This window comes from Tamandua tetradactyla, chromosome 2 (assembly GCF_023851605.1).
Source record: "Tamandua tetradactyla isolate mTamTet1 chromosome 2, mTamTet1.pri, whole genome shotgun sequence".
Taxonomy (NCBI): Eukaryota; Metazoa; Chordata; class Mammalia; order Pilosa; family Myrmecophagidae; genus Tamandua; species Tamandua tetradactyla.
The window spans coordinates 137,272,545-137,551,032 of NC_135328.1; the positions used below are offsets into that span (position 1 = coordinate 137,272,545).

The window sequence follows — 278,488 nt, forward strand, 5'->3', positions numbered from 1 at the left end:
TTGGTGTGTGGAATTAGCATCCATTTATTATTAACCTTAGAAAATTCAAAATTGATGCAATTTAGAATCTAACTCACAGCTCTCAGCTTTTTTAGAATGTAACCCAGTGTAGCTGGAAGTACATAAGCTTTGAAGGCAAGTAGGTCTGGGTTTAAATCCCACTTAATGAAATATTGTGGACAAGCTGCTTAACCTGAGTTCAACTTCCCCCCACAGAGTAAAATCTGCTTTAAAAGTGGCTGTGAAAACTAAAATAACATTATGTAACACACAATACAGTGCTTCATATGATGGTAGCTGTTAATATGGTTGTTTTCGTATTCTTTTGTGCATGAAATACAAAGAAAACAAGTAGCACTGGTAACAACACATTTATTTCCATACCCTGTTGCATGACCAGGAGGTGCTTTTCATTTCCCAATCATTTAATTAAGTCATCAACAATTAAAATTCCAAAAGGTAAACTAGTAATTTACTGTTGCCCATGAGCATAGGTAAACAGACATGGTACCACAAAAAGGAATTTCAGACACTTCTGATCTTTTGGTATAGCTTTGAATATGGACCAATATACTTTAGCAATGGACCTATTACCTATATGCTTCTAAATCTCTTGGTTTTCTTCAAACACAACAGGAAAAGTTTAGATTTAATTTTTGAACTTTAGAAATTTAACATTCTTAGGAAGCTGGAAAAGGCCAATGTTCTCTAAACCTATCATCTTTATCAACATAATTGTATTGCTATTGAAAGTAATTGATCAAACAGTGGTCAATTAATTACCAGTCTCATTTTGTAGATTACATTCGTTAAGTTTTTTTTTTAATAATTTGCCCCAGGTGGCAGATTATAGAAGTCTGTTATTTTTTTCTTTAGTAGTTTTAACTCATTGACCTTTTGTGTACTAGTTAGAGGAATGCAGATATATTCCAAATTAAAAAACTGGATAGCATGTCAAATTAGATCAGAACTACTCATGTGCAAGAGACTACATCATACAGGATGTTTCCTTCAGAATGCTTTTTATTCCTAGCTTCAAACATATATTGTTTAGAGGGTTTGGTAAATTTAACAAATGGGTACTCATTGAGAATAGGGTATAAGAATGTGCTCATCACCAAAAATGAGATTTACATTACATTAAATTAAGATATTGTTGGAAACAGACAATATAGGGAGTTCCCAGATCCTAGAAAAATTATGGCTAAGGAAACAGAGAACTCAAAAAAGGAATCCACCTCCAAGAAATTAATTCAATATAGTAAAATAGAATTACGTTCCCTGTCTTAGGAAAAAGTTTATTAATAAGGAACAATTGGGACATCATACATTGTTTCTTTGGAGATTAAAGTGCAGGCTATGAAATGGCATATAAAATAATGCATAAAATAGTGCAATCTTTAAGGTGCCATTATTTTTGTTTATTACACATAGCCTATTTCTGTATGCCCATTTTCTCTCAAAAATCCAGCTGTAGTGACACCTTTTAGCTTATTTATTTAGGCATTACTTATACTCTGTTTTACCCACCTTTTGGGCTACATAGAATATTTTAACATTTTAACATGTTGAACAATAGCGCATACATCTTGAAACTACTAGAGATTAAGGCAAGCCCCTGTAAAGTTCAGTACTTCAAAAACTACATGTTTTACAAAAGTTGCTTCCAAAATCAGTGGCTTTAGACCTGATGGCAACCCTAGCGGTCTTTAAGAACAGTACGATCACTCTGAACACAATTTTCTTTGTTTGCCCCATTATTTCCAGGCTCTATACATTAAAAAGAGTTTGAAAAACAACAGGTTCTATAACCTCAGAATTAAGTAAACCAAGTCCACGTGGGGGATAAGCAGAGGATCTGGTTGAGGTGAGGAAATGGGGTCAATCCTCTTAACTTCTTATATATGCCTTTTCACATTTTGAAACAGGTTTGTAGTGTTGTTCCACACTAAATTTACAAGTGGGCATGATCCATTAAAATAGAGAACTCTCCTCTGAAAAACAGCCAAGGAAGATGATGGTAATTTACAAGAAAAAATTAGTAACTTACAATGCAGGGCAGGATGGTTCTTTTTCCGGTGGCTAATAGACAATTTTCCTGTAACGTGTCAGTTTTAGTTGTGCAAAATAATTTGTGATTTGTTGAACCTTAAACACCACTATGCTAACCAAATGCAAATATAACAGCTATCAAATAATTGTCCTGTTAATGGTGAAGGCAGTTTCCTAATGTGTCTTAGCTAGTCTTAAACAAGTGAACTGTAGTGCTTTATTCTCCTACTGTTATGGAACATTCATGCATGAAGAAGTGCCAACTCATTAGCCTCATGGACACATGATTATAAGTGTATGTTGTAGAAATTTGGATCTTGAAATAGAAAACCTATCTTCTAATAGTGTGAATGCTTATTATGAAAGGTTTTTACTTTATGAAAGGTTCACTAATGGAAGACTATATGTCTATTTAGGTTATCTAGATGTAGTTAAAAAGAAATTCAGGAAACGCCTGCTAATTCATGAACATCTACAAAATAAATAATCTGAGGCTACAACCCTTTGATGCATGAGGATCAATACTTAGTAAACCTATACACGTGTACTTTGTTACTCTAAAAAGTCTTTCGATACCAGAAAAGCAGACTAATAAAGGCCATGAGAATTCCAGTCCTCCAAAGTTATGACAATATGGCTAAATCCTACCATTACAAAAATGAGACCTGCTAAGAAAATGAGTTCCAGACAGGGACTTTTATGGATGACCTTGGCTGACAAATGTTTTTTTTTTTTTTGAAATTGTTTATTTTAAAATTACTGTCCCAACAAACCATGAAACACTCAGATGTTACTTTATGGATTTTCATTGAAAACATACTACATTATAAATGGAACTTCAAAATTAGACATAGACTTGATCAAAATCTAAGGTCAATATTATTTAAGGACAACATAAAAATGGATAGGAAAGTTTCATTTGGTGAGGTCAATCTAAAGGATGCAAAATCATGTTATGTTGGATGTTGTAAAAGGTGGTAACCTTGTTGTGCTTTTTTTGATTCAACTAAGGTACATACCAAACCCTTAGGTTTTATATAGCTGTCAAACTCCCACCTGGAAGGGATAGTTTTCTATTTTACATCTAACTTTACTTTAAATAACTGAAGTGCAAGGCAACAGTTATTTAAAAGAATTTAACAGTCGAATAACAGCAATACCATTTAGTATATAAAAAATAAAACTAGTGGTGGATCTGGTTATCTGGGGGTGTAGGGCATGTGGGAATTTTCTCTATGGGGTTTATATTATTTGTATAGCTGTCTTATAAGTTTGAAATTATTTCCAAATAAAAAACTAAAAAAAAAACCCAAAAAACTAGGACAGTGATAGTTGAATAATGTCTGAAAAATATTCAAATGGGAAAATAACCACTGTACACAATTTGGAGGTTGTAAAAGTGATCAATCACTCATAAGGTTGAACAGTGCAAGACATGCTTTTCCAGTTACAAGCTCAAAAGAGGAGTGCAAAAAAAAATTAAAGCTTTTGTTTAAAATTGTAAGTTAAGGAAAACTTGAAATTTAAATTAAAAAAAAAAAAGCTTTTCTCAGGTCACCTTGCCCCCCAAAATGATCAAAATCATTTTCATAGTACAATTTCCTTCAATGAAGTTTGCTTCAATTGCAAAGCTGCATCCCTCAAGTCCTGTTGCCTACTCAATCACCACATCTGACCAATAAGCAACAAAGTGAATAAAAAACAGTACTAGTTACCAGAAGTCTGATAGTGATATAAACAGCCTTGGAATTTGGGGTTCTGCCTTAGCCAGTGTACTTGAACCCTACAGAGAATAAAGTGATGGGATTCAATATTCTCTTGCCCTGTAAAACTGGAGGACAAATGGACCAACAATTTCCTCTCTAGGGGCACCCTGTTGTGGTGAAAGATGCTAAGCGCTTAAATAATCTAAGAAGCTGCTCTATAAAGTAGAGAAGTAGAAGTTCATATCCATACCAGCGCAAGAGCTTTTTAAGTGAGCTGACTAGGCAATGCATGCATCCATCCATGCAAATGTAGGACATGGCCCCAAAAGACATATGAAAACATGTATATAACAACTGGGTAAGTCCCTTACCAGTAGTTTATAAAAATATATAGTCAATACTGTAGAGGCCCCTTCTACAGTCAATACTATGAAAGTCCATTTTAGTTACCCATTACTTCAATACCAAAAAGCATTAACTACTTTTCAGACATTCCAGACAAAGGTCACTTATAACAAAAAGTCAACTTTTTTTTTTTAAACAGGATAGTGTCCATTTAAAAAGTAGGTCTTCCTTTCAAGTGAACAGGACATTTTCTGTATTTAAACTTAACTTCTAGTCTGTCAAGACTGGGTTTAAGATCCTTATGTAATGTGCATATATGCAGAAACAAATAAATTTACTTTAAACATTATCTGCACAGGAAAAAAGTTACTCCTCAAAACATGATGGAACAGGTCTGGTTAGTACAAATCTATTGCAAAATAAAAAGATGCTGTGCATCAGTACAACCAGGAGAAGCGGGAAAAGAATGTCCCAATTGTGAGAGTTCAAGTTAAATTGTGTTCCAAAAGCCTAGACGCCTAAGGGGACACTGCGTTGCTCAGTGCCCTGATATGCATAACTGCTTAAGCAACTACGCCACCTCTTCCTCTGGTTTTAGAACCACATTCCAATTTACTTTCTATTCCGAAGACGTTTAGATTTCCTAAGAGTGTCTATAGCTTCCACTGCCTTTTTTCGTTTCCGAGGAGATTCCTCATTCTGCCCAGATCCTGAGGAGTTTCCTACTGCGCTTTCCATTACTTCTCTCAGTTTGCGTTCCAGCTCTGCCAACCGTGCATTCTGTTCACCTATGATCTGGGTCTGCTCTAGCAGTTTCTGGTCCTGGTCTTGAAGCTGTTTCTGCTGTTCTTGCACTTTGGTGCGAAGCTCAGAAATTTCACGCCTGAGAACAGTCACACCAGCACCATTTGTTTTAACCTGCTGCTGGAGTTTGGTAACCTCTTGTCTTGAAGGGTTCTGCTTGGAGAACAGCTGCATTGTTGTAAGAGCTGCAGAAGGTCCTGGGACTGAAGAGAAACAGTTTTATATGGTCACTTAATCTGATATATGACAATGTGAGTAAAACTTGAAAACATTATGTTCAGCGAAATAATCCAGACACAATAGGACAAATACTGCATGATTCCACTTACATGAAGTATCTAAAATACACAGATTCAGAGACAGAGATTACAGCCTTATCAGTGACTAGTGGGAAGGAAATGGACAGCTGTTGCTTAATGGGTACAGAGGTTCTGTTTTAAGTGTTGAAAAGTTTTAGTAATGGAAGGTAGTGATGGTAGCATAACAGTGTAAAACTAACTAATACCACTGAACTGTACATTTTCAAAAGGCTAAAATGGTAAATTTATATATATATATGTTTTATTTACCACAATAAAAAATAAAATGCATAAACAAAAATTCCCTACCAGTAATATTTGATTAAATTTATTTCATAGTGGAGTATTCTTATTATGTTACTTCTGATAATTTCTTCTTCTTTGCAATCTACTTGGTCTAATGGATTTACCAGATGCCTTGTTTTAGCTATAAATGAATTTGAATTTCAATTCTCATGCTCATGTGGCAATGTGTGGACTTCTAAAAAATGGTTAAGGGCATTTAATGGCTTAAATTTGTATTTAAAATGTTAAAAAAATATTTTTAGGACTTAGTAAAAATATAAAGAGCAAATTTTTTAAAAAAAGTTATTTGCTATCTTATTTTACATAAGTAAACTAATGTTTCAAGTTATAAGACCATCATGTCTTTAAGTTTTCCCTACACTTAGTAATATGCAAACGCGCCAAACTTTAACAACAGAAACTCCCATCAAAAAGTGCGTATATTAAAAATCATGGTGCAGGATGGCTATGGAACAATTTTGTTTTAGGAATAATCAGAATTTAGCAGGTAAGTACCATGGGCATATATATACTCACTGCTTTCAAATAATAACCTATTTTTTTTAAACCTTATCTCCTGAAGGTTTTCTAAAAGGACCAGATGGATCCATTTGTACCCTAAATACATCATGCTAATTTCCTCCTTATAAATCAGTACAACCATAATATTTCCCTTGACTGATAACATTCTCGCTTTCCTCCCTCCTTATCCAATTCATATATCAAAGCTCAGATTGATTCTTACATTTTCTGATGTCTCAATCAGATGAGCCAACAATGATCTTTTCCTCCTTAAGAATTTGTCTTTGCTACTCATTTGTCATTTAATTGGACATTGCCTTAAAGTATTTCTTGTCTATAGTAATTCAACTCTTAGTCTAATAAAAACCTTCTGAAGTAAGATCTTTGAGAGCAGACACCACATATAATAGCTCTTTTTAGTCTCCACAGGACACAGTTCAGTGCTGTGCATATAACTGGTACTCAATAAATAATAGATACATTAATTCTGAGATGCAGTAGACTTTATTATTAAATCGCAGTGAGCCACTCAGCTGACCTACTACGTACTGCAGGGAGCCAACTATATCCAAATAAAACATTGCTTTATTAAAATTTTTTCCTAATTTAAAATAGTTAGTTCCAAGGTATGAGGACAACCGAACATTCTCTCTTTTGATAGATAATTGTGCAAATCTCTAGGAGTCAAGATACTTTAGCAAAACAGCTACTACAGAAAAAATAACAACGTTCAGAATATCTTTGCGCAATCTGTCTTTTTAAGTAGCAGGTGGACACTGGGGGCTCATATAATTAGATATTTCCATGATTTTTTTTGGATTTTATCTGTTATATTTGTTAAAAAAACAAATGTTATTGACTAATCAGAAATATTAACAAACATACATTTATATAATTTTTCACCCAGTAATTCTACTTCTAACAAATTTATTCTAGTCATAGTTATGGAAATGTGCAAAGATTTAGCCACAACATTGTTCTTCACAGTACAGTTTAAATACTAAAAACTGTAAACAAGTATTTCTAACTGTAGAGGATCAGTTATGGTCTATAATCCAGTCATTAAAAAGGATGCTGTAGATAAATACTTACTGACAGAAAATTAAGATATATGGCTAAGTGAAAAAAGCACAATACAAGACTATGTAAGAATGTTATTATAAACTGTGAAAGTATTAAAAATAAGACATACCTGGAGGAGAGCCCATGAGTCTTCCAGATACATCTGATCCTGGTAATTTCCTCTTTAGAATTGGAACAATCTTCTCGTCAAAGTATTCCATTGCCATGGAGGAAATATCCCTTAACTCTTGAAGTACTTCATGAGCTCGTTGAGGGGATCTGGTAGAATTGACATATCTCAACACTCGATAAATTTCATCAATCACCTAAAATGATAAATTCTCATTAGCACTTTAGATTCTTTTTTTCTTAAAAGTAAATGGCTATACTCCAATGTCCTGGGGCACCTAGAAGGAAAACTCTGAGATCTCTGGGATCTGTCCTGTAATTACTTGTTGAAGAGTGCTTTGAAACCTATTGCTTTTTTTCTTTCTTTGCTTTGTATATATGCTATATTATACACACATAAAAAAGTAAATGGCTATTAAGTTTACTGCTTTTTTGTATATGTTATTTTTCCCAATTAAAAAAACATTAAAACATTAAAAAAAAGTAAATGGCTATATAAATATACCACATTTTTAAGATATTCCCTCTATTGATGGGAATTCAAATTGTTCCCAACATTTTATTATTTAAATGATGTTGCTATGAACACCTTTAAAATGTCAGCTTGTGCAAATGTTTGAGAGGTCATTAGAAATGGACTTGTAGTATCTCTTTTGATAGATAATTGTGCAAATCTCTAGGAGTCAAGATATTTAAGCAAAACAGCTACTACAGAAAAAAGAACAATGTTCAGAATATCTTTGTGCAACCTGTCTTTTTAAGTAGCAGGTAGACACTTTGGGGGCTCATATAATAAGATATTTCCATGATTTTTTTTTGGATTTTATCTGTTATATTTGCTAAAAAAACAAATGTTATTGACTAATCAGAAATATTAACAAACATACATTTATATAATTTTTCACCCAGTAATTCTACTTCTAACGAATTTATTCTAGTCATAGTTATGGAAATGTGCAAAGATTTAGCCACAACATTGTTGGCTAAATAGAGAGAGAAATGACTCCTGTTTTACACTGCTATACCTATAGGACGATTCAATGGATGTACTGGGCCACTGACTACATTGCCATCTACAACACAAAGTTTTGGGGCTGGTTAAAATACTCTGATTCTCATACTTGTATTTATTAAGCACCTTTTATATATGCGGCATTGTGGTAGGGCCAGGGATTCAGGATGAATAAAATATGACCTCTACTCTGAAGAAGGAAATTAGTCTAATTGGGGAGACAGATGTATAAGTAAGTGATACAGAGAGAGATACATAAATTGCTAAAGAAAGTAAAGAACTAAACTAAGAAATTAAATACTGCATAGAGTTGAGGAAGGATGAGTACCTAAATTGATATTCTCTTAGTTCTCCAAACCCATTTCATTACAGCCTGATCTGTTTTTCAAAGTCCCAGGACAGTCAACCTGATTTCCTTCTTTTACATTGCTACCACATGCTCCATCTCTCGAACTTTTGTTTCTTTAAGACTTGCCCGGATTGGAATGAGGTTTCCACAGATTCCACTTCCTTGCTATCACCAAAGGGTAGCAAGATATTCTTCTGTATTTTAATGATAACTGCAATGCTGAAACAGAAGGCATAGCAACATAATTGGAGAAGAAACAAAGTTCTCTTGCTGGGACAGCTATTGAACTTTCTTTCAACTCTTGCCCTCAGCTTTTATCTTTAATACCTCACACTGTCTTCGCATAGACCTGAAGAGTAAATTGTGGTAGCTAATTGGTATCAATATTCACACATCTCTGAAAACCTCCAGCCTCATAAGAATTTGGGTTAAACAACCAAACATTCGTGTTACCAAAACCCCAAACAACCCTGAATCTCTCCCATTCCTTCCACTACTTCATTTAGCCAATTCTCAACTCTGGGTCAATTTTATAATCTGCCTTTTCTTCTCTTTTACTTAAGAAATTATAATCTTGCAGAATGGTATCAGGACTAATTCATAGTCCTTAATATCTTCTAGACTCTCAGTGCAATGTGATGATCCTTTTCAGTTTATCAGGTGTGCCTAATAAATGTAAGATATCATTAGGATGTATCCTTATGAGCCCTATCAATACTTTAGAAAAGGACATGTTTGTGGCCTAGAAAGATGAATTGAGATTGAGCACACATAGTGGGGGATAAATAGGCTGGTTTTGAATTTCATGGGAAATGCAGTGATAGCTGCCAGCAGGAGCTAAAGATAAAGGTCAGGAGCTCCATAGAGAAATCATGGATGATGGTGAGGCTTTAATAGTCAAAGGTGCAAGAGGGGCTGAGATTGCCAACGGATAATATGTAGGACAATATAGTCAAAGGAATTCTGAGGCACAAGTGGTTACGTGATGTATTTGTTTCTGGCATTACCACTAGATTACCAACTTACTTTAGAAGAAAATAACTGTTTTTCAATAATAACTTTATTGAGCTACCATGTTAGGAACATATACATATATATTACATATATATGTATATATATATATTTCTCATACAGATATAAAGGAAGAAGGGAGTATTTTTAGGCTTACAATTTAATTTATGTGAACATATTCTTATTTGTAGGATTAACATTATTCAACAAATATTGAGTTTTTACTAAGTACTAGACATTTTTCAAAGCACTAGGTTAAAAAGAGTGCACAAGGCAAACATGATCCTTATTCTCATGAAGCTAAAGTATACAATAAAATAATTTAAAATAATGCCATGAGGAAAAAAGAGGGTTATGAAATAGTTACTATTGCTGGAAGAGTAACATTAAACAGGATGACCGGGAGACGCTTCTTTGTGATATCTAAGGTAAAAAAATTGAATGACAGGAAAAATTGGTTACTTGAAGATCTGGGGAGAAAGCTTGCAGGCAGCGATAACAATGGATTTGGCCCCAGGGTTAGAGTCAAGTTGGCTTTTTCAAGGAGTTCTAGAACTGGAAATAGGTCATTAAATATATATATATATATATATATATATATATATATATATATATATATATATTGATATATATATATATATATATATATATATATGTATATGTATAAAATATAAATATTTACAGAAGCTAGAAATTCAAAGGTTTGGTTGCACTGATAGATATAATCTGGCCATCATTTCTTTGAAGTAATCCAAGCCTTCTGCCCTAGGGCTTTTGCACATGTTGCTCTCTTTCCCTGGAATAGTCGCCCTATGCATCTCCCCCACCTTCTGCAACTCCAAATTCCTTACTTACATGGGAAGTCTCAGTAAAATTTCATTTTCTTAGAACCTGCTTTCTTTTCTGAACCCTTTATACATCAGGTTAATATCCTCATCAAACCCTTTACCAAAATATTTCCCTCATTCTGAATAAGAACCCTGTACATTTTAAGTCTTAACTTCTGTTCTAGTTTGCTAGCTGCTGGAATGCAATATACCAGAAACAGAACAGCTTTTTTTATTTTTAATTTTTATTTTTTTATTTTTACATTCAATCAAACCCGGGAATCAAACCCGGGTCCTTGGACATGACAGGCAAGCACTCTTACCTGCTGAGCCACTGTGGCCCGCCCCAGAACAGCTTTTAAAAAGAGGAGTTTTATAAGTTGCAAGTTACAGTTTGTAGGCCATGGAAATGTCCCAATTAAAGCAAATCTATAGAAATGTCCAATCTAAGGTATCCAGGGAAAGATACTTTGATTCAAGGCCGATGAAGTTCAGGGTTTCTCTCTCAGCTGAAAGGTCACATGATGTGAACATGGCGTCATCTGCTGGCTTTCTCTCCTGGCTTCCTGTTTCACGTAGCTCTCCAGGAGGCATGTTCCTTCTTTATTTCTAAAGGCCGCTGGCTGGCGGACTTTCTGCTTCTTGTGGGTGTGTCATTCTCTGCTCTCTCAGAATCTCCTACTTTCTCCAAAATGTTTCCTCTTTTATAGGATTCCAATAAACTAATCAAAACCCACCCACATCAGTGGAGACATGTCCCCTTTAATCCAGTTTAACAATCACTCTTGATTGAGTCACATCTCCAGGGAGAAAATCTAATTACAGTTTCAAATATACAGTACTGAATAGGGATTAGAAGAAACGGCTGCCTTTACAAAATGGGATTAGGATTAAAACATGGCTTTTCTAGGGTACATACATCCTTTCAAACCAGTACAACTTCCATTTTCTATGCCCATCCTATTTGCTGGTAACCTATATTAACACCAGATAGGTTCTGACTCTAATAAGTTTGCTTATTCTAATTGTTTCAAAATAGTGAGATTATACAATATTTGTCCTTTTGGGTCTGGCTTATTTCACTAAGCATAATGCCCCCAAGGTTCATTCATGTTGCCACATTGTATCAGGATTTCACTCCTTCTGTGGCTGAATAATATCCCATTGTATGTATATATTTGGTATATCTACTCATTGGTTCATGGACACTTTCCATTTTTTTGGCAATTGTGAATGATGTTGCTATGAACATTGGTGTACAAATATCTGTTTGAGTCCCTGCTTTCAATTCTTTTGGGTATATACCTAGTAGTGGGATTACCAGGTCATTTGATTTTTCTATGCTTAGCTTTCTGAGGAACCACTCCACTCTGTCTTCTACAGCAGCTGTAGAATTTTACATTCCCACCTACAATGAATGAATGTTCCTATTTCTCTGCATCCTCTCCAACACTTGTTATTTGCCACTTTTCAAACAGCAGCCATTCTAATGGGTGTGAAATGATATTTTGTGGTTTTGATTTACATTTCCCTGATGGCTAATGTTCTTGAGCATCTTTTCATGTACGTTTTGGCCCCTTGTATGTCTTCTTTGGAGAGATGTTTGTTCAAGCCTTTTGACCATTTTTAAATCGGGCTGTTTGTCTTTTTGTTGTTAAGTTGAAGGATTTCTTTATATATTCTGGATATTAATCCTTTACTGAACGTGTGGTCTCCAAATATTTTTTCCCTACCTTCTCTGTATAATTCCATCATCACCTTTAAGCTTTCTCCCACTCTTTAAGGTTATTTGGGCTATGCCCCTTCTAACTTTTTCATGTAATAAGGGGCTGTCAATAATATGGGGTAGAGAGATGGAACTAGCAGATGTTCTGCAGAGGCTGGCCTCTCTAGGTTTCAGGACTTATCTGGTTCCAGGGACCCATGTGGAGGCTGTAGGTTTCTGGAAAGTTACCCTAGTTCATGGAATCTTTGTAAAAGAATTGCCCTAAGTGTTCCTTAGGATTGGCTGGAATGGTTTTGGTTGGGGTCTGGCAAGCTATGGTAGGTAGCAATGTCTAGCTGGAGCTTGCATAACAGTAACCTCCAGAGTAGCCTCTCAACTCTATTTGAACTCTCTCAGCCAATGACACCTTATTTGATACATTTCTTTTCCTCATTTTGGTCAGGATGGCACTGTTGATCCCATAGTGCTGAGGTCAGACTCTTCCCTGGAAGTCAATCTGGTGGTGTGGGAGATGAACCCCTCAGGCATAACTATAGGTAGGCTAAGCTTCTCTGCTACATACATAAGCTTCACAAGAGTAAGCCTCAAGATCGAGGGCTTGGCCTATTGATTTTGGTGTCCTTGGGGTTTGACACAGTATCAGAGGTTTCCCTGGTGGTAAAGTTTAATAGTTCTATAATTTTTCTCCCATCCCTCAAGGGAGTTTGCCAGTACTTTTTGATTATCCACTTAATATACTCTGGGATATAGGTTGCCATTTTACTTGGAGGAAAAAGTCCTTTGAAGAAAAAAAAGTTTTAAATTTTGATGGGGTTTCATTTATCTGTTTTTTCATTTGTTGCTTGTTCTTTTGCTGTACAGAAATCATTGCCTGACACAAGGTCCTGAAGATGTTTCCTAAGTTTTTCTGCTAGGAGTCTGATAATTCTAGCTTTTATATTAAGGTCTTTGATCCATTTTGAGTACATTTTTGTATATGGTTTAAGGACTCTTTTCTTTTTTTTTTTTTGAAAATGGAGAGCCAGTTTCTTCCAAACCATTTGTTGAAGAGACTATTCTTTCCTAATGGAATGGTCTTTGCCACCTTGTCAAAATCAGATGGCCATAAATGTGAGGGCTGATTTCTGAGCCCTTGATTTTAATCCATTGGTCCATGCCTGCCTTTGTTGCAGTACCATGCTGTTTAGATTACTGTGGCTTTGTAGTAAGTTTTAAGATTGGGAAGCTTGAGTCCATCAACTTCATTCTTCTTTATAAGGTGGGCTTTAGCTATTCGGACCCCCTTACCCTTACATATGAAATATGATTCGTTTTTCCATTTCTGCAAAGAAGGCTGTTGGAATTTTGATGGGGTTGCACTGAATCTATAAATTGCTTTGGATAGTTGACATCTGTCATGGTTAGGGATAGGTGTCAACTTGGCCAAGTTGTGGTACCTGTTCATCTGATTGGGCAAGCGCTGGCCTGTCTGTTGCAATGAGGACATTCCATAGGATTAGGTCATGATCACGTAGCTACATCCACAGCTGATTCCATTTGTAATCAGCCAAAGGGGAGTGTCTTCTGCAATTAGTGATGCTAAATGCAATCATGGGAAGCCTTTTAAGGAGGACTCAGAGGAGACAGGTTTCATTCCTGCTTTGGCTGGTGAGCCTCTCCTGTGGAGTTCATCCAGGCCATCTGAGTCAACGGCTTCACAGCCTGCCCTGTGGATTTTGGACTCTGCGTTCCTACGGTCATGTGAGACACTTTCATAAATTTTATATTTGCAAGTGTTCCCTGTTGATTCTGTTTCTCTAGAGAACCCTAACTAATACAACATCCTAATGATATTTAGCCTTCTAATCCATGAACATAGAATATCTTTCCATTTATTTAGGCCTTCTTTAATTTCTTTGGGTAATTGTATTGTAGTTTTCTGTGTATAAGTCCTTTACATCCTTGGTTAACTTTAGTCCTAGATATATGATTCTTTTACTTGGTATTATGAATGAAATTTGTTTCTTGATTTCTTCTTCTGACTGTTCATTTTTTGTGTATAGAAACACTACTGATTTTGGGGTGTTTAGCTTGTACCTGGACACTTTGCTGAATTCATTTATTAGTGTATTAGTGCTAGGAGCTCTTTTTATTTATTATTTTTCTTTAAATATTTTTATTGAAAAACTTAAGCAAACATACAAACATTCTATACATGGTGTACGATCAATAGCTCACAATATTATCACATAGTTGTATATTCATCACCATGATCATTTTTTTCAACATTTGCATCACTCAAAAAGAAATAAAAAAACTATACATACATACCCTTTACCCCTCCCTCTCATTAACCACTAGTATTTCAATCTACTCCATTTATTTTAACCTGTTTTCCCTGTTGTTTATTTTTAATCCAATATTTTTTACTCACCTGTCCATACCCTAGATAAAAGGAGCACCAGACACAAGGTTTTCACAATCACACAGTCACACTGTAAAAGCTATATCATTATGCAATCATTGTCAAGAAACAAGGCTATTGGAACTCAGCTCTACAGTTTCAGGTACTTCCCTCTAGCCACTTCAATACACCATAAACTAAAAAGGGGATATCTATATAACGCATAAGAATAACTTCCATGATAACCTCTCGACTCTGAAATCTCTCAGCCACTGTAACTTCATTCTGCTTAATTTATCTCTTCCCCTTTATGGTCAAGGTTTTATCAATCCCTTAATGCCAGGTCCCGGCTCACCTGGGATTTCTGTCCCATGTTGCCAGGGAGATTTACACCCCTGGGAGTCATGTCCCACGTTGGGGGAGGGGGAGGAGGACAGTGAGTTCACTTGCTATGTTGGTTCAGAGAGAGAGAGAGGGAGTCCACATCTGAGCAACAAAAAAGGTTCTCTGGGAGTGACTCTGAGGCCTAATTTTAAGTAGGCTTAGCCTATTCTTTGCAGGAATGTTTCATAGGGGTCAACCCTAAGATCGAGGACTCAGCCCTCCACTGCTTGTCAGAATATCAGAAATTCTCCAAATGGGGAAGTTGAATGTTTCCCCTTTTCTCCTTATTCTCAGTATCTGAGAGTTTAGAATTAACAGCTACACCTCCTGAATATACTCTAGGACCTTTTACAATATGCCCCAACTTGATATCCCATGCTCTCAACTTTAGTTCACTGAATTTTTATATTATAGTTAGTCCATATAATTGAGGCATGATAATATTTGTCTTTTTGTTTCTGACATTTCATCCAACATACAGCTCTTAAGATTCATTCATCTAGTTGCATGCCTCACAACTTCATTCCTTCTTGTGGCTGTTCAGTAGTCAATATATGATACAACATAGTTCCCTCTTCCATTCCTCAGTTATTGTATCCTTAGGCCACCTCCATTTGTTGTGTATCAGGAACACTGACAACAGAGTCACTAGTGTGCAAATGTCCATTCCTGTCCCCACACTCAGCTCCTCCACCTATATACTGAGTAATGGGGTTGTAGGATCATATGGCAAACCTACCCATAGCCTCCTGTGGAGCCATCACACTGCCCTCTAAGGGGCTGCACCTCTCATTTCCCTGCTGACAATGAATACGTACATCTCTTTTTAACATTTTCTCTAGCATTTGTTTCCCTGTTCATTTTTTTAAAACTATTTTGATTGTATATTGTAATATATATATACAACGCAAAGAAATAAAAAAGCAATAGTTCTCAAAGCATTCTTCAACAAGAAGTTACAGGACAGATCCCTGTGTGGTAGTCATGGGCTATCATATGATGCTCTCAGATTTTTTCTTCTAGCTACTTCAAAATACAGGAAGCTAGAAGCCTTAAATATTTTATCAGCACAATCAACTTTTCTTTTTTGTGAAAAATAACACATATACAAAAAAGGAATACGTTTCAAAGCACAGCACTACAATTAGTTACAGAACATATTTCAGAGTTTGACATGGGTTATGATTCTACAATTTTAGGTTTTTACTTTTGGCTGCTTTAAGATACTGGATACCAAAAGAGATATCAATTTAATGATTCAGCAATTCTGTTGATTTTTAAATAGTTTATTCACACATCATACAATCCAGCCTAAGTGTATATAGACATTCCTTCACCACCACATTCTATCTGAAGACATTTCCTTTTCTTCCACCAAGAACCATACCTCTTTCTCAATCCCCCTGCCTGCTGACATTTAGTTTTGGCATAGTGCCTTTGTTATATTCACTGGAAGCATATTACAATGTTACTGTTGACTAGAGTTCCTAGCTTGCATTGATTGTAGCTCTAGGAGCTTTGTTGTGGATTTTTAAGGATATTCTGTATATAGGATCATGTAATCTGAAAACAGGAGATGTTTTAATTCTTCCTTTCCAATTTGGATGTCTTTTGTTTTATTAATTGCTCTGGCAAGAACTTACAGTATAATTTTTTTTTTTATTAATTAACGGAAAAAAAGAAATTAACCCAACATTTAGAAATCATACAATTCTACATATGCAATCAGTAATTCTTAACATCATCACATAGATGCATGATCATCGTTTCTTAGTACATTTGCATTGTTTTAGAAGAACTAGCAACACAACCGAAAAAGATATAGAATGTTAATATAGAGAAAAAAATAAAAGTAATAATAGTAAAAACAAAACAAAACAAAACAAAAACCTATAGCTCGGATGCAGCTTCATTCAGTGTTTTAACATGATTACTTTACAATCAGGTATTATTGTGCTGTCCATTTTTGAGTTTTTATATCTAGTCCTGTTGCACAGTCTGTATCCCTTCAGCTCCAATTACCCATTATCTTACCCTGTTTCTAACTCCTGCTGGACTCTGTTACCAATGACATATTCCAAGTTTATTCTCGAATGTCGATTCACATCATTGGGACCATACAGTATTTGTCTTTTAGTTTTTCGCTAGACTCACTCAGCATAACGTTCTCTAGGTCCATCCATGTTATTACATGCTTCATAAGTTTATCCTGTCTTAAAGCTGCATAATATTCCATCGTATGTATATACCACAGTTTGTTTAGCCACTCGTCTGTTGATGGACATTTTGGCTGTTTCCATCTCTTTGCAATTGTAAATAACGCTGCTATAAACATTGGTGTACAAATGTCCGTTTGAGTTTTTGCCCTTAATTCCTTTGAGTAGATTCCCAGCAATGGTATTGCTGGGTCGTATGGCAATTCTATATTCAGCTTTTTGAGGAACCGCCAAACTGCCTTCCACAGTGGTTGCACCATTTGACATTCCCACCAACAGTTGGACTAGATATTTTACCCATTATTGAGAATAGGGTGTTAAAGTCTTCTATGAGTAAGGTAGTATGCCAATATTTGCTTCAAATATTTTTGCACCCTGCTGTTACGTATTATTTATTTAGAATTGTAACATCTTCCTGTTGAATCGTACCCTTTATCAAGATATAATGACCATCTTTGTCTCTTGTAACTGTTTTTGACTTACAATCTTTTTTATCTGGTATCTATATAGCCACCCAACTCTCTTTCGGTTACTAATTGCACAGTACATTTTTTCTGCTCTTTTACCCCAACGTACTTGTATTCTTGACCTTAAGGTGAGTCTCTTGCAAACAGCATATGGCTGAGTCATGCTTTTCTATCCATTCTGCCAATCTGTCTGCCTTTTGACTGGAGAGTTTAAATCTACTTATATTTAAAGTCACTACTGATAATATAGAACATCTGCCATTTTGTGCTTTAGCTTTTATAAGTTTTATTCCTTTTTCCCCCTTACTTCCATTAAACCCTGTTAAATTTATTAAAATTTAATATCCTAAATATATTACAATCATATTTGGTTTGATGCCAACTTAACTTCAATAGCATGCATATATACTTTTACTATACCATTGATTTTTCTACTTGTTATCACCTATATTTTTGTACCTTGCATATCCAAAAACCTAGATATATCATTACTTTTTATGTATTTGCATTTCAGCACCTGTAGTAAGAAGTGGAGTTAAAACCAAGTTAACACAATACAATAATACTGGCACTTATAATTACCCATATGATTACTTTTGCTGCAGATCCTTATTTCCTTATGCAGCTTTGAACCACTGTCTAGTGTCTTTTCCTTTCAATCTGTAGAATTTCCTTTAAGCAATGTTTGTACGGCTACTAGTTTAGTGGTGATGAACTCCCTCAGCTTTTGTTTATCTGAAAATGTCTTAATATCTCCCTCATTTTTGAAAAATTTCACTGGATCTAAAATACTTGACTAACAGTTGTTTTCCTTCAGCACCTTAAGTATTTTAATCTACTACTTGCCTCCATGATTTCTGATGAGATATCAGCACTCAATGTAATTGGGAATCCATTGTACACAACAATACTGCTACTTCAGAACTCTTTGTCCTTTGCATTTGATAGCGTAATCAATGTGTGATGGGATGTATTTTTCTTCATGTTTATCCTGCTTATTTTTCTTAGGGCTTCTTATATGTGCATATTCATGTCTTCTGCTAAGTTTGGGTACTTCTCTGCATTATTTTTTTCACTACTACTTCTGCTCCTTTCCCTCTTTCTTTTCCTTCTGGAACTGCCACATGTGTATACTGGTGCACTTGATGGTGTCCCATAACTGTCTTAGACTATTTTTGCTTTGAATGTTTCTTTTTTCTTTCTGCTCCTCAGCCTGACTCATTTCAAGTATCTTTTCTTCAAGTTCACTGATTCTTCTGCAGCTCCAATCTGTTCTTGAAACCCACTTAGGCATTTTTCATTTCAGTTATTGTTGTCTAAACTCCAGTAGTTTCATTAAGTTCCTTTTTAAAATACCTACGTCTTTTAAGACTTTCACATTGTTCATTGTTTCCCTGATATCCCTTAGTTCATTCTTACTTTCCTTTATCTCCTTGAGCATTTTTAAGATCAGTTTTTCAAAGGCTGTTTGATATTTCCAAATTCATATCTTCTCTGTAGGTGTTTTCTATTTTTTTGTCCTCTTCCTTTAGCAGAGCCATCATTTCCTGTTTTGTCTTGCACTCTTCTGTTGCACACTGTACATTTTAATACTTTAAAATGTTAACGCTGTGATTTACTCCCTGGGATGTTTTTCTTGATTTTGTTATTAGTTGGTAACAAGACAGATATTTTTTCAAGCTTCTGCCCTCTTATCAAGAAGGTCTACTCAATGCAAATGAAATATGCAGGGTTTTCCTTGCCTTTCTGGTCTTCTATCTTGTCTTGGGCTTTTGTTTATTGTTTTAGAATTCCTCTGTTTACAGGAGTTTGGTTGTCTCCTGATTCTCAGAAGACAGACCTCCTCTTTTGGATATTTGATGCTGGCAGACCTTTGCTCCATACTGCCCACCCCTATAGCTTTTTACACTCCTATCGTTGTCTGAGCTGCTTTTGCTTGGAGGGCAATTCTTGGAGGAGGGTCACCCAACTCATTCTTTCTAAGCTGAAACAGGTTCAGCGAGAGACTCATGAAGTGCATGCACACTGGCTCCAAAGTGCCCTGGGGAGGGGATCAGGAAGGGCACAATTGTTGCCTCTGCTTCTGTACAGGGTAGGATGAAACAATAGCTGTCCTCAGAGCCAAGAACTGGCGATGTGAATTTCCTGGTCAAAAGCCATGATCAGCAACTGGCCCACTGTTCTTGGGGCAGAGGATTTTTATGTTCCTTTCTGTCACCAGCAACACTAGCCTGGGAATGGACCCTGTGTTGGCATGCCAAAAGAGTGGGGCATGGGATCCAGTAGCCGTCATGGTGGAGGGAGCAATTTACAGTTCTTCACCATAATTTATCTGTCACTTCCTTCTGTTCTTCCCTGGATGCTGTACAGTGTTCATCTGTCCTCTGGGGTTTCAAAATAGTTGTTTCAGAGAGTCCTTGCCTGTTTAATAGCTGTTTTGGTGGGCAGACTGAATCCTGCAGCTTCTTACTCCACCATATTCCTGGAAGTCTAAGAGTAGATGTTTTAAATAAAAATGGCCTGGTTCTTTAAGTGAAGTGCTTTATACTGAAGTCAAACAAAAATCCTACCACCAAACATAACAAAATACATCTCTTCTATATGTGAATTACTAGTATTTCTATACCTGGAATACCATGTATATATTATATTTGATTAATAGGATGTTCGCATTTTAGGAAGAAAACATTTTGGCACTTAAAAATTGAACATTTGCAATTTGTTGCTCTTGACTGTTTTTTATATCGTGACAAAAAGTGTCTTTGTCTCATAAATTTAGTTTCAAAAAAAGATAAGCTACCAAAACAACAACAACAACAAAAAACTAGTGGGACAAACAGGCTTTACTACTGAGGTCTTGATTTTTCTAAAAGAGAGTTTTATTTCTAAACACTAAACATGGGAGTTGTTTCTAGCAAACTGTTTTTGGGAAAGATTAATGTTGTTTATATATGAGGTTGCCCATCCTATGTATCAAGAGGATTTGATTTCTGCACCTTAAATTCCTCTATTTTATGACTGTATGTAGTAATTTAAAAAACGACTACATTATTTCTTGTTTTAAAAAAATGTTTAAAATTTGACCTATTGAACATTCAAGTGGCTAAAAACAAAGTAATGTGAAAACATTATAGCCTCAAAGAATTCTTACTATTACAATGTTTCATTTTGATGATGTGCAAATCTATCAAAGCAAATCATAATAAAGTTAGACTTATGTATTAGTCAATGGATAATCAGTTATATAATTTTTTTTCATTTTTAAATTTAGAAATTTATTGTTTAATCCACAAGCTTTACATAGCTTTAGTTAAAAAAAAACCAAAAAACAAAACCAACAAAAAAACAAAAACAAGGAAAACAAACACTATTTTAAAGTCTAGGCCCTTCCAGCCTTCCAAATACAAGAGCTCTGAAAGTCGTGTGTATCAAATGGAAGTACAAGACAAAATTTTGAATGGAGCCATGACGTTTCATAAAACAAAATTTTATATAACGGAAGGATCCTTCCTGGGACTAGATAATTGCCTTTACAAAAGAAAAGGAGGAAAAAAAAACCAAAACACCAAAACCAGAATAGAATGAAATTCCAGTGTTCCAAATCAACTTGTTACACATCAATATAAACCCACAGTGTCCTGGCAAACAACATGCTTTCATTTTCTGTCTTACCCCTAGAGTTCAAATCTTGATTCATTTCAGCAGAGACTCCACAGGCAACAGGAAAGATTGTGGCATTAAAATAGTCATTTATACTTTTGTGGCAGTTCAAACAGTGGTCTTATTTCTGGGCAAGCTTACAAACCATACTGGGTCGGAAGCATCATAACTTAAATGGGTGCTAAGACTCAAATGAGAGGAAAAAAAAAAAAAAACCAACGCTGGGAATAGCCAGAGGCATTAAAGGAACCATAAGAATGCCAACCATATCTAAACCCCCTTTTTAAAAAGAGGATTTTTTTTTTTTTTGGCTTAGAATATTTCACTCTAAATGAATTTATGTGAGCTGTCAATGAGAGAATTTCACTAATACACTGTGGACACCTTTTGCTAAATCCATGCCCCTTTTTACATGGTGAACTTCAACCTAGCAATTATTACAACAAATGTTATAGTCTAAAGCTCAAACACATTTTAGCAATTTTGAAATTGAACTGCGTACAAATCAAATAAAATTTACATCATAACAAACATTTCCACCTAAGACTGTGGGGACACTTGAGCCTTCCGCATTGATCTCAGGGCCTTTTCACGCAGGTGCTTTTCTAAGTCATCAAGGTTATCTTCAGCTTCACTTTCAGTCTCCTTTTTAGGTTCTGGCTCTGCCTCTGGTTCTTCCTGTGCTGATGTAGTTGTGGGAGCAGCAATGGCTGCAGGGATTACGACAGCTGCAGCAGCTGCAGCCACAGCCTTTTCCTTCTTGTGTTTTTTGTGCTTCTTGTGCTTCTTCTCCTTTTTGTGTTTCTTGTCCTTCTTTTTCTTCCCACCTCCTTCCTGGTCTGAATTTCTTGCTGGAGATGGGCTTGGTGTTGGGCTCTTAGCCTTTTTGACTGGTACCGCTAGTGACCAGTTTGTAGAGGGTGACTGAGACTGAACAGGGGATGGAGGTGCTTGGGGTTTTTTAACTGCTGGCTCAGAAGATCCTGAGACAGAGCGAGAGGATGAGACCCTCCGTACAGACTGAGGACTTGGTGAGGCAGCCTTTTTTATCTTTTTGGGTTCCGGAGTTCTGGAGACTCTCCTAATGGGCCTAGTACTTGGAGATGGGGACTGCCTTCTTTGGGGTGATGATGATGCTCCTCTTCAAATGGGGGGAGGGTTTGAGGTGGTCTGAGGAGCTCGAGGCCGTGGTGAAGGCGAATGCCGTTTGTTTGGTTGTGGAGATCGGGCCTCCCGGGTGGATCAGCTTGGGGAAGACCCCTTCCTATGCTTTGATGATAACGATGGTGAACGTCTCTTGGTGACGGGGGAGCTTCTTTGTTTGGGAGATGTAGAATGGGAGACCCTATGCTTTGGCGGTGGAGATGGTGATGCCCTTCTTTTAGGAGGGGGAGGGGGAGAAGCTGTTCTCTTTGGAGGTGGAGAAGGAGAGTATCTTCTCTGTATTGGAGGAGAGTATCTTCTTGGGGAAGGTGAGCGCCGACGTGGCGGAGGAGAAGGAGTCCCTCATTGAGGTGGTGGTGTGGGAGATCTGCGTCGCAGAGGAGGAGCTGGAGAAGGAGAACGTCGCCTTCTGGCAGGTGGTGGGGAGGGACTTCTTCTCCGTCTACCACGAGGGGAAGTCTCCTTCTGGCGCTTTCGTGGTGATGGAGAGGCACTCCGGGAAGGGGAATGTCTCTGCCGTCTGCCTACCTCACCATTTTTCACATGAGACCTCTTGGGTCGCTCATCTTCTGAGGAGGAGGAGGAGCCGGAGTCGGATGAAGACTGCTGGTTTTGTCGTCTATACTGGCGCCTCTGCTGCACAGAGTCTGCTGCTGCCATCTTGCCACCTTTATCTTCAGATTCAGACAGTTCTACTTTTCTAGGCTTGGGTGCTGGTGAAGGAGACTCTCTTTTCTCAGTACCTTTATGTTTTGTCACTTTACTTGAAGCTCTCCCTGGAGAGACAGAAACACGACTTTTTCTGGTACGGTTTGACTGCTGGGGTGTTGGGGAATGACGAGCTTTTGGCGGTGGAGTTGGTGGAGGTGAAGGCCGGTGCCTTCGCCTGGGAGGACTTGTTAAAGGAGATAACCTACGAGTTTTTCGAGCGGGACTAGATGTCCTCTTGGGAGGCTTCTTTGGTGGTGACCGGGAACGAGAAGAAGATGATGATGAGCTACTCCCAGACAAGGATGCTGATGAGCGCCTTCTTCGTCTCACTGGAGATCTACTCCTTCTATGCCTTGGTGGAGGAGGCATTCGTCTTGGTGGAGTTCTTCTCCGAGGAGAAGGCCGCCGTCGTGGGCTTGGCCACCTTCTAGGTGAATATGATCTTGATCGGGATCTATGGCGCCGTCTAGGTTGAGTATGAGACGGAGCGCGGGAACGAGTCCGGGACCCTGATTTGGAACGTGACCGAGATCTCGGTCAAGCCTTTTCCTTTTCTTTTTTGGAATTTTTTTCTGGAGAAGGTTCTTTAGGTTCTGGTACAGGTTCAGGCTTAGGAACTTTCAGGATGTCACTAGTAGAAGTGGCTTCTTGTACTGTAGGTTCTTTTACTTTTACTGAAGGTTCTGGGAGCTCTGGAGTTTTCTCATTCTTTTCTGGAGCAGGGGAAGGACTCCGGCTCTTGGTTCTGTGACGGGGAGATCGAGAATGACTGCGCTTTCTCTCTCTCCTGACAGGGGAAGATCGTCTTCTAGGGGAAGGAGATCTGGATTTGCGTCTTCTTGGGCTTCGAGACCTTTCCCTTTTTTCTCTGCTGCTTTCTTTTTCTTCCTTATCCCTCTTATCTTTGTCTTCATCTTGCTTTTTCATAGATGCCAATTTTTCTTGTTCAATCTGTCTCTGCTTTATTTCTTCTTTCTTCAGTTCTAGGAAAGCAGAAGGGATTCCAGCAATGTTTTCTTGTGCACTTAACAGCAGGGGCCACAGTTCTCCCATAAATTCTCTAGCATTTTTTCCAATCAAAAACCCAGTCAAGTTGATTTGCATCATTTTGGAGTCTGGATTCTTTACTTCCAGCTGGTTAAATATAAACTTAATCACAACATCATCTTCAAATCCAAGGATTTCTGTTACTCGTTTTGTTATCCAAGGCTTTATAACCTCCAAATTTACTTTGCTCATGCCCACCTTTTTTTCTAGGCATTCTGCAAATTTCAGTTGCTTCAGTAGCTTCTTCTGTTTGTTGCTGAATCGATTATCCTGTTCTGCACTAGTTTCGCGGAAGAAGCCCGCGTCCATCTTGCTGCCTCGCTCAGAGATCGCTCCCTCTATATAATTTTTAGAAGCTCAATCATTTGATTTACTTTTCAAAAAGAATAATTTGCTTTATGTTTTTTATTTTTCTATCCAAATTATACATGTACATAAAGAGCTCAATAGCTTGATAAGACTTGATATGAAAAACAGCTGTCTACCTCCCAACCTTTCCCTTATGACCTATTCCCCAGAGACAACCATCTTCACCATTTTAGTCATTTGTTTTAAATTCTAGTTTTATAGTTCTAATTACATGTCCTATATTATTTCCTGCTGATTTTTGGTGTTAGGGATCATATACCTTATTTTCTACAATGGAATATGAGAATTTAGCTCTCTCTATTCTGCTTCCACCTAAAATATAATACATACCTCCATCTTCCCAATACAGTTATATGATGGTTTTTATTAGCTCCATATCCAGTTTTACATTATGATTATACAAACATTATTCACATATGAGCTATTTGTATACGCATTTTCTTTTGTTGCACCACTTTTTGTATTCTTTAAAAGATGGCTCTTTTGTTTTCTAAAAGGCAAATTAAACAAAACAGAGGTTTCTCTCTTATACAATAGTCCAAAGAAAGGCAGTTAAGAGCTGGTATAGCAGTTGTGGCCTATAAAGGCACAGAGGCCTCAAGGGAGACCCAGGCTCATTTGTGTCTTACTGCTTTACATCCTTAGGGTGTTGCCCTTGACTTCATGGCCCAAAATAGTTTGCCACCACATCTACATAAGTTTAGCATAAATGAGTTAGTTTATTACTAATTCATTCCCAATTTTCTCCAATTATCTAAATCTCTTCTAAATTCATTCAAGCATATCAGGTATACTACTAACTTCATTTTACTAAATATTTCTCTCCTTGAGCTTTCTGATATACTCCAATATGGAATGGTTCCCCCTCTGCATCTGATAAAGTAGTTTTCCTGAGATCTCCTTTCACCACTACCCCAAGAATCCTCATCTCAAGTTCTTTTTATTTAAGTTATGCTCTTGTTTTGATAAAGCATCTGTTCTTACAGCTTCTTGTGAAAATGAAAACTGGAAGTGAATTAGAGTATGTCTGTTAAATTGTAACAAATGCACCACACTAATTCAAGGTGGTAACAATAGGGTGGTATATGGTCATTCTGTATTTTTTGCAGGATTTTTCTATAAATCTACAACTTCTCTCTCTCTCTCTAAAAAAAGAACTAAAGAGATAATGACAAATGCAATACATGATCTTGGAGTCAATCTAACCACAGAGGAGAAAAGGCTTGAAAGGACATTATTGGGACATACAAAAAACCGAACTATAGACTGTAAGCTTTATATCAATTTAAAATTTCTTGAACTTCATAACTGTACTTAAGATGATTACGTGAGTATTTTTGATCTCAGAAAAGGTACAAAGAAGTATTAGTATCAAGGAGCATGATGTATACAACCTACTCTCAAATGTTTAGAAAACAAATAAATAGATATACAGACAGAAAGACAGATGGATGGACAGATAGCTAGAATGATATAACAAATATGGCAAAATGTTAAAACTGGTGTATGTGGGTGTGATGGTTGAGTTTAAGTGTCAATTGGCCAGATGATGGTGCCCAGATATCTGGTCTGCAAGTAAATTTTGTGGCTTGCCCATAAACCAGAAGGCTGGTTTATTAAATCATCAGTTAGTTGATTCCATCTGTGATTGATATCATCTTCGATCAACTACAGGTATGTCAGCCACAAATGAGAGAATCCAATCAGTTGGATTTGAGCCAATCAATTGAAAACTTTTAAGGGGGAAGAGAGATTTTCACTGCTGCTTCAGCCAGTGAGCCTCTCCTGTGGAGTTTGTTGAGACCCTTCACCAGAGTTGCCTTATGGATTTTGGACCCTTGAATCCCCACCATTACATGAGACACTTACAAATCTCATATGTACAGATATCTCCTGTTGGTTCTGTTTCTCTAGAGAACCTTGACAATATAGTGGGTATATGGGCAAGGGTATATGTTGGAGTTCTATATTGATTTTGTATTACTTTTGCAACTTTCCTGTAAGTTTAAAATTATTTCAATACAAAAGCTTAAGAAAAAATAAATAAAACTAATATTCTGAGTGGATACTCTACTGTTTTAGGCAAGATATCAGGTGCAAAGATGGCATTTTTAAGAAACAAAATAATCCAAGCTGAATTAAGTATGAATCAAAACAAAAAATATTTTATTTCTTGACTGTTTATTTCCAATCAAGCTGAGATTTACAGGAGAAAAAAGCAAAGGGCTTGTGAAGAAATGCATTCTATCTATCAAGGAAAATGGAAGAAAACAAGAATGTAAATGAAAACAATTCAGAAATGAGAAGACTAAGATGTAGCTTTTGTCAAATCACTTAAGTTCTCTAGGCCTCAGTTTTCATAGCAATGAAATAAGAATATTGTTAATACCTTCTATCCTAGTTTGCTAGCTGTCGGAATTCAATATACCAGAAACGGAATGGCTTTTTTAAAATTTTTATTATTTTTTATTTTTTACATAGGCAGGCACTGGGAATCGAACCCGGGTCCTCGGGCATGGCAGGCAAGCATTCTTGCCTGCTGAGCCACCGTTGCCGGCCCCAGAATGGCTTTTAAAAAGGGGAATTTAATAAGTTGCTAGTTTACAGTTCTAAGGCCGAGAAAATATTCCAATTAAAACAAGTCTATAGAAATGTCCAATCTAAGGCATCCAGGGAAAGATACCTGGGTTCAAGAAGGCTGATGAAGTTCAGGGTTTCTCTCTCATGTGAGCACACGTATGGCACACACGGTCAGTGTTTCTCTCATCTGGAAAGGCACATGGTGAGCACTGTGTCATCTGCTAGCTTTCTTTCCTGGTTTCTGTTTCATGAGGCTCCCCAGGAGATGTTTTCCTTCTTTATCTCCAAAGGTCGCTGGCTGGTAGATGCTCTGCTTCTCGTGGCTATGTTGTTCTGGTCTCTTAGAAATCTCTTGCTTTCTTCAAAATGTTTCCTCTTTTATAACCCTATAAAACTTGATTAGTAAACTAATCAAGACCCACCCAGAATGGGTGGAGACACATCTCCACCTAATCCAGTTTAACAACCACTCTTGATTTAGTCACACCCCCAGGGGGATAATCTAATTAAAGTTTCAAACACACAGTACTGAACAGGGATTAGAAGAAACGGCTGCCTTTACAAAATGGAATTAGGATTAAAACATGGCTTTTCTAGGGTACATACATCCTTTCAAACTGGCACACCATCTGATGTGATACATCACATCTGATATGATACATCACATGCACGATGTGATGGAAAGCAAATGTGATAATGTATATGAAAAAGTTGATTATTAGAAAGTGATTCATAAGTGTAAGATAATGGCAGTTACAAGAGAAAGGGTTAGGTAGAGATCTACAGTATAAGGTGAAGTTAGGTACAAAACTCCTACCCAACTGCTATTCTACTGCTTGCAAAGGAAATTCTTCATTTAAAGAGCTGCCCAGAGCAAATGGCCAAGGGGACCAAATACATCTTGAAAACTTAAGACACTCTCTGATGCTCCCACTTCAGTTTTTTCCTTTATTTTGATACTAGAATTTAAAGTGAAGAGTCAAGTACTTTAATAATACAACAGGAATTTGCAGACCATGGATGCAGTTTGTGGAACATATCATATCATTTCATATCCACCCACCCATCCATCCATCCACCCACTCAGTATTAACTGATTTTTCTTTTAGCTAACAACAACTAAATGAATAGTCTCTCAGGTCAGGTAAACGGTAAGATATTTTTTAAATATTCACATTCTTAATGCAATATGCAAAAAAACTATGAGGTTATAGTGGCAACCTAAATTAGAATAAGCTTCTCAAGAATACTGAGGAGGATGGGCCACGGTGGCTCAGCAGGCAAGAATGCTTGCCTGCCAGGCCAGAGGACCCAGGTTCGATTTCCGGTGCCTGCCCATTTAAAAAAAAAAAAAAAAAAAAAAAAAGAATACTGAGGAAATTAAGGCTTATAATTCAGATTGGGATAAAATCCGGCATAAGAATCTGAATCTAAGGTTTCTAATTGATCCCCCTTTTATAGTCAGCTACAAAGCATTTGTAGTTAATGAGGCAAGTGAATACCAAGGAAATTTTGAAGTAAAATTTGAAACAGCACTTCCCTCAAAGCCAAGCATCACAGAAAACTGAAAACAGAGAAAGTAAATATAACATTTTGCCAATTCTAATCACCTATGGAAATAACAGATGGAGAAGTATTAGTTTCAACTATCTTTAAGGGAATCTTTTGCCAGGATCACTAAGCTGCAAAATGACCTTTAGTTCCATTCTATGCCAAACTTAGTTCTGAGTATACTGCAATAAAGCCAAATCTCAAAGTTTATATGTTGCCTTATGAAGCATTTCTCAAACAAAAGCCAGTTGTCTCTCCCACCTTCTACTCTCAGAAGTTATAAAAATATTGAAGGTGGGCTGGCACTGTGGGGCCAACAATGCTATCCTGACCAAAAGGGGGGAAAACAAGTAGCAATAATCAAGGTATAAGTGGCTGAGAGAGTTCAAACAGAGTCAAGAGGCTACTCTGGAGGTCACTCTTACACAAGCTTCAGTTAGATACTGCTACCTACCATAACTAGCCAAACCCCAACCAAAACCATTCAGCCAATCCTAAAGAACACCTAGGACAGTATTTAAGATTCTACAAAGGTTCCATGCATTAGGGTAACTTTCCAGAAACCTAAACCTCCAGATGGGTCCCTGGGCCAGGTAAATTCTAAAACCTAGAGGGGCCAGCCTCTCTAGATCAGCTAGATCCATTGCCCTACGCGTTATTACTGACAGCCCCTTCCAACATGAAAAAGTTAGAATGGGCATAGCCCAAATAACCCTAAACAGTAGGAGAAAGACCAAAGATAATGGTGGAATTATACAGAGAAGGTAGGGTTTAACAAACGAGTGTGATTGCTGACTCACTACACTGATATTTCTTTTAGTCTCCAGTATCTTAGAGCAGCTAGAAGTAAAAATCTAAAACTGTGGAATTGTAACCCATACCAGACTCTGCAATCTGTTCTACAACTAATTGTTGTGCTGTCCCTTTGAAATTTATTGCTCTTTTGTATATGTGTTATTTTTCACAAAAAAGTCAATCGTGATGATTAAAAAAATATTTATTACTTCTAGCCTCCAATGTTCTGGAGCAGCTAGAAGGAAAAATCTGAGATGATTGTATTGTAGCCCATGACAAACTCTGGGATCTGTTCTGTAACTGCTTGTTCAAGAGTGCTTTGAAAACTATTGCTTTTTTTCTTTGCCTTGCATATATGCTGTATTACACAATAAAAAAAGTTAAAAGGTAGGAGCAGCACCTATCTTGTTCACTGCACTATCTCTGCCATCTTAGCAAAGAAACTCAAAAAAAGTATGAACTCTAAACAAGGTTCTCTAAAGGGAATTAGGGCTTCTGCTGTATTTCATAATTAGAATTTTAAATATAAAGATCACACAAATGATACATTTTTGATAACTGTAAAGAAGGTATCTATCCATTCATAGAAACTTGGAGGAGGAATAACAATTCTGGAATTTCACAAAACCCTTTATAATTTTATAGTAATTTAAAGTTTACATAGTACAATACAGCTGTTCTAAATAAGTAATTCTAATTTACCTTTCCTGGGATGAAGCAACAGAGGTTGGAATCCACATACTTCATGAAAGTCATATTTAACAATGATAGTCTTGTTTCAACAGCAGCAAGGATATCTGCATGACGAGCTAATGAATGGTTTCTCCTTTCTGACTCTCTCCTACAATAAAAAAAAAGCAACAATTGAAGTACTGTGAACTAAAATGTTAAGCAATCAAAATGCCTAATGAAACAATCTAACTTTTGGGTGTTAATTTAGAAATCTACAATTGGGTCATAATTTAACTGCAACAATGAATGAATTACTATACCCAGAAGTCCTCGCCAAGACCTAGCATTCATTAATAAATATTTTAAGAAAATTTTATTTTAAAAAACTAGTTTTTTAGGCTGTACTGTGTAATGGTTATTAGAATGAGAGAAAATAGGTCAATGAAAGAATTATCCAGACATACAGGCAAAAGACTATGTTTTTGCCCATAAACTTCAGCATTTTTAGTTTTCTTAACAGCTTTATTGTGATATAATTCATATACTGTACAATTCACACTTAGGTGTAAAACTTGGTGGCTTTTAGTATATTCCCAGAGTTGTACATCTAATTTCAGAACATTTTCATCACTCTAAAAAGAAAACCCATATCCATTTAGCAGTCACTTCCCATTCCCACAGCCCTTGGCAACCACTTATGTATTTCCGATTCTGTGGATTTGCCTATTTTGGATATTTCATAGAAATAAATTACATAGTATGTGGCTTTTATGTATAGCTTCATTTACGCAGGAAAGTTTTCAAAGTTATCCATTTAAAGCATGTATTAGTACTTTATTCCTCTTAATTGTGCAATATTCTATTGTATGAATATGCCACATTTTGTTCATGCATTCGTGAGTTGATGGACATTTTAATTGTTTTCATTTTTTTGCCTGTTATGAATAAAGTTGTTAAGAACAGTCATGTACAAATTTTTGTGCTGATGTGTTTTCACTTCTCTTGGGGTACATACCTACCTAGGAATGAAATGGGTTTCATTCGCATTTCCCTGATGACTAATGGTGTTGCACATCTTTAATCTGCTAATTGGCCACTTGTGTATCTTCTTTGAAGAAATATCTATTCATTGCCCACTTTTTAGCTGGGTTATTTGTCTTTTAATTGTAGAGTCATAAGAATTCTTTAAATATTTCAGTCAGAAGTCCCTCACTGGACAGATGACTTGTAAATCTTTTCTCATTCTGGGGCTGTCTTTTCACTTTCTTATGGGTGTCCTTTGATGCCCAAACGTTTTTAATTTTGAGGAAATCCAATTTATCTATTTTTTCTTCTGCTGTCGCTTGTGTTCTTGGTGTCAAGAAACCATAGCCTCATGAAAATTTACCCTTATGGTTTCTTCCAGGAATTTAAATAGCTCATATACTGTATTTAGGTCTATGATCCTTTTTAAGCTTTGTATATGGAGGGAGGAAGGGGCCCAACTTCATTCTTTCCTATGTGGGTATTCAGTTAAAAGCACTATTCTTTGTCCAATGAATTATCCTGGCACTCTTGTCATAAATCAACTGACTTTAATGTAAGGATTTATTTCTGGACTCACTTTTATTTCATTGATCTTTATGACAGTACCATATCACCTCAATTACTTTGTACTAAGTTTTGAAATCAAGAAGTGAGTCCAACTTCGTTCTTTTTCAAGACTGTTTTGGCTACTCTGAGCCTCTCTTATTTTCATATGAATTTTAGAATCAGTCTGTCAATTTCTGCAAAAAAGACAGTTGGGATTTTGATAGGAATTATACTGAATCCGTAGATCAATTCAGGAATATAATCACCTTAACAATAGGAAATCTTCCAATACCTGAACAAGGGATGTCTTTCCATTTAAGTCTTCTTTGATTTCTTTCAGTGATGTTTGCAATTTTCAGTGTTGAAGCCCTGCACTTCATTTTATACGTATTACTAGCTATTATTCTTTTAGATGTTATTGTAAGTGCAACTGTCTTAATTTCATTTCCAGATTATTCATCGGTGTTGTATGGAAATGTAACTGATTTTTGTATATTGCTCTTATATCCTGTATCCTTGATGAATTTGCTTATGGTATATTTCTTAGAATTTTTTACATGTAGGAACAGAGATAATTTTACCACTTTCTTTCCAATTTGGATGCCTTAATTTAATTTTCTTGACTAACTGTCCTGGCAATTAGTACAACATTGAACAGAAGTGCCAAGAGTGGATAAACCATAGTAGAAATCCCTTACTGTGATCTATGTACCCTTTACTACAAAAATCTGGAAACCATTTAACATGAGATATAAAGAAATCAATAGAAAGCAAACAAAACTCCCAACTGCAAATTATAGTCATTGCTAAACACCGCATACCTTGGGAGTTGTGCTTTCACCTGTTTCTGACATAGATTATGGTATCTCTCAACTTTCAGAAATCCCTGATTCAACATTCTCTGGCAGACCAAGTCCATTCTTTTACAAACCTATGGGAATAGAGAAGAAAGAATTTAAAAATTAATAACCAAATTAATAATAGACAATTAACTTTGAGTAGACTCATAACTGAAGGCTGTAAGTTCTCTGTGTTAGCACTGTTCTCCAGTTTGCTCTCTAAATCTTCAAATTAATTTATATTGGTGAATCCCTTATACCATGTAACACTAGCAATATTACACTAAGAAATTACTTTTGCCTAAATGTAATATTATCACTGACTTAAAGCTAAATGTTCTGAATGTATTCCCACTACTACTGTCAGAGACTGTAGTCAGTACTCAAGATCAAGAAAACAAAGTATCTGAAGGTTCTTAATGCTCTGAAAGAGGAAAAATTCCCTTTTAGCCAAAAATGTATATTAAAATGAGGCCAAGCTCCTAATAATCCGAATAAGAATCTTATTTATTTCTTCTAGTGATTTGGATTAATCATGAAGAGTTCGCAATGCCAATGCCCTATGTTATATGCTGTTACAACTTCCAAAATATCTCAATGTATAGCAGAATTTAAACTACTTTGAAACCTTAAAGAATATGGAGTTTTTATACAATAAATGTATAGGATCAGAAGTTAGAACACTTAATTCGAGTCTAACCTATATGTATTGTTGAGCAAGTTCAGTTACTATTTGGAAGACTCAGTTGGTTATCTGTAAAATGGAGATTATATGTAACTTGCAGAGATATCAACAGGATTAAATCACTTGTTAAACTAAAAAGCCATATAAAAATATTAAATAAAATTTCTGATTTAGTACTAAATTGAAAACTTTATTCCATATGCTTAATTATTATATTTCTGAGCTATTCCAGCATATTTGTCTTAGTTAAATCTACTGCACAAGTTTTTTTTTTTTTTTTTAAATTAACTTGATGCCTGAGAATTCTGTAATGACTCAAAGTCATCAACCTGAACATCAACTCTCACGGTATAGATATGTGATACTGAAAGTATAAGACATAAAGATAAATCTACACCAAGGCTGAGTCAATTAGGCAGAGATTGTCTTATGCTTTTCTCCTTCACAGCACCCACGCACAAATGCTTGCCAAGTATCTGTTAAAATGAAATCTTGATGAAACTCTTGATATAAATTTGTTTTCTCTGGAGAATATAGGGTTAAAAATTGTGGAACCTGGGTTGAAGCTAATGAAGATGTAAGTATTCTAATATTAAATACCAGATACTTCCCAAATCAAAGCATGCCAAATTAAAGGTAAAAATGAAATGTTTTCAATTTCAAAATAAATGAAAATATAAAAAATCTTAAGTGCTAATACAAAGAGTTTCTAACAAGTGATATTTTAAAATGTGGTGGGAACTATTTCTAAATCAGTCATTGACATTTTTGGTGTCCACTGCAAAAACTAACCTTGAGAAAACCCAACACATATTAACATAAAAAACTTTTTATAGTGAAAAGTAACACTTCCCAAACAAAATATTTAGAGAGTTCTAGTATTTTACATTTTTGCAAATCTCTTTGATGTGGGGTTTAAAAGAAGAATTTGCATATCTGCCTCTGCATTCTATATGCTGAAGTACTCTTACCTTAGAAAATTCTAGAAAACACACGAACACACAAGCAAATATGCCATTAGCTATCAGTGTGGTGACACTGTCACATGTCATTTCGCCTCTAGAAAACTCCACTGTAGAATGAGAATAAAAAAAGGCAAATAACATCGCAGTATTGTAATTTCTTTTAGTCTCATGTTCTGAGATCACTCACCCCTTCCCCAGCATTCTTAGACCACACTTTGATAAACTAGTGCCCAAATCCTGAATAACCACACTGCTAAACACCTGTATTGAACTTCATGAGAGAAGAAATAAACTTCCATTGTGTAATTGGAGGAAGGAGTATGTGTCTATTTTTGCGTGATTAAAGGGAATAGAGCATAAGAGGGCTAAATTCTCATCTGTCATGGTAGAAAAACAAAAGATAATATCAAGTAGAAGAAAAAATAGTTAAAAGATTTGAATATGCTTGCTTCTGGGGGAAAAATAGGTGTTATTAAAAACTACTTTTGCTGTTAAAACTATTTAATGCTTTAAATCATTTAGAGGTATACATAGCTGATTAAAAATTAACACCGATGAACCCTCTAATACATCCTTATAGAAAGACACTTTTGTCTTTGTCTACAATTTTGTTGATAAATTCTGAGACAAAAAAAAAAAAACGGAAATTTTTTTTTGCAGTAATGTATTTACAAAGGGAAAAAAATTAAGGTCACATACTACTGTAATTAAGTTCTAAAGTACTGTCTAAATTATTTTATTATGCTTGAATTTTGCTGCTCTGAGTCTAGTTAACTGTTAAGATTTAGATACTGTTTAATCATCTAGAAACTCAACTGAATATTTGAGTACTAGCTAGGTGATAAGACTATAAATAATCAGTTAACATCAGCCAAGAAAGACTTCACATTACACAAGATTTGAATTAAGTTCTGAAGGAAGGACTGCTAAATTAGAGGTGATGGTACATGCAAAGTCACAAAGTTTGGATGGAACAAAACCATTAGTAAACTATTACTGAAGATAGAGATGTGACAAAGCTTAGAGTAAGCATTCCCATGTTTTTAGCAGGGTGAACCAAGTAGCAACAAGAAATTACTGTAAAAAGACCACCTATCTTTTTTTTTTAAGTCTGGTTTGGGGACAGGTGATTGGTCATTTTCTATAAGCAACTACAGTATCAGGTCTAAATGTATGGTTCTGGAAATTTTATATGAAGCGTGGTGAAATCACTGTAAAGAAATCCCAAAAGAAGAAGCGAAAGATTAAAAAAAAACCAAAAAAAGCAGTACAAGGGTAGTTCAATGGTAGATTCCTCGCCTGCCATGTGGGAGACCCGGGTTCAATTCCCAGCCCACGCACTCCACACCCCCAAAACAAACAGGCAACAAACAAACAAATATTCAACAAATGGTGCTGCAATAATGGGATACCCACATGGAAAAATAACGAAATGTGGCCCTACCAAGCAGCATACCAAAAAAAAGATAGAAAAGATCATACATTTTTTATTGAGAATTAAAAAAGAAGCAAAGTGACCTCTGGAAAAAACAGAAATGTACTGATTTTTTCCAAGGCAAACAGTTTAATGATAATTGCTGACAATGTACACTAACTCGGAATGCAAAATGATCTCATCCAAAACTGCAGCTCTAAATCTAGAGGTATTTTAATAATTTCCCAAGCGTCATAACTTTCAATTTTTTATGTGTGCTACCTCGGGATCCATCTTACTTTGGCTAAGCTACCTGTCTCAATACTAGTTAATAAACAATTTTCCATCCATGGGGCCTGGAATTCCCAGAGCTGAAAATCACATCTGTGGCCATAACATACAAAACCCACAAATGGCCCCAATGATAAGCTAACCACCTTCATTGCCTTCAGATGCCCAAGTCCCTTTCTCTTCTTGTGTGCATCTGTTTGCTTTAAATTAGCCAATCCTTGATTCTACTAACTTTTACTCCTCAACCACAATAAAGGCACATGTCCAAAGGTCCCTCTCACTCTATTTGTATGCTCCCCACCCGCTGGTTGAGCTACACGAGACATCAGATTCCTGTAGACCCCTCATGGCACCCCTTTCACTCTCTAGGACCCAGGAGTAGCAAACCATCTTTTCACATGCATATGGTCTGTTACCCACTGTGTCACACCTGACCTCCACTGGGACCCAAATTTAAAATCCAACTTAGTAACTAATATGAAGCACCAAAGCTTCTAAAGAGAAGAAAGTTTGTTTACCTGGTTATTAAAACAATAATCCTAACAATTTAGCAATTTACCTAAGACAGCAAAATAAAATCCTGGAGCCTAATACACAATGATAGTGACTGCAAAAAACTGTCAGTGCATTGAAAGAATAGGAAAAATATGCACCATAAAAACAAAAGGGATATCTATGGTCGAGTGATTTTCAACATAAGGCCAAGTGCATCCTCGGGGAAAGAACAGTTTCTTTGATAAATGACACTAAGAAAATCAATAGCCACGTACAAAAGAATGATGTTGGATCCTTACCTTACACCACATAAAAAAATTAACTCAAAATGGATCGAAGATCTAAATTTAAGAGCTAACTCTATAAAACTAATAGAAGAAAACAGGGGAAAAGCTTTAGAACCTTGGATTTCCAAGAAGCTCTTCTTAAATATGACAAAAGCATGACCAACAAAAAAAATAAACAGGACAACAAAATTAAAAATGTTTGTACATCAAGGACATTATCAAGGAAGTGTAAAGACAACCTACAGAAAGGGAGAAAACAGTTGCAAATCACACATCTATCTGATAAGGGTTTAATATCCAGAATATATAAAGAATACCTACAACTCAACAACAAAAAGACAAACCACTCATTTTAAAAATGGGCAAAGGACTTGAATAAATATTTCTCAAGATACACAAAAGGCCAACAAGCACATGAATAGATTCTCAACACAACAAGCTATTAGGGAAATGAGTTACTACATACTAAGATGGCTATTTTTAAAAACGGAAAATAAGAATGCTGGCAAGTATATAGAGAAATTCAAACTCTCATACACTGCTGGTAAGGAATGTAAACTGGTACAGCCACTGTGGAAGACAGTTTGGCAGTTCTTCAAAAAGTCAAACATAGAATTATCATATAATCTGGCAATTTCACTTCCAGGTATATACTCAAAATAATTGAAATCAGGAACTCAAAACAGATACTTGCAAACCAATGTTCATGGCAGCATTATTCACAATAGTCAAAAGGTGGAAGCAACCCAAGTATTCATCAACAGATGAATGGATAAACAAAATGTGGGATATCCATACAATGGATTACTGTTCAGTCATAAATAGAAATGAAGTTCTCATAAATGCTACAAGGTAGAAGAACCTTGAAAACATTATGCTCAGTGAAATAAATGAAGACACAAAAGGACAAATATTGTACGACTTCACTTATATGAAACATCTAGAATACACAAATTATAGAGAATGAAAGTAGATTAGAGGTACCAGGAGCTGGGGAGAAGTGGGAATAGGAAACACTGCTTAATGGAAACAGAGTTTCTGTGTGAGATGATGAAAAAAAATTGGAAAATAGTATAGGTAACAGTGATGGTACACAACACTGTGAATGTAATTAATGCCAATGAATTGTATACTTAAAAATAATTAAAATGGCAAATTTTATGTTATATATGTTACAAAATTTTTAAAATAGAGAACCAATGCAGTTTTTGATCCTTTATTAGATCAAACGTAAAGCTCTAAAGGATGTTTTGGGACAAGTGGGAAATCTGGATACAGTGCGTTGCAAAGTTAAATCTCTTATAAGTAATATTGTGGATAAACAAAAGAAGTATTTCAGGATTAAATATCATATTCCCAACTAATTTTCAAATTGTTCAGTAAAATATGTGTGAAAGACTGAATAAGCGCAGAGTGAAAGAGAAAGCAAATGTGGGAAAATGTTAATAACTGGTAATAAAATCATTTTAAAAAATGAACAATGAATGAGTCACACCATTTTGGCTTTTCTCTTGCCCTTTTTTGCCTTTTCAGTGAACATATCTTCGTTTTCCTCACCTATAAAAATATGGACACAATTTGCCACCTTTTCTAGTTTGCTAGCTGCCTGAATGCAATATACCAAAGACAGAATGGCTTTTAAAAAGAGAAATGTAATCAGTTGCTAGTTTACAGCTAGGCCGAGAAAATGTCCCAATTAAAACCAGTCTAAAGAAATGTCCAATCTAAGGCATCAGGGAAAGATACCTTGGTTCAAGAAGACCGATGAAGTTCACGGTTTCTTTCTCAAAGTGGAAGGGCACATAGCGAACATAGTCAGAGTTTCTCTCTCATCTGGAAAGGCACAGGGTAAGCATGGCGTCATCTGCTAGCTTCTTCTCCTGGCTTCCTGTTTCATGAAGCTCCCTGGGAGGCACGTTCCTTCTTCATCTCCAAAGGCTGCTGGCTGGTGGTGTTCTGTTCTTCTCATGGCTATGCTGCTCTGCTCTGCTCTCTCTGAATCTGAATCTCATTCTCCAAAATGTTTCCTCTTTTATAGGACTTCAGAAACTAATCAAGACCCACCCAAATGGGTGGAGACATGCCTCCAGCTAAACCAGCGCAACAACGACTCTTGATTAAATCAGATCTCCAGGGAGAGGATCTAATTACAGTTTCAAACATGCAATACTGAAGAGGGATTAGAAGAAATGGCTGCCTTTACAAAATGGGATTAGGATTAAAACATGGGTTTTCTAGGGTACACACATCCTTTCAAACCAGCACACCACTGCTTTCATAATATCTTCATCCTTTATTAAAACATATCTGGTATTTATTGCCAAAAATCACTTTTACTGCTATACAGCTGACTCTCAATTATATCTGCAGGGATAATTACAACAAATTTACAATCCAGCTTTCTCTGGGTACCCTTTCCTATATATTCACTTGGAAAGAAAAATGTGAATTCTTTTTAATATTAGCCTGAGCAAAAAATTAGGACATGTTTGTCCCCAAATTCCTATGATACACCTGAAAAGCCAAATAAAAAAGCCTTTCTGATTATTCTCAGGGTTTTGATTATCTGTACCATTACTTTCCTCATGAATATAGGAACTGAGTGGTATAATAAAGGGACATTGAAATGCTATTGTAAATGTCTTATTCTTAATTATATACTAACTTCAGATCACTTCACAAGTTTTTATTCTCATAAGTTTACTTTATTTATCTTCTTAAAATAGTCTTGTAAAGGTAGTTAAGAGATTTTAGAGTGAAACTAAAATCTTTAAAAACTCTTATTTTCTAATCTCCTTTTGAAAGGTAAATATTAAGTAACTGAATTTTCAGCATTACTAATTTATACAGAAAAATTCTGTATAAGTTATAAATTAAATTATTTCACAATGACATACTTTCTATTGTTTATTCCCAGCAGTGAAATGTTTTAAGAACTATGCCATTTGTTTAACAAATACTAACTCTCTATGATACAAGTAAGACTGGAAAGCCTTGAGGATTCATAATGAAAGAATATATCCTCAATCCTGAAGAGCTTAAAATGTAGTAGGAAAACAGGTTTTTCCAATGATAATTTCAATGTTAGATGTAAGTGCAATAACGATGCACTGAGATCTTAGACACACTACCTGATCAAGTTCAGAGAAAAGACAGAAAAGGCTTTACTGAGGTAGTAACACTTGAGGGGTATCTTGAAGGCACTGATATTTTCTAGGAGAGAGAAACACACAGGCAGAGGAAAAAGCATATGTTTGGAGAACAGCCCTAAGATGTCTGGGAAACTAAGCAGCTTGATGTTTATTTCAATCAATCTTAAGTGCAGGATGCTAGAAGTAAGTAGACGCAGAAACCTCTATCAAGAGTTATCTTTTGTTCCTAGTTTCAAAAATCATAAAATCGAATTTATATGTATACATCATTCTTTTAATATAGTATGTTTTAACTATATCTACACTACTCAGAATGCACAGGGTATACAGGCAAGTTTCTTAAGAACTGACAACGATAAAAGTGGAGGTTATTGTTTTGTTTTGTAAATGTCCTTGTTTGCTCCCCTCAAGTAAATTGTCAAATCTGGAGATTCTAAAAAAGGGTTTCTTAAATTTGACTTACCTGTGAAATAAAAATTTGGGGGGTAGAGGGGAGAATGACCATTAAGCTAGGACATTTAAAACTTCATACATCCAAATCCAGTCATCTTAATCCCTCTAAGTCATCTGTCTCAAATTACTTTATTACTCAGTATTATTCTTTCTGCGAGAAATGTTCTTCCACCTTTATTAACTAGATAAAAACTCATTATCTTCAGGATGCCTTCTCTGATTAACCTCGACACTCTAATATTTACTACTTTTGTATCTGTTATCCTGGTGCTTTGTAAATATGCTCAACGAAGGTGTGTACTGTTTTGATGATGACATTGTAGACAGGGTTATTAATTGAACCCTTCCACTTTGTGAAAACAGAATTAGCAGGAAAAAATGATTTATCCCAAAGATAATTATCCCAGACTTAAGTTCCTGTTAATAAAATAGAACGCCTAATGAAAAATATAAATGCCTAATGGAAAAAAATAAATTGAAAAGAACCAAAAACGGAAAAAAAAAAAAATGAAAATCAGCAATACAGAACAGCTATGGTCTTCAAAGTGGGTTATGGGGATGTATGGGATTTCCAAGATCTTTTTGGAGGTTGTGCAAGGCCAGACTGTTTCATAATACTAAAATATAATTTGCCTTTTCCACTCATTCTCCTATAAGTATACAGTGGAGTTTTCCAGAGACAACACTTCATGTGAGAATATTATTTCTCTGACAGCTAATGGAAAATGCTGTGCATTCTTATGTCTTCTAAAAGTTTCTAAGATAAGATCTTAGGGTTCTCAATAATGTGTAAATGAATCCCAAGACAAAAAATTTGAGAACCACTGATACAGCGCATAAGATAGGAGGAAGACAGCTTGCATACTTAAAAAAAAAAGTAATGGTTCATTCATTATCTTCCTTTCTACTTCCTACATATCAACTCTTTCCATAAGTGAAATTTTCTAATTCAATTTGAAGAAAATATGTACAAGAATTATAAACAGCTAACAAGTCTAACAGGTTTGAATGTTCTAGAGCAATATCTTGAGACAAAAGCATGTATTTACACATTTTATTACCACCTAGAAAATTTCATTCTAGGTAATAAGCAAGAATTCAGAATTTAGTCCTTACCCAAATTCATGTCCTGAACAAGTAGTAAGTTTCCATTAAATTCCATTGGAACCATAGCAGAAAACAATTTGAGAAAATTTCTTTTCAAAAGCCTTATTTTGAAATCAGAAAGAAAGATAGACAATAAAAACTGAGATGGTATAATTTAGGAATGCCTAGAGTATATAATGATAGTGACTAAAGGTACAAATTTAAAAAATGTTTTTACATGAGGAAGAACAAAGGAATGTCATTACCGTAGGGTGCTGAAAACAGATGATAATTAATATTTTAAAATTTCAACTTATGTGTGAGACTAAAGCAAAAAATGTTTATTTAATACAAAATTTATATTCTGACTAGTGCATTTCCTAATATAACTTATGTAGACAGCTTCATTGAACACCGTAAGTACATGGAACCTTGAGTAGGATATGAGATTTTGTTGGTTTGTCCAGAGTCATGCCCCTATAAATGCCAGAGTGATTTGAACAGTAAATAAAAAAGTATCTGCAAAGTCCCCTTCGGGGAATGGTGAGAAGGGGAAAATTCAACTTCCCCAAGTTGAATTCTTGATATTCGCACAAGCAGTGTGGACAACCAAAGCTATAGGCTGAGCCCCCATTCTTGGGGTTTGTTCATATGAAACTCAACCCCACAAAGGATAGGTCAAGCCTACTTAAAATTAGGCCTAAGAGTCACCCCCAAGAGAACCTCTTTTGTTGCTCAGAGGTGGCCTCTCTCTCCAGCCAACACAGCAAGCAGACTCACCACCCTCCCCCTGTCTACGTGGGACATGACTACCAGGGGTATGGATCTTCCTGGCAACGTGGGTCAGAAATCCCAGAATGAGCTGAGGTTCAGCATCAAGGGATTGAGAAAAACTCTAGAATGAGCTGAGACCCAGCATCAAGGGATTGAGAAAACCTTTTCAACCAAAAGGGGGAAGAGTGAAATGAGACAAAGTGTCAATGGCCGAGAGATTCCAAAAGGGGGAAGAGTGAAATGAGACAAAGTGTCAATGGCCGAGAGATTCCAAACAGAGCCGAGTGGTTATCTTGGAGGCTATTCTTATGCATTAAGTAGATATCACCTTGTTATCCAAGATGTAATGGAGAGGCTGGAGGGAACTGCCTGAAAATGTAGAGCTGTGTTCCAGTAGCCATGTTTCTTGATGATGATTGTATAATGATATAGCTTTCACAATGTGACTGTGTGATTGTGCAACCCTTGTGTTTGATTCTCCTTTTATCTACCTTGTCAACAGACAAACAGAACATATGAATAAAATAAATAACAGGGGGAACAAATGTTAAAATAAATTTAGTTTGAAATGCTAGTGATCAATGAAAGGGAGGGGTAAGGGGTATGGTATATATGAATTTTTTTCTGTTTTCTTTTTATTTCTCTTTCTGAATAGATGCAAATGCTCCAAGTAATGATCATGATGAATATGCAGCTATGTGATGATATTGTGAACTACTGATTATATATGTAGAATGGAATGATCAAAAGTTTAAAAAAAAAAAGCCTTATTTTTCAGGGGGAAGAACACGATATTAAAGAGTCAAAGTTACAGGTTCAAAGTTAGCTTAATCTGTTTCTTTGCCACCTGTTTCAAAGTCTGTCACAAACCTGTCAAGTGGGCCCAGGTGACAGACTATTGCTGAATCAGCATAAATTTGTCTGTTCTACTGGCAAAACAACTCAAAGTACATGATTTGTTATTTCAAAAGTTGTGTTCAGCAAATTTATTTTAAATACATTGGTAGAGTTAAGCAGTTAAAGAACTATTTCTGCATTAACCAGGATTTCCAGGTTCTGGGTAGATTTTTAGACAATAGTCAATGTTAAAAAAAAGAAAAAAAATCCAATTTAATAAAGAACTTGGACAGTCCTTGGAAATCAGTGGGCTGGAAGAGTCAAATTTCAATTATTCATGGTAACAGGAAGCAAAGACTATCAACAATTAAACTGCACAAATAATGTAAGAACTTATTTTTGCAATATCAACTTATAGCAAGCAACTCTTTAAAAGGAAATGCCAAGTAATAAGTACGTGGATTTGTGTACTAAAATAATTTGAGTGCTAAAAATAGTTACGATTAAGGTCATAATAAAGCAAGTAAATTGGAGAGGAGGAAAAAAAAAACCCCGACACCTGGACAATATATAACCTACTTTGTCAGTCACCCAACAACTGATATTTACTTTATGGAAACTAATTCTGTTCTCAGTATCATTTCCAAGCATATCCAGCCTTAATTCCACAAGCAAAAAACCATTTAGAATAAAGAAACTAATTTATGTAACAGATACCAGCATACATATTAAAGGTCCTTGTTTTAATGACAATTCTTGAGGTATAAATGACCACTTAAATTGAAGACATGTAAAGGAGGCACCTTCTCACCACTGCCAATTTCGTTAAAGAGGATAATTAAATTAATGCTGACATCTAGTGGCAAGAAAGAACATCTTTTTTACATGTATGTTACCTGCATTGTACTTTCTGACATCAAACCAATGAATTTAAAACCAAAGACATTTTCAAATCCCTATAAAAAGATAAATCAAGCTATTTAAAAATTATTCATTAACCTTAAGAAAGTATAATAAGAGAACAGATCCCCATTACTAAAGCAGATGAAAAATGAATAGCCATCTTTGCAGAAGTAAAACCAGCTGAAGAGATTTTCCTGGGGGTGGGGGTGGGTGCATAAGAAAGGAATTCATTAAAAATCTTTACGTTTGAAATTAAAAATCCATATTCTTAAAAGCTAGAACAGATAATTGCTTAAAAACTAAGACTGTAGCTGACCATTTCACTTGGAAGAAATGCCATTAATAAATTATGTCCCTAGGGTAGACTAGTTTTGCCCCTTTAAAATTGTTCTTAATTTTTAAAAAAGTAAAATGGCTCACAAGTCAGTCAACTACAGTTTTTCTCAACACTTTAAAAACAGAACTGTGAACACTCCAAGTTTACAAGCCACTGTCTGGCTAAATGGCACAATCCAATAAAATATTATGCCTAATTTCCAGACACCATTAATATATAGTATGAATCTTGATGAAAACCATTACTTGGAAAAGTCTAAAGGAATATTTAAAATTCTACATGAAATTCTAGTATGTTTTGGAAATTCAGGGACCATCAATTTTGAAATACCCCTTTGCAATTGAAAAATTTCCCATCATGAAGACTGCCAGGGTTAAACTGCTGTGTTGACTAGAAAAAAATTGACCACAAATTTGAATGATTATTTATAAGCTTTCTTTAAAAAACAAGCACTATTTCCTTTAAAAATGCAATTATAATCAATTTAAACTGGAGGTGTCAGTCTAAAGTATGTTATATTAATAAGAAGATGCTACACAGCACACTCAGAAATATGTCTTTGTCCTCTTGGAAACAACCTCGACCATAGGATTTAGCTTCTACACAGAAGCGGTTTGCAATCGCTTCAAAATGTCCACCTTCTTCAATTTCTTTAACCGCTTAAGGAAAATAAAATCACCGAAAGCAAGCAAAATATCGGACTAAACTAAGACATTCGCCCAATATCTGTACTGAAGTACAATCCCAGTAGCAAATGCATTACTTATAAAAATCACGCACTGAACTAACAAGATTTTATGGATAAAACCTCTCCTAAAGCTGAAGGGTGAACGTAAACCACTAGTTATAAAATTGAACTGCTAGAGACGGAAAAAAAAAAACCCACACAAAAACCCGGTCCAGAGGCAAGTTGTCTCACTACGGATAGAGTGTCAGGGCGCAGGGGAAGAGTCTGAGGGCTCTACTTTATCGGCTCACTAGGGCACCTGGGTTTAAGACTATATGAAAAGGCATTCAAATTCCTCAGAACATCCACCTACAACTGGGGGGAGTTGGTCAACCCCACTTTATCCTCTCCAACAAGGAAACCTGGGTGGGTGAGGGAAACGACACGCTATTCTCGCAAGACACACCAACCTTGGCTGGGATAAGTTCCCCACTTCCCTGGGCTCTCCTTCAAACCCCGGCCGGGAGCTGGAGAGGTAGGATACAAAAGGCGGGCGAGGGGACCCCTTGGGTTTGCACGCTCAGACCGCGCGGAACGTGGAAATTCTAACTCCTGCCATCTCCCCGCCCGCGGCCCGGCTTCCGGAAGGGGTGCACCGAGCCTCCCAAGGCGAAGGGCCCTCAGGTCGTCGCTCCGAGCTCCGAAAGGAAGGGAGGAATGGGGATCAAGCCCGTTTCCGCGGGCCAACACGGAAGAAGAGTTTGGGGTAAGAAGGGCGCGCTTCGTGCTCGGGCGCAGGCTGGGGCTGGCGGGAGACTCCCTCCCCGGGGAACGCGCTCCACTCTCCTCCCCACCCCAGACTTCAGAGCGGGGGAAATCGCGGCGGGGGTTCCCGCAGGTGCGGGCCTCACCAGGCGGAGCTGGCTAATTTCATCGTAGGACATAAAGCTGAGGATGTTCTCGATGGCTACGATGGGCAGCGCTACCAGCGTGTTGTTTTGAGGCAGCTGGTCCGGAGCCAGGGCCGGGGCTGGGGGCACCTGGGACACCGGCTGCGGGGGCTGTGGGGGGGGTGGGGGGGGCTGTCGCTGAGCAGAGCCGGCGGCCGAAGAGGAGCAGCCGTCGCCGTGGCCGCTGCCTCCGTCCTCGGCCATTCGCTCCTCCGACGCCGCCGCCATCTTGGGGGTTTGATTCCTTCCCCCCACTGCAAGGGGAACAGGGACGCTTCCGCTGCGTCACTTCCGCCTCCTCCTCTTGCGGCTCTCTGGGAGGGGCACCGGGGGGAGGGCCTGCAAATGACTGGCAGGAGAAAGATACAAACAGTTCAAGTGGAAGAGAGGGATGCTCAAGCAAACCTCTGGAAAGGTGATCCTTGTAGCCCTTTTAAATCTAAGATCGGAAACTACTTGAGAACAAAGTGACGCGCCCTATTGCAATTAACTTCACCTGTTTAGTTTTCTTTAAGCGCTTCCTGATAAAGGATGATAAAAATAATGTTACCTAATAAGTGTAGAAGGAATAATGTATTAGAAATATCACTGTTTCAAGAATCACAGTAATAGCTGATGTAGGTAAATAAAAAGGAAGTACTGATAAATGCTACAACATGTATGAACCTTGGAAACATACTAAGTGAAAAAAGCCAATCATAAAAGGCCATACGGTATAGTGTGTTTTCATTTAAATATATATATTTTTTTACATGGGCAGGCACCAGGAATCGAACCCGGGTCCTCGGGCATGGCAGGCAAGCATTCTTACCTGCTGAGTCACTGTGGCCCGATTTCATTTATATGATTGTCCAGAATAGTTAAATCTACAGAGACAGAAATGATTATTGGTTGCCAGGGGCTGGGGGTAGGGGGGATGAAGAATGACTGCTGACTGGTAAGGGATTTCTTTTGGGGGTGATGAAAATGTTCTGTAATTAGATAGTGGTGATGGGTGCGCAATCTTGCAAATATACTAAAAATCACTGAACGTGCTAGAAACCACTGACTTGTGCTAAAAACCATGGAACATACTAGAAATAGTGAATTTTATAGTATGTGACTGTGCTGGTTTGAAAGGATATATGTACCCTAGAAAAGCCATGTTTTAATCAAAATCCCATTTCGTGGAGGCAGAGTAATCCTTGAATAAGTAATCCTTATTCAATCTGTATGTAATTAGATCATCTCACTGGAGATGTATCCCAATCAAGAGTGATTGTTAAACTGGATTAGGGGAGATGTGTCTCCACCCATTTGGGTGGGTCCTTATTAGTTTCTGAAGTCCTATGAAAGAGGAAAAATTTTGGCGAATAAGAGATTCAGAGAGCAGAGAAGAATGACATAACCACGAGAAGCAGAGAGCCCATAAAGTGACCTTTGGAGATGAAGTAGAAAAATGCCTCCCCGGGAGCTTCATGAAACAGGAAGCCAGGAGAGAAAACTAGCAGATGACGCCTTGCCCACCACGTGCCTTTCCAGATGATAGAGGAACCCTGACCGTGTTTGCCGTGTGCCTTTCCACCTGAGAGAGAAACCCTGAACTTCATCAGCCTTCTTGAATCAAGGTATATTTTACTGAATGCCTGTGATTGGGATTCCTATGGATTTGTTTAATTGGGACATTTTCTCAGCCTTAGAACTGTAAACTATCAACTTATTAAATTCCCTTTTCAAAAGCCATTCCGTTTCTGGTATATTGCATTCCCACAGCTAGCAAACTAGAACAGTGACTATCTCAATTAAAAAATAATTGATTTAAGAGATTCCGAACAGAGTCGAAAGGTTATCCTGGAGGTTTTTCTTACGCGTTAAGTAGATATCATCTTGTTATCCAAGATGTAATAGAGAGGCTGGAGGGAACTGCCTGAAAATGTAGAGCTGTGTTCCAGTAGCCATGTTTCTTGATGATGATCGTATAATGATATAGCTTTCACAATATGACTGTGTGATTGTGAAAACCTTGTGTCTGATGCTCCTTTTATCTACCTTGTCAACAGACGAGTAGAACATATGGAATAAAAAGAAATAATAGGGGGAACAAATGTTAAAATAAATTTAGTTTGAAATGCTAGTTATCAATGAAAAGGAGGATTAAGGGGTATGGTATGTATAATTTTTTTTCTGTTTTTGTTTTATTTTTCCGTTGTCTTTTCATTTCTTTTTCTGACTTGATGCAAATGTTCCAAGAAATGATCATGATGATGAATATGCAACTATGTGATGATATTGTGAATTACTGATTATGTATGTAGAACAGAATGAGCAAAGGTTAAAAAAAATAATAATTGATTTAGGCAAGAATCATCAAAAGATGCTGTGGTAGTTTTAGGCTGTTGTGTACCCCCAAAAAGCCATGTTCTTTTTCCAGGTCCAATCTTGTGGGGGCCAGACCTATTGTCTAGGGTAGGACCTTTTGATTAGGTTGTTTCCATGAAGATGTGACCCACCCAGTTGGGGTTGGGATCTTTTGATTAAGTGGTTTCCATAGAGATGCATCTCTGCCCATTCAAGGTGGGTTCTAATCTGCTTGCTACAGTCCTTTAAGAGGGAACCATTTTAGAAAATGTTTTTTTGAAAGAAAAAAAAAAAAAAACCTTAGAGCCGACACAGACAGAAATGTTAAGAAATGCAGAAAGAAAATGCCCCAGGGAAGCTGTTTGAAACAAGAAACCAAAGGACCAGAAGACCTAGTCACATGCCTTCCTAGCTGACAGAGGTGTTAGGACACCATCCGCCTTTCTTGAGTTAGGGTATCTTTTGCTGGCTGCCTTATTTGGACATTTTTATGGCCTTAGAACTGTAAACTTGTAACTTAATAAATTCCCTTTATAAAAGCCAAACCATTTCTCGTATATTGCATTTCTAGCAGCATTAACAAACTAAAACAGATGCTAAAACTAGAAGGAGTGATCAGAAATATAGTTACATAGTCTCAAAATGATTCCTTACAAATTACATATTATGTAATTCCAAATAGGAAGGAATAAGTTTACAATAAAATTTGATGGACACCACAATAACCAAATGATCAAAGTTAACCTTACAAATTATGCAAAGATCCTTCATGAGTGTCTCCCAATATGATACTCTGAAAAGGATACAACATTATGCAGTGTTCCTGCAAAATGCATAACCTGTAATTGAGGTTGACAAATCCAGATTACTGGCCTATATTCTCCAAAAATAATGCCATAAGAGATAATGAAATTATCTGGATTTCAGATAATTTCAGACTATTGAAATTATAAAACAGACTAAAGAGTCCAGAATCTAAATTTTCTATAGCACATAATCTAACTCAATCTGTCTGGATAGATCATTTAAACAATCCAAACATGGAGCCCAGAATAAGAATGAGGGCCTTTAATTTTTGATTGCTTAATGTAATGTCTGGATACATCCCAGAGTATATTAAGCAGATAATAAAAAAATATTGCAAAATCCCTTGAGGGATGGGAGAAAAATTATGAAACTATTGAACTTTACCACTGGAGAAACCCCTGATACTGTGCCAAACTCTAGGGATGCACAAATCAATAGGATAAGCCCATGATCTTGAGGCTTGCTCTTGTAAGGCTTATGTATGTACCAGAGAAGCTTAGTCCTACCTATAGCTATGCTTAAGAGTCACCTCTGGAGGACCTCTTTTGTTGCTCAGATGTGGCCTGTCTCTCTGTAAGCCAAACTCTACAAGTGAAACCATTGCCTCCCATGTGGGACCTGACAGCCATCTCCCAGGCCTGGTGGCATGGGAGATCACTCCTAGGGATGAGCCTGGCAACAATGCCATCCTGATCAAAAGGGGGAAAATAAGTGTAACAAATAAGGTATCAATGGCTGAGAGAGTTCAAATAGAGTCAAGAGGCTATGCTGGAAGTCACTCTTATGCGTGCTTCAGTTAGACATTGCTAACTATCATAACTTGCCAAACCCCAACCAAACCATAAGATTCTACAAAAATTCCATGCACAAGGGTAATATTCTAGAAACCTACAACCTCCAGTTGGGTCCCTGGACCAAATAAGTCTTGAAATGCAAAGGGGCCAGCCTTTCCAGAACATAAACTAGTTCCATTCCCCTAGGCCATAGGATCAATAGCTCCTTCCAACATGAAAAATTTAGAATGGTCATAACCCAAATACCCCTAAAGAGTGGGAGAAAGATCAAAGCTAATGGTGGAGTTATACAGAGAAGGCCGGGTTTAACAAATGAGTATGAGCGCTGAATCATTATAATGATATTTCTTTTAGTCGTCAGTGTCTTAGAGCAACTAGCAACAAAAACCTAAAATTGTGGAATTGTAACCCATACCAAACTCTGAACTCTATTCTACAACAAAGAAAAGTAGGAGTATAACAGAGAAGACAGGATTAAACAAACGAGTATGACTGCTGAATATATTGATATTTCTGTTTGTCTCTAGTGCTTTGGAGCAGCTAGAAGAAAAAATGAAAAATTGTGAGCTATAACCCATACCAAACTTTAAAGTCTGTTCTATAACTACTTGTTAAAATGTACTTGGAAATTTATTGCTTTTTTGTATATTCTATATAAAAGAGACTAAAGAGACATGACAACTAAATCTATGGGTAATTCTGGATTTGGCACTGTATTAGAGGAAAAATAGCTATAAAGGACATTATTGGGACAATTGGCAAAATTTGGATCTGGAGTGTATATTACATAATAACCTTGTAATGTTAAATTTCCTTATTTGGATAATTATTTTGTGGTTTTATAAGAGAATGACCTTATTCTTAGAAACTATATGTTGAAATATTTAGGAGTAAAGGGAGATAATATCTCAATTTACTCTCAAGTATTTCAGATAGATAGAAAACGAAAATAATAAAGCAAATATGACAAAATGTTAACAATTAATGAATCTAGGTGAAGAGCATATGAGACTCTCCTGTATTGTCTTGCAGTTCAAAAGAAATGTTGCTTAATATTTTCATATCTTTGTACCTTCATAATATCTGATGACAAAACTAAAGGTGCTCAGAGCACTTTTTAAGTTTTCCATTCCTTACTTCTTGCTCTTAATTATCATATTTCCAACATGCCCTTTTTCTTGGAGTTCTATTTTGAAATCTAATTGTTGCATGGTAGATGTGAAAACTGCAGAATAAAGCTGAGCATGACTGAGGGCTAAGAGAAGTGTGTATGGGAGGGGAGTGGAGCTAAAGTGAAGAGATTAAAGCAAAGAGATGAATTGGGGGTCATGGTTAGCTTGTCATAATAGGCATCCATTTCCGATTCCCGGGGCATGTAAACAGTTGGTCATTTTACCTATTATTGTCCCAGGTTGCAAAATCCTTTGAAGTCATTTTTTAGATTCTTCTACCCTGGGGTTGTTTAGCATTCAGTATACACTTTATGCTTAAATTTTCTGACACATGTTTGCATAATAATATGTTAGTTTTATTCCCACTAATAGATCATACTTCCACTTTTCTACCTAGGATATTGCTATATTTTCATAGAATCTATTACAGTTTGGTCTAAATCAAATTCATTTTCTATCTTGTTTTATTAAAGCTAAATACTTTCTTAGTAGGTTGGTGTACTGGTTTGAAAAGATGTATGTACCCTAGAAAAGCCATGTTTTAATCCTAATCCCATTTTGTAAAGACAGCTGTTTCTTCTAATCCCTATTCAGTACTGTGTGTTTGAAACTGTAATTAGATAATCTCCCTGGAGATGTGATTTAATCAAGAGTGGTTGTGAAGCTGGATTAGGTTCCACCCATTTGGGTGAGTCTTGATTAGTTTCTGGAGTCTTATAAAAGAGGAAACATTTTGGAGAAAAAAAAATTCGGAGAGAGCAGAACGACATAGCCACAAAGCAGCCCATCAGGCAACAACCTTTGGAAATGAAGAAGGAAAACGCCTCCTGGGGAGCTGTGTGAAGGGAAGCCAGGAGGGAAAGCTAGCAAATGATGCTGGGTATGCCACATGCCTTTCCAGATGAGAAAGAAACCCTGACTGTGTTCACCGTGTGCCTTTCCAGCAAAGAGAGAAACTCTGACCCTGTTCACCATGTGCCTTCTCACTTGAGAGAGAAACCCTGAACTTCATCAGCCTTCTTGAACCAAGGTATCTTTCCCTGGATGCCTTAGATTGGACATTTCTATAGATTTGTTTTAATTGGGACATTTTCTCAGCCTTAGAACTGTAAACTAGCAACTTATTAAATTCCCCTGTTAAAGGCCACTCCATTTCTGGTATATTGCATTCCGGCAGCTAGCAAACTAAAACAGTTGGATTGCAATCAAATTTCTGTAAATGGCATCATACTTTAAATACATTATGGGAATTCACGATATAAGGAAAACCCATAGAAAATCCTTTCAATAGTGAGTTGTCAGTCCCTAATTTATCTATTTTGTAAATCAAGTCCTTACCTGTGGTTTTGTTTTTGTTTGAAGTGGGCATGTGAAAAGCCTTCCTAGTTAACTAGTTAATATCCAAGGTAGGCTGACCTCTTATCTAAGCCACAGGATACAATTTAGGGAACAATTAAGCCATTTCCTGCCTGTGGGTTCATTCAGATCGCCCTGTATATATGTTGGAGATGTGCCCTTATATTCCCCACACATTTTTTTTAATGAAGAGAATTTCAAAACAAATAGTTGTTTTGTTTCAATGATTAAAATCAATATTTGTTTTGGATATGTTTTCCAATCAAAACAAATATTTGTAACTAAAACAAATATTTGGATTTTAGAAGGGATACAGGGTTCTATATGTGGTTTTGTGCCACAGATTACCATAGGACCTTTGCAAAAGAGTGGTCTCAAGTACATGATGGATACATACTTCTTAATATCTATGTGTTTCTAGGTTCATATTTATAATATAGAATAATATTACCTTCCTGCTTTGAATTTACATGGTGGAGATGAGGATGAACAGACAATGAAAGGATTTTAGATTACTTGGATTAAAGGTAATCAAGTCAATTTACTCTAATGCAGGCACTATACATTATCCTGGCTTCCTTTATATTTCTACCTTCCTGGACAGGGTATATGTTTTGGTGGGTGTTTTAGTTTGTTAATACTGCCAGAAATGTAATATACCAGAAATGGGTTGGCTTTTATAAAGGGGGTTTATTAAGTTACAAGTTTATGCTTCTATGGTCATAAAAATGTCCAAACTAAGGCATCCAGGAAAAGATACCTTAACTCAAGAAAGGCTGATCTGGGAAAGCATGTGGCTGACATCTGCTGGCCTTTGGCTTCTGGTTTCAAGCAGCTTCCCTGGAAGTGTTTTTTTTTCTGCACCTCCAAAGGTCTCTGGCTATGTGGGCTCTGATGCTTTTTCCAAAATGGTTCCCCCTTAAAGGACTCTAGTAAATGACCCACCTTGAATGGGTGGAGACACATCTCCATAGAAACCACCTAATCAAAAGATCCCACCCCCAATTGGGTGGGTTACATCTCCATGGAAACAACTTAATCAAAAGTTCTATCCTACAATATTGAATCAGGATCCAAAGAACATAGCTTTTCTGGGGTATATAGCAATTTTAAGCCTACACAAAGTTTGTTTTAGTTTTCTTGACTGCTCAACTAAAACCGTACAATGGGCTGGCTTAAACAATGGGAATTTAATGGCAAGGTTTTGAGGCTAAGTTCAAATCAAGTTCAAAGCAAGTCCAAATCAAGGCCCCATCAAGGCAATGCATTCTTCTCAAAGACTAGCATTCCGGGGCTGGATGGCAGTGACACTTGGTCCTGGGCTCCTCTGCATATGGTAATGCACATGGTGGCCTCTCCTGGCCTCTTCATTCTCTTCTGGGTTCTGTTGACTCTCAGCTTGTAGCTGCTTTCTCTGTGGATTTCTTTCTCTCTGTTTGAGTTTCATTCTTCTTATAAAAGATTCCAGTTATAGGATTAAGATCCATCCTGAGTGCATTAGGCTACACCTTAACTGAAATAACTTCATCAAAAGGTCCTACTTACAAGGGTTCACAAACACAGGAATGGGTTAAGTTTGAGAACATGTTTTTCTGGGGTATATAGGTCCAAACCACAATAGGGAGGATGGGGTGTTGGCTATGATGAGATATGGGAAGGGGCGATTTAAGCTGTTTAGTTGCACTTCCATAGAAAGTGGGTTTCAATGTAAAAACAAAACAAAAAACCAGGAAACTAAAACCAGTATTTTTTTCCTATTGTTTTAGCAGATTTGTAATATTTTTATAAAGAAGGTTAAGCTCATGTCTCAACCAAAAACAAGTTCTGGAGTTCCAATGGCTTGCAATGGGCCTTTGAAAGGACCACCTTTCAACTGGATGAGAAGTTTCCTGTTATGTCTAATCTCTGAGATTCATCATTAGACACATTCTTTTTAGTTTAAAGTCTTGAATTCAGAGAAAAGTAGCATACTAAACTTTCAATTCAGCAAGTATTTTTTTGTTGCTCAAAGGGTAAGGCACTGAGAAGATACTAAGATATATAAATAATGTTTTCCAACTCCAAGAGAGTGTGACTCTAACTGCAGTATCAATCATTCCATGGATACATTGAATGATTCTATTGATCTGACAGATTGGACATGTGTTTCCTTATTCCCTCATGTGCATCTTCCTAAAGTTGTATATTCAGAAAGAAAAGTTGAATTGCTCAGACTGGGCTTCTGGTAAAGTGATTCACCTAGCCATGTCCTCTTGCCTTTAGAGAGGTTGTGTTAACAGAAACAGTGGGAACGTATAAGTAGGAATTATGAATTCTGGCTTGAAGAATCAGGGGAAGCTTCACAGAGGAGGTTACCTTTCAGCTTACCCAGAAGGATGATGGTATTGAGATAACTTCCAAGGACTTCCTTAATTAGAAGGTGAAGAAGGATTGAAGACATTTCAAATAAAAGGAGCAGTAAGAGCAAATAGCATAAACAATGTTAACATCCAGAAGATAAGTGGAATGCATGTTTACGCAAAATTTTGGCCTTTAATTCTATAGATCAAAGGTGATTGGCTTTGTTTTTAATGCTTTCAAAGTGAGCCAGTTATTTAGTAATTGATTTATTGCCTCTGAGCCCCAAATTCACCCTTCTTGTCTTCTCTGTGAAAATAGATATGGGTCCTCTGTGCCGGTTAGAAAATGTTGTGTGACACAGAAAAGCCATGTTTTTTAATCCTCATTAAATATTGCTGGGTGGGATCTTTTTATTTATTCATTTTTATTTTTTACTTTTTTTTAATTTTGATTTTCTTATCTTTACTTTTTAAACATAGCAACATACAAACACGAACATTCTTACCATATGATCATTCCATTCTTGGTATATAATCGATAACTCACAATATCATCACATAGTTGTATATTCATCACCATGATCATTTCTTAGAACATTTTCATCAATTCAGAAAAAAAGGAAAAAACTCATACATACCATACCCCTTACCCCTCCCTCTCATTGATTGCTAGTATTTTCATCTACCTAATATATTTTAGCTTTAGTTTCCCCTATTTTTCCCTATACCACTTATCACTCCCTTTCATTGATCACTAGTGTGGTAGTTAGATTCAGGTGTCAACTTGGCCAGGTGAAGTTACCTAGTTCTGTTGCTGTGGACATGAGCCTATGGTACGTGAATCTCATCTGTTGCTCATTACATCTGCAGTCGGCTAAGAGGTGTGCCTGCTGCAATGAATGATGTTTGATTTAATTGGCTGGTGCTTAAATGAGAGAGCTCAATGTAGCACAGCCCAAGCAGCTCAGCATACCTCATCTCAGCACTTGCAGCTCAGACCAGGCCTTTGGAGATGCAGAAAGAATTCACCCCGGGGAAAGTTGTTGGAACCCAGAGGCCTGGAGAGAAGGCCAGCAGAGATCATCCTGTGCCTTCCCACGTAAGAAAGAACCTCAGTTGAAAGTTAGCTACCTTTCCTCTGAAGAACTAATGAAATAAATCCGCTTTTATTAAAAGGCAGTCTGTCTCTGGTGTGTTGCATTCCAGCAGCTAGCAAACTAGAATAACTAGCATTTCAATCTACTAAATTTATTTTAACATTTGTTCCCCCTATTATTTATTTATTTTTAATCCATATGTTTTACTCATCTGTCTTACTGTAGATAAAAGGAGCATCAGACACAAGGTTTTCACAATCACACAGTCACATTGCAAAAGCTATATCATTATATAATAATCTTCAAGAAACATGGCTACTGGAACACAGCTCTACACTTTCAGGCACTTCCGCCCAGCCTTTCCAATATACCATCACTAAAAAGGTGATATCTATATAATGCATAAGAATAACCTCCAGTATAACCTCTCTACTCTGTTCAAAATCTCTCAGCCATTGACACTTTATGTTGTCTCATTTCTCTCTTCCCCCTTTTGGTCTAGAAGATTTTCTCATTTCCTTGATGCTGAGTCCCAGCTTATCCTAGGATTTCTGTCCCACATTGCCAGTAAGGTTTACACCCCTAGGAGTCATCTTGGGTGGGATCTTTTTAATTAAATTGTTTCCATGGAAATATACCCAATTGTAGGTGGGACCTTTTGATTGGGTGGTTTCCATGGAGATGTGTCCCTACCTATTTATGGTGGATCACTTACCAGAGTCCTTTAAGAGGGGACAATTTTGGCAAAAGCTTCAGAGCCCACACAGCCAGGGACCTTTGGAGATGCAGAAAGAAAACACCCCCGGGAAGCCTTGTGAAATAAGCAGCCAGTAGAGAAAGCTAGCAGATGTCTCCATATGCATTCCCAGCTGCCAGAAGTGTGCCAGATCCATTGGCCTTTCTTAAGCCAAGGTATCTGTCTCTGGATGCCTTAGTTCAGACATTTTTATAGTCTTAAAACTGTAAACTTGCAACTTAATAAATTCCCTTTTTTCAAAAGCCATTCTGTTTCTGGTATATTGCATTCTGGCAGATTTAGCATACTAACACTCCCTCTAAATATTTTTTCTTTACTAGCTGACCAATGTTAAACTGTGTTAGTAGAGGGCTCTGAGGAGTCATTGCCAGAGAAAAGGGTTTTGCTTCCCATTTCTGGTGTGCCTTCTTGGCAGTTTCCTGCATCATCCAGTGGCCAGCAGATTTCCCTGGTACCCTTGAACCCCTACTCATACCTGTAAGGTTTAGGGGTAGACAGTCTTTTGTGAGACACCTACCCATGAACACCTTTCCCTGGCATCCTAGAGGACAGGTTTCTGGTGGGTTCCCAAAGGTAGATTTCTAGCAAGTTCTGCCAGTACAACACCACAGCCATATCTCTGCCATCTAGTGAGCCACAGTCATTCCTTGTCCAACAAGATCTAGATCTCAACCCTGGGGAAGTCACAGACCAAAGGATATGGCTGCTCCTTATATCTGCTATTCCTATGTTCTTTAGTGCTCTCTTTATTTCTTATTAGCCAATCCCTCATTGTGTTAATCCCCTGCTGTAGTTAATAAATCTTGATATTACATTCCCCCTGTTCAAATTACTATATTGGTTCTCTCTCTTGATTGTACCCAGACTGCTACAGCAGTGAAATCTGTTTTGTTGTTGTTGTTCCCAAAGAAAATCTTTCAAAGAACCAATTTGTAGAACAGATAAAAGCAGTTTCTCTGATTGAAGCCAAGTGGAAGGCTCACATTCAAATATATAATTCAATGGTACCATTACAATCACAAGGTTGTAATAACCATCACCCATTAACAAAACTTTTCTGTCATCTCAAACTGAAACTCAATACAATTTAACCATGAATTCCCTATTCCCCACCCACACCCTGTCCTCTGGTATTTTATATCCTGGATTCTGACTCTATGATTTGCTTGTTCTAATTATTTTGTATCACTGAGATCACATAATACTTGTGCTTTTTTGTCTGGTTTATTACACTCAATATGATAACTTCAAGATTCATCTTTATTATCAAATGTATCAGAACTTCATTCCTTTTTACTGCTGAGTAATATTCCATTGTATGTATATACCACATTTTGTATATCCATTCATGGGTTCATGGACACTTGGGTAGCTTCCATTTTTTGGCAATTGTGAATAATGCCACCATGAACATCACTCATGCAAATATCTGTTCAAATCCCTGCTTTCTGTTCTCTTGGGTACATAGAAGTAAGATTGCAGGGTCTCATGAAAATTCTATAATTAACTTTCTGAGGAAACATGAAACTGTCTTCCACAATGGCTACATATTTTACATTGTTGTCAGCAATGATTGAGTGTTCCTATTTCTCCACATCCTCTCAAACACTTGTAATTTTCTATTTTTTGATAGTACCTATTTTAATAGGTTTGAAATGTTATCTCATTGTGTTGTGTTTGTGTTTTTTTTAGAGCGAATCATTTTTTAACGGTTTAAAGTCCATATCTGTTCATTTAACATTTTAACATTGTGAAATATAACATATATGCTAAAAAGTTATAAATTTCAAAGTACATTTTAACAAATTGTAATAGAACAAATTTCATAGTATCGTATGGGTTCCAGTTCCATAATTTTAGGTTTTCCTTCTTGCTGACCTAACCCCAAGACAATGGAAACTAAAAAGAAATATCAGTACAATGATTCGGTAGTCATACTCATTTATTAAACTTTAACTTCTCTATTATAACTCTTCCTTCTCTTTTGACCCTTCTTCCAATCTTTAGGGATATTTGGGTTATGCCCATTCTAACCATTTTTTCTTGTTGAAAAGGGGTGTTAACAATATGGAATAGGGGGGTAGAACTGGCTGTCTTCTTGGAGATACTGGCTTCTCTGGGTTTCAAGACTTATCCGGCCTAGAAACTATCTAAAGGTTTTCGGTTTCCTGAAAAGTAAACTCAGTGCCTGCAACCTTTGTAGGATATTAGCTAGAGCTCTGGGTGTTCTTCAGGGTTAACAGGAAGGATATTGGTTGGGGTTTGGCAAACCATAGGAATTAGCAATATCTAGCTGAAGCTTGCATAAGTAACTTCCAGAATAATAGCCTCTCTATTTGAACTCTCTTAGCTAGTGATTATTTTTTTAGATTTCTTTCCCCTCTTTTGGTCAGGAAGGCCTGGCTGATCCCAAGGTGCCAGGGCCAGGCTCATCCCTGAGAGTCATGTCCCATGTGGCGAGGGAGACTCACACCCCTGAACATCATGTCCCACGTAGAGGGGAGGGTGATGATTTTACTTGCAGAGCTGGGCTGAGAGAGAGAGAGAGAGAGAGAGAGAGAGAGACACCACATCTGAGTAAGAACAATTAATTATTTAACAACTCTTTTTCACTGTTTTTCTCTTACTTTCAGACATGACCTTCACTTCATTGCTTGTAAGGAATAGGTCATCCATTTTTTTTCTGATCGATAAATAGTATTTGCTTTTTTTTTCTTCTAAATTTGGACTTATAATTCCTTTCAACACAGAATTTATTTCACTTATCCTATATGTCTCAAGTACCTAGCATGGTTCATTAGCATAGTAGATGCTTACAAATATTAATGAGTTAGATAAAATGATAATGAAGCAGAGAGGAGAGTGTTCAAAGTTATTAGTCATTTGTCTGGGATGGGAATGGGATTTCAGCTCATTAACAGAAGTAGGTTCAGCATCAGTCCCTGCCATTGACTGGAGTTGGGAGATGGCACATAGGGGAGCTTTCAGCAGTGAGAGCCACAACCAATCTGCAGTCTGAAGGAAATTATTCCACAAGTCAATCCTGATCCACATAGTTTCAAGATCAAAAGTGGTTCAGTTTCAAGACCAACTACAGACATCTGCCTATGGAGTCTTTGACAGAAAGTATGGTCCTGGTGGTGTTTAATATATAACTGTAACAGTTTTTCCAGGCTCCATTCAAGTGTGACACCATGGTTTGGAGTCACAAAGTGTATACAAGAATAAGAATGTTTGATTCTGCCGATTCAAAAAGAATAAAAGCCTACAAAATTTGGATGAGAACACAATTTCCAGCATTTCTAATGTCTTTATTATCTCATGTTCATTGTCTTCTACCCACTGGAAAGGAGACAGGACAATCTTGGAATCCAGGAGTGTTTTAAGATATTAATATTGGAGTAGATGCAGCAGGAGCACATCAGAGTCAGAATAGGACATGAGGGGAGGGTAAAAGAGCAAAGCCAATTGGCCAAATATTAGAACAGATGATGCCATGAGCTGAGAGGTCTAGATTCCAGAATGAAGGCATAGAATGGAAACCAAGAATCAAGAATTGATAGAAGAAAATAAGATGACAAGGACTGCAGATTGACTTATTTCTGAATCTAGCTGATGTGGTAGACTTCAGAAAGCAAGAGGACAGGGGAGAAGGAATTTTAAACTAGAGGTATGCCTGCCTTCCTTCTCAGTCTCTAAGTTTCTTGAAGGCATTGTTGACACTGAAGGAAGCAACTCACTCTCAGGTGTCTTTTAAAAATATATATTTTTATTGAGAAATCTTCATATACATTCGGTCCATACATGGTGTTCAATCCATAGCCTACAACATCATCACATAGTTGTGTATTCATCCACCATGATCATTTTTAGAACATTTGCATCACTTCAGAAAAAGAAATACAAAGAAAAAATAAAAATTCATACATCCTATGACCCTTACCCCTCTCTCTCACTGACCACTAGTATTTCAATCTACTCAATTAATTTTACCCCTTATTATTTTTTATCCCTTTTTTTTTTTACTCATTTGTCCATACCCTGTATACAAGGTCTTCACAATCACACAGTCACACTGTAAAAGCTTATCATTATACAGTTGTCTTCAAGAATCAAGGTGACCGGAACACAGTTCAGCAGTTTCAGGTACTTCCCCTCAGATACTCCAATACACCATAAACTAAAAAAGGATATCTATAGAATGCATAAGAATAAGTTCCAGGATAACCTCTTGACTCTGTTTGAAATCTCTCAGCCACTAAGATTTTATTTTATCTCATCGCTATTTCAATCCCTTGATGCATTGCCAGGGAGGTTTACACCCCTGGGAGTCATGTCCCATGTAGGGGGTAGGGCAGTGAGTTCGTCTGCCAAGTTGGCTTAGAGAGAGAGGCCACATCTGAACAACAAAAGAGGTTCTCTGGGGGTGACTCTCTTAGGCCTAATTTTAAGTAGGCTTAGCCTATCCTTTGCAGGAATAAGTTCCATAGGGACGAGCCCCAAGATTGAGGGCTCAGCCTATTGAATTGGCTGGCCCCAGTACTTGTGAGAACATCAGAAATTTCCCAAATAGGGAAGTTGAATATTTCCTCCTTTCTCCCCAGTCCCTCAAGGAGACTTTGTAAATATGTTTTTTTTTTGTTTTTTTTTTTTTTTTGCATGGGCAGGCACCAGGAATTGAATGTGGGTCTCTGGCATTGCAGGCGGCAAGAATTCTGCCACTGCTCCACCATTGCACTGCTCTGCAAATACTTTTTTATTCATTGCCCAAACTACTCTGGGTTATATCAAGGCATCACACTAACCTGGATGAACCAACAAAATCTCATACCCTATTCAAAATTCCCTGTACTTATGGTGTTCAACTAAACTGACCATACAAGTTAAATTAGGTAATGTGCTACCCAAAACATAAATAGTGCACCAAGTAAACATCTCTCCCTTTGGTCTCACAGAGAAGTTGAAATTTTAAAATATGGACCATATCATCCTTTACCCTGTATTCTAATCTACTTTAGTCCCATCCAGATCAGCTTCATTCATATCTCTAGTTGAAGTCTGCTCCTAAAGGTGTCTGTCCAAGAACAAAATGTTAGGTGCATGCACATGCGTAAGGTATTTGGGCATCATTTGGATGTTCCTGCGTACTGGTCATCTCTTATGCTGACTTGAGTATGCCAAGGGCGAGCATAAAGGGCACTAAGTGGAACCAGAGCTGGAGAAACCGACTCTTAGGATGGGATAGCCAGCAGTCCATTATCATAAATGGGTTGGCAAACTGAGCCATGATATCCTTATCAGAGGTCTGCTGGATTGGGCAATATTTGGCAGAACTGTGGTTCTAAGAAATCATAACAGAAAGCAGGAGGTAAAGGCAGGATCTCTAGATCTTCTAAGTTCTGGACTGGACTCTCACACTTGGAGTGGATTTGCAGAATTAAATAGGAACTCAAGGTAGGCAAGGACCTAAACTTATGGGCTGGGGCAGCACGATGATCAGTAGAGGGAGGCTCTTGTTGAGTACAGTAGTAAGTAATTATGAGGTAGCCTCATTGCCCTCACCGTCAATCCTCAGCCATTACTTCAAAAATAGAGGTACACTCTATTTAAGGATCTTAACATGAAGTCATTTGACCTGTTGTTTGTCATAATATTTTTGAGATATCTTTATACACCATATAATCCACCCAATGTATACAATCAATGGCTCACAATATTATCACATAGTTGTGTATTCATCATCATGATGTTCATTTTTAGAACATTTGCATCACTCCAAAAAAAGAAATAAAAGGACAAAAGAAAATCCCATATCCCTTACTTCTCCCTCTCCTTACCACTAGTATTGTAATCTACCCATTTTTTTTTACCCTTTTTCCATGCCCCAATTATTTATTTATTTATTGTCCTTATGTTTTTTCTCATCTGTCCATACCCTGGAAAAAGGGGGCATTAGACACAATGTTTTCACAATCACAAAGTCACAGTGTAAAAGCTATAATTATACAATTATCTTCAAGAATCAAGGCTACTGGAACACAGTTCAACAGTTTCAAATACTTCCTGCCAGCCACTTCAGTACACCATAAACTAAACAGGGATACCTATATAATGCATAAGAACTTGACCTGTTTTGTACTTTGTCCTTCCTTCTTTCCCGTGAGTCTTCTCTTATGTATCATCATAGTTCATTTAACAATTAGGTCCTTGAGACACCTTTCTGCCTTGTCACATATTGGGAATGAGTATATGAACATTCATCTTCCCTGTAGGAACTTCTTACAGCATTTAGCTAGTAAAGCTCACAACTGGATCCCTGGATAGTGTTTGGACTATCTGGGCCACTTACTCTTACCCTGGGTTGAGGTGGAAGAGGAAATGAAAAGTGGCACTTTCCCCCCTCTGTCCACAGGAAGCTCTATTCTCTTTTTCTGTCTACTTCCTTCTTCCTTTATTACTCTTTCCCCAATCTACCACTGCAATCACTTTAATGCCTCTTAAAATTTATGGTTTTCTCCTCTCTACCTCCAGATCTTACAAATGATATGTTGGTCTACTCTTTAATTATTAAGTAACCCAAGTCATGCTCTGTGCTGGCTTGAAAGGATTATATGCCCTAGAAAAGCCATATTTTAATCCTGATCCATCTTGTGGAGACTATTGTAGTTTCTTCAGCAGGAAGCCACATGTTCTGATTTAAAGAGGTTGAAACGTTTGCACTATGGAGAATGAATTAGAAGCGGAATAGATTGTGTGGGTAAACTAGTCAAGAGCCTATTTTAACAATTCAGGGGAGAGATGATGTTAGTTTTGACTAGGATGATGGCAGTGAAGACATGAAGAAATAGAATAAGGAGATATTTTGGAGATAGAACTAAAAGGGTCTTTGATAGACTGAAAATGGTAAATGAGGGAAGAGGAATTAAGGTTTTTGAACAACAGGATGAATGATGGAACCATTTAATGGCAGGGAGAGACTAAGGGAGACCCAGGTTTCAGCAGAGTGAGAGAAATCAAGTGCTGTGTTATGGCCATGTTAATTTTAAGATGTTTCTGGACTTAGGCTTTGAAATGAGAGGAAGAAAGAAAAAATGATTCATTAATTCAATCAGCAAAATTGTATTGGGCAAAGATGGTGGACCAAGATGGCAGCTTAGCAATGTGCGTGATTTACTTCATCCTCCAGAACAGCCAATAAATAAACAGAAACAGTACAGAACAGCTCCTGGGCCACGTCAGTGACCGGACACACAGCATACCCTAGTCTGGACCAGCTGGACCAGCTGTGAGCCCCCCCAGAACCGTGTGTTCTCCAAGCCGTGGTGGCCAGTGCCCCTCCCCCATAGGCTGCTTCCCAGAGGGGAAAGGAAAGAGACTTTACCAGCAGCAGGGGTTGAGCCCAACCAAAGGCCAATTGTGGAATTAATTAACAAATTCTAACAGTTAAAAATAGGCTCCAGCTCAGGTGAACCTGGTCAAAGTGGAGGTCACTCATTTTTGCCCCCGGCGCCAAGGGGACAGGGCTGACAGAAAAAGAAAAAGAAAAAGAAAAAAAGAAAGAAACAAGGTTTTCTGTGGCTGTGTTTCTATGGAGGCTTGACTGCCCATGGATATAGCAGGAGGACTTCTCAGGGTGCAACTGCCCCAGGGTAGGGGTGAAGCCCAACTCAGGTGGAATCCCTCCCTTAGGAACTCAGACACCAGGGCTTAGTAATTTGAAGCCATTAAAACCAGCCTACAACCTCTCCTCTGTCTCCACCATGCCCTCAGCAGGGAGAGTCTGTCAAAGCTAAAGGTACCGCATCATCTTATGCTGGTGGGACCTACAGGCAGACAAGCACCACATACTAGGCAGGATACCAAAAACAGAGTCCAGAGACTTCACAGGAAAGTCTTTCAACCTGCTGGGTCTCATCCTCAGGGAAAACTGATGCAGGTGACTCTTTCCTCCTGATAGGAGGCCAGTTTGGTCTAGGAAAATCTGGCTGGGGTCTATAATACCTAAGTACACCCTCTTAAGGGTGGGGTGGGGGTGGGAAGTCACCATATAGGTAGGACAAGAAACAAGAAAACAAGAACTGAAAAATTCTCCTCTGTTAAATAAAACCTAAGCTAGAGGTCCAGAATAAGCTGAACTGAATGTCAAAGAACAGATAGATAGCAATTTCATCCAGCAAGAAAACACTAGGTAAACGAAGTGCAAGCAGTCTCCAGAATAAACTAATTAAGGTAATTAAATGCCTAGACGCCAGCAAAAAATAACAAATCACACTAGGAAAATTGAAGATATGGCCCAGTCAAAGGAACAAACCAACAATTCAAATGAGATACAGGAGTTGAAACAATTAATTCAAAATATACGAACAGACATGGAAAACCTCATCAAAAACCAAATCAGTGAATTGAGGGAGGATATAAATAAGGCAAGGAATGAACAAAAAGAAGAAATTGAAAGTCTGAAAAAACAAATCACAGAACTTATGGGCATGAAAGGCACAGTAGAAGAGATTAAAAAAACAGTGGAAACCTACAATGGTAGATTTCGAGAGGCAGAAGATAGGATTAGTGAACTAGAGGATGGAACATCTGAAATCCAACAAGAAACAGGAACTATAGGGGGAAAAAAAAGGAAAAATATGAGCAGGGACTCAGAGAATTGAATGACAATATGAAGCGCACAAATATATGTGTTGTGGGTGTCCCAGAAGGAGAAGAGAAGGGAAAAGGAAGAGAAAAACTAATGGAGGAAATTATCACTGAAAATTTCCCAACTCTTATGAAAGACCTAAAATTACAGATCCAAGAAGTGCAGGGTACCCCAAAGAGAATAGATCCAAATAGATGTACTCCTAGACACTTACTAATCAGAATGTCAGAGGTCAAAGAGAAAGAGAGAATTTTGAAAGTAGCAAGAGAAAAGCAATCCATCACATACAAGGGAAACCCAATAAGACTATGCGCAGATCTCTCAGCAGAAACCATGGAGGCAAGAAGATAGTGGGATGATATATTTAAATTAATAAAGGAAAAAAACTGCCAACAAAGAATTCTATATCCAGCAAAACTGTCCTTCAAAAATGAGGGAGAAATTAAAACTTTCTCAGACAAAAAATCACTGAGAGAATTTGTGACCAAGAGACCAGATCTGCAAGAAATACTGAAGGGAGCAGTAGAGACATATGAAAAGACAGAAGAGAGAGGTGTGGAGAAGAGTGTAGAAAGGAAGACTGTGAGTAAAGGTAAAAAGAAGGAAAATTAGATATGACATTTAAAATCCAAAAAGCAAAATGGTAGAAGAAAGTACTACCCGTACAGTAATAACACTAAATGTTAATGGATTAAACTCCCCAATCAAAAGACATAGACTGGTAGAATGGATTAAAACACAGGACCCATCTATATGCTGTCTACAGGAAACACATCTTAGACCCAAGGATAAACATATGTTGAAAGTGAAAGGTTGGGAAAAGATATTTCATGCAAGTAACAACCAGAAAAGAGCAGGAGTAGCTATACCAATATCCAAAAAATTAGACTTCAAATGTAAAACAGTTAAAAGGGACAAAGAAGGATACTATGTATTAATAAAAGGAACAATTCAGCACAAAGACATAAAAATCATAAATATTTATGCACTGAACCAGAATGCTCCAAAATACATGCGGCAAACACTGAAAACACTGAAAGGAAAATAGACACATCTACCATAATAGTTGGAGACTTCAATTCACCACTCTCATCAATGGACAGAACATCTAGACAGAAGATCAATAAAGAAACAGAGAATTTGAATAATATAATAAATGAGCTAGACTTAACAGACATTTGTAGAACATTACACCCCACAATAGCAGGACACACCTTTTTCTCAAGTGTTCATGGATAGTTCTCAAGGATAGACCATATGCTGGTTCACAAAGCAAGTCTCAATCAACTTAAAAAGATTGAAATCATACAAAACACTTTCTCAGATCATAAAGGAATGAAGTTGGAAATCAATAGTAGGCAGAGCGCCAGAAAATTCACAAATATGTGGAGGCTCTACAACACGCTCTTAAACAACCGGTGGGTCAAGGAAGAAACTACAAGAGAAATCAGTAAATATCTTGAGGCAAATAAAAATGAAAACAAAACAACATATAAAAACTTTTGGGACGCAGCAAAAGCAGTGCTAAGAGGGAAATTTATTGCCTGAAATGCCTATGTCAAAAAAGAAGAAAGGGCAAAAATCGAAGAATTAATTGTCCGCTTGGAAGAACTACGGAAAGAACAGTAAACTAACCCCAAAGCAAGCAAAAGGAAATAAATAATTAAAATTAGAGCAGAAATAAATGAAATTGAGAACATGAAAACAATTGAGAAAATCAACAAAACCAAAAGCTGGTTCTATGAGAAAATCAATAAGGTTGATGGACCCTTAGCAAGACTGACAAAAAGAAGAGAGAGGATGCAAATAAATAAGATCAGAAATGGAAGAGGAGACATAACCACTGACCCCACAGAAATAAAGGAAATAATGACAGGATACTATGAACAACTTTATGCTAATAAATATGACAATGTAGATGAAATGGACAACTTTCTAGAAAGGCATGAACAACCAACTTTGACTTGAGAAGAAATAGATGACCTCAACAAACCAATTACAAGTAAAGAAATTGAATCAGTCATTAAGAAGCTCCCCTAAAAGAAAAGTCCAGGACCAGATGACTTCACATGCAAATTCTACCAAACATTCCAGAAAGAATTACTACCAATCCTGCTCTACCTCTTCAAAGAAATTGAAGAGGAGGGAAAGCTACCTAACTCATGCTACGAAGCCAATATCACCCTCATACCAAAACCAGACAAAGATATTACAAAAACAGAAAACTACAGACCAATTTCTGCAATGAATATAGATGCAAAAATCCTCAACAAAATTATAGCAAATTGAATCCAGCAACACATTAAAAGAATTATACATCATGACCAAGTAGGATTCATCCCAGGTATGCAAGGATGGTTCAACATAAGAAAATCAATCAATGTAATACACCAATCAACAAATCAAAGCAGAAAAACCACATGATCATCTCGCTTGATGCAGAAAAGGCATTTGACAAAGTTCAATATCCTTTCCTGTTGAAAACACTTCAAAGGATAGGAATAGAGGGGAACTTTCTAAAAGTGATAAAGGGAATATATGAAAAACCCACAGCTAACATCATCCTCAATGGGGAAAAACTGAAAACTTTTCCCCTAAGATCAGGAAGAAGACATGATGTCTACTATCACCACTTTTATTCAACATTGTGTTGGAAGTTCTAGCCAGAGCAATTAGACAAGAAAAAGAAATACAAGGCATCAAAATTGGAAAGGAAGATGTAAAAAACTCTCACTGTTAGCAGATGATATGATACTGTATGTCAAAAACCCAGAAAAATCCACAGCAAAACTACTAGAGCTAATAAATGAGTACAGCAAAGTGGCAGGTTACAAGATCAACACTCAAAAATCTGTAGTGTTTCTGTACACTTGTAATGAACAATCTGAGAGGGAAATCAAGAAACGAATTCCACTTAAAATTGCAACCAAAAGAATAAAATATTTAGGAATAAATTTAACTAAAGAGACTAAAGACCTATACAAAGGAAACTACATGAGATTGTTAAGAGAAATCACAGAAGACCTAAATAGATGGAAGGGCATATCATGTTCATGGATTGGAAGACTAAATATAGTTAAGATGTCAATTCTACCTAAATTGATTCACAGATCCAATGCAATATTAATCGAAATCCCAACAACTTACTTTTCAGAAATAGAAAAACCAATAACCAAATTTATCTGGAAGTGCAGGGTGCCCCGAATAGCTAAAAGTATCCTGAGAAAAAAATGAAGTCAGAGGTCTCACCCTACCTGACTTTAAGGCATATTATGAAGCTACAGTGGTCAAAACAGCATGTTACTGGCATAAAGATATATTGACCAATGGAATCGAATAGAGTTTTCAGATATAGACCCTATCATCAGTGGACAATTGATCTTTGACAAGGCAGTCAAGCCAACTCACCTGGGACAGAATAGTCTCTTCAATAAATGGTGCCTAGAGAACTGGATATCCATATGCAAAAGAACGAAAGAGGACCCGTATCTCACACCCTATACAAAAGTTAACTCAAAATGGATCAAAGACCTAAACATTAGATCTAAGACCATAAAACAGTTATGAAGACAGAAGAGAGAGGTGTGGAGAAGAGTGTAGAAAGGAAGACTATGAGGAAAGGTAAAAAGAAGGAAAATTAGATATGACATATAAAATCCAGAAGGCAAAATAGTAGAAGAAAGTACTACCAATGCAGTAATAACACTGAATGTTAATGGATTAAACTCTCCAATCAAAAGACATAGTCTAGCAGAATGGATTAAAAAACAGGACCCATCTATATGCTGTCTCTACTCAAAGGACATGAGGCCAAGGACACAAATGGACATTTACACACCAATGTTTATAGCAGCATTATTAGCAATTACCAAGAGATGGAAACAGCCAAAATGTCCATCAACAGAGAGTTGGCTAAACAAATTGCGACATTTACATGAGATGGAATATTATGCAGCTGTAAGACAGAATAAAGTTATGAAGTATGTAACAACATGAATGGACCTTAAGGACATTATGCTGAGTGTGATTAGCCAAAACAAAAAGGACAAATACTGTATGGTCTCACTGATATGAACTGACATTAATGAATAAACTTGGAATATTTCCTTGGTAACAGACACCATCAGGAGATAGAAATAGGGTAAGATATTGGGTAATTGGAGTTGAAGGGATACAGATTGTGCAACAGGACTGAATATAAAAACTCAGAAATGGACAGCACAATATTCCCTAACTGTAATACAATTATGTTAAAACACTGAATGAAACTGCATATGAGAATGATAGAGGGAGGAGGGCTGGGGCATAAATGAAATCACAAAGAAAGATAGACGATAAAGATTGAGATGGTGTAATCTAGGAATGCCTAGAGTATAGTGATAGTGACTAAATGTACAAATTTAAAAAGTTTTGCATGAGGAAGAACAAAAGAATGTCATTACTGCAGTGTGCTAAAAATAGATGGTATTAATATTTTAAAATTTCAACTAATGTGTGAGACTAAACCAAAAAAATGTTTATTTGGTACAAATCTATACTTTGACTAGTGCTTCTCCTAATATAACTTGTGTAGATAGTTGATTGAACACCTTAAGTACATGGAACTTTGTATAGGACATGAGATTTTGTTGGTTTGTCCAGGTGATGCCCTGATGAATCCCAGAGTGATTTGATCAGTGAGTGGAAAAGTATTTGCAAAGTCCCCTTTGGGGAATGGTGAGAATGGGGGAAAACTCAAGTTCCCCAAGTTGAATTCTTGATATTCTCACAAGCAATGTGGACAACCAAAGCTATAGGCTGAGCCCCCAGTCTTGGGGTTTGTTCATATGAAACTTAACCCCACAGGGAATAGCTCAAGCCTACTTAAAATTAAGCCTAAGAGTCACCCCCAAGAGAGCCTCTTTTGTTGCTCAGATGTGGCCTCTCATTCCAGCCAACACAGCAAGCAGACTCACCACCCTCCCCCTGTCTACATGGGACATGACTCCCAAGGGTGTGGATCTTCCTAGCAACGTGAGACAGAAATCCCAGAATGAGTGAGACCCAGCATCAAGGGATTGAGAAAACCTTCTCGACCAAAAGGGGGAAGAGTGAAATGAGACAAAGTGTCAATGGCTGAGAGATTCCAAACAGAATCGAGAAGTTATCCTGGAGGTTTTTCTTCTGCATTAAGTAGATATCACCTTGTTATCCAGGATGTAGTGAAGAGGCTGGAGGGAACTGCCTGAAACTGTAGAGCTGTGTTCCAGTAGCCATGTTTCTTGAAGATGATTGTATAATGATACAGCTTTCACAATGTGACTGTGTGATTGTGAAAACCTTGTGTCTAATGCCCCTTTTATCTACCTTGTCAACAGATGAGAGGAATATATGGAGTGAAAATAAATAATAGGGGGAACAAATGTTAAAGTGGATTTAGTTTGAAATGCTAGTGATCAATGAAAGGGATCAGTAAGGGGTATGGCATGTAAAAAATTTTTTTTCTGTTGTTATATTTTTCTGTTGTCTTTTTACTTCTTTTTCTGAATTGATGCTAATGTTCTGGGAAATGATCATGATGATGAATATGCAACTATGTGATGATATTGGGAATTGCTGAGTGTATGTGTTGGGAATGTTTGTGTTTCTTGTAATTTTTTTTAATTAATAAAAAATTTTAAAAATCCTAAGATCTAAAAAAAATAAATAAAGTAGGATTGGGGGATAGAGAGTGACAAGAAGAGCTATTAATGTAGGGCAGTCAGGCATGGCCTCTCTGATGAGGCCTTTGGGATATCTGGGGGAAGAATATTGAAAGATAAACAACAACTTATAGGCACAGAGGCAGCAGTGTACTTGATGTGTTCAAAGAACATCCTAAAGGACAGTGTGGTTGGATCCTAGTGAGTGAGGAGGATTACTGAAGAAGAGAAGTTCATAGGGGATGTGTGTATATGTATTGTGTGTTTGTGTGTGTGAGAAACAATGAAGATGTGTGAATGTGGGGGAGAAGGTTAGGGCAGATCTCATAGAGTCTTGTAGATCACACAGTCTTATAGGTCATGAAATTTTAATTTTGTAATTTATTCTGAATAAGAAGGTAAACTATAGGGAGTTTTTTTCTGAAAAAAAAAAAGAAAAAGAATAGGTTTAATGAAGATTAAATTAAAAGTTGTGGAAACTTGGCTCCCAGGCACTGGATAGTAAAGTTCAGAACAATTTAGGATTCTACTATCAAGAAATGAGCAAAACATTCAAGGGCACAACATTTCTTTTTTGTGTGTGTGTGATGATTTTTGGTAATGATTTATAAATATTTTTAAATTTTTTATTAATAAAATCAATCAACATACAACACAAACATTCTTAATGTATGAATATTCCATACTTGGCGTGGAATCAATGGCTCATAATATCATGACATAGCTGTATATTCATCACCATGGTCATTTCTCAGAACATTTACATCACTTCAGAAAAAGAAATAAAAAGAAAAAACTCATACATACCTTACCCCTTACCCCTTCCTCTCATTGACCACGAGTATTTCCCTCTACTCAATTTATTTTAATATTTGTTCCCTGTTATTTACTTATTTTTAATCCATAGTTTTTACTTGTGTCCATACTGTAGATAAAAGGAGCATCAGAACAAGGCTTTCACAATCACACAGGTACTTGCAAAGGCTATATAATTATACGATCATCCTAAAGAAACATGGCTACTAGAACACAGCTTGTAGGGAGTTTTGAGCAGTGATGTGATGTCATACATTGTAAATGGATCACTCTTGCTGTAATGTGGAGAATAGTAAAGGAGCTAGGGTGGAAGCAGGGAGAACAGTTGAGAGTCCTGCACCAGATGAGAGATGATGGTCCCTTGGACCAGGGTGGTAAAGGGAAAGGTTGTAAGAAGAAATCAGATTCTGGATATTCTTCAGATGTAGATGGTAATACAGAAAATATAAAGAGCAAAGATAACTCTGTGAAGTGAGCTACTGGAAGAATGGAGTTGACATTTCCTGATAGTGATGACTTGGAGGAACAGGTTTAGAGTGAGGGGGATCAACAGTTCTGTTTTTGGACATGATTTTTTTTTTATTGTAGTAAAATATATACCTCTAAACATTTCCTATTTTGATAACTTTAAGTTTCTGTTTTTAATCAACTATATAGAGGTAGAATTTGCATGCAGTAGAAGGCACACATTTTAATTATACAGTTGGATGAATTATGTCGAATGTTATATACTCATGCTATCCACCACCCAATCAAAACATGAACACTTTTATATCCCTAAAGTTTCCCTTCTGCCCCTTTGCATTCAGTCCCCACTCCCAAACGCCTCACCTCAGACAATATACATTCTATCACTATAGATTAGATTTTTTTTGTCCTAGAGTTTCCTATAAATGGAATCATAAACACTTGGGAAAGGAAGCTGAATTCAAGACATGGCCTATATCTTCTTTTTTTTTTTTTTTTTTAACATGGGCAGGCACTGGGAATCGAACCCGGGTCCTCAGGCATGGCAGGCAAGCCTGCACTCTTACCTGCTGAGCCACCGTGGCCCGCCCTATATCTTCTTTTGATAATGATAAAACTATCAGGTCCTGTCTTCCTGAGATTTTTTTTTTTTTAACATGGGCAGGCACCAGGAACCAAACCTGGGTCTCCGGCATGGCAGGCGAGAATTCTGCCACTGAGCCACCGTTGCTAGAGAGGTATGCCCCCATTTCCCCTAGTTTGTTATAATTTTGAAAATCACTACTCAGTATTCTTGGCAGCCAGTAAGATTTTGTTGTGCATAATTTCCAGAAGTTTTTACACCAAAAATTTATTATTTTCTTTTTTCCAATATAATATAGCATTATAACATGATTTCAACTTCATTAGCTCCCTTTCCAAGCTTCCAAAAAGAGATGTTCCCTTCATGGGTGGGGACAGTCCTTGCTAATGAAAATCACGTGACTATTTTAACAATCATATGGAAATTGTATGGCTAACCGTAGGCTAGCCATCTCCCAAAGGACATTCTGGGAAGAAGTTGTGTGGTGTTTGTCTCATCCTGCTCCACTTTACATGCTTGGCCTTTTATGGGTACCGAACATTTAATGATCATAGACCAAAACAATTACTCACATCTTTGTTTTATATCCATTGGTTTCTTGATATTATTCTTAATAGTTCTTCCATAATCATATAACGGTTTCATTTATAAGGTCATTGGGATCCAGGAAATAATGAGTATTCAAATAGGCCAGTCAGAGACTTCAAATAGCTACATGGGGAAGGACATTTCCCAGATGGGTTGTTGAGGGTGGTGTTGTAGGATTTAGATTTCATGGTGAGGAATTAAAAAAAGACTCACATCACAACTGCAAAAGGATAAGAATATTGGAATCTGTTGTGTCCTAATAGCACATTAAAAATTTCCTAGTGGGATAGAAGGATACAGAGCATACATTTATGGAAGGGATTATTTGTCAAAATGAAGGAAGCATTTTAGAATAGCTGGAAGGAAATACCTGAAGTTGTTGGATCCAGTAGCCCTGATCTTTAATAAGGATTGTATAACTATATTGCCAAAAAAAGAAAAAAGGAAACAGTCATTTACATGAGTTTGTATAGATCTATTTCTGGACGTGTTGTTCTATTCCACTGTTACGTATATTTATCTGTCTTAGTTAACCCACCTCTATTTTAAGTCTTAAAACTGGGTAGAATACAATACTAGTGGTCAACAAAAGGGAGGGTAAGGGGTTTGTGGTGTTTGGGGTTTTTTCTTTTCATTTCTTTTCCTGGAGTAATGCAAATGTTCTAAAAACGATCATGGTGATAAATGCACAACCATGTGTTGATACTCGGGACCATTGATTGTATACTTGGGACAGATTCCATGGTGTGTAAATATATCTTAATAAAATTACATTAAAAATGAAGGAAGCAGAGATAAAAAAAATTTTTAATGAAGGAAGCAGTTCATTTAGGGAACTACAGTCTCCTTTTTTTCTCCTTCTCCTCATTATGTAACTACAATTACATGGTAATGTAAAAATGATTTTGCACTGTCTTCGTTTTCAGTCTAAACTTTCATAGCTGTTTCACCAGTGCTGTAACCATCAAAGAACAGATATCAGGGAGTAGAAGGAATTTTTAAAATGTTGTGAAATATAAATTTATAGAAAAAAAAGAGGCTAAGCATTTCGACTATTTTCCTAGTTACTCCAAAATCTCTCCACGTGTTGAGCCACCAGCAGGAAGCTGTTGATGGTTGTATTTTGTGGTGTTTCCTGTGTTCTCACAAAATTTTCCTACAGGAAAAAATTTTCTCCTGATTTCAACCGGGGATAATTGTTGTTTTCCTGCAAAACTAATTGCTTTAATAGTCTGGAAGCATATATATATGATCATGTAACTGATCATATATGTTTTTCTTTGCCCTGAAATGTTTAAGGTTCAGAGTCAGATTTAGGGCTCACCTCTTTCTATCCAGTGAATAAGCCTTCATAGCTTCAATTTGTTCCTAGCTTCATTTTATTTTTTCTACCCTATATTCTCTCCATTTTTATTTCCTCACTTGGTTTTATTTTCTTTCATTATGGTGGGTTGTAGAATTATGGAGTCATATTATATCCTCTTTGGAAAGACTGGCATATAAAGAACTGGTAGGTAAAACTTGAGGGAGAGCAACTCTTTGACACTTAGAGACTTTGAACAATTAAATGCGTAGTTTTGCAGTTTGAGTTTATATTGTAGATGGTGTAATGAAGTATATTAATGCACAGTTCTGAAGTATGGCTGCTGGGGTTCAAATCTTCATTCAGTTACTTACTCACCATTTGATCTGAGGTAATAACTTAATTTTTCTGTGCCTCAGTTTCCTTATCTACAACAATAGGAGTAAAAAAGAACTACCTCATAGAATTATTGTGAACATTACATGAGACAGTAAATATAAAGTGCTCAGAACCTGCCCGGTATGCAGTTTAAGCTGAACATTGTTAGCTGTTAGGATTTATTGGCAAGGTTTCCCAACTTTGCTTCTAAGGCAAGAGTTCAAATTATTTCTAGTATTCTGCTTAAGCAGCTCCATTTCATATTTCATTTACTTCACATTACTACAGGAAATCTATATGTTTGGTTCCATCTTCTAGCTTCTGTGCTTTTGGGACATTGTTAGCTTTTAGTCACAGCATAGTCAGTATATTAGTTATATAACAAATTAACTAATTTAAGTAAACAAATTAACGAATTTAAATTAAAATTGGTTGTGTAACAAATTAACATATTACCCCACAGTTTGAGAGATTTTGACAGCACGCATTTATTTTCTCACAATTTCTTTAGGTCAGGAATCAGGAAACAGCTTAGCTGGGTCTTCTGCTTGAGGATTTCTCCCAGGGCTACAACCAAGGGTCTCGTTGCAGGACACACCCGAGGAAGGACACTCTTTGAAGCTCACTCACATGGTTGTTGGCAGGATTCAGTTCCTCAAGTTTTGTTTGACTGAGTGCCTTGGTTCCTCACTGGCTGTTGGCCTGAAGGCTTCCTCAGTTCTTTGCCACATGGGCCTTTCCTACATGGTCAGAGAGGTTGTTTCATCAAAGCCAGCAAGAGAGACGTTCTACCAGCGGGACAGAAGTCCCGATCTTTTGTAACCTAATCGTGGAAGTAACATCCCATTACCTTTGTCGCAGTCTGTTGGTGAGAAGCAGCACGCTGGGTCCAGCTCATATGTAAGGGAAAGGGGTTACTCAAGGGTATGTTACCAACAGACGGGGCACATGAGGAGCTGGGTCAGAAGCTTTTTATCACAGTAAGTGTAGACTGTAGAGTACGATGACTTGTCTTAGGGCATCTGTTAGATGCACATAAGATGATAGATTATGAAGTTTTAAAAGACCTTAGTCATTGTCTAAGCTAGTCCAACCTTCTTGTTTTGCTCATGAGGAAAGTAAGTCAGGCTTAATGAATATAAGTATCTTGCTTGAAACAATGCAGTGAGCTAGCATCAGGGTCAAGACAAGAACCCAGTTCTCTTTTCCCAATACCATGCCATCTGAATGATTTAATCTAGCTATCAAGTAAATAGGAACCACTACAGGTTAATAGTTACATTCCCTAAAGCACATCCACAAAGATTATGGACTCTTTTGCAACAATGGAAACATACCAAAGATGAGAAGATTCAGGTAGTATCAAAGATTTTGGCAGGCAAAGATTTTAGCTGGCAGAAGATTGTAAAAGTTCTTGCTTCCTGCACATAATAATGCATTGATTTTTTTTTTTTTTTAATTAGGAAGGAGGCATAGAATTTCAGGGACTGGAAAACAAAGTGCAGAAGCAAAAAGGAATTAAGCTTCGACTAATAGTTTATGAAGTATTAGTAATGTTTTCTAGACTGGTCCATAAATTAATTCCGTTTCTTGGTTAGAGTTATTGTCAGCGAAAATGGAATCTGGGAACCAGTACTGTGTGAATGTCGTACAGCACACAGCACATTAGCAGAAATTGTTATCATGAGCTGAAGCGGTTTGACTTTAAATAAGATGAGGGAAAAAAAGAAAAAGAAAAGCTATTAAGATGTACTAAAGAAGCTAATTGTGGCTACTCTAATTGGGCATGTAAAACAACTTCGATTGTGGCCTCTAAGCCACATTTGCCAGGAAACAAGAGCAAGTGGCATTCTGAGGGTTGGAGGGAGTGGGCAGGAAGTAATGGTGTGTTTCATTTACAGCAAAGGAGCTTGCAAAGTAGAAAGTTAAGCTTCTTTTGAGTAAGGACTAATGGGGGCTCTGGTTTCCAAAGGCATTTTTGGAAGAAAGGACTTAATGACTTCTTTCAGCACAGTTGTGGTCAAGTCATTCCTCTCTACAAACATTTCAGTGACCCCCTAATCTGTTCACAAACAAGACCATGCCCTTCAATTGGTGCTTCAAAATTGGATGTGCCCATCAGTCTTATCTCTCTCACACACTCAAAGTGAATCCCTTGTTCCATTGTGTTTCCATCTTGATACTGTTCCCTCATTCCATCTGGACCTTATTTCTTTTTAGGACCAGAAAAATATGTTCTTCTCTGGGAAGCTTTCTCATACAATGTCACTTTATTATCTAACAAAAGCCTAGCCCTGTGCTAAGCGCTTTATAAATATCAACTCATTTAATCCTTTCAGTAACTTTCTGTGTTAGGTACTATTATTGCTGCCAAAGGAAGACTTAGATACAGAAGCATCTAGAAAAGGAAAGAAAAATTTACTGGCAAATAGTGTAGGAGAGTCAGACTTCCGAAGATCTGGCTTACCAAATACAAACACAAAGATTTAAAGGGCTAAAACCTACAGTATCACCAAGGTTACAAAGTTTACGTATCTGCTTATGGTGGAAAAGCAACAGCTCTCTCACATGATTGTCATATTCACAAAGGTCATGACATATTTCAGAACAAACAGCAAAAATGAGAGAGAACTTTGTGTTTTAGGAAGTTTGTGGGAAATATTCAAGGCATTATGACTTCAAAGATCAGAATCAGCGTGACCTCCCCCCTTTTTTTAAATTAATTAAAAAAATTTTTTTAAATACCGAAGAAACACCAAACGCACTCATAACTTTTGATCATTCCGTTCTACATATATAATCAGTAATTCACAATATCATCACACAGTTGCATATTCATCATCATGATCATTTCTTGGAACATTTGCAACTATTCAGAAAAAGAAATAAGAAAACAAAAAAATTCATACATACCATACCCACCCCTCCCCCTCACCAATCACCAGCACTTTACTCTAAATTTATTTTAACATTTGTTCCCCCTATTATTCATCTTTATTCCATTTGTTTTACTCGTCTGTTGATAAGGTAGATAGAAGCATCAGACACAAGGTTTTCACAATCACACAGTCACATTGTGAAAGCTGTATCATTTTACGATCATCTTCAAGAAACATGGCTACTGGAACACAGCTCCACATTTTCAGGCAGTTCCCTCCAGCCTCTCCACTACATTTTGGATAACAAGGTGATATCTATTTAATGCGTAAGAATAACCTCCTGGATAACCTCTCGACTCTGGAATCTCTCAGCCATTGATGCTTTATTTTGTCTCATTTCACTCTTCCCCCTTTTGTTTGAGAATTTTTTCTCAATCCCCTGATGCTGAGTCTCAGCTGTTTCTGGGAGTCTTCTGAATCCCTTGATGCTGAGTCTCAGGTCATTCCAGGATTTCTGTCCCACATTGCCAGGAAGGTCCACACCCCTGGGGTGACTCTTATATTTATCTCAGATTCAAAGTGGTGTTTTTTTTGCTTTCCCTGACAGTGGACTGTAAAGCTTAGCAATATTGGAAGCAGGGCAAAGTGTCAAGTTGTGCTTCTATGTTATCCCTCCACCCTTATCTTGGTTCCTTACCAATAAGGGATCTGACACCAAGAAAGGTAAAGTAACTTTGTAAGGGTCATAGGACTGGTAGGTGGCAAAGCCAGGATTTGAATGCAGGCAGTGTGCCTCTGCTGCATAAAGAGTCTTCATTGTAGAGGGATACCTTCTTTTTCAGAAATTTAATAGCTAATTAATGCCTGCCCAATTCATTTACCAGTTAATGAATTATGGTCCTATACTGCTATTTCATTTTGCATATGTGTATATATTATTTTCCACTGGCTGAAGTCTCCTTAAAAGCTGGGACTTTGTTATGCTGGCAATTACAACAGCAGTAAACATACAGTTATTGCTTTATAAATAGTCATGGAATGGATGAATGGCCTTCAGGTCCATTCCCATCTGTACAAGTTGGTGGAGAACTGCTATTATTCATTAGCCTTCACTCATACTCATGGTTAGTAGAAATATCTGCAGCATTATTTTTGATCAAGAGCAAAATGTTGGAAATTGAAATTAAGATTTCTATTAGAATCCAGAAAGATCTGATTTAGGTTGAGGAATGTCAAAACCCAAGTCATTTTTCTTCCTTTTTTGCATTTAAACAATTCCTAGCCCTTCTCAAATGTTATTGAAGGTGGAAATTTAAAGTGGCAGCAAAGGGATATTGCCATCCAAAGATATGCTTCTCAGCTTATCCCCCAGCAGTGACTAAGAAAAAATAGCTTAATGCCCCCACACTTTCATTTCCAATAAACAAGATTAAGACTCCATTGGTATAATTATCTCCCTAAAAAGTCAAGGTGACAAATGTCAGAAATAAACTTTTCAGGTGGAAGAGATTCACAATAATAAAGTTTTGCTAAAAAGCCATCAATATGCTTAAGTTAGCAGGCCAGAAAAAGAGCCAATTTTTCTTTTCTAGTGAGAAATAATATCATAGCAGTATCTAGACCTCATTGCTGGCCTGGCATTCATTATTAGTGGGTTATTTTACGACCATATTTTAAGCTTTTGCAATAAATTATTCCTGTCACAAAGCTTGACCAGTCATTATATCTGATAGTATCACCTTCATCTCCGTAACTTAAAATAAAAAGCAACTAACTTCCTTTAAATATTTACATAGTGGGAGTAATCTTTGCTATGCAAAATATTGGCCTCAAACTGCATTCTTTTGATGCCATTCTTTGGATATAGAGAGTTTCTCAATATTATTTTAGCGTAACAGAATTCTGTACTCCTTTCCTACTTGGATACTATTTCTCCAATCCGTAGAAATCCATTTTTATGAGAGGTAAAGAAAATCATACAGATTGTTCTATCTCTGTCTGAAAAATTTATAGTAGCAAGTCACCTTAAATCTTTTTTTGGAATAAGGTGTTTCTAAACAAACACATAAAACAAGTAAATAAGCAAACTAATTATAGTTCAAGAATGAACTCCTCAAGGAATTCACAGAAACATAAATTAACATTCTATTCTTGTGTAAGCCAAGAGCAGAGGTATTAGAAGCCAATGAAAGATTTAGTTCAAAGCTTAGGCATTTATTGAAATTATTATGTTTTCCCACTTATGATTGGGTTTTGGCCCCTGTTTTTCTGCATCTTTCTTTTTTGCTTTAGGAACCATTTCATTTTCCCTTAACATGATCAGAAATTCTACCCAATGTTCTCAGAACTAAGGACTTTTGAGGTAGCTTTATTGGCTGCCCTGGGCCACAGCTTATTTAGTCTCTGTTCTGTGTTAAACTCTGTCACTGCCATTTGAGTGTAGCTCAAGTTGAACCTTGGAAAAGGCCCCCATGATCCAGGGCAATGTGCTGCCAAGAGCAGAATTAAGTGGAGTTACCCAGCAGGATACCTAGTCCATTTTGTTTTTTTTTAATTTTTTATATTATAGTTTTTTAAAATCATTTTGAAACCCTGTCCATTTTGACATCCTATCCTATGCTCATCTCTTCACACCCATTTCTGAGAGGGCCGTATTTTGAAGTAGTCAGACTCCACCAGGATGGGCTTATCAAGATATGGACAATCTTGGCTTCTTTGTTCACTAGGACTTAATTACAGTTCCTGCACCCAGTGGGATCTGAATAAATATTTATTGAATGTATGAATGAATAAATGAGTAATTTAAAGTGCTCTCTATTGGCACTAATGATAAATGGAATGTAACTGTTTCATTGCCATTCACTGTCTATGTCATTCTACCTCTGCCTGTTTGTCTGTCTATCACTTTCCTATGACCTTGGTTAGAAGGGTAGAGAACATCCCCGTTGTAGCTCTTTTGTAACAGAGAGAAAATATTTGTAAAGACAGGTAAGAAAGGGGTGCAATGAGACCATTTTCTTTCAGGGAGTCCCTGTCTGTGTGACAGCGATAAGATCCCCATGAGACAAGGCCCAGGCAAGACAAACCCACGGTTTTAGCAGTTATTGCCACTTAGAATCCTTCAGGAGAGTCTAATCACTGAAGAGCCTTTCAGTGCCTTCTGGAAGAGAAAATTTTTGGTTTTTGGTGAGATCAGTCTTGGAACAAATAGTAATCTGCCCCTGCCCCTGCCCCTGTCCCCACTTCTACAACTCTGAATTACCAAGTAATGTCTGTTGCCAGCACTGATTGCTCCAGATTAATTGATTCAGATATAATCCCATTTTCTACAACATTAATAATAGTATCTACCTCATAGAATTCTTGTGAGGATTAGAGTTAATATTCATAAAGCACTTAGAAGAGTGCCTGGCATATAAAAGAATTATATGTTGTGGTGGTTGAAGCTGTATTACTCCAGAAAAGATCATGTTCTCTTAATCTATTCTTATAGGTATAGCCCTGTTGTGGAGGGGACCTTTTGATTAGGCTGTTTCAGTTAAGGCATGTTTCAGGGTGGGTCTTAATCCTCTTGCTGGAGTCCTTTATAAAAGGATAAAAAACAGAGAGAGGACACAGAGTAAAAAGCCCAAAGAGAAGCTAAGAAAGAAGCTAAAAGAAACACACAGAAGCTCAGAAGGAAAGCCACAGACAGAGCAGCCAGAAGCTGAAAGCAGCAAACCAGAAGAGAAGGACCAGGAGACACCACCAGGTGCCTTCCCATGTGTTTTAGTTTGTAAAAGCTGCCAGAATGCAATATACCAGGAACGGAAGGGCTTTTAAAAAGGATAATTGGTTAAGTTGCAAGTTTACAGTACTAAGGCTGTGAAAATGTCCAAATTAAGGCAAGGCTATGAAAATGTCCAAATTAAGGCCCTGACAAGTGGTTACTTTCACTCAAGAAAGCCGAAGAAGTTTAGGGTTTCTCTCTCAGTTCAAAGGCACATGGTGTACATGGCAACGTCTGCTAGCTTTCTCTCCAGGCTTCTTGTTTCATGAAGCTCCTCCGGGGGTGTATTCCTTCTTCATCTCCGAACATCTCTGTTTGCCTGCGCTCTGTTGGTTCTTGTGGCTCTTAAGCTTTTTACAAAATGGTCCCCTCTTTAAGGGCTTCATTAAGCAATCCTACCTTGAATGGGTGGAGACACATCTCCTTGGAAACCATCTAACCAAAAGTTACCACCTACAACTGGGTGGGTCACATTTATCCATGGATAACCATAAAACTGCCACTCAGCAATATTGAATGAGAACTAAAGGACATGGCTTTTCCAGGGTACACAACAGATTCAAACCAGCATGCCATGTGACAGAGGAGTTCTGGATGACCAGCAGCAAAGTTTCTTCAGGAAGAAGGGATCATGTTGTCGATGCCTTGATTTGACATTTTCATGGCCTTGGAATTGTAAACTTGTAAGTAAATAGATTCCCCTTGTAAAAGCCAAACCATTTCTGGTTTGTATTTTGTCAGTTTTGGCAAGCCAAAACATATGTATTTGCTATTATTATCATTTTCTTCCAACTTATAATTGGCTGTAGCAATCAATGATTTTACTAAATTTTCCCCAGCAGAATAGCATATCATGCATTCAGGACACAGTGGGTCTTTTCAACAAATATTCACTGACCATTTAATTTGTTTCAGACACTAATTGGACACTGGGTACATAAGGTGAGTGTGGCAGATACTGTTATTGCAAGAACATTATAAACCCTTCCATCTTGTACTAATAGACCCAGACCTGGCCAATCAGAGTTCCCAATCACTAAGGCCTGGCCAGAGGAGGCTGTTCCTTTGTTCATGGATTGACATATGCCTGAATCAGTCTTTCCCAGGACTCTTCTGCTGGAGACAGTAGGGAAGAGTTATTTTGAATCCCAAAGTTGGAAGGAGGAGAACTGATGGTCCTTGCCAGGTGGATAAAGCCTATTTGTAGTAGGAGAGAATAAAATCAACTCACAGACAAAACTAGAGCTGGGAAGGGGGAGAGGAAAAGAACTGGTGACTCCAGCCATGACTGAGACCTACTCCAATTATGAGTTAGCAAGAGCCAATAAATTCCCTTTGTATTTAAACTGGTTTGAGTTGGAGAGCTACTCAGTTGTAACCAGACAAGTCATGACTAGTAAGGGGATTAAGACAGACATGGTCTCAGCTTTAACAAAGCTTGCAGTCTGGTGGGAGAGTTCTAGCAACAGGATTAAAGTGTGCTAAATGGGGTGACAGTGGGTGCTGCAGGAGCTCACAGCAGGGGGAAAAACCTAGTTTAGAAGGGTAAGGAATGTTTTACAGAGCTACATCCTAAAGGATTTATAGCAATTAGGCAGGTGAAAAGGGGCAGGCAGTGTGAAGGTTCAATGGAGAGCCAGAAAGATAAAGTAGAGGAAAAGACATTGGTTCTATATAGCTGAGTAATGAGGAAAAACAAGGCTGGAGAAGCCATTTTAAAATGTATGGTCAGGGTGGTGGTACAGTGGCTCAGTGAAAGAATTCTCATCTGCCATGCTGGAGACCCAGGTTCGCTTACGGGTGCTTGCCCATGTGTAAAATAAAAATGTATAGTCCTGTCAAATAACTTGGTCTTAAGCTAAAAGCAATGCAGAGCCATTGAAGGAGGTTTTTATCTGGAGGGTGATTTGATGAGCCTTCTAGACTAGAAAGGGCAACCTGGCTGCTGTGTGGAGGATGAATTGGAAGGGAATGAAAATAGAGGCAGAGAGTCTATTGCAATAACCTAGGAGGTATGCTGGTTGTCTTGAAGTAGCAGGAATGGAGTTGGAGAAAACTGAATAAAATCAAGAAGGATTCAGAAGGTAACACTGACAGACAGACCTTGGTGATTGGCTGGTGTTCTTTCCCTCCCACAAATCCAATATGTTCAAACAGTGGTCTTTATTCCTTTGTTTCATTTCTGGTCCCTTTCCCAGTTGGGTTATTGGCTTTGAAGTGGTTAATGAGTTCTGTTCCCTTTTACTTCATTATCAAAGGATTTTTTTTTTAGTGAGGCTGAATGACTTTCTTACTTCCTTTATTTATGTATTCATTCTTGTTTCAAATTAGCTTTTATTTTTATTACAGTTATTCTTGCACATAGTTTAAAAATAATTCTGCACAGCTTGTTACAAAGCTCAGTTTCCTCTGTTCCCTATTTCCTTCCTCAGAGGCAACAACTTTCAAATCTTTCAGATTTATCTTTCTATCTCTAAATAACATTCTTATATTGTTATTTCTTGGTATTTCCATTTTAGACATTAGTGAGTTCCCCGCATGGAAGATAAGGACCGAACTCTCTTTCACCACTGTCCCCTACCACATGCATACTTCCCGTCACTCCATCCCATCTTGTTGGATCAAAATTCCAAGTTTTCATCATTACACCTATGAAATACTATTCACAGAGCCATGTAGAATACTATACTATGATTATTTATTCTTTCTTGCCAACTTTTTATTTTCCCTGAGGTTGACAAATGTCGTGTTTTGATTACTTGATTTTCTCAATACTTATAATTAATTCAACCCCAAAGTCTCCACATTTATCTAAATTTCCTCTCAACACTTTCAAACTCATCATTTCCTATCATTTTCACTTTCTTGAAGAAATCTTTCTCTGAGCTTTCCAGTGTGCTCCAATCTGATCTGGCTGTTCTTTGTGCCTGCCGCACAGTTTTCTTCTGTGATATCCCTTCACCATTCTCTCTAGAGAAGCCACTGCCTTTCTCATGAGATGGAGGGTCTATGTCTGTATCTCATGTCTTCTTCTTTCTTGGTTGACTCTTATTTTAGTGGTGCACATCCTTCAGTAGCTTCCTTAGAGAAACTGTACATAGGGGTAACTTTTCGAGACTCTACATGTCTGAAAATGTCTTTAAATGTCTTCATTCTGCCTTTGCACTTAATTGATATATGAGGACTCTGGAAATCATTTTCCCTTAGAATTTTCAAAGCAGTGCTCCATTTTCTTGTGGCTTCCAGTCTTTATGATTCCTGATCCTTTAAACATTTTTTTTTCAGAAATATTTTATGATCTCTTTGTCCTTAGTGTTCTGAAATGTTGTGCTCTTATGTTTTCCAGTGGTTCTATTTTCAAATATCATGCTAGATATGCTGGGTCTCTTTTCATCTGAAAATTTATGCCTTTCAGTTCTGGAAAATTTTCTTGAGTTATTTCTTTGATAATTTCCTCCCCTCCATCTTTTAATTCTCTCTTTCTAGGTCTCTTATTCTTCAAATGTTAGGCCTTCTTGAATGATCCTTTTCTTATCTCCACATTCCTATCTTTTTGTCATTTTGCTTTACTTTCTGGAATAATTCTTCAACTGTATCTTCCAAGCCTTTGACTGAGTTTTTCATTTCTGCAATGGTCCCTGTTCTAGTTTGCTAGCTGCTGGAATGCAATATACCAGAAACAGAATGACTTTTAAAAAGGGGAATTTAATAAGCTGCGAGTTTACAGTTCTAAGGCAGAGAAAATGTCCCAATTACAACAAGTCTATAGAAAGATTCAATCAAAGGCATCCAGGGAAAGAAAGATACCTTGGTTCAAGAAGGCTGATGAAGTTCAGGGTTTCTCTCTCAAGTGGAAGGGCACATGGCGAACACGGCATCATCTGCTAGCTTCTTCTCTCCTGGTTTCCGGTTTCATGAAGCTCTCCAGGAGGCATTTTCCTTCTTCATCTCTAATGGTCACTGGCTTGTGGACTTTCTGCTTCATGTGCTGCAGCATTCTCTGCTCTCTCTGAATCTCTCTCTTCATTCTCCAAAACGTTTCCTCTTTTATAGGACTTCAGAAACTTATCAAGACCCACCCAAATGGGTGGAGACATGTCGTCACCTAATCCAGCTTAACAACCACTCTTGATTAAATCACATCTCCAGGGAGATGATCTGATTACAGTTTCAAACATACAGTATTGAATAGGGATTACTCTGCCTTTACGAAATGGGATTTTGATTTAAATGTGGCTTTTCCAGGGTCCATAATCCTTTCAAACCAGTACAGTCTCTAAATATTCTTATTTCATGATGAATATTTTCTTATCTTTTGAGGTCATTAGTTGTAGCTTTGTGATATTTTCTTTTCCCTTCAGTCTCTGTTTCCTCCCAGTTGAAGTTTTTTTCTGTTTGTGTATTTTTATGTTTTTCATGCTGGAGATTTTCCTCAGTGGTCTGGTGAGGATTAGATGTCTGCTTATATTTAAGAAAGGCACACTTGAAGGCTGGTCAGAAGCTCTGGGTATGTGGGTGGGTCTTGTCTTCATTGTAGAGTTAGCTGGTTTGGTCATGCCATTGAAGACCTCAGTGTTTGAATTCTAAGGTCTTTCTTCTTGGACTGATTAGACTCTGTAGAGAATGATCCTTTAATATTTTGTCTTTGGGAAACAGGCTGAGCTGAAAATATTCCCTTAATCCCCTGAAAACAGTATTCCAGCCCTCAACAGTTGTCTTATTGTACAGAGAATATACTCCCTATTGATAAGGTAGAGAGAGGTCTAGGGAGCTAATTGTTTCTCCTCCTATTCTCTTCTTCCTCTTTCTCCTTCTTTTCCTCTTCCTCCTCCTTTTTTTCTTGTTTTTCTTCAGGTGGAATTCACTTCACATTCTAATTGTTTCTTAACGCATCGTTCATCCAATTAACCATTTTTTAGACCCCTTTCTCCTAACTTTCAGGAAAAAATCATGTCACTATTTTTTGAGCATTTTAAAACTTTTGGAGTTCACATCAGATTGTTTCTTGGTTTTCCCCACTGCTGGCTTAGGAACTGGCTGTCTTGGATGAGCTAAATTAGTTACTATTTGTCCATTATTTTTTCAGATTCTGAAATTTCATTTCTGTCATGGTCTCTCCCATTCCGCTTATCTTCGTGAGTCTGTGCCTTAAAAAATAAATGCCTATTTTGTTGACTTATTGGGGTTTTAGGAAGAAACAAAAGTAAATGCAGGGTTCAGTCTGTCCTTTATTTAGAAGTCCTTCACGTAAGCTTTCCCATGAATACTTTGCTTCTCTGAACATATTTCTTATCCCTTTTTCCTTAAATTACTGATCCTTTTTTGCCTTGGCCTTTTCCTACAGGATCTTTCAACACTAACAAGATGAAATCCAACAGGGATAAAACTGAAGTTCTATACCTGGATTAAAAATTCCAATTAAGCAGCACAGAATAGGTGTTGCCCCACATGTGTGAAAAAGACTGTAAAATTGATGCAATTCAGTGAAATATCAGTTCTTCAAATACTAATTGATAAGTGGGCTGATTAATAAAAGTAAAATGCTCAGAACAGAGAAGGAGAAGGGGATGTGATACACTCTCTGTAGTTCCTATTTGTCTGTGGGTGCCTGGTGTCCTCCACTCCATATTTAAGAAAAATGGTGATAACATAGAACACAACCAGACAAGAGTGAATGACTTGAAACTTTGGCATATAAGGAAGGTGAGCAGCAACTAATGCTGCTCTGCTTAAGACAGGGAATATAAGAGAGGAAATGTAATGGGCTGTTGTGCTGCTTTGAAACTGCTGTGTACCCCAGAAAAGCCATGTTCTTTAATCCTTATTTAATATTATTGGGTGGGATTTTCTGACTAAGTTGTTTCCATGGAGATGTGACCCACCCACAAGTGGGTGGGATCTGTTGATTGGTGGTTTCCATGGAGATGTGTCTCCACCCATTCAAAGTGGGGTCACTTACTGGAGTCCTTTAAGAAGGGACCATTTTGGGAAAAACTTCAGACCCCACACAACGAGAGACTTTTGGAGATGCAGAAGAAAATGCCCCCAGGGAAGCTGTTTGAAATGAGAAGCCAAAGATCCTAGCACATGCCAGGCACATGCTTTCCCAGCTAACAGAGTTGTTCTGGACCCATCGGTATTTCTTGAGTCGAGGTATCTTTCTCTGGATGCCTCAGTTTAGACATTTTTCTGGTCTTAGAACAGTAAACATGAAACATATTAAATTCCCTTTATAAAAGCCATTCCATTTCTGGTATATTGCATTCCAGCAGCTTTAACAAACCAAAACAACTGTCAGATAGGTGGGTGATTAATTTGGATTATGTTGTCCAGGAGGCTAGAAATATACTAATGGTAGAAAATGTATAGAGGAGGGTAGCAATTTAAGATAAGGAAGATCTATCTTTCTTAGGATAAGAGCAGTTTGGAAAGGTTAATGGTTGCATTAAGTAACTTCTAAGGTCTTTTCTAGCCCTATGATTCTATTTCAATGTCAAAGAATCATTCAGAGCTGGGAAGGACTATAAATATGATTTAAAACACCTTCCTCATTTTTTGTAGACAAAGAAATTCAGGACAAGCAGATCAGTAACCAAGCCAAGTTCTCAAACCAAACCTTTTAACTCCCTACCTAGAATTTCTTTTGATATTCCACATTAGCTTTTTTTTTTTTGTATACAGTATGGTGGGGTCACATTTTATTATTTTTCCATGTGAATACCCCATTATTGTACCACTATTTGTTGAATTTTTGCTTTGTTTGTTTTTTGGGAAGTGCATGGACCAGGAATTGAACCCAGGTCTCCCGCACGGCAGGCAAGAATTCTACCACTGAACTACCCTTGCACCCCTTCCACACTAGTTTTCTATTGTCCAAATTATTTTGTTATTTTAAATACCCTATCATATTTGAACATTTAGGATAATAGTTTCGTCATGGAATGGAAGTAACTTTATGTACTGTGTGTTTGTGCTTATACGCAATAAAGGCTTTCCTAGAATATGCATACCTCTTGTAGTCCCTCAGGACTGCCAGTTCACTGTCCTTGGGCCACAAGTGGCACTATCTGCCTAGCAACAGTTCCATAGACTGCATATCGTTTGTGATCCAGTGTGCATTTTGAGGGCTACACTCTGTGGCTTATGTTTGAAAATCTGCTTTCATATGTTCCCTGAAGCTAACCAAACCTCAGTTTGGGATATCTAAGGCTTTACAGAAAATCATACATCCCCCTGTGGGGACATTTGTATGGTCGTGGAGTCTTTGGGTTGTCTATTCTCATTTATCAAGAATTCTTGGCTGGGTCGTTTCAATCTAAGAATGTCTCCATCCTCCCCCAACCACAAGGATTGGCCTGGTCTAGGAGCCCAATAATCAAAGAATGAACCAGATTTAGAGAAAAGAATGAAGTTCTTTTCTTCATTGAAGTTACATTGGGATTAATGTAACTCAGAATATAGGAGTAAGGAAGACGTTGTTATATTTTAGAACCTCATCTACTCTTTGAGACCAGAGGAAGAAAGGTTTATTTTGTCCAGAACCTAAACTTTCTGTAGCACATAATCTAATTCATCCTGTCTGGATAGATATTTAAACAATCCAAAAGCAGGGAGCCCAGAATAAGAATGAGAGCCTTTAATCCTGTATTGCTTAATGTGATGCCTGGAGACATCCCAGAGTCTATTAAGCAGATAATCAAAAATTATTGGCAAAGTCCCTTGAGGCATGGGAAGAAAATTATGGAACTATTAAACTTTATCACCAGGGAAACCCCGATACTGTGCCAAACATTAGGGATACTCAAATCAATAGGCCACACCCTTGATCTTAAGACTTGCTCTAGTAAAGCTTACATAGGTAGTGGGGAAGCTTAGCCTACTTTTAGGTATGCCTAAGAGTTACTTCCGGAGGACCTCTTCTGTTGTTCAAATGTGGCCTCACTCTCTCTCTCAACCCAACTCTGCAAGTGAAATCATTGCCCTCCCTCCTATGTGGGACATGACATGCAGGGGTGAAAGTCTCCCTGGTGGCTTAGGAGATGACTCCCAGGGATGAGCCTGGGCCTGGCATCATGGGATCAACAGTGCCAACCTGACCAAAAGGGGGAAATGAAGTGTAACAAATAAGGTATCAGTGGCTGAGAGAGTTCAGATAGAGTCGAGAGGCTATCCTGGAGGTCATTCTTATGCAAGCTTCAGGTAGACATTGCTTCCTATCATAACTTGCCAAACCCCAACCAGAACCATTCCAGCCAATCCAAAAGAACAGTGAGGGCACTGCATAATATTCTGCAAAGGTTTCATATACTAGGGTAACATTCCAGAAACTTACAACCTTCAAATGGGTCCTTGGACCAGATAAGTCCTGAAATGCAGAGGGGCCAGCCTCTCCAGAGCATCAACTTGTTCCATCCCCCTACCTCATATTATCAACAGCCCCTTCCAACATGAAAAAGTTAGAATGGGCATAACCAAATACCCCTAAAGAGTGGAAGAAAGATCAAAGGTGATGGTGGAGTTATACAAAGAAGGTAGGTTTTCACAAATGAGTATGATTGCTGAATCATTATATTGATATTTCTTTTAGTCTCCAGTATCTCAGAGCAGCTAGAAGTAAAAACCTAAAGTTGTGGAATTGTAACCTATACAAAACTCTGAAATCTGTTCTATAACTAACTGTTGTGATGTGCTTTGAAATTTATTGCTTTTTTTGTATATATGTTATTTTTCAAAGAAAAAAGGAAAAAAAAGTCTTCTAGCCTCCAGTGTTTTGGAGCAGCTAAAAGGAAATATCTTCACTAGTGGAATGGTAACCCATAAGAAACGCTGAAATCTGTTCTGTAGCTACTTGTTGAAGTGGACTTTGAAAATCATTGCTTTTTCTTTCTTTTCTTTGTATATATGCTACATTTAACAGTACAAAACGTTAAAAAAGGGGGGGGGGGCAGAAATGAACCAGAAGACAAGGATCTATACTAGATGAACAAATATTAAGGAACATGCTGTTGCCAGAGGTCAACAGGAAACCAGATGAGAAAGTCACTAATTGGGCAGGTAAAATGTTTTAAATCCAGGAAGACAAGGGAGGTCAGGCCAAGGTGGTCAGCACTGAGAACACTGTGACAGGAACGTCTTCCAAAGGCATGTCAAGAATCTAGGAGCATGTGGGCATTAACTTGAAACTCACTATGATTATACCTGGTGGGAGAGAGGATCAGATTCTTGGTAAGGACAAGCTGACCTAATTAGAAAATACCTCTGAGAATAGTATACTTCTCCTAATTAACCATCTAAGGGAAAAGCTGTATGGTGATATTTATAATATATTACAATTGTAGAGCACTTCTGCCACAATGCCAATTAATTTATTCCATTAAACTTCTACTGGGGAAACAATTTTATTCCTATAGGCAAGGTGGAGGGCAGTTATGGTGTTCTAGTTTGTTAGCTGCCAGAATGCAATATACCAGAAACAGAATGTCCTTTAAAAAGGGGAATTTATTAAGTTGCAAGTTTATGGTTCTAATGCCATGAAAATGTCCAAATTAAAGCAAGGATCTAGAAATGTCCAATCTAAGGCATCCAGGGAAAGATACCCTGGTTCAAGAAGGCCGATGACTTCAGGGTTTCTCTCAACTGGAAAGGCACATGGTAAACCCGGTGATGTCTACTAGCTTTCTTTCCAGGCTTCTTGTTTCATGAAGCAACCCTAGGGGGCATTTTCCGCCTTCATCTCCAGAAGTTTCTGGCTGCGTGGGCTCTTGTGGTTCTCATGGCTCTGAAGCTTTTTCCAAAATGTGTCCTCTTTTAAAGGATTCCAGTAAGGTAATCAAGCCCTATCTGGAACAGTTGAAGTCACAGTTCCCTCTAATCAAAAGTTAATTGCCACAGTTGAATGCATCACAGCTCCGTGGAGATAATCTAATTAAGTTTCCAACCTACAGTGCTGAATAGGGATTAATAATAGCAGGCGTGCCTGCTGCAACGAATGATGTTTGACTTAATTGGCTGGTACTTAAATGAGAGAGCTCAACGTAGCACAGCCCAAGCAGCTCAGCATCCCTCATCTCAGCACTCACAGCTCAGCCCAGGCCTTTGGAGATGCAGAAAGGAATCACCCCAAGGAAAGTTGATTGGAACCCGAAGGCCTGGAGAGAAGGTCAGCAGAGACCATCCTGTGCCTTTCCACATAAGAAAGAACCTCAGTGGAAACTTAGCTGCCTTTCCTCTGAAGAACTAATAAAATGAATCCTTTTAGTAAAAGCCATTCCATCCTGGTGCATTGCATTCCGGCAGCTAACAAACTAGAACACTCCACAAGACAGAATTAGGATTAAAACACAGCTTTTCTAGGGTACGTTACATCCTTTCAAACCAGCACATATGGTTACCAATTCCTGTGATGCAGTTTTAGAAACTGATGTGCCAAAATTTGAAACAACTTTTCATATCTGACCATCAAAAATAAGCCACACCCCCCTAAAATCAAGGTCTTTTTTTTCTTCTTCTTGCTCTATGCAGGTAAAAGTAGAATAGCATCTTTTTTTTTTTTCTTCGTTGGGCAAGGTTCAGGAGGTTACGGAGGAGAATACTATTTGGTGAAAATGTATCTCTGTGTTGACTAAGTATTGATTTCTTCATGGGCAAGATGGGTAACCACAGATGAAGTGCTCTGTAACCTATGACCAGGCCCATGAGTCGTCTAGTTTGAATTGATAGTCTACGATTAAAGTAAAAAAAAATCACACAGTGATGAAAGGAGACTGTGCCAGTTTGAAAGTATGTATATACCCTAGAAAAGTCATGTTTTAATCCTAATTTCATTTTGTAAAGGTAGCTGTTTCTTCTAATCCCTATTTAGTACTGTATGTTGGAAACTTTAGATTATCTCCCTGTAGATGTAACTCAATCAATAGTGGTTGTTAAAACTGGATTAGGTGGAGACGTGTCTCCAACAATTCCAGATGGGTCTTGATTAGTTTGCTGAAATCCTATAAAAGAGGAAGCATTTTGGAGAAAGTGAGAGATTCTGAGAGAGCAGAAAATGATGTGAGAGATTCTGAGAGAGCCAGTGAACTTTGGAAATGAAGAAGGAAAACGCCTCCCAGGGAGCTTCATGAAAGGAAGCCAGGATAGAAAGCTAGCAGATGATGCTGTGTTCACCATGTGCCTTTACAGATGAGAACAAAACTCTGACCATGTTCGCCATGTGCCTTCTCACTTGAGAGGAAACCCTGAACTTCATTGGCCTTCTTGAAACAAGGTATCTTTCCCTGGATGCCTTAGATTGGACATTTCTATAGACTTGTTTTAATTGTGATATTTTCTCAGCCTTAGAACTGTAAACTTGCAACTTACTAAATTCCCCTTTTTAAAAGCCATTCCATTTCTGGTATATTACATTCTGGCAGCTAGCAAACTAGAACAAAGACCAAAAAGGAACTACTGACCACATTCTTTATAAACCTTTTCATTTTCCTAGCTTAGCTTGTTTTCTTTTTAGGATGCATAATTGTTCCTCTTGATTCAATCAAATAGGACTTTCTTTTCTTGCATATTTTAGCAAGACTTGAATATAATAACTTTATCCTAGGAGCCTTCCTGATTATCTTTTAAATGGGAGAGAGGGAAGAAACAAGAGAATTAAAAAACCGTGACTGAAAAAAAACTTTTAGAGGTTATTTAATTTAAACCCCTTGAGTTAACTTCACTTGAAGCCTAGACTATTTCAGGATGCTGAACTTTCTTAAAGATTTGTAAGAAAGAACTCATTATTAACTGTGGTGGTTTGGAGCCATATGTACCCCAGAAAAACATGTTAAGTTTAATCCATACCTGCTGTATAGAGGACCTTTGTCCATCATAAAAGAATGAAATTCAAACACAGAGAAAGAAAATCATAGGAAACAAGAAGCTGAAAAGCAACCTGGAAAAGAAGGGAGAGATCGGGAAATTCTACCACGTGCCTTGCCATGTGACCCAGGAAAGAAGGATCACCAGAACAGCCAACCCCAAAACACCAGTGTTTGAAAAGAAAGCATCACCTTGATGATTCTGATACCAGGAGAGTGGGATACTGCTTTTGCAAATACTAAAAAATGTGGAAATGGCTATGGAATTACATAAGGGGTAGAGGCTGGAAGAATTATATGGTGCTTGATAGAAGAAGTCTAGATTTCTTTGAAGAAACTGTTGATAGAAATATGGATGCTGTATGTTCTTCTGATGAGGTCTTAGATGGCAATGATAAATGTGTTACTGGGAACTGGAGGAAAGGTCATTGTTCTAAAGTGGCAGAGAACTTGGTGAAATTGAGCTCTGATGTTGGGCAGAAGGCAGAATTTGTAAGTGATGAATTTAGATATTTAGCTGAGGGGATTTCCAAGCTAAATGTGGAAAGTGCAGTCTAGTTTCTCTTTGAAGCTTATAGTGAAATGAGAGAGGAAAGGGATATGCTGAGAACTGAACTCCTCAGCACACAGAAACCAGAAATTGATTGTTTAGACAATTTTGAGTTTCCATAATGTGAGTCCCTAGAGAATAGTGCTCCATGAAAGCATTTAACTGAACAAGGAACCAGTCAGCAATTTCTGTGCAAGTCAGGATAGGAGGTGCAGTTATATAGGAAGGATCTGTGAAAAGTCCTTTTATGCGATGGTGTGAACCTCTGTGAATTGTATGCAAGGCTGACAAGTTCTTTGTATAATTTGTATGAATGGAACCATTGCCATCCTGGGCTAAAAGGGAGAGAGAAAGGATAAATTAAAAGAAAAATAACTTCAAGGGCAGAATCATGAAGCTGAGGTCTAGATTGAAGACATCTTGGACCCAGAGGGTGGAACCACCCTTCTGTGTGGAAAAATTGAGTTCACCCAGTTCTTGGAGAGGGTGGGCCTTAAGCCTCATAGTTCAGGAAGAGTGCTATCACCCCAGCACTCTAAGAAAGTGGAGCCTGTGCCCTGGCATTTGCAGAGAGCCTGCCTGCCATCCTGATGCTTGGAGTGGGTAACGCCTTCACCCAGTTCAGGGAGAGCATGCTATTAGGCAAGTGTATTAGTTAGGGTTCTCTAGAGAAACAAAATCAACAGGGAACACTTGCAAATATAAATATAAAGTGTCTCACGTGACTGCAGGAACACAGAATCCAAAATCCACAGGGCAGGCTGTGAAGCCGATGATTCCAATGGAGGGTCTGAACAAACTCCACGGGAGAGGCTCGCCAGCTGAAACAGGAAGAGAGCCTGTCTCTTCTGAATCCTCCTTAAAAGGTTTCCAGTGATTAGATTGAGCATCACTCATTGCAGAAGATGCTCCACTTGTCTGATTACAAATGGAATCAGCTGTGGATGCAGCTGATGTGATCATGATCTAATTTTATGAAATGTTCTCTCTGCAACAGACAGGCCAGCACTTTCCCAACCAGACAAACAGGTACCACCACTTGGCCAAGTTGACACATGAACCTGACCATGACAGTCCACCTGTTGTCAACTTGGCAGCTATATATATCACCTTAAACCATAACTAATTTCTAAATAAAAAACATTAAAACACACATTTTTTTTCTCTTTCACCTAACAATACTCAGTTGTCCTGCATGTAACTGGAAACACATTAACTGTCTCCAAAATAGGGTGCAAGTCCTTGGGTAATATTCATTCTTAAACTTGATATCTTACAACTTAAATCGTATAACAGGAACAAAACAGCGTCACAGTCAATGTTTCTGTAATTGATCATGTGGTCATATTCATATTTATCATCACTTTTTTCCACTACCCATTCCATGTTCCCTTTACCCTCAGCAAGCACTTCAGGGAACTGTGATTCTTTGCCTGGTGGGGTGACCCAAACCTTCATTCCTGAAGATTCAGACCCATTGGTAGTCCTGCCTGGATTGGGCTGTTGCAGTTTTCCATTGATTTTAATCACAGGGAATGGTAGTACTAAAAGACGCCCTAGGGGATCTCCTATATTCCAAGAAAACTTTTCTTTATTTCCATTGTGTAGTTGCAGTCCTATTTCCCCCTGATAGTCAGGGTCAATCACCCCAAACAATAATGCAATCCCCTTCTTGGCTTGTTGATCAGGGGCATGAATAGCCCAAAAGTGGCAGTCTTAGATTCCAGTTCAATGAAATCATTGTTGTTTCTCCTGGTGGAAGCAGTCCCCATTTTGGAACTAAAACCTGTAGACCAACAGAGCTCAGGTTGACAGGGACAAGAAGCAAAAATTTTTCTAGCAATCACTAGGGGTAATAATGAGTGGTGCCACTCCCATTTCCACCCCTTGGTTCCTGGACCCATGGATCCTGGCTATGGGAGAAACAGCACCACACAGCGGACACTGATTCAGAGCATACACAGCTTCCTGGAGAACATTACCCCAGTCCTTCAAGGTACTGCCACCTAGTTGGCACTGTAATTGAGTTTTCAAATGGCCATTCCACCATTCTATCAATCCAGCTGCTTCTGGATGATGGGGAACATGGTAAGACCAGAGAATTCCATGTGTATGTGCCCATTCCTGCACTTCATTTGCTGTGAAGTGAGTTCCTTGATCAGAAGCAATGCTACATGGAATACCATGACGATGGATAAGGCATTATGTAAGCCCATGGATGGTAGTTTTGGCAGAAGCATTGCGTGCAGGGAAAGCAAACTCATATCCAGAGTATGTGTCTATTCCAGTTAGAACAAATCACTGCCCCTTCCATGAAGGTAGTGGTCCAATGTAATCAATCTACCACCATGTAGCTGGCTGGTCACCTCGGGGAAGGGTACCGTATTGGGGGCTGAGTGGGGGTCTCTGCTGCTGGCAGATTGAGCACTCAGCAGTGGCTGTAGTCAAGTCAGGCTTGGTGAGTGGAAGTCCATGTTGCTGAGCCCATGCATAACTTCCATCCCTACCACCATGACCACTTTGTTCATGAGCCCATTGGGCAATGACAGGAGTTGTTGGGGAAAGAGGCTGACTGGTATCCACAGAATGGGTCATTTTATCCAATTGATTATTAAAACCTTCCTCTACTAAAAACACCCTCTGGTGAGCATTCACATGGGATACAAATATGTTCATGTTTTTAGCCCACTCAGAAAGGTCTATCCACATACTCCTTCCCCAGACCTCTTTGTTACCAGTTTTCCAATTATGGTCTTTCCAAGTCCCTGACCATCCAGCTAAACCATTAGCAACAGCCCATGAGTCAGTATACAAATGAACCTCTGGCTAGTTTTCGTTCCAAGCAAAATGAACGACAAGGTGCACTGCTCAAAGTACTGCATGCTGGGAGGATTTCCCCTCACCACTGTTCTTCAAGGACACCCCAGAAAGGGGTTGTAGTCCTGCAGCTGTCCACTTTCGGGTGGTAACTGCATATTGTGCTGAACCATCTGTAAACCAGGCCCGAGTTTTCTCTTCCTCAGTCTATTCACTGTAAGGAACTCCCCAAGAGGCCATAGCTCTGGTATGGGAAAGAGAAGGTAATGTGGCAGGAGTGGAGACTGTGGGCACTTGGGCCACTTCCTTATGTAATTTACTTGTGCCTTCAGGACCTGTTCTGGCCCTGTCTCGTATATACCATTTCCATTTTCCAACTTTACTGTTTGGTTCAGACAACACCCAACTCATGATAGGCAACTCAGTCTCATGGTAACTTGGTGGCCCATGCTTAAGCGTTCAGTCTCTACTAAGGCCTAGTAACAGGTCAAAAGCTGTTTCTCAAAAGGAGAGTAGTTATCTGCAGCAGATGGTAAGGATTTGCTCCAAAATCCTAGGGTCTGCATTGTGATTCTCCTATAGGGGCCTGCCAAAGGCTACAGACAGCATCTCTATTTGCCACTGACACTTCCAGCACCATTGGATCTGCTGGATCATATGGTTCAAGTGTCAGAACAGCTTGAAGAGCAGCCTGGACCTGTCACAGAGCCTCCTCTTGTTCAGGTCCACACTCAAAATTAGCAGCTTTTCTGGTCACTCAATAAATGGGCTAGAGTAACACACCCAAATGAGGAATATGTTGTTGCCAAAATCCAAAGAGACCAACTAGGCATTGTACCTCATAGGAGGGGCCAGATGCAGCAACTTATCCTTCACCTTAGAAGGGATATCTCAACATGTCCCACGCCACTGGACACCTAGAAATTTCACTGAGGTGGAAGGCCCCTGCATTTTTGTTGGATTTATCTCCCATCCGTTGACACGCAGATACCTTACCAGTAAGTCTAGAGTAGTTACTCCTTGCTCACTAGGTCTAATCAATATAATAAAATCAATATAATGAACCAGTGTGATGTCTTATGGGAGGGAGAAACGATCAAGATCCTATGACATAGGGCTGCAGAGTTGATATACCCAGGAGGTAGGACAACGAAAGTATATTGCTGACCCTGCCAGTTGAAAGCAAACTGTTTCTGGTGGTCCTTACTAACAGCTATTGAGAAAAAAGCATTTGCCAGATCAATAGCTGCATACCAGGTACCAGGGGATGTATTGATTTGCTCAATCAATGATACTACATCTGGAACAGCAGCTGCAATTGGAGTTACCACCTGGTTGGGCTTATGATAATCTACTGTCATCCTCCAAGACTCATCTGTTTTCTGCACAGGCCAAATAGGAGAGTTGAACGGGGATGTGGTGGGAATCACCACCCCTGCATCCTTCAAATCCTTAAGAGTGGGAGTAATCTCTGCAATTTCTCCAGGAATCTGGTATTGCTTCTGATTTACTATTTTGCTAGGTAGGGGCAGTTCTAGTGGCTTCCACTTGGCCTTTCCCACCATAATAACCCTCAATGCACGAGTTAGAGAGCCACTGTAGGGATTCTGCCAATTGCTCACTATGTCTATTCCAATCATACATTCTGGAACTGGGGAAATAACTACCGAATGTGTCTGGAGGCTCACCACACCCACTATGAGATGGACCTGAGCTAAAACTCCATCGATCACCTGGCCTCCATAAGCCCCCACTCTGACTGGTGGACCAGAGTGATGTTTTGGGTCCCCTGCGATTAATGTCACTTCTGAACCAGTGTCTAATTCAGCTTGATCCAGCCTTATACTCCACTCACCATTATCCCACACCCTTAAAATCCATTGCCGCACATATACCCCTGATTTCCATCTATATAAATTGTAAAACTCACACAGTTCTTTTGGAGTATAACGTACCTCCTCATGTGTGATACTTTGTACCTCACCTTTAGGTGCCTGTTGGGACTTTAGTCTAGTTACAGGTCTGGAAGAAAGGAGGGGTGGTGGGGGTGGGCCATGAAAAGAATTAGAAATGTCTTCGAAGCCATTTGCTTATGGGCATTCATTTGCAGTTTCATCTGGTGAAACAGGATTAATCACTCTAGGGCTAATCCCTTCAGGAGGAGGTGGGGTGGCCAACTCCTCAAGGCAGGCTGGAGGGGGGGGGCAGCTATGTCCTCAGGGCAAACTATTATATGGTTATCTAAAGAAGACTCAGCATGACCTAGGGTTTCAACCTCACCCCTGACATCATTATCAATCATATGTCACCATCCCATTTTTCAGGGTCCAACTCCTTTCCAATCAATGTCCTCACTTTAACAGCAGACAGCATGCAACATTGAGATTTCAGTTTATGTTGTAAAGTTGCTACTCTAACAATAAGATTCTGAGTCTGATTTTCAGAGATCTCAAGTCTATAGCTGCAGGAAATAAGATTTTCCTTCAGGATACTCATAGAAACTTCTACGTCTGTCAGATGGTGCTTAAGCTTCTTGTTTGAAGCCTTAAGCCCATCCCTTTCACTCCTTAATGTATCCAGTGTATCTAACAACAACCAGCCAACATCTCTATACCTCTTATTTCCACAAAACTCTGTAAAGGTGTCAAAAACATTATCCCCCAGAGCCTGACCTTATACAAGCGAAGGATTAGGAGAATCAAATGGTGATATTTTGACTATCTCTTTTGCCAACTCACTCCATGGATTGGGAGTGTCATTCTGATTATGGGAATCAGAGTCCTTAGTGCCTTTGATTCCAGTCAGAGTAGAAAACCATTCATAAAAGCCCATTTTAAAGATTCTGTTTCTTAAGAACCATTCCTGGTACCAAGTTGTATTAGTTAGGGTTCTCTTGAGAAACAGAATCAACAGGGAACACTCGCAAATATAAAATTTATAAAAGTGTCTCACGTGACTGTGGGAATGCAGAGTCCAAATCCACAGGGCAGGCTGTGAAGCCGATGATTCTGATGGAGGGTCTGAACAAACTCCTCAGTAGAGACTCGCCAGCTGAAGCAGGAAGAGTGGCTATCTCTTCTGAATCCTCCTTAAAAGGCTTCCAGTGATTAGATTAAGCATTACTCATTGCAGAAGACACGCCCCTTGCCTAATTACAAATGGAGTCAGCTGTGGATGCAGCTGAAGTGGTCATGATCTAATTCTATGAAATGTCCTCATTGCAACAGACAGGCCAGCACTTGTCCAGCCACATAAACAGGTACCACCTCTTGCCTTGTTGACACATGAACCTGATCATGACAGCAAGTGCTTAGAAGGTATAGGATTGCCACTTCTTCAGACCTGGAGGACAAAACATTGTTCCACAGATGACTCATAGACCTTGAATTTTAATGGAATGCCTGATGGATTTCTGAATTGTTTGGAGCCTGTGACTCCTGTTTTCCTTCCAGTTTCTCCCAATAAGAATGGGAATGTTTATCCTATACCTGTCCCACCATTGTATATCAAAAGCAGATCACTTGCTCTCTAGGTTTCACAGGTCCACAGACTGAGGGGAATTGGGCACCTGGACAGATATCACCCATAACTGATTTTGATGAGACTTTACTAAGAATTGTTTCTGAAATACTCATATCAATTTTAGCTTGAGATATGAAATGAGAGTAACATCCCAAGGGCTTGGAGCACATTTTAGTTATGACACGTGGGCCAGGGGTTAATTCCCTGTAGTTTTACTGCCATAGTAGTGGTCAATAAGACTTGGTAAGGTCCTTTCTATTTAAGTTCTAAAGCAGAATTTCCTTGATACCTCTTCTAGTGTCTCAGGTCTCAGGATTAAAGGTCATGTAGAAGCTCCTGTAGAGGAATCAATGGAAAGGCAGCCTAGATCTCTGAATGGTGGAACTAGGTGTATGTGATGGCCCAATACACTAATGAACACATTTGCATTATAATAGATTGGTGTTCTAGTTTGCAAACTGCCAGAATGCAATGTACCAGAAACAGAATGGCCTTTAAAAAGGGGAATTTGTTAAGTTGGACATCTACAATTCTAAGATGGTGAACATGTCCAAATTAAAGGCTATAGAAATGTCCAGTCTAAGGCATCCAGGGAAAGATACCTTGGTTCAAGAAAGCCAATGACATTCAGGGTTTCTTTCTCAGCTGGAAACACACATGGCAAACATGATGACATCTGCTAGCTTTCACTCCAGGCTTCTTGTTTCATGCAGCTCCCCCAAGGGCGTTTTCCTTCTTCATCTCCAAAGGCTGCATGGGCTGTCATGGCTCTTGTGACTCGGAAGTGTTTTTCCAAAATGTTTCCTCTTTTAAAGGATTCCAGTAAACTAATCAAGGCTCACCTGGAATGGGCAGAGTCACATCTCCCTCTAATCAAAGGTTAACACCCACAATTGGGGCGTCACAACTGTGTACAGATAATCTAATCAAGGTTCCAACCTACAGTGCCGAATAGGGATTAAAATAAATGGCTGCCTCCACAAGATGGATAATGATTAAAACGTGGCTTTTCTAAGGTACATAATCCTTTACAATCAGCACAGTTGGAGTCCTGTAAATAGAGAAATAATAAGCTTTATGGGTCTTCTCATTATGATTTTATAGGAGGTTAGCTGATATTTTCAGATGAGCTAGATCTTAGAGCCATCAAGACTAAGGGAAGAACCTAGGCCAAGGTAGAAAGAGGGATTCAAATATTTTAACTAATTTAAGTTTTAAGATACCATTTGTTCTTTCTGTTTCTTTACAACTGAGGATAATAGCAACAGTGGAGATTTTGGATGGGTAAGACCTTGCCAAGTTCCTTGATTACAGTTCCAATAAATTGGGAGACTCTATTGTTTGAAAGAATAATAGGAATTTCCCAGCTGGGGAAAAAAAGTCTAAAAGTTTGTAACTACTGTGAGGGCTGTGACAAGGAAAAGCTTAGCTATCCAGAAAATTGACATATGATAACGAGGACAAATTCATATCCCATATGTTTTAGTATGCTAAAACTTCTGGAATGCAATATACCGGAAATGGAATGGCTTTTAAAAAGGGAATTTATTAAGCTGCAAGTTTACAGTTCTAAGGCCATAGAAATGTCTAAACTAAGGCATCCAGAGAGATATATCTTCAAAGAAAGGGATGATGACATTCAGTGTTTCTTTCTCAGCTGGGAAGGCACATGCAACATCTGCTAGCTTTCTCTACCAGCTTCTCCCTGGCCTCTACTTCAAACAGCCTCCATGGGGACATTTTCCTTCTGCATATCCAAAGGTCTCTGGCTGTGTGGGCTCTGTCAGCACTGAAGTTTTTTCCAAAATGGTCCCTCTTAAATGGTAAGCAACCCCACCTTGAATGGGTAGAGACACATCTTCATGGAAACCATCTAATCAAAGTTACACCCACAATTTGGTCAGTCATATCTCCATAGAAACAATTTAAAAGATCCCACACAGCAATATTGAGTGAAGATTAAAGAACATGCCTTTTCTGAGCTGCACAACAATTTCAAACCGACACACCATAGAAGGGGGTAGTTGTATAAAGGCCTTTTGAAGATGTTGGAAAAGGTCCTCTCAGTTGAGGTATTTGGCTCTGTCTCCTTGTTTCTCGTTTAATGTCCTTCTACCTTTCAATTTTGCTGAAGATGAAGCTCTGACTTGTAGTTGATTGCAAGCACTTTCAGAGATGCATCAGAGTAAAACAATATTTCTGACAAGAAAATTTGGTTGTTTTTGTGGCATGTAGCATTTTTAAAGAGTAAAATTATGACCAATAACATTATACTGTTGTCTAATATTATACTCATCATATCAAGACATACCATAGACATATCATTATCAAATCTCTAGGAATTTTATATAATCTCTAAATATATGAATACTATTTTACCCATATATTATAACCAACAAGAAGTTAGAAAGTCCCATTTAATTTGACAACACTTCCCAAGCAATTTATAACATATCAAATGAACCTAACTATTTCTAGCACCTCTCTTTGGATAGGATGGAAGAACAAATCCTTTCTGATTATCCAGTGGCCCTCTGGAAAATCCTAAAGAGATTTTGAAATAAAAAAATTATACTTCAGTGTTTGCTTTGTTTTAAACCAGTGTAATACACACACCACACAATCCATCCAAAGTGTACAATTAATGGTTCTTGTTATAATCACAGAGTTGTGTATTCATCACCACAATCAATTTGAGAACATTTTCATTGCTCTGCCATACCCCTTGTGCAAGTTTGAAAGTGTCAAACCTTAGAAAAGTCACATTCTTCCAATTTAATCTTGTAGGGAAAGACTTATTGTTTGATTAGGTTGTTTCCATGGAGTTGTGACCCAGCCCATTCAAGGTGGGTATTAACCCTTTTACTGGAATCCTTTATGAAGAGAATAAAAGGCAGAAAACACAGAGAGAGCTCAGAGCTGACACAGAGGGCAGAGAGATGAAACAAAATGTCACAGACATTTGGAGATGCTAAGCTAAGAGATGAAACCCAGAGTTTTCCCTGGAGAAGCTAAGTGAAGACCCACAGATGCTTACAGAGAAAGCCACTGGTATCAGTAGATGAACACAATGAACCAGGAGCAAGTACCAGTCGATGACAGCCATATGTCTTTCCAGCTGACAGAGATGTTCCAGATGCTGGTGGCCTTTCTTCAAAGTCAAGGTATCTTTCTTTGGATACCTTAATTTGGACATTTTCATGGCCTTAGAATGATAAATTTATAACCTAATAAATACCCTTTGTAAAAGCCAATCCATTTCTGGTATATTACATTCTGGAAATTTTAGCAAACTGAAACATATTTTCATGTCAGAGAAGTGGGGTGCTGATATTTGAAAATATCAAACAAAAATGCTGGAACAGCTTTATAAGTGGATAAGGGAAATATTCCGGAAGAATTGTGATATGCTTGATAGATAGAGTTGCTTTGAACAGACTTTTGGTAGAAATGTGGACTCTAAAAAATACTTCTGATGAGTACGCAGACAGAAATGATGAATGTGTCATTGTAAACTATAAGAAAAATGACCTTTGTTTTATAATTCAGAAAATTTGACAAAATTGAGCACTGGTGTTGGATGCAAGGTAGAATTTGAAAGCAATGAGCTGGGATACCTAACTGTGGAAATTTCCAAACTAAATGTTGAAAATACAGCCTAGCTTCTCCTTGCAGTTTGTAGTAAAATATCAAAGGAAAAGGAAAAGCTGAGAACTGCACTCTTGGGTGAAAAGAAACCAGAAATTGATAGTTTGGAAAATTCTGGGCTTCCAGAAAATTAGACTCCAGAGGCGTTGCCCCATGTTAGGATATAACCAAACATGGAACCAGTCAGTTATTTCAGAAAAAGCCAGGATAATTCAGTTATCCAGGAAGGATTTGTGGAATGACCTATTGTCTGATGGTTGTGATCCCTGTATACCTCATGGAAAGCTTACAGGAGTGTTGTGGGTTTTATATGAATGGAACTATTGTCAGTTTGGACTAAAAGGGATGGGGAAAGAACAGATTGAAGGAAAAATTACTTCAAAGTCAGAACTATGGAAGCTAAGGTATGGAGCCAGGAAATCTCAGGCCATGAGAGCAGATCCACTCATGCATGTGGAGAGAGTGAGTCTGCCCCAGACACAGACAGGAAATGGAAAACTGTTGCCACTTAAGGCCTCAGAGAGGGTAGAGCATATTCCCCAGGGATTGGGGAGAGGCTGGCCACCACCCCACTGTTATGAAGGGGCTGAACATGTGCCCTAGAGGTGGCAGAGAGATTGGCTGTTACCCAGATGCTTGGAGAAGGTGGGGCTGAGAACAAGGTGGTCTCCCCAACACTCCTCAATGTTACAACCCTCATGCCAGTGTTTGGAGAGAGAGAGGCTGCTGCATAAGCTCTTGGAAAAAGTGTGACTACTACTCTCTCTAGCTCTGAGGATAAAACATCATTCTATAAATAATTCTCAGACCTTAAAATCTAGTGGACTTTACCCTGCAGGTTTTTGGAATTGTTTAGGTCTGGTGACTCCTGTTTTCCACCTATAGAAATTTATCCAATGTCTATCCTTCCTTTGTATATTGGAAGCAGATAACTTGTACTAAATTTCATAGTTCCACAGCCAGAGAAGAATTTTGTCTTAGGATAAACTATACCTATGAATGATTTTGATCAGATTTTTATACTGTTTTTGACTTGGTGTGTATTTGTATTGCTACTGATATGGTTTAAGGCTTTTGTGATATTGTGATGGAATGTATGTGTTTTGTATATGGAAAGAGCATATCTTTTTGGGGTCCAAAGAATGGAATGTGCTGGTTTGAATCTGTTATGTACCCCAGAAAACCCATATTCTTCTAATCCAATCTTGTGAGGCCAGATTTATTGTTTGGGTAGGATCTTTTGATTAGATTGTTTCCATGGAGATGTGACTTTGCCCATTCAAGGTGAATCTTAATCCTTTTACTGGAGTCTCCTATGAAGAGAGTAAAAGATAGAAAACAGAGAGGGAGCTCAGAGCTAACACAGAGGGCAGAGAGATAAACCAAAAAACACAGATGTTTGGAGTTGCTAAGCTAAGAGGTGAAACCCAGAACATTCCCCAGAGAAGTTGAGTGAGAAATGTTCCGGTATGAAAGCTGCCAGAATGCAATATACCAGAAATGGAATGGCTTTTAAAGGGGAATTTAGTAAGCTGCAAGTTCACAGTTTTATGGCCATAAAAATATCCCAATTATAGCAAGTCTATGAAAATATCCAAATTAAGGCACCAACAAGAGGTTACCTTCACTCAAGAAAGGCCTATGAAGTTCAGAGTTTCTCTCTTAACTGGAAGATGGTGACAACTACTAGCTTTCTCTCCATACTTCTTGTGTCTCTGTGGCTCTACTCATAGCTCTAAAAAGGGACTCTCTCCAAAATGTTTCAGCTTTTAAAGGATTCCAATAAACTAATCAAACCCACCTGGAATGGGTGGAGTCACATCTCCATCTAATCAAGTTAATACCCACAATTAGATGTGTCACATCTCCATGGAGAAAATTTAATCAAAAGATTGCAATGTACATTATTGAATAGAGATTAAAAGAAATGGTTGCATCCACATGATTGCATCAGGATTAGAACATGGCTTTTATACAGCACATAATCCTCTCAAACAGGCACAAGGACCCACAGAAACATAGAGGGAAAACCACTGGTATCAGTAGCTGAATGCAATGAACCCAGAGCAAGTACCAGTAGACATCAGCCATATGCCTCCCCAGCTGACAGAGATGTTTCAGATGCCAGTGACCTTTCTTCAAAGAAAAGGTATCTTTCTCTAGATGCCTTAATTTGGACATTTTCATGGCCTTAGAACTGTAAATTTGTGACCTAATAAATCCCCTTTGTAAAAGCCAATCCATTTCTGGTATATTGCATTCTGGCAGCTTTAGCAATTGTTTATACCCACCTATTATTGACTTAGCATTGATATGGTACCTTTGTTATAACTGATGAAAGAATATTACAATATTGCTGTTAACTATAGTCCACAGTTTGCATTAGTCATATTTTTCTTATATAGCACCCCATTATTAACATCTTGTAATAGTGATGTATATGTGTGTGTGTGTGTGTGTGTGTATTTCATAAAAGAACATTCTTATATTTGTATTATTAACCACAGTCATCATCCACAACAGAGTTCACTATGTTATACAGGCCTATGTTTAATCTTCTGGCTTCTTTCTAGTAACATACACCACCCTAAACTACCCCTTTCAATCATAATCATACCCATAATTCAGTGCTGTTAATTACAGTCATGATAATGTGCTATCAACACCTCTATCCATTTCCAAACATTTACAATCAACCTAATTAAATTTTTTGCACAAATTAAGCATCAGCTTCCATTCTTTGCCCTTATTCTGTTTTTTTTCTTTGCATGCTCTATGGCAGGGATCACATTTCATTTTTTTTCCATGTGAGTATCTCCTTATTGCAGCACAATTTGTTGAATTTTTTTGTTTTGATTTGTTTTTTTGTTTGTTTGTTTGGGAAGTGCATGGCTGGGAATCAAACCCTGGTCTCCAGCATGGCAGGTGAGAATTCTCCCATTGAAGTCGCAGCCCCTCTACCTTTCTTCTACTTCCTGGTAACTTATGCTCTAGATTTTAACTCCATGAATTTTGTTCACTATAATTAGTTTGTAATAGTGAGACAGTACAATATCTGTCCTTATGTGTCTGGCTCATTTCATTCAGTATAATGTCCTCAAGGTGCATTCATGTTGTCATTCCTTCTTATAGCTGAATGATATTCCATTGTATGTATATACCACATTTTGTTTATCCATTCATGTGTTGATGAACACTTGGGCTATTTCCATCTATTAGCAATTGTGAATAATACCACAATGAACATCAGTGTGCAAATGTCAGTTTGCATCCTTGCTATCAGATCTTCTGAGTATACCCCGAGTAGTGGGATTGCTGGGTGATAAGGCAGCTCTATACTTATCTTCCTGAGGAACCACCAAACTGTCCTCTATAGCAGCTGTCCCATTTTACATTCCCACCAGCAGTGATTAAGTACTCCAATTTCCTCACACCCTCTCCAATATTTTTAGTTGCCTGTTTGTTTAATAGTGGTCATTCTATTAGGTATAAGATGATATCTCATCGTGGTTTTGATTTGCATTTCCCTAATAGCTAATGTAGCTGAGTATCTTTTCATGTGCCCTTTGGCCATCTGTATATCCTCATTGAAGAAATGCCTATTCATGTCTTTTACCCATTTTAAAATTGGGTAGTGTGCCAGTTTGAATCTATTGTGTAACTTAGAAAATCCTTTAATCCTCATTCAAAATTGCTGGGTGGTATCTTTTTTATTGTTTCCATGGAGATGTGACCCACCTAATTGTGAGTGGTAGCTTTTAATTAGATGGTTCCCATGGAGATGTATCTCCACCAATTCAAGGTGGGGTTGCTTACTGGAACCCATTAAGAGGGAACCATTTGGAAAAAGCATTATAGCCCACACAGCCAGAGACCTTTGGAGATGAAGAAGGAAAACACCCCCAGGGACTTCATGAGAGAAGAAGCCTGGAGAAAAACTAGCAGATGTCACCATGTTCACCATGTGTCTTTCCATTTGAAAGAGAAACCCTGAATGTCATCGGCTTTCTTGAACCAAGGTATCATTCCCTGGGTGCCTTAGATTGAACATTTCTATAAACTTGCTTTAATTTGGACATTTTTCATAGCCTTGGAATTGTAAAGGTACAACATAAAAATTCCCTTTTTAAAAACACAAAACAAAAAAAAAGAGGGAACCATTTTAGAAAAAACTTTACAGCCATGAAAGCCACAAGAGCCACTGGAACTGACAGAGCCAATAGAATGGACTGAGCCCTGAGGAAGCCATTGAAGAGAATGCTAGCAGATCTCACCATGTGCCTTTCCAGCAGGGTGAGAAACCCTTAACATCATTGGCCTTCTTGAACTAAGATATCTTCCCCTGGATGCCTTAGATTGGACGTTTTCATAGCCTTGCCTTAATTTGAACATTTTCACAGCCATAGAACTGCAAACTTGCAACTTAATAACACCCCCACCTTTTTTTTTTTTTTTTTTTTTTTGCATGGGCAGGCACTGGAAATTGAACCTGGGTCTCCAGCTTGGCAGGCAAGAATTCTGCCACTGAGCCACCATCACATTGCCTTAAATTTCCCCTTTTAAAAGCTGTTCTGTTTCTGGTATAATGCATTCTGGCAGCTTCAGCAAATTAGAACAGATTTTGGTACAAGGAGTGGGGTGCCACTGTGGTTTGCAAATACCAAACATGTTGGAATGGCTTTTTAAATTTATAAGGGGAAGATTCTGGGAGAGTTGTGAGGAGCTTGATAGAGAAGACCTAGAATGATTTGAAAAGATTGTTGGTAGAAATGTGGACGTTAAAGATATTTTTGATAAGACTTTAGATAGAAATGATGTATGTGTTATTGCAAACTGGAAGAAAGGCGACCCTTGTTTTAAAGTTGCAGAAATATTATCAAAACTGACTGCTGGCTTTAGATGAAAAGGCAGATTTTAAAAGCCATGGACATGGATATTTAGCAGTAGAGATTTCCAAATTATGTGTGGAAAGTACTGCCTCATTTCTTTTTTGAAGTGAAATGCAACAGAAAAGAGATGAGCTGAGAACTGAACTCTTGGGTACAAAGAAACCAGAAATTGATATTCTGGAAAATTCTGGGCTTCCAGAAAGGGAGAACCCAGAGAATAATGTCCCAAGTGAGGATTTAACCAGACATGGAACCAGTCAGCCATTTCAGAAAAGCCAGTTTGAAGATGGAGATATCTAGGAAGTATTTGTGGAAGGTCCTTTTGTCTGATGGGCATGATCCCAGCCTATTGCAAAGGAAACCAAGAGTGTTATGGGGGGCCCGCCACGCAGCGCCCACGCCCCGCAGCAGCCGACCCGCCCGCCCTCCTTCTCCCCTCTCTTTCTCCGCCGGCCCACCGCGCGGCACCCACGCCCCACAGCAGCCGACCCGCCGCCCTCCTTCTCCCCTCTCTTTCTCCGCCGGCCCGCCGCGCGGCGCCCACGCCCTGCAGCAGCCGACCCGCCCGCCCTCCTTCTCCCCCCTCCTCCCTCTCCTGCTCCGGCCGCTCTCCAACCACCACGGTGCCCTCTTCCCCCGCCTTCACCGGCTCCTCCACCACCAGCCTCTACAGCCTTGCCGCCCTCACCTTTCCTCCTCCAGAACAGCTACTGGGGGAGTGGAGATAATACAGAGCAGCTCCCGGAGCCACGAGGGAGATCAAAGGGATGGTGTACCCCATCCTGGAACGGCTGACTATCTGGGAGAACCAGCTCCGGTGAGATCACCAAGGGGCACGGGCTTTCCTGGGTGGGACGGCAAGCGACCGGAGTCCCTCCCTTCCACCTTCCCAGGCCAGCTGGTAGAATTGGACAGGCGGTCCCCTTAGGCCGCGGCGGCTGGTGCCCCCACCACACGAGGCCCCCCGGAAGAACTGAGGTAGTTGGGTCGGAAATCCCCAGACTGCGGAGAACAGTGGCAGGGGGATCCCTTCCAAACACGTGACTCCCCCGTCGGCTGGGAATAGTGCACTCTCCCGGGCTGCGACAGCTGGCGCCCTCCCGCCACGCTTGGTGCCCCGGGCCGACTAGCTAATTCGGCCGGACGCTCTCCCATGCTGCGGCGGCCGGCGACCCTCCCCGCATTCGGAACTCCGGGCCGGCTGGCATTCTTCCAAGACGCTTCGGCTGCCGAACCTCCCCTACGGCGAGAATTTTCCAGAGTTAAAGGACCCACAGCAACTTTAACTGGTGGAACCCGTAGACAAACGTGTGCCACGAGCGCCACCTACTGGGCAGGATAAGAAAAACAGAACCCAGAGATTGCACAGAAAAATCTTTCAACCTGTGGGGTCGAACACCCAGGGAAATCTGACTAAATGCCCAGACGCCAGCAGAAGATAACGGACACGCTCAGAAAATTGAACATATGGCCCAGTCAAACGAAGAAACCAATAGTTCAAATGAGATACAGGAGCTGAAACAACTAATGCTGAATATACGAACAGAAATGGAAAACCTCTTCAAAAACGAAATCGATAAATTGAGGGAGGACATGAAGAAGACATGGGCTGAACATAAAGAAGAAATAGAAAAACTGAAAAAACAAATCACAGAACTTATGGAAGTGAAAGATAAAGTAGAAAAGATGGAAAAAACAATGGATACCTACAACGACAGATTTAAAGAAACAGAAGATAGAATTAGTGATTTGGAGGATGAAACATCTGAATTCCAAAAAGAAACAGAAACTATCCGGAAAAGAATGGAAAAATTTGAACAAGGTATCAGGGAACTCAAGGACAATGCGAACCGTACAAATATACGTTTAGTGGGTATCCCAGAAGGAGAAGAGAAGGGAAAAGGAGGAGAAAAACTAATGGAAGAAATTATCACTGAAAATTTCCCAACTCTTATGAAAGACCTAAAATTACAGATCCAAGAAGTGCAGCGCACCCCAAAGAGATTAGACACAAATAGGCGTTCCCCAAGACACTTACTAGTTAGAATGTCAGAGGCCAAAGAGAAAGAGAGGATCTTGAAAGCAGCGAGAGAAAAACAATCCGTCACATACAAGGGAAACCCAATAAGACTATGTGTAGATTTCTCAGCAGAAACCATGGAAGCTAGAAGACAGTGGGATGATATATTTAAGTTACTAAAAGAGAAAAACTGCCAGCCAAGACTCCTATATCCAGCAAAATTGTCCTTCAAAAATGAGGGAGAAATTAAAACATTCTCAGACAAAAAGTCACTAAGAGAATTTGTGACCAAGAGACCAGCTCTGCAAGAAATACTAAAGGAAGCACTAGAGTCAGATACAAAAAGACAGAAGAGAGAGACATGGAGAAAAGTGTAGAAAGAAGGAAAGTCAGATATGATATATATAATACAAAAGGCAAAATGGTAGAGGAAAATATTATCCAAACAGTAATAACTCTAAATGTCAATGGACTGAATTCCCCAATTAAAAGACATAGACTGGCAGAATGGATTAAAAAACAGGATCCTCCTATATGCTGTCTACAGGAAACACATCTTAGACCCAAAGATAAATATAGGTTGAAAGTGAAAGGTTGGGAAAAGATATTTCATGCAAATAACAACCAGAAAAGAGCAGGAGTGGCTATACTAATATCCAACAAGTTAGACTTCAAATGTAAAATAGTTAAAAGAGACAAAGAAGGACACTATATACTATTAAAAGGAACAATTAAGCAAGAAGACATAACAATCATAAATATTTACGCACCGAACCAGAATGCCCCAAAATACGTGAGGAATACACTGCAAACACTGAAAAGGGAAATAGACACACATACCATAATAGTTGGAGACTTCAATTCACCACTCTCATCAATGGACAGAACATCTACACAGAGGATCAATAAAGAAATAGAGAACCTGAATATTACTATAAATCAGCTTGACTTAACAGACATTTATAGGACATTACATCCCACAACAGCAGGATACACCTTTTTTTCAAGTGCTCATGGATCATTCTCAAAGATAGACCATATGCTGGGTCACAAAGCAAGTCTTAACAAATTTAAAAATATTGAAATCATACACAACACTTTCTCGGATCATAAAGGAATGAAGTTGGAAATCAATAATAGGCGGAGTGCCAGAAAATTCATAAATACATGGAGGCTCAACAACACACTCTTAAACAACAAGTGGGTCAATGAAGAAATTGCAAGAGAAATTAGTAAATACCTAGAGGCAAATGAAAATGAAGACACAACATATCAAAACTTATGGGACGCAGCAAAGGCAGTGCTAAGAGGGAAATTTATTGCCCTAAATGCCTTTATCAGAAAAGAAGAAAAGGCAAAAATGCAGGAATTAACTGTCCACTTGGAAGAACTGGAGAAAGAACAGCAAACTAATCCCAAAGCAAGCAAAAGGAAAGAAATAACAAAGATTAGAGCAGAAATAAATGAAATTGAAAACATGAAAACAATAGAGAAAATCAATAAGACCAGAAGTTGGTTCTATGAGAAAATCAACAAGATTGATGGGCCCTTAGCAAGATTGACAAAAAGAAGAAGAGAGAGGATGCAAATAAATAAGATTAGAAATGAAAGAGGAGACATAACTACTGACCTCACAGAAATAAAGGAGGTAATAACAGGATACTATGAACAACTTTACGCTAATAAATACAACAATTTAGATGAAATGGACAGGTTCCTGGAAAGACATGAACAACCAACTTTGACTCAAGAAGAAATAGACGACCTCAACAAACCAATCACAAGTAAAGAGATTGAATTAGTTATTCAAAAGCTCCCTAAAAAGAAAAGTCCAGGACCAGACGGCTTCACATGTGAATTCTATCAAACATTCCAGAAAGAATTAGTACCTACTCTCCTCAAACTGTTCAACATAATCAAAGTGGAGGGAAAACTACCTAATTCATTCTATGAAGCCAACATCACCCTCATACCAAAACCAGGCAAAGATATTACAAAAAAAGAAAACTACAGACCAATCTCTCTAATGAATACAGATGCAAAAATCCTCAATAAAATTCTAGCAAATCGTATCCAACAACACATTAAAAGAATTATACATCATGACCAAGTAGGATTCATCCCAGGTATGCAAGGATGGTTCAACATAAGAAAATCAATTAATGTAATACACCATATCAACAAATCAAAGCAGAAAAATCACATGATCATCTCAATTGATGCAGAGAAGGCATTTGACAAGATTCAACATCCTTTCCTGTTGAAAACTCTTCAAAAGATAGGAATACAAGGGAACTTCCTTAAAATGATAGAGGGAATATATGAAAAACCCACAGCTAATATCATCCTCAATGGGGAAAAATTGAAAACTTTCCCCCTAAGATCAGGAACAAGACAAGGATGTCCACTATCACCACTGTTATTCAACATTGTGTTGGAAGTTCTAGCCAGAGCAATTAGGCAAGAAAAAGAAATACAAGGCATCAAAATAGGAAAGGAAGAAGTAAAACTATCATTGTTTGCAGACGATATGATACTATGTGTAGAAACCCCAGAAAAATCCACAACAAAATTACTAGAGCTAATAAATGAGTACAGCAAAGTAGCAGGCTACAAGATCAACATTCAAAAATCTGTAGCTTTTCTATACACTAGTAATGAACAAGCTGAGGCGGAAATCAAGAAACGAATCCCATTTACAATTGCAACTAAAAGAATAAAATACCTAGGAATAAATTTAACCAAAGAGACAAAAAACCTATATAAAGAAAACTACAAAAAACTGTTAAAAGAAATCACAGAAGACCTAAATAGATGGAAGGGCATACCGTGTTCATGGATTGGAAGACTAAATATAGTCAAGATGTCAATCCTACCTAAATTGATTTACAGATTCAATGCAATACCAATCAAAATCCCAACAACTTATTTTTCAGAAATAGAAAAACCAATAAGCAAATTTATCTGGAAGGGCAGGGTGCCCCGAATTGCTAAAAACATCTTGAGGAAAAAAAACGAAGCTGGAGGTCTCGCGCTGCCGGACTTTAAGGCATATTATGAAGCCACAGTGGTCAAAACAGCATGGTATTGGCATAAAGATAGATATATCGACCAATGGAATCGAATAGAGTGCTCAGATATAGACCCTCTCATCTATGGACATTTGATCTTTGATAAGGCAGTCAAGCCAACTCACCTGGGACAGAACAGTCTCTTCAATAAATGGTGCCTAGAGAACTGGATATCCATATGCAAAAGAATGAAAGAAGACCCATGTCTCACACCCTATACAAAAGTTAACTCAAAATGGATCAAAGATCTAAACATTAGATCTAAGACCATAAAACAGTTAGAGGAAAATGTTGGGAGATATCTTATGGATCTTACAACTGGAGGTGGTTTTATGGACCTTAAACCTAAAACAAGAACACTGAAGAAGGAAATAAATAAATGGGAGCTCCTCAAAATTAAACACTTTTGTGCATCAAAGAACTTCATCAAGAAAGTAGAAAGACAGCCTACACAATGGGAGACAATATTTAGAAACGACATATCAGATAAAGGTCTAGTATCCAGAATTTATAAAGAGATTGTTCAACTCAACAACAAAAAGACAGCCAACCCAATTACAAAATGGGAAAAAGACTTAAACAGACACCTACCAGAAGAAGAAATACGGATGGCCAAGAGGCACGTGAAGAGATGCTCAATGTCCCTGGCCATTAGAGAAATGCAAATCAAAACCACAATGAGATATCATCTCACACCCACCAGAATGGCCATTATCAACAAAACAGAAAATGACAAGTGCTGGAGAGGATGCGGAGAAAGAGGCACACTTATCCACTGTTGGTGGGAATGTCAAAGGGTGCAAGCACTGTGGAAGGCAGTTTGGCGGTTCCTCAAAAAGCTGAATATAGAATTGCCATACGACCCAGCAATACCATTGCTAGGTATCTACTCAAAGGACTTAAGGGCAAAGACACAAACGGACATTTGCACACCAATGTTTATAGCAGCGTTATTTACAATTGCAAAGAGATGGAAACAGCCAAAATCTCCATCAACAGAAGAGTGGCTAAACAAACTGTGGTATATACATATGATGGAATATTATGCAGCTTTAAGACAAGATAAACTTATGAACCATGTAATAACATGGATGGACCTAGAGAATATTATGCTGAGTGAATCCAGCCAAAAACTAAAGGACAAATACTGTATGGTCCCACTGATGTGAACGGACATTCGAGAATAAACTTGAAATATGTCATTGGAAACAGAGTTCAGCAGGAGTTAGAAACAGGGTAAGACAATGGGTAATTGAAGCTGAAGGGATACAGACTGTGCAACAGGACTAGATACAAAAACTCAAAAATGGACAGCACAATAATACCTAATTGTAAAGTAATCATGTTAAAATACTGAATGAAGCTGCATCTGAGCTATAGGGTTTTTTTGTTTTTGTTTGCTTGTTGGTTTGTTTGTTGTTGTTGTTTTTTACTATTATTACTACTTTTATTTCTTTTCTTTATATTAACATTTTATATCTTTTTCTGTTGTGTTGCTAGTTCCTCTAAACCGATGCAAATGTACTAAGAAACAATGATCATGCATCTATGTGATGATGTTAAGAATTACTGAGTGCATATGTAGAATGGTATGATTTCTAAATGTTGTGTTAATTTCTTTTTTTTTTTTTCTTTCCGTTAATAAAAAAAAATAAAAAATAAAAAATAAAAAAAAAGAGTGTTATGGGTTCTGTATAAACAGAGCCATTGCCAGCCTGGACTAAGAGGGGCAGAAAAAGGGTGCATTGGAGGAAAAATAACTTTAGAGACAGAACTATGGAAGCTAAGGTCTGAAGTAAAAAAAAACCATGGACTAGATGATAAAGACTGAGATGGTATAATCTAGGAATGCCTAGAGAGTACAATGATAGTGACTAAAAATTGAAAAATGTTTTTGCATGAGGAAGGTCAAAGGAATGTCAATGTTGCAGGGTGTTGAAAATAGATGGCCATTCATATTTTAAAACTTCAACTTCCGTATGAGACTAAAGCAAAAACATGTTTATTTGGTGCAAGATTTATATTTTGACTAGTGCATTTCCTAATATAAATTATATGGACAAGTTAATTGAACACCATACATACATGGAACCTTGAATAGGGCATGAGATTTTGTAGGTTTGTTGAGTGTGATGCCCTGATAAATCCTAGAGTGATTTGAACAGTGAATAAAGAAGTATTTACAAAGTCCCCTTGGGAGAATGGCAAGAAAGGAGGAAAATTAACTTCCCCATTTGCAGAATTCCTGATATTCTCACAAGCAGTTGGGACAACCAAATCAATAGCCAAGCCCTCAATCTTGGGGTTTGTTCATGTGAAACGTATCCCCACAAAGAATAGGCTAAGCCTATTTAAAATTAGGCCTAAGGGTCACCCCCAGAGAACCTCTTTTGTTGCTCATATGTGGCCTATCTCTCTCTCAGTCAACAGAGCAAGCAAACTCACAGCGCCCCCCATATCTACATGGGGCATGACTCCCAGGATCTAAACCTCCCTGGCAACATGGGACAGAAATCCTAGAATGAGCTGGGACTCAGTATCAAGGGATCAAGAAAACCTTCTCGACCAAAAGGGGGAAGAGAGAAATGAGACAAAATAAAGTGTCAGTGGCTGAGAGATTTCAAACAGAGTCAAGAAGTTATCCCGGAGGTTATTCTTATTCATTATATAGATAGCCCCTTTTTAATCTGCAGTATACTATAGAGGCTAGAGGAAAGTGCTGGAAACTGTAGAGCTGTGTTCCAGTAGCCATGTTTCTTGAAGATGACTGTATAATGATATAGCATTCTCAGTGTGACTGTGTGATTGTGCACGTGATGCTCCTTTTATCTATGGTATGAACAGATGAGTATAATATACGGATTAAAAATAAGTAAATAATAGGGGGAACAAATGTTAAAACAATAATAGATAGATACATGGGGGGGAATGTACCTATTGAAAACTATAGACTATGGTTAACAGTAATATTTGATTATTCTTTCATTAAGAGTTAACAAATGTATCATACCAACACTACCATCAACAGGTGGGGAGGAGGGATAAGGGATATGGGAGGATTTGGCTTTATTTTTTATTTTTATTTTCTTTCTGAAGTAATGAAAATGTTCCAAAATTGATCATGGGGATGTATACACAACTACGTGATGATACTGTGAGCAAGTGATTGTATATTTCAGTCGATCTATATGGTGTGTGGGTGTATCTCAATAAAACTGTATTTAAAAAAAAAAAGAAACCATGGTCCTGGAGAGTGGACCTACCAAGCACTTGGAGAGGGTGAGTTTGCCCTGAAGGCAAAGGATGGGCCTTCCACCTCATTGCAGTGGAAGAATTGTTCTGCCTCAGGCCTTGGAGAGGTTGGAGCATATTTCTTGGGGATTGGGGAGAGTCTGACTGCCACTAAATTGTTGTGGAGGGGTTGAGCATGTGCCCTGGAAATGGCAGAGAGCCCACGTGCAGCCCTGATGCTTGGAGAGGATGGAGCCAAAAGGTAATCTCCCCAGTGTCCCCCAAGATTACATTTGGAGAGAGGCAGGCCACTGAATAGGCCCTTGGAAAGGGTATGCTGCCACTCTCTAAAGCCCCAAAGATAAATGATTCAGACTTTGAAATCTAATGGATTTTGCCCTGCAGGTTTCTGAAACTGCTTGGATTCAGCGACACCTATGTTCCTTCCAATTTCTCCCTTTGGAAATGGGGGTATGTATGCTATGACTGTCCCTCCTTTGTTTGTTGGCAGCAAATAACTTGTTCTGACTTTTACAGGTCTAGAGTCAGAGGAGAATTTTTCCTTAGGACAGACCAAAGTTGTAGCAACTTTGATGAAATTTTGTACTGTTTCTGACTTTGAATTGTATTTGTATCATTACTGAAATGGTTTAAGGCTCTCTGGTATTGTGATGGAATGATTATATTTTGCATTTGGAAAGAATATGTCTTTTTGGGGTCCAAAAGATGAAATGTGCTGGTTTGAATCTGTTGTGTACCCTAGAAAAGTCATGTCCTTTAATCCCCATTCAATATTGCTGGGTGGAACCTTTTGATTGCTCCCATGGGGATGTGACCCACCCAATTGTAGGTGGTAACTTTTGATTAGATTATTTCCATGGAGATGTGTCTCCATCCATTCGAGGTGGGGTTGCTTACTGGAGCCCTTTAAGAAGGAACCATTTTGCAAAAACCTTTATAGCCATGAGAGCCACAACAGAACCAACAGAGCTGACAGAACGGACAGAGCCTTGGGGAAGCCATTGAAGAGAAAGCTAGCAGACCTCACCATGTGCCTTTCCAGCTGAAGGAAAAACCCTAAACATCATTAGCCCTTTTGAACCAAGGTATCTTTCCCTGGATGCCTTAGGTTAGACATTTCATAGCTTTGCCTTAATTTGGATATTTTCACAGACTTAGAACTGCAAACTTGCAACTTAAAAAATTCCCCCTTTTTTTTTTTTTTTTTTTTTTAAAGAGAGAGGGAGGAAAGGAAGGAAAGACAGAGAAGGAAGGAAGGGAGGAAGAAAGGGAAACATTTTTAAACATTTTCTTGTTTTATTATATTTTGTTTGTTTTGTTTGTTTTTTTTTACATGGGCTGGGGCCGGGAATTGAACCGGGGTCCTCCGGCACGGCAGGCAAGCACTCTTGCCCGCTGAGCCACCGCGGCCCGCCCAAAATTCCCCTTTTTAAAAGCCATTCTGTTTCTGGTATATTGCATTCCAGCAGCTTCAGCAAGCTAGAAAAAGTAGTTTGTCTTTTTATTGTTAAGTTGTAGTATTTCTATATTCTGGATATTACACCCTTATCAAATATGTAGTCTCCAAATATTTTCTCCTATTTAGTAGGCTGCCTTTTCACCTTTCTTGATAAAGTCCTTTGAAACACAAAAGTATTTACTTTTAATTTTGAAGTGTTTACATTTATCTGTTTTTCCTTTCATTGTTTATGCTTTCCATGTAAAGTCTAAGAAGCCACTGCCTACCACAAGATCTTGAAGTTTCTTCCCTACATTTCCTTCCAGGAGTTTTATGGAAATGGCTCTTATATTTAGATCTTTGATCCATTTTGAGCCAGTCTCTGAACAAGTTATGAGATAGGGGTCCTCTCCCCCCAATTCGTTTGTATATGGATATCCCTGTACCATTTGTTAAAGAGATCGTTCAGCCCCAGTTGAGTGGCCCTGGTAGTCTGTCAAAAATCAACAGACCATCGATGTTATGGTCTCTTCCTGAACTCTCAACTCAATTTCATTCATCAATTTCTGTCTTTATGCCAGTGCCATGCCGTTTTGGCCATTGTACCTTTGTAATATGCTTTAAAGTTAGGAAGTGCTAGTCCTCCCACTTTGTTCCTCATTCTCAAGGGGCCCCTGGCTATTTGGGACCTCCACTTTTCCAAATAAACTAGATGATTGGCTTTGTCATCTCTACAAAGTAAGTTGTTGGAATTTTGACCAGGACTGTATTGAATATGTAAATCAATTTTGGATAGATTCAACATCTTAATATTTAATTTCCAATCCATGAACATAGAATGTTCCTCCACTTATCCAGAGCTTTGATTGCTTTTAGCAATGTATTGTAGTTTTCTGGTTAAGTTTCTTTATACCCTTGGTTAAATTTATTCCTGGGGTGATCAGCTTTCAACTAGAGGTATGAAGGAAGCTGACAGATAGTACTAAGATCAGAATACAGGGTAAAGAATGATATGGTTCATATGTTAAAACTTCAGCTTCTTTGTGAGACTAAAGGGATAGATGTTTATATGGTGCAAAAATTTATATTTTTGGTAGTACTTTTACCTAATTTAATATATACAGTCAGTTTAGTTGAACACCATAAGTACATGAAATCTTAAATAGCAGATGAGATTTTGTTGGTTTTTCCAGGTTAGTGGGATGCCCCAATATATCCCAGAGTAATTTTGGCAGTGAGTAAAGAAGTATTGACCAAGAAAGAAGGAAATATTCAACTTCCCCATTTGGAGAATTTCTGATAGTCTCTCAAGCAGTAGGGACAACTAATTCAATAGGCTGGGCCCTTAATCTTTGGTTTTGTCCCCTGTGAAACATTCCTGCAAAATAACCCTACTTAATATTATGCCTAAGAGTCGTCCCAGAGAATCTCTTTTGTTGTTCAGATGTGGCCTCTGTCTCTAAGCCAACTTGACAGGTGAACTCATTGCCCCACCCCCTACATGGGACCTGACTCCCAGGGGTGTAGGTTTCCCTGGCAATATGGTACAGAATTCCTGGGATGAGCCAGAGTTCTGACATTATGGGATTGAGAAAGCCTTCTTGACCAAAAGGGGAAGAGAGGAATGAGCCCGTTTCAGTGGCTGAGAGACTTCAAACAGTCAAGAGGTTATTCTTATGCATTAAATGGATATCCCTTTTTAGTTTATGGTGTATTGAAGTGGCTAGAGGGAAGTACCTGAAACTGTTGAGCTGTGTTCCAGTATCCTTGATTCTTGAAGATGATTGCATAAAGATATACCTTTTAGCAGCCGAGCCGCCCGACCTCCCTACCCCCTCTCTTTCTCCGCCGGACCGCCGCGCGGCACACGCGCCCTGCAGCAGCCGAGCCGCCCGACCTCCCTACCCCCTCTCTTTCTCCGCCGGACCGCCGCGCGGCGCACGCGCCCTGCAGCAGCCGAGCCGCCCGACCTCCCTACCCCCTCTCTTTCTCCGCCGGACCGCCGCGCGGCGCACGCGCCCCGCAGCAGCCGAGCCGCCCGACCTCCCTACCCCCTCTCTTTCTCCGCCGGACCGCCGCGCGGCACACGCGCCCCGCAGCAGCCGAGCCGCCCGACCTCCCTACCCCCTCTCTTTCTCCGCCGGACCGCCGCGCGGCGCACGCGCCCCGCAGCAGCCGAGCCGCCCGACCTCCCTACCCCCCTCCCCCTCCTGCTCTGGCTGCTCTCCAACCAACACGGTGCCCTCTTCCCCCGCCTTCACTGTGCTCCTCCGCCACCAGCCTCGACAGCCTTGCCGCCCTCACCTTTCCTCCTCCAGAACAACTACTGGGGGAGTGGAGATAATACAGAGCAGCTCCCGGAGCCACGAGGGAGATCAAAGGGACAGCGTACCCCATCCTGGAACGGCTGACTATCTGGGAGAACCAGCTCCGGTGAGATCACCAAGGGGCACGGGCTTTCCTGGGTGGGACAGCAAGCGACCGGAGTCCCTCCCTTCCACCTTCCCAGGCCAGCTGGTAGAATTGGACAGGTGGTCCCCTTAGGCCGCGGCGGCTAGTGCCCCCACCACACGAGGCCCCCCGGAACAACTGAGATAGTTGGGTCGGAAATCCCCAGACTGCGGAGAACAGTGACCGGGGGATCCCTTCCAAACACGTGACTCCCCCGTCGGCTGGGAGCAGTGCACTCTCCCGGGCTGCGACAGCTGGCGCCCTCCCGCCACGCTTGGTGCCCCGGGCCGACTAGCTAATTTGGCCGGACGCTCTCCTGTGCTGCGACAGCCGGCGACCCGCCCCGCGTTTGGAACCCCGGGCCGGCTGGCATTCTTCCAAGACGCTTCGGTTGCCGAACCTCCCCTACGGCGAGAGTTTTCCAGAGTTGAGGGACCCACAGCAACTTTCGCTGGTGGAACCCACAGACAGGCGTGTGCCACGTGCGCCACCTACTGGGCAGGATAGGAAGAACAGAACCCAGAGACTGCGCAGAAAAATCTTTCAACCTGTGGGGTCGAACACCCGGGGAAATCTGACTAAATGCCCAGACGCCAGCAGAAGATAACGGATCACGCTCAGAAAATTGAACATATGGCCCAGTCAAACGAAGAAACCAATAGTTCAAATGAGATACAGGAGCTGAAACAACTAATGCTGAATACACGAACAGAAATGGAAAACCTCTTCAAAAACGAAATCGATAAATTGAGGGAGGACATGAAGAAGACATGGGCTGAACATAAAGAAGAAATAGAAAAACTGAAAAAACAAATCACAGAACTTATGGAAGTGAAAGATAAAGTAGAAAAGATGGAAAAAACAATGGATACCTACAATGACAGATTTAAAGAAACAGAAGATAGAATTAGTGATTTGGAGGATGAAACATCTGAACTCCAAAAAGAAACAGAAACTATCCGGAAAAGAATGGAAAAATTTGAACAAGGTATCAGGGAACTCAAGGACAATGTGAACCGTACAAATATACGCGTAGTGGGTATCCCAGAAGGAGAAGAGAAGGGAAAAGGAGGAGAAAAACTAATGGAAGAAATTATCACTGAAAATTTCCCAACTCTTATGAAAGACCTAAAATTACAGATCCAAGAAGTGCAGCGCACCCCAAAGAGATTAGACACAAATAGGCGTTCCCCAAGACACTTACTAGTTAGAATGTCAGAGGTCAAAGAGAAAGAGAGGATCTTGAAGGCAGCGAGAGAAAAACAATCCGTCACATACAAGGGAAACCCAATAAGACTATGTGTAGATTTCTCAGCAGAAACCATGGAAGCTAGAAGACAGTGGGATGATACATTTAAGTTACTAAAAGAGAAAAACTGCCAGCCAAGACTCCTATATCCAGCAAAATTGTCCTTCAAAAATGAGGGAGAATTTAAAACATTCTCAGACAAAAAGTCACTAAGAGAATTTGTGACCAAGAGACCAGCTTTGCAAGAAATACTAAAGGAAGCACTAGAGTCAGATACAAAAAGACAGAAGAGAGAGACATGGAGAAAAGTGTAGAAAGAAGGAAAGACAGATATGATATATATAATACAAAAGGCAAAATGGTAGAGGAAAATATTATCCAAACAGTAATAACTCTAAATGTCAATGGACTGAATTCCCCAATTAAAAGACATAGACTGGCAGAATGGATTAAAAAACAGGATCCTTCTATATGCTGTCTACAGGAAACACATCTTAGACCCAAAGATAAATATAGGTTGAAAGTGAAAGGTTGGGAAAAGATATTTCATGCAAACAACAACCAGAAAAGAGCAGGAGTGGCTATACTAATATCCAACAAATTAGACTTCAAATGTAAAACAGTTAAAAGAGACAAAGAAGGACACTATATACTAATAAAAGGAACAATTAAACAAGAAGACATAACAATCATAAATATTTACGCACCGAACCAGAATGCCCCAAAATACGTGAGGAATACACTGCAAACACTGAAAAGGGAAATAGACACATATACCATAATAGTTGGAGACTTCAATTCACCACTCTCATCAATGGACAGAACATCTACACAGAGGATCAATAAAGAAATAGAGAACCTGAATATTACTATAAATGAACTTGACTTAACAGACATTTATAGGACATTACATCCCACAACAGCAGGATACACCTTTTTTTCAAGTGCTCATGGATCATTCTCAAAGATAGACCATATGCTGGGTCACAAAGCAAGTCTTAACAAATTTAAAAAGATTGAAATCATACACAACACTTTCTCGGATCATAAAGGAATGAAGTTGGAAATCAATAATAGGCGGAGTGCCAGAAAATTCATAAATACATGGAGGCTCAACAACACACTCTTAAACAACAAGTGGGTCAAAGAAGAAATTGCAAGAGAAATTAGTAAATACCTAGAGGCAAATGAAAATGAAGACACAACATATCAAAACTTATGGGACGCAGCAAAGGCAGTGCTAAGAGGGAAATTTATTGCCCTAAATGCCTTTATCAGAAAAGAAGAAAAGGCAAAAATGCAGGAATTAACTGTCCACTTGGAAGAACTGGAGAAAGAACAGCAAACTAATCCCAAAGCAAGCAAAAGGAAAGAAATAACAAAGATTAGAGCAGAAATAAATGAAATTGAAAACATGAAAACAATAGAGAAAATCAATAAGACCAGAAGTTGGTTCTATGAGAAAATCAACAAGATTGATGGGCCCTTAGCAAGATTGACAAAAAGAAGAAGAGAGAGGATGCAAATAAATAAGATTAGAAATGAAAGAGGAGACATAACTACTGACCTCACAGAAATAAAGGAGGTAATAACAGGATACTATGAACAACTTTACGCTAATAAATACAACAATTTAGAAGAAATGGACAGGTTCCTGGAAAGACAGGAACAACCAACTTTGACTCAAGAAGAAATAGACGACCTCAACAAACCAATCACAAGTAAAGAGATTGAATTAGTTATTCAAAACCTCCCTAAAAAGAAAAGTCCAGGACCAGACGGCTTCACATGTGAATTCTATCAAACATTCCAGAAAGAATTAGTACCTACTCTCCTCAAACTCTTCAACATAATCGAAGTGGAGGGAAAACTACCTAATTCATTCTATGAAGCCAACATCACCCTCATACCAAAACCAGGCAAAGATATTACAAAAAAAGAAAACTACAGACCAATCTCTCTAATGAATACAGATGCAAAAATCCTCAATAAAATTCTAGCAAATCGTATCCAACAACACATTAAAAGAATTATACATCATGACCAAGTAGGATTCATCCCAGGTATGCAAGGATGGTTCAACATAAGAAAATCAATTAATGTAATACACCATATCAACAAATCAAAGCAGAAAAATCACATGATCATCTCAATTGATGCAGAGAAGGCATTTGACAAGATTCAACATCCTTTCCTGCTGAAAACACTTCAAAAGATAGGAATACAAGGGAACTTCCTTAAAATGATAGAGGGAATATATGAAAAACCCACAGCTAATATCATCCTCAATGGGGAAAAATTGAAAACTTTCCCCCTAAGATCAGGAACAAGACAAGGATGTCCACTATCACCACTATTATTCAACATTGTGTTGGAAGTTCTAGCCAGAGCAATTAGGCAAGAAAAAGAAATACAAGGCATCAAAATTGGAAAGGAAGAAGTAAAACTATCACTGTTTGCAGACGATATGATACTATATGTAGAAAACCCAGAAAAATCCACAACAAAATTACTAGAGCTAATAAATGAGTACAGCAAAGTAGCAGGCTACAAGATCAACATTCAAAAATCTGTAGCTTTTCTATACACTAGTAATGAACAAGCTGAGGTAGAAATCAAGAAACGAATCCCATTTACAATCGCAACTAAAAGAATAAAATACCTAGGAATAAATTTAACCAAAGAGACAAAAAACCTATATAAAGAAAACTACAAAAAACTGTTAAAAGAAATCACAGAAGACCTAAATAGATGGAAGGGCGTACCGTGTTCATGGATTGGAAGACTAAATATAGTTAAGATGTCAATCCTACCTAAATTGATTTACAGATTCAATGCAATACCAATCAAAATCCCAACAACATATTTTTCAGAAATAGAAAAACCAATAAGCAAATTTATCTGGAAGGGCAGGGTACCCCGAATTGCTAAAAACATCTTGAGGAAAAAAAACGAAGCTGGAGGTCTCGCGCTGCCTGACTTTAAGGCATATTATGAAGCCACAGTGGTCAAAACAGCATGGTATTGGCATAAAGATAGATATATCGACCAATGGAATCGAATAGAGTGCTCAGATATAGACCCTCTCATCTATGGACATTTGATCTTTGATAAGGCAGTCAAGCCAACTCACCTGGGACAGAACAGTCTCTTCAATAAATGGTGCCTAGAGAACTGGATATCCATATGCAAAAGAATGAAAGAAGACCCATCTCTCACACCCTATACAAAAGTTAACTCAAAATGGATCAAAGATCTAAACATTAGGTCTAAGACCATAAAACAGTTAGAGGAAAATGTTGGGAGATATCTTATGGATCTTACAACTGGAGGTGGTTTTATGGACCTTAAACCTAAAGCAAGAACACTGAAGAAGGAAATAAATAAATGGGAGCTTCTCAAAATTAAACACTTTTGTGCATCAGAGAACTTCATCAAGAAAGTAGAAAGACAGCCTACACAATGGGAGACAATATTTGGAAATGACATATCAGATAAGGGTCTAGTATCCAGAATTTATAAAGAGATTATTCAACTCAACAACAAAAAGACAGCCAACCCAATTACAAAATGGGAAAAAGACTTAAACAGACACCTACCAGAAGAAGAAATACGGATGGCCAAGAGGCACGTGAAGAGATGCTCAATGTCCCTGGCCATTAGAGAAATGCAAATCAAAACCACAATGAGATATCATCTCACACCCACCAGAATGGCCATTATCAACAAAACAGAAAATGACAAGTGCTGGAGAGGATGCGGAGAAAGAGGCACACTTATTCACTGTTGGTGGGAATGTCAAAGGGTGCAACCACTGTGGAAGGCAGTTTGGCGGTTCCTCAAAAAGCTGAATATAGAATTGCCATACGACCCAGCAATACCATTGCTAGGTATCTACTCAAAGGACTTAAGGGCAAAGACACAAACGGACATTTGCACACCAATGTTTATAGCAGCGTTATTTACAATTGCAAAGAGATGGAAACAGCCAAAATCTCCATCAACAGAAGAGTGGCTAAACAAACTGTGGTATATACATACGATGGAATATTATGCAGCTTTAAGACAAGATAAACTTGTGAACCATGTAATAACATGGATGGACCTAGAGAATATTATGCTGAGTGAATCCAGCCAAAAACTAAAGGACAAATACTGTATGGTCCCACTGTTGTGAACGGACATTCGAGAATAAACTTGAAATATGTCATTGGTAACAGAGTTCAGCAGGAGTTAGAAACAGGGTAAGACAATGGGTAATTGAAGCTGAAGGGATACAGATTGTGCAACAGGACTAGATACAAAAACTCAAAAATGGACAGCACAATAATACCTAATTGTAAAGTAATCATGTTAAAATACTGAATGAAGCTGCATCTGAGCTATAGGGTTTTTTTTTGTTTTTGTTGGCTTGTTGGTTTGTTTGTTGTTGTTGTTTTTTACTATTACTACTACTTTTATTTCTTTTTTTTATATTAACATTTTATATCTTTTTCTGTTGTGTTGCTAGTTCCTCTAAACTGATGCAAATGTACTAAGAAACAATGATCATGCATCTATGTGATGATGTTAAGAATTACTGAGTGCATATGTAGAATGGTATGATTTCTAAATGTTGTGTTAATTTCTTTTTTTTCTTTCCGTTAAAAAAAAAAAAAAAAAAAAAGATATACCTTTTAAATGTGACTGTGTGATTGTGAAAACCTTGTGTCTGATGATCCTTTTAATAAGTGTATGGACAGATGGGTAAATATAAATATGGATAAAAATAAAGAAATAATAGGGGATAAGGGGTGAAATAAATTGAGTAGATGAAAATACTAGTAGTTAATGAGAGGGAGGTGTAAGGGGTATGGGATTTTTCTTTTCCCTTTTTATTTCTTTTTCTTGAGTGATGTGTAAGTTCTAAAAAATGATCACTGTGATACATACACAACTATGTGATGATTTTGTGAGCCGTTGATTGTACACAGTGTGTGGACTGCATTTGTGTGAAGATTTGTCAAAACAGCATTTGTAAAAAAATTATTCCTGAGGTCTCTTGCCTTTCTCACCTCTTTCTTTGTGAGAGTGCCCACATGTTCTCTCACACATTGTATTAGTTAGGGTTCTTTAGAGAAACAGAACCAACAAGATATATCTGTAAATATGAGGTTTATAAAAGTGTCTCATACACCCATGGAGATGTAGGAATCCAAAATCTGTACAGCAGGCTGCAAGCTGGCAGCTCCAGTGAAGGGCCTCAACAAACTCCCAGGAGAGGCTGGCTGGCTGAAGTGGAAAGGGAGATGGTCTTTTCTGAATTCTCCTTAAAAGTCTTTGGGTGATTAGACTAAGTGTCACTCATTGCAGAAGAAACTCCCCTTAGCTGACTGCAGATGTAATCAGCCACAGATGTAACCAATGTGCTCATGATTTAAGTCCATGAAATGGACAGCAACAGATAGTGCTTACTTGACTAGACAACTGGGCACCTGTTCTAGTTTGCTAACGGCCAGGATGCAATATACTAGAAATGGAATGGCTTTTAAATAGGGGGAATTTAGTAAGTTCCTATTTCACAGTTCTAAGGCTGAGAAAATGTGCCAATTAAAGCAAGTCTATAGAAATTTTCAATCTAAGGCATCCAAGGAAACATACCTTGGTTCAAGAAGGCTGATGATGTTCAGCATTTCTCTCTCAGCTGGAAGGGCACATGGTGAACATGATGGCATCTACTGACTTTCTCTCCAGGCCCCTTGTTTCATAAGGCTCTACAGGAGGACTTTTCCTTCTATATTTTTGGCATGGACAGGCACCAGGAATTGAACCCTGGTCTCCGGTATGAGACCGGTATGGCAGATGAGAACTTTGCCAGTGAGCCACTGTGGCCCACCCAGTCTTTTCCTTCTTTATCTCCAAAAGGCACTGGCTGGTGGGCTCTCTGCTTCGTGGTTCTGCAGTGTTGTCTGCTCTCTCCGAATCTCATGACCTTCTCTCTTGTTCTCTAGTTTTTTATTTTGTCTTCTTTTAAAGGATTCCGGTACAACCAATCAAGACCCACCTGGAATGGGTGGAGACACATCTCCACCTAATCAAGTTTAATACCCACACTTGATTGAGTCATATTTTCATGAAGATAAGCTAATTAAAGTTTCCCACATACAGTACTGAATAGGGATTAGAAGAAACCATTATTCCCACAAGGTTGATTAGGGTTAAAATATGGCTTTTCTACATTACATAAGCCTTTCAAACCTGCACAGCCCCATCACCTGGCCAAGTTGACACATGAACCTGACAGAATTTCTCTCTGCTTCTCTATGATGTGCTGTGTTCTTGAATTCTTTTTTTTTTTTTTAACTTTTTTATTATATGATATAACATATATATACAAAGCAAAGAAGTGAAAAAGCAGTAGTTTTCAAAGCTGCATGTGCCTTTTTTAATGCACAAGTGACAGTCACATTCTTTTTTTCTTATCGTATGATCATTCTGTTCTTGTTATATAATCAGTAACTCACAGTATATCACACAGTTGTATATTCATAATCGTGATCATTTCTTAGAACATCTGCATCAATTCAGAAAAAGCAATAAAAAGAAAACAGAAAAAATTCATACATACCATACCCCTTACCCCTCCTTCCCTTCACTGATCACCATCATTTCAATCTACTAAATTTATTTTAACATTTGTTCCCCTAGTATTTACATATTTTTTAATCCATATGTTTTACTTGTCTGTCGATAAGGTAGACAAAAGGAGCATCAGACACAAGGCTCTCACAACCATACAGTCACACTGTGACAGCCATATTATCAGACAATTATCTTCAAGAAACATGGCCACCAGAGCACAGCTCCACATTTTCAGGCAGTTCCCTCTAGCCTCTCCATTACACTTTAACTAAACGGGCCATATCTATTTAATGCATAAGAATAACTTCCAGGATAGCCTCTCTGTTTGGAATCTCTCAGCCAGTGACACTTTATTTTGTCTCATTTCACTCTTCCCCCTTTTGGTTGAGAAGGTTTTCCCAATCCCTTGATGCTGAGTCTCAGCTCATTCTAGGATTTCTGTCCCACGCTCTGTCCCACGTAGGAAGGTCCATACTGCCCCCAAGGACTTGAGCTCAGAAAGCAAAACTAATTGCCCTCACCTGAGCTCTAGAATGAGCAAAAGGGAAAAAGCTGGGCCTTCCTAGTCCTGTATGCTCACACAATAGTGTAGAAAGACCAAAACTTTCTCCCAATTAAACACCACCAAAAGATACTCAATTTCTTAAATGCCATGCTCTTAACCACAAAAAAATAGTGGTAATTCATTGCCCTCACCATCAGAAAGATAGTACTGACATCTCTAGTGGAAATAATTGGCTCAACCTGGCAGCCTAAGCCGCAGCCCAATCAATCAAGCCCCTTTTAAGCCTCATTCCTGCACTCTTTAATTTAGCACATGTACCCTTTTATTCCCCAGTTAAGCAGGAATGAGCCACCAGCTAATATTCACTCTTGGGCCTGAAAGATGGTCATTTGCTTCTCTCTTCCCCAGTCTTATTTAGCTCCCACCTCTGTCAGTTGAGAAGAGGCGACTTCCCACCTCTGTCAGCTGGAAAGCCACGGGCTGGCATCTGTTGGTCTCTTACTTCTGGGCTCCATTGCGTTCAACCTCTGTTTCATATGGGGGTTCCTCACTTGGCTTCTCTGCGGCTGGGTTTCATCTCTTCATCTCCCTTGGCTCTCTCCAGGTTCTGGCTTGCTTAGCACCTCATAGGAAGGCATATTACAATGCTCACAGGCTCTGCCCTTGACTAGGCATCTGCTCTCTCTGTTAGCACACCAAGCATCTCCAAACATCCATGTCTTTGTGAGCTCTGAAGCAACTGTTCTCCAACTGCCTACATCTGAGATTTCTCCAAAATGTTTTCCCTTTTAAAGGACTCTAATGAATCAAGACCAACCTTGAGGGGGTAGGGTCAAATCTCCATCTAATCAAAAGACCATACCTACAATGGATGTGTCACATCTCCATGGAAACAATCCAAAGTTTCCCACCTTAAACAATAGATATGGTCCCACAAGATTGAATAAAGATTAAAACATGGATTTTCTGGGGTACATAACAATTTCAAACTGGCACCCCGACTGACCCACCCAAACATGGTATCTACTACCAGGCACTGCTCTGGAGAGAAGGGCAGGTAGGAGGAAGAGCCCCAAGAAAAGAAAGGAGAAGGGGAATAAGTAGAGCTAATCTCTAAAAGCAAATAGCCTCACATTGCCTATTGCCTCTTACCTTTCTTATCTCTGTCTTTGTGAGAGTTCCCAAATTCCCAAATGTCCTCTCATATGTGTATCTAATACATTTTTTTTTCAGAATTTCATTGCTTTTTATTATACACCAACTAGTTTATATTTTAGTTCTTTACAAAGAAAATGCTAAGAAAATTATAACCACATGTCATATGGTTTGAAAATCATAATTTCAAATTTCTTTACATATAAGATGGAATGGTCCAGCAGCTATGTCCACTGTCACAGACTTTAGTTCTGTTCAATGATATGGCACATTCTGCAAAATTAAGTAGTCACACACAAAAAATTGTCTCAAATACAATAAAAATGTACACACAATAAAGGTAATTTACAGTGACAAATAAGGAATGTAATTTATCTTAGCTGTGCTTCAGAAATTTAGGGTCAGTAGCCTTTACTCAAGGCACAAAGCAGGAAGAGGTGAGCACAGCTAACTAGGAGTGGGCAAGGTATGTACAATCACTGATGAGGTATGCATGCACAGCAAAGGATTTAAAATTGTTCAGTCTTGCTATGAAAATTGAACCAATTTAAAAGGAAATGCTGTGGCTTCCTCCTACTGCCCACCTCTGGATCAAGTCCACAATCTTACTTCATTATATAGAAAGTAAAATTCGCAAGAATCTCCCAGAGTAAATCATTATTTGGGTAAATGAAACAAAATGCTTCACTGATCCCAATTCTTGTTATGCTTCCTGGACTAGAAGCATTTTGTAGACAAAGGAGTGTTTCAGAAAATTGAAATGTCATTCAGGTGAGGGACAAGACATTTTCCACAGACACTTAAAATTTCAAACTTTCAAATAGCCCCAAGAGCTGAACCATTTTATGTTATAGTAGCAGCAAACGATGATTTAAAGGGCATGGGGTCTCTTCGGGTTGATTTGCTTGCTGGCCTGTTCTTCTTCTTGTAGAGCTGCACGAAAAGATTTCACTTTATCCCGCAGCTCAGTTAAAATGTCTATTTTCTGTTCAAGAATAGCTTCAAGTTGTGTAGCATATGAATCTACATCATAGTCTACTTCTTCAGTCATCTCTAGGAGAGCCTTTTCATCTTCTAACCATCGAATAGATTCCTGGAACACTGCCCTGTGATCTTCTACAACTTGTTCTTCCATTTCTACCATTTGTGAGACAGCTTCATGGAAAGTAAACAATTGTGGAGAAACCTCTTCTTCCTTCTGCTCACAAAGCAGTTTGAGATCATCCCTTTGAGGGGAACTTCCCACACCCCACTGTGTCTCTAAGTCATCGATCTGATTTGGTGGATGGTGCATTATTGGACGGACATCACCAGCAGCAGTCGGATCCACAGTCAGTTCTTTCACCCTATTGGCGTATCTTAATGTATTAAGAGTATTTTCACAGGATGCCATCCCTGGAGAGATTGTGGCAATCATGCAGGTACGTGAGTTTTCACCTATGAATGAATCTCTTAACACCTGAGTGAGTTTACTTGCTCGGAAAGGAGTATGAGGTTTATTTCGACCTAAAGCTCTGATGCACTCCTTGAGTGCTAAAAGACTTTTATTAATTTCAGCACCTTCAAGCCTAGTTTGCCTGTCTGCACTTGAAGTATCAGCTCCTCTTTCATTTCCAGCCAAATCAATGAGAGAAAATTTGCCATGCAGTTTTCCTTTCCTTCTAAGAATAATCTGAAATACTGCATGGCTGCGAGATGAATGTGCATTTGCAGATGTTTGACCAGATGTTCTGCAACTGTTGCCTATGTCAATGAGTTTCAATACATCTTCAACACATTTGACCTCCCGTTCCTGTAATCCCACCACTTGAACCTGCTGTTTCCCATCTTCTAGTACTCTTAATTTTGTTTTCCTATTTAGCAAATCAAATACTTTTCCACTATAAATTTCAAAAAAGGTTGCATATACTTGAAGTTCTAACTTCTTATAGTTTGGCTTTTTTAGCATTAAAAAGACATCTCGAGCTGCTAATGCATAAATTCCTTTAGAACAGTCTTGGTTCTTTCCTGAAAAGTCACCACCCATTGTATGAGTTTTTCCACTTCCAGTCTGCCCGTAAGCAAAGCATGTAGCCATTCCCCTCTCAAATATAGTTTCCACTAGTGGTCTAGCTATAAATCTGTAAACCATTTCATTAGGAGCTGAGTCATCAAAAGCATAATCAAAACGAAATGTTTGGTTTTCTAGGTACCTTGTTAAATCTGCTTTTTGTTTTGGCTCATGTACCATCACGACATCTTTACTGGGGATTGTGATTACATCAAGATCTTTCATCTGAGTTTCTTTTTTATTGAGAGGCCGTTTCCTTACACAAACACATATCCTGTGGTCATCAATAGGATCTGCTGTTGTTAATGGTCTATAATCCAAACTTCCTCTAAAGTCTCGGATCATACACATAATTTCATAGTTTGGGTTTGTAGCATCAACATCCTGAGCTCTTTTTTCTCTAAGTTCTTGCTGTTGTAGTCTCCTTTTTTCTCGTTTTTCTTGTAATTTTTCTACTTCTTTCACACAATTAGATTTTCTACGTGCATTCTGTTGTGCAGAAGAAGACTGTTCAGGAAGCTGACTAGGCCGCGCACGTGCAGAACCAAGCACTCTATTATCTCTTGGAGGAGGGTCATTCTTAATAGAAGCCACAGTCCGTCGATTCTTTACAATTTTGTTTACTTTGGCTGAGGATGTTGGAGGTGGAGGTGTTTCTGGACTGGGTTCAATTTCTTCATCAGGTACAAGGTCGGGGTTAAGTGAAAAGATGCTCTCCAGGTCAATCTCTTTGCCTTTTGTATCTCCATTTTCTATCCATTCAACAGTTACACTTTCATTATCTTCATTTAAAGATGTTACCATTGCTTGATGTATTCGGCCATCGCTCCTCTTGATCTCCACGTAAATCCCGATCTGGATCTTGCCGAAGTTGGCCGTTGCCATCACCTCATCGGGAGCAGCGGCAGCCGGCCGAGGGAGGGGGACAGGAGGGCGGAAAAGGCGGGGAGGGGGCGGGGTAGGTGTGGGAGGGGGAGCGGTTGCCCGCGGCCGCGCCGGCCCGGGCGACAGCGTGAACGCGATCCGGGGCCGCGAGGGGCAGCAGGCGGAGGTGCCCGGCCTGCAGGCCGGCGGGAAGACGCGCACGCCGGGGCGTCGGGGTGAAGCGAGGGCCGGGGCCGGGCCGTGAGGCGGCGCGGGGGAGAGTGGGAGGGCCCGCGCCGCCGGCTGGGGAGCAGACGCCGGGGGGACGGGCTCTAATACATTTTCAATCTGCTTACTCTAAAAGAATTTCCTGGATATTTGATTCTTTTAGTTGCTATTGTGAATAGATTTTTTTCTTGATTTATTCCTCAGATTGCTCGTTACTAATGTATAGAAACAATACTGATTTTTCCATGTTGATCTTGTTTACCACCACTTTACTAAATTTGTTTATTAGCTCTAGTAGCTTTGTTGTAGTTGTTCGGGACTTTCTATGTATAGGATTGTGTCATCTGCAAACACTGTACGTTTTACTTCTTTCTTTCAAATTTGGATGCCTTTTATTTCTTTTTCCTGCCTAATTGCTCTGGCTAGAACTTACTGTACATTGGTGACAGTAGGCATCCTTGTCTTGTTCTCGATCTTAGAGGGAAAGCTTTCAGCCTTTCACCATTGTTTCAGTTTGCTGAAGCTGCCAGAATGCAATATGTAAGAAATGGGTTGGCTTTTACTATGGGAATTTATTCACTTACAATGTACAGTTCTTAGGCCACTCAAGTGTCCAATTCGAGGCATCAACAGGATGATACCTGGACTCTAAAGACAGGCTGGTGGTATCCAGGACATCTCTGTCATATGGGAAAGCAAATGGCTGGTGGTTTGCTGGTCCTTCACTTCTGGGTTTCATTGTTTTCAGCATGTGGCTTCTCTAGGCTTTGTTTGTAAACAATTATAAACAATTCCAGTAAAGGGATTGTGCTGGTTTGAAAGTATTATGTACCCTAGAAAAGCCATGTTTTAATCCTGAACCAATCTAGTGGGAGCAGCCATTTCTGTTAACCCGTATTCAGCACTGTAGGTTGGAAACTTGATGAGACCATCTCCATGGAGATGCAGCTTGCCCAATTGTGGGTGTGACCTAATCAAAATTAGGTGGAGACGTGACTCCACCCATTCCTGGTGGGTCTTGATTAGTTTACTGGAATCCTTTAAAGAGGAAACATTTTGGAGAGAGCCACCAGAAACTACAGAGCCTACAGAAAGGACAGAAGCCTTAGAGCTGACAGAAACTTCACAGAAGAGCTGACACAGATGCAGACATGTGGTTTGGAGATGCTTGGAGGCCAGCAGAAATTGCCATGAGATGTTAGGCAAGTTAGAACCTGGGGAGAGTAGGGGAAGCCAAGAGATGAAAGCCAGCCCCAGAGAAGCAAAGTGAGGAACCCCTACAGGAACAGAGGATGAAAGCAACAGAGACCAGGGGCAAGGGACCAGCAGATGCCAGCCACATGACTTCCCAGCTGACAGAGGGGTTCCTGGCCCATCAGCCTTTCTGGAGTGAAGGTAACATCTTGTTGGTGCCTTAATTTGGACACTTTTACTTCCTTAGAACTGTAAACTTGTAACTTATTAAATTCCCATTTTTAAAAATCATTCCAGCTTCTGCCATGCCAGATCCCTTCAGACCACAAAGGGAGTAGTGTTCTGAGGTTCACAAGGCAGCAGTGATGGATGCAAGCTAGTGAGTGTGGCCATAGCTCTGTGAAAACCAACTTGTAAAGATGTTGCCATTCTAATAATAATACATTAAGACTTCAAATAGGCAAGTGGAAAATGACAAAATAGAAAGGCCAAGTCACCCCAAAACTCTCACCTGCGTGTTAAAACCTCAACTTTCCAGCAGATTATCCTGCTTCAACTTTTATAATGAAAAGGTTTTAAGAGAAGCAGGGGTGAGCCCAGTCTACCACCTTCCCAGAAGCCCTTTATAGTGTTTTGAGACATGCCTTCCACTTATTAACCCCAAGTGAATTCTGAGATTTCAAAACACACAGTAAGCATCTTGGAGGCCTTATTTGGACTTCTTGATAAAGGTACCAGGAACTTATGCCCTGATTTGGTAGCACTGCAGTTACAGCATGACAATTGGTGAGCCAGCTAGGAAATTACAGGCATTGATTGTGAAGGCTTTGGATGGAGAAGCAGAGGCACAGAGAAGTCAAGTAACTTATCTGATTGATGAAGGCTCTATGAGTGAAGTTACCCATGACAAAGCTCAGTTGATGGACTAGGAGATTTGGGCTCTGAGACTTCCGTAAAAAATTAGTAGTGCTCCCCACACCAAGGCATCCTCACTTCTGAAGATTACTAGATGTTTGGAATGAAACCTCAGGACTACTTTAGGAGCCATATGACAGTGTCTGAGGCTGAAAATGATAGGCCATATGATGGAAGGTGATAGAAGGTGAGAAATGGAATCCCAGCAATGTTTAATTTCTTTAAAAATCATCACATACAGGCCTCTCTCTCTCTCTAAGCCCAACTCTGCAAGTGAAACCATTGCCCTGCCTACTACTTGGGACATGACATCCAGGGGTGAAAGTGCCCCTGGTGGTATGGTAGATGACTCCTAGGGATGAGCCTGGTCACCATGGGATCAACAATGCCATCCTGACCAAAAGGAGGAAATGAAGTATAAGAAGTAAAGTATCAGTGGCTGAGAGAGTTCAAATAGAATCAAGAGACTACCCTGGAAGTCACTCTTACACATGCTTCAGTTAGACATTGCTACCTATCATAACTTGCCAAACCCCAACCAAAACCATTCCTGCCAATCCCAAAGAATACCTAGGGCATGAAATAATAGTCTACAAAGGTTCCATGCACTAGGGTAACTTTCCAAAACCTACAACCTCCAGATGCATCCCCGGACCAAATAAGCCCTGAAATGCAGAGGGGCCAGCCTTTCCTTAATGTCAGCTATTTCTATCCCCCTATCCCATATTATTAACAGCCCCTTCCAACATGAAAAAGTTATAATGGGCATAGCCCAAATTCCCGTAAAGAGTGGAAGAAAGATCAAAGGTGATGGTGGAGTTGTACAGAGAATGTTAGGTTTAACAAATGAGTATGAGTGCTGCATCATTATATTAAGATTTCTTTTAGCTTTCAGTACTTTAGAACAACCAGAAATAAAAGCCTAAAATTATGGAATTGTAATCCATATCAAACTCTGAAACCTGTTCTATAACTGATTGTTGCAGTATACTTTGAAATGTATTGCTTTTATGCATATATGTTATTTAAAGACAAGGAGGAGTATAGCAGAGAAGATAGGACTTAACAAATGGGTGTGACTGCTGAATCATTATATTGATATTTCTGTTGGTCTCAAGTGTCTTCAAGCAGCTAGAAGAAAAAATGAAAAATCGTGGAACCATTACTCATACTAAACTTTAAATCTGGTCTATAACTATTTGTTAAAATCTACTTGAAAGTTTATTGCTTTTTTGTATATATTTTATATTTTCACAATAAAAAATAGTTTAAAAAATCATGACATACAAAACAGTATAATCATAAATCAACATTTACTGAGATAAAGGCTCCATGACTGAAATTCCTCATGACACAATGTCAGTTGATTGAAAAGAGGGTTCCAGAACTAAGAATACCAGAGAGAAACTAAAACCTGCTCCCTTTGAAGAGATAACCCCATTTCTGAAGAAGCTGGGGTGGTTTGGAGTGCATTATCAGGGTCGTTTTGGGAGACAGGTAGGTAGCTATGGCTGGAAATGTCAAGACCACGTGGTAGAAGGATCTTGGGCCACTGACTCAAAATTGTCAGAGAATCTTCCCCATCCAGGATGCTTGGATTGAAATATGACACATTGGGACCACAGTAAGTACCTGAAAAGGGAATACATAGCAATTTTGATTGATTTTTCCCATGTCAGGTATGTAATATTTTTGCCAAGCCCCTTTTCCTTGATGCCTGCTCACCTGTTGTGACAACACACAAAGGAGGGATATTGCACCAAGGGAGGCGAGATTTGTCCAATGTTCATAGACTATATCAAACATCCATACTAAAAGAGGAAACTTTACATTTGGGAACAATTGTGCATACCTGGGGAAATGTGCATCTGATTCTATTGAAGCCTACACCATGGTCTACCTGAGACATGTGGGTGGGTGGAAAGGGTTAAAGCATGGCACTTCTCGAATCCACTAGGTTAACTGGGTTTTAAAAAGATGCAAAAAGCCATAAAACACAAATTAACTTTTAATGAGGGAAATATGGAGTAAATTTTACTGAAGTTCCTCATAGCATATAAAAGTGTTCTTTGATATTTCAGTGTGTCCCCCTGATCATGTCATTTTCAAGTTTGGTTTAACTAATAGTGAAGCAAGAAATCAGATTAAAATACCGTACTTCTAGAATTTGACTAGATGGTCCAAGAAAATGAAATGAAATATTCTTAAGAATTATATTATGTAATTATATTATATTATGGAAAAACTATCTTAGAAATTATTGTATGTTTTGAAAAGGGCAATAAAAGCATTAATTAATTAAAACTAAATGTCAATAAGAGGGGACTATAAGAGAGATGTATGGGTTTTTGTTGCTGCTGTATCTTCTTTTTTTCCTCTTTCATTATTTAAGAAAGGAAATGTTCACATGTAGATTGTGGTGGTGCATGCATAATTTTGTGATTATAAGAGGAGCCATTGATTGTACACTTAGGATGAATTTTATGGTGTGAGAATAAAACTGAAAAATTAACAGAAAAAAAAAAAAAAAGCTGTTCCAGTTCTGGTACATCACATTCTGGCAACATTTAAGAAACTAAAACAGGGATTAAGACCCACCCTAGTCTTAATTACTGTAAAGGCAATACTTCTTTCTATCATTTTATCCTTTGGCTCTAATATTTCATATCTTATTTTTGTCTCTTTTTTCCACCTTTATAGTTATCCTTACTGATAATCTTCATTTCTACACTCTTCCAACCCTTTCTCTATTGTCTTTTCCTTTAAGCCTGTAGAACTCTCTTTAGTATTTCTTGTAGGCCAGGGCTCTTCTTGATGAATGCTCTCCATTTCTGTTTATCTGTGAAGATTTTAAACTCCCTATTTTTTGTGGGGTGAGGGTACATGGGCTGGGAATTGAATCCAGGGCTCCCTCATGGCAGATAAGAATTTTACTGCTGAACCACCGATGTACTCCACTCTCTCTCATTTTTTTTTTTTTTTTTTTTTTGTGTGTGTGTGTTTTGTGTTTTCTCTCTCCCTCATATTTAAAGGACAGTTTTCCTGGACAAAGAATTCTTGGTTAGCAGTTTTTCTCTTTCAGTGCCTTAAATATATCATACCATTGCCTTCTTGCCTCCATGATTTCTGATCAGAAATCAGTACTTGGTCTTATTTAACATCCCTCATATGTGATGAGTCACTTTTATTTTGCTGCTTTCAGAATTCTGTCCTTATCTTTGTCATTTGACATTCTGATTAGTATGTGTATTGGAGTAGGTATATTAGGATTTATTCTGTTTGGAGTACATTGTGCTTCTTGAATATGTCTTTCATAAGAGTTGGGAAATTTTTGTTCATTATTTCCTCAGATATTTTTTCTGATCCTTTTTCCTTCTCTCTGGGACACCCATGAGACATATATTGGGTCCTTTGTGCTGTCGTTAAATTCCCTCAGACCCTGATTATTTTTTCCATTCCTTTTTCTATCTGTTCTTTTGACTGTAAGAGTTCAGATGTCCTATCCTCGAGTTAGTTGATCCTTTCTTCTGCCTGTCCAAATCTGCTGCTGTAAACCTCTAGTGTATTTTTAATCTCTTCTACTGTTCCCTTCATCCCCCATAAGCTCTGTTATTTTTGCATGCTTTCAAATTATTCTTTATGCTCATTCTTTGTCTTCTTAATATCCTTTATCTCTTTTGCCATATTTTCCTTCATCTTTTTGAATTGATTTAGAAGATTAGTTTAACATCATTGCTTGGTTGTTTCAAATCCTGTGCCTCATCTGATGTCTTAATTTGTTCTTCAACTAAGCCATATCTTCCTGTCTCTTAGTGAGACTTGTAATTTTTTTTTCTCTGTGTGCTGATTTGAAGGATTATGTAGTCTAGAAAAGTCATGTTTTTTAAAAAAACTTTTTATTAATTAAAAAATTACAAAAAACACAAACATTCCCAATACATACACTCAGCAATTCACAATATCATCACATAGTTGCATATTCATCATCATGATCATTTCCCAGAACATAGCATCAATTCAGAAAAAGAAATAAAAAGACAACAGAAAAATATAACAGAAAAAAAAAATTTACATGCCATACCCCTTACATTGATCACAAGCATTTCAAACTAAATCTATTTTAACATTTGTTCCCCCTATTATTTATTTTTATTCCATATGTTCCTCTCATCTGTTGACAATGTAGATAAAAGAAGCATCAGACACAAGATTTTCACAATCACACAGTCACATTGTGAAAGCTATATCATTATACAATCATCATCAAGAAACATGGCTACTGGAACACAGCTCTACATTTTCAGGCAGTTCCCTCCAGCCTCTCCATTACATCTTGGATTACAAGGTGATATCTACTTAATGCATAAGAATAACCTCCAGGATAACCTCTTGACTCTTTTTGGAATCTCTCAGCCATTGACACTTTGTCTCATTTCACTCTTCCCCCTGTTGGTCGAGAAGGTTCTCTCAATCCCTTGATGCTGGTCTCAGCTCATTCTAGAGTTTTTCTCAATCCCTTGATGTTGAATCTCAGCTCATTCTGGGATTTCTGTCCCACGTTGCCAGGAAGATCCACACCCTTGGGAGTCATGTCCCACGTAGACAGGGGGAGGGTGGTGAATCTGCTTGCTGTGTTGGCTGGAGAGAGAGGCCACATCTGAGCAACAAAAGAGGTTCTCTTGGGGGTGACTCTTAGGCTTAATTTTAAGTAGGCTTGGCCTATCCCCTGTGGGGTTAAGTTTCATATGAACAAACCCCAAGACTGGGGGCTCAGCCTGTAGCTTTGGTTGTCCACACTGCTTGTGAGAATATCAAGAATTCAACTTGGGGAAGTTGAGATTTCCCCCATTCTCACCATTCTACTTAATGCATAAGAATAACCTCCAGGATAACCTCTCAACTCTGTTTGGAATCTCTCAGCCATTGACACTTTGTCTCATTTCACTCTTCCCCCTTTTGGTCCAGAAGGTTTTCTCAATCCCTTGACTTTGCAAATACTTTTCCACTCACTGATCAAATCACTCTGGGATTCATCAGGGCATCACCTGGACAAACCAACAAAATCCCAAGTCCTATATAAAGTTCCATGTACTTAAGGTGTTCAATCAACTATCTACATAAGTTATATTAGGAGATGCACTAGTCAAAGTATAGATTTGTACCAAATTTTGCTTTAGTCTCACACATTAGTTGAAATTTTAAAATACTAAGTACCATCTATTTTCAGCACACTGCAGTAATGACATTCTTTTGTTCTTCCTCATGCAAAAACATTTTTTAAATTTGTACATTTAGTCACTATCACTATACACTCCAGGCATTCCTAGATTACACCACCTCAATCTTTATCTTCTATCTTTCTTTGTGACTTCATTTATGCCCCAGCCCTCCTCCCTCTATCATTATCACATTCAGCTTCATTCAGTGTTTTAACATAACTGTATTACAGTTAGGTAATATTGTGCTGTCCATTTCTGAGTTTTTATATTCAGTCCTGTTGCACAATCTGTATCCCTTCAGCTCCAGTTAACCAATATCTTACCCTATTTCTATGTCCTGATGGTCTCTGTTACCAAGGAAATATTCCAAGTTTATTCATTAATGTCAGTTCATATCAGTGAGACCATACAGTATTTGTCCTTTTGTTTCTGGCTAATCACACTCAGCATAATGTCCTTAAGGTCCATTCATGTTGTTACATACTTCATAACTTTATTCTGTCTTACAGCTGCATAATATTCCATCTTATGTAAATGTCACAGTTTGTTTAGCCAACTGTCTGTTGATGAACATTTTGGCTGTTTCCATCTCTTGGTAATTGTTAATAATGCTGCTATAAACATTGGTGTGTAAATGTCCATTTGTGTCCTTGGCCTCGTGTTCTTTGAGTAGAGACAGCATATAGATGGATCCTGTTTTTTAATCCATTCTACCAGACTATGTCTTTTGATTGGAGAGTTTAATCCATTAACATTCAGGGTTGTTACTGCATGGGTAGTACTTTCTTCTACTATTTTGCCTTCTGGATTTTATGTGTCATATCTAATTTTCCTTCTTTTTACCTTTACTCATGGTCTTCCTTTCTACACTCTTCTCCACACCTCTGTCTTCTGTCTTCGTGTCTGTCTCTAGTGTTCCCTTTAGTATTTCTTGCAGAGCTCGTCTCTTGGTCACAAATTCTCTGTGATTTTTTTGTCTGAAAATGTTTTAATTTCTCCCTCATTTTTGAAGGACAATTTTGCTGGATATAGAATTCTTCTTTGGCAGTTTTTCTGTTTTAATAATTTAAATATATTATCCCACTGTCTTCTCGCCTCCGTGGTTTCTGCTGAGAGATTTGCGCCTAGTATTACTGGGCTTCCCTTGTATGTGATGGATTGCTTTTCTCTTGCTGCTTTCAAGATCCTCTCTTTCTCTTTGACCTCTGACATTCTGATTAGTAAATGTCTTGGAGTATGTCTATATGGATCTATTCTCTTTGGGGTATGCTGTACTTCTTGGATCTATAATTTTAAGTCTTTCATAAGAGTTGGGAAATATTCAGTGATAATTTCCTCCATTAGCTTTTCTTCTCCTTTTCCCTTCTCTTCTCCTTCTGGGACACCTACAACACGTATATCTGTGTGCTTCATATTGTCTTTCAATTCCCTGAGTCCCTGCTCATATTTTTCCATTTTTTCCCTGTAGTTTCTGTTTCTTGTTGGATTTCAGATGTTCCGTCCTCCAGTTCAGAAATCCTATGTTCTGTCTCTCGAAATCTACCATTGTAGGTTTCCATTGTTTTTTTCATCTCTTCTACTGTGTCTTTCATTCCCATAAGTTCTGTGATTTATTTTTTCAGACTTTCCATTTCTTCTTTTTGTTCTTTCCTTGCCTTCTTTATATCCTCCCTCAATTCATTGATTTGGTTTTTTATGAGATTTTCCATTTCTGTTCGTACATTCTGAATTAATTGTTTTAGCTCCTGTATGTCATTTGAATTGTTGGTTTGTTCCTTTGACTGGGCCATATCTTCAATTTTCCTAGTGTGATTTGTTATTTTTTGCTGGCATCTAGGCATTTAATTACCTTAATTAGTTTATTCTGGAGATTGCCTTCACTTCTTTTATCTAGGGTTTTCTTGCAGGATGGATTTGTTGTCTATCTGTTCTTTGACATTACATTCAGCTTTATCTGGACCTCTAGCTTAAGTTTTGTTTAACAGAGGATATTTTTCAGTTCTTGTTTTCTTGTTTCTTGCCTTGCTTGTGTGGTGCCTTTCCCTCACACACACTTAGGAGGGTCTACTTAGATATTATAGACCCCAGCCAGATTTTCCCAGACCAAACTAGCCTCCTATCAGGAGGAAAGAGTCACCTGTGTCAGTTTTCCCTGAGGGTGAGACCCAGCAGGTTGAAAGACTTTCCTGTGAAGTCTCTGGGCTCTGTTTTTCTTATCCTGACCTGTGTGTGGCACTTGTCTGACTGCAGGTCCCACCAACATAAGATGATGCAGTACCTTTAACTTTGGCAGGCTCTCCCTGCTGGGTGCATGGTAGAGACAGAGGAGAGGTTATAGGCTGGTTTTAATGGCTTCAAATTACCAAGCCCTGGTGTCTGAATTCCTTGATGGAGGGATTCCACCTGAGTTGGGCTTCACCCCTCCCCTGGGGAAGGCACAGGCTCCAGACAAGCCCCCAAAAGAGCTCACTTCTGCCTATGGCTGGGGCAGTTGCAGCCTGAAAAGTCCTGCCACTGTATCCAGAGGCAGTCAAGCCTTTGTAGATACACAGCCACAAAAACCTCTGTTTCCTTCTTTTTTTTCCCCCCCTTTTTCTATCAGTCCTGCCCCCTTGGCGCTGAGGCAAAAATGAGCACCCTCTGCTTTGATCAGGTTCACCTAAGCTGGGGGCCTATTTTTAGTAGTCAGAATTTGTTAATTAGTTCCACAATTGGTGTTTGATTGTGCCCGGTCCCTGCTACTGGTAAAGTCCTTTCCCTTCCCCTCTGGGAAGCGGCCTGTGGGGGAGGGGCACCCGCCGCCACAGCTTTCGGAACTCACAGTTCTGGGGGGTGCTCACAGCCGGTCCAGCTGGTCCAGACTGGGGTACATTGTGTGTCCGGTCACTGATATAGCTCCGGGAGCTGTTCTGTACTGTTTCTGGTTATTTAGTAGTTGTTCGGGAGGACGAACTAAAATGCGCATGTTGTGAAGCCGCCATCTTGACCTGGAACCTCTCGAAAAGCCATGTTTTAATCCTGATCCACTATTGTGAGAACAACCATTTCTTTTAAACCCTATTCAGGATCGTATGTTGGAATATTTTCATTAGCTTATCTCCATGGAGCTATGACTCACTCACCCATTCCAGGTGGGTCTTGATTATTTTGCTGGAGTCCATTAAAAGAGGAAACTCTTTGGAGAGAATGATGAGAGCAACAGATCCATGAAACCACAAGAACGACCAAGGTCCACACAGCCAGACTCTTGGAGATGAAGACTGAAAGCACCCGAGGGAGCCTCATAACCAGAAACCTGGAGAAAAAGCCAGCAGATGTCCCCATGTTTGCCATGTGCCTTTCCAGTTAAGAGAGAGACTCTGAATTTCACTGGCTTTTCTTGAGTGAAGGTAACCTCTTGGTGGTGCCTTAATTTGGATAATTTTATCGACTTGCTTTAATTGGGACATTTTCACAGGCTTAGAACTGTAAACTTGCAGCTTAATAAATTCCACTTTAACAAGCTGTTCCATTTCTGGTATATCACATTCCAGCAGCTAGCAAACTAGAACACTGGACAACTAGTTTCCTTGATGATTTTTCTCTGAAGGTCAGTTTCTCTAGCCTAGGGTTTTCTTTTTCATTGGCTTTGTGCTGAATCTCATCTTTGATGCTGGGTTCAATTCTATACCTTTATAATAGCTTGTATTTAACTGATCAGATTTTTTCAGCTCTTATTCACCTATTTCTTGCCCTGGATATATAGTACAATTTTTGAGATTGCACTATTTGTGCAATTCTTTCCCCTCTTCATTCTCCCAGAATGTTGATCTGTTTGTTTTTTATTTGCCTCTCTATATTTTTAACACTCCTTTCATTATCTCTGGCTGCTTTTATCTAGTGGGCTAATTATTGGAGGAGGGCCTACCTGGAAAGGACTTTTTGCAGTTTTTCAGTCAAAAAAAACTTCAATTTTTCCCAGTCAAATCCGGCCCGGGACCCACAGAGGTATTGTAGATCAGTTCCAAAGTGCCCTGGGGAGGGGATCAAGAAAGCTGCCAAGAGTTTCTCCACAGTTCCCCAAAGCGGAGCTTTCCTGGTTTGCCCAGCAGATGGCAATCTCCAGCCAACGATTCCCTGCAATCCTGAGGGGGTACTTTGCCTTTGATTCTCAAGTGACTCCACCCTTGTGGGAGGGAAGGTTGAGTTAGAGGCTCCAGCGGCTTGGCCCGGGTGGGTTGAAACTGTTGCTCAGATCCCAGACCCTGTGATATGAATTCTCTAATCAAAACTGCAAACTGAGCTAGGCCCTGCCCTCTTTCCTCCCTTTTCTTGGGGAAGAATCTTTCTTCAGCAAACTGTTTCCTGCCATCCTAAGACATTCCCGTATCTCTAAATCAGCCCACTCCTCTCCTGTTGTCTGCAGAGTTGAAACAGGCTTTCTGTTTCAACTGCTTTCTGTCCTGGGTGGGTTGGAATTTTAGCAGACCTTGGAGCTAGAACCTAGCAATCTGAATTCACTAATCAAAAGCTGCAGTCAGTGCCTGGTCATGCCCCAAATTTTTCTTGGGGAAGAAAAAAATGCCCTTTTACAAACTATTCCCCACCATCCTGATAAATAATTAGGTCTCTAAATGAGACTCACTCCCTCTCCTGCCAGGGGTGGAGTTGAAACAGAGGCTGCCAGCAGCTTTTTATCCTGGGTGGGTTGAAATTTTAGCTGTCCTCAGAGCTGGAACCCAGCAACTTGAATTCACTAATCAAAACCTGCAATCCATTCCTGGTCATTCTTCATCACCCTTCTCTCACCCCTCCCCCTCCCCTTCCCCTCCCCTCCCCCTCCCCTCCCCCTCCCCTCCCCCCTCTCCCCTCCCCCTCTCTCACCCACTCCCCCTCCCCTCTCTCCCCCTCTCCCCTCCCCCTCTCTCCTCCTCCTCTCCCCTCCCTCCCCCTCCCCCTCCCCCTCTCTCCTCCTCCTCTCCCCTCCCTCCCACGTTCTTGGGAAAGAGAATTTATAAATCCAGCCAGAGAATGGCACCACCCCCCACAGTCTGTAGAGGTCTACTCACAGATCTTCACTGCAGTTTATACTTCCTTCCACTCTTCGTTGGGGGTTGTATGGTGTTCTGGTCTCTGGAACCTGTAAGCAATTGTTTCAGATAGTTCCTAGCTGTTTACTAACTGTCCTGGAGGATTAACTGAATCCTAGAGCCCCCTATTCTGTCATCTTGGCTTGCTAATCCTTTAGGGTTTGCTTTTAGAAGGCAAAATGTAAAAAGTTGTCAGGAGGCTTGAACACTTGGCTAAATAGTGTGGTAGTTAGATTCAGGTGGCAGCTTGGCCAGGTGAAGGTGCCTAGTTCTATTGCTGTGGACATGAGCCAATGGTATGTGAACTTCATCTGTTGCTGATTATATCTGCAGTTGGCTAAGAGGCGTGCCTGCTGCAATGAATGATGTTTGATTTAATTGACTGGTGGTTTAATGAGAGAGTTCAATGTAGCACAGCCAGAGCAGCTCAGCATACCTCATCTCGGCACTCACAGCTCAGCCCAGGCCTTTGGAGATGCAGAAAGAAATCACCCCAGGGAAAGATGTTGGAACCTAGAGGCTTGGAGAGAAGGCCAGCAGAGATCACATTGTGCCTCCCCATGTAAGAAATAACCTCAGTTGACAGTTAGCTGCCTTTCCTCTGAAGAAGTACATGTTTTTTACAAAATAACTCCCCTTTTATTAAAAGCCAATCCACCTCTGGTATGTTGCATTTCAGCAGCTAGCAAACTAGAACAGTAGGCTCATAGAGGCCACTGACAAACCATTTCGCTGTCTATTAACCAAAGTGACAATAAAAGAATTTAAAAGTAAATATAGTAGGTAAAATGAGTGTAGAAAGAAAGGGAAACAACTTTTGTTCTTTTGGAAGTGAGAAGATGTTGTCTTAAACAACAAAGATGATATGGTCAACATAAGTATCAATGAGGATGTTATTCTGATATGATATAGAATCTTTGCCTTTGAGGCAGATTACTCAGATGATTAAGAAAAATCTTTTATAACCTCTTACTAAGAGCAGACCACTAATCCAAGAAAATTTTATCATTTTAAAGGAGAAAACCAAATTTTACTTTTGCATGAATACACCATTTAATATGAAAGCTTTTTTTAAAATCTTATAAATAAGCCTATCAAATTTTAGTTTGTGTTGAAAATGACAAATAAAATTTATTTCTATAAGCCTTCTCTCAGTTTCTATATCCATTTAGGTTTTGTCCAGCACTTTCCTGTTTCTCATTCTGCAGCACCCATTCAATTTACTTTAGGACAAGACTACTTTTTTCCTTTACAAAAACACATCATGTGTGTCTTAAATATTTAAGTTCCCAAAAAGCTCTTAGAAATTGTGCTCAAGCTGAAACCCTATAAAACATAATAAGTCTTATGCCAACAAAACAAAACAGAAAACATGTCTTGAAATAAAATTTTTCCATAACATATGATAGGAATAATGCTAGCTTATTTGATCAGTAAACCTGTATGAATTTAGGAAGAATATACTGATAGATTTTTCTACTGGAAGGGAGGAGAAGAGACCAAAACTCAATAAAAGAGCTTTATTGGGATGCTCTGCACAGACAGCCTGAAGCCTAAGAGGGCGACTAAGCACCAAGCAGGGAAAGGGGAAAGCTTATAGAGGATAGTTGGCAGGAAGTAGGGAAAGGGAGGCATGGGTTTTCTGATCTAGCTTGGGAGCAGGAAGTTGGCAGGTTTCCATTGGTTGGTTTTGGAAGCAAGGGGCTAAGTTGGGAGTTAGCAGCTTTTCATTGGTGAGGTTTAAAACTTAGACGCTGCTGAAGTCCTGCAGTGTTGCAACTGCTTGAGGACCGTTGTTGGGTAGGGGGAGCTTATCCCAAGATTACAGATGCTGGAGAGCAAGAAGGCATGGGCTGGAGTGGGCTCAGTGGGTTTCTTGGAAATCATGGGTGGGTGAAGCTTCTCAGAATATTTGCTAGGGGTAGGTCACATCATGGGGAAAGGGATTCTGCCTAACACATACCCAAGTAGAAATAAATTGTATACTTATATTGTACTAACATTGATAACTCAGAAGACAATGCTGTTGTTATTTAATGAACAATACTAAACTAGTCCTGTTTTCCAAAGGTTTACCAAGAGATTATGTACGCTTGACTTTTTCAAACACTTGGATTTTTTTTCTTTTTACATTGGTAGTATTAGAAGTTCAATATCTTTAATTTCTAGAACTTTAGGAGCATGTAAGAATAAAATTAAGTTTAGTTTTCACAAAAGTTGGTGCAGGATGAGAGAACAAAATGGCTCAGACTGGTCTTGCAGGCAGGGAAAGTAGAGGGCCTCTGGTGCAAGCCTAGAATTGGTGCCAAATCCTTATATAGGTAAAAACAAGTTTAAGTAGGTAATAGCCAGGCTCACTGAAATGTGAAACATAATCAAAGTGGGAACCTTCAGTGGGAAATTTGAATTAGACTACCTGGATAAGCTGTATCCTCTGGAATATCCAGTCAGTGGAGAAACAGGTGAGGGACCTGCATGCTAACTTAGGGTATAAAACTTGTGGCATTCTATTGCTTGGCCAGCCATCATTTTTTGGTTGAGTGCCCTTTCTTGCAAGATCATGAATAGATTCTTTTCTTCTCCATAATTGGATGAGCATTTGTTCTCTTTCAGGTAAGGCTTTCTTTCTAACAATTTTAGGGGCACGTCTGGACTCTGAGGCTTTGGAGGAGGACTCCTGGGGAGAGTAAAGGGAAGGCATACCGTGCCCCATTGGGTGCCCGCTTCCAACAGCCAGAAGGACCTGAGACCAAATGTTTGGATCCACTGATTGTGAATGAGAAAAAGGAAAGGGAAAATCTGCCTCACAGTGACCAGGCAACACTGTGTATGGACCAAGGTAAGAAAAAGGACTATTAAGTATTACCTTGGTGGTCAGGAAGAATTCTGATGAGCCTGGAGCTGAGTAAGCACATGCATAGTCCCCAATCTGCAGTTCCCTTCTTCCATGAGGGAAAGGGCCAGAGTCAGACAGAATGTCTCCTTTTGGTTGAGACAAAGGAACTTAGGCAAGACACAGAATGGGTAATAGAAGCAGTTTGCTGGCTGGGGAAAAAAGGAAGGGGTACCTATAGAGTCCCCCAGGAACATTCCTCTTGATAGTCCATTAGAGAGAATATTAGAACATTGGATCAACAGTGATTGGACCAAGGGAAAGGACAAAAAGAGAATTATTAAATATTTTTGTTACATTTGGACAAAAGAAAGCATTATGCTGCCTAATGTATTCTGGCCAAAATATGGGGCAGATGAGGATTGGCTTTGTGCTGACCTCATATATTATGTAAACGAAAAGAATCCCTTCTCCAATGAGGAGTCTGATGATGCCATGTGTTGGCTAAAGGGAAGGGGGACCCCTTTTTATCCTGGAAAGGTCAAAATCCCAGAACTGGGGGCTAAATCTTTAGAAACTAAAGTCTGGTATCATTTATTGAGCCTTCCCCTGCCCTGTGCTTCTCCCCCAGGGCAGGGACTGTTGGACCCTGAAGGCCCAATGGAATTAAACCATGTTTCCCCCAGAGTAGCTTCATGAAACAAGAAGCCTGGAGAGAAAGCTAGCAGATGTAACCATGTTCACCATGTACCTTTCCAGTTTAGAGAGAAACCTTGAACTCCATCAGTCTTTCTTGAGTGAAGGTAACCTCTTGTTGACACCTTAGATAGAATATTCCTATAGACTTGCTTGAATTGGGACATATTCATGGCCTAAGGATTGTAAACTTGAAACTTAATAAATTCCCCCTTTTAAAAGTTGGTCCATTTCTGGAATACCACGTTCTAGTAGCTAGCATTTTGGTACTGGAGAAGTGGGGTGCTGCTGCATTCTGCAAATACCAAACATGTTTTTTTTTCTTTTAAAAAGGGGGACTTTATTAAGTTGCAATTTTATAGTTCTAAGGCCATGAAAATGTCCCAATTAAAGCAAGTCTATAAAAATGTCCAAATTAAGGTACCAACAAGAGGTTACCTTTACGTAAGAAAAACAATGAAGTTCAGAGTTTCTCTCTCAACTGGAAAGGTTCATGATGAACATGGCGACATTTGCTAGCTTTCTCTCCTGGCTTATTTCATGAAGCACCATGGGAGGCATTTTCCTTCTTCATCTCCAGAGGTCGCTGGCTGGTGGACTCTGTGTCTCTCTTCAAAATACTTCCTCTTTTAAAGGATTACGGTAAACTAATCAAGACATACCTGCAATGGGTAGATCCACACCTCTAGTCAAAGGTTAATGCCCAAATTGGGTGAGTCAAATCTCTGCAGAGATAATCTAATCAAGTTCCGCATCTACAGTACTGAATAGGAATTAAAAGATGGATCTAGACCAAAACATGGCTTTTCTCGGGTACATAATCCTTTCAAACCAGCACACACCCCCATTATTTATTTATTATCCATATTTTTAAAACTCATCTGTGCCCTGAATAAAAGGAACATCAGATTGCAAAGCCCCCTTCAGGGAATGGTGAGAACAGGGAGAAATTCAACTTCCCCAAGTTGAATTCTTAATATTCTCACAAGCAGTGTGGACAACCAAAAGCTATAGGCTGAGCCCCCAGTCTTGGGGTTTGTTCATGAGACTTAACCCCACAAAGGATAGGTCAAGTCTACTTAAAATTTAGGCCTCAGAGTCACCCCCAAGAGAGCCTCTTTTATTGCTCAGATGTGGCCTCTCTGTCCAGCCAACACAACAAGCAATCTCACCACCACCGCCCCCCCCGCCATCTACATGGGACATGACTCCCAGGGGTGTGGATCTTCCTGGCAACATGGGACAGAAATCCTAGAATGAGCTGAGACTCAGCATCAAGGGATTGAGAAAAAACCTGGAATAAGTTGAGACTTAGCATCAAGGGATTGAGAAAACCTTCTCAACCAAAAGGGGGAAGAGTGAAATGAGATGAAGTGGCAATGGCTGAGAGATTCCAAACAGAATCGAGAGGTTATCCTGGAGGTTATTCTTATGCATTAAGTAGATATCACCTTGTTATTCAGGATGTAATGGAGAGGCTGAGGGAACTGCCTGAAAATGTAGAGCTGTGTTCCAGTTGCCATGTTTCTTGAGGATGATTGAATAATGATATAGCTTTCACAATGTGACTGTGTGATTGTGAAAACCTTGTGTCTGATGCTCCTTTTATCTACCTTGTCAACAGATGAGTAGAACACATGGAATAAAAATAAATAATAGAGGGAACAAATGTTAAAATAAATTTAGTTTGAAATGCTAGTGATCAATGAAAGCGAGGGATAAGGGGTATGGTAGGTATAATCTTTTGTTTTTTCTTTTCTGTTTTCGTTTTATTTCTTTTTCTATTGTCTTTTTATTTCTTTTTCTGAATTGATGCAAATGTTATAAGAAATGACGAATATGCAACTAAGTGATGATATTGTGAATTACTCATTATATATTAATGTTTTATTTGGTTTGTTAAATTTCTTTTTATTAATAATAATAATAAAAGGAACATCAGACACAAGGTTTTTACAATCACACAGTCACACTGTAAAAGTTATGTCTTTATAAATTGTCTTCAAAAATCAAGGCTACTGGAGCACAGCTTAACAGTTTCAGGTACTTCCCTCCAGTCACTCCAAAACACCATAAACTAAAAACGGATATCTATATAATGCATACAGAAAATCTCCAGAATAACCTCTCAACTCTGTTTGAAAACTCTCCGCCACTGAAATTTTGTCTCATTTCTCTCTTCTTCCTTTTGGTCAAGAAGGCTTCCTCAATTGTATGATGCCAGGCCCCAGCTCATCCTGGGAGTTTTGTCCCACGTTGCTAAGGAGGTTCACACCCCTGGGAGTCATGTCCCACATAGGACAGAGGGCAGTGAGTTCACCCGCAGAGTTGGCTTTGAGAGAGAGGCCTCATCTGAGCAACAAAAGAGGTTCTCTGGCATGATTCTTAGGCATAATTAAAGGTAACCTTAGCTTATCTTTTTTTTTTTGGTTTATCTTTTGTAGGAATAAATTTCATGGGACCAAACCCCAAGATTGAGAGCTGAACCTATTGATTTGGTTACCCCGACTGCTTGCAAAAATATCAGGAAAGTTCCAAATGGGGAAGTTTAATATTTTCTCTCCATCCCCCAAGGGGACTTTGCAAATACTCCCCCTCTCTTTTTTATTTTTATTGACAAAACAAAACAACATACAAATGTGAACATTCTTAACATATGAACATTCCATACTTGGTGTACAATCAATGGCTCACAATATCATCACATAGTTGTATATTCATCACCATGATCATCTTAGAACCTTTGCAACACTCCAGAAAAAGAAATGTAAAGAAAAAAGAAAAAACTTATACATACTATACCCCTCACCCTTTCCTCATTGACCACCATTATTTCCATCTACTCAATATATTTTAACCTTTGTTCCCCCTATTTTTTCTATACCCCTTACCACTCCCTTTCATTGAGCACTAATATTTCAATCTACTCTATTTATTTTAACATTTGTGGAATGTGTTTTTAAATGGATAAGGGGAAGACCCTGGAGGAGTTGTGAGGAACTTGATAGAAAAGGCCTAGAATGCTTTGAAGAGATTGTTGATAGAAATGTGGACTCTAAAGATACCTATGATGAGGCTGTAGAAATGAGGCATATGTTATTGCAAACTGGAAGGAAGGCAATCCTTGTTTTAAAATGGCAAATATTCTGGCAAAGTTGACTAGTGGCTTTGGCTGGGAGGCAGATTTTAAAAGCCATGAACTTGGATATTTAGCAGAAGAGATTTCCAAATTAAATGTCAAAGTGCAGCCTGGTTTCTCCTCACAGTTTATAGTGAAATGCTATAGGAAAGGGATAAGGTGAGAACTGAACTCTTGGGTACAAATAAACCAGAAATTGATGTTGTGGAAAATTCTGAGCTTCAAGAAGGGAGACCCCAGAGAATGGTGCCCCATGCAAGGATTTGGCCAAATGTGGAATCAGTCAGCAATTTCAGAGAAAGCCAGGATGGGTGATGGAGTTATCCAGGAAGGATTTGTGGAAACTCCTGCTGTCTGATGGGCACTATCCAAAGCTGCTGCACAGAAAGCCAACAAGAGTGCTATGGGTCCTATATAAATGGAGTCACTGCTAGTCTGGACTGGGGGGTTAGAAAAGGGACATTGTGAAGGTAAAATAACTTCAGCAGCGGAACCATGGGAGCTAAAGTCTAAAGTCAAGAAACCTTGGGCGGATTGAGAAAACCTTCTCGACCAAAAGGGGAAAGAGTGAAATGAGACAAAATAAAGTGCCAATGGCTAAGAGATTCCAAACTGAGTTGATAGGTTATACTGGAGGTTATTTTTATGCATTAAATAGATATCACCTTTTTAGTTAAGGTGTACTGGAGAGGCTGGAGGGGACTGCCTGAAAATGTAGAGCTGTGTTCCAGTAGCCGTGGTTCTTGAAGATGATTGTAAATTGATATAGTTTTTGCAATGTGACTATGTGATTGTGAAAACCTCGCATCTGATGCTCCTTTTATCTACTTTTTTGACAGATGAGTAAAACATATGAATTAAAAATAAATAATAAGGGAAACAAATGTTAAAATAAATTTAGTAGATCGAAATGCGAGTGATCAATGAAAGGGAGGGGTAAGGGGTATGGTATGTGTTCTAGTTTGCTAACCGCTGGAATGCAATATACCAGAAATAGAGTGGCTTTTAAAAAGGAGAATTTAATAAGTTACTAGTTTACAGTCCTAAGGCCGAGAAATTGTCCCAATTAAAACAAATCTGTAGAAATGCCCAATCAAAGGCATCCAGGGAAAGATACCTTGGTTCAAGAAGGCCAATGATATTCAGGGTTTCTCTCTCATCTGGAAAGTCACATGGCGAACACAATCACTGTTTCTCTCTCAGCTAGAAGGGCACATGGTGAGCAAGGCATCATCTGCTATTTCTATCCTGGCTCCCCGAGAGGCGTTTTCCTTCTTCATTCCCAAAGGTCATTGGCTTGTGGGCTCTCTGCTTCTCATGGCTGTGTCATTCTTCTCTGCTCTCTCTGAATCTCCTTCTTTCTCCAGAATGTTTCCTCTTTTATAGGACTCCAGAAATTTATCAATACCCACCTAAATGGGTGGAGACATGTCATCACCTAATCCAGTTTAACAACCACTCCTGATTAAATCACATCTCCAGGGAAATGATCTGATTACAGTTTCAAACATACAGTATTGAATAGGGGTTGTTCTACCTTTATGAAATGGGATTTAGATTAAAACATGGCTTTTCCAAATAATAGGGGGAGCAAATTTTAAAATAAATTTCATTTGAAATGCTAATGATCAATGAAAGTGAGGGGTAAGGGTACAGTATGTATAATCTCTTTTTTTCTGTTTTCGTTTTATTTCTTTTTCTGTTGTCTTTTTATTTCTTTTTCTGAATTGATGCAAATGTTCTAAGAAATGATGAATGGGCAACTATGTGATGACATTGTGAATTACTGATTACATATGTAGAACAGAATGATCATATGTTAATGATTTTGTTTGTTGTTAAATTTTAAAATAAATAAATAAACAAACAAAAAAACCATGGAAATGGGAATATGTATCCTATGGCTGTCACTCCTTTGTATTGGCAGCAAATAACTCGTTGCTTTTCTAGGGGACATACATTCTTTCAAGCCAGTCCAGTATGTATGAGTTTTTTTCTGTTTTCTTTTTATTTCTTTTTCTGAATTGATACAAATGTTCTAAGAAATGGTCATGATGATGAATATACAACTATATGATGATATTATGAATTACTGATTGTGTATGTAGAATGGAACGATCTTATGGTTAGAATATTTGTGTTTGTTGTTATCTATAAAAAATTTTAATACAAAAAAAAAAGAAAGAAAAAGAAACCTCATGCCAGGAGAGTGGGCCCATCCAAGTATTTGGAAAAGGTGGGTTTGCCCCAAAGGCAGAGGATGACCTTCCACCTGATTGCAGTGGAAGAGTTGGCCCATCTCAGGCCTAGAAGAGGGTGCAGCACATTTCTTGGTGACTGGGGACAGCCTGGCTGCCACCACATGGAGGGGATGAACATGTGACCCAGAGATGGCAGGGAACCCAGGCGCAGCCTTGATGTTTGGAGAGGGTGGAGCTGAGAAAAAGGTGATCTCCCCAGTGTCCCCAAAGGTTGCATTCAGAGGGAGATGGGTCACTGTGTAGGCCCTTGGAAAGGGTGGAACTGCTGCCTTCTAAAGCCCCAAGGAGAAATAACTCTCAGACCTTGAAATCTAATGGATTTTGCCCTGCAGGTTTTCAAAACTGCTTGGGTCCAGAGACCCCCTGTGTTCCTTCCAATTTCTCTCTGTGGAAATGGGAATATATATCCTATTACTGTCACTCCTTTGTATTGGCAGCAAATAACTTGTTCTCAGTTCTACAGGTCTACAGCCAGAGGGGAATTTTGCCTTAGGACAGATCATGCCAATAGCTGACTTTGCAAAGGACCTCTTCCTAAAGAATTATGTACTAGCTTTGTTCTCTATTCTGTCATCCTTCGGGCACTTTGGCTTGCTGGCCCAAACCCCAGCTCTTGAATTTGCTGTCCATCAACACCATCCTGGCAGTTGGATCCTCATCAAACCATGGAAAGAGTCCAAACCTCAACCAGCCTGGGAAGGACCCTATCAAGTTCTGTTGACAAGTGAGATGTCTGTCTGGATGGCAAAAAAAAGTCTGGATGTACTAGCCCTGAATGAAAGGACCAGTACTGAGCAGAACAATAAGTACCCCACAATGTAATCCAATTCCTGGGAAATAACTCCAACTTTGGATTCTTTAAAAATTACATTAAAGAGACAATAGTTGGAGGGTAGGAGGGCTTTGGATTTGGGGTTTGGGTTCTGAATTTTAGTCTAACAGTCAATAGTTAGAGAATCTTCCCGAGGAAGATAGATGAGTGATTTAAAGCCCAATTTAAAAATGAAAACAATTATACTAGCTATCACATTTCAAATTTGGGACACAATGAGACCCATCAAATTGGTGGTGAATGTAACCAAAGGCTTAGAATCCCCAACTACAATGTGATGCTTGTCAAGTGTCATGGTCAGGTTCATGTGTCAACTTGGCCAGGTAGTGGTACCTGCTTGTCTGGTTGGGCAAATGCTGGCCTGTCTGTTGATATGAAGACATTTCATAGAATTAAATCATGATCATGTCAGCTGTATCCACAGCTGATTTCGTTTGTAATCAGCCAAGGGGAGTGTCTTCTGGAATGAGTGATGCTTAATCTAATCACTGGAAGCCTTTCAAGGAGGATTCAGAAGAGACAGGCTTTTTTCCTGCTTTGGCCAGCAAGCCTCTCCTATGGAGTTCGTCCAGACCCTCCATCGGAATCAGCTTCACAGCCAGCCCTGCAGATTTTGGACACTGCGTCCCATGGTTACGTGAGACACTTTTATAAATTTTATATTTGCGAGTGTTTCCTGTTGATTCTGTTTCACTAGAGAACCCTAACTAATACAGCTTGGTAACAGGAGTGGTTCTTAAGAAACAGAATCTTAAAATGGGTTTTTATGAATGGTTTTCTTCTCTAACTGGACTCAGAGGCATTAAGGACTCTGATTCCCATAATCAGAATGACACTCCCAATCCATGGAGTGAGTTGGCAAAAGAGATCGTCAAAATATCACTATTTGATTCTCCTAATCCTTTGCTTGTATGAAGGCAGGCTCTGGGGGATAATGTTTCTGACATCTTTATGGAGTTTTGTGGAAATGAGAGGTATAAAGATGTTGGCTGGTTGTTGTTAGATACACTGGATACATTAATGAGTAAAAGGGATGGGCTTAAGGCTTCGAATACTTAGGTGCCGTCTGACAGATGTAGACATTTCTATGAGTATCCTGAAGGAAAATCTTATTTCCTGTAGCCACACACTTGAGATCTCCAAAAATCAGACTCAGAATCTTACTGTTAAAGTAGCAACTTTACAACATAAACTGAAATCTCAATGTTACATGGTGTCTGCCATTAAAGTGAGGGCATTAATTGGAAAGGAGTGGGACCCTGAAAAATGGGATGATGACATATGGATTGGTAATGATGTTGGGGGTGAGGTTGAAACCCTAGGTCATGCTGAGTCTTCTCTAGATAACCCTGTAATGGTCTGCCCTGAGGAAATAGCCACCCCACCTCCAGCCTGCCTTGAGGAGTTTTCCACCCCACCTCCTCCTGAAGGGATTAGCCGTAGAGTGATTAATCCTGTTTCACCAGATGAAACTGCAAATGAATGCCCAGAAGCAAATGGCTTGGAAGATATTTCTAATTCTTTTCATGACCCACCCCACCACCCCTCAATCCTTCCAGACCTATAATGAGACTAAAGTCCCAACAGGCACCTAAAGGTGAGGTACAAAGTATCACACATGAGGAGGTACATTATACTCCAAAAGAATTGTGTGGTTTTACAATTTATATAGACGGAAATCAGGGCAATATGTGCGGCAATGGATTTTAAGGGTGTGGGATAATGGTGGGAGGAATATAAGACTGGATCAGGCTGAATTTATTGACATAGGCCCACTAAGTAGAGATTCTGCATTCAATGTTATAGCTCAAGGGGTTAGAAAAGTTATTAACAGTTTGTTTGGAGGGTTGGCTGAAACATGGATCAAAAGGTGGCCACATTACCTGAGGTTGAAATGCCAGAACTGCCCTGGTATAATGTAGATGAGGGGATCCAGAGGCTTAGAGAGATTGGAATGTTAGAGTGGATTTATCATGCAAAGCCTGCCCTTACACCCCAGGAATGTTCAGAGGATGCATATTTTACCAGAACAGTGAGAAATAAACTTGTGAGACTAGTGCCATCATCCCTGAAGAGCTCTGTAGTTGCACTTCTCTGTAGGTCAGATATTACTGTAGGAACTGCTGTCACTGAGCTGGAATCCTTAAACACAATGGGGATGACCAGATCCCACGTTGGCAGAAGCCAGGTGGCAGCACATAATCGCCAAAGACAGGATAGACGAGGTTATTATAATAGACAGCAAACTCAAAGCAGGAGTCAAAATGATATGACTCTCAGAGATTTGTGGCATTGGCTAGTAAATCATGGGGTACCTAGAAATACAATAGATGGGCAGTCTACTAAATTCTTATTCAAGCTATAGAAACAAAAGAGTTCTAGGTCGAGTGAACAGAAGTCTAACCTGAATTACAAAAGCACAGAGTCAAAGCCCCTTAATCAATTTCCAGACTTGAGACAGTTTACAGACCCAGAGCCCCTTGAATGAAGGGGGCTAGGTCCCTTTGGGGGAGAACCCTGTTACACTGCCACAAATTTATACTGTTAATCTTCCTCCAAGCCTTCCCCAAGGACACCAACAGCCTTTTACCAGGGTAACTGTGCATTGGGGAAAAGGAAATGATCAGATATTTCTGGGATTATTAGACATTGATTCAGAAGTGACATTAATCGCAGGGGATCCAAAACATCACTCTGGTCCACCAGTCAGAGTGGGGTTTTATGGAGGCCAGGTGATCAATGGAGTTTTAGCTCAGGTCCATCTCACAGTTGGTCCAGTAGGCCCCCGGACCCATTCGGTAGTTATTTCCCCAGTTCCAGAATGCTTAATTGGAATAGACATACTGAGCCACTGGCAGAATCCCCACATTGGCTCTCCAACTCGTGCAATGAGGGCTATTATGGAGGGAAAGTCCAAGTGGAAGCCACTAGAACTGCCTCTACTTAGCAAAATAGCAAATCAGAAGCAATACCAGATTCCTGGAGGAATTGCAGAGATTACTGGCACTCTTAAGGATTTGAAGGATGCAGGGGTGGTGATTCCCACCACATCCCCATCCAACACTCCTATTTGGCCTGGTTAGAAAACAAATGGGTCTTGGAGGATGACAGTGGATGATCATAAGCTCAACCACGTGGTAACTCCAGTTGCAGTTGCTGTTCCAGATGTGGTATCATTGCTTGAGCAAATCAATACATCCCCTGGTACCTGGTATGCAGCTATTGATCTGGAAAATGCTTTTTTCTCAATAGCTGTTAGTAAGGACCACCAGAAACAATTTGCTTTCATCTGGCAAGGTCAGCAATATACTTTCACTGTCATATCTCAGGGGTATATCAACTCTGCAGCCCTATGTCATAATCTTGTCTGCAGGAATCTTGATTGTTTCTCCCTCCCACAAGACATCACACTAGTTCATTATATTGATTTTATTATATTGATTAGACCTAGTGAGCAAGAAGGCGCAACTACTCTAGACTTACTGGTAAGGCATTTGCGTGTCAAAGGATGGGAGATAAATCCAACACAAATATGGGGACCTTCCACCTCAGTGAAATTTCTAGGTGTCCAGTGGTATGGGACATGTTGAGATATCCCTTCTAAGGTGAAGGATAAGTTGCTGCATCTGGCACCTCTTATGACCAAAAATGAGGCACAATGTCTAGTTGGTCTCTTTGGATTTTGGTGACAACATGTTCTTCATTTGAATGTGCTACTCTGGCCCATTTATTGAGTGACCAGAAAAGCTGCTAATTTTGAGTGGGGACCTGAACAAGAGGAGGCTCTGCGACAGGTCCAGGTTGCTTTTCAAGCTGCTCTGACCAACTTGGGCTGTATGATCCAGCAGATCCAATGGTGCTGGAAGTGTCAGTGGCAAATAGAGATTCTGTCTGGAGCCTTTGGCAGGCCCCTATAGGAGAATCACAATGCAGACCCTTAGGATTTTGAAGCAAAGCCTTACCATCTGCTGCAGATAACTTCTCTTGTTTTGAGAAACAGCTTTTGGCCTGCTACTGGGCCTTAGTAGAGATTGAGCACTTAACCATGGGTCACCAAGTTACCATGAGACCTGAGTTGCCTATCATGAGCTGGATGTTGTCTGACCCACCAAACCATAAATTTGGGTGTGTGCAGCAGCACTCTATTGTAAAATGGAAATGATATATATGAGACAGGCCCAGAGCAGGTCCTCAAGGCACAAGTAAGTTACATGAGGAAGTGGCCCAAATGCCCATGGTCTCTGCTTCTGCCACATTATCTTCTCTTTCCCAGACCAGAGCTAGGCCTCTTGGGGAGTTCCTTACAATGAATTGACTGAGGAAGAGAAAACTCGGGCCTGGTTTACAGATGGTTCAGCACAATATGCAGGTACAACCTGAAAGTGGACAGCTGCAGCACTACAACCCCTTTCTGGGGTGTCCTTGAAGGACAGTGGTGAGGGGAAATCCTCCAAGTGGGCAGAACTTCGAGCAGTGCACCTTGTTGTTCATTTTGCTTGGAAGGAAAACTGGCCAGAGGTGCGTTTGTATACTGACTCATGGGCTGTTGCTAATGGTTTGGCTGGATGGTCAGGGACTTGGAAAGACCATAATTGAAAAATTGGTAGCAAAGAGATCTGGGGAAGAAGTATGTGGATAGACCTTTCTGAGTGTGCTAAGAAATGAACATATTTGTATCCCATGTGAATGCTCACCAGAGGTGTTTTTAGCAGAGGAAGGTTTTAATAATCAATTGGATAAGATGACCCATTCTGTGGATACCAGTCAGCCTCTTTGCCCAGCAACTCCTGTCATTGCCCATTGGGCTCATGAACAAAGTAGTCATGGTGATAGGGATGGAAGCTGTGCATGGGCTCAGCAACATCGACTTCCACTCACAAGGCTGGCTTAGCTGCAGCCACTGCTGAGTGCCCAATCTGCCAGCAGCAGATACTCACACTCAGCCCCCGATATTGCACCATTCCCTGAGGTGACCGGCAGCTACTTGTTGGCAGGCTGATTACGTTCGACCACTCCCTTCATGGAAGGGACAGTGATTTGCTCTAACTGGAATAGACACATACTCTGGATATGGGTTTGCTTTTCTTGCATGCAATGCTTCTGCCAAAACTACCATCTGTGGGCTTACAGAATGCCTTATCCATCATCATGATATTCCACACAGCATTACTTCTGATCAAGAAACACACTTCACAGCAAATGAAGTGTGGGAATGGGCACATGCTCATGGAATTCTCTGGTCTCACCATGTTCTCCATCATCCAGAAGCAGCTGGATTGATACAATACTGGAATGGCCATTTGAAAACTCAATTATGGTGCCAACTAGGTGGCAGTACCTTGAAGGGCTGGGGTAATGTTCTCCAGGAAGCTATTTGGTGCTGTTTCTCCCATAGCCAGGATCCATGGGTCCAGGAACCAAGGGGTGGAAATGGGAGTGGTACCACTCACTATTACCCCCAGTGATCCACTAGGAAAATTTTTGCTTCCTGTCCCTGCAACCCTGAGCTCTGCTGGTCTACAGGTTTTAGTTCCAAAAATTGGGAGTGCTTCCACCAGGAGAAACAACAATGATTCCATTGAACTGGAATCTAAGACTGCCACTTTTGGGCTACTCGTGCTCCTGGATCAAAAAGCCAAGAAGGGGATTTCATTATTGTTTGGGGTGTTTGACCCTGACTATCAGAGAGAAATAGGACTGCAACTACACAATGGAATTAAAGAAGGGCTTTCTTGGAATATAGGAGATCCCCCTAGGGCGTCTTTTAGTACTGCCATTCCCTGTAATTAAAATCAATGGAAAACTGCAACAACTCAATCCAGGCAGGACTACCAATGGTTCTGAAACTTCCAGAATGAAGGTTTGGGTCACCCCACCAGGCAAAGAACCATGACCAGCTGAGGTGCTTGCTGAGGGTAAAGGGAACATGGAATGGGTAGCAGAAGAAGGTAGTGATAAATATGAACTATGAGCATGTGATCAGTTGCAGAAACATGGACTGTGATGTTTTGTTCCTGTTATACTATTTAAGTTGTAAGATATCAAGTTTAAGAATGAATATTACCCAAGGACTTGTACCTTATTCTGGAGAGAGTTAATATGTTTCCAGTTATATACAGGACAGTTGAGTATTTTTAGGTGAAAGGAAAAATGTTTGTTTTAATGTTTTTTATTTTGAAATCAGGTATGGTTTAAGGTCATATGTATAGCTGCCAAGTTGACAAGGGGTGGATTGTCATGATCAGGTTCATGTGTCAACTTGGCCAAGTGGTGGTACCTGTTTGTCTGGTTGGACAAGTGCTGGCCTGTCTGTTGCAATGAGGACATTTCATAGAATTAAATCATGATCACATCATTTGCATCCACAGCTGATTCCATTTGTAATCAGCCTAGGGGCATGTCTTCTGCAATAAGTAATGCTTAATCTAATCATTGGAAGCCTTTCAAGGAGGATTCAGAAGAGACAGGCTCTTTTCCTCCTTCGGCCAGTGAGCCACTCCTGTGGAGTTCGTCCAGACCCTCTATCGGAATTGTTGGCTTGACAGCCTACTCTGTGAATTTTGGACTCTGCATTACCATGGTTACATGAGACACTTTTGTAAATTTTATATTTGTGAGTGTTTCCTGTTGGTTCTGTTTCTCTAGAGAATCCTAACTAATACAATTTATCATGGATTACCCAGTTTCAAGGGTAGGCCATGAACATGGGATTCATTTCACAGACCTAGAGGTCATTAAAGGATAAAATAACCTTCTATAAAGGAAACTTCCCCACCAAATTGCAAAAATCTTCAGTATAACCTGGTAGTGATAATCATCAAGGAAGCAGGTAAATGTCCCCCAGGGGGTGGCAGCAGAGATGTAGTAGTAGTTTACAGAAAATATGGAATGTGGACAGACCTCACTGAAAAGACCCTCCAGGAAGGTTCAAGATACATGTCCTCTCCCTGACATCAACAATGTTAACTCTTCAATAGCACCAAAGGAAACCCAGCTGGAGGTTAGTTCCCCTATGCAGAATGATCCCAAGGTTGTTAGGGTGGTCAAGGCAGAAAATTTAAAGCAAACTGTAGAAATAGAGACAGGGTATGGAAATAAAAATGCGTGGGTAGAATGGATTAAGTATACAGTCTAGAATCTAGACAAAAGCAACTGTTGTGTTTGTGCAACAGGCTGACCAACTGCCTTTATCATGCCCTTTCTAAATAGGTACAGAAAAATATGAAAAGGCGTTCAAATTCATGGCACTCTTTCAGAATACTACGTTGTCATATGTTGTCCTCCCTTTTCCCTCCAGGCATGGGTGGAAAAGTCCAGGCCATACTGTTTCCTGCCTCCATCCAGGAAACCACTCAGCCTGCCTCTCTAGATGGGAAAATAGGGCTCCAGGACCTTGGAACCACGATCTCGTGTACCCAAGCATAGGATGTCACTGAGGATAGTACTCGCTATTTCTTCAGTTTAACTATGCCCCGAGCAGACCTTTGATGTTCCTCTGACCATTACTACCTGAAAAGTGGAAGGGGGCCTGTGCTCTGGTCCAATTGGCCATTCCATTCACCCTGGCATTTGAAAAGGAGGAGGAAGTTCTAGCCCAAGGGAAAAGAAAGAAAAAATGCCTACTTCGTGCCTTTGATGATTGAATTCATTTAGACAGTATAGGGGTGTCACAGGGAATCTTGAATGAGCTTAAGGCTAGGAATCAAGTGACTGCAGGACTTGAGTCATCCTTATTCTGGTGGGTCACCATCAACAAAAATGTGGTTCAGCAAAGATTTATCAATTATGCCAAGGATGCAGTTAAGGAATAGCAGAACAGTTGGATGCTACTAGCTGGACAACATGGGAGAATAGGATGGTGCTAGACAGGATGCTAGCTGAAAAGGAAGGCATTTGTGTTATGGTCGGGGGAGTTGTTGTACGTTTATCCCAAATAATACAGCCCCATATGGAACTGCTTTACAAGGCCTAACAGCCTTATCCAAAATTGGCAGAAAATTCAGGCATTGATAACCCCCTCATGGGATGGTTAGAAAGCTGATTTGGGAAATGGAAACTGGTGACACTGTCCACATTAACTTCTTTAATCATCATAACTGGGGTGCTCGCAGCACGTGGGGTATTACATTATCCCAGGTGTCCATCCCATGTATCCCAAGGGCTAGCTCAGAAACTCATTGAAACTGCCCTAACCAAGCAAATTCCTGTTCAGTAAAGGCAAAACAGTTCATACCCCTTAAAGAGGAAGATTGCTATGATAAGTATGAAAAAGCTCTTATCAAATTTGAAAAAAAAAACCTGAATGTAAAAACTAAAGGAGTTAAGAAAGAAAGAGGGGGAATTTGTAAGAATAAAATTAAGTTTAGCTTTCACACAACATGGCACAGGATGAGAGAACAAAATGGCTCACACTGGTCTTATAGGCAGGGAAAGAAGGCCTCTGCTGCAAGCTTAGAATTGGTGCCAAATACTTATATGTATAGAAACAAGTTTAAATAAGTAGCAGCTAGGATCACTGAAGTGTAAAACATAATCAAAAGCGGGAACCTTCTGTGGTAAATTTGAATTAGTTAGACTGTCTGGATATGCTGTAACCTCTGGAGTATCCAATCAATGGAGAAACAGGTGAGGGACCTGCATGCTAAGCTTAGGGTATAAAATCTGTGGCATTCTATTGTTTGGTGCACCAGCCATCATTTTTTTTGGTTGAATGCCCATTCTTAAAAGATCATGAATAAATTCTTTTCTTCTCCACCACTGGATGAATGTTTGTTCTTTTTCAGGTGTGGCTTCTTTATAACAGAGTATTAGTTTATATATGGGAGCTTATTTATCTTTAAGCAATTTGAATAGAGCTCTTTTAAGACTTTTTATATGTTAATTTGGTATTACCATATCTGGAGATAGGAAAATATACATCAAACATACCGACAGATACAAATACAGAGCTTATAGCTTCAATTAAGAATTTTTCAGCCGATGAATGTGAGAATGATAGAGGGAGAAGGGCTGGGGGCACAAATGAAACCGGAAGGAAAGATAGACAATAAAGACTGAGATGATATAATCTAGGAATGTCTAGAGTATACAATGATAGTTACTAAATGTGTGAATTAAAAAATGTTTTTGCATGAGGAAGACCAAAGCAATGTCAATATTGCAGGGTGTTGAAAATAAATGGTAATTCATATTTTAGAACTTTAACTTATGTATGAGACTAACGCAAAAAATATTTATTTTGACTAGTGCATCTCCTAATATAACTTTTATGGACAGCTTAATTGAACACTATAAGTACATGGGACCTTGAATAAGGCATGAGACTTTGTAGGTTCATCCAGAGTGATGCCCCAATAAATCCCAGAGTGATTTGAACAATGAATAAAGAAGTATTTACAAAGTCCCCTTGGGGGAATGGCAAGACAAGTAGAACATTCAACTGCCCCATTTGGAGAATTCCTGATATTCTCGCAAGCAGTGGGGACAACCAAAGCAGTAGGCCAAGCCCTCAATCTTGGGGTTTGTTCATATGAAATTTATGGATAGACTAAGCCTACTTAAAATTTGGCCTAGGGTGGGCCATGGTGGCTCAGCAAGCAGAAATCTCACCTGCCATGTTGGAAACCTGAGTTCAATTCCTGGTGTCTGCCCATGAAAAAAAAAATTAGGCCTAAGAGTCATCCCCAGAGAACCTCTTTTGTTGCTCAGATGTGGCCTCGCTCTCTCAGCCAACATGAAAAGCAAACTTACTGCTCTGCCCCTCTCTATGTGGGATGTGACTCCCAGGGGTGTAAACCTTCTTGGCAATGTGGGACAGAAATCCTAGAATGAGCTGGGACTCAGCATCAGTGGATTGAGAAAACCTTCTTGACCAAAAGGGGGAAGAAAGAAATGAGACAAAATAAAGTGTCAATGGCTGAGAGATTTCAAACAGAGTTGAAAAGTTATCCTGGAGGTTATTCTTACCCATCATATATATATCAGCTTTTTAGTTAAGGTATATTGGAGAGGCTGGAGGGAAGTGCCTGCAAATGTAGAGCTGTGTTCCAATAGCCATGTTTCTTAAAGATGATTGTATAATGATATAGCTTTCTCAATTTGATTGTGTGATTATAAAAAACCTTGTGTCTGATGCTCCTTTTATCTATGGTATGGGCAGATGAGTAAAATATATGGATTAAAAATGAATAACAGTGGGAACAAATGTTAAAATAAATTTAGTAGATTGAAATGCTAGTGATCTAAGAAAGGAAGTGGTAAGGGGTATAGGAAGCAATAGGGGAACAAAGGCTCAAATATATTGTGTAAATGGAAATACTAGAAGTCAATAAGAGGGAGGGGTAAAGGGTATGGTATGTATGAGGTTTTTCTTTTTTCTTTTTATTTCTTTTTCTGAATTGATGCAAATGTTCTAAGAAATGATCATGGTGATGAATATACAACCATGTGATGATACTGTGAGTTATTGATTATATACCAAGAATGGAATGATGATATAGTGAGAATTTTCATGTTCACACATTACATTTAAAAAAGAATTAGAAAACTAAAAAAAAAAGAATGTATGTGCTTGTACATTGTTTTATCAATAAGAATTAAAAAAGAGAACTTTTCAGCCATGAGTTAGACATAAAAACATAGAAATACAGAATTAAATAGAGCTAGTTTTCTCTTCTTGCTCCATTCTTATATTTTTATCAGAATTTTTGCTCTTGTCAGAGGGGACACATTGAAGTTGTTTATATAAAGTGAGAACCTAAGCTTTCCCATAATAATTTGTGGAGGAGAATTTCAAGATTTTCTTTTTCCTGATGTGCAATATTACAGAAACTTTGACCCAATTCGCAGGCCTATCTGACTCTCCAGTTTATTGCATGTCAGTCCCTTTCCAGGTCAGTACAATCAGCTTTATTTTAAAAATATTTTAATTAACAAATCTTCACACACATAGAATCCATACTTGGCATATAATCAGTGGCTGACAATACCATCTCATAATTGTGTATTCATCCACCATAATCATTTTGAGAACATTTGCATCACTCCAGAAATAGAAATAAAAAGAAAAAAGAAAAAACCCAAACATCCTATACCCTTTACCCCTCGCTCTCATTGACCACTAGTATTTCCATCTACCCAATTTATTTTTACCCATTAACCCCCCTATTATTTATTTATTTTTATCCATATTTTTAAATGATCTGTCCTTACCCTGGATAAACAGAGTGTGCTGGTTTGAAAGGATGTATGTACCCTAGAAAAGCCATGTTTTAATCCTAATCCCATTTTGTAAAGGCAGCCATTTCCTCTAATCCCTATTCAGTACTGTATGTTTAAATTTTTAATTAGATCATCTCCTGGAGATATGACTAAATCAAAAGTGGTTGTTAAACTGGATTAGGTGGAGATGTGTTGTCATGGTCAGGTTCATGTGTCAACTTGGCCAAGTGGTGGTACCTGTTTGTCTGGTTGGGCAAGTGCTGGCCTGTCTGTTGCAATGAGGACATTTCATAGAATTAAATCATGATCATGTCAGCTGCATCCACAACTGATTCCATTTGTAATCAGCCAAGGGGAGTGTCTTCTGCAATGAGTGATGCTTAATCTGATCACTGGAAGCCTTTTAAGGAGGATTCAGAAGAGACAGGCTCTCTTCCTGCTTTGGCTGGTGAGCCTCTACTGTAGAGTTCATCCAGACCCCCCTTCGGAATCATCAGCTTCACAGCCTGCCCTGCAGAGTTTGGACTCTGCATTCCCGCCGTCACATGAGACACTTTTATAAATTTTATATTTGCAAGTGTTCCCTGTTGATTCTGTTTCTCTAGAGATCCCTAACTAATACACGTGTCTTCACCCATTCTAGGTGGGTCTTGATTACCTTACTGGAATCCTCTAAAGGAGAGATTCAGAGAGAGCAGAGAAGAATGGCAGAGCCATGAGAAGGCCACAACAGAGAGTGCTGCAGAACCATGAAGCAGAGAGTCCCCCAGCCAGTGACTTTTGGTGATGAAGAAGGAAAACGCCTCCCAGTGAGCTGGAGAGGAAGCTAGCAGATGACACCGTGTTCACTATGTGCCCTTTCAGCTGATAGAGAAACCCTGACTGTGTTTGCCACGTGCCTTTCCAGTTGTGAGAGAAACCCTGAACTTCACTGGCCTTCTTGAATCAAGATATCTTTCCCTGGATGCCTTAGATTGGACATTTCTATGGACTTGTTTTAATTGGGACATTTTCTCAGCCTTAGAACTGCAAACTTATTAAATTCCCCTTTTTAAAAGCCATTCTGTTTCTGGTGTATTGCATTCTGGCAGCTAGCAAACTAGAACAAGGGGCATCAGACACAAGGTTTTCACAATCACACAGTCACACTGTAGAAGCAATATTGTTATACAGTTGTCTTCAAGAATCAAGGCTACTGGAGTACAGCACAACTGTTTTAGGTACTTCCCTCTAGTCACTCCAATACACCATAACCTAAAAAGGGATATCTATGTAATACATAAGAGTAACTTCCAGGATAACCTGTTGACTCTGTTTGAAATCTCTCAGCCACTGAAACTTTATTTTGTCTCATTTTTCTCTTTCCCCTTTTAGTTAAGAAGGCTTTCTCAATCTCATGATACTGGGTCATGATGAAAGCTGGGATTTCTGTCCCATATTGCCAGGGAGATTTATACCCCTGGGAGTCATGTCCCATGTAGTCCCTTAGTTCATTAGCCTACTTGGCTTAGAGAGAGAGGCCACATCTGAGCAACAAAAGACGTTCTCTGGGGATGACTCTTAGGCATAATTATGAGTAGGCTTAGCTTTTGCTTTGCAGGAATAAGTTTCATATGGATGAACACCAAGATTGAGGGCTCAGACTATTGCTTTGGTTGTTCCCACTGCTTGTGAGAATATCAGGAATTCTCCGAATGGGGAAGAATACAACCAGATTTTAGCATCTGAGGTTCTGACCTGATATAGGTCAGGTAGCCCTAAATCATAAGCATCTAAAATGATTCTGAATTTCTTCTAGGAGTATTTGCTGGGCTTATTTGGAGAAATCTTAAAGCTTTTAATTCAGTTTGAGTCCAAGGTTTAAATTCTGCTCTAGGGGCAGCCAGTTTCCATTGAAGTCTTAATCTCTAAGGGAAGCTGGACTAGATTATTTTCCCACAGTGGATCAAAAGGAACTGGTTAGGGCAGCTATGGGAGAAGAGCTGGATATAGGAAGATGCGGAATTTTAGGTAGGTTTGGGATCCTTCTCTTTTATTATGTTTTTGGCCTTTTCTTTTTCTAATAAACCATTAAGTGACGCTATTATAGAAACAAATTGTCCTCCAGCAGACTCCAAATACTCTCTTGGAATTTTTTTAAGGCATCTCTCAAATGCACATTTTTGTTCCTATAAAGTTTCTCAGAGTAGCTATAATAAAGACAAGTCATCCTTCATGAGAGCCACGCTTGAACAGAAAGTCACAGGCCCATGGTGGGAGTACAGATAAGAAGGAGTTTTCATGGGAAGAGGAGAGGGAGATTTAGAGCAAGAAGATCCCATTATGCTGCAGTCAGATGAAATGGCTTGGGCCCTGGACCAAAAGCTCACCCACTGACAAAATTCAATGAAAATATTTTACCAGGAGTTATTTCTCTTGAATGGCAGAATAAAGTGGCTTTTGAAAAATACCAAGGATGTACTCTCAGGGCAACTGATAGGCACAGCCTCTTGGAGGGCAGTGTGGTGGTTCCACAGGAGGCTAGGGTGGGGTTGCCATATGATCCTGAAACCCTGTTGCTCAGTGTATACCTGGAGGAGCTGAGTGTGGGACACAAATGGACATTTTCACACTGGTGTCTATTCATACACCACCACAATGAATGGAGGTGGCCTAAGGGTACAATGACTGAGGATTGGTAGGGAGAACTGTGGGGTATACATGCAATGGACTACTGAGCTGCTGCAAGAAGGAATGAAATTGTGAGGCATGCAACTAAGTAATAAACCTTAAGGACAGTATGTTGAATGAAATGGCAAAAGCAAAAAGACAAATATTATCATGCCTTACTCATATGGACTAACTTTAATATAAAAACCTGGTGAACTAAAGTCAAGAGCATGGGTTATCGGGTTGGGGCCTATTGTAAAGGGTCCTAGACTGTAAGCTCTTACGGCAGTCACATCTATTCAGGAGTTGTTCCTGTTATTTCTAAATTCTGAGATACCGAGCTATTTGTTTATAACCAGGTCATTCCCAGCAACATTGGGTATTTATGTGATGCCCGAGACTCAGAATTAGAGCTCTGAAGCTGTGAAAGTCAGCAGTATCCCACACAGGAATTGTTTAAAAAGTTGAAAAAGTGATCTGACCTCAAGTAGAAATATGAATGAAGCTGATATGGAATAGGTCTAAGATAAATCAGAATATAAGGTAAAGGATGATATCCATATTTTAAAACTTCAACTTCTGTATAAGACCAAGGGAGAGATGTTTTATTTGGTGCAAAATTTTTACTTTGGGTTGTGCATTTCCTAATTTAACTTGTATAGTCAATTTAGCTGAGCACCATAAGTACATGAAATCTTGAGTAGGGTGTGAAACTTTGTTGATTTGCACAAGTTAGTGTGATACCCCAATATATCTGGAGTAATTTGGGCAGTGAATAAAGAAGTATTTTCAAGGTCGCCTTGGGGAACTGGGGAGAAAGGAGAAAATACTTAACTTCCCCATTTGAGGGATTTCTGATATTTTTGCAAGCAGTGGAGCCAACTAAATCAATAGGCCGAGCCCTTGATCTTGGGGTTTGCCCCTGTGAAACTTATTCCTGCAAAGGATAGGCTAAGTCTATCTAAAATTAGGCCTAAGGGTCATCCCTAGAGAACATCTTTTGTTGCTTAGGTGTGGCTCCTCTCTGTAAGCCAACTCAGCAGGTAAACTCACTGCCTTCCCCCCACTACATGGGACATGACTCCCAGGGGTCTATATTTCACTGGCAATATGGGAAAGAACTCCTGTGATGAGTTCTCAAAGGGATTGAGAAAGCCTTCTTGATCCAAAGGAGGAAGAGAGAAATGAGATAAAATAAACTTTCAGTGGCTGAGAGATTTCAGAGTCAACAGATTATCCTGGAGGTTATTCTTATACATTTTTTTAAAATTTTTTTTAATTAAAAAATTTTTTTTTTTTTTTAACATGGGCAGGCACCGGGAATCGAATCCAGGTCCTCTGGCATGGCAGGCAAGCATTCTTGCCTGCTGAGCCACTGTGGCCCACCCGTTCTTACACATTTTATAGATGTCTCTGTTTAGTTTATGGTGTATTAGAGTGGCTGGAGGAAAGTACCTCAAACAGTCAAGCTGTGTTCCGGTAGCCTTGATTCTTGAAGACGATTGTATAATGATATAGTTTTTACAATGTGACTGTGTGATTGTGAAAACCTTGTGTCTGCCCCTGTTATCTAGGGTATAGACAGATGAGTAAAAAATAAGGACAAAAAATATGCAAATAATAGGGAGGAAAAAGGTTAAAATAAATTAGGTAGATGGAAATACTAGTGGTCAATGGGAGGAGGGGTAACTTACGTATGAGTTCTTTCTTTTGCTTTTTATTTCTGTTTCTAGAGTGATACAAATATTCTAAAAAATGATCATGTTAATGAATATGCAACTATGTGATGATATTGTGAGCCATTGATTATACACCATGTCTAGAATGTTTGTGTGTTAAGATTTATCAATAAAAATATTTTTTAAAAAAAGATGCACACTTTAAAAGCAAAAATACTAAGGATGATGCTGATGATGAAAATGCAAATACTACATGTGCCAGTTTGAACCTGCTGTGTACCCCAGAAAACCCAAGTTCTTTAATCCTTATTCAGTATTCCTGGATGGGAACATTTTGATCATTTCCTTGGAGATGTGACCCATCCAATTGTGGGTGATAACTTTTGATTAGATGGTTTCCATGGAAATAGGTCTCTACCCAATTAAGGTGGGGTTGCTTACTGGAACCCTTTAAAAGGAAGCCATTTTGGAAAAAGCTTTAGAGCCACAAGAGCCCCTGTAGCCAGAGACCTTTGGAGATGAAGAAGGAGACCATCCCCAAGCTTCATGAAACCAGACGCCTGGAGAGAAAGCTAGCAGACATCGCCATGTTCACCATGTGCCTTTAAACTAGAGAGAAAAACCTTGAATGTCATTGGCTTTCTTGAACCAAGCTATCTTTCCTGGATGCCTTAGATTGGACATTTTTATAGACTTACTTTAATTTGGGACATTTTCATGGTCTTAGAACATGTAAACTTGCAGCTTAATAAATTCCCTTTTTAAAAAGCCATTCTGTTTCTGGTATATCATGTTCCAGTAGTCTGCAAACTAGAACACTGTATTTGTCTGATAATTTTTCTACTGGCCACTTGGATACTGCTTGAACCTTAGCAGAACCTCCAGTGAGTGAAAGTCCCAGATGTGACTGGAACTGAACACAAGCAACATAATGGGGAGAAAAGGAGGCTCATTGCACTGGAGCAAGAGGACTGGCAAAACACATCCAGGTTGGGACTTGGCTTATCAGGCTTCCTGGATTCCCAAACCCTATGTCTCCAGGAGAGACCATTAGAAGTGAAAAGAAATGAACTGAAAACAAATGGAAGGTCAGTCTGATGACAGAATCAAAACCAAACCCAAGCCAAAGGTTCCTAAATCAAGGTCACCAAGAAAAGGCAATTGAACTTGTTGCAAATTGCAGAGTCGAATAGAGGAAGGAGTTATATGTGGGATGCGGAGTCAATCCTATGGAGGTGAGGATCTATTGTGAGACCCTCATCAGAGGTTGCTACAGCCCTCAGGTCCAGAGGGACACCATCTAAGCTTACTGGGGCCTCTAAAATTTTTAGAAGACAAATCACTGTAGAATTTGCAGACTACAGCACTTTACTTGGAACACCAAAATTTTGAAGCCAGATCACTTGAAAGAATAGAAATAGCTTGCAGGTTCTAGAGATAGCAAATAATTTTTATAGACATAAAAGGAAGTTAGCATGACTCCTATTGATTGGACAAGAGATTGTCTGTCTTATAGGGATGGGTTTAGGTCAGGTGGACTTTATTTTGTATTTGGTCAAACATAATAAACTAACAGCTTGATTGGCTAACTGGGTCAGGTGCTGTGGTAGTTTGAAGCTTTATGTACCTGAGAAAAGGTCATGAAATTTTAATCCATTCCTGTGGGTGTAGACCTATTGTGGGTGGAATCTTTTGATTAAGTTGTTTCAATTAAGATGTGACCCACCTCATTCAAGGTGGGGGGTGGGGAGGTAGGACTTAATCCTCTTACTGGAGGATAAAATATATGTAGAAGAAGAGATGAAATTCAGAGATGCTCACAGAAAAGCTCAGAGAGGAAGCTACTGAAGCCAAAATCTGTAAGCAATGAAACCCAGGAGACAACTAGCAGTTGTCGCCATGTGCCTTGCTATCTGACAGGAGACCAGGCTCACCAGGAGTCCATGCTCACCAGAGCCTGTCTTCAGAGAAGGTATCATCCTGTAGATGCCTTAAATTGTGCATTTTTCATGGCCTAAGAGCTGTAAGCTTATAAGTTAATAAATCCCCATTTTAAAAACCAACTCATTTCTGGTATATTGCATTTCATCAGCTTTAGCGAACCAAAATAGCTGCTTGGTGGGGATTTCAAATTTCAAAAGATAGCAAAAGGAAACTCAAGAGAGTTCAAAGAGGAAGTAGGGCATGGGATTTTTGGCTTTGAGGAGTCCCCAGGGCTTTCTCTATATAGTTTTATCACATCAATGAATTTGCCTTTTGAATCAGTTACCTAATACATTGGCTTAGGTTGTTTGAAAAAGAAAGGCTTCAAATTACACAAAACAGGGGCCCAGAAAAACAGCATTTTCCCTTGTTGTGTTTAGCTCCAGCACTGATAGTCAGGTTTACTCAGGGAGATGGGAATCGTGGGCCCACACCCTTTTCCTTCTTAACTTTCATTCCTCTTTTGTTTTCCTCAGCAGTTAAAACAATGGGCTCTCAATACAAAGCTACTCTTTTTAAAAGACTTGGCTCAGAATTCATTGTCTTAACTTGGTTTCCTTATTCAGTTTTCTCCTAGGGTTGTCTGTTTATGTTTATATAAATTGCATATGACTCCTATGTCCTAATAAGTTTCTTTTTTTAATTTTGTTTCTCATATCACTGGATTTAGAGGAGTTATTTGATTCTTTAGTTTCCAGTTCTCACTTCATCTTACAAACATATTTACCACTTTCTTCCTCATATTTGGCCTTTTCTGCATTGCTACTATGTAATAAGGGCTTGGTAAATATTTGTTAAAATTAAATGGAAGTCAAATGAGAAAGCTATAGTAACATGACTTCATTACTGTGAGCTATTAATAGCTCCAAAATGACAGATGAAAAGTAGCAAATGAGAGGACCACAAATGAGTCCGTTACATGACTCTCAGCCACACATGGTTTTTAGATTTTGTCCCCCTTTGGTGACTACATGTCACATTTATGAAGACCATGCATATTTTTAAAATATATTTTTATTGAGAAATCTTCACACACATATAGTCCACACATGGTATACAATCAATGGTTCACAATATCATCACATGTTGTGTTATCACCATGATCATTTTTAGAACATTTGCATCACTCCAGAAATAGAAATAAAAAGAAAAAAGAAAAACTCACACCTCACATAACCCTTATTCCTCCCTCTCATTGACTACTAGTATTTCCATCCACCCAATTTATTTTACCCATTATTGTTTACCCCCCTATTGTTTATTTATTTTTTATCCTTATTTGTTACTCATCTCTCCATACCTGGATAAAAGGAGCATCAGACACAAAGTTTTCACAATCACACAATCACACTGTAAGAGTTATGTCGTTATACAATCTTCTTCAAGAATCAAGGCTCCTGGAACACAGCTTAACAGTTTCAGGTACTTCCCTCCAGCCACTCCAATACACCATAAACTAAAAAGGCATATCTACATAATGCATAAGAATAACCTCCAGGGTAACCTGTTGACTCTGTTTGAAATCTCTCAGCTACTGAAAATTTATTTAGTTTCGTTTCTATCTTCCCCTTTTTGGTGGAGAAGGCTTTCTCAATCCCATGATGTCAGGTCCCGGCTCATCCAGGATTTCTGACCCACGTTGCCAGGGAGATTTGCACTCCAAGACCATGCATTTTTAAAATCAGAAAGTAAGAACTCTGCAAGTAGTTTTGGAAAATCACATGGCACCTTTAAGAATATTATGGAACTCAATCACTGACAATATTCAATAAAAATGTTTTTCCAAGTAATCATTTCTCATGAATGGCAGAATAAAACGACTTCTTAAAAAATACTAAGAATGATGATGATGATGAGAATACAACCTTGTACCATATTTGCCTGATATTATTCTACTGGTCATTTGGAGAATAAATACCATGTTTGCATTTGTGGACTTGGAGGAACTTTCTGGTGCAAAAACTGGAGAAAAGCGAAAGGTTCTTTACCTAAAGATGAAAACAAAACCTCACAAAATGAAGTATAGGAAAGAGCTTACCATTCCCTTAAAATCGGAATTGCTCAGAGAATTCATTGTAGTTGCCTGTGTTTGCTTCTTGGAATAATCTTGGATGAAGTAGCATTCAACACTCGTTATGAATGACTTTAAGCCCTATATTCACCCTCCTTCTAAATAGGGGGAGGTGGTTGTAGAAATAATGCATTGTGGGCACTAATGGCCTTTGAATTGGGTCTTCATCGTCTCTCTGCTATGTGTCACACTGTTCTGTCCAAATGCCCTTTTTTTGGGGGGGGGGGGACAGAGGGGAGAGTGCATGGGCCAGGAATCAAACCCAGGTCTCCCGCATGGCAGGCAAGCATTCTACCACTGAACCACCCATGCAACCCCAAATGTACTTTTAAATGTCCAAAGGGAGAAAGTGCATTAAAAGGAAAGTTGTAGACATTTCTGGAAGAGACAAAAGAGCAATGGCCCCTTGCTGCCCAAAATAAATTCCTTTTCTGAAACTCATCAAACCCTTCCCTGTTTGCCAGGATATGGATCCCCCCCCCCGCCCCACCATAACAGCTTTCTTCTCCTCAGCCTATAAACATGCTCAGTTTTTTTCTTATCTTAAAAAAAGAGTTTTCTCCATATTGCCTTTCTCTCTTTTCTCTTTTACTTTGTTACTCAAAAGAGTAGTTTACACAGTGTTTGACACACAGTAAGTACTTGATATTTTTAGGATATTAAGTGAATAAAAGTTTTGTAAAGAATCTTCTTTCCTCAAAAAGTAGGCATTGTTGAAGAGAGGGGAGTTTTGAGCTCTGGCAGTTTTAAAACATTGCCCTAAAATTCGGTGACATGCCTCCTTTTGAGAAGTGGGTTACTTCATGTCCCCATTTCTTGAATCTGGGTCTGTGACTGCTTGACCAATAAAATATATTGGAAGTGAACTTGCCACTCTCTGGGCCCAGGCCTGAAGAAACTGGCAGCTTCCGCTTTCTGTCTTGGATGCTGTTCTAGTTTGCTAGCTTCAGGGATGTGATATACCAGAAACAGAATGGCTTTTAAAAAGGGGAATTTAATAAGTTGCAAGTTTACAGTTCTAAGACTGTGAAAATGTCCAAATTAAAGCAAGGCTATAGAAATATCCAATCTAAGGCATCCAAGGAAAGATACCTTGGTTGAAGAAGGCTGATGACATTCAGGGTTTCTCTCTCCACTGTAAAGGCACATGGTGAACATGGTGATGCCTGCTAGCTTTCTCTCCAGGCTTCCAGTTTCACGAAGCTCCCCCAGGGGCGGTTTCCTTCTTCATCTCCAAAGGTCTCTGGCTGCGTAGGTTCTCGTGGCTCTAATACTTTTTCCAAAATGGTTTCCTCTTAAAGGACTCCAGTAAGCAACCCCACCTTGAATGGGTGGAGACATACCTCCATGGAAATCATCTAATCAAAAGTTATCACCTACAGTCACATCTCCATGGAAACAATCAAAAGCTTCCACCCAGCAATATTGAGTAAGGATTAAAGGGCGTGGCTTTTCTGGGGTACAGCACAGATTCAAACTGGCACAGATGCTCACTTTTGGAACCCAGCCACCATATGGTGAGGAATCCAGAGCACAGGGAAAGGCCCTGTTTAAATATCCCAGGCTGTTTCCAACCGGTGGTCCCAGCCAACAACCAGCATCAACTTGTGAATGAAGATGACTCCAGATGACAGAACCCTGTCTTTGAGTTTTTCCATCCGAGGCCCTAGGCCTTAAGGAGTAGAGATATGCCCTTTCCACTGTGCACTGTCTGAATTTCTGACCCACAGAGTTTGTGACTATAATAAAATGGTTGTTTTATGTCACTTAATTTTGAGATGGTTTGTCACACAACCATAGATAACTGGAATTGAGCTTTTCTAGCTCATATCCTAATTCCTCTTCCCTTTAATCCTGCTTGGGAGGTATAACTTCTTTAACTTCCTTGTTAAAGAACTTTATACACTTCATGTCTTTGGACCTATCGTAGTTCTAGACAGGAGTCCCCAACTCGAATGAGCATAGGGATGTGTAGGGCAGGGTGCAGGAAGGGTCTACACCAGTACACTCCAATGGAACTTTCTGAAATGATGGAAACATTCCAAATCTGTGCTGCTCAATACGTTGTCCAGCATGAAATGTGGCGGCTAGTGCAACCAAAGAACTGAATTTTAAATTTTATTTAATATTATTTAATTTTAATTAAAAAAACACATATGGCTGGTGGCTGTCATATAGACCAGTGCAGCTCTAGACAATAGATGGAAACTTCTTGTACCAAGAATGATATCTTCCTAATTACATTGCCCTAACATTTTAAAATCAAAGTTATATTGCACTTAGACCAAAAAAAAAAAAAAAACCCACCACTAATAGTCCTTGTAATAGGGTTCTCCAGAGAAACAGAACTGATAGAGGTTTATTACAGAAATTGGCTCACACAACTGTAAGGATTGGCAAATCCAAATTATGTAGGGCAGTCCACAATTTGGAAGCTAAATGGTGACACTGAATTCTCCAGGAGAAGCTGGCTGGCTGAAGTAGAGATAGAAACACTTCCTTCTGACTGCTGAATTCTGTTTTTAAGGCCTACAACTGATTGGACGAGGAGACTTCTATCACTGCTGAAGGCAATCCCATTTGTTGATGTTAGTTGCAATCAATTGACTATTTAGCCATGAGCTACCTTACAGTAACAGTCAGTTCAGTGTTTGCTTGACCGCACAACTGGACACTATAGCCTAGTCAAGTCAATACATGGAATTAACTGTCACAGTTTTCAGAACAGCAGACCCCTGCCTCACCTTTTAGTCTCACTCCTCAGAGGCCCATTTTAGGCATTTCATCTGGTATTTACCTCCACATATAAATAATATGCTTAAAATGCTATATTTGATTTTTGAATTTTGGACATTATCTGTTGATAGCCTATTATAACAGATGAAGATCTAGCTTTCTTACTCTGTTTCCTATTGCTACCATAACAAATTGCCATAAATTTAGTGGCTTAAAACAACACAGATTTATTACCTTGCACATCTGTAGGTGAGAAGTCCAACACAAGTTCTATTGGGCTAAAATAAAGGTGTCAGCAGGATGCATTCCTTTCTGGAGGCTCTAGGGGAGAATCTGTTTTCCATCTTCTAGAGGATACCTGCACTCCTTGGCCCCTGGTCTCCTTCCTCCATTTTCAAAGAAGAAACTTTGCATCTCTCTATTATTCTGTAGTCACATCTTGATCTGACTTTGAACTTATCTGGGAAAGGTCCTCTGATTTAAAGGACCATATGATTATACTGGACCAACCCAGATAGTCCAACCCAGATAGTCCAAAGTACTCTCCCCATCTCAAGGCCCTTAACTTAATCCCATCTGCAAAGTCCCTTTGCTGTGTATGATTACATATTCATCAGTTCTAGTGATTAGGGTATGAACATCTTTGGGGTGGGGGAACTATTCAGCCCACTAGACTTCTCTCTCTTCCCCTCTATAATAAGGGTTGGCCTTATAAGCTAGCCTTTTAAAACACTGTGCTGTTGGGTATATAAAGCCATCAAACTGTTCCCTTAGGACTTGTACACTTTACTGTGTGTATGTTTTGCTATACAGGTCACAATAAAGCATGTCTGCAGGTCCTGTATTGAAACTGGTCTCTAGTCTGTGATGATTGTGCAAAGGTGCTGGAAAGAATCCTGCTTCAGGATTCCATGCTGATGGTTAAATGAGTCTTGTTTCTCAGGACCCCATGAGGGCAGGAACTATTTTCCATTGTGATTGGGTGTGAGGCGCAGTGCCTAGCATGTATGGAGAGCTCACAAAGGTTTGCCACGTGAATATTGGATCCCTTCCTGTCAGTGGAGAGCCTGATTGAAACCATTTCTCTGGGTTTAGGGCTCTTGCATGTATGACCTGGAGCTTCAGTTTCTAGGACCAATTCTGACCTTGTAGAGGGGCATTTGATCTTGTAGATTACATTCTAAGCCTACTACCCACCCACCCTGGCTGCTAGACTTCAGGCTCCTGGAGGTGTCTTAATATCTCTGATTGCTTAAATCTGCCTCGTATCCTTTTTATCCAAACCTGGGTGGTGCTTGCTTTCTTCCTACTAATACTGTCCTACCCCCAGGGACCAAAGTCTGCTTGAGAACTGCAGCCTAGTGATTGCCTCACAGCAGGCACCTGGACTTCTGAGTATTCCAGGTAGGGCTCCACCTGCTTTGCAGTCAGTCCCTGGGTACTTACTGTGGCTTGTACACTGCCCAACTCATTGCTCTCCTTTCCTGAACACTGTCTTCTCTTAGTCAGACCATATGCTTTCCTGCTCTGTCCTGGTCAGGCCTCAGTCACCTGCCACACTCCAGCTGGTAGATCCAGACCACATCCTAAACCCTTCCAATCTGCCCCATCCTGCTGCTGGGTTGAGCCCAGACCTCAAAGTGATAGACATGTGAGTACATTCAAAATGGGGGGTGTAAGCCTGAGTATGAACATAGCATGACGCAAATGTATGGGAAGCAAAGATCACAGACGGGGTAGTGTTAAGTTTAAGTTTTCTATATTAATGAAGCGTTTGTGGATTTTATGTCATGGAATGACAAATAGAACTGTCTGAAAGAATGGTGAGCCTTCTATAAGGTTGATTTTGTGTGTTTTCAACAAGTTTATTATTTTCAGGCCATTACAAATTTCCCCCCTCTGGGAAGTTGAGGGGACATGGTTCCCTTTCCCTCCCATCCCATGCACACTTTGTACACTTTGCTTATAGGTTTCTGCACCCAGAGTAGATTTTGAATGGCATTGCTCAGAAAATGTCACAGTTTTCAGCTTGGAATCCCTTCTGTCACTTACTTTTCCTGCCCAAGCAAGGGGTATATAAAATGACCCACTGCCCCCAGGAGTGCAATGTAGGGAATAGAACTCCTGAACACAGAGGTCACGGGCCAGAGAAATCTCACTGAAGCACTCAGAGCACAGGGAGCAGAAGGTGTGACAAGGTATGGGTGTTTCAGAGGGAAGTAAAAAGCCCTTTTGGGATTTCAGTTGAACTCTGAGTCATGCAGAATAGAATGAAAGGGAGAACCCTGATAAAAATGAACAATTATCCTGTGTAGGAAAGCTGCCTGGGAAAGGAATAGGGAGAGTCCTGCAGACAGGAAGTCAGCAGACCCAGGAAAAGCAGGGAGGGAAATACAAAACTGATACTCACATGGAGAGCTAATTTATGGCCAACTTTATGTAATTTTCGTCCCAAGGTGGGGATCCATTCATTGCCTTAGTTATCTTATTAAGTCCTGAATTAAAGATGCTCTCCAGACACTGGTATATATAGATGGTGAAAGATGGAATAAGGGAGTGGGAATAAGATAATTTGGCCCGACTTCCGGAGAAGATGGCGGCTTAATAAGACGCACGGGTCTTAGTTCCTCCTCCAGAACAGCAACTAAAGAAACAGAAACAATACGAAACAGCTTCCGGAGCCACGACAGAGACCAAAAAGACAGCGTACCCCATTCTGGAACGGCTGAACGGGCAGGGAGAATCTGCTGCGGTGAGATACCCGAGGGGCACGCATTTTCCCGGCCGGGGCAGCTGGCGACTGGGGTCCCCTCCACGCACGTGGCTGACTGGGAATGTTGGATAGCGGGGCCCTCCCGCCATGCTTGGTGTCTCGGGCCAGCTGGGCAATTTGGACCGGCACTCCCCCAAGCCGCGGCAGCCGGAGACCCCCCCTCCACGTGCGGTTTCCCGGGCCAACTGCGAGATTCGGATTGGCAAGTTAAAGGAGCCACAGCATCTTTTACTGGTGGGACCCGCAGACAGACGAGCACCACAAGCGCCACCTACTGGGCAGGAAAAGAAAAACAAAGCCCAGAGATTTCACAGAAAAACCTTTCAACCAGCCGGGTCCCACACCCAGGGAAATCTGATCAAATGCCCAGACACCAGCAGAAAATAATGGATGACACTCGGAAAATTGAAGATATGGCCCAGTCAAAGAACAAACCAATAGTTCAAATGAGATACAGGAGCTGAGACAACTAATGCTGAATATACGAACAGAAATGGAAAAACTCTTCAAAAACCAAATCAATAAATTGAGGGAGGACATGAAGAAGACATGGGCTGAACAAAAAGAAGAAATAGAAAATCTGAAAAAACAAATCACAGAACTTATGGGAGTGAAGGACAAAGAAAAAAAAATGGAAAAAACAATGGATACCTACAATGGTAGGTCTAAAGAGACAAAAGCTACAATTAGTGAACTGGAGGATGGAACATCTGAATTCCAAAAAGAAACCGAAATTATAGGGAAAATAATGGAAAAACTTGAGCGGGGGATCAGGGAACTGAATGACAATATGAAGCGCACAAATATACATGTTGTGGGTGTCCCAGAAGGAGAAGAGAAGGGAAAAGGAGGAGAAAAACTAATGGAAGAAATTATCACTGAAAATTTCCCAACTCTTATGAAAGACCTAAATTTACAGATCCAAGAAGTGCAGCGCACCCCAAAGAGAATAGACCCAAATAGGCGTTCTCCAAGACACTTACTAGTTAGAATGTCAGACGTCAAAGAGAAAGAGAGGATCTTGAAAGCAGCAAGAGAAAAACAATCTGTCACATACAAGGGAAACCCAATAAGACTATGTGTAGATTTCTCAGCAGAAACCATGGAAGCTAGAAGACAGTGGGATGATATATTTAAATTACTAAAACAGAAAAACTGCCAACCAAGACTCCTATATCCAGCAAAATTGTCCTTCAAAAATGAAGGAGAAATTAAAACATTTATAGACAAAAAGTCACTGAGAGAATTTGTGACCAAGAGACCAGCTCTGCAAGAAATACTAAAGGGAGCACTAGAGTCAGATATGAAAAGACAGAAGAGAGAGGTATGGAGTAAAGTGTAGAAAGAAGGAAAATCAGATATGATATATATAATACAAAACCCAAAATGGTAGAGGAAAATATTATCCAAACAGTAATAACACTAAAAGTTAATGGACTGAATTTCCCAATCAAAAGACATAGACTGGCAGAATGGATTACGACCCAACAATACCACTGCTAGGTATCTACTCAAAGGACTTAAGGGCAAAGACACAGACAGACATTTGCACACCAGTGTTTATAGCAGCATTATCTACAATTGCAAAGAGATGGAAACAGCCAAATTGTCCATCAACAGACGAGTGGCTAAACAAACTGTGGCGTATACCTACGATGGAATATTATGCAGCTTTAAGACAGACTAAACTTATGAAGCATGTAATAACATGGATGGACCTAGAGAACATTATGCTGAGTGAGTCTAGCCAAAAACTAAAGGACAAATACTGTATGGTCCCACTGATGTGAACCGACATTCGAGAATCAGCTTGGAATATATCATTGGTAACAGAGACCAGCAGGAGTTAGAAACAGGGTAGGATAATGGGTAATTGGAGCTGAAGGGATACAGACTGTGCAACAGGACTAGATACAAAAACTCAAAAATGGACAGCACAAGAATACCTAAGTGTAATGTAACTATGTTGGAACACTGAATGAAGCTGCACCTGAAATATAGTTTTTTGTTTGTTTGTTTGTTTGTATCTTTTGTTTTTGTTTTTTTTCTTTTTCCTTTTTTATATATATATATTTGTATTAGTATTATTATTTTAATTCTCTTCTCTATATTAACATTCTATATCTTTTTCTGCTGTTTTGCTAGTTCTTTTCCTAAATCGATGCAAATGTACTAAGAAATGATGATCATACATCTATGTGATGATACTAAGAATTACTGAGTGCATGTGTAGAATGGAATGATTTCTAAATGTTGTGTTAATTTCTTTTCTTTTTTTTTGATTAATAAAAAAAATTAAAAAAAAAAAAAAAAGATAATTCGGCCCATCCTGTGTTCTTAAAATCCTCATGGCCATCTCGGCATGTGATGCTGGGCTAGATATCCAGACTTATAGAGGTATTCAATCATAGTGCCAAGAGCAGACTCACCAGACATGTGCTACTCTGGATAAAATGCAAGCTTAGCAAGGGCTGTATATGCCTGTATATCTGGTAGTGACATATGGTTAAGAACATCAATTTTTAGAGTCAAGTAAATCTGATTTCAATTTCTGGCTCCTCCACTTAATAGCTTTGTGTCCTTGTGAAAGTTATTTGCCCTGTCTGTGCCTCAGTTTTCTCATTTGTAAAAATGGATATAATAATATTACATATCTATTAAAAGGTTAGAGTAAGGCTTTGCATGTAAGTACTTAATAATCACCAGTTGTGAACATATAACAACACACCCTACCCCATTTGAGTTTGCTAAAGCTGCCAGAATGCAATATACCAGAAATGGATCAGCTTTTATACAGGAGATTTGCTAAGTTACAAGTTTATAGTTCTCAGGCCGTAGAAAATGTCCAAACTGAGGCATCCAGAGAAAGATACCTTGACTCTGAAGAAAAGGCTGGATGGCATCAGGTTTCCTCTGTCACGTGGGAAGGCACATGGCCAGGGTCTGCTGGTCCTTTCTTAGCTTCTCTGGGGCAAACTTTGGATTCCTTTTCTTGGCTTCCCTTGGCTCTCTCCATGTTCTGGCTTCCTTAGCATCTCGTGGAAAAGCACAGGTCGATGTCTGCTGGGCTCTGGTTCCTGTTTAGCTCCTGTCAGCTCTCTCAGCTCCTGACATCTCCTGGGGCTTCAGTATTTCCAAATATGTTGGTCTCTGTCCTTTCTGACCTGAATGAGCCATAAAAAAGGATAGTTGGATGTAATTTGTAGTTATCTTTATGAGTCAAGGAGTACTTTATCATTTTTATGTTCTAATAATAAAATATATTGCTGTGTTTCTGGAGAAGAATTAGAAAATGTGTTGGAGTGAACAGATGGTTTGGCAGTTTTTTAAGTATGGAACTTTTTTTGGCAGTTATTTTATAATTTTACTTGATAATCAGCTGTTAGTTTTTATCCACACTGTAGGTTTTTGAAAGCGGTTTTTGAAAGTGGTTTTTGAAAGTGGTTTTTGAAAGTGGTTTTTGAAAGTGGTGATAGGTACACAAGTAAAAAAAATATGTGGCGCTTGTTTAGTGAATCTTTACCCTCATTACCTTTCCTGGACGACAGAATACAGATATGGTATGGGACGTTCCTTATTTCTTCGGCTGTGACAACTTTGTTGATCCTGGTATCAATCCGTACATCCAGTGTTACCATCCTTTTCATAGCAAATTTCCAGATCTCTTTGAGTGCCCAAGGGGAAAAGGAGTACAAAGGGCTTCTTCGGTACCACATCGTCATCATTCACATGCAGTAATATTACATTCTGCAATGGCATTTTCAGAGGAAAGATGATAAAAATAGGTATGTTATTGATTGAGGGGGAGAGAAGAAGGGATGGCCAAACACCTGGCAGAGAAGAGGAAGTAATGGGATTTGTAGAAGCCAGTGAAGATGCTTTTGTGGGCACGTGAAGCTGATATTGACTAATAAGTTGTGCTGAGTCCAACTCCCCTTCAGTTTTCCTTCTTGCTTCACCTGACCTCCGATGATCGACTGAGCTGTCATTTACAGACATGGCCACCAGGTGGCATTTAATTTCCTTGGGTACACATGGAACAAGTATAGCCGGCCAATTACGGCTGTGGGTGCCAAAGGTGGGGGCATCAGTAACCGAATCCTGGGTATTCTTTCCTCTGCCAGTACTGACTGATTACTGTGCCCATCTGTTCGGTTGTAATGCCTGCCAGATGGATAAGCTCTCTTTTGTGAATTAAAACATCCATTCATACAAAACCTAATGAGCATTTCATTTTAAATGGTTTCCATTGCTCCAAAATTCACTTTCTTCCTTTGATATTGTCTCTTTTATATAATTGTAACATGTTATTTATTTATCTACTATTTGGTGTTCAATTTTTGGCATTTATATCAATGTTACTTCACGTTAGAGCTAGTTTAGTCTACATACTTACATGTTAGAAAGCAAACTAGCATTTCAATGTGCTTTGCATTTTTCCATGGGAATAACTAACACTGATAAGAACATGAGATTTTAGAAAGTAGAACAGAGATTCAAAGAATATAAATGATTTTACAATTTTTTTTTATGTATTTCCAGGTTGTTTTACAGAAAAAAAAAAAAAAGAACTTTTTAAAACTGATGCTTTTCCCTAATGTTCCTAACCAGTATTCCCACACCGCTCCTCCATAAAACAATGAGTCACTGGCACTGATGTCGTGATGGTATAAAATCCCTGCCTCGACACTTCCGGGCCAAGGTGGCGGCTTAGCAACCTGTGCATTTTAGTTCGTCCTCCAGAACAACTACTAAATAACCAGACACAGTACAGAACAGCTCCTGGGGCCACATCAGTGACTGGACACACAGCGTACCCCAATCTGGACCAGCTGGACTGGCTGCGAGCCCCCCCAGAACCGTGAGTTCCCAACGCTGCGGCGGCCAGCACCCCTCCCCCACAGGCGGCTTCCCAGAGGGGAAAGGAAAGAGACTTTACCAGCAGCAGGGGCTGAGCCCAACCAAACGCCAATTGTGCAACTAATTAACAAATTCTGACTACTAAAAAAATAGGCCCCCACCTCAGGTGAACCTGGTCAAAGCGGAGGTCACTCACTGGGCTGACGGAAAAAGAAACAAAGAAAAGAAACAGAGGTTTTTGTGGCTGTGTTTCTGCAAAGGCTTGACTGCCTTTGGATATAGAGGCAGGGCTCCTCAGGCTGCAACTGCCCCAGGCATAGGCAGAAGCAAGATAGTTTGAGGGCTTGTCTGGAGCCTGTGCCTTCCCCAGGGGAGGAGTGAACCCCAACTCAGGTGGAATCCCTCCCTCAATGAATTCAGACACCAGGGCTTGGTAATTTGAAGCCATTAAAACCAGCCTACAACCTCTCCTCTGTCTCCACCGCGCACCCAGCCAAAGTTAAAGGCATTGCATCATCTTATGCTGGTGGGACCTGCAGGCAGACAAGCACCACACACTGGGCAGGATAAGAAAAACAGAGCCCAGAGACTTCACAGGAAAGTCTTTCAATTTGCTGGGTCTCACCCTCAGGGAAAACCGACGTAGGTGACTCCTTTCTCCTGATAGGAGGCCAGTTTGGTCTGGGAAAATCTGACTGGGGTCTATAATACTCTAAGTGTGGGGGGGAAAAGGCACCATACAAGCAGGGCAAGAAACAAGAAAACAAGAACTGAAAAATTCTCCTCTGTTAAACAAAACCTGAGCTAGAGGTCGAGATAAAGCTGAACTGAATGTCAAAGAACAGATAGACAACAAATTCATCCAGCAAGAAAACCCTAGTAAACGAAGTGCAAGCAATCTCCAGAATAAACTAATTAAGGTAATTACATGCCTAGACGCCAGCAAAATATAATAAATCACACTAGGAAAATTGAAGATATGGCCCAGTCAAAGGAACAAACCAACAATTCAAATGAGATACAGGAGCTGAAACATTTAATTCAGAATATACGAACAGACATGGAAAACTTCATCAAAAACCAAATCAGTGCACTGAGGGAGGATATGAAGAAGGCAAGGAATGAACAAAATGAAGAAATCTAAAGTCTGAAAAAACGATCACAGAACTTATGGGAATGAAAGGCATGGTAGAATAAATGAAAAAAAAAAGGAAACCTACAATGGTAGATTTCGAGAGACAGAACATAGGATTTCTGAACTGGAGGATGGAACATCTGAAATCCAGCAAGAAAAAGAAAATATAGGGAAAAAAATGGAAAAATATGAGCAGGGACTCAGGGAACTGAAAGACAATATGAAGCGCATGAATATATGTGTTGTGGATGTCCCAGAAGGAGAAGAGAAGGGAAAAGGAGGAGAAAAACTAATGGAGGAAATTATCACTGAAAATTTCCCAACTCTTATGAAAGACTTAAAATTACAGATCCAAGAAGTACAGCGTACCCCAAAGAGAATGGATCCAAATAGACATACTCCAAGACATTTACTAATCAGAATGTCAGACGTCAAAGAGAAAGAGAGAATCTTGAAAGCAGCAAGAGAAAAGCAATCCATCACATGCAAGGGAAACCCGATAAGATTATGTGTAACTCTCTCAGCAGAACCATGGAGGCGAGAAGACAGTGGGATGATATATTTAAATTATTAAAAGAGAAAAACTGCCAACCAAGAATTCTATATCCAGCAAAACTGTCCTTCAAAAATGAGGGAGAAATTAAAACATTTTCAGACAAAAAAAATCACTGAGAGTATTTGTGACCAAGAGACCAGCTCTGCAAGAAATACTAAGGGGAGCACTAGAGACAGATACGAAAAGACAGAAGAGAGAGGTGCGGAGAAGAGTGTAGAAAGGAAGACTATGAGTAAAGGTAAAAAGAAGGAAAATTAGATATGACATATAAAATCCAGAAGGCAAAATAGTAGAAGAAAGTACTACCCGTGCAGTAATAACACTAAATATTAATGGATTAAACTCCCCAATCAAAAGACATAGATTGGCAGAATGGATTAAAAAACAGGACCCATCTATATGCCGTCTCTACTCAAAGGACATGAGGACAAGGACACAAACGGACATTTGCACACCAATGTTTATAGCAGCATTATTTACAATTACCTAGAGATGGAAACAGCCAAAGTGTCCATCAATGGACGGGTGGCTAAACAAATTGTGGCATATACATATGATGGAATATTATGCAGCTGTAAGACAGAATAAAGTTATGAAGTATGTAACAACATGGATGGATCTTAGGGACATTATGCTGAGTGTGATTAGCCAGAAACAAAAGGACAAATACTGTATGGTCTCACTGATATGAGCTGACATTAGTGAATAAACTTGGAATATTTCGTTGGTAACAGAGACCATCAGGACATAGAAATAGGGTAAGATATTGGGTAACTGGAACTGAAGGGATACAGATTGTGCAACAGGACTGAATATAAAAACTCAGAAATGGATAGCACAATACTACCTAACTGTAATACAATTATGTTAAATACTGAATGAAGCTGAAAGTGAAAATGATAGAGGGAGGAGGGCTGGGGTAATAAAAGAAATCGCAAAGAAAGATAGACGATAAAGATTGAAATGGTATAATTTAGGAATGCCTAGAGTATATAGTGATAATGACTAAATGTACAAATTAAAAAATGTTTTTGCATGAGGAAGAACAAAGGAATGTCACTACTGCAGGGTGCTGAAAATAGATGGTAATTAATATTTTATAATTTCAACTTATGTGTGAGAATAAAGAAAAAAAATGTTTATTTTCAACTTATGTGTGAGACTAAAGAAAAAAAAATTTATATTTTGACTAGTGCATCTCCTAATAAAACTTAGGTAGATAGTTGGTTGAACAACATAAGTACATGGAACCTTGGGTAGGACATTAGATTTTATTGGTTTGTCCAGAGTGATGCCCTGATGAATCCCAGAGTGATTTGATCAGTGAGTGGAAAAGTATTTGCAAAGTCCCCTTCCAGGAATGGTGAGAACAGGGGAAAATTCAACCTCCCCAAGTTGAATTCTTGATACTCTCACAAGCAGTGCGGACAACCAAAGCTATAGGCTGAGCCCCAGTCTTGGGGTTTGTTCACGTGAAACTTAACCCCACAACGGATAGGTCAGGTCTACTTAAAATTAGGCCTAAGAGTCACCCCCAAGAGAACCTCTTTTGTTGCTCAGATGTGACCTCTGTCTCCAGCCAATACAACAAGCAAACTCACCACTCTCCCCCTGTCTATGTGGGACATGACTCCCAGGGGTGTGGATCTTCCTGGCAATATGGGACAGAAATCCTAGAATGAGCTGAGACCCAGCATCAAGGGATTGAGAAAACCTTCTCGACCAAAAGGGGGAAGAGTGAAATGAGACAAAGTGTCAATGGCTGTGAGATTCCAAACAGAGTCGAGAAGTTATCCTGGAGGTTATTCTTACGCATTAAGTAGACATCACCTTGTTATCCAAAATGTAATGGAGAGGTTGGAGGAAACTCCCTGAAAACGTAGAGCTGTGTTCCAGTAGCCATGTTTCTTGATGATGATTGTATAATGATATAACTTTCACAATGTGACTGTGTGATTGTGAAAACCTTGTGTCTGATGCTCCTTATATCTACCTAGTCAACAGACGACTTGTAATAAAAATAAATAATGGGGGAACAAATGTTAAAATAAGTTCAGTTTGAAATGCTTGTGATCAATGAAAGTGAGGGGTAAGGGGTATGGTATGTAAAAATTTTTTTCTTTTTCTGTTTTTGTTTTATTTTTCTGTTGTCTTTTTATTTCTTTTTCTGAATTGATGCAAATGTTCTGAGAAATGATCATCCTGATGAATATGCAACTATGTGATGATATTGTGAATTACTACATTACTATATGTAGAACAGAATGAGCATATATTAAGGATGTTTGCGTTTCTTTCTTGCAATTTTTTTTATTAATAAAAAATTATTTTAAAAAATCCCTATCTCACCCTACCCTTTTTTTTAATACCATTTGGTCCCCTTCTCTATTCAACTGACGTATGAACTTGTTCTTTCTAAGAGAGTCAGTAGGGATCTTGAATTTATTTCAGTAGATGTGAATCAACAATATTTGGGAAAGGTGCCCCTATGCCATCCAAATGAGTAGAACCATTTAAAAAGTTACAGTTTTATCAGTTTTCACTTTTAATAGTATAATGCTTTTTAATATTCCCTGAATCTATATTTCTTTCATCAGCCACGGGACTCAAGCCCACTCTCACCTTCCTTGGTGATTAGCTCAGAATTTGCTCATCTGAAAATTACTTACCAGCTCTGACCATTTACCAAGGGAAATCTGAACATAAACATGATCATTTTTAATATTTCATTGGTAAGTTATTATTTTTTTTTATGTGCATAATCCTGGAGTCAAACCGGGGTCTCCCACACGGAGGGTGAGCATTCTGCCACCAAACCACCTGTACACCTGATAAGTTACGGTTTCTTTACACTTATAGTCCTGATGTTTTATTTTCATTAAGAATTTTCAAGTTGCATTTTGTTGTGAAGAAGCTGTTTTTAACATTAAATGATTACTTTAAAGTTTGTTTTAAATAGATTAATAAAATCTAAAATGTTCAAGAGAGCATAAGTAAAAAGTGAATAAAAGTATTCCCCCTTCCCCAGGTCTCTCAGTTCTTTTCTTCAGGAGCAAGTATTGGTATCATTTTTTTCTATTCTTCCAGACGTATTCAATGTATAAACAATTGATAGATATATATATCACTATGTATATTTATATAAATAAGCTTTTGTTTTTAAACACTGAGAGTCACTACATATGACCATTTTAGTATCGTTCCCTTCTTTTTTTTAATTTTCGCTCTATATATCTTGGAAATCTTTCCACAATGAGGCATGTAAACTCTCATTGTTTTATCAGTGGTGTAATATTTTATTGTATGGGTATACAAAATTTATTAAACAGTCGACTTTGGATGGACATTAAGGTTATTTATATACTTCTGTTGTTACGAATAGTAGTACAGTGACTATACTGATATACACATATTTGTGTGAGTCTATCTGTAGGATAAATGTCTACAAGAGAACTACCGCCAAAGGTATTTAAATTTGCACTCCTCCACCACTGAGTTTTTAATTTGCATTTTAATATTATAAATAAGGTTAAGCAGGATTTAGTATGTTAAGAAGTCATCTTTTTTTTTCTCTTCTGAGAAATAGCTGTTTATGTCCTTTGTGCTTCATTGGGTTTTAAAAATTGATTTATAGGAGTTCTGCATGTATTAATGAAATTAGATCTGTGTCATATGTATTATAAATAGCTTCAGCAGTTTTTCATTTGTCTTTTGTCTTTGCTCATTATATTTTCCTACAGAATTTAAAAATATGTAAAATTAAATGTGAAATTAAAATGCATGCATAATACATGTATATGTATGTGTGTGTGTCTCATGTATAATGAGTTTATTTGATAGTTTCTATTCAAATCCTCTATCACAAGTTTCTTCTCACCTTCCCCCATCACCTATTAGATCTCATTTCTTCCCCAGAAAACCTTGTTCCTTAAAAGATCAATATATTTTGCTCATTGCTCTATTGTACCAGACACACAAAATGGATTGAGCATTAAGACACCAATGCCAGAAGCAACAACAAAACTACTAAGTTCAATATTTCGTTGTAGTTCTTTTGTCCTTAGAATATGTCCTGTTCGTGGTAGACTGTTATGTGAATAAATTCTTTTCTCTGTGTGGTTATGGAAGCAATTTTTTTAAATAGAATTTAATTTATCCATCTTTTTGAAAATGGCCTCTGAATTCTGTGTTATACAAAGATAGTTCTCCCCACTAGGCTCTCACAGAACTTTTCCTATGTTTCTTTAAGTACTTTTACTTTTTAATTTTTACATCCCACTCTATGCAAGCACTATGAAATCTAGTAGACTAATAATTCAAAAAATAATTACTAACTGTAGCAGATTGAATTATGTGCCCCAGAAAAATATGTTCTTAATCGTTATTCATTCCTGTGGGTGTAAACCCATTGTAAATAGGACCTTTTATTTAACTGAGAAACCTTCACACCTACAGTCTGTATATGATGCACAATCAGTGGCTCACAGCATCCTCACATAGTCATGTATTCATCACCATGGTCACCTCTTGGGACGTTTGCATCACTCCAGGAAAAGAAACGAAAAGAAAAAACTCATACATAACACACAACCCACCTTTCCCTCCCGCCGACCACCAGTATTTCCAGTGGCCCAACTTATCCCATCCCTTGTCTCCCCTATTATTTGTCTATCCTTCTATCCATGTTTTTTACTCATCGGTTTATACCCTGGACATAAGGAACATCAGACACAAGATTTTCACTATCCCACAGTCACACTGTAATCATTATCTTTATTCAGTCGTCTTCAAGAATCTAGGCCACTGGAACACAGTGTAGATAGGAACTTTATTTATTATTTTTTGCATACTGTATGGCGGGGTTACATTTCATTACTTTTCCATGTGAGTAGCCCATTATTGCAGCACCATTCATTGAATTTTTCTTTGTGTGTTTGTCTTTTTTCGGTGGAAGTGTATGGACTGGGAATCAAACCTGAGTCTTCCGCATGTCAGGCGAGATTTCTACCACTGAACTACACTTGCACCCCAGATAGGAACTTTTGATGAGGTTATTTTAATTTATGCTGTGGCCGACTGAATCAGGATGGCTCTCAATCCTGTTATGGAGATCTTATAGAGAAGGCCACAGAGCGACAGCCCTGGGGAGAAGCCAGAAGCTGGAAGACTAAGAGAAAGGAGATGACATCACTAGGTGACAGAAAGCCAGGGAACCCCGAGAATCACTGGCAGCCAGCCCCACAACACCACAGTCTGCAGAGAGAAAGGCATTGTCTTGTTGATGCCTCAGTTTTGGAATTCTCCTAGCCTCGAAAGCGCGAGCCAATAAATTCCTGATTTTAAGCCAACCCACTGTATAGTATTTGTTTTGGAAGCCAGGAAACCAAAACACTAATCATCGCAGAAAAAATACAAACAAGGTAGGTGCTCTAGTTTGCTAGCTGCCGGAATGCAATATACCAGAAACGGAATGGCTTTTAACAAGGGGAATTTAATAAGTTGCTCATTTACAGTTCCAAGGCTGAGAAAATGTCCCAATTAAAACACGTCTATAGAAATGTCCAATTTAAGGCATCCAGGGAAAGATATCTTGATTCAAGAAGGCCGATGAAGTTCAGGGTTTCTCCCTCAAGTGAGAAGGCACACGGCGAACAGGGTCAGGGTTTCTCTCTCATCTGGAAAGACGTGGCAAATGCGGCATCGTCTACTAGCTTTCTCTCTTGGCTTCCCTTCACCAAGCTCCCTGGGAGGCATTTTCCTTCTTCATTTCCAAAGGTCACTGGCTGGTGAACTCTGCTTCTCGTGGCTATGTCATTCTGCTCTGCTCTCTCTGAATCTCCTTCATTCTCCAAAATGTTTCCTCTTTTATAGGACTCCAATAAACCAATCAAGACCCACCCAAATGGGTGGAGACATGTCGTTACCTAATCCAGTCTAACAACCACTCTTGACTAAATCATATCTCCAGGGAGATGATCTAATTACAGTTTCAAACATACAGTATTGAATAGGGATTATTCTACCTTTATGAAATGGGATTTTGATTAAAATATGGCTTTTCTAGGGGGCATACTTCCTTTCAAACCAGCACAGCAGGACTCCACTTTGGCACAGGAAGGTGGTGATTGCATTAACAGAGCAGGGGTCCAGGATAGAGAAAAGACAAATTCCCACTGCTTGGAACCAGTGTCCTGGTTCTGGGGCTCTGTCCCAGGAATGGATCAAAAGGCAGTGCCAGGCCAGGGAGACATAAAGACACAGGGGTCCAACAACCAGGTGACTTGATTCTCAGCCAGCCATCTGGGCTGATACAAGTGGCCTGATTCCCTGGTCTGACACAGACCAGCTCTGGAACCTGGGGAAACCAGGTGCCCCCAGCAAGCGATTTTAATACAACCAGAAGGGAATGAATGAATGACTGGAAACTGATTTCAGAAGCTCCTAATACTTGCACCCATCTCTCCTCATCGAGGACCTTTCTATCTGCCTATGGAGTCATCATGGCCCCCCGTCCTGGGTGCACGGGTAGTTCAGTGGTTAGAACGCCAGCCTTTCATGCGGGAGACCTGTGTTCAATTCCTGGACCATGCACCCCCCCCCCCCCCAAAAAAAAAGTCCTAGTTGTACTCAACTTGAATTCTCATGTCTAGGAAGGGATTAAGCCAAGTATACAGAAAGCCATGAAACAAAGTTTAAGTGATCAGTGCCTTGTGAGAGGAATTAGTCAAGTGTCATGAGGCTCCAGAGGAGGAGGAGGAGTTGCTGTGAGCTTGAAGAATTTGGAAAGAATTTATGGAGGAGGTAGCATCAGAGCAGGATTGGGAAGACTGGGGAGGATTTAGATATATGAATTGAGGGGAAGGAATTCCTGTCATAACTCTCATTGCCAGTAGGGGCTGGGAGTGTCAGATGGGCAGAAAACAAGAAAATAAAAAAAGAGCTCAAGCCAAAAACAGAAAAGTCCTCCACAAAAAGTGAGACTTTCAAAAAGTGGAGACAAGAGAATGCTGATTGGTAGTTGTCAGGGGACAGTTGGGTGCCTGAGAGAGTGGGTCCAGGTGTGACCCACCACCGGGCAATGGGGTTGTTGGGGCTGATTGTTCTCTTCTGCTGCCTTTAAGCTGCAGTATCTTAAAGGGACCAGGTTCAAGCACAAAGAGCTGCCTGACTCCCTGAGTAGGTAGGAAGAGGGCGAGCAAAGGTCTAGAAAGGGCTGCTAGGGATTTGTTTAAGGAACCACGAGTAGCTAAGTTTGGTGAGCGATGATGAGAACCAGGAGACAGAACATGTGGAAGGTAGTGTGGGCTGAGACCATGCAAGACCTGGACACCAAAGAACTTTGGGTTCTTTTCCTGAAGGCAGTTAAGATTCCTTTATTTGATCTATACCAGAATGATCGTTCTGGCATCTGTGAAACAAATAATGAACCTGTCCCCGTGCCTTTGGTTGTTTTGGAAGGACCTTGCAGACTAAAATACTCATTGTAGCCACGGCTTACAACTATCACCCCTCTTAAGAAGGGCATGGTCGTGTTCTGAAGTTCCTCAGGGTCCATATACCCATCCCCAGAGCTAAGGTGATTAAGATGAAGGGCGGGAGTGTCCAGGGGAAAGTTTTCCTCAGCTTTCAGAACCTGAAAGAGGGCTTGAGCCAGGGGGATATCTGAGCCACAGTTTGGTGAGTCAGGAGGTCACAGAGTGTGTTGCTTGGATGGAAGGGAAGGCTCATGGAGGAAGCTAAAAGGAGGCACAGGAAGATAATAGGTGTACAAGTCAACAGGATAAGCTGAGGGTGGAAGGCAGCCTGCTCATGCCAGTGAGCCTGGTGGGTAGAGAGTAGAAAAGATCTAGACAAGAGCTGACTTAGACCGTCTGGGATTTTGGTCTGCAACTTTTTGCCTATGCCTGTGAGTTGTTGCCGAGACTGCTGTTGATAGCCTGGGCATCCCATTTAGGTCCATAAAGTAGAGATAGGTAAAAATGGCTGGTAAAGTAGGGGGAGGAGAAAAAGAAAGTGTATATATGTATGCATTTATTGTTATGTACTAAATTTATTGTTGATGGAAGAAAAAATTGGATATTTTTAAATACTTAAAAATTGTTTCCAAGCAAGGCCTTAACATATAGTATTATTACATAGAAAAACTAAAATGATATATATCATTATATTTATATACATATATACACACACACACGAATTAGAAGTCACTGCTTTGCCTTCTAAGCTTCCTGATGAAGGAATGACACTGATGAGAAAGTCAACTAAGTCTCAGGTCACACACAGGGCCACGAGCAGAATCTCTGAGGATTTCTGAGCTTGGGGTTCAGTTCAGTTCTTGACATTTTAGGTTCAAAAACTAGATTTTCTTAGTCCATCTAGTGATTGTCTCATGTTGCTAAACTGCCAGGAGACTGATGTATTCATTGGAATTGTGGTAGAATGAATTGCAATGGGGGTTTCTGGGTTTCCCATCCACGCCCTTAGGATGACTGATGCCTTTATTTCTAGTAGAAAGGCTCTCAAGTGACTGCATTATTAATCAGAAGACAGTTTCCTAAAGAGAGAATCTGAACAAGGAAAGAATTTAGAGTTCCTGTGGGGAATATGTCACCTCTTGTGGTAGGCTGAATTATTTACCCCCGAAAAAAATCATGTTCTTCATCTTCATCTCATTTCTGTGGATATGAACCCATTGTAAATAGGATCTCTTAAAAGATGTACATTTAGTTAAGGTGTGGCCCAACTGAATGAGGTTGGGTCTTAATCAAGTTTACAGGAATTCCTTATAGAAGAAATTCAGAAATAGTGAGAGAAACAGCCATGGGAAGAAAGTGGAAGTCAATGGAACTGGGAGAAAGGAGAAGACATTGCTATGTGCATTGACATGTGGCAGAAAAGCCAAGGAACCCCAAGGATCACCAGCAGCCAGCCCCAGAATGCCACGGTGCTCTAGGAGAAAGCATTGCCTTGCTGACACCTTGGTTTTAGACTTCTCCTTGTCTCAAAACCATGAGCCAATAAATTCCCCTTGTTTAAGTCCCATTGTATTGTTTAAGCCCATTGTATTGAATTTGTCTTAGCAACCAGGAAATGAAGACACCTGTGTTCCTGTAAAGCCTGATGAATAAATCCTTCTCATCAGAGAATGCTTTTCCTCTGAGGACTGTTTGTCCAGTGACACACTAGGGTCATAGGGCCAAATGCTTTGGGCAACTTTTTTCTCCCCAAATCCATTTTTTCTTCCTAGCTCACCTCCTCTCTGACACATCCTTCTTTAAATGTCTTTAGTATCAATGACTAAAGCTACAGTCAAGAGCTATTCCTGTTGGCCTGGCAGATGAGGCAGAGTCAAACTTTCCAGAATTTGAGGGGTAGATTACTATCTCAACTAATGGTGTTTATTAAATCAGAATGATGGAAGGATTTCAACTTCTCCAAATATTTTCCAAGTTGACTAGTCTGTTAATTATGTTGGGAAATCAACATGACCTATTTTTCCAGCAACTCTAACAATTATCTTCTCTGAAGTTACAGTAAGAAGGGTAGGCTATATAGATGAAGCACTCTATAGTCTAGACAAAGTCCTACAACACATCTTGTATTTCCCTCCATTGATGCCCAATTTCTTCCCCCACCAGAAGAATAGGTAGCTTTGCTACAAAGAGGAGCCCAAGACAGTTCTCTTGACCATTGCTTCCACTGTGAAATCTTTAGCTTACATTTCTCTGGCGTTGCTCAGGGCTCCTGACTAACAACTTAGCTCTAAAACTAAACTCTAGCATTCCCCCATATTTTAGAATCTTTTCTTGGTGTATGCGAATATGTTTTCCCTAAGAAAATTTTAGAAAACAATAATGTAGTGGGGATCCCCTTTAGGTCCCACTTCAAATTCTTTTCAGGCACCAGAGAGTAAGCTTGTAATGTTTGGACACTGAGGCAGATGGTCTTCCAAGTGGAAGTTCCAGACGGTAGAAGTAAATGCAGCTCTGTGTGAATGCATGAGGGATTGTTGGCAGGTTGACATAGAGGGCGAGGATCAGATAGGATGAGTCATCTCAGGAAACAATATGTGGGTGGAGATGGTGGGTAATGTCACACAGTGTGTACTTGTTTCAGAGTTAATCTATTATACTCCACATGACGTAGGCAAAGCATTTGACTCTGTTTTCCAGAAAATAAACATGGAAAACCCTGTGTAATCACAAAGATGAAGTAAGAGATTAAGGCTCATTGACACAAAGGGTATAGTGCTGACCTGTCTTGCCCTCTTTGCCATTTCACTCTACTGCTACCAAGCCCCCAGGTAGGTCAGGAAAGAGTGGACTTTAGAAACATGCAGACCTGGGTTTTATTTACAGCTCCTCCATTTATCTAACTCAGATGACTTGACTTCTTTGAGCGTTAGTTTTCTCCTTTGTAAAACTGAGATATAACTACTTCATCGAATTGTTGTGAGAATTTTTATATTGTAAAAGTGCTCAATAAATAGTAGGTACTCAATAAATGGCAGCCGTCATTATTTAGAGGACCTACTGATATTAGTTTGTTCTTTAACCAGGAGAAAAGACATTTGACAAGACTTAATGTTTCATCTTTGGTTCTTGCTGTTAAAATCTTGGATCCCAGATATTTTTTTCTTTATTTTGACATATTGAAGTTAAGTGATAATCCTATAATTCTGCTGGAGACTCAGGAAATGCATGCTTTTTGTTCTTTTTTTTTTTTTTTTTTTTTTTTTTTTTTTAAAGGGAAACATTTTAAACATTTTCTTGTTTTTATTGTATTTTGTTTCTCCGTTTTCGTTACATGGGCTGGGGCCGGGAATCGAACCGAGGTCCTCCGGCATAGCAGGCAAGCACTTTGCCCGCTGAGCCACCGCGGCCCGCCCTGCTTTTTGTTCTTGATGTTGTTTGTTTGCAGGTAAATATAAGATGAAGTCTTGCATCTTATAATGCAATGCTTTTTAGTGGGCCTAGTGGGTCGTGCACAGGCAGGTGCTGGGTAAATCAGCTCTGCAGAATCCCACTGGGCACGGACAATGGGCAACGGCAAGCAAAGTCCTTGGACATAACGTGACCACTAGAGGCAAAACCTTCAAATGGGGTTCTTGTGTGTATGTAAATCTTTTTTAATTTAAAAAAATTTTAAATTTTTTATTGTGGCAACATAAATAACATAAAATCCCCCATTTTCATCACTTTGAAGCATAAAAATCAGTGGCATTAATAACTGACATGTTGTTCTACCATCATCTCAAACAGAAACTGTATACTCACTCCTTAAGTACTAACTCCTCATTCCCCTCACCGGCCGCTCTCCCACCCCAAACCACGAATCTACTTTCTGTCCCTATGAATTTGCATAGTCTAGTTATTTCAAAAAAGTGAATTCATACAACATCTGTCCTTTTGTGTCTGGTTTATTTCATACAACATGATGTACTCAAAGTTTGTCCACATTGTAGGATGTATCAGAACTTTATTCCTTTTTACGAGTGAATCATATTCCATTGTGTGTATATACCACATTTTATTTATCCACTCATCTGTTGATGGATACTTGCGTTGCTTCCACTTATTGTGAATACTACCACCATAAGCACTGGTGGGCATATGAAGTTAAAAGAGCTGTTGGTTACCCTCAGTGATTCTTTTCTGTACCCCCATCCCTTTACACAAATAACAATGAGCATCTATAACAATGTTTTATGACAAAAGGCAATGGGATATAGGACATAGACTATGAAATTAATGATTATAGTATATGGCTCTGTGATTAGTACACATAAATATCATTGATGTTAGTGCAAATGTTGGCTCAAGGACTAGACAAATTACACATTTTCCTCCACAGTTACCTGTCTTTCTAATGACTCTCTGGTTTGAAACTTTGCTTTCCTCTTGCACTCTTCCCTCTTTGTCCCCTTCACATCCAAAAGGTGCCATCTACTGTCTAAATTGTCTTAGGCAGTGTTTCTACTCTTTCTTATCCCTCACTACCAGCTGAGGTGGGGTCCTCTTGCCTCTGTGTCTTAGCGTTGAATTTCTGCAAGGCAGATTCTGATACAAGGACCCTGGCATGGGTGAGGGAGAGTAGGAGAGGAGAGAGTGATAAAGGGAAGGAGGAAAAGCCCAAATCAGGATGCTACTGAGATTGTTGCTTTGGGTAGTGGAGAAGCAATTTCACTGGGAACTTTTAAGAAGGGTACAGAAGGCATCAGAAAATTGTCCTCCTGAAGTACGGAAGACAGAAACATTTATTTAATGCTTTGTCCCTCATTAATTGAGGGTAGCCTGTATGTACGAGCTGCATTTGCCCTGGGTTCCAGCAGGGTCTTGCAGCATTAGAGAAGGCCTGGGGCCGTCAGCCAAGAGACTGCTTGTCTTATTTCCCGCCTGTTATGACAAATACGACACAGTGGGTTAGCTTAAACAACAGGTGTTTATTGGCTCACAGGTTCAGAGGTCAGAAGGCTTGCTTCCTCCCAGGTAAGTAGCATTCTATCTGGCTGGTAATTTTTGGGTTCCTTGGCTTTTCTGTCATATGGCAATAGCTTTGCCTTTCTCTTCCCAGTTCCACTGACTTCTGGCTTCCAGCTCCTCCGTTCTTTTAAAAACTATGGTTCCCAGTAATAGGATTAAAACCCATCCTAATTCAGTCGGATCACACCTTACCTAAAAACACCTTCAAAAGATCCTATTTACAATGGGTTCATACCCATAGGAATGGGATTAAGATTCAGAACAGGGTTTTTTTCTGGGGACATAATTCAACCTACTAGTTCACTGTATGTTAGCTGAAATCAGAGGAGGGTTGAGGGGATGTAATGTGGGCACCGGCAGTATCTGTTACACTGGACAATTGTGATAGCTTCCAGCCTTCTGCATATCTGCATTCAATCCATCCTACATATAATATCAGTTTAAACTTCTTAAAGAATGGTTTTTATCATGTATTTGCTTGAAAATCTTTAACATCTGATATCCTGGAGAAAAGCCAAACTCTTAGGGCTGACATTCCAGATCCCTGTGAGTTGACTTCAAACTCTTTAAAGTCTTTAAATCTTATAGAGAGCCTGATGCCAGTCAACCTGAGTTATTGGAAGTCCCTCAAATGCACTGCCCCCCCCGCCCCCGCATTCCACCTTCTACACTTACTCATGCTGTTCCCCCTGAGAGGATGCCTTCTTCTCTTCGCCACAATTTGAAATCCTAGTCATGCCTCAAGGGATAGTTCAAATGTCAGCCGTATGAATTTTCTATTGCTGTGTAACAAATTCCTACAAACCCAATGGCTTAAAACAACAGCCATTTCTAGCTCTGTAGGTTAGAAGTCCAGGCTGGATTGACTGAGTTCTCCAGTCAGGGCCTCATAAAACTGAAATCCAGGGGTCAGCTGGGCTGAGCTATTTATTATCTGTTGGCCCTGGGAAAGAATTGCTTACGAACTTATTCATATTGTTGGCTAAACTCAGTTCCTTGCAGTTGTAGGAATGAGGTCCTGTCTTCTTTTTAGCTTTTGTATGAAGGTTGCTCTCAGCTGGCAGAGGCTGCTCTGAAGTCATTCACATGGCCCCTCCATCTCAGCAACTGAGGACCTCCTTGGAGTCCAAGCTCTCTCATGCTTCAAATCTCCTTGACTGCTTCTACCACCAGCTGGAGAAAACTCTCAGCTTTTAAAGGATTCGTGTGATTAGATTGGGCTCACATGTTTAATCTCCCTTTTGCCATGTAAGGTGACATATTTGGAAGAGTGCTATCTTGCTCATCATATTCACAGGTTACACCCACACTCAAAGGAAAACAGATTATATAGAGTCAAGATCAGTCAATGGGAATTAGTCTTAGAATTTTATCTCCAACACTATCTTACCATGAATGCCTTTCCTGATCTCTTCTAATGAAAACTATGTCCTTCCTCGAGCCCTGTAGCAGTTTATCGTAATAAACTCTATGTGTGTGCACTGGACTTACTGTACTCTATTCTACTGTCCCCAGGATCAGGAAAGGCATTCATGATAAGATAGTGTGGGAGGTTATTTCATAACCCGCTTTATTCCTTTTATTGCTATTTCCTTAAATTCTGTCATGTTTTTATTGAGATATCAGTTTTCTTTTTAGGGTGATAAGATGTGTACCTGGAGAGCATTTATTTGGAATTTTTAAATTCAGTCTAAGATTCTATCTTTTAATTGGTGTCTGTAATCATTTATATTTATTATGATTAGTAATACGTTTAGACTTTTCACTACTGTCTAATTTTGTATTTTCTTTTTCATGCTTTTACTTTACTCTTTCTTCTTCTTTCTTGCCTCCTATTGAATTGATAACTTTATTTTCCCCTTCTAATTCTGAATATAATATTTTGGTGGTTACCTTAAATTCTAACATGCATACCTAATATTTTCCTACAAAGCTTAAAGTTAATCAGTATTTATATAAAATGAGGCAAGAATTTAGTACTTCAACTTCTTTCCTTCTACTCCTCCAGCTAGTCTTATTAGTGGTTTGTTTGTTTTGATCTAAGCTTTTTATTTTGAGATACTTACAAACTTCTAGGACCATCAAAAAATATTACAAACCCTATAAAAAGAACTCCAACATATCTCTACTCCCCCAAATACCAAGATCCACTAATTTTAAGATTTTCCCACACATATCACTCTATCAGTCTATCTACCTGTCTGTCTATTAATCCATTTTCTGAGCACTTCAGTAGTAGGCTGCATACATCATGCTCCTTGAAAACAATACAGTCATGGAGTACATTTCTGCCATCTAAAAGGAAGGATTTTCACTTATCTATCCTTAAGTACAGCTATCAAGTTCAAGAAATTTAACATTGCCATAAAGATTACAGTCTATGTTCCAATTTTCTCATATGTTACAATAATTTCCTTTTGAGTCTTTTCTACTTCTTTCCTAGATCTACCCAGGATCACATGTTGCCTTTAATTGTCATCATCTCTTTAGTGATTTTTTTCTTTTATCATGGGAACATATATATATATATGAAATATAAACTTTCCCATCTCAATCACTCCCAAGCAGCCCATTCAGTGGGATTAATTACATTCAATATGTTGTGGTACCTTCACTACCTTTCAATAGTAAAACGTTCCCATTTTCCCAAACAGAAAACTTATACCCCAACTCCCCCTTTCCCCTGGCCCCTGTCATTAGAAAACTGCTCTAATTTCTATCTCTTTGAACTTGCATATTCTCTAATATTTCCTTTGCAGTTACCACGAGGCTTAAATTTAACAACCTTAATCTTTAACCATTTATTTGCTTTGATAGTAACTTAACTTCAATAGTGTGCATAAACTATGTTCCTATAATCCTTCGCCCCACCTTTATATAGTTGTCACAAATTACGTGTTTATATATTATGAGTGTCAAACCACTGATTTATCATTATGCTTTACGGATTTGCTTTTAGATCCTATAGGAAGTTGAAAATGGATATAAAAACTAAAAATCCAATATATAGGCATTTATATTTACTCCTGTCATTGCCCTTTAAAGAAAGCTTTATTTCTTCACGCAGCTTTCATTTATTATCTATTGTTATTTCCTTTCAACCTGCAGAATTCTGTTTAGCGCCTCTTGTAGGGCCAATTTAATGGTGACACACTCCCTCAGCTTTTGTTTATCTGGGAGTGTCTTAACCTCTCCCTCCTTTTTGAGACAGTTTTGCCAAATATAGAATTTTTGGCTGGTGTTTTTTTTCTTTCATACTTTAAATATATCTTCCGCTGCCTTCTTGCCTCTGTGGTTTCTGATGAGAAGTTGGTACTTAATATCATTGAAGTTCCTTTGTACATGACATATTGCTTCCCTCTTACAGCTTTCAGAATTCTCACTTTGGCATTTGATTGTTTGCTTATAATATGCCAAGTTATGTGTCTAATTAGTTTATCCTGTTTGGAGTTCATTGAGCTTAGATGTTTACATTCATATCTTTGGTTAAATTTGGGAAGTTTTCAGCCATTATTCCTTTGAATATTCTCTCTGTTCTCTCTTCTTCTCCTTCTGGGACTCCTATAATACATATGTTGGTATGCTTAAAGGTGTCCCACAGGTTCCTCAGGCTTTGTTTACTTTCTTATCCTTGGAACCTGTGACTGTGTTACCTTATGTGGTGTTCTAGTTTGCTAGCTGCTGGAATATGATATACCAGAAATAGGTTTTAAAAAGGGGAATTTATTAAGTTGCTAGTTTACAGTTCTAAGACTGTGAAAATTTCACAATTAAAGTAAATCTATAAAAATGTCCAAATGAAGGCACCAATAAGAAATTACCTTTACTCACTAAAAGCTGATGAAGTTTAGGGTTTCTCTCTCAACTGGAAAGGCACATGGAGAACATGGTGAAGTCTGCTAGCTTTCTCCCCAGGTTTCTTATTTCATGACGCTCTCTGGGGATGTTTTCGTTCTTCACCTCCAAAGGTCACTGGCTGTGATGGCTCTCGTGGTTCTCATAGCTCTGTGTGTCTCTGTTGCTCTCCACAAAATGTTTCTTCTTTTAAAGGATTCCAGTAAAACTAATCAAGACCCACCTAGAGTAGGTGAAGTCACATCTCCATTTAATCAAGGTTAATACCCACAATTGGGCAAGTCACATCTTTGTGAAGATAATCTAATCAAGTTTCCAGCCTATAGTGCTGGATAGGGATTAAAAGACAGGGCTGCCTTCATAAGATTGGATCAGGATTAAAGCATGGCTTTTCTAGGGCACATAATCCTTTCAAACCAGCACACTTGGTAAAAAGGAGTTACAATTGCTAACCAGCTGGTCTTGACATAGGGAAATTATCCTGAATTATCTAGGTGGACCCAGTGTAATTACAAAGGTTCTTAAAAGTAGAAGAGGAGGCAGAAGAGTGAACCACAGAGATGCCACTTGAGAAGGCGTTCAGCTGACTTTGGAGATGGAGGCCACTAGCCAAGGAATACAGTGGCCTCAAGAAGTTAGGAACAGGCTGGAAGAGATCGAATAGAATAGAGAGGCTATTCTGGGGGCTGCTCTGATGGAAGCATCAGTTAGATAGTGCTGATTGCCACGATTTACTAAACCCCAACCAACATCACTCCTTTTAACTCTTAAGAAGACCTAGGGCTCAAACTAAGACTCTATAAAAGTTTCATGCACTAAGTTTGGTTTCCTGGAACCTATCATTTCTAGAGGGTTCCTAGGCCAGATAAATTCTGAAACCCAGAGGTACCAGCCTCTTCAGGATGATGAATTAATTACATCCCCCCTGTCCTTTAGTATAGACACCCCTTCTCAACATAAAAAAGTCAGAATAGGCATTGCCTAAAGATCCTTATAGACTGGGAGAAGGATCAAAGGAGAAGGAGGAATTATAACAGAGAAAATAGGATTTAACAAATGAGTATGACTGATGAATCACTATATTAATATTCCTTCTTGCCTCCAGTGTTTTGGAGCAGCTAGAAGGAAAAATCCGAAATAGTGGGATGGTAACCCATAACAGACACTGAAATCTGTTCCATAACTACTTATTGAAGTGTACTTTGAAAATTATTGCTTTCTCTTTCTTTTCTTTGTATATATGTTATATTTCACACACACACACGGTTAAAAAAAAGACGCTAGGAACAGCCCTGATTTTATAGCCAGTAAGAAAACAGGGACCTTGGTCCTACATCTTCAAAGAACTGAATTCTGCCAACAACCCAATGAGCAAGGAAATGGATTCTCCCCTAGAATGTTCAGAAAGGAACACAACCTGTCAGCACCATGATTTTAGTTCATTGAGACCTGTATTGAGTTTCTGCCCCACAGAACTTTAAAATAATAATTTGTATTGTTTTAAACCTGTCCTTTAGTATAGACACCCCTTCTTAACATAAAAAAGTCAGAACAGGCATTGCCTAAAGATCCCTATAAACTGTGAGAAGGATCAAAGGAGAAGGAGGAGTTATAACAGAGAAAATAGGATTTAACAAAGGAGTTACAGTAACAACAGAAAACTAATCCACTCAAAAAAGCTGTTAAAAAATATTTATAAGTAATGTTTCATACTTGTAGGAAGAGGCATAGTTATCTGGTTGGCTCTAAAATCTGGGATGTGACCACCCATCATGGCCTACAATCCATCAAGTTGTCATCACTGTCTAGTGATGTCCTCAAAAGGCAGGATAATTCTCTACTGAGTAATCCAAACTTCCTCCCGAGATTTCTACTCATTGACTCTAAACTCTCTTCTACATAAGCATTCCTTTAAATATTTGAAGGCATGTTCTTATCTTTTTTTTCACATTTTATTAAGAAAAAATTTAAACATGTAATACAAAAGTAAAAGAATAGCATAATAACCCCCATGTATCCATCACTCACCTTCAAACACAGTTATCAACTCCAAGACATCTCCTTTCATCTGTATTCTCACCCACTTCCCCTATCTTTTATTATTTGAAGCAAAAAGGAGATATCATATAATTCTATCCATATATTTCAGTATGTATCACTAGAAGATAAGGGCTTTAAAAAAATAACCATTATCACTCTTAAATTTACAATACTTTCATAATGTAATCAACTATCCAATGACTTACTCTTAAGTGATAGTTTGGCTTGGCATAGGACCTTTTTTGGAAAAAAAGCATATAAAGAGAACTTTCTGTCATTTTTTTAAACATCAGACACACAAAAGAGGGAATATAATTTCACTACAAGTTGCATATATGGTAATTTTTGAGCATATAATTATAAAGATAGGCTCACTTGGAAAGCTAAGAACTACATGCACTTTGACATATGATAAAAACTATTCAGACTTACAAAACAATGACATTTAAAATTTAAAAACTAATGCCTTTACAGAATTCACAATTACAAAAAATATATCATTTTTGATCTAATGAAAGTTTATTTCAGCAAACACTGCCTTCATTAAATTGGAATTTAGTTATGTTTTAATTCAATTTCTTATAACCCAAATTAAACTATTTGTATAATCTTTCACAGTTTACAGAGTGTTTTCTCATATGTAGCTAGTATTTCCCTTAGCACTTCAACCTCTAGAGGCAGTCGGAGCATGAAATAATAGGAAGTGTGGGGCCATCTTTCAAAATACCATATCCTACACATCCTGACACATCTTTTAGCTTCCAGGTTTCTGTGGGGTTACCCCAGTTGCCCCCAGATTATCTTGGTACATAGTGCTGCAACTGCTGCTTGAAACATCTGGATGACATTATTTGTAGCTACAGCATCTAACCCCAGAGATTCTGTGTGCCCCCTTTGCAGCCCCTCTGTTGTTACAAGCACCCTCTGCTCTGAAGTTCAGAGAGTGAGCTGCTGGTTGAGCTCATTCCCCAATTTTCTAGTGAACTGTTTGGGTACTGGCACAGAGCAGACCATGTCCTACACACCCTATCTTAGTTTTGGGCCATTTTGGTTGTTAGGAAGTAGGGTCCGTTCTCTTTCCCTCTTCCAGTATGGTGACAGGTGGCCAGTCCATTCACATACCCATGAACTTATTCTCTCCTGAAAAGCACCCTTTCATTCTTCCCCACATTTCTGACAGCCATTGGTTCTAGGGTGTAGTCATCCATTTTGACCTAAGTCTCATGTATCTCTGTGAAGTTTCACTTCACATATATAATAATATTTATTATAATATTATATATAATATATATTATATATTATAATTATGTATTATATATATATAATCTCACTGCAATCCTATGGAGTTGAAAAGACAGGCATTGTTTTCTCCATTTAAAGGCAAGAAAACTAGGGCTTAGAATCAAGATGGGCTCTGAAATTTCAGGTATTTATGTGATACCTGAGACTCAGAGTTAGAACTCTGAAGCTATGAAAGTCAGCAGTACCCCAAACAGGAACTGTTTAAAAAGTTGGAAAAGGGATCAGACTTTGAGTAGAGATATGAATGAAACTGATCTGGAAAGGACTAGGTAAATCAGAGTAAAGGATAATATCGCCCATATTTTAAAACTTGTGAGAATCTAGTGTCTGATGTCCCTTTTATCCAGGGTAAGGACAGATCAATTTAAAAAATGGATAAAATAAATAAATAATAGGGGGGATAAAGGGTAGAATAAATTGAGTAGTTGGAAATACTAGGGTTTAATGAGAGGGAGAGGTAAGAGGTATGGTGTTATGAGTTTTTCTTTTAATTTCTTTTTCTGGAGTGATGCAAATGTTCTAAAGAATGCTCATGGTGATGAATACACAACTATGTGATGATACTGTGAGCCATTGATTATATACCATGTATGGAATGTATATGTGTGAAGATTTGTCAATAAAACTTTAAATAAAAAAAAAGGGCTCTGAGACAGTACAAACCCGTGAAGGAAGGACCGGAATCAAAGATTGTTGGGATAAGACCGGACACCTTCTTGGCCTGGAGAATGAAGATCCTGAGGAAGAAAGTCACAGCAGCTGAGCTTCTGAGTCAGGGGAGATTTGGACCCCCAGATGGAGGCTCAGACTTCCCCAGAAGGTTTGCTCTAGTAACACAAACAGCAAGGGTTAAAGAGTCTGACTTTGATACCGTGTGAAAATAATTGCATCTACACCTTATTGATGCTTACTTTGGGCTAGGTTCTGGGCTAAATGTTTTACATATACTATCTCCCTTAATTCTTACAGTAACTGAAGAGTAAGAAACTGAGGTACAGCGAGCTTAAATAAATTGCACAATGCCACACAGCTAGTAAACGGCGGAAGTAGCTTGCAATACAGTTTTGTGTGACACTGAACCTGTGATTTTAGCCACTCTACTATATTTGCCCTCTGAAGTTGAGATTCTTGAAGACTAAAGGGACTTTATTTCAGGGGCAGAGCTAGACAAATAGACTCATATTGTTTCTAGTTAAAGGGATGGCTTTTCCTCTACTTTTGTCTGAAATTTTTATTAACAGAGACTCAGCAGGTCTCTGACTTCTTGGCAGATCAATCTGTTGCCACTCCTAGAGTTCTTGGGTACCTCTAACATAGTTGATAGAGGTTTTAATCCAGCCTGTTGAAAAATCCATCTATTTATTGCCCCGTAGCTTCTCTTTTTTCAGGGTCTGGGGGGATTTATTCTCACACTGACCTAACATTCATAATTTAGGCTGTGGGGATTTTCCAGAAGGAGCCACTTACCTTACCTCTGCCCACCAAGACCTGCCAACATCTCTCACCATCTTTAAGTTCAACCTGTTTAGGTCCATAAACCAGCTTGCCACTTGGCTTAGTCTAGATTTGGCCCATCTCCACCTCCTCACTCTCATAGACTATTGGTCAGTATTGTCTTTTCCAAACCCAAACACATATATCCCCAATGATGATAGAACCAACTTGCCTATTGCTCTGTATATGTGCTGTGAGGCCTTAGCTCCATCTCAGCCTTGCTGTCTGGGAGCAGCCAGACTATCACGTAGTTCAACTAGTTCTATCAGTTAACCCTCAAGCCTTGGGAAGAGCCTCCTGGTCAGGCCGTGTATGTCCTTGCCAGGACTGCTCAAATCCACATGATGTATTTCGGCTTTGCCTCAGGACACTGTGGTTTATAACCCACCTTATAGTCACCTGGAACTTTTGGCAATCTTGAATTTGGGTGGGTGGGTGGGGAATCTCTACTTAATGGGCACCTATGCATTTGAGTCCATATAGGGAACCAAACAAAATGCTCTCCCAGTTCTCATGTTATTCTAAGAGATGATGAAACCTTTCCTGATGGTTTTAATGCACCTACCCTATCCTAATGGTACATTTCACTGTGGTTGCCTTGAGTATAGTAATGAAAACGACACACTTCAGTCCCTTCCGGGAAACCCAGAGTTGTAGCTGCTGCTGTTACTGCCGCTGTTGTTGGTACTCAGGTGCTCCTGCAAGGTTGCTTTCAGCTTTACGAGGCAATATAATTTATGACGAGGAACATAAGATTTTGGTTACATTTCTGGCTAAAACAAAGTTAATTGGACTAGTCTTTCTGTCATAAACAATTATGAAAATAGATAAAATCTTCAAAGCAACTGTATTCTGCCTTCAACAACAGATAGTACAGGGCTAATCCTTGGGAACTCATAAGGTGAGCCTCACTTTGCCCTGGCTTCCTTTCTCTGGGGTCAATTTTTAAACTGTGGCGTTAGTAAGTAGCTCCCAAATACAGCGTGGAGTCCCTCTGAGCTGAGCAAGCAGACATTAGAGTTTGGGGTTGCTGAGGATTGAGTCTGTGGAGCAGGGCACTGGAGAAGAGGCCCGTGCAGGGTGGGGCATGGAATGGAATAGAGATCCCGAAAAGAAACCCACATACGTATCGTCAATTGAGTTTTGAAAGAAGGGCCAAGAAATTTCAGGGGGAAGAGGATAATCTGGTCCACAAATTGTCCTGGGAAAACTGGATATTAACATAGGAATAACAGCAACAAAAACCTTCAATCTTACTTCGTAACATATACAAAAAGTAACCTGAAAAGGATCCTGGGCCTAAACATAAAAGGTAAAGCTATTACAATGACAATGAAATCAAATATCTAGGAATAAATTTAACCAGGGATGTAAAGGACTTATACACAGAAAACTCTAAAACATTCCTAAAAGAAATCAAAGAAGACCTAAATAAATGGAAAGACATTCGGTGTTCATGATTTGGAAGACTAAATATCATTAAGATGTCAATTCTACCCAAAATGATTTCCAGGTTCAATACAATCCTAATCAAAATCCCAACAGCCTATTTTGCAGAAATGGAAAAGCCAAGTATCAAATTTATTTAAAGAGTAATATTTATTTGGAAATAGTCAAAACCATCTTGAAAAAGAAGAATGAAATTAGAGGACTCACACTTTTTGACTAAAGCGTATTACAAAGCAGATGGGTTCCTTTCATCTTTTGGATAGTGTGAGCCCGCCCTGCCCACAATTTGGACCTCTGCCACTTACCTTATGATTACTATCTCAGTAACAACTCCTTTCTGAACTTACCACCCATTCCTTTCACACACCAGTTTAATCACAGCCTGACGAGCCAACTCCGTGCTGTTTCCTGCAGAACTGCTCACCCAGTTGGCTCCTGCTGCCGAGGACCCTTTCTTGGGAGCCCGCACTAGAATGGGCTCTTCAGACTGAGTAGCTTTCACCTGGCACCTGTGAAAGATTTTCGACATTAAGCTTATCTGAACTCATAAACTGAAGTATCAGAGCTGCATTCCATCAGCCCTGGAAAGGATTTCAGTCTGAGATAAGAATTGAGGGTGCCTAATGGGTTGTGGTTAAAACAAGGGTTAGATGAAGCTAAGTTTGATGCCACTTGTGTAGTTCAATGCTTTATTTGTCTTTGTATTTCCCAGTTTAGAGGAAGCCTTTCTGCTTTTGAGGCTTTCCCTTTATTTTTACTTTTGATCCCATATATTCCCTTTCTTTGGATTTTACTCAGATTAAGAAACTCACTTCCTACTGACAATCTTCAGAAGGCCTTTCTCTGCTCCTGAGACGTGCCAAGCTCGCTTTTTTCTCAGGGTCTTTTCATTTGATGTCCCCACTTCCTGGGACCCTCTTCTTTCTGGTCCTATGAGGATAGTTTTTTTTTTTTTGTCATTCAGATGTCAGTTCAATTGTCGTCTCTTCAGAAAGGACTTTTCCGACTACCATTCCTAAAATACCCCACTCCAGTCACCATCACCTTGTCTTATTTTAGTGTTTCATATCAATTGTCTTATTTACCAGTTCATCATCTGTTTTCCCCAATTAGACAGCAGGTGGGACCATATCTGTCCTTTTCACCACTGTGCTTTCCCTAGCACTTAGAATTTTATCTGGCACATAGTAAATTCTTAGTAAATATTTATTCAAGTAATCAATGAATTAACATTTCTAAGCCTTAGTTTCTCATCCATGAGGTGGATGCAATGGTACCTTTCTATAAGGTTAGTGAAGATTATATGAGATAATGTTTGCTTGGCATATAGTTGTAAGTGTGCTATAAATGATAGCTCTAGTTATTATTCCTGCCTGTATTTTCCACCTCCCAAGTTTATAATCTCCTCCAAGGCATAGGTGATATCTCCTTTGTATCTTTCATATCGCAACACATTTAGTAGTTACTTAACAAATTAACTTGGTTTGAGTGAAATACAATTTCCTTCCCAGTAAATCAAGACTTCAAATAAGTGGAATAGAAAACACACAAACTTGCGGTAAGCCCATCTTTTTGAGACTCAGCTCCAGAGCCCCTCTCCCACCGATCCTGTCCTAGGAGGGGCAGAGAATACAGTAACTATTCCCTGTGCTGACTTCAACCAGAGCAACTGCATATTTGATTTTACCCCAGTACTTTTAGGTACGTTTCCCTCCACTAGACTGCAGGTGCCTTGAGTCTAAATCTTTGTAGTCTCACTGCTGGGGAATTCACTTACCCCATCTCCTCTTTTATTGTGCAACAATGTTTCAGTCTGTTTATGTTCCACAACCTGCAGTGAAATACTAAGTCTAATGAAAAGGCCCAATCAGGCCTTAGACCCTGAAACAAGGAAGAAGTAGCCCCAGATGCTAATTGAGCCAGGAATTCTCAGTGCCAGACCCTTCTCCCCCCAAGGGAGATAAATACCACACCCAAACAGCATAGATTTGCCTCCCATTTCCAATGTGAAATGGGGAGTGCAGAGCTGCCATCTACTGGCTCCAACCTGAGCAGTTCTGGCCACCCTAGGAGACCAGCCATGATGAAATCTCTTCCCTTGCTCTTCTGTACACTTTGTGCTGAGCAAATAATAAAGTAAGCATTTGCTGAAAGTTTCTGTTGTACCTGAGCCTGTGTTTCTATGACACGCTGTATAGCAACTTGAAGCCACACCCGTTGACTGGCCCAGTGCCTCCCAAGAGAAGAGTTGAGGGATAGAATCGTGGTGAAGGGACCATGGTAGGATGATTAAGAATGCAGACCCCAGACTCAAAGCACCTGGGTTCACATGCTAGCTTGTGCCACTCACAAGCTGTGAGGGCTCAGACAAGTTAGTTAACCACTCTGGGCCTCAGGGTCCTCATTTCCAATTGATGATAACAAAAGTGTCAACCTCATAATTATTGTGAAGAGGAAATGATTTTGTACACATAAAGTTCTTAAAATATTGCCTTCAACTGCATGAAAGTGTACCTCTTTTTACAGAGATATGTCCCAGGCAGCCCCTGGTTTATCTTAGACATTCGGCAGTGTTTATTGAATTAAATGGAAAAGTTGTGTGTAAGTTGGAATTTTGGGTAAATAGAAGCACATTTAAATACAGGAAGTACAAAAGTCACATGCATTAAATTTACTTTTCAGAACCCTAAAACCTTCAGATGATTTCTAGGCCAGATAAGCCCTGAAACCCAGAGGAGCCAGTCTCTCCAAGAACATCAACCAGTTCCATTCCCCTGTCCTATATTGCTGTCACCCCTTTCCAACATGATGAAATTAGAATGGGCCTAGCCCAAATACCCCTAAAGATTGGGAGAAGGATCAAAGGAGAAGGAGGAGTTACAACAGAGAAGTTAGAATTTAACAAATCGAGTGTGACTACTGAATCATTACGTTGATATTTCTTTTTAAGAAATCACCTCCACACAACAACTGTTTTAATCATGAGTGTCTCAGGACAGCCTGAAGGAAAAACCTGAAATTGTAGAACTATAACACAGAGTAAACTTTGAAATCCGTTCTATAATGACTTGTTAAAATCCAAATTAATTTTGAAATTTATCGGTTTTTTGTATATATGTTATATTTCACAAAAAATTCTTTAAAAAAGAACAAATTCAAAATGAAAAAACAAACACAATGACATTATGTTTGTTGTCCTTCATATCCTTTCTGAAGCAATTAAAAATCACCTGCCTTTACTTAAGAAATGATGCAATTTAGTTTTATGGCATCTTATGGTAAATGTGTTTTTTGATATTACAGTTTACAAATTAGACATGACATTATTAATAAATTACATGTTGCTTTGTATGGAACGAGTATTGTCAAAATAAAAACTTGCTCACCTAAAAAATATATATATATATTTCAATTTATAAACACTTTCAGAGAACAAATTACTTCAAGGAAAAAAAAAACAAAAACCTTTGCATTTACAGCTCAAGGACTCATCAATTTGAAGTAAAAATTCTCTCCAAGCATATAATACTCTCCTCTTTCAGTTCTGTAATCTTTTAAGTTTGTCTGTTCTATGGACCTTTAAACTCCTCGAGGCCTTAACTACGTCAATAAAAATTGAGTTGAGCCAAGACTTAGAAATGTTACTCCTTCTCAATTAATCTACATTTGACAACAATAGAGGGTGGGGCAGAGTGTTCCCAATTGCGAATTAATAACTAACTGAAGTGTAACATGTAACAGTTACCAGATGTGAGTTATGGGCTCTCTAAATGGGGTTTAAATGATAGCGTAGAAAACTTGATTAGCTTTTCCTTCTCTAATTGTTTCTCTTTAGCTATGTTGGCTGGTAGCCGGGGTGAGGGTGGTGGGGGGTTAGGGGGGGTGTAGATTTATAGCAGCAATATGATTTCATTCACTAATTAATTGATAGTGAAACATTGTGTGCTGGGCTAAAAGGAATATCAAGAATGAAAGAACTGGGCATTTCCCCAAAGGAACTTTGACCATTTAACTGTAAAGCCAGTGTGTTTTTCTTAGGTACTCTTGAATAAGCTTCAATAAACTCCAAACACTAGTGTTGAAATGATCAGAGCTCAATTCCTTCTGACCTAACATAGAGATCAGGAAGAAATACATGTACCGTTTTGGAGGGCTGCCTCCATGTTCGAATAAAAACCCCTTCACACCAGGAAGAACCGGAACTGGGGCAGGTCCTTTAGTGGCCAGTGGAAGTGGAAACGGAAGCCTCAGCCCTTTGAAGGGTCTGTTTTCGGTATTTTAGGCTAGACTTCTTTTACTTCATAGTGAAGCCCAATTTAACTTCTTTCTGAAGCACATCAAGTAGATTTTCTTTCGTTTCAAAGTCTTCATAGTAATTTTAATAAGTAGTTCTTTATGGATGATGGTCAATAACCAGAAAGGCAAGTACTTTAGTTTTATAGCTCAGCAGTGGGTTTGAATTCCGTTAATCCTTTCACCTTTGTTCTACCAGAACCTCTAATAAGTATTTTTAAGATGGCTATTTTAAGATGGAGTTAAGTGTGTAATCTATGGACAAAGGATAGGGAAAACGTACCTAGTCTGAATTATGAAACACTGTTTTACCCACATGAGCTACTGACAAATGAGCAACTCATTCATTTGTTCATTCATGCTACTACATGTACTAGGCCCTATTTTAGGTACTGAGGAATCAATGGCAATCAAAGATTAGTAGAAGTCCCTATTCTTACAGGCTTACTGTCCAGTGGAGAAAGACAGACTTTAATTGTCTAGCACTAACAAGCAAACCCATGTAAATATTCAGTAGTGACACATGGTGTGAAGGGGAAGTCCTTAACACTAGGCTGCAGCATGTGCTGGAGCATGGAGGGTACAAGAGACTAAAAAAAAGATGGTGTGGCTGAGCCTCAAAGGAAGGGACCTGTGGTACCTGGTAAGGCTGAAGGATGGGCAGGGACAGACATCAAAGGTTGGAGGCAAAAATAAAGAAAGACTTTAAGCAAGGTTTTTATCAGATTCAAGAGAGGTGACAGAAGTCTGCGCATTGTGGTGGTGATGATAGAGATGGAAGAAGGGGATTTGAAGAGATATTTAGGAGACATAAAGGATTGGGCTTGAGGACTGAATGGATTTTAGGGATGAGGGGGAAATAAGGCCAAGCATGATCCCTAAATTTCTGGCTTGAAAACTGGATGAATGCTTGTGCCATTCACTGAGATAGGAAATACTGGAAAAGGAACAGGATTAGGAAGAAAGACTATGCGTTTGGTTTTAGACAGGTTAAGTTAGAAATGCCTTTGGAACAGCAAAGAGGAAATGTCAAGCAGGCGGTTGGATACGACTCTGGAGTAGCAGAGTTCAGTAGAACTTTTGTGGTGATAGAAATATTCTATATCTACACCATCTATTAGTCACTATCCACATTTGTTTATTTACATTTAAACTTCAATTAAAATTCTTTTTTTCAGTTGTTCTAGCCAGTACTCAATAGCTGTATATGCTTAATGGCTTTTGCATTAGACAGGGCAGTTCTAGGGCCCAGAAAAGTGGTCTGGGTTGGCGATATAAAATTTTGAGCCGTGCATAGATGAGGTTTAGGACTGTGGATAAGACCATCAAAGAAGAGGGTAATCAGTAAAAAGAAGAAATGGATAGAACTGAACTTTGAGGACCTTAAACAATTAAAGACTGGTAAAAAAAGAATGAGCCTTCAAAGGACAAAAGACACAGTCAGAGAGGTGGAAGGAAAACCGTGAGAGTCTTCATAAAATTGAAGTGAAAAGATTGTTTCAAGAGAGAGAGAATGAGAAGGACCTTATTGGAAATGTCAAGTAAGATGAAGACTGAAAATTAAATAAAATTAAAATTTTAGTTTCTCAGTTGTCCTGGCCACCACCTATGGGGTCAGCGAAACAGGTCACTAGTGACTTCAGCAAGAGCTGTTTCAAGGAAGGATGGGGCTGGAAGCCAGATTAGAATGAGTGAGGGAAAGATGAGGTAATAGAGAGAGAACTGACAACAGAAGATAAGAAGTATTGATTCCTTGTTCCTTGAGTTACAAAGAAGGGATACTACTTGAATACATCAAGGTAAAGTCAATATCATAGATAGACAACTTCAAAGCCAGAGTTTATTCTGCAAAATAACCAATTTTCATTCTTTTCTCATGAGTATGGAGAGGTAGAAATCTACTGTGTCCCTTCCTTACCCTATTTTGGAAGGTGGGTGCAAGCAAGGCACGGAGGCCTTGTAAAAGAGTATTCTTTATCCTACGAGTAATAGAAAGCAACTGAAGGATTTTTTTTTCTTTTAAACTTCTTGTTATATAGAATTAAGAGCATACACAGGAGGATATCATCATTCAGCCTGTGGTAGTATGAAGCTGTTATGTAACTCAGAAAACGTCATTTTCTTTGAGTCTTTTCCTGTGGGTGTAGACCTATTGTAGGTGGGACACTTTAACTAGGTTATTTCCATTGAGATGCGACTCACCTCATTTAAGGTGGACCTTTTCTTAAAAAAAATATTTTTATTGCGATATCTTCACATACCATACAGTCATCCAAAGTATACAATCAATGACTCACGATATTATCACATAGTTGTGTAGTCATCATTATGACCATTTTTAGAGCATTTGCATCACTCCAGAAAAAGAAATAAAAAGAAATAACCCATACATACCATACCCCTTATGCCTCCCTATCATTGATCATTAGCATTGCAATCTATCCAATCTTTTTTACCCCTTATATACCCTATTGTTTATTTATTTATTGTCCTTATAGTTTTACTGACCTGTCCATACCCTACATAAAAGGAGCATCAGACACAAGATTTTCACAATCATATGGTCACATTAAATGTTATATGTTACACAAAAGTCTTCAAGAATCAAGGCTACTGAAACACGGCTCAACAGTTTCAGGTACTTCCCTCCAGCCACTTCATACTCCATAAACTATAAAGGGTTATCTACAAAATGCATAAGAATAACCTCCAAGGTAACCTCTCAACTCTGTTTGAAATCTTTCAGTCACTGAAATTCATTTCTCTCTTCTCCCTTTTGTTTGAGAAGGCTTTCTCAGTCTCATGATGCCAGGTCCAGGCTCAACCCCAGAAGTCACGTCCCATGTTGCCAGGGAGATTTACACCCCTGGGAGTCATGTCCCACATGGGAGAGGGGGCAGTGAGTTCAGCCCCTGAGTTGGCTTTAGAGAGAGAGGCCACATCTGAGAGACAAAAGAGGTTCTCTGGGGTGATTCTTAGGTATAATTCTAAGTAGTTTAGCTTCTCCTTTATAGGAATAGGTTTCACAAGAGTGAGCCCTAAGATTGAGGGCTCAGCCTATTGATTTGGTTGTCCCCACTGCTTACAAGAATATCAGGAATTACCCAGATGGGGAAGTTGAACATTTGCTCCTTTCTCCCCAGCCTCCCAAGGGGACTTTGCAAATATGTTTTTATTCTCTGCCCAAATTACTCTGGAATGTATCAGGGCATCATACTAACCCGTATAAGCCAACAAGATCCCATGCCCTATTCAAGATTTCGTGTCGTTATGGTGTTTGAATAAACTGACTATACAAGTTAAATTAGAGAATATGCTACCCAAAATATGAATTTTGCACCAAATAAACATCACTTCCTTTGGTCTCACACAGAAGTTGAAGTTTTAAAATATGGACGATATCATCCTTTACCCCGTATTCTGATTTAGTCCTGTCCAGATCAGCTTCTTCATATCTGTAGTCAAAATCTAATCACTTTTTCAACTTTTTAAACAGTTGTTGTATGGGGGTAATGCTGACTTTCATACCTTCAGAGCTCTAACTCTGAGTCTCAGGTGTCACACAAATACCCAAAGTTCCAGGGAATGACAAATTTATACACAAATAGCTAGGCATCTCAGAATTTAGAAATAACAGTTACAACTCCTGATTATATGTGACCACTGTAAGAGCTTACAATCTACTTTACAATAGGCTCCAACCTGATAGCCCATGCTTTGATTTCAGTTCTCCGAGTTTGTATATTATAGTTAGTTGACATGAGTGAGGCATGATAATATTGGTTATTTTGTTTCTCAGACATTTCTTTCAACATACTGTCCTCAAGTTTCATTCACTTAGCTGCGTGCCTCACAACTTCATTCCTTCTTGCAGCTGCTCAGTAGTCTGTTGTATTTTACCCCCTTTCATCCCTCAAGTCGATGTACCCTTAGGCCACCTCCATCCATTGTGAATTGCGACCACTGCTGCCATAAACACCAGTGTGCAAATGTCCATTCATGTCCTCACTCTCAGTTCCTCCAGGTATATGCTGATCAATGGGGTTTCAGAATTACATGGGCGCCCCACCCCTAGGCCTCCTGTGGAACCACCACACTGTCCTCCAAGGGGTGTACCTCTCAGTTTACCTACCAGTAGTGAATAGGTACATCTCTTTCTCCCCATTTCCTCCAACACTTGTTTCTCTGTGTTCATTTTTAAACAGTTTTATTCAAACATCATACAATCCAAGATGAATAAAAAATCATTTGTTCCTGGTATAATCACATAGGCATGACTTCACCACCACAATATATATGAGGATATTTCCTTTTCTTCCACAAAGAATCCCATACCCCACCCCAATATCCCTCACTTATTGACATTTAGTTCTGGCATAGTGCCTTCGTTACAGTCAGTGGAAGCGTATTACAGTGTTATGGTTAACGATAGACTCTAGCTTGCTTTGACTGTATTTTTTCCTGCATACCTGTATTTCTGTGGGTGTAGACCCACTATGGATGGGATCTGCTGATTAGGTTATTTCAATTGAAATGTGACCCACCTCATGCAAGGTGCGCCTTAATCCTCTTACTGGAGTCCTTTATTGGAAGATAAAACAGGTACAGCAACCAAAAGATGAAATTCAGAGAAGCTCTTGGAAAAAGCCCCACAGAATTTGAAAAAGGAAGCCACTGAAGCCAGAAGCTGGAAGCAATGAAACCTGGGAGAGAAGACCAGCAGACATTTTCCTGTGCCTTGCTACCTGACAGAGGAGCCCAAGCTCCCCAGTAACCACTCGTCAGAGAGGGTATCGTCCTGCTGCTACCTTAAATTCACATTTTCATGGCCTTAGAACTGTAAACTTGCACACTAATAAGTCCCCCTTGTTAAAAGCTATTTCAAAAGGGGAAAAGAAATGAAATAAAATACAGTTTCAGTGGCTAAGAAATTTCAAATAGATCTGAGCAATCATTCTGGAGGTTGTTTTCATGCAAACTTCAGCCAGATATGGCAAATTGCCACAGTAGCCAAGCCCCACCAACAGCATTCTTAAAAACCCTAGAGAATACCCTGGGTTCTATTTAAGATCCTATAAAAGTTTTTCTTAGTAAGTTTATTTTTTCAGAAACTTAAGGCATTCAGATTATTCCTATACCAGATAAGCTCTGAAACCCAGAGGTACCAGTCTCTCCAAGTACATCAACCAGCTTCATTCCTCTAGCCCAAAAGATCAACACACTTTTCCAGCACAAATAAATTTAAATGGTCATTGCCCAGATATCCCTGAAGACCGAGAGAATGAGCAAATGAGAGGGAGTAGATGTAAGTGTGAAATTAGATTCTAACAATGGATTATGACTACTGACTCATTATATAGATATTTCTCTGTAGTTTCTAGTGTATTAAAATAGCTAGAAGGAAAATACCTTGTTTTGGTTTGCTAAAGCTGCCGGAATGCAATATACAAAAAATAGATTGGCGTTTATAAAGGGGATTTATTAAGGTACAAGTTATAATTCTAAAGGCTGTGAAAATGTCCAAACTAAGGCACCAACAAGAGGATACCCAGTGTCATATGGGAAGGCACATGGTGACATCTGCTGTCCTTCTCTTCCAGTGTCTGATTTCCAAATGGCTCTCTCAATTCCTGTGGGTCCGTCTGGCTTCTCCCCAGGGTGTTTCCTTTCTTAGCATCTCTAAACTCTGTGGGCTCTCTCAAAGGGCAACAGAAGCCGATGAAGACCCACCTGGAATGGGCAGGGTCACATCTCCATGGAAACAATGTAACAAACGGTCCCACCCAACAATAGTTTGGCCCCCACAAGATTGCTTAAAAAGAACATAAGCTTTTCTGGGGAATACAACAAATTCAAATTCAAATCAAATAAATCAAATAAAAATTCAGCACATACCTGAAATTGTTGAACTGGAAAGCGGTAGCCTTGATCTTTGATAATGATTTTATAACTATATGGTTTTTATCATGTGACCATGTGATTGTAAAAATATTGTGACTGACACTGCTTTTATCTAGTAGATGGCTAGATGAGTAATAAAATAAAGACCAAAACAACAACAATGACAGAAACAGTTCATTTCTGGTATATTGCATTTTGTCAGCTCTAGTAAACCAAAATACAGCCCTAAACTCTTCAACCTTCATTCCTGCCCAATTTTCCCTCTATTCACTTCCATTTGAAGAATTTTGAGCACAGGAGCGACATGAGTATATCTGTGTTAAAAAGATCATGCTTACCAAGTTCTGATACATGCTACAAGGCAGATGAACCTTGCAAACATTATGCTAAGTGAGAGAAGCCAGACACAAAAGGTCACATAGTGTATGATTCCATTTATTTGAAATATCTAGAATAGGTAAGTCTATAAAGACAACAAAGATTGGTGGTTGCCAGAGACTGGTGCAGGGAGGAATGGGTAGAAATTGCTTAATGCATATGGGGTTTAGTTTCAATTTGCTAAAGCTGCCAAAATGCAATAGACCAGAAATGAACTGGCTTTTAACAATGGGGGTTTATTAGTTTACAAATTTACATTTCTAAGGCTGTGAAAATGTCCAAATTAAGGCACCAAAAGCAAGATACCTTCTCTGAAGAAAGGCTGATGGCATCCAGGGTTCCTCTGTCAGATAGTAAGTCATATTGCTGGCATCTGCTGGTCCTCCACTCCCAGATTTTGTTGTTTTCAGCTCCTGGTTCCAGCGACCTCTCTCTGAGCTTCTGTGAGTCCTGTCTTAGCATCTTCAGGGCTTTTCTCACTAAGCTCTCTCTGGGTGTTTCTCCCTGAGCTCTCTTGGCTTTTTCAGTCCTTTATTCTCTAAAGGATTCCAGTAAAGGATTAAGACCCTCCTTGACAGGTGTGGGTCACATCTCAAATTGAAATAACCTAACCAAAAGGTCCTACATATGATTGATCTGTACCCACAGGAATGGATTAAAAGAACATGGCATTTTCTGAAGTACATAATAGCATAAAGCCAGCACAGGTTTTCTTTTGGGGTGATGAAAATATTTTGGGACCAGAGAGAAATGGTGATTGTATAATGTTGTGAATGTGCTAAATGCCACTGTATTGTGTTCACTTTAAAATGGTTAATTTTATGGCATGCAGATTTCACCTCAATCAAAAAAAAAAAAAGAAGATCATTCTTGCTGCTGGTTTGAGCAGGAAATGGCTTCTGTCTCTCTTTTTTTAGTTTTCAAGGCACTCTTCAATAAGTAGTTATAGGACAAATCCCAGAGTTTGTCACGGGCTACCATATGATCCTCTCATATTTTTCCTTCTAGCTGCTCTAGAATATAGGAGGCTAGAGGGCTTAAATATTTTTTTATTATCATAATTGACTTTTTTTCCTTCTTTTTTATGAAAAATAACATATATACAAAAAAGCTATAAATATCAAAACACAGCACCACAATTAGGTGTAGAACATATTTCAGAGTTTGTCATGGGTTACAATTCCACAATTTTAGGTTTTTACTTCTAGCTGTTCTAAAATATTGAAGACTAAAAGAGATATCAATTTAATGATTCAGCATTCATGTTCGTTTGTTAGATCCTATCTTCTCTATATAACTCCACCATCACCTTTGATCTTTCCATCCCTCTCTTATAGGTGTTTGGGCTATGGCCATTCTAAATTTTTCATATTGGAAAGGTCTGTCACTAATATGGGGTAAGGAGATGGAATTATCTGCTGTTTTGGAGAGGTTGGGCTAGGTTTCAGTACTTATCTGGACCAAGGACCCATCTGGAGGTTGTAGGTTTCTGGAAAGTTACTCTAGCACATGGAAACCTTGTGGAATCTTATATATTGCCTTGGGTGTTCTTTAGGATTGGTTGGAATGGTCCTGGTTGGGGGTTGGCACGTTATAATAGGTAGTAAGGTCTAACTGAAGCTTGCATAACAGCAACCTCCAGAGTAGCCTCTTGACTTTCTTTGAACCCTCTCTGCCACTGATACTTTATTAGTTACACTTATTTTCCCCCTTTTGTTCAGGATAGAATTATTGATCCCACAGTGCCAGGTTGGGATTCATGCCTGGGAGTCATCTCCCACATCGCCAGGGAGACTTTCAACCCTGGATGTCATATCTCATGTAGGGCGGAGAGCAATGATTTCACTTGCAGAGTTGAGCTTAGAGAGAGTGAGACCACATTTGAGCAACAAAAGAGGTCCTCCAGAAGTAACTCTTAGGCATGCGTATAGGTAGTCTAAACTTCTCCGCTATCTACATAAGCTTCACAAAAGTAAGCCTCAAGATCAAGGGCTTGGCCTATTGATTTGGGTGTCCCTAATGTTTGACACAGTATCACGGGATTCCCTGATGGTAAGGTTTAATAGTTCCATATTCTTTCTCCCATCCCTCAAGGGACTTTGCCAATACTTTTTGATTATCTGCTTAATATATTCTAGGATGTATCCAGGCATTACAATAATCTATACAAGATTAAAGGACCTCTTTCTTGTTCTGGGCTCCATGTGTTTCAATTGTTCAAATGAGCTATACAGATAGGTTGAATTAGATTATGCACTACAGAAAATTTCAGTTCCAGACCAAATATACCAAACTTTCTTCCATTGTTCTCAAACAGTATGTGTGATTCTAAAATATAGACACTGTCTTCCTTACCCCTGTGTTCTGAATTATTTTAACCCCAATATATTCAGCTTCATTCTTATCTCTAAATATCAGGTTATATATATAAAACAACCTCTCAAAATCCAGAGATAATAATCACCACTCTAGACTTAAAGTGTCTGCTCTAAAAGCTTACAATCTAGGCCCGTTTTCTTATAAACATTTTCTAAAGGTGACCATACCATTCTTGTCCTTTGGTTTCTGGCTTATTTTGTTTCACCAAATGTCCCACATGTTCCTTCGCATCATTGCATGCCTCACGACTTTGTTCCTTTTTGTAGCAGCCCAACCTTTGTTCATAAGCATACACCATCGTTTGCCAATCTACTTCTCCTTCAGTGCATCCTTCAGCCACCTGCATTCATCGGGCATCATGTATAGGGCCCAAATTCCACAATCCATCAACATTCTCAATTTTAGATAATTTCTTTATTTTCAAGAGAAAGATAACCAATAAACACACCCTCACCAAATGGAAAATCTAAACCTCCTCTTAACTCTTGTCCCTCCCCCGTTCTTTATCTCTGCTAATGCTATGGTGGTGCTGATGGTTTCCTTTTGAACATAGCTCATAGCATGCAATGGCAGTTTTCCCCTGTACCCTGGACTCTTTGTACAAGAATCTTATCTTCGAAATAATTCTTGGGAGAACTAATTCATATTTCTAGTTCAAGCGTTCTCTTTAAAGGGCCAGATAGTAAATATTTTAGGCTTTGGGAATCACATGGTCTGTGTCACAATATTCAACTTTGTTTTCATGTGAAAGCAGCCATAGACATTATATAAGTACATGAGCATGGCTGTTTTCTATTTGTGGACACTGAAATTTGAATTTCATATAGCGTTCAGGTTTCTCGAAGTATTCTTCTTTTGTTTTTTTCCCTCAATCATTTAAAAAATGGTGAAAAGCCATATTAGCTTAGAGGCAGTACAAAAACAGGAGCAGGGCTAGATTTGGCCCAGATTTGGAACCGTAGTATGTCAACTCCTAGGATGGAGAATGAATTAAAAGAGAACAAGAGGAGATAAAGGAAGACCTGCCTGAGGTTATTGTAGGAGTCACGAGCAATATTTCTCCATACCTAGCAAAGAGAAAAGAGAGCATGGTAAAGATTTATTAATACCATCAATTCTATCTTTCTTAACTTCTATGCCCTAGAATCAGGGTTAGGACTGAAGAAACACATGAATAAGAAATATTTTTTGCTGTTGAGTCTAGTTGTGGATATATAGTGGTGGTTAATTCTGCCTGAGAAACTTCAAACATGACGTCCTGGCATGACATTTACGAAGGGATTTGAAGAATGAATAGGAACTTACCATGTAAGGTAAGGGGGAAGGTATTCAAAGCAAAGGGAGATGCATAGACAGAGGCAAGGAGTCTTTTTTAAAAAAAAATTTTTATTGAGATATCTTCAAGTACCATATAGTCCATCCAAAGTATACAATCAAGGGCTCACAATATTACCACATAGTTGTGTGTTCATCATTACGATCATCTTTAGAACATTTGCATCACCCCAGGAAAAGAAATGAAAGTAAAAAGAAAAATCCCATACACCCAATGCCCAAACCCCTCCCTCTCATTGACCACTAGTATTTTTTTAAATTTTTTATGTATTTTTAAACATAGCAACATACAAACACCAACATTCTTAACATATGAGCATTCCATTCTTGGTATATAATCAATAACTCACAATATCATCACATAGTTGCATATTCATCACCATGATCATTTCATAGAACATTTGTATCAATTCAGAGAAAGAAATAAAAAGAAAACAGAAGAAAACTCATACATACCATACTCCTAACCCCTCCCTCTCATTGACCGCTAGTATTTCCATCTACCCAATATATTTTAGCCTTTATTTCCCCTATTTTTTCTATAACCCTTACCATTCCCTTTCATTGATCACTACCATTTCAATCTACTAAATTTATTTTAACATTTGTTCCCCCTATTATTTATTTATTTTTAATCCATATGTTTTACTCATCTGTCCATACTGTAGATAAAAGGAGCACCAGACACAAGGTTTTCACAATCACACAGTCACGTTGTGAAAGCTCTATCATTATACAATCACCTTCAAGAAACATGGCTACTGGAACACAGCTCTACATTTTCAGGTGCTTCCCTCCAGCCTCTCCACATACCTTAACTAAAAAGGTGATATCTATATAATGCATAAGAATAACCTCCAGGATAACCTCTCGAATCTGTTTGAAACCTCTCAGCCATTGACATTTTATTTTGTCTCATTTTTCTCTTCCCCATTTTGGTCGAGAAGTTTTTCTCAATCTTGATGCTGAGTCCCAGTTCATTCTAGGATTTCTGTCCCACATTGACAGGAATATTTACACCCCTGGGAGTCATCTCCTACATAGAGAGGGGGAGAGCAGTGGGTTTGCTTGTCATCTTGGCTGAGAGAGAGAGGCCACATCTGAGCAACAAAAGAGGTTCTCTGCGGGTGACTCTTAGGCCTAATTTTAAGTAGGCTTAACTTATTCTTTGAGGGGATAAGTTTCATGTGAACAAACCCTGAGATTGAGGGCTTGGCCTACTGCTTTGGTTATCCCCACTGCTTGTGCGAATATCAGGAATTCTCCAAATAGGGAAGTTGATTTTTTTCCTCCTTTCTTGCCATTCCCCCAAGGGGAGTTCGCAAATATTTCTTTATTCACTGTTCAAATCACTCTGGGATTTATCGGGGCATCACTCTAGAAAAACCTACAAAATCTCATTCCCTACTCAAGGTTCCATGTACTTATGGTGTTCAATTAAATTGTCCACCTATGTATATTAAGAAATGCACTATGACCACTAATATTTTAATCTACCCATTTTTTATCCCTTTCCCCCCATTATTTATTTATTTTTATTGTCCTTATTTTTTTACTCATCTGTCCATATCCTGCATAAAGGGAGCATCAGCCACAAGGTTTTCACAATCACATGGTCACATTGTAAATGTTATATAGTTATATGATTGTCTTCAAGAATCAAGGCTATTGGAACACCGCTCAACAGTTTCAAGTACTTCCCTCCAGCCACTCCAATCTCCATAAACTACAAAGGAATACCTATAGAATTCATAAGAATAGGCTCTACAGTAATCTCTCGACTCTGTTTGAAATCTCTCAGCCTCTGAAACTTTGTCTCATTTCTCTCTTCCCCCTTGTGCTGGTTTTAAAGGATTATATACCCTAGAAAAGCCATGTTTTAATCCTGATCCAATGTTGTGGGAGCAACCTTTTCTTTTAATCCCTATTCAATAATGTAGGCTGGAATTTTTTTTATTAGATTATCCCATAGAGATGTGACTCACCCAATTGTGGGTATTAACCTTGGATTAGAGGGGGATGTGACTCCACCCATTCCAGGTGGGTCTTGATTAGTTTACTGGAATCCTTTTAAGAAGGAAGCATTTTGGAGAGAGCTATGACAAAGTCACAACAGAGCCGCCACGAGGCCAAGAGCCCATGCAGCCAGAGACCTTTGTAGATGAACGACCCTGGGCGAGCGTCATGAAACAAGAAGCCTGGAGAGGCAGCTCGACATGCCATGTTCACCATGTGCCTTTCCAGTTGAGAGAGAAATCCTAAACTTCATCGGCCTTTCTTGAGTGAAGGTAACCTCTTGTTGGTGCCTTAATTTGGACATTTTTATAGACTTGCTTAAATTGGGACGTTTCCATGGCCTTAGAATTATAAGCTAGCAGCTTAATAAATTCCCCCCTTTAAAAGCTATTCCATTTCTGGTGTATCACATTCCGGCAGCTAGCAAACTAGGACACTCCTTTTGGCCAATAAGGCTTTCTCAATCCCATGACACCAAGTCCCAGCCCAAAAGAGTTCTCTCTCTTTTGAGAGAGATTACTATTAGATTGAGGGAAATTCAGGAGAGAACTGAATAAATTTGTAGGCTATGAAACCTATAAAAATGAAGTATCTGAGGTTTCTAGAGGGAGGACAACAAATGGAACAACAAATGGCCATACATGATCCAGGCCCTGACTACATCTTCTGTCTTTTAGCCCTCCCCTCTTTGTTCACTTGGCTCCAGGGAGAGTGGCCTTTTGGCTTTTCCTTGTAAATGTTGAGCACAATTCTGCTTCAGACCCTTTGCCCTTGCTGCTCTCATTGCCTGGAGTCTGATTCCCTCCTTCACTTCATTCCTTGGAGGCCTTCCCTGACACCCTATCTAAAACAGCACACCACTCTCTTAGGTTTATCAACTTGCTTTTTTTTTTAAAAAAAAAATAGCACTTATTATTACCTCATTTATCTGTTTATTGTCTAACTCTCTAACTAGAAACTAAGCTCCATGAAGGCAGAGTCTTTGTTTTATTGGCTGTTGTTTCTCTGGCGTCTAGAACATTGGCTGGCAAAATGACAGAAGAGGATTAGTGAAATGAATCAACAAAAGGAGTGAAAGAAGTAGGGAAGGATATGTGGATAGACTGGAGGTAGAAGAAATGATGTAGGAGTGCAAGGTCTAGAACCTCCATTTTCTTGACTAAGAAGTGGGCTCATCTCTGAGAAGAGAGAAAGGATGCAAGGTTTGAAACTTTTGTGGGAAATGGGAAAAAATGTCACATGGGGAGAAATAAAAGGAATGTGTAGCAGTTGGAAACCTAAAACATTTGAACTGAAACCAAACAGATAATTAATTGTAGAGTGCCTGGGGCTGGGGTGAGATCCAAAAGAGAAGACAGGTCCTCCATACCTAGATTGTGATAGTTTGACTTATCTTTCTTGGAGTTAAATATAGAATTATAGCGTTGGAAGAATCAAGGAAAGACTCAGAATAAGCAGGTGAGGAGGGGGATGAAGAAAGAAAATCAGGCCTGGATGGGAGAAGATGACTCATTTGAGAGCCATATGTGAGTGGTAAGAGTTTGAGGGAATGAAACCAAAACATAGACAAGGTTCTTTGGTTTCATTCTTCTATGACTTAAAAAAAAAGGAAAAGAAAAAACAACTCAATATAAACATACCTGCTATTTGGCAGCAGGGAATTCTCAATTGGCTGAAAGTGAGTTTCAGGATAATTTGCCAGCTGCTGTCCTTTTTCCTCCCTCCCCTTGGGCAGGGCATTTGTGAAAACAGTTGGTAAAGAAATAAACTGGACCATCTTATTCCTATTCTCTCTTTGCTTCTTTTTCCATTGTAATCATTTTATTAATGAGGGCTTCCAAGGCTCATACTAAATAAAATTTACTATTATATACAACTATAGTTTTCAGGTGGTAACAAGAGGTTTTTACATTGTTGGGAACTAGAGGTTTGATGACCAATATTTGGGATTCTTTTTCTAGATGACTGTGGGTCATGATATCTTAAATTGTTTCTGAGATCTTTATATGGAAGAAAATAATGAAAGCCAGTGGAATATGAGGTAGGTTTTTTCCCCCCTCAGGGGTGGTGGTGGTGGTGTGTGTGTATGCAAAATAGTCCATTTGTGAGGTGCAGGTTGTTAAAAAAGGATTCATGCTTTCCACAAATGTGATTAATTTCAGGATTATTATTTCACTTATTTTAATTAAGATTCTGAGTTAACATTTTCTAAATTATCTCCTCTTCCTGCAACTTGTTCTGCCCATGGCCTTTTCTATTTCAGCTGGTGACAATTTCCATTCTTCAGGACAAAATCCTTGGAGATATCCTTGACTCATTAGAGTCTACACCTAATCTGTCATGAAATTCTGTGGGCTTGGCCTTCAAAACACATCCAGAATCTTACTACTTTTCACCACATCCAGTGTTCACTGCCCTTACCCAAGACACTTTCACCTGTTGCCCAGCTTATTGCAAACCTTACTCCTTAATGCATCCTCAGCACTTAGAAGAATACTCCGCACATGGTAGGTATTTAATAAAGGCTTATTGAATAAATGAGGGTATGAAATCTCACTACTTAACTCAGGATAATCCTCCTAAAAAGAAATAGACTTTACACTAGATTTTTTGAGAACTTCTAATTCTAATTGAATTTACCATTGTTTAATATTTCCAGATAAATATAGTCGGATGGTGCATTATGGAGATATGTTCAACTAACAAAATACCGTCCATCCTTGAAGATAGATAAACCCAGGTGCTTTCGTCTAATTAACATTTAGAATCATGCATAAAAACAGAGAATAGTGATTCTGAATGAGCTTGCAAAAATAATTTACTAGAAATAAAGCTCCGTGGAGTTAGGGATTCCTGGAGTTTCAGTCTCCCTGGAAGGTGGCAGAGGGTGCTTGAAACGGCTCTGCTGCTCTTTGAAAGCCAGCCACTGCATCGTCCTAGGCTTCCGTTTCCCTCTCTACAAAGAGGACAAATCAGAGACTGTTGTCAGGGTGTCGCCAGCACCCTGCAGAGGTGAATCCCAGAACATTACCGAGTTGCTAATACGGAGCTCCTCAGAAACCTGCTTAACACATTTTAATACATTAAAAAAATATTATAGTAAGTAACACATGAATTTTAAAGTAGTTCAAGAGAACTTTGGGAATGTGTTTGCGCCCTGACCCAACACTACGAATCTCCATTTTGCTGGGATCGACCAGGCCTTCGCGGCCCCCAGGGAGCTCCGTCGTGGCCGCGGCGCGCCGCATCTCAGGCCCACGTTTCCCAAGGAGAAGCGCCCCGTCCCTAGCACAATTTGAAATGGCAGACGTGGCGACGGCAGCCCTCGCGCCAGTTCCGCGTCTTGCGTTAGGATCGCCTTGTGCTGAGGCGCCGCCTCACCGTCCCCCAGTTCCGCCAGGAGGCGCGCGCTCGCGTCGCTCGGCTGCGCGTCCCCGATGGCACTTCTGCCGAAAGGTAAAGAAAAAGGTCGCCGGGCGCCCGCTGCCCCAGGCGCGCCCCCGACCTCCTCCCCGCCCGCGGGCCCGCGCGCCTCCCTGGCGCGCGCTCTCCCTTCCCCCAGGCCCGCCTCGCGCGCCGCGGAAGGGGCTCAGCGCGCTGGGGGCGGGGCCGGCGCGGGCTCCGCCGGGGCCAGGCTCGGGATTAGTTGGTTTCGGAGCGGAGGAGGGAGCCGGAGCGGTTGCCAGCGCCGAGGAGACAAAGCAGTGTCGGGGGGGTTCGGCCGGGGGTTCGGCCGGGGCTCGGTGGCGCCCCAGCCCGCGGGAAGGGGCCCTGCGCCCCCGCGCGCCGCTCACCATCTCCGCCGCCTCGCAACAGGTCGGCTGCCCCCCGGGCGGCCTCGCTCCCGATCCCCTCCCCCTCCGCGACCCCCTTTCGAGTCGCCTCTGCTCGGTTCGGTGCTGCCGTCTGGCCATCCGCTTCGATGCGGTTCGGATCCAAGATGATGCCGGTAAGCAGTCGCGCGGGGCCCGGAAGTGTCGGGATCCCGAGCGGGGTCTGGTCGCGTTGGTGCCGGTCCGGGGCTAGGCGGGTCGGGGGCCTGTGCAGCGCCGCGAGGGCGGATGCGCTCTGGACCTCGGAGGGGCGGCGGCGGTTCTGTAGGGTTTCGCGGGGCTGAGGCTCTGTCCTCCGGGCTCGTGCCCCGACCGCCCGCGGAGGGCAGCGGGGAGACCTTTTCTGAGAGGGAGGTACCAGCACCTTTTCTGAAGTGAGCTGAGCATCCGGCTGGTGGTGCTTAACTTTTCTTTTCACTTAACTTTTTTCATCTCTAACCCGGGCCTGACTTTTTGCAGTTCTTGGAGGTCAGGAGGGGAATCGGGAGCCTTACTCTTTGCTTTGTCTTATTATTATTATTTTTTAAGGTTTTTATTGCAGTGAAATATGCATACTGAAAAGTGTACCCTTGCTTTTTTTTTTTTATTATTGAATTTCCGTCTTGATGTCTGCAATAGCAGCAAAGTTACTGTCTCTTTCCAGAAACTAGTTTTAGAACATGAAACTTCAGAAGTTTAAGACCGTAGTAAAATGTGCCTAGCTCTCTCTGGTTCTCATATTTTGCTTAGCAAGACCTTTTAGGAAGATTAGTGACGTTTTTCTGAGTTCACAGGCTTTTGACATGGGCACCAGGCCACAGGTGCACAGCACGTTTGAGACAGTTTTGAAATTCCTGTCTTTAACTATCCCGGAATCTGGAGGGTTGCAGCGACTTCGGGACTTTAGACAGCGAAATTGTCCTTGCTCCTTGCCTACTGAAGCAGGGTCATTTGCAGTCATATGACGTTTTCCTGTGGCTTATTTGTACAAGCAAACAGTGTTATTTTACTTTTGTACAACCTATGGAATAGAGTGATGACAACTTTTCATTAATTTGCAGTCACAGATGCAGAGAATAATATGCTGTTTTCCGGTCCCCTTGTATGGTCGGAGGGCCTCCTGAACTTTCACATACTGTGCAATCAATCTGAGTTGGAAAATGAGCTTAGATAGTTTGGGATGTTTTGTCCTGGTAGGATTTAAGGTATTTGAAAATGTTAATAATGTGCATTTTATTTTAGTTTAATACCTAGATAGGAGTCAGGTTTGTGATATGAATGTCCCAATATTTTACTTATTATACTTTTTGTTGGGCTACACATTTTCTTGTCTTGAAACAAATTTCGCAGGTAGTTTGTGGAGTTTTCCTAAGAAAATAGAAAGAGATCAGGTTGTTGCAGTATGTTTTCTCCCTTAGATCAGTTTTCAAAGGATCAAGGTATCCTTTGGATTTCTTAAAACTTGTGAAAGTTTTCCTTCTCCTAACTGCATACTAATTTATAAAAAGTTATGCAACTCTTGAGACTAAATTTAATTTAGTCGTTTGGTTTGTCTGATTGTCTGATATGAGTAGAATCTTAATATCGACTCACAGTGTGGTGTGGTGGCATGTGCACCAATTTTGAAGCCACACAGATTCTTCAGTATTTGCTCAGCCATTGTGACTATGAGCTTTTCTTTTTAAAATTAATAATTTGTCTCTGGGTTTTCATCATCTTTAAAATGGGGATGATAATAGTGCCTACTTCTTAAGCTGGTTGTGAGTATTAGAGTTATTGTTTATGAAGAAATTAGTATAGTGCCTAATTTGGAATAGGTAATAGATAAGAGCTTCTCCTGAATTTGGTTAAACTAGAGATTCTTACACTTGTAACACATAAAAATATGAAGCAATTTTCTATATACTAACCTCATGTTATATCAGTCTTTATTCTGTAAAATTTTGGGCACTTGAAAATAAAACTGTTTTCTTAAATATGGTTCACAGTGTTAACTTTTAATGTGCTTGGAGTTTTACTCCAATACGAACGAGGTTTTGTTGTATTTTGTTACTTTAAAATATTCTAATGAATTCGTCAGGAAGTGAGCTATTTTTAATATGAAAAAAATGAATAGTCTCAGAATGTAGAGAATTGCCTTGATTTGCTTTTAAAGGCATTCTAAAGCTAATAGCTTGTTATTTAAACTGCATTATATTAAAAGTGTGCAAATAAATTGCGTTCATGTGTTTTCCCACCAAATGATAATCAAGTGATTTTTCTTTCATGTGGAACATGAAGTGATAATTAGGCCCAAATCCAGAAGTGAAAGATGCGTTTTAGGAGGGTAACTAAAAATAAGTAGGCAAGTGCTGGGAATCACAATAGAGGTAATGATAGGGTACTGCAGAAGTGGGTGTGCTAATTGCACTCATTTCAAAAATGGTTAGGGTCTTTGGTTCGATGATATTTCTACAGACTAATGAGGAGAAACTGATTAATCTTTCACACCTGACTCCTTTTTATTTTTCTTCATTAAAGAAGCATCATTTGCAACTTAAGTGTGGCTTTTAGTGAGCCACTTTCAGGGTATTTGATTATCAAATATAAGGAAGTAATTATTAAAAACAAAAATTTCCCACTATTTAAAAATTATATCAGACATCTTTTATTCATTGCTTTAATTTTGTGAAGTGTTATATTTACACAGAAATGTATTTTATGAAAGCGCTTTTTAGCTAACTCTACAAGCATTCACTGCTTTTTTCAGATACGATTTTATAACAATTTCTGTTTGTACCTACTACTGAATTGGTAAATTTAAAAATGCCCTACTCACAAAAACACACCGGCAGTATTTTGCAGGGACATTTGAAAGGCCAGAGGGCTTGAATTTGCCTGCGTCTCTTAAGAGAAGTCCACATTTGGCATTTATGTTCAACTTTTATGGAAGTGTTGTATAACTATGCTGTCCAGCGTGTGGACAGTCGCATGTGCCCACTGCATTTGAAATTTGGTTGTGGGACTGAGAAACTGAATCTTAGAATGTTTTCATTTAATTTTAACTAAACTTAAATAGCCACATGTGCCTGATAGCGCTACTATATTGACCATGCAGTCAGTTTGACAGAGTAAAACACAATAACTTTACACTTGAATTGTGTATTTTCAGCTTTTTGTTTACATTCACACTTTTAAAATGAAATAGTAAAGGTCTGTTTCTCTCAGATGTCCTGGAGAATGAGTTTTCTGATAAATTTAGCACTCTATTTAACCTAATGTCATCATATAGGCTTTATACAGGTAATATTGTCAAGAAAATAATAGCTTATTTAAGCTAAAGTTGAACTGACCATGCTTTCTTTTAAATTTATGACGTTTTGTCTTTTGGTGCTGTAGAGGTACTATAATTTCCAGTTGTTCCACGATGCTGTAAAATAATACCTGATTGTTTGGGCTTCTGGTTTTGGGAGTCTAGGACAAAAACTGGGGTATGACAGTATCTCTTTTAGAAGTCTGAGACCTCGTCAGCAGGCTTTATGTATTTCTAAAGGTAACTGGGCATCTCTGCCTACTCATCTCTGCCTACTGACAGCTTATGGTCTGCCTAAATACTCATTTTTTTCATGTAAAAGTCTGGTTTTATTTGCACATATTTTCCAAATTGAACTTGTATTTTGAAATTAAAGAACCCTTCAAGTTGCACGTTTGGAACATTGGACTCATTATACCATTCCTTCTTGTTGTTATAGCAAGTTAGCTTAGATCTGTTTTTATTCCAGAATAAAATTTAGGGTAGATCCTTTCTATAGCTTTTCTCAGAGGCTGTTAAACAGATCATCTATTTAAAAAAAGTGCAAAAGATCTCACATTTTATGTGTTGTAGATAGGTTTGTTGCCTTGTGATTTTAGAGTAATTAAAAATTGAAAGGCTTTTAAATTTTTTTGTATTGGTACCTGTTTCAGAGAAACCAGTTTGAGACTTTTAAAAGAAACTTAGGATAAATATACACCTGTTTACTTTAAACAAACAACAAAAAAGGGAATGTATTTATCTGGAAGGGACATTGAGGGTCATTTATTCATACACTGCTTCTAGAAAGAAAAATTTCCTCCCTCTATGCTACCCCTTCCCCACCGACCCCATCAGCAACCAGTGAAAACCAAACCAAACCTTTCTTTTCTGGAACTTTTAAGGAATACTATTCACCTCCATCTGTTTTGGTAATCTACCACGTTGTGTGACACTCCGTAAAAAAATCTTTGCTCATGTGTTGTTCAACCTCTCTTCAGCTCAAATACCAAAGTGTGTTGGTGTGATTTGCTGTTGTGTATTATAAATCTCTCCCACCCTTCTCTACAAACAATTGTGAATTCTCAAAGAATAAGGAGAGTGGTTATAAGAGTTTAGGAATCCAGAGTGTACTTTTCTGCTCGTGACACTTAATCAAGTCAGACATTATTTAAATACTTTTTTTTAATGGTATGCTAGGTACTGAACCTAATATTTTCCTTCAAGCTGATGTAATTGAGAAAGGAAACATAGTTGACTTGAATGTGTATGAAATGTATCCTTATGTTGGAGTAGTAGATGAGATTTAATATTCTGTAGCTTATTGGGGAGAGCCAAGGAGTTTTAGTCATTAGAAGAAGAACATTTAGAAGTACTAAGTATTAAGAGACAGTGATTCTAAAACATTTTGCATACTGTCGTATCAAAAGAAAATTGTTTTATCAAATAAATGCAAATTCTAAACATTATTAGATGATGTGCAGGAACAGTAGTTTTGCAGATTCAGCAATTGTGGTCATTTTTAGATGTTTTCTACATAAAAGTTACTGAAATAAATATTTTATTCAAATGATACTAGAACCCTATTGTCATTGAAAGTGTTCATTTGGCCATGAAATTGCTGAACTTTCACTTTTGAAATGCATACTTCAATTGTTTTTCTAGAAACAGATTTATAACTTAGTGCTACTTTATTTAAATTTCGAATGTTTCAACCCTAAATCCCCGTAAGGCACAAGTGTTGAAAACTTGTTAAAAAAAAAACACTATAATGAATAACTATGATAGAATAACGGTTTAAAATACTAGAAGTAATAATTAAAAAGTGGTTAAGAGAATTTACTGATCTTCCGCAGTTGATTGATCAGCTTATATGTAAACCTGTGGGGTTGAATGCCCTGCACTCTAACTTCCTTTCCAGGGAAGCTGAAGGAGTCTCTCTTGGGAGCCCCTACTTGGAGCCTCATACTGTGTAAAGGGATTTAGGGTTGGTCATCCTGTCTAATCCTGTTATTACCTTATGATATGGTTCTTTCCATTCTCATTCAACAGATAAGAAATTTGAAACTCAAAGGGTTTAAATAATTTGCTCCTGGTCACTCAGCAGAAAGGAGATTTGAACCAGGTCTGAGTGTAAACACTTGGCTCTGTTGAATATGGAAAATACCTGTATTAGAATATGTGGTGGTTAGATTCAGTTGTCAACTTGGCCAGGTGAAGGCACCTAGTTCTGTTCCTGTGGACATGAGCCGATGGTACGTGAACCTCATCTGTTGCTGATTACATCTTCAGTCAGCTAGGAGGCGTGCCTACTGCAGTGAATGATGTTTGACTTAATTGGCTGGTGCTTAAATGAGAGAGCTCAATGTAGCACGGCCCAAGCAGCTCAGCATACCTCATCTCAGCACTCGCAGCTCAGCCCAGGCCTTTGGAGATGCAGAAAGAAGTCACCCCAGGGAAAGTTGTTGGAACCCGGAGGCCTGGAGAGAAGACCAGTAGAGACCATCCTGTGCCTTCCGCATAAGAAAGAACCTCAGTGGAAAGTTAGCTGCCTTTCCTCTGAAGAACTAACAAAATAAATCCCCTTTTAGTAAAAGCCAATCCATCTCTGGTATGTTGCATCCGGCAGCTAGCAAACTAGAACAGAATATTTTTATATACAAGAAGAACAAACAGTGCTCATATGGTCTTCTTTTGGCCACTTTAAACGATAACTTCAGATGTTGATTTTCAGAGTATAACTATAATCACTTTTAAGTAGGAAGGGAAAAATTGAAACCCTTCCATATTTAAATGCCAAGTGAATGATAAGATTGGTAAAGGTTCTCTAATCAAATTTTGAATAATGGAGGTGATTACCTCACCCCCTGCAAATGAAACATCCCAGTGACTTTTTCCTACCTCTACTATGACCACAATGATCTCAGATCTTCCACATCTGCAGGAATAAAGAAGGTTTGTAATAATTAGGTTTTGTATCAGGGACTGTAGTAGTTCGTTAAACCTGCTGGAATGTAACATACCAGAAATGGAACAGCTTTTAAAAAGGAAACTTATCAAGTTGCAAGTTTACAATTCTAAGACGGTGAAAATGTCCAGATTAAGACACCAACAAGAGGTTGCCTTCACTTAGGAAAGGCTGTCCAGAACACCTCGGCTGGGAAGGCTTGTGGCTGACATCAGCTGGGGTCTTTAACTTCTGGACAGCTATGTCAGCTGGGAAGGTACATGTCGATGTCCGCTAGCTTTTTCTCCTGACTTCTTGTTTTGTAAGGATTCCTGAGGGGTGTTTTCCTTCTGCATCTCCAAAGGTGGGCTTTCAAGCTTTTTCCAAAAAGGTTTCCGTCTTAAAGGACACTTCTAGTAAGCAACCCTGCCTTGAATAGGTGGAGACATCTCTCCATGGAAACCGCTTAATTGAGAGGCCCCACCCACAATGGGTGGATCACATCTCCATGGAAACAACTTAGTAAAAAAGATCTCACCCAGCAAAATCGAATGAGGATTAAAGAACATGGTTTTTCAGTTTGAAACCAGCGCAGGGGCATTTGATAATACTCTTTCTTTTGATGCTAGCCTTGAATAAGGCCTGAAGGTGATGACGTAGGAATGGAAGGCCCAGCAGTAAAATGTTCACGTTTGGGAGATGCTGTGATAGGGAAATAATGTCTGCTGTTGTAATTGCCATCGTCATTCAGCAGCCACTTCAAGCTGCTTGAATGGTGCATCAGTGACTCTTGAAGGAATGCCCACTGTGGTGGTGGTTGACATGGGGGTGAGAGTGGCAGGGTCTCCACTTGGTGTATCAAGGCTGCCTGTGTAGTAAGGAATAGTGATTCAGCTTAGTCAGGTGAATTTATCAGAAATAAATTAGGGACTGATTTTTAATGAAATCACATTAAATTATTGCTCTTCATTCTTTTTCGTTAACTGGTGATTGTTTCTAGATGGCCTTTTTTGGACAACATTTGTTCGACAGATATTTAGGAAACATGTATATACCAGGTACAGTTCTAAGTGCAGTGAAAACAAGAGAATAAGATGGGTTTTCAGAGAGTTTACCTTTTATGGAGCTTAGTGAGAGATTTGATGGGGGAGAAAAAAAAATAAACAAAAAGAAAATCATCAACTTTAATTAGGGTTTAAGTAGGGCAGTGTGACTAGGATGGCTGTTTAGATAGGTCAAGGAAGTGACATTTCAGCAGAGATCTAAATGAGAAGAAGGAGCTGGTGTTATGAAGAGTTGCAGGTGGAGGACACCTCCCTTTCCCTGAAATGGGCGAGCAGCCTGAGAGCCAGCTCGGCAGGGTCACCGTGGCCACCTGTTGCAGCTGTCGGCCCTGGGTCTTGCAGGTTATCTTTGCAAAGTGTACATTGCTTTTTTGCTTTTTTTGGCTTTTATTGTACAGTCAGTACCATAAAGTTTCTGTTTTGAGTTTTGTAATTTTGAAGCATTTTAGATAATGTTGTGTTTGTACTTTGTCGTGTAGAATGAATGAATTGTACTGAATAAACCTAGGATTAGAAAACAGGTCTGGTATAAAAAAAGGAAGAGGAGTGGCAGGTGGAGGGAGAGTTTCAGATGGGTAGAAATCCTAGGGACTGATGGCACAGCCTGAAGGTCCATGAGGATAGAGCTTAACGAGGGGTGGGGTGGGGCCGGGAATGGCAGGAGATGAAGAGAATTGGCAGCATGCTGGCTTTCGCAGGCCAGGGTAAAGGGTTTAAGTGGGATAGGAAGAGATCTAGAATCCTCTGGGAGAGTTTTCAGCTGTATAAATGCCATCATCTGCTTGATTAGAAAGATGGCTCTGTTGCTATGTGGAGAATGAACCACAGGGGTGCCAGTGTGGAGGAATCAGGAAAGGTGTGGAGAATGGGAAACTCTTAGGACACCTACTATGGGGAAGTCACCTAAAAGGAATAAAAGGGCTCTTTGAGAACACTGAGGGCCCAGCTGAAAGTGTGAAAAATGTAAATTCAGTCAACCGTTTGTGAGTTGCTTTAGTGACATTTGGAAGCCCCACGGGTGAGAGAAGAAACTGTAAGACCCATGCAGGGTTGGGAAAAGACCAGGGCAGGAATAGTGGATGATTCCCTGCGGACAAACTCCTTCCCGTGGGATTAAAGAGAATAATATTTGTATGTTATCAGTTTTGGTTCCTTAAACTGAGTAGGTTGCCAGCCCATTCACTTCCCAAACAACGAAATAGAAACAAACAAAAAATTCAACAAAAATGATGGTGCAATATTGGGATACTCACATGGAAAAGAAATGAAATGTGACCCCACCACACAATATACAACCCCCACCCCCAAAAGAAACCAAAAACAAAACAACAGAAAACTGAGTAGGGCGCGTTAGATTTCTCAAGAGAGCCAAAACCTTAAAAATGCTTTAAAGAAACCATATTTTTGACCACATGTACCGTATGGCCCTGTGAGCTTCTACTGCTTCCACCTAGAAGTTTTTTGATCTATTATTATTATTTATTGGTGGTATCTTCATTTTACTAACAAAATTGGGTATAAAGTATTGATCAAGGGAATTCAAATCAGAACTCACTTTAATTCTGGAAACTGTTTTCTCATGCCCTTGTTTTTCTGCATGTCCACAAGCTCTAGATAACTACTAGCTAGTTTGTTATATGTAGGTATTTTTTTTGTAATTTGTTGATTTCCTGAAAAGGAAGGTTACTTTGGTTAATACTTTTATTTTAAAGGTAGATTAGATAAGATCTTTCTGTGGTTGGTTTTGCTTGTTGCCTTCTGTAGCCAGAGAGCTAGGCCTTTCTGTCTTGCCTCCCTCAGCAGCCACAGCCACTCATCTTTGAGTTCTTTCCCTTAAAGAAACACTTTTCAGCCTCCCTGATGATCTGTGCCAACTTTATTCAGCTATCTTGGGATCATTGTTTGCAAAGGCCTGTTATCACTTCTGAACTGATTCTCTCTCCTGGAGTTTAGTCTTGGGGCCATTTAACTGCTTTTTGAGATCTTCGGCAGTTACCATGAGTGACATCTGCCAATATTCTAGTAAGGGTCAATGATAGCATGTCTACTTCTACAGTAGTGTACACTGTGAACCACTTTTCATAGCTGTTTAATTGTCATGTCTTGCAGATCCTCCTCCCCAGTCCCTGGTGCTTTTGTTCTCCTTTATCCTTTCTTGTCTGAACTGTTGTAATCCTCTCCTTATTTATTTTTCTTATCTTTACTGTTCTTTGCCCCTTTAATCCATTCAACATACTGTTCCATCTCAGTCTTTCTGCAACATAAAATCCATCTCTTCCCTCTCCAGAATTCCTGAAGACTGAATTCTGTTACCTAGAGCATGAAATATAAAAGGTTTAGTCAGATATAAAGTTTCATTTTATCTAGCTCAATGAAATTCAGTCTTTTTGTGTCAGTGATGCGCATTCAGTCCAGAATTTTTAACTGGACAGTGGAAGTGATCAAAAGACTCAAAACATCAAACAAACCAGCATTTACAGCACGGCACCAGTTCTGGTAGAATAATAGTGTGAGTACTTTGTAATTGGCAGGACAGGGCCATGTGGAAGAGCATCCACCCAGCTAGCCATTTGGCCTTCCTGTGGAATTGTGTTGTAGTTTGGGAAGATCTGTTTACTTTCAGGACTTCACTCATGTGTGCTCCTTGGGGAATCTGCAGCAGGACCAGTTGGGGGCTTGATGTCACATTTCATTCCTCTTGCTCATAGCAGATTCTGCTGTGTGTACTATTTATACTGCTCTCCATGAGCTGTTGTGTGCCATTCGACTTTGCCATGACAGCATATGTGTGTGTGTGTATAAAATCTGTTTTATATATTGAAAGTTTCGGTAGCACAAAAACTTTTTTTTTTAACAGTCACGATGTCTGTTTACTTCCCACATGTTACGCTCTCTGTTCTGGTTCTTGCTACAGAGCCAGGACATCTCTAGCTGGAATGCATCCTGGCACACGATGGACGATGGGTGCCTGGGTGCCCTTTCTCTCTGCTCATATCTCGAACTCGCTACCTAGGACACACATAGGTGTCCATCTACCTTGGCATCTCTGGGGCCTTGTGGCTCAGGGGTTGAGAATTGGACTTCCCTTCTTGTTTGGGCAGTCTTTACTCCCACCTTCACGTTTCAGCATTTCCAGGATTATAGTTATGACGTGCCAGGTTTTCTTAAACCTCTGTGTGTTTACACGTGATGTTTCTCTGCCTAGATGGGCTTCTTCCTGCTTGTTTTACTCGCCTTTCAGTTTCAATTCAGTAGTACTTCTGTGGAGCTCTTTTTCATTCCTCGAGGTGGATTAGATGTGTTTTTTTTTTTTTTTTTTTTTATTTAACTATTCTCTCTTTATCTCCTCTGTACCATAAGGAAGTTCCCACATTGCATTGAAATTGTTTGCAGTGCCTCTGCATGGTTTTGTAAGCTCTTTGAGGGTGTGGCCCATACCTTTACATCTTTGTGGTCTGAGCATTTAGCACAGAGTTTGGCATTGTAGGGATTAGTAAATATTTTTTTTTGGCGCATAAATGAATATTTGTAGTTTTGGTTTTGTTTTGTGAGGATAGATTTCGCCCACTGAAATCTAAGTTCATTATTGGCTTATGAGCTTTCTTAAAAACTTTACAGGGGAGCGGCACTCCTGAAAATGGAGGAACACTTCCTAGCAAAGTGCAAGGTCAGAAAGAAAGAACTAGAACCCATGGATTGGTTGTACTCATATCATTGTTGATGGAACATAAGTATGTAGTACATAGTGAGTAAAAGTAAAAAAGAGTGAAATATGAAACAGTATCTTTGTAAAACACATGCACACAACTCAACAGCCTTATTTTAGAAGAAGACATACCAGTGTTAGACTTAATAGAGTGGCTCAAAAGGAGGAGAAAGGAATTTAACTAAATGTGTTCCTTTATTTCTTTTACTTTATTTGACATTTGTTTATGATAGATATTGAAAGCGGTGTAGTCTCGGGTGAATTGCTTTGGAGTGTGTTTTCAGAATTTGAAACCTATTTAAAATAAACTTCAAGCATAATTGTAAAGAAGAGAAAGGTGAACCCAAAATGAGCAGAATGCTTTGTTTTCATTTGAGATGTTGTTTGGCTCTGAGAAAGCTCACTTTAAAGTTAAACCACATGTTTATGTATAAACATATTTTGATGCCTCATAAAGTGAACCTATTTTGTCGCCTCATAAAGTGAACCTATTTTGTCATGTTCTAGTCTTCTGTTAACTTTCCCATCTTCTGTGGAACTTTGAATCTCCGAATCACAGTATTAGTTCAGTTGAACAAATATGCATTGCAGTTGTGCTGTGTGGAAGGTACTGAGCTAACACTTTTGAAGGGTTGGATGTGATGGAGAAGAAAAACCGTGAAGAAGTTCTAAAACCTCTGTTCAAAGTAATTTATAGATAAGACAGTTAGAAAGGAATATAAACAAATACAGTGTGAGTAGTTGTCAGAGAGGCACAGAGAAAGTTTTCATCTGGCTGGGGTGGGGATGGGTGGGAGTGAGAATTGAAGATGTTTTTATTTATTTATTTATTTTATTAATTAGTGGGAAAAAAAAGAAATTAACCCAACATTTAGAAATCATACCATTCTACATATGCAATCAGTAATTCTTAACATCATCACATAGATGCATGATCATTGTTTCTTAGTACATTTGCATCGGTTTAGAAGAACTAGCGACACACCAGATAAAGATATAGAATGTTAATATAGAGAAAAGAAATAAAAGTAATAATAATAATAGTAAACAAACAAACAAACAAAAAACAAAAAACAAACAAAAAAACAAAAAGCAAAAAACAAACAAAACCTATAGCTCAGATGCAGCTTCATTCAGTGTTTTAACATGATTACTTTACAATTAGGTATTATTGTATTGTCCATTTTTGAGTTTTTGTATCTAGTCCTGTTGCACAGTCTGTATCTCTTCAGCTCCAATTACCCATTATCTTACCCTGTTTCTACCTCCTGCTGGACTCTGTTACCAATGACATATTCCAAGTTTATTCTCGAATGTCCGTTCACATCAGTGGGACCATACAGTATTTGTCCTTTAGTTTTTGGCTAGACTCACTCAGCATAATGTTCTCTAGGTTCATCCATGTTATTACATGCTTCATAAGTTTATCCTGTCTTAAAGCTGCATAATATTCCATCGTATGTATATACCACAGTTTGTTTAGCCACTCTTCTGTTGATGGACATTTTGGCTGTTTCCATCTCTTTGCAATTATAAATAACGCTGCTATAAACATTGGTGTGCAAATGTCCGTTTGTGTCTTTGCCCTTAAGTCCTTTGAGTAGATACCCAGCAATGGTATTGCTGGGTCGTATGGCAATTCTATATTCAGCTTTTTGAGGAACCGCCAAACTGCCTTCCACAGTGGTTGCACCCTTTGACATTCCCACCAACAGTGGATAAGTGTGCCTCTTTCTCCGCATCCTCTCCAGCACTTGTCATTTTCTGTTTTGTTGATAATGGCCATTCTGGTGGGTGTGAGATGAGATCTCATTGTGGTTTTGATTTGCATTTCTCTAATGGCCAGGGACATTGAGCATCTCTTCATGTGCCTCTTGGCCATCCATATTTCCTCTTCTGGTAGGTGTCTGTTCAAGTCTTTTTCCCATTTTGTAATTGGGTTGGCTGTCTTTTTGTTGTTGAGTTGAACAATCTCTTTATAAATTCTGGATACTAGACCTTTATCTGATATGTCATTTCCAAATATTGTCTCCCATTGTATAGGCTGTCTTTCTACTTTCTTGATGAAGTTCTTTGATGGACAAAAGTGTTTAATTTTGAGGAGCTCCCATTTATTTATTTCTTTCTTCAGTGCTCTTGCTTTAGGTTTAAGGTCCATAAAACAGCTTCCAGTTGTAAGATTCATAAGATATCTCCCTACATTTTCCTCTAACTGTTTTATGGTCTTAGACCTAATGTTTAGATCTTTGATCCATTTTGAGTTAACTTTTGTATAAGGTGTGAGATACGGGTCTTCTTTCATTCTTTTGCATATGGATATCCAGTTCTCTAGGCACCATTTATTGAAGAGACTGTTCTGTCCCAGGTGAGTTGGCTTAACTGCCTTATCAAAGATCAAATGTCCATAGATGAGAGGGTCTATATCTGAGCACTCTATTCGATTCCATTGGTCGATATATCTATCTTTATGCCAATACCATGCTGTTTTGACCACTGTGGCTTCATAATATGCCTTAAAGTCCGGCAGCGTGAGACCTTCAGCTTCGTTTTTTTTTCCTCAAGATACTTTTAGCAGTTTGGGGTGCACTGCCCTTCCAGATAAATTTGCTTATTGGTTTTTCTATTTCTGATGAAGATGTTTTATAGTCTTTAAATTATTCTAGAAGGAAAAGAATGACTTCAACACTAAGGAACACAATGTGGGGAGCAGATAAGCTACTGTAGGGAGAGAAGGGAGGAAAAGTGCGTTTTTTTTTTACATTTCCAGTTTAGTGATTTGAGGCTGTAACTCTGGGGTAGATAATTTAAAATAAACTTTAGGTTTTAATATTTCTTATAACTGAATGGAGATTCTCTGAAATTCAAAATATGCAAAAATTAAGTACCAGTATCTGTGGATTGGTGATGTTTTGATAATTTTTGGTTAACTTGTTACATTATGGTTAATATATACTATACAATTTATATATGCTGCTATAATCTGTTAGTGAAACATCTAAAGCTGCACAGTGTTTTCATCAAATTACTCAGAATTCTAGTTTGATCTTACTTCCCTGTTTATAACTCTGATGCAGTTCTCAAACTTGACTGTGATTGCTGGGGCCCACTGCAAGGTTTCCTTTTAAACATTTTTTGTTGTTAAAGATAACATATATACAGAAAAGCAATAAATTTCAAAGTACGTTTTAACAAGTAGTTATAGATTTCAGAGTTTGATATGGATTACAGTTCTATGATTTCAGCTTTTTCCTTCTAGTTGCTGTAAGACACTGGAGACTAAAAACAAATTTCAATATAATGATTCAGCTCTCATACTCATTTGTGTCTTCTCTGTTACAACTCCTCCACTTTTGATCTGTCTCCCAGTCTTTAAGGATGTTTGGCCTTGCCCGTTGTTCTAGTTTACTAGCTGCCAGAATGCAATATACCAGAAACAGAATGGCTTTTAAAAAGGGAAATTTAATAAATTGCTAGTTTACAGTTCTAAGGCTGAGAAAATGTCCCAATTAAAAGAAGTCTATAGAAACGTCCAATCAAAGGCCTCCAGGGAAAGATACCTTGGTTCAAGAAGGCCGATGAAGTTCAGGGTTTATCTCTAAAGTGAGAAGGCACACGGCGAACACAGTCAGGGCTTCTCTCTTGGCTGGAAGGGCACATGGTGAGCATGGCGTCATCTGCTAGTTTTCTCTCCTGGCTTCCTGTTTCATGAAGCTCCCTGGGAGGCATTTTCCTTCTTCATCTCCAAAGGTCACTGGCTTGTGGGGTCTCTCCTTCTCATGGCTATGTCGTTCTTCTCTGTTCTCTCTGAATCTCCCATTCTCCAAAATGTTTCCTCTTTTATAGAACTCCAGAAACTTATCAAGACCCACCCAAATGGGTGGAGACATGTCGTCACCTAATCCAGTTTAACAACCACTCTTGATTAAATCACATCTTCAGGGAGATGATCTGATTAGTTTCAAACATGCAGTATTGAGTAGGGATTATTCTGCCTTTAATGAAATGGGATTTAGATTAAAACATGTCTTTTCTAGGGGACATACATCCTTTTAAACCCACACACCCATTCTAACTTTTTTCATGTTGAAACGATGTTGACAATATGGGATAAGGGGATGAAACTGGTTGATGTTTTTGGAGAGACTGGGAACCTCTGGGTTTCAGGATATATCTGGCTTAGGAACCATCTGAAGGTTTTAGGTTTCTGAAAAGTAAGCTTAGTTACTGCAAGGGTTTTTGATTCAGGAGCTTTGGGATAGGGCCTGAGACTTTGTATTTCTGATAAATTCCCAGGTGATACTGATGCTGTTGGTCTGGGGACTACTCTTTGAGAACTACTCCTCAGATGACTAAGGAATAGTGCATATTGTAAAAAAAAATCCAGTGAATATTTTTTAATGTAATTTTTATAAAAAAAATAAAGCCTACACATCCTATTCTTGACCTACAAGTCTCTGTGAACAAGCTCCGGGGTACCCTCTCTTTGCCCTCCTTCATCTGTGTCTATATTCCTGATACATCGACCTTCTTTCTGGTCATGGAACAGACCAAACTCATTTTCTCCAGTTCTTTGTAGGGATAATGTTCCCTAGGATGTTCAAGTGTCTGGCCCCTTCAGCCTCAGTGTTCTGTTTGCAAGCTGCCGGAATAGTGATATACCTTGGTTCAGGAAGGCCAATGACGTTCTGGGTTTCTCTCTCGTCTGGAAAGGGACATGGTGATATCTGCTAGCTTTCTCTTCAGTACTTCCTTGGGGCTCTGTCTGGCTCTGTTGGTTCTGGTGGCTCTTATGGCTCTAAAGCTTTTTCCAAAATGTTCCCTTTTAAAGGGTTCCGGTAAGCCACCCACCTTGAATGGGTGGAGGCACATCTCCGTGGAAATCATCTAATCAAAAGTTAACCACCCACAATTGGGTGGTTCACATCTCTGTGGAAACAATAAAAAATCTACCCAACAATATTGAATGAGGATTAAAGGACATGGCTTTTCTGGGGTACATAATAGCTTCAAACAAGCACACTCAGGTCAAATGCCCCTTTTACCAGAGATGTCTTTCCTAACCTTGAATAACCCTCTTCTCCTTGTCACCTTCATATTCTCTGCCACATCACTTTATATAGTCATTTGTGTATTATCAGTTCCTTCTCCCTGTTGAGAAGAATGTAAGCTTTTTTTTACATCACTGTATTCAGAGTGCCTAGATTGCATAGTAGGTGATCAGTAAATACTGAATGGATGACTAAGTGAAAGATATTAAAGTCAACAAGAAGTTGGGATTAAGAGGAACACAGAGAACCAGGAAATTTAGAGTAATTGACTTTGGTAGGATATCATTACTGTAAGTCTCATTGGAGAGGTAAATGTTACCCATTTACATATATGAAATCATCATGTAACCAGACATCTAGGACCAGCATACTAATTTCTGGTAGAATACTGCTTTTCAGTATCCCATATATTTTTGCCTCAATTAAAGTAGTCATTTCATATTTGCAGTAAAAATTTTTCCAGAATATTGATTATCTCAGAAATTGAGTACTCTAGATTATATTGAATAAATGGCCTGGATATTCCATGTGTGCTTAATTTTTTTTAACAGATTACTGTTCAAATTGATATTGGGACTTCATGTGTTGTTGATGTCCAGACTTTACTAACTTGTTGTAATGACCAGAGGAACAGTGCATATTGTACAAAAAGAATCCAGTGGATATGTTTGTTTTCTCTAATTTTTTTTAAATGCAATTTTATTGAGATGTATTCACCTAACATATAATCATCCAAAGTGTACAGTCAGTGGTTCACAGTATCATCTATAGTTGTGTATTCATTATCACAATCAATTTTTGAACATTTTCATTACTCCAGAAACAATAAAAATAAAAGTAGAAAAGGACACCCAAAACATCCCGTGCCCCCTATCTCCCTCTATTATTTATTTACTTTTGTCTTTATTTTCTTACTCATCTGGCCATATACTGGATAAAGGGAGTGTTGGCCACAAAGCTTTCACAATCACAGTCACACTATAGAAGCTAGATAGTTATATAGCCATCTTCAAGAATCACGTCTACTGGATTACAGTTTATGGTTTCAGGCATTTCCCTCAAGCTATTCCAGTGCATCAGAAATAATGCCTAAGAATAATCTCTAGAATGACCTCTCAACTTTATTTGAAATCTCTCAGCCATTGAAACTTTATTTTGTTTCATTTCTCTCTCATTTGGCCAAAAATTCTTTCCCAATCCCAGAAGGGCAGGTCCTGCTCATCCCCGGAAGTCGTGTCCCACCCCTGGGAGTCATGTTCCATATAGGAGAGAGGGCAGTGTATTTACCTGCGGAGTTGGCTCATAAAGAGAGAGATAACATCTGAGCAACAGAAGAGGTTTTTCTGGGGGTGACTCTTAGGCATAATTATAAGTAGGCTTAGCTTCTCCTTTGCAGGAATATGTTTCATAAGGGCAAGCCCCAAGAGCAAAGTCTTGGTCTATTAAATTGGTATCCCCAATGCTTAGTTTTCCCCAGGTGGGGAAGTTGAATATTTTCACATTTTCCCCCAGGCCCTCAAGAGGACTTTGCAGATACTTTTTTTTTTCTTTTGTATGCTGTGTGGTGGGGCCACATTTCATTATTTTTCCACATGAGTATCCTGTTATTGCACATCATTTGCTGAATTTTTGTGTGTTTGTTGATTTTGTTTGCTTGTTTGTTTTTGGGGAAGTGCATGGACCGGAATCCAATCCGGGTCTCCTGCATGACAGGCGAGAATTCTACCACTGAATTACCGTTGCACTCCCTTGCAAATACTTTTTTTTTTTTTATCTTCTGCCCTGATTACTCTGGGATATGTCAGGGCATCACACTAATCTGTACAAACCAACAAGATTTCACTCCCTATTCAAAGTTCCGTGTAAATATGGTGTTTGAATAAACTGATTGTACAAGTTAAATTAAATAGTGTACCAAAGAAGATAAAAATTTTGCACCAAATAAATATCTCTTCCTTTGGTTTCACACAGAAGTTGAAGTTTTAAAATATAGTTAATTTTAGTATTTATTTAGTCTGATTTACATTATATCCTGTTAGATCAGCTTCATTCATATCTCTGATTAAAGTCTGATATCTTTCTCACCTTTTTAAACAGTTGCTGTCTAGGATAATACTGACTTTCATAGCTGCAGATCCCTAGCTCTGAGTCTCAGGTGTCACACAGATACCTGAAATTCCAGTTAATGACCAGTTTATACAGAAAGAGCTCAGCATCTCAGAATTTAGAAATATCTGACAACTCAGGAATAGAAGTGACTGCTGTAAGAGCTTACAGTCTAGGAACCTTTACAATAATAAGCCTTCTCTGATAATTTGTGCTCTCGAATTCAATTCTCAGAGTTTGTACATTAGTTAGTCCATATTAGTGCGGCATTATAATATCTGTCTATTTGTTTCTGGCATATTTCACTCAGCATAACTGTCCTCAAGGTTCACTCACCTAGTTGCATGCCTCACAACTTCAATCTTTCTTGCAATCGTTGAATATTCCATTGTATGTGTACACTGCAGTTAGCCCTTCTGTCCATCAGTCAATGTATCTTTAGGTCACCTCCATCCATTGCAAATCGTGAATACTGCCACCATAAACACTAGTGTGCAAATGTCCAGTTATATCCCTGCTTTCAGTTCTTCCAAGTATATGCCTAATAATTCATCCCATAGGCGGGATCATATGGCAGCCCTGTACCTAGCCTCCTGTGGAACCACCTCTTTGCCCTCCAGAGGAGCTGTTCCCTTCTACTTTCCTACCGACAGTGACTAGGTACCTCTCCACATTTTCTCCAGCACTTATACCTTTTTGTTTATTTGTAAACAGTTTTGTTCACACACTGTACAATCCATCCTAACTAAACATTCAGTGGTTCCTAGTATAATCACATTATGCATTCACCCCATTGAATATGATTTTATTATTTTCTTTAAATAATTCAAATTTGGCCGATAGAAACTGATTGGCCGCTATTAAAAATATGCCACGATGAAAAGTGGTACACTTAGTATAGAAGTAGTTTCCAGTCATTGACTGGAATGTGTAACATTGTCACATGCAACTCATGGTAACTGATGAAGATTTCAGAAAGCAGTTTGATGGTCCTAAGAGTAAAGTCTGGGAGGGAGAAGCAGTTCAGAGATGATAAGAGGCCTTTGTAAACAGTGATCCTATGATAGCTGTAATAAAGTTGGCCACGGATCAGGGAGGCTGAAGAGTATTTCTTTGAGGGAAAGGACTCAAAGATGAGTGTACCCTGCGGTCTCCCATTCTGATATTGGAGATATGGAAAAAGCCAGTTCAAATGGGATAATGGAGCAGCACACTTAATGCTGAAGGCTGGCTGGCAGCCTAGTCCACGGTGGAGAGGGCGGGAGGGTGTGAATTCGGGTAGAGCAGACTGGTGGTGTTGGAGCTGGCGTGCAATCCTCGCCAGCACAGTGACCGGGGAGCAGCCTTACCAGAACTGAGAGAAGCAGGAGGCAGAGAGAGTATCCCCAAAGACTGGAAGAAGCTGCGTCTCATTTCTAAAGCTCTCCACTGTTGTAAGCCATGCTTGGGCTGAATGCTTGTGTGGGAGTTTAAGAGATTGAAATAAACTTTGTTTGATCTTGCTATTTCTTAATCAACCCCCTTTCTGTTTCAAAATGTTGAGAGGCATTTTTGGTTCAGCAGAAGAATAAATTTTCTAGGTAGTTGAAGAGACAAGGCTCCAGGTTATACCAGAAAGCAGTCTGGGTCCTTCCTTCGTGAAGAGTACAACAATCGAAAAATGAAGTAATAGTTATATTTCTCTCTCTACATAGAAATTATTAAATGCAGAAACTATACGGCCTTTTCTCTAATCTCACAACTAGCATAATTACCTGGTGTTTCTATGGTGAGTTTCCTCTGAATAAAAACTGGTTCTAAGAACTGCAGAGGATTTATGCCACTCATTTGACAGATTGTTCCTTTTCCTTTAAGGACAAATTTTTTTTTCTCCACTCCTTTTTGCCTTTTAGGAAAATATAGGGGATTTGAGTGGTTTTCTTTTCTTTTTCTTTCTTTTTTAATAGAAACTCAGAAGGTGTTATTGCAAAGTTTAATGTTCTTTCTGTGACAAGGAACATCTTATACTCTTGGTTCCTTTTTTTTTTTTTAACTATGAAACATCATGTAATTTTTTTTAATCAAGGAGTAAATTTTAGTCTTTGACACAAAGTAAATTCTCATAAAGTGCCCTAGGTAGTTCTTTGTATTTCCTCTTGGAAAAGTCTTCCAAATTTTGTTCTGAAATAATTCCTCTTCGCGAATGAATCATTCTTATGCCAATAATATAACATTATAGTTACAGTGAATATGGAGAACTCAAATTAACCTGTTACCTAATTTTTTTTTCTAACCAAATTATTTTTAGTTCAACTTTTTAAAAAATTTATTCATTTTTTAATTTTTAATTTTTTATTAATTAAAAAAAATTGCAGGAAACACAAACATTCCCAACACATACACTCAGCAATTCACAATATCATCACATAGTTGCATATTCATCATCATGATCATTTCCCAGAACATTAGCATCAATTCAGAAAAAGATATAAAAAGACAACAGAAAAATATAACAAACAGAAAAAAAAAATTTACAGGCCTTACCCCTTACTGATCCCTTTCATTGATCACTAGCATTTCAAACTAAATCTATTTTAACATTTGTTCCCCCTATTATTTATTTTTATTCCATATGTTCCTCTCATCTGTTGACAAGGTAGATAAAAGGAGCATCAGACACAGGGTTTTCACAATCACACAGTCACATTGTGAAAGCTGTATCATTATACAATCATCATCAAGAAACATGGGTCCGCCGGCCCGGCGTGCGGCGCCCATGCCCCGCCTGCCAGCCAGCCCGCCCGCCCTCCTCTCCCTCTTTGTCCGCCGGCCCGGCGCGCAGCGCCCACGCCCCGCCTGCCAGCCAGCCCGCCTGCCCTCCTCTCCCTCTTCCCCCTTCTGCTCCAGCGGCGCTCCATTCGCCATCTTATCCTTCCCTTTCTCCTCCTGCTCCAGCGGCTCTCCAACCACCACCGTGCCCTCTTCCGCCTTCACCGGCTCCTCCGCCACCGGCCTCGACAGCCTTTCCACCCTCACTTTTCCTCCTCCAGAACAGCTACTGGGGGAGTGGAGACAATACAGAGCAGCTTCCGGAGCCACGATGGAGATCAAAGGGATGGCGTACCCCATCCTGGAACGGCTAACTGTCTGGGAGAACCAGCTCCAGTGAGATCGCCGAGGCGCACGGGCTTTCCTGGGCGGGACGACAAGTGGCCGGAGTCCCTCCCTTCCTCCTTCCCAGGCAAGCTGGCAGAATTGGGCAGGCGGTCCCCTTGGGCGGCGGCGGCTGACGCCCCCACCACGCGAGGCCCCCAGGACCAACTGAGAGAGTTGGGTCGGAAATCCCCAGATTGCAGAGAACGGTGACCGGGGGGTCCCTTCCAAACACGTGACTCCCCGGTCCGGCTGGGAACAGTGCACCCTCCCGGGCTGCGGCAGCTGGCGCCCTCCCGCCACGCTTGGCGCCCCGGGCTGACTAGGAAATTCGGTCGGGCACTCTCCCGTGCTGCGGTGGCCAGCGACCCTCCCCGCGTTCAGACCCCCGCGCCGATTAGCACTCTTCCAAGATGCTTCGGCTACCGAACCTCCCCTACGGCAAGAGTTTTCCAAAGTTAAAGGACCCACAGCAACTTTCACTGGTGGAACCCGTAGACAAACGTGTGCCATGAGCGCCACCTACTGGGCAGGATAAGAAAAACAGAACCCAGAGATTTCACAGAAAAAAATTTCAACCTGTGGGGTCCAACACCCAGGGAAATCTGACTAAATGCCCAGACGCCAGCAGAAGATAATGGATCACGCTCAGAAAATTGAAAATATGGCCCAGTCAAAGGAACAAACCAATAGTTCAAATGAGATACAGGAGCTGAAACAACTAATGCTGAATATACGAACAGAAATGGAAAACCTCTTCAAAAATGAAATCGATAAATTGAGGGAGGACATGAAGAAGACATGGACTGAACAAAAAGAAGAAATAGAAAAACTGAAAAAACAAATCACAGAGCTTATGGAAGTGAAGGATAAAGTAGAAAAGATGGAAAAAACAATGGATACCTACAATGATAGATTTAAAGAGACAGAAGATAGAATTAGTGATTTGGAGGATGGAACATCTGAATTCCAAAAAGAAACAGAAACTATCCGGAAAAGAATGGAAAAATTTGAACAGGGTATCAGGAAACTCAAGGACAATATGAACCGCACAAATATACGTGTTGTGGGTGTCCCAGAAGGAGAAGAGAAGGGAAAAGGAGGAGAAAAACTAATGGAAGAAATTATCACTGAAAATTTCCCAACTCTTATGAAAGACCTAAAATTACAGATCCAAGAAGTGCAGCGCACCCCAAAGAGATTAGACCCAAATAGGCGTTCCCCAAGACACTTACTAGTTAGAATGTCAGAGGTCAAAGAGAAAGAGAGGATCTTGAAAGCAGCGAGAGAGAAGCAATCCATCACATACAAGGAAAACCCAATAAGACTATGTGTAGATATCTCAGCAGAAACCATGGAAGCTAGAAGACAGTGGGATGATATATTTAAATTACTAAAAGAGAAAAACTGCCAACCAAGACTCCTATATCCAGCAAAATTATCCTTCAAAAATGAGGGGGAAATTAAAACATTCTCAGAGAAAAAGTCACTGAGAGAATTTGTGACCAAGAGACCAGCTCTGCAAGAAATACTAAAGGGAGCACTAGAGTCAGATACGAAAAGACAGAAGAGAGAGGTATGGAGAAGAGTGTAGAAAGAAGGAAAGTCAGATATGATATATATAATACAAAAGGCAAAATGGTAGAGGAAAATATTATTCAAACAGTAATAACTCTAAATGTTAATGGACTGAATTCCCCAATCAAAAGATATAGACTGGCAGAATGGATTAAAAAACAGGATCCTTCTATATGCTTTCTAAAGGAAACACATCTTAGACCCAAAGATAAATACAGGTTGAAAGTGAAAGGTTGGGAAAAGATATTTCATGCAAATAACAACCAGAAAAGAGCAGGAGTGGCTATACTAATATCCAACAAATTAAACTTCAAATGTAAAACAGTTAAAAGAGACAAAGAAGGACACTATATACTAATAAAAGGAACAATTAAACAAGAAGACATAACAATCATAAATATTTACACACTGAACCAGAATGCCCCAAAATACGTGAGGAATACACTGCAAACACTGAAAAGGGAAATAGACACATATACCATAATAGTTGGAGACTTCAATTCACCATTCTCGTCAATGGACAGAACATCTAGACAGAGGATCAATAAAGAAATAGAGAATCTGAATATTACTATAAATGAGCTAGACTTAACAGACATTTATAGGACATTACATCCCACAACAGCAGGATACACCTTTTTTTCAAGTGCTCATGGATCATTCTCAAAGATAGACCATATGCTGGGTCACAAAGCAAGTCTTAACAAATTCAAAAAGATTGAAATCATACACAACACTTTCTCGGATCATAAAGGAATGAAGTTGGAAATCAATAATAGGCGGAGTGCCAGAAAATTCACGAATACGTGGAGGCTCAACAACACACTCCTAAACAACGAGTGGGTCAAAGAAGAAATTGCAAGAGAAATTAGTAAATACCTCGAGGCGAATGAAAATGAAAACACAACATATCAAAACTTATGGGACGCAGCAAAGGCAGTGCTAAGAGGGAAATTTATTGCCCTAAATGCCTATATCAGAAAAGAAGAAAAGGCAAAAATGCAGGAATTAACTGTCCACTTGAAAGAACTGGAGAAAGAACAGCAAACTAACCCCAAAGCAAGCAAAAGGAAAGAAATAACAAAGATTAGAGCAGAAATAAATGAAATTGAAAACATGAAAACAATAGAGAAAATCAATAAGACCAGAAGTTGGTTCTATGAGAAAATCAATAAGATTGATGGGCCCTTATCAAGATTGACAAAAAGAAGAAGAGAGAGGATGCAAATAAATAAGATCAGAAATGGAAGAGGAGACATAACTACTGACCTCACAGAAATAAAGGAGGTAATAACAGGATACTATGAACAACTTTACGCTAATAAATACAACAATTTAGATGAAATGGACGGGTTCCTGGAAAGACATGAACAACCAACTTTGACTCAAGAAGACATAGATGACCTCAACAAACCAATCACAAGTAAAGAAATTGAATTAGTCATTCAAAAGCTTCCTAAAAAGAAAAGTCCAGGACCAGATGGCTTCACATGTGAATTCTACCAAACGTTCCAGCCAAAAACTAAAGGACAAATACTGTATGGTCCCACTGATGTGAACGGACATTCGAGAATAAACTTGAAATATGTCATTGGTAACAGAGTCCAGCAGGAGTTAGAAACAGGGTAAGATAATGGGTAACTGGAGCTGAAGGGATACAGACTGTGCAACAGGACTAGATACAAAAACTCGAAATGGACAACACAATAATACCTAATTGTAAAATAATCTTGTTAAAACACTGAATGAAGCTGCATCTGAGCTATAGGTTTTTGTTTTATTTTGTTTTGTTTTGTTTTGACTTTACTATTATTACTTTTATTTTTGTCTCTATATTAACATTCTATATCTTTTTCGGTTATGTTGCTAGTTTTTCTAAACCGATGCAAATGTACTAAGAAATGATGATCATGCATCTATGTGATGATGTTAAGAATTACTGATTGCATATGTAGAATGGTATGATTTCTAAATGTTGGGTTAATTTCTTTTTTTTCCGTTAATTAAAAAAAAAAAAAAAAGAGAGAAGGGGTAATTGGAGCTTAAGGGATACAGACTATACAACGGGACTGGATATAAAAACTCAGAAATGGACAGCACAATACTACCCAATTGTAATGCAATTATGTTAAAACACAATGAAGCTGCATGTGAGGTATAGGTTTTTTGTTTTTTTTTTCTTTCTATTAATGTTTTAATTCTTATTCTGTTGTCTTATTTCTTTTTCTAAATCGATGCAAATGTACTAAGAAATGATGAATATGCAACTATGTGATGTTATTAAGAATTACTGATTGTACATGTAGAATGGAATGATTTCTAATTGTTTTGTTAATTCTTTTTTTAATTAATAAAAAAAAATAAAATAAAAACTTATGGGACGCAGCAAAGGCAGTGCTAAGAGGGAAATTTATTGCCCTAAATGTCTTTATCAGAAAAGAAGAAAAGGCAAAAATGCAGGAATTAACTGTCCACTTGAAAGAACTGAAGAAAGAACAGCAAACTAACCCCAAAGCGAGCAAAAGGAAAGAAATAACAAAGATTAGGGCAGAAATAAATGAAATTGAAAACAATAGAGAAAATCAATAAGACCAGAAGTTGGTTCTATGAGAAAATAAGATTGATGGGCCCTTAGCAAGATTTACAAAAAGAAGAAGAGAGAGGATGCAAATAAATAAGATCAGAAATGGAAGAGGAGACATAACTACTGACCTCACAGAAATAAAGGAGGTAATAACAGGATACTATGAACAACTTTACGCTAATAAATACAACAATTTAGATGAAATGGACGGGTTCCTGGAAAGACATGAACAACCAACTTTGACTCAAGAAGAAATAGATGACCTCAACAAACCAATCACAAGTAAAGAAATTGAATTAGTCATTCAAAAGCTTCCTAAAAAGAAAAGTCCAGGACCAGACGGCTTTACATGTGAATTCTATCAAACATTCCAGAAAGAATTAGTAGCAACTCTCCTCAAACTCTTCAAAAAATTCGAAGTGGAGGGAAAACTACCTAATTCATTCTATGAAGCCAACATCACCCTCATACCAAAACCAGGCAAAGATATTACAAAAAAAGAAAACTACAGACCAATCTCTCTAATGAATATAGTTGCAAAAATCCTCAATAAAATTCTAGCAAATCGTATCCAACAACACATGAAAAGAATTATACATCATGACCAAGTAGGATTCATCCCAGGTATGCAAGGATGGTTCAACATAAGAAAATCAATTAATGTAATACACCATATCAACAAATCAAAGCAGAAAAATCACATGATCATCTCAATTGATGCAGAGAAGGCATTTGACAAGATTCAGCATCCTTTTCTGTTGAAAACACTTCAAAAGATAGGAATACAAGGGAACTTCCTTAAAATGATAGAGGGAATATATGAAAAAACCCACAGCTAATATCATCCTCAATGGGGAAAAATTGAAAACTTTCCCCCTAAGATCAGGAACAAAACAAGGATGTCCACTATCACCACTGTTATTCAACATTGTGTTGGAAGTTCTAGCCAGAGCAATTAGACAAGAAAAAGAAATACAAGGCATCAAAATTGGAAAGGAAGAAGTAAAACTATCACTGTTTGCAGACGATATGATACTATACGTCGAAAACCCAGAAAAATCCACAACAAAACTACTAGAGCTAATAAATGAGTACAGCAAAGTAGCAGGTTACAAGATCAACATTCAAAAATCTGTAGCATTTCTATACACTAGTAATGAACAAGCTGAGGGGGAAATCAAGAAACGAATCCCATTTACAATTGCAACTAAAAGAATAAAATACCTAGGAATAAATTTAACTAAAGAGACAAAAAACCTATATAAAGAAAACTACAAAAAACTGCTAAAAGAAATCACAGAAGACCTAAATAGATGGAAGGGCATACCGTGTTCATGGATTGGAAGATTAAATATAATTAAGATGTCAATCCTACCTAAATTGATCTACAGATTCAATGCAATACCAATCAAAATCCCAACAACTTATTTTTCAGAAATAGAAAAACCAATAAGCAAATTTATCTGGAAGGGCAGGTTGCCCCGAATTGCTAAAAACATCTTGAGGAAAATAAATGAGGCTGGAGGTCTCACGATGCCGGACTTTAAGGCGTATTATGAAGCCACAGTGGTCAAAACAGCATGGTATTGGCATAAAGATAGATATATCGACCAATGGAATCGAATAGAGTGCTCAGATATAGACCCTCTCATCTATGGACATTTGATCTTTGATAAGGCAGTTAAGCCAACTCACCTGGGACAGAACAGTCTCTTCAATAAATGGTGCCTAGAGGACTGGATATCCATATGTAAAAGAATGAAAGAAGACCTGTATCTCACACCTTATACAAAAGTTAACTCAAAATGGATCAAAGATTTAAACATTAGGTCTAAGACCATAAAACAGTTAGAGGAAAATGTAGGGAGATATCTTATGAATCTTACAACTGGAGGCGGTTTTATAGACCTTAAACCTAAAGCAAGAGCACTGAAGAAAGAAATAAATGGGAACTCCTCAAAATTAAACACTTTTGTGCATCAAAGAACTTCATCAAGAAAGTAGAAAGACAGCCTACACAGTGGGAGACAATATTTGGAAATGACATATCAGATAAAGGTCTAGTATCCAGAATTTATAAAGAGATTGTGCAACTCAACAACAAAAAGACAGCCAACCCAATTACAAAATGGGAAAAAGACTTGAACAGACACCTACCAGAAGAGGAAATACGGATGGCCGAGAGGCACATGAAGAGATGCTCAATGTCCCTGGCCATTAGAGAAATGCAAATCAAAACCACAATGAGATCTCATCTCACACCCACCAGAATGGCCATTATCAACAAAACAGAAAATGACAAGTGCTGGAGAGGATGCAGAGAAAGAGGCACACTTATCCACTGTTGGTGGGAATGTCAAATGGTGCAACCACTGTGGAAGGCAGTTTGGTGGTTCCTCAAAAAGCTGAATATAGAATTGCCATACGACCCAGCAATACCATTGCTAGGTATCTACTCTAAGGACTTAAGGACAAAGACACAAACGGACATTTGCACACCAACGTTTATAGCAGCGTTATTTACAATTGCAAAGAGATGGAAACAGCCAAAATGTCCATCAACAGAAGAATGGCTAAACAAACTGTGGTATATACATACGATGGAATATTATGCAGCTTTAAGACAAGATAAACTTATGAAGCATGTAATAACATGGATGGACCTAGAGAATATTATGCTGAGTGAGTCCAGCCAAAAACTAAAGGACAAATACTGTATGGTCCCACTGATGTGAACGGACATTCGAGAATAAACTTGAAATATGTCATTGGTGACAGAGTCCAGCAGGAGTTAGAAACAGGGTAAGATAATGGGTAATTGGAGCTGAAGAGATATAGACTGTGCAACAGGACTAGATACAAAAACTCAAAAATGGACAGCACAATAATACCTAATTGTAAAGTAATCATGTTAAAACACTGAATGAAGCTGCATCTGAGCTATAGGGTTTTTTTTTAGTTTGTTTACTATTATTATTACTTTTATTTCTTTTCTCTATATTAACATTCTATATCTTTTTCTGTTGTGTTGCCAGTTCCTCTAAACTGATGCAAATGTACTAAGAAATGATGATCATGCATCTGTGTGATGATGTTAAGAATTACTGATTGCGTATGTAGAATGGTATGATTTCTAAATGTTGTGTTAACTTTTTTTTTTCCATTAATTAAAAAAAAAAAAAAGAAACATGGCTACTGGAACACAGCTCTACAATTTCAGGCAGTTCCCTCCAGCCTCTCCATTACATCTTGACTATCAAGGTGATATCTACTTAATGCATAAGAATAACCTCCAGGATAACCTCTCGACTCTGTTTGGAATCTCTCAGCCATTGACACTTTGTCTCATTTCACTCTTCCCCCTTTTGGTAGAGAAGGTTTTCTCAATCCCTTGATGCTGGGTCTCAGCTCATTCTAGAGTTTTTCTCAATCCCTTGATGCTGAATCTCAGCTCAATCTGGGATTTCTGTCCCACGTTGCCAGGAAGATCCACACCCTTGGTAGTCATGTCCCACGTAGACAGGGGGAGGGTGGTGAGTCTGCTTGCTGTGTTGGCTGGAGAGAGAGGCCACCTCTGAGCAACAAAAGAGGTTCTCTTGGGGGTGACTCTTAGGCTTAATTTTAAGTAGGCTTGGCCTATCCCTTGTGGGGTTAAGTTTCATATGAACAACCCCCAAAACTGGGGACTCAGCCTACAGCTTTGGTTGTCCACACTGCTTGTGAGAATATCAAGAATTCAACTTGGGGAAATTGAATTTTCCTGTGTTCTCACCATTCCCCGAAGGGGACTCCAAATACTTTTCCACTCACTGATCAGATCACTCTGGGATTCATCAGGGCATCACCTGGACAAACCAACCAAGTTTCATGTCCTATACAAAGTTGAATGTACTTAAGGTGTTCAATCACCTATCTACATAAGTTATATTAGGAGATGCACTAGTCAAAGTATAGATTTGTACCAAATAAACATTTTTTGCTTTAGTCTCACATATTGGTTGATATTTTAAAATATTAAGTACCATCTATTTTCAGCACACTGCAGTAATGACATTCCTTTGTTCTTCCTCATGAGAAAAACATTTTTTAAATTTGTACGTTTAGTTACTATCATTATACACTCTAGGCATTCCTAGATTACATCATCTCAATCTTTATCATTTATCTTTCTTTGTGATTTCATTTATGCCCCAGCCCTCCTCCCTCTATCATTTCATATACAGCTTCATTCAGTGTTTTAACATAATTGTATTTCAGTTAGGTAATATTGTGCTGTCCATTTCTGAGTTTTTATATTCAGGCCTGTTGCACAATCTGTATCCCTTCAGCTCCAGTTAACCAATATCTTACCCTATTTCTATGTCCTGATGGTCTCTGTTACCAACGAAATATTCCAAGTTTATTCACTAATGTCAGCTCATATCAGTGAGACCATACAGTATTTATCCTTTTGTTTCTGGCTAATCACACTCAGCGTAATGTCCTTAAGGTCCATTCATGTTGTTACATACTTCATAACTTTATTCTGTCTTACAGCTGCATAGTATTCCATCTTATGTAAATGTCACAGTTTGTTTAGCCAACTGTCTGTTGATGAACATTTTGGCTGTTTCCATCTCTTGATAGTTGTTAATAATGCTGCTATAAACATTGGTGTGTAAATGTCCATTTGTGTCCATGGCTTCGTGTCCTTTGAGTAGAGAAAGCATATAGATGGGTCCTGTTTGTTAATCCATTCTACCAGACTATGTCTTTTGATTGGAGAGTTTAATCCATTAACATTCAGTGTTATTACTGCATGGGTAGTACTTTCTTCTACTGTTTTGCCTTCTGGATTTTATATGTCATATCTAATTTTCCTTCTTTTTACCTTTCCTCATAGTCTTCCTTTCTACACTCTTCTCCATACCTCTCTCTTCTGTTTTCGTATCTGTCTCTAGTGTTCCCTTTAATATTTCTTGCAGAGCTGGTCTCTTGGTCACAAATTCTCTCAGTGAGTTTTTTGTCTGAAAATGTTTTAATTTCTCCCTCATTTTTGAAGGACAGTTTTGCTGGATATAGAATTCTTGTTTGGCAGTTTTTCTCTTTTAATAATTTAAATATATCATCCCACTGTCTTCTCGCCTCCATGGTTTCTGCTGAGAGAGTTACACATAATCTTATCGGGTTTCCCTTGCATGTGATGGATTGCTTTTCTCTTGCTGCTTTCAAGATTCTCTCTTTCTCTTTGACATCAGACATTCTGATTAGCAAGTGTCTTGGAGTATGTCTATTTGGATATCTTCTGTTTGGGGTGCATTGTACTTTTTGGATCTGTAATTTTAAGTCTTTCATAAGACGGGAAATTTTCAATAATGATTTTCTACATTAGTTTTTCTCCTACTTTTCCCTTCCTTTCTCCTGGGACACCCACAACACGTATTCGTGTGCTTCATGTTGCCATTCAATTCCCTTGAGCCCTGTTTATATTTTTCCATTCTTCTCCCTATATTTTCTTTTGCTTTTTTTTTTCATCCCTTCTATTGTGGATTTCATTCCCATAAGTTCTGTGCTTTGGTTTTTCAGACTTTCGATTTCTTTTTTGTTCATTCCTTGCCTTCTTTATATCCTCCCTCAGTGCATTGATTTGATTTTTGATGAGGTTTTCTATGTCTGTTCAAACATTCTGAATTAATTGTTTCAACTCCTGTATCTCATTTGATTTGTTGATTTGTTCCTTTGACTGGGCCATATCTTCAATTTTCCTAGTATAATTTGTTGTTTTTTGCTGCATCTAGGCATTTAATTTCCTTAAGTAGTTTATTCTGGAGATTGTTTTCACTTTTCTTACCTAGGATTTTCCTGCTGGATGACTTTGTTGTCTATCTGTTCTTTGATATTCAGTTTAGCTTATTCTAGACCTCTAGCTTAGGTTTTATTTAACAGACAGAATTTTTCAGTTTTTGTTTTCTTGTTTCTTGCCCTGTTTTATGATACCTTTTTTGTTTCTCCCTTAGGAGGGTCTAATTAGATTTTATACACCCCAGCCAGATTTTCCCAGACCAAACTGGCCCCCTCTCAGGATGAAAGGGTCACCTGCATCAATTTTTTCCTGACATTGAGACCCAGCAGGTTGAAAAGACTTTCCTATGTAGCCTTTGGATTGTGTGTTTTTCCTATCCTGCCCAATATGTATCACTTTTCTGCCTGCAGGTCCCACCAGCACAAGGTGATGCAGTACCTTTAACTTCAGCAGACTCTTCCTGCTGTGGGGGTGTGATTGAGACAGAGGAGAGGTTGTAGTCTGGCTTTAATCGCTTCACTTTTCCAGACTCTCGTATCTGAATTCCTTGATAGGGGGATTCCACTTGAGCTGGGCCCCACCCCTCTCCTGGGGAAGGTGCAGCCTCCAGACAAACTCTGACAAGCTTAATTCTGCCTTGCCTGGGGCGATTGGATCCTGCGAAGCCTTGCAGCTGTAACCAAACAGCAGTCAGGCTGTAGAAATACAGCCACCAAAAAGAAAAGAAAAAAAGTCGTTTTCAGTGCAGGACCCCAGTTCCTCTGGTTTGCCAATCAGGAGCTTAAGTTGGTATATTACTTTGTGTATCTCCAGGTCCTTGGTGCCCCCTCCTTTCTTTCAGGGCACAGACCTTTTCAAGTATGTTGTGCTGTCCGATCAAAACACTTCTGTGTTTTTTTTTTCTTTTTCCTTCAGCCTTACCCCCTCTGTGCCTGGTGGGGCGGCGGTAGGACAGCAACTTCAGCTATTACTCCAGGTTTAGCTGAGTTGGGGGCCTATTTTTAGTAGTCAGAATTTGTGAATTAATTCCACAATTGGAACTTGGTTGTGCTCAGCCCCTGCTGCTGGTAAAGTCTCTTTTCTTTCCCCTTTGGGAAGCAGCCTGTGGGGGAGAGATGCTGGCAGCTGCACTTGAGGAACTCACAGTTCTGGGTGGCTTCGCAGCTGGTCCAGCTTGTCCAGACTGGGGTATGTTGTGTGTCTGGTCACTAATGTGGCCCCAGCAGTTGTTCTGTACTGTTCCTGCCTATTTACTAGCTACTCTGGAGGAGGAACTAAATCCCACACCTCGCTAGCCACCATCTTGGCCCCCCGTTTCTACCATATGAATTTGATGATTGGTTTGTCCATTTTAGTATATTAGAATTAGTTAACATCCTAACAGCATTAAGTCAGAATGATTTTTTTTTTTTTTTGACATGAATCACTTCACTCATGTGCTCAAAATCCCCTAGTGGCCTCTTTTTTTATTTATTTTTTTAATTATGTAAGCCCAGTGCCTTAGAATAGTGCCTGTCCCCAAGAAGCACTTAATATTGAATGAGGAAATATAAGTGATATTTGAAACCATGGCTTTGGATGAGATTACCTATTTGACAGTGACAGTTTAAGATTGAGTTGTAGACTGAGGAGAAAGAAGAACCGAATCAGGTATCGATGAGAATGAAAGTGGAAAAAGTCATCAAAAGGAGAGTAAAAAGTTGCTCCATAGTGGTGAGGGATAGTAAGGTCAACCGGCATGAATTTGCAGTAGCTTCCTTAGGATAGTTTTGTGACTTCAATCTGTAAGACTTTAGTCTCGAATAGGGACCTCATAGAAGGCAGATTTAGATGGGTGGTGTTGCTTATCAAGATGGAAGCTTGGGTCTGCTGAGAAGCCAGTATTATTAGAGCAGTTCCAATTTCTCCAGCTACCCTATGCAAAATTATAGTCTCCATCACTCTCTCCCCATTTTAGTTCACTTTATAAAATTGTAGAATTTATTTCTACCTGACCTCATGTTCTATATATCAGTTTAATGTTTGTTTCCTCTCTGCACTGTAAGCACATGAAGTTGGGGATTTTGTTTTACTCATTTCTACATCCTCATTGCCTAGCACAGTGCCTGACATGTGAATAGACATTTGATAAACACTTGCTATGTGAGCCCCACACCTTTGCATCCAGCTGGCTGCTGAATACTTTTACTTGTACAACTTTCGTACCCTTCCAATCTCAACATATCCACAACTAAACTCATTGTTTTCCCTAAACCTATTTCTTTCTCATTGTTTCCTATCTTAGGGAATTCTACTCTTATCTAATGGATTAAACTGAGAACCTGGGGTCAATTTTTATTGTTTTGTTTTTCTTTCTTCCTTACCTCCTGACTAGGTCTTTTAGATTTTATTTACCCCACCCCTACCCCTAAAACAAACAAACAAAAGCTTTCTTCCTTCTTCTTTCTATTCTCTTTTTTCTTTCCTTCCTTGTTTTAGCTTGGATTATCTTGTCAGCCTCTTAGTCTCCTTTAACTTTTGAATCTGTTCTCATTCTAGCAAGAGTGAACTTTAAAAAGCACAAATCACTTTCCTAGAATAAAGCCCAGAAACCTTAAGTGCCTTATAGAACTCCAGGTTTGATCCTGCTCATTCTGTATTCTTAACTCTTGCCCCTTTAGCTTTGTAGGATTTATAGTTTTTTGAATGCACAGTAATGTCTGTTGCCCTGGACTTTCATACACGCTACCTCTGTCCAAAATATTCCCTCCTTCACTCTCTCACTTGCACTTCTCTAAAAACCTGCCGGACATTGCTTGCCCTTCTCTTAGCTAGTAGTCCTCTGATATCTTACTGAGATTAGAGTGTTCCCATTTTATTAATATTCTTATTATTACTTGTTCACTTAACCATAATATTGTAAAGCTTCATGAAGGCAGGGCCCTCTGTTTTGTTTACTTCCATCTCCTTGTGCTCAGCACAATTTTGTTTCAGGGAAGTTACTTGGATATTTGTTCAGTGAATGAATTGAATATTTGTTGAATTGAATTGGAATAGAAAATGGCTGACCATTGAGTTTGGTATGAAGTTTAGCAAAACCGGGGGCTGGGAAGGGATCAAGAAACTGGAGGTTTCGTTGAAAACAAAGAAGTCTTAACGATAGAAAACAAGAAGATGGAAGAAATGTGTAGAAACAGGAATTTTAGAGTTGGAAGTGAAGCAATTCCAGTGAATGATATTCATTATATCATGTCATGGAGGTGGTCAGAATGGAAGCCAGGATGTTGAAAAACTCAGCATAGATGTTGAAGTCTTTGTGTTCGAATACAGAGAGGAGGACTCTGGTGCTGAGTATCTTTTGTCTGCATCTCCAGATTCACTCTCCACCCATTTCCACCCTGCTTTGTGTCCATTCTAGATGTTGACTTCTATAAACTCCATTAGTAGCTTCCTTTGCTCTTTGGCGTCTAGTTGGGTTTATTCAGTAAGATGTAGTAGGGTGTAAGAGAGAGGGAGCCAAGTTGGGATGTGTGTTTCCCTGGTTCCCTCCCTGAGGGTTCTGTGTGGGTTGACTGTTTCTCTCCATGAAGCTCCTGTGTCTTCCCTTCCCCTCCACCCCAAGTCTTTTACTGCTCTTCTGTCTCCTGTCCCTTTTAGTCCGAGGGTGATAAAAAACACTCTGTATTACTAGCCTCAGAATACTGCACTAAACCTTGTGGCTTTCCTCTGTCTTGCCCTAAGCTTTCTTTAAAATACCCAGTTTGATTTCCTGACTGATATATACAGATACAGCAACAGTTAAGTAGAAGCTGAATTAATCAGGGGAAGTAGATGAAAGTGTCTTGGAAATCAAGAGAGTTTTCTTGTTGCAAGTTCAGATTGCTGTTCTAGTTTGCTAGCTGCCGGAATGCAATATACCAGAAATGGAATGGCTTTTAAAAAGGGGAATTTAATAAGTTGCTAGTTTACGGTTCTAAGGCCGAGAAAATGTCCCATTCAAACAAGTCTATAGAAATGTCCAATCAAAGACATCCATCCAGGGAAAGATACTTTAGTTCAAGAAGGCCGATGAAGTTCAGGGTTTCTCTCTCAGATGGAAGGGCACATGGCGAACATGGTGTCATCTGCTAACTTTCTCTCCTGGCTTCTGGTTTCATGAAGCTCTCCAGGAGGTGTCTTCCTTCTTCATCACCAAAGGTCACTGGCTTGTGGACTGTCTGCTTTGTGGTGCTGCAGCATTCTCTGCTCTCTCCAAATCTCTTCCATTCTCCAAAATGTTTCCTCTTTTATAGGACTCCTGGAACAGGAGTTGGGTGGAGACATGTCATCACCTAATCCAGTTTAACAACCACTCTTGACTAAATCACATCATCCAGGGAGATGATCTGATTACAGTTTAAAACATACAGTATTGAATAGGGAATGGGATTTTGATTAAAACATGGCTTTTCTAGGGGACATGCATCCTTTGAAACCAGCACAATTGCCATATGGTTTTCCTTTGTGAAAAACCTGAACAGATAGGTTGAAGTAAATCTAGAGAGTAGGGTTTGCTGGGTAGGGTTGAGAAAGCCAGAAGAATGCTTCCTTTTGGCTGAGTATTAGCATTTTATGCCTATGACAGCTCAAGGAAGTGGGGTTTGGGAAGTGGATGGAGAGACTTATTATAGATAGAGGATATTTATTTCTTCTATTAAAAATTATTATTGCAGGGGCACTGTGCAAGGATAGTTAAGTGGTAGAATTCTCACCTGCCATGCAGGAGAACCGAGTTCGATTCCTGGTCCATGTACTTCCCCCAAAACAAACAAACGAGCAAAACAAATAAAAAACAAAAACAAGTAAAAATTCAACAGTTGGTGCTGCAACAGGATACTCACATGGAAAGATAATGAAATGTGACCCCACCATACAGCATACAAAAAAAATTGTTATTATTAAAAATGTTTGTCAGACTAATCAGCTACAAATTTATCATAGTAAGTGTCTGAAAATTTGTTTTTTAATTGCCTGGCTATATTTTTACTATCAATGGGTAATAAAAAGAAAATAAAATTGAATTAATTTGAACAGTCCTGTTCTAGTTTGCTAGCTGCTGGTATGCGATATACCAGAAATGGAACCGCTTTTAAAAGGGGGAATTTAATAAGTTGTAAGTTTACAGTTCTAAAGCCATGAAAATGTCCCACATTAAAGCAAGGCTATAGAAATGTCCACTGTAAGGCATCCAGAAAAAGATGCCTTGGTTCTAGAAGGCCAGTGGCGTTCAGGGTTTTTCTCTGTAGTGGAAGGACACATGGCGACATCCACTAGATCTTTCTCTAGGCTTCTTGTTTCATGAAGCTGTCTGGGGCGTTTTCCTTCTTCGTCCCCAAAGGTCTCTGGCTATGTGGGCTCTCTCGTGGCTCTGAGGCTCTCTCCAAAATGTTTCCTCTTTTAAAGGATTCCAGTAAATTAATCAAGACCCACCTGGAATGGGTGGAGTCACATCAAAGGTTAATACCCACAACTGAGTGAGCCACATCACTGTGGGCATAATCTAATCAAATTTCCGATTTACAGTACTGAATAGGGATTAAAAGAAACAGCTGCTTCCACCAGGTGGATTAGGATTAAACACGGCTTTTCTAGGGCATATAATCCTTTCAAAGCAGCACAAGTCCCAATAAGGAAACCTTCTGTCTTTCCTAATAAAATAACAGCTGATTCTTGGAGAGTAGAGGGAGAACTCCCAAAAGCGGGAGAGGCAGTTGAACTCCATAGCTTCAATGCTTGAACCTAAGAAAATCTTCTCTCCTCTGATAAAACTTCAGGACTCTTTTAAAAATTGATTTCCTTGGTTTTACTAATAAGGATAAAGTATCTCTTTATAAGGATAACCCTTATAAAGATAGTGTCTCACTGGTAATAACATGGGGACTAGAAATTGCTACAATCTCCATGGAGAGCTATTTAATATAAAAATGCTAAAATTATAAATATGCATACCTTTTGGCCCAGAAAATTCATTCCGAGGAATTTGTCCTGCAGATATAGTCAATCAAGAGTATATTGTATGACAAGGTTAGTCATCGTAAAATTGCAAACAGTCCAAAAGCTTAACAATAGGGTACTAATTCAATAAATTATAATACATTCATACAAAATAATATTATGCTGTTAAGGGTGTGCAATGGTGGCTCAGTGGCAGAATTTTCACCTGCCATGCTGGAGACCCAGGTTCAATTCCTGGAACCTGCCCATGCCAAATGAATAAATAAATAAAATATTATGCTGTTATGTGAAATAATGCAGCAGTTCTATTTGTGTGTCATGATTTCTAAGATATTTAGTAAAACAAGGTATGGCAGAGGGATAAGCAAGCAGGACTGGACTGTGTTGGCAGTGCTTATTTCTTACACTGAATGGTAAGACATTTTTTGTATTATAGTTTTTAATGTATTATATATTGAATTATAAAAAAAACTAGATAGAATGTAGTGTGCTGTTTGTGTAAAAACATAGAAAGGTGTGCATGTTGGTTTGAAGCTGTTATGTACCCTAGAAAGGCCATGTTCTTTTTTCTGATCCAATTTTGTGGGGGCAGCCATGCTTCTTTTAATCCTGATTCAGTATTGTGGGGGTGGAAACTTTGTTTAGATTGTTTACATGGAGATTGACCCACTGGATTTTGGGGGTTTCCTTTTGGTTAGATTACTTCCATGGAAATGTGACTCTACCCATTCAAGGTAGATCTTGATTAATTTGCTAGAGTTCTTTAAAAGGGGAAACATTTTAGAGAAACTTCAGATGCAGACGCTTGGAGAACAGTTGCTTAAGAGCTGACAGAGACACAGATGCTTGGGGATTCTTGGCATGCCGATAGAGAGAGCAGATGCCTAGACATGGACATAGCTCAGTAGAAGTCGCCATGTGCCTTCCCATGAGATGCTAAGCAAGCCAGAACCCAGAGCAGTGTCCTGGAGGAGCTAAATGCAGGCCCACAGATGCTTAGAGAGGAAATCGCTGGCATCAGAAGCTGGAAGCAACAGAACCTGAAACGAGGACCAGCAGATGCCAGCCACATACTCTTCCCATGCAACAGACATCAACCTTTCTTGAGTCAAGGTATCTTTTCCTGGATGCCTTAGTTTGGACATTTTTCTGGCCTTAGAACTGTAAACTTGTAATAAATTCCCTTTAGAAAAGCTGTTCCATTTCTGGTGTATTGCATTCTGGCAGCTTTAGCAAACTAAAACAGTATGCTGTATGCTTATATTGTTAAATGAGTTTTAAAAAATATTGTATGTTAGTGTCAAGGAAAAAAGTAAAGCAGGGAAGTGAGCTAGGAAATGTGTCTGTGTGATGGGGAGTGTTGAATTTTTGTTGAGGTGTCCAAGGAAGACCTTACTGAAAAAGTGACATTTGAAGAAATGAGAGAGTGAGCGTATGGGGAAAGGGCATGCCATTCAAACAGAGGGAACAGCAATTGCAAAGGATCTGCGGTGGGATCATGCCTGGTAGGTTTGAGGAACTTCAGGGAGAACACTGAATAAACAGAGAGATTGAAGAGGGATTGGGAGGAGATGAGGGTCGAAAAGATAATGGGAGCAGATGTTGATATGGGCATATTACATGCAACCTGGTAGAATGTTGTAAAGATGCTGGCTTTTGCTATATAGTACCAAGTGAACACTTGAGGCTGAGAGCCAGAGAGGTAACATTACTTGCCTAAAGTAGGATAATTATTAACAAATCTGGGGTTAGAATCTACATCTGGTAATCCACAGAAGTGTCACATTGTTGGCCCTGTATCAAGGACTTCAGTTAAATACAATTCATAAAATCACAGAGCTAATCTTCATGCATGAAAGGTAGAAATGGGGTTAACTCATGCACTTGCCATTCATATCAATGTTAGTCCTATGTTTTTTGGTCAGTCCTATGTTCTGTTAGTCCTTAAACAGAACACATCTTTCATTATTCTTATTTGTTGTTATACTTTTAAATAAAGAAGCTGCTGGTTTTATAGAAAGCAGAAGACCAGATTTCTGTCCAAGTTTGGGTTACTTTGATTAAATGGACTATTTCCTAATATTTTCATGCTGTAAATCACAGCTCAAAGAGTAAAGGCTGCATCAGAAGAAAAGAATTAAACTGTGACCACTTCATTTTTGTAATCAATTAAGATTGTTTCTCTGAGTCTCTTTCTTCATAAAGAGAAAATGATACCTTCTTTTCTTATCTGAGAGTTGATGTATACTTCTGATGTGTGTGAATGTACTTTGAAAGATGAAGTTTATACAAAGGTAAAGTGCTGTCTTACATAATTGCCTTTTATTTATTGACACGGTATGTTAGTATATATACTCAAGTATTTCCGTAATTTACTAAACATCTCTAGGTCTCATATTTTCAAGGAAAATAGTTACTGTTTTTGAAGTGATAAACTTCAGAGAAAGTTTTGATGGGGATGAGGAATATGGAGAATAGTACTGTTTAATGCAAGGTGTAAATTTGTTGTCATTAAATATGCTGCCTATTTTGGTCAGAGCAGCAGCAGCTCTGGAATTCTGTGAACTTAGTTAAATTTTGTTATTTTCTCAAGTCATTTTGTCAAGTTCTGATTTTTGAGTAACAATTTTAAGTGCTGCCTTGTTGGCTAAGTTGAGACCTATAATTGTATTTAAAAAAAAATATTTTTATTGATAAAACAATGTACAAACACAAACATTCTTAACATGCAAACATTCGATACATGCTGTACAATTAAAAAAAAATTTTTATTGATAAAACAACATACAAACACAAACATTCTTAACATGCAAACATTCAATACATGCTGTACAATCAGTGGCTCACAATATCATCACATAGTTGTATATTAATCACCATGACCGTTAAACTATGTATTTTTATATAGTACAGTTTATCAGAATGTGAAAAACCTGATAATTTGCTTGAAAAGATCTGCGTTCATATTGGGAAACTACAGTTTTGTTTTTTCCCCGTATCTTTTATTTACTGTTTCAACAGCACCCACTGCTTTAGTTTTTCTGGGTTACCTTTTAGTTCTAGTGTGTGTTTTCCATGCCTCTTCGAGTTTTTGGTTACAAGAAGTGAAGGCTTGGACTACCTTAAGAACACATGATTTTAGGGAAAGAAGGGTCTAGGAAGCACCCAGGTCCAGTAAGTGTTCCCTGGTGTGCCTCTTCTCTTACCTTGACGAAATCCTTGAGGCACCCAGTCTCATGTCTTAGGCAGCTTTCATCATCATCCATAATCAGGCACCCCCTTTTCGCAAAGGATAGCCTAATGAAACTTTCTCAATTTCGGTATAGTGGGCAGAGAAGTTGGAGTTGGAAGGGGAAGTTGTGTTACTGTTGTCAGGCACTGTGGCTGTTGTATGATGTTCAGTGTTGTTGTGATCACGGTGCACATCCTGTTCATACTGCTTTTTTTTAATCATCTGGAAACACAAACTTTTCTCATTATTTAACATTGTCTCATTTTTTTAAAGATTGCATACTGTTTGATCAACTTTTTTGGTCTATAGCCTTCACATTCTTTTTTAATTTTTGATCAGAATTATTTTCACAGAATAAATTCTCACAGAGGGAATACCCTTTCAAATTATTGATTTTTTTTTATCCCAGTACATATTGATTTGCATCAAGTTACTCATTGAAAAGGTTTACTCATTTATATTGCCAGAGGCAATTTTTTGCTCGTTTACTCGGTTTTGTTATCACCAGGAATTAATATATGTTTTGTAACTTAATAGATAGAAATCTTGGATTCTTTAGTAGTAATGTTTTAAAGATACAACATCTATTTTTACTAGGTGAAAGACTTAATGAGATTTAAATTTAAATCTTCTGCTTATACTGACTGGGTCGATGAAGTAGACATTTTCTTTGATTAAAACATTTTAGGTTTTAAAATACATTTTTTAAATAGATAGTATATGCACATGGTATAAAAATTAGATTCCCTCCGTCCTGTCTCTTGTTTCCCACCTCCCACACCCCTGTAAGCAGTACATGTTGTTACATTCTCATGTATCCCTCCAAAAAGAGGCTATGCATAACCGTTGTTGGGTTGATATGGAGATTTATTTGTAATGTGGGTCAACTTGTAATTATTTGGTAAATAATGTAATAGCAGTGGTCTAAAAAATATTTAATTTGAACTTTTGAGTGAACTTGACTGTACTTCAAGGATCCCCACAGACTTTGCAGGTCCCCCTTGTGGAGAGGGGAAGGGAATCAGGCTGGCAGGGCTCCAGATCCTTCCTCCCCACTGTGGCTAGAGGAAAGCCATTCGTTCTGTATTACATTTGTGCTTTCGAACTTAGCTTATGTTTGGAGAAGGGAATCTAGGATGAATAAAAAGTGAAAACCACCAATTTAGACAGTATTGGTAACTGCTGTGTTTCTCTTTATTTTCAGATGTTTCTTACAGTGTACCTCAGTAACAACGAGCAGCATTTCACAGAAGTTCCAGTTACTCCTGAAACGATATGCAGAGATATAGTGGATCTGTGCAAAGAACCCGGCGAGAGCGATTGCCATCTGGCTGAAGTGTGGTGTGGCTCCGGTAGGAGAGCCACACAATCTTCTGCTGTAGTTATGCCATCTTTTAGTTTGGGTTTATAGATGTGGCACTGTGTGTGAACACTTAGGTTTAGTCACAAGAAACTGTAGAATAACATCCATTATGTTATCTCATAATAACATCCATTATGAGATAGTGTTCTATGTCTAGCTTTGTTGAAACATATAAAATCTTATTTTGCCTTTTTTTTTGGGCAATAAAGTGAAGACACAGGACAGTTGGCTGAGTACTAAGTGGAAGCTTCTGGGTGGAATGATAGATATAGTCAAATGTATGGTGTTCAAAAGTATTTTTTGTATCTTTAGGCTTAACTTAATTATAAATTTGAAGCATCGTGTTTTGCCATCTCTAAGTGTTTGTAGATTTTCAGGGAAAACTATAGTGTTGAAGAGCTGTAGTGACAGAAGGCTGTGATGTACTTATAGGTTTATTTTAAGCCTTGAAATTAACCCCTCGGTATGATTCTTTGCAGCCAGAATAAGACAGCTTAGTTTATTTTTGGTGCCATGGGAGTTTGTAGATGTGGGAGTAATTTTACATTATTTCTACCTTGTTCCTGTCCAGCCTAGGTAAACCTCCACCGTTTCCTTTTTCTTCTCTGAGGCTACCAAATGTCCCAGCACAAGTTATACACTGTGTTAATTGGATTTTACACCATTCATGATCTCTCAACTTCAGCTGAGCCATTCTTCCAACTGGGAAAATCCTTTTGTTCATCTTTGGTTGACTTCCCCAAAGTTGGATAGTCTAGAAGGTCTTTTGCACTCTTCTTGCATTACTTCTTTTTCCCTCCAAATAGGAGCTAGATTAGACCATTTGGATACAGCCGAAGTAATCTTTTTAAAAATAAAAATGGAGTACTTTCACTTTCTTGCTTAAAACTCTTTAGGGGCTTTCTCTTCCACTTAGAATAAAATCCAAACTCTTTATCTTAGATTGTGAAGTCCTGTAGATTGATTGTCTGTGGTGTCATCTGGTACCATTTTTTTTCCCACATTTTTTGCCCCAATCCTGCAGCTGTTTCTGTTCCTTGTTGTGCTCTTTCCTACTGTTCTAGTTTGCTAGCTGCCAGAATGCAATATGCCAGAAACAGAATGACTTTTAAAAAGGGGAATTTAGTAAGTTGGTAGTTTATAGTTCTAAGGCCAGGAAAATGTCCTGATTAAAATAAGTCTACAGAAATATCCAGTCAAAGGAATACAGGGAAAGATACCTTGGTTCAAGAAGGCCGATGAAGTTCAGGATTTCTCTCTCATCCGAGAAAGCACATGGTGAACACACTCATGGTTTCTCTCTTAGCTGAAAGGGCACATGGCGAGTACACTGTCATCTGCTAGCTTTCTCTCCTGGCTTCCTGTTTCATGAAGCTCTCGGGGAGGCATTTTCCTTCTTCATCTCCACAGCACTGGCTGATGGACTCTCTGCTTCGTGGTGCTGCAGCATTCTCTGCTCTCTCCTAATCTCCTTCATTTTCCAAAATGTTTCCTCTTTTATAGGACTTCAGAAATTTATCAAGACCCACCCAAATGGGTGGAGACATGTCGTTACCTAATCCAGTTTAACAACCACTCTTGACTAAACCACATCATCCAGGGAGATGATCTGATTACAGTTTCACACATACAGTATTGAATAGGGATTATTCTGCCTTTATGAAATGGGATTTAGATTAAAACATGGTTTTTCTAGGGGACATACATCCTTTCCAACCAGCACACCCACCTTCAAGCCTTTGCAGTAGCTGTCCAACTGCCTTTGTTGTTATTCCTCCAGATTTTTTCACTTGTGGTTCCTCTGGTCGCTTGGATTTCAACAAAAATGTGGCCTCCTCTGAGAGGCTTTCGCTTTCCCTGAACTCCCTGCTAAAATAGTCATGACGTTCTCTGTCATGCCATTCTGATTAAATCCTCTATATAATATGTCACTATCTGATGATTTGTGTTTATTGCCTTTTTTAATCCCTGGTGCCCTGAAAACACACACTAGAATGTTAACTCCCTGAGAGTAGAGATCTTGTCTATCTTACTCATTGCTATACCCCTAGCTCAAAGAGATGGCTGGTACACAGTAAACACTCAATAAATATTTACTGAATGATTAAATAGACAAACTTGTACTGGTGCTGCTGGTCTCCTTCCATGCCACAAATTACCTTTAAAAAAAAAAAAAATATATATATATATATATATATATAAATGTTTTTTCTTTGACATTGAGAATTTAAATTTTATTTCTTTGTAAAAGGTTTATCAAGTAGTTTTAACAGTGCTTGTCTTCTCATCATGTAATTTATGGAGCTACCATCTTTTCTGTGACATGGAAAACTGTCATACTCCTACATTTGGATGAGTCACCAAATTTTTATCCTTTGCACTTTCAGTGTCTTCAAGAATTCCTTTAATATAAAGTTTCTTGCCAGAATCACTTCCCCTGAGACATCTTCATACTTTTCATCATAACCCACTTTCCTCATTTATGCCTATAATTCACCTTCATTAAATTCCTTTGGCTGCATATTGAACAGTAGCAGTTTCAGCATTCCCACAGTCAGCTATATCTTCTATAACTCCATTTCCATTCCATCTGAATCCTGCAAAAATTTTTATATAGTACTCTCTTGCACTACTGCACAAAACAAGGACTAACTGTAATTCTTGGAATCTGGGGGTAAACTTCACCACAGTATCTTTATCTGAACCAACAGCTTCACTAGATTGTTTAATATTAATCAACTCATGTTGACTTCTGAAAATATGAAACCAGCCTCTACTGACAGTAAAATGTTATTTTTCAGTCTCCTTATAATAACACATTTTCTTTTAATGTAGTAACTGACTTCAGCACTTTGACCTGAACTAACTTCAGCTAGCTTTGACTAGTCAGACTGATTAGGATTTTTTTTTTTTTATCTTTTTTCATTGTACACTATAACATATATACAAAGCAAAGACATAAAAAAGCAATAATTTTCAAACCACTCTCCAAAGTGGTTACAGGACAGATCCCAGAATTTGTCGTGGGCTGCCATACGATCCTCTCATATGTTTCCTTCTAGCTGCTGCAGAATATAGGAGGTAGAGGGCTTAAATATTTTTTTTATCATCACAATCGACTTTTTTTCCCTTTTTTTGTGAAAAATAACATACATAGAAAAAAACTATAAATTTCGAAGCATAGCACCACAGTTAGTTGTAGAACATATTTCAGAGTTTGACATGGGTTACAGTTTCACAATTTTAGGTTTTTACTTCTAGCTGCTCTAAAATACTGGAGACTAAAAGAGATATCAGTTTAATGATTCAGCATTCATAGTCATTTGTTAGATCCTATCTTCTCTGGTGTTTCCACCATCACCTTTGCTCTTTCTATCCGTCTCTTTAGGGATATTTGGGCGATGGCAATTCTAAATTTTTGATATTGAAAGGGTCTGTCACTAATATGAGGTAGGGAGATGGAACTATCTGATGTTCTGGATGGGCTGGGCTAGATTTCAGGACTTATCTGGACCAGGGACCCATCTGGAGGTTGCAAGTTTTTGGCGAGTTACTCTAGTGCATGGAACCCTTTTGGAATCTTGTATAAGCGTTTTCTAAAGGTGACTGTACCATTGTTGGTTTTTTGTTTCTGGCTTATTTTGTCTCACCAGATGTCCCACATGTTCATTCACATTGTTGCATGCCTCACAACTTTTTTCCTTTTTGTAGCAGCACAGCCTTCGTTCATAAGTATATACCATTGTTCAGCAATCTACTTCTCTGTCAGTGCATCCTTCAGCCGCCTGCATTCATCAGGCATCATGTAGAAAAAAGTCCACAGTCCATCAACATTCTCAATTTTAGGTAATTTCATTGTTCTCAAGAGAAAGAAAACCACTAAATATACCCTCGCCAAATTCTTGCAATTCTTGCGAGAAACTAATTCATATTTCTAGTGTGAATCAGTGGGACATGTAGGTCTATACTTCCCCTTTCAATTTTGTTCATCTTCAATATGGAAATATTACTTACAGACTCACTAGAGAATCACCTTCGCTCCTATTTATTCCCTTACATTGGAGTTCAACCTCATTAACTATCAGTTCACCTGTCTCTAGCTTCTGTGTATCTCTAAGTCCTCTATATTCTGTATTATAAGCCTCTGATTATACCTTTATGCTGGTCATAAAAGTGGAATGATACCGTATCTATCCTTTTGTATCTGGCTAATTTTGCTCAGCATTATGTCCTCAAGGCTCAGCCATCTTGTCATGAGCTTCAGGATGTCACTTTGTCTTTTTGTTGCATAATATCCCATCATATGTATATACAACATTTTGTTGACCCACTTGTCTGTTGATGGGCATTTGGTTTGTTTCCATCTTTCGGCGATTGTGAATGATGCTGCTACTATGAACATCAGTGTGCAAATGTCTGTTTGTGTCATTGTTTTCAGCTCTTCTGAGTATATACCAAGTAGTGCTCTTGCTGGGTCATAGGGCAACTCAATATTTAGTTTCCTATGGAACAGCCAAACAGTCTTCCATAGGCTGCACCACTGTACATTCCCACCAGCAGTGCATAAGTGTCCCAGTTTCTCCACATCCTCTCCAACATTTATAGTTTCCTGTTTGTTTAATAGCAGCCATTCTTATAGGTGTGAGGTGATATCTCATTGTAGTCTTGATCTTCATTTCCCTTATAGCCAATGAAAATGAGCATCCCTTCATGTGCTTTGGAGCCATCTGTATTGCTCTTCAGAAAAATGCCTATTCATATCTTTAACCCATTTTGTAATTGGGTTGTTTTGCTCTTTTGTTGTTGAGTTGTATGATTTCTTTGTATATACAGGAAATCAAACCTTTGTCTGAGATGTGATTTCCAAATATTTTCTCCCATTGAGTTGGCTGCCTCTTCACCTTTTTGCCAAAGCCTTTTGAGGTGCAGAAGCATTTGATTTTGAGGAGTTCCCATTATCTATTTTTTCTTTTGTTGCTTGTTCTTTGGGTATAAAGTTTAGGAAGCTACCTCCTATTACTAGGTCTTGAAGATGTTTCCTTACATTTTCTTCTGGAAGCTTTATGGTGCTAGTTCTTATATTTAGGTGTTTGATCCACTTAGAGTTAGTTTTTGTGTAGGGTGTAAGATAAAGACCCTTTTTCATTCTCTTGGCTATTGATATCCAGTTTTTCTATGCCCAATTGTTGAAGACTATTTTGTCACAGTTCAGAGAATTTAGGGGCCTTGCCAAAAATCAGTTAACCATAGATTTGGTGGTCTATTTCTGCACTCTTGATTTGATTCCATTGGTCAATACTTCTGTCTTTGTGCCAGTACCGTGCTCTTTTGACCGCTTTGGCTTTATAATAAGTTTTAAAGTCAGGGAGTGTTAATCCTCCCACTTTGTTCTTCTTTTTGAGAATGCTTTTAGCTATTCGGTATTTTCTTTCCCTTCCAGTTGAGTTTGGTAGTTAGCTTTTCCAAATCTTCAAAGTGGGTTGTTGGAATTTTGATTGGTACTGTGTTGAATCTGTAGATGAATTTGGGGAGAATTGACATCTTAACTATATTTTGCCTTCCTATCCATGAGCAGGGAATGTCTTAGCAATGTTATGTAGTTTTCTGTGTACAAGTCCTTTATGTCCCTAGTTAAGTTCATTCCTAAGTATTTGATTGTTTTAGTTGCTATTTTGAATGGAATTTTTTCCTTAACTGACTCCTCAGCTAGGTCATTGCTTGTGTATAGAAATGTTAACTGATTTTTGCACATTAGTTTTATATCCTGCCACCTTGCTGAATTTGTTTATTAGCTCAAGTAACTTTGCTGTAGATTTCTCAGGATCTTCCAAGTATATTATCATAATCATCTGTAAATAATGAGAGTTTTACTTCTTCCTTTCCAATTTGAATGCCTTTTATTTCTTTGTCCTGCCATCTGGCCCTGGGCTTTTCTTTGTAGGAAGGTTTTTGATGACTGAATCTCTTTACTTGTGATTGGTTTGTTGAGATCTTCTTTTTTATTTTGAGTCAGTGTAGCTTGTTTGTGTGTCTCCAGGAATTTGTCCGTTTCATCTAAGTTGTCTAGTTTGTTGGCATGTAGCTGTTTATAGTATTCTGTTATGATTTCTTTTATTTCTTCAGGGTCTGTGGTAACACATCCCTTCTCATTTCTAATTTTGTTTGCATCCTCTCTCTGTTTTTCTTTGTCAGTCTTGCTAATGGCCCATCAATTTTATTGATTGTTTTCAAAGAATCAATTTTTGGTTTTATTGATTCTTTCTATTCTCCCATTCATTTATCTCTGTTTTAATCTTTGCTGTGTCTCTTCTTCTATTCACTTTGGGGTTGGTTTACTGTTCTTTCTCAAGTTCCACCA

General features: G+C 39.0%; 2 protein-coding genes, 1 long non-coding RNA gene and 1 pseudogene across 6 annotated transcripts; 2 read left to right on the forward strand and 2 right to left on the reverse strand.

The window, feature by feature from the left end:
• Window positions 1–301: 301 nt before the first annotated feature.
• On the reverse strand, window positions 302–46,124 carry FBXO28 (F-box protein 28). 4 transcript variants are annotated; one of them, XM_077149144.1, is made up of 6 exons: window positions 38,423–45,884; window positions 34,196–34,296; window positions 32,522–32,631; window positions 30,159–30,297; window positions 7,206–7,401; window positions 305–5,110 (listed from the first exon to the last, which is right to left on the reverse strand). In XM_077149144.1, the coding sequence occupies exons 2-6, from the start codon at window positions 34,274–34,276 to the stop codon at window positions 4,716–4,718; spliced, it is 921 nt and encodes a 306-aa protein (XP_077005259.1). In that variant the 5' UTR covers window positions 34,277–34,296; window positions 38,423–45,884; the 3' UTR covers window positions 305–4,715. The 4 variants fall into 4 exon arrangements, with proteins under 4 accessions (XP_077005257.1, XP_077005259.1, XP_077005258.1 ...); XM_077149142.1 differs by lacking the exon at window positions 34,196–34,296 and having other exon boundaries at window positions 302–5,110; window positions 45,797–46,090; XM_077149143.1 differs by having other exon boundaries at window positions 34,196–45,883.
• On the forward strand, window positions 45,413–168,249 carry LOC143673971 (uncharacterized). Its single transcript, XR_013170792.1, has 3 exons — window positions 45,413–45,651; window positions 148,826–149,024; window positions 167,810–168,249. It is a non-coding gene; the product is annotated as an uncharacterized LOC143673971 (long non-coding RNA).
• LOC143673967 (kinesin-like protein KIF2A pseudogene) lies at window positions 130,711–133,677 on the reverse strand (annotated as a pseudogene).
• A 61,934-nt stretch (window positions 168,250–230,183) lies between the features above and the next one.
• LOC143673970 (apoptosis-stimulating of p53 protein 2-like) lies at window positions 230,184–274,276 on the forward strand. The gene is made up of 2 exons (XM_077149146.1): window positions 230,184–230,481; window positions 271,972–274,276. The coding sequence occupies exons 1-2, from the start codon at window positions 230,455–230,457 to the stop codon at window positions 272,176–272,178; spliced, it is 234 nt and encodes a 77-aa protein (XP_077005261.1). The 5' UTR covers window positions 230,184–230,454; the 3' UTR covers window positions 272,179–274,276.
• The last annotated feature ends 4,212 nt before the right edge of the window (window positions 274,277–278,488 follow it).

What these genes read in the sequence shown, in the direction of transcription:
- FBXO28 (XM_077149142.1), bottom strand. Translation starts at nt 46,063, where the DNA reads ATGGCGGCGGCGTCGGAGGAGCGAATGGCCGAGGACGGAGGCAGCGGC. An exon ending in GTGAAAGCACAACTCCCAAG is followed by an intron (nt 30,298 to 32,521) that starts GTATGCGGTGTT and finishes TTTTTATTGTAG; the next exon opens with GAGAGAGTCAGAAAGGAGAA. An exon ending in ACTCATGGGCTCTCCTCCAG is followed by an intron (nt 5,111 to 7,205) that starts GTATGTCTTATT and finishes GTTTCTCTTCAG; the next exon opens with TCCCAGGACCTTCTGCAGCT.
- LOC143673970 (XM_077149146.1), top strand. Translation starts at nt 230,455, where the DNA reads ATGCGGTTCGGATCCAAGATGATGCCG. An exon ending in TCGGATCCAAGATGATGCCG is followed by an intron (nt 230,482 to 271,971) that starts GTAAGCAGTCGC and finishes CTTTATTTTCAG; the next exon opens with ATGTTTCTTACAGTGTACCT.